At 57.4% G+C, this 273,042-nt stretch overlaps 12 protein-coding genes and 3 long non-coding RNA genes across 41 annotated transcripts; 9 read left to right on the top strand and 6 right to left on the bottom strand.

Moving 5' to 3' along the window:
* Positions 1-20,525: 20,525 nt before the first annotated feature.
* TSC22D3 (TSC22 domain family member 3) lies at positions 20,526-37,184 on the top strand. 2 transcript variants are annotated; one of them, XM_056359789.1, is made up of 3 exons: positions 20,526-21,003; positions 35,292-35,343; positions 35,923-37,184. In XM_056359789.1, the coding sequence occupies exons 1-3, from the start codon at positions 20,681-20,683 to the stop codon at positions 36,166-36,168; spliced, it is 621 nt and encodes a 206-aa protein (XP_056215764.1). In that variant the 5' UTR covers positions 20,526-20,680; the 3' UTR covers positions 36,169-37,184. The 2 variants fall into 2 exon arrangements, with proteins under 2 accessions (XP_056215764.1, XP_056215765.1); XM_056359790.1 differs by lacking the exon at positions 20,526-21,003 and adding an exon at positions 34,832-35,026.
* A 46,630-nt stretch (positions 37,185-83,814) lies between these two features.
* On the bottom strand, positions 83,815-89,737 carry LOC130158633 (uncharacterized). 3 transcript variants are annotated; one of them, XR_008825424.1, is made up of 4 exons: positions 88,735-89,092; positions 88,058-88,164; positions 85,293-87,056; positions 83,815-85,197 (listed from the first exon to the last, which is right to left on the bottom strand). It is a non-coding gene; the product is annotated as an uncharacterized LOC130158633 (long non-coding RNA). The 3 variants fall into 3 exon arrangements; XR_008825426.1 differs by lacking the exon at positions 88,735-89,092 and adding an exon at positions 89,601-89,737 and having other exon boundaries at positions 85,293-88,164; XR_008825425.1 differs by having other exon boundaries at positions 85,293-88,164.
* On the top strand, positions 89,290-97,110 carry FAAH2 (fatty acid amide hydrolase 2). Its single transcript, XM_056359407.1, has 11 exons — positions 89,290-89,499; positions 89,635-89,717; positions 90,063-90,196; positions 90,511-90,720; positions 91,155-91,274; positions 91,794-91,929; positions 92,756-92,873; positions 93,614-93,733; positions 94,699-94,810; positions 95,182-95,376; positions 96,033-97,110. The coding sequence occupies exons 1-11, from the start codon at positions 89,323-89,325 to the stop codon at positions 96,206-96,208; spliced, it is 1,581 nt and encodes a 526-aa protein (XP_056215382.1). The 5' UTR covers positions 89,290-89,322; the 3' UTR covers positions 96,209-97,110.
* A 139-nt stretch (positions 97,111-97,249) lies between these two features.
* Positions 97,250-114,674, top strand: LOC130158629 (interleukin-22 receptor subunit alpha-2-like). 11 transcript variants are annotated; one of them, XR_008825422.1, is made up of 10 exons: positions 97,250-99,960; positions 100,433-100,553; positions 101,349-101,524; positions 102,437-102,615; positions 103,085-103,238; positions 103,541-103,665; positions 104,695-104,976; positions 105,960-106,341; positions 107,197-112,252; positions 114,518-114,674. XR_008825422.1 is itself a non-coding variant. In XM_056359411.1 (9 exons), exons 1-9 carry the CDS (start codon positions 99,906-99,908, stop codon positions 105,457-105,459), a joined length of 1,575 nt encoding a protein of 524 aa, XP_056215386.1. In that variant the 5' UTR covers positions 97,250-99,905; the 3' UTR covers positions 105,460-105,936. The 11 variants fall into 11 exon arrangements, 9 of the variants coding, with proteins under 9 accessions (XP_056215386.1, XP_056215385.1, XP_056215383.1 ...); XR_008825423.1 differs by having other exon boundaries at positions 113,439-114,674; XM_056359411.1 differs by lacking the exons at positions 105,960-106,341; positions 107,197-112,252; positions 114,518-114,674 and adding exons at positions 101,638-101,743; positions 104,416-104,438 and having other exon boundaries at positions 102,437-102,489; positions 104,698-105,936.
* Positions 114,675-116,329: 1,655 nt separating this feature from the next.
* Positions 116,330-125,739, bottom strand: CLIC2 (chloride intracellular channel 2). The gene is made up of 6 exons (XM_056359421.1): positions 125,494-125,739; positions 120,509-120,618; positions 119,925-120,050; positions 118,765-118,871; positions 118,159-118,340; positions 116,330-117,991 (listed from the first exon to the last, which is right to left on the bottom strand). Exons 1-6 carry the CDS (start codon positions 125,548-125,550, stop codon positions 117,830-117,832), a joined length of 744 nt encoding a protein of 247 aa, XP_056215396.1. The 5' UTR covers positions 125,551-125,739; the 3' UTR covers positions 116,330-117,829.
* Positions 125,740-126,772: 1,033 nt separating this feature from the next.
* Positions 126,773-136,744, top strand: LOC130158630 (protein eva-1 homolog C-like). 3 transcript variants are annotated; one of them, XM_056359420.1, is made up of 8 exons: positions 126,773-128,049; positions 131,110-131,309; positions 133,426-133,549; positions 133,766-133,918; positions 134,085-134,228; positions 134,382-134,453; positions 134,798-134,887; positions 135,590-136,744. In XM_056359420.1, the coding sequence occupies exons 1-8, from the start codon at positions 127,968-127,970 to the stop codon at positions 135,973-135,975; spliced, it is 1,251 nt and encodes a 416-aa protein (XP_056215395.1). In that variant the 5' UTR covers positions 126,773-127,967; the 3' UTR covers positions 135,976-136,744. The 3 variants fall into 3 exon arrangements, with proteins under 3 accessions (XP_056215395.1, XP_056215393.1, XP_056215394.1); XM_056359418.1 differs by lacking the exons at positions 126,773-128,049; positions 131,110-131,309 and adding an exon at positions 131,321-133,201 and having other exon boundaries at positions 133,753-133,918; XM_056359419.1 differs by lacking the exons at positions 126,773-128,049; positions 131,110-131,309; positions 134,798-134,887 and adding an exon at positions 131,321-133,201 and having other exon boundaries at positions 133,753-133,918.
* Positions 136,745-140,684: 3,940 nt separating this feature from the next.
* Positions 140,685-145,310, top strand: CCNB3 (cyclin B3). 2 transcript variants are annotated; one of them, XM_056360116.1, is made up of 12 exons: positions 140,685-140,790; positions 141,302-141,450; positions 141,534-141,617; positions 141,788-141,906; positions 142,398-142,479; positions 142,823-142,921; positions 143,079-143,171; positions 143,445-143,582; positions 144,034-144,189; positions 144,503-144,652; positions 144,845-144,975; positions 145,135-145,310. In XM_056360116.1, exons 2-12 carry the CDS (start codon positions 141,361-141,363, stop codon positions 145,205-145,207), a joined length of 1,215 nt encoding a protein of 404 aa, XP_056216091.1. In that variant the 5' UTR covers positions 140,685-140,790; positions 141,302-141,360; the 3' UTR covers positions 145,208-145,310. The 2 variants fall into 2 exon arrangements, with proteins under 2 accessions (XP_056216091.1, XP_056216090.1); XM_056360115.1 differs by lacking the exon at positions 140,685-140,790 and having other exon boundaries at positions 140,818-141,450.
* Positions 145,311-145,583: 273 nt separating this feature from the next.
* DGKK (diacylglycerol kinase kappa) lies at positions 145,584-167,093 on the bottom strand. Its single transcript, XM_056360001.1, is given in 29 exon segments — positions 145,584-146,031; positions 146,480-146,610; positions 147,128-147,233; positions 147,324-147,513; positions 147,515-147,636; positions 147,725-147,842; positions 147,952-148,118; positions 148,211-148,345; positions 148,547-148,660; positions 148,839-148,946; positions 149,035-149,131; positions 149,691-149,798; positions 150,290-150,389; positions 150,491-150,589; positions 150,894-151,134; positions 151,430-151,529; positions 151,776-151,867; positions 152,364-152,445; positions 152,586-152,725; positions 152,912-153,020; positions 153,105-153,267; positions 155,232-155,334; positions 155,479-155,604; positions 156,048-156,154; positions 156,347-156,479; positions 156,699-156,803; positions 157,029-157,109; positions 157,227-157,337; positions 166,697-167,093. Coding segments are annotated over 29 exon segments (3,561 nt in total). The 5' UTR covers positions 166,895-167,093; the 3' UTR covers positions 145,584-145,956.
* A 4,987-nt stretch (positions 167,094-172,080) lies between these two features.
* On the bottom strand, positions 172,081-184,477 carry SHROOM4 (shroom family member 4). Its single transcript, XM_056359969.1, is given in 11 exon segments — positions 172,081-173,738; positions 173,817-174,089; positions 174,703-174,886; positions 174,971-175,002; positions 175,004-175,394; positions 175,636-176,235; positions 176,647-176,708; positions 176,916-178,902; positions 179,441-179,572; positions 180,763-180,914; positions 184,304-184,477. Coding segments are annotated over 11 exon segments (4,209 nt in total). The 5' UTR covers positions 184,430-184,477; the 3' UTR covers positions 172,081-173,468.
* Positions 184,478-187,764: 3,287 nt separating this feature from the next.
* On the top strand, positions 187,765-189,372 carry BMP15 (bone morphogenetic protein 15). The gene is made up of 2 exons (XM_056359309.1): positions 187,765-188,083; positions 188,597-189,372. The coding sequence occupies exons 1-2, from the start codon at positions 187,765-187,767 to the stop codon at positions 189,370-189,372; spliced, it is 1,095 nt and encodes a 364-aa protein (XP_056215284.1).
* A 4,632-nt stretch (positions 189,373-194,004) lies between these two features.
* Positions 194,005-217,372, top strand: PHKA1 (phosphorylase kinase regulatory subunit alpha 1). 10 transcript variants are annotated; one of them, XM_056359611.1, is made up of 33 exons: positions 194,005-195,017; positions 195,195-195,353; positions 195,829-195,876; positions 196,428-196,592; positions 196,967-197,049; positions 197,249-197,329; positions 197,764-197,862; positions 197,977-198,123; positions 198,443-198,496; positions 199,995-200,117; positions 200,233-200,328; positions 201,047-201,154; positions 201,358-201,436; positions 201,859-201,993; positions 203,058-203,167; positions 203,837-203,981; positions 204,903-204,981; positions 205,376-205,551; positions 207,468-207,644; positions 207,999-208,093; positions 208,288-208,427; positions 208,574-208,730; positions 208,895-208,974; positions 209,175-209,253; positions 209,340-209,469; positions 209,844-209,945; positions 210,356-210,471; positions 210,764-210,802; positions 211,893-211,937; positions 212,185-212,355; positions 212,878-212,931; positions 213,074-213,274; positions 213,525-217,372. In XM_056359611.1, the coding sequence occupies exons 4-33, from the start codon at positions 196,541-196,543 to the stop codon at positions 213,696-213,698; spliced, it is 3,327 nt and encodes a 1,108-aa protein (XP_056215586.1). In that variant the 5' UTR covers positions 194,005-195,017; positions 195,195-195,353; positions 195,829-195,876; positions 196,428-196,540; the 3' UTR covers positions 213,699-217,372. The 10 variants fall into 10 exon arrangements, 9 of the variants coding, with proteins under 9 accessions (XP_056215586.1, XP_056215583.1, XP_056215585.1 ...); XM_056359608.1 differs by having other exon boundaries at positions 196,424-196,592; XM_056359610.1 differs by having other exon boundaries at positions 195,195-195,367.
* Positions 217,373-218,978: 1,606 nt separating this feature from the next.
* HDAC8 (histone deacetylase 8) lies at positions 218,979-257,304 on the top strand. 2 transcript variants are annotated; one of them, XM_056359599.1, is made up of 11 exons: positions 218,979-219,109; positions 219,602-219,654; positions 221,026-221,156; positions 223,093-223,234; positions 226,216-226,328; positions 227,370-227,447; positions 227,872-227,980; positions 233,856-234,028; positions 235,515-235,609; positions 250,002-250,107; positions 256,771-257,304. In XM_056359599.1, the coding sequence occupies exons 1-11, from the start codon at positions 219,029-219,031 to the stop codon at positions 256,791-256,793; spliced, it is 1,104 nt and encodes a 367-aa protein (XP_056215574.1). In that variant the 5' UTR covers positions 218,979-219,028; the 3' UTR covers positions 256,794-257,304. The 2 variants fall into 2 exon arrangements, with proteins under 2 accessions (XP_056215574.1, XP_056215575.1); XM_056359600.1 differs by having other exon boundaries at positions 218,985-219,066.
* LOC130158700 (uncharacterized) lies at positions 256,744-260,705 on the bottom strand. The gene is made up of 3 exons (XR_008825459.1): positions 260,597-260,705; positions 258,161-258,233; positions 256,744-256,878 (listed from the first exon to the last, which is right to left on the bottom strand). It is a non-coding gene; the product is annotated as an uncharacterized LOC130158700 (long non-coding RNA).
* On the top strand, positions 260,666-264,990 carry RPS4X (ribosomal protein S4 X-linked). The gene is made up of 7 exons (XM_056359602.1): positions 260,666-260,800; positions 261,000-261,077; positions 261,614-261,794; positions 262,207-262,304; positions 263,316-263,487; positions 264,109-264,266; positions 264,832-264,990. The coding sequence occupies exons 1-7, from the start codon at positions 260,798-260,800 to the stop codon at positions 264,931-264,933; spliced, it is 792 nt and encodes a 263-aa protein (XP_056215577.1). The 5' UTR covers positions 260,666-260,797; the 3' UTR covers positions 264,934-264,990.
* A 1,132-nt stretch (positions 264,991-266,122) lies between these two features.
* Positions 266,123-267,031, bottom strand: LOC130158701 (uncharacterized). Its single transcript, XR_008825460.1, has 2 exons — positions 266,666-267,031; positions 266,123-266,452 (listed from the first exon to the last, which is right to left on the bottom strand). It is a non-coding gene; the product is annotated as an uncharacterized LOC130158701 (long non-coding RNA).
* Between the last annotated feature and the right edge of the window lie 6,011 nt (positions 267,032-273,042).

The following is a 273,042-nucleotide window of genomic DNA, read 5'->3' as shown; positions in this document are numbered from 1 at the left end:
CCCTGTGGAGCCTTCGCAGCCGTCGCTGGCACACTGGGGTGTCATGCACACAGCTCCAGACCTCCCTTTCCATCACAGAACCAGGTCAGAGAGATGCAAGTGACTCCCACGTGAATATAACACTCAGAGCTGTCTCTCTGGCTGTTTTGTTAGTAGTGACCAACAAAAAATATGCATCATGCTGCTTGAATCTATTTGCTCTGGCTGGGAGTTGGTCTGATGTACTGGCTATGCTAGGTATCCCAGACAGCAAACGTTCAATAAAACCACCAAAAGTGTTTGTTAAAACTCTCTCTAGTAACTCCCCCACTTTGTTTGGTGAATGTGGGCAGAAATTGAGATGTTCAGGGCTATTAGAGTTGACCCAGGGCATACCCCTCACATAAGCAGGAGCTGCCTTGAAAACACAATCAGGGCAATCCTGAGTCTTTGCTCCCCTAAAAAGACTTTCCAGAAACATTTTCATCCTCCCCCAGCCTTTTTGTACTGCCAGTGATACCCCTGTCTGTTATTCTTCTCTTTTCAAGTGGGGTTTGAAACTCTTCTTCTCTGAAAACCCCTTGTTTAAAGTAGGAGAAAATATCTGGCAGTGTTGCAATTTGTCAACATCGGCTGTGAATTGAAGTTTGAAGGAAGTTTGGCTGAAAGGGAGAAAGGTGTTTTGAGATGCATTGCGGGGAGCTCAGGCACAACTCCACCACTGCCTCACTCCCCTCACGAGCAGGCGATGGCTCCGTCTGCCGCTGCCTTCTCCTGCACAGGTTTTCAGCCTGCAGCTCGCTCTCTGCAGACGCCCATGTGATCTGCATCAGAAGTGTGCAGGGTTGGTGTTTTTTTAAGGCAATAAAGTTGTTTCTTTCCTGTCACTTGCTTAAAATTACCCAGGGAGCTGGTAGGCTTTATATCAGTGTCTATGCAGGAGACCTTCCTGGTACTGTGGGAGGAAAGACTTCCAAAGACATCACAACTCCCAGGCATAGCCGTGGAGGGTACTGGTCCTTTGCTGCAGTTCATGTTTCAGCTCTAATTATCCCATCAATGTTTGCTGCCATCTGGGTAAGAGACACTGGTTACAACCCCGGCATGTCAGGAAGGGCCAGGCTGGTTTGCACAGAGCCCAGAGCAGCTGTGCCCCACCGCTGGACATGCACATCCCTGTGACTGGCAGCACATGTTTGTCCCCTGGCACTGGGCATTCGCTGGCGCAAATTGCTCGTGTGTGTGTGTATGTGGGTGCAAATCCCTCCCTGTTCCGAGTTCTGACTGGTGACTAACACCCTGGTATTAGCCCCAACAGTGCCCAGTTGTCCCCAGGGCAATGACAGGGATGGGTTGTTCCCCATCTCCTTCCTGGGATGCGGCTGGAGATGTATCCCAGACCCCAAGGAAGGACTGGCTGGTGGTTCCTAGCTCTCCCTGCAAACTCTAGCAGGACTGAAGTGGCTCAGGGGTATCAGGCAGGCTGTAGTGGGAAGTTTGAGCAGCCAATTTAACGGGCATTCTGGAGATGACAACCCCCGCTGTCCCTCCCTCCTAGTGGCCTGAAGACAGTAAAAGGTAACATCCAGCCCAGCTCACTGGGACTGTGCTGGGATACTGGGCTGCAGGGAAGAGATCACAGCCTGGATTGCTGTGGGAGAAACAGGTAGCTGAGGATGTCATAGCATCTTAGCCAGCCCTCTCTGGAGCTTCTTCACTGAGCCCCGAGCCTTGTACAAAACTGAGAACATTTTGGTCACCTCATAACCTTCAGGCAGCAATAGACACAGTCGCAGCAGTGCATGGAGATGGACCATCAGCATCCTGGTGGACTCCACAGCCTGCCTTTGTCCAGCAACAGGATGATAAGGCCAGGTTGTAAAGCAGTGAAATCCCTACTTCGGTACCCTCTCAAAACCCAGGTGAGGGCCCTGGGGCCACATCTACAGGTGGAAAAGCTGAGCTGGGGGACATGCCTTGCAATAGCTGTGCTGCCAGCAGCACAAGCCTTCTTTGCAGCCCAGGCTGTAAGCAGCTTCATCTGGCATTCCCTGGGGGGTGGGGGCGGTGGGGGGGGGGGGTGGGACCAACCATACTTAATGGTCTTTTCTGCTGGCATCACTGTATCCATTTTGCAAGCGTGACTGCTGAGTGCATTGCTGAGGCGCTGCTCTGTTGAGCTGTCTTGAAGACATCAATGCAAGTAAATCTGCTCTGAGAGGAGGCTGAGGGGCAGGAAGTTCAGGACTGAGCTTTCTTCCTCCTCATTGTAGAAACATTAACACCTGGCTGCAACTGCAGTATCTACTGCTCTGATCTGCTCCGCTCCACATTTCTTCTTTGCATTGTTCAGATGCTGCTAATGGCAGCTTAGAATGTCTTTCTGGGTGAATACATTGCACCATTTGCCTGTGCCTTCTCACACTGTCTTCTTGCTGGTCCTGTCAACGTTGACCTGAGGACTGGTGGATGCAAGGTAACACCCTGGAAACCCTCTGTAAACACCAGTGAGGCATTACATTTGCCATTTACTAATGGCACAAATATCAGGGATGAGGTTGCTCCCAGGAGCTGTGCAGGGCAGCTGGAGCCCTGAGCAAGTCAAAGCCTTTGTGCTGGGAGCAGGACCACAGGAGCTGGGTTCCTACTCACTGAGGAAGCACACCCTGGGAAGCCTCACCCAGAGGAAAGTCTTGTTGCTGATGTGACAAGGAACAGCATCAGTGCCACAGCCGTGGTGGTCACATCCTGGTGTGGTACTCCATCTCTCCCAATATTCTGGAAAGAAATGTGCAAGCAGCATTCGCATGGATTTACCATCACATGCAAGTGCCCAGGCTCTTTGCAAACAGTGCATTTCCACTACAGCCTACTGATGAGGACAGCATGAGCCCCAGCCCTCCCATGTTATATACACAGAGGCATGGGAAAAGGAGAGGCAGCTCACAGCCACAGCAGACCCAGGTCTGGTCAGGATGGGGATGCAGGGTGCCTGCATCCCACTCCTGAAGCCTGTAATATCCAGAGGACCCCTAATCCACTTGGCTCAGGCTGTGCCCAGAGCCTGGTCCTGCAGAAGGGATACGAGCATTAACATACCCCTTGCCCAGCCTGGTCCCAGCAGGAACCAGTGCCCTACTGTTCCCCTGTGGCCTCTGTGTTTGCTCCTTGTTCACCTCACCTGGCTGACACGGTGGGGAGCACAAGATCCCCACTGGAAGAGCCTATTTGCTGCCAGCCAACCCCCAGAGTGACCTGATCCCAAACCTTTTGCCAGACAAGGCTGGTCTCGGCAAGATTTTATCAGAGCCAAAGCAAGCTCAGTTTACAGAATGATAATGCTGCTCTTACGGGTGTTTAGCCACTTCCAGGTTTACTGTGGCTTATAAATAAATATTTATTATTAATTTTATTCCTTCTCTGGTGCCAAGGTGCACAGGATAAATCACTGCCACCCTGTGATAAAGGATCCAGGAGCCAATCTTTAGCCTTGCCTGAGATTTATGCTCCTTTAAAAGCAAAGATCCTGACAAAGAGACAGATTTCCTGGCACAGAGCAACACTGTTTAATTAGAGAGATGATTCATGTTTTCAATCACAGTTTAATACTAAGCCCTTTACAGTCAGCAGTAAAGCAGGAGACTGCAGGTCTGCCAGGCCCTCAAAAACAAACCTGTCTTGGTTTCCTACGCTGGAGGCACCATCGGCAGGATGCTCTGCAGGGGTAGGGTTGCAGTGCCAAGAGCACCTGCAGACCTCCACCAAAGCTGCTCCTAACCCTTTCCCAATGGATCTGGTGTGTGGGAGAGGCAGATCCCCCATGCCCCAGGGATGGTGTCAGCTCCAGCAGGGAAACCTCCCCCTTCCCCAATCCTGCCAAAACGTTTCAGTCCTGGGCTGCTCCAGGCAAGAGTTTTGCTCGCCATGTCCAGTGCTCTGGCTCCCAGCGCCCCCACAGCAGGTGGCAATTGGCTGTGACATGGGGCATTGCCATCACACAGCAGCCCCCCGGCCATGGAGCTCAGCAGGCTGTGGGAGCGGGTGGAGGCTAGCTCCCAGGCTGGTGCTCTCAAGACTGGGACCAGCATTAGCAACACCCTGGGGGAGGAAGGCCAGGTTACACTGGTCTGAGTATCCCCAGGCTGAGCAGATGCTGCTGAAAAAGCTCCACCAAGCTTGCATGGCTGTGGGGGTCTTTGCAGTGGAGTTGAGTGCCTCGTGAAGGCCAGCACTGGAAAGCAAAGCTTTGGCCCTAATTATGCTCCAAAGTGGGGGGAAAAGGTCCTTGCAAGGGGGGCAAACTCATGATGAGGCAATGTCATGCTGAGCTAGTCCCTGAGAAACAGGGACACTGCTGCAGAGCAGATCCCGTTCCTGGCACGTGGTGCTTGGACTTGGATTCCGCTGCCACAGGACCAGGGCACAGCACAGCCAGGACAGGGCCCAACACAGAACCTTTATCTTTTTCCCCCTGCTCTACTGGGCATCTCGCTGGAGGAGTGAGAACAAGCCTGATGAGGGAATTAAGCGCACTACCAGCCTCACACACAGCCACCAGCCACATTTACGAGCTGTGACTGTCTAGACAGTTTCCAAGAGTCGGTGGCTGTCTTGCTCGCTGCACTCCCTACAATCACATCCCAGGCATTAATTCAGAAATAAAACAGACTGGCAAAGGCCCATAAAATTAATTAGCTCTCACTTTAAATTAAGCATCTCAAATGGGTGTTTCATGGAGATTTAATTAAAAGACTGAAAGTCATACTGTAAGCAATGGCTGGAGCTGAGCTGGAGAGGATGGGGTGTAGGCACAGGGCTGGAAGCTGGCACTGTGTCCCTGGCTGCGCCGAGCTGTCAGACCGGCAGTGTGCACAGCAGCAGCTGCTGGGTGTGATGAGTGTGGGTGAGCTGGTGTCTCCTTCCCAGCATCACCGTGTCCCCTCTCCAGCACAGGCCAGTCCTTGCAGGGGCATCTGCGCCCAGAGCAGGGGCAGACGGGTATGCAGGAGCAAGACCTGAAGTGGGCAGCACGCTGCTAACAAGGAGGGACTTCTCTGAGGCAGAGGGAATTTGGGGTCTGTCCACATGCTTGTGCATGGCCCTGGTGACCCTCCCTCAGCACCAGAGGATATGGCATGTGGGGGAGCAGGGGAGGAGTCCCAGACAGGGGCAGGGTATGCCCAAAGCATGCACTAACATCACCAAGGTTGAGAGGGATTCGGCTGGGTTCAGCTCAGCGTGAGACATGTTAGCTCCATCAGGCATCACCTGAGGTCCCCCTGGGTGGGACATCCAATGCACACCCAACACACTGGGTGTGCCTCAGTTACGCACTGGCAATTAATGGGCAACACAGTACTGAACAAGCACTGGTCGAGGGCAGCTCTTGCCCCAGAGAAATGTGTGCTGTCACACCATGTCACTCTCCTTGTGCTCTGCCCGCAGGTGCCCTCCAGCTCAGCCTTGGCAGGGCTCCACATGGCCACAGTATGATCCCAGACTGCAGGCTAATGTTCATGGTCTCAGCATACCACTCAAGTTTGATGCTAATGAAAAGTAAGAACTGGAGAAGGAAGAGAAGGTTATTTTCAGCCCTGAAAAGCCCTGAGGTTGCTTAGCAGTGTATCCAAGCAACACCCCTTTCTGATTATAGAGTAACTTCTACCCCTCTCCATCACCCCTGCCTCTAGATCTTCAGTGAGTTCAGGACAGGACACTGGGAGCACATAGCAGCAGGAACACACTGAAGAAAAAAAAAAATCTTCATTTCCCAACAGGGCACACTTCTCCCCAGGTATCACACACACACACACAAACACAGATGTGTTAAGGACTGGGGTGCCAAAGAATTCCCTTCTGCTGGAGAATGGGCAGGTCTTAAAATCCAGCAGCTCTGAAGCATGAGAGCAGAGTCCTTTTCTGAACCTCACCAGCCCTGGCACCTTCACTGTAGCCTGGCAGCCTCTGGGGCAGGGGCCTTCTGGTTCAGCTCACTGCTGTTGGCAATAGCAGTATTAAGTCCAGACCAAAGCCCAGGATAACCACAGCCCTGCCATCAGCCTGGGACCAGAGACTTCATCATCCTGTGGAGAGGACCATCCACCTGCGAGACAGTCCTGCTCCATGCTGCTCTTGAAGCCCATGCTCCAGAGGAGCCTTCCCAAGGGTAGTCCCTGGGAAGCCAGCACATTACTGGATGGCTGCACAGCTCAGCTCAGCTGTGGCTTACCCTTTGCTTGGTGTCGTATTCTGATTTGAGGTCCCTCATTGTTTAAGCTGAAGCCCTGCAGCCCTGAAGCCCTGAAGTAACAACTGGGCTGCAGCAAGCAGCTGGGGCTGTTTTTACCCTGGGGAGCAAACAGGGGCCAGGCAGGCTGTCCTTCCCTAGTCATGCTGAGCACTGCTGGCTCACGTCTCTCCCAAAGCAATGCCCAAGGAAAGCAACTCTTTAGGGTAAGGAAGGACCTCTCCCAGCCTCCCAAGGCTGCCCAGCTGGGTGCTGGCAGCAGCTTGAGGGTACAGTGCCTTGGCCAAACACCCTTGCACGACTCTGGCCAGTATGGCAAACATGAGCAGAGAAGCAAGGGAGCTTGTTACGCTGAATCCCAATCAGAAAGGATTGATCACTAGCTTTAGTCATGTGCTGCTAACACTGAAACCACCCCTCCAAGGCTTTCCAGCTCCCCCAGCTTAGAAGGGGCTCCCTCTGCCACCTGGGGCTTGGCGCCTTAGATGAAACCCCACACTGGGTGAAGAAATTTGGGCTGGGGAGGGAGAGAGGACCCTTTGAAGTCTGCCTGGGGACTCCAGTCAAAGCACAAACAACCACAAGGCTTTCCTGTGTTACATAAACTTGGTGCTTAAGATATCACTTTTAACATTTCTCCCAGGAGAGCACTGGTGCTGGTGTCTTGCTGTTTCTTGACATACTGTTTTCTGGAGAGAGAAGCTTGAATTTGAATAATGAGGCTTTGACAGGAAAGTGTACTGCCTTGCTTTCTTGCTTTGTGCTGAAGACTATTCCTTCCCCTGAGGAGCAGGCAGACCCAGCCTGGCCACCAGAGTCTGGAGAAGATGAACAAGAAAGACCATGCTCAGGAACATAAGCCCCACAGGTTTCGGTGCGAGCGCTCCCCCCTGTTCCCCTCCTCCCTGCACCCGCCTGTGCTGCAGATGTGATCCCAGCAGCTCTTACTCATAAAGGCCACACACATAAGACAGGCCCAAAGGGTGTTGTTAAATGTGCATGTCTCACCATTATGTAATGGCTAATTTACCTTAATTATATTAAACTTATAAAAAAAATTTATTTTATCTCATTCGTAAACTATCTATGCTGCTTATTTTTTTGCTCTGCCCCAGCTTTCTGGCAAGCAATTCCCAGCTGTTTAAACAGTGGCCCATTCACAGCACATCCTGTTGCTACCTGGCTTATTTTGCACTGGAAACATTAGTCCCCAATACTGCTACTGATGTGACAGTATTGCCGGGGCCCCAGTTACTTCATCAGCATTTTGGGGGCATTTGTGAATCCTGCACAGCTACAGCCGGGTTGGACCACGCCGGTTCTCTCACCCGCCCACCTCACCTTCCCTTGGCCACTCAGGCACCTGGTTTGCACGTGAGCTGTTAAAGGTGACATTCTCCGCAGCTTTCTCTAATCCATTCAGACTTGCATTCAGTTCATGACAGCCCATTAATTTGTGTCTGAGACTTAGAGACATCCCCAGAGGAATACTGCCAAAGCATCTATCTGCACCCAAGTGGGATTGGAAATCCTTCTGGGAACATGAGGCTCCTTGTAAAGCTGTACCAGCATCAGGCTCTGCGGCTCAAACTGCTCCTCCCTCCTGGATTTCCCCCCACACCACCTCCCTGCGCAATGATTTTGTCACCTCAGAAACATGGAAACAAGTGGCCAGAATGAATGAACCATGTCATGCTGCCCTAGCTGCTCCTAGTCCTCGTGGCCCTTGGCTCCAATTGCCCTGTGTGGTCTCCAAACTCTTCTTTCCCTGCTGGGTCTGGGGAAAGTTGGCAGTGTTGCAGGTCTTAAATCTCCCTCTGCCTGTGCATGCTCAGTAGTCTGTTCTCCCCTTGCCCCTCCCCTCACATGCTGTACCATGGAGCTAATCCCCAGAACCACCTCTGGGATATTTCATTGGATGCAAAGATGCTTGCAAACTTCACCTTCTCAAGCCGAAGCCCTCTGGGTTTTGCCTCCTCTGCAACCAAAAGAGCGGCACCCTGCAGCCACTAGAAAAGTTTCCAGAGGAGCTCTGTGTTCACCTGCGTCTCTGCACCCAACAGGCCTTTCTCTTGCAAAGTCCAAAAGCGCCAGAGCGGTGTGAAATGCCTGAGATTGGGTCCAGGTGTCAGGCTGACACCTGTGCAAATGCACACTTCTGTGCAAGGTATATTGTTATGATCAGAAGCCATTTGCTGCAGAATTTCTCAAAATGTATTCTTTTAAGGGCTGTTCTTACTGTGTTTATAGAAGCAGTCACCACAGGGCCTGCAGCCAGTGTGCTTCCATTGTCTACAGTAATTCAAAGGCTCAAGGGGCTGTGTTATGGGCCAAACAGGGGCATCATTCACTCTACGGTGCCTTTACCGCTCGGATGTGTGCGGGCTGGTGCCGTGCCCACGCTGCAGGGCTCTCTGCAGCAGCATCTGCCCCGGCGTCGAGGCTGCCCCCCGCCCCCCCGCTTTGTTTCCCCCCAGTAGTCATCCTTTGCGTTAAGGCCTCCCCGGACCGGCTAAGGGCACCCTGGCTCCCGCCGCGCCGTACCACAGGGGGGCCCTGCTCCCCCCGCCCGCCCCCGGAGCCCGCCGGGAGCACGGCCCCTCGCCTGCTACCCATGGGCGCCCCAGCCCCGCCGCCGCTCTGCGCGGCACCCCCCCGCCCGGTGCCGGCGGCCCAGCGCCGAGGACTTGCTGCCACCCAGCGGCTGCTGCCGCGCTGGAGCCCGGCTCCCGCCCCGCCCCGACTCCCGCCCCGCCCCGGGCCGCCCCGGCCCCGCCCCGACTCCCGCCCCGCCCCGACTCCCGCCCCGGCTCCCGTCCCGCCCCGGCTCCCGCCCCGCCCCGGACTGCCCCGCGCGCAAAGCACACGCGGGCGCGCGCCTCCGCGAGCTCCCGCACGCGCGTCCGTGTTCGCACAGGGGCGGGCGCCCGCAAGCGCGTGCGTCTGTGGCTGTCCGCACGGGCAAGCGTCTGCCCGCGTGCACGCGCGGCCTGGGTGCGCGCGAGCGGGGCGTGGCCTAGTGCAGGCGCACGAGCGGCCCGCGCCGCCGGTGTGCGGGCGGACGCGCGTGTCTGGCAGCCCGGTGCCCGCGTGCAGGCGGCAGGTGCGCGTGCCGCAGCTCCGGGAGCGGCCGGCACGGGCGGGTCGCGCGGCCCCGCGGCAGAGCCAGCGGGAGGGAAGGGGCCGCCGGGGCACGCGCCTGGCGCGCGGGGCTGCGGTGCGGCAGAGCCGCCCCCGGCCGCTCTGTCCTGCGGCTCTGGCCGGTTCCTGCGCGGTTCTTGCAAGGCGCGCAGGCCCGGGGGCCGCGCACTACGGGGTGCGCGTCGCCTGGCCCAGCGCACCGCGGCGGGAATGGGGGAGCCGGTCCTGCTCCAGCTGCTGCTGAACCGTGCACCTGCTCCCAGGCACGCAGCTCTGCCGGTGCCGGCAACCTCCGCGCGCTCCCAAGGCTGCGCGTAACTGATGGCACAGCTGAGCTGTGTTTGACGTAAGCCGCCTCTGTTTGGCAGCGCGCATCCGCCACCGGGCCGCAGACCTGTGAGGTGTGGAAGAGGGCGGTCTCTCCTGCTGAGCTCTCCGCCTTGGGCGCAGGAGCACTCCAGGGTGCCCCGCTCCAAGCAGCTCTCCCTGATCTTGCCTGTAAGCTGCCGATGGGCTGGGTGGCCTCCATCATCCAGGACGTCCTGTCCCATCAACAGTGAGTACAAGGCACAGCCTTTACTGTGCCTGCCAACAACCAGCTGGGTGTTAGAAGTTCCAGCTCAGGCTGCTGCCTGCGACTGGGAGCCCCAAGTGAGATGCAGAGGCACGGGTCAGCCAAAGGAGCAGGACATCTTCTCCCAGAAACAGGTGCCAGGTGGGGGACGGAGTGCAGGTCAGCCATGTGGGTGTTGCTGGAGCACAGCTGGTTCCACAGCAGTTCTGCAATGGGTTGCAGAGTTCTAGGGTGCAGCATCCCCATGGCACCCTCCAGAAGAGAGGTCAGTGTCGTGTCCCAGTCCCCTGCTCCCTTTCACTTGTCCAGGGCATGCACTGTGGTGTCGGATCCAAGGTGGGGGGCAGTGAGCTCCTGATCCCAGCCATGACTGTGGGCATCTCCAAGGTGGGACTCTTGGGTGGGTACAGATCAGGGACATGCAGCCCCATGCACCTCCTCCCCCAAGGCAGCATGTGCAGGTCCCTGCCACCAGAGTTGGGAATTAGTACAGCTCATTCTCTGCATAGCTTCTGATGGCTGTTCATTCTTACTGCTGCTGTGCCCTCCCTTGACCACCCCCAGCGCAACCAGGCGAGGCTCCATGGCCACGTTCTGCCAGCTGGCCCAAAGTGGAAGGACCTAGAGGCAACAGGTCTGCTTTGCGCTGGCCAGGTTGTGAACAGGACCATTCCCATGGACCCTCATCACCTAGGGACGTTCGAGTGGGCAGCTGGAGCCACAGGTCCCTGTTTGATACTCTGCACCCAGAACAGGCTTAGCTCATCTCAGAGATGCCCAAAATTTGGACAGCCTCCATCTTCATCCTCTGACCACAGGAAAACTTGGCAAGAATGAGACTTTGTCCAGCAGTTTTGGCACTGATTGGACAAGCATTGAGCACGATTAAGTTCATTTCCACACTCAATTGAACATAGTGCAACTTCATTCGTATTAATAAAGCCCTAATCTCCATGGTCACTCAAGTGAGTATCTTAGGTAGGAATTTACTGTGTGGCAGCTCCTGGCAGTGCCACAGCTGGGCCGCCCATCACCAGTGTTAATTAAAGACGGAATTAAAAATTATAACCATGGCTGTCCTGCTTCTGTCTTTCTGATGAATTATAATATCTCCCATAAATTAACAAGGGTAGGGAAGAAACAATACCGTAACTGCAGGGGCTTTCCAGGGAAGCAAATTGCTTTAAAGAGATGATAATTTTTTAATATCTCAAATTACGTGTTTTTGGAAGCGCCGCTGCTGTGTCACTTCCTTTACCAGCGACTGTAAACAACACTGGCTCTTTCACCTTCACAGGAGAGACCAGTGAGGAATGGGGGCCCTCACCAGCCCCAGAGCAAGGGAGGCAGAGGATTCCCTGGGGGTGAGCCTGTCTGGGGTAAACACCGGTCCCTGGCTAGTGCCAGCACACTGGGAGCACAGGCCAGGAGAGGCTCCTTTGGCTGCCAGGGGTGGCCAGGGGACCTGGCTTCCAGTGTCAGGGTGGCAAGCTGGAGAGCCACGGCATGGAGCTGGAATCTGCCTGGGAACGACATCAGTGGGACACGCAGCCTCGAGCGAGGGTCTTTGCCACCCAAGGGGCAAAGGAGGTTGGATGGTGGGATGGGTCTTCCATGGGACTCATGGCTGGCTCAAGGTCTGGCCCAAGGCTCTGATGCTGAGATGCCTCAAGTTGGGTGTGCAAGACCTGAAGTGAACCCAATACCAGCAGTCTGCACCAGCCCAGGTGGGCAGCACCCAGCCCAATACCAGGAAAGCCTTTGTCCTGCCAAGTCTGCCCCATTAGCCTCAGCCATATAACCCCCGAAGGCAGAAACAAGAGCCATCCATCCTCTACCCAACCAGTCCTCTCTCCACAGGCCAGTGCTGCAAGAAGGAAGGACTGGCTTGTTTTCCTTGCACACAGCTGAAACTAGGCTACACAGATCTGTGCCTAGGTAATTTACTGTCCCCATCCACTGAGCCATTCCTCCCTGCAGCATCCCTGTTCCCTCTCCACAGGTGTTCCACATCAGCACCTGGGAAAGCACTTTTAACAGGCCATAACTCACCCTCTTTCCTCTCGTTCTGTGGCCACAAGGAAACAGCCAGAAGGCCTGTGCTAACAGATGCTAACACATCCCTGGGGGCTGGGGTAGGCGACAAGGGATGGGGTACGTCCTCCTCCTTGGTCAGGCATAGGGGAGCATTCCCCAGGTGCTGCCCAAGGCTCTCACAGTATCCGTCCTAGGCAACTGGATGATTTTGTGTGGGGCTGGCACCAGTGAAGAGGGGTTGGGTCCGTGGGATCCCAGGAGGTTCCTGGGCTCAGTGCGGTGGCTGTAGCTGTTTTGGCTCTCCCTGCAGAGATGGTGGCCCCAAGCTGCGGTCACCCTCTTCACCAGAACAGGCGGATGCTGCAGTTGCCAGCTGCCTGTTCAGCCCCACTCAGCTTGGCACTGGCATTGGCACTAATACCTCCTGGTTAGGTGCGGGAAAGATAGGGGACATCAGAGGTGTGGAGGAAGCAGATATCCAGGAGCTGGCATCATTCTCTGATGTCTGAGCTGAACTACCAAAGCACTGAGCTGGGCTTGAGGGGTTAGAGGGGATGGGAAATAAGGCTACAGTGCCTGAAATGGACAGAGAAGCTGGATGGTCTTTTACTTTTGAAGTCTGGACTCTGGGGTGGGCGAAATCCTCATCAGGCACTCCAAAGAAGATACACTGCGGGCAGGGTGCCCAAGGGTCCCAGAAAAGCTCCCCTCTCTTTCCCCAGGTACCCTGTGCCAAGTCTTCCCCTTCTGCATGTGCCGCTGCATGGGGACCCCTGGCAAGCGTGCAGCTCCACTCCCTGCAGAGCTGGCGTGTGTCTGGGCTGGCTGAGAAGGGTCAGCTGGACTCTCCCAGCGGTCCCTCACCCTCTGCCAGCTGCCCACCCTAAGGGTGAGGGCCAAATCAGGGCACTTCTCCTTGGGACACTGCAACAGATAACCAGGGGCAAGGAGCTCTTCAAGTCTGCCTGCCTGCTGCATGCCCACAGCAGGGATTTAAAGGTAAGTGCAGTAGGCTGGGCAAAGGAAATGTGCTGGGAAGGTGCCTAAGTGGGGTGGTATCCCCAAAAAAACTCTCCAGACAAGGCTCAGAGAATGAGGACATGCTTGGTACCCAGCCAGGACAAGACAGGAGAGCCCCAATGTGCTCTTGGGTCACTCCAGACACAACACATCTGCAGACCCTGTGATCTCACCATGTGACCATTCAGCCTCCAGATATGAACCTGGAGGGCAATATATCTCCTCTAACTCCAGCAACGGCCCCAGTGGGCCCTGCCAGAGGATTGGGACATCAGCATCAGGTCGGTGGTGACACCGGTGAGGGGATTTATCTGCAACACCAGCAGTTGCTAGGCAATAGCATGTCAGGCTAATGCTACACCTGCTGCTCCAAACTGGTGAAGGAGCTGGTGGGGTAGGTATGCTGGCATCCCCTGGCACAGCACCCGCATGCCCAGCTTCCCCTTCCAAGGAGCATCAAGTGTGATGGCCTTCCTCCAGCCCCAGAGGCTTTTCTGAGATATTTCCCTGTGAAGAGAAGCCATCACCTGGCACGTCCTCAGGACCCAAGATCAGGGCACTTGTCTGCTTCGCTCAGACACATCCTGCAAGACCTTGGCTCTCCTGGTGCTCCCAAGGGGCAGATCTCCAAAGGGCAAGCTCACGTCAACCACAGAGACTGAAAGGGATGTCCAGACACACTCCATGCTGGTATTGTCCACATAGAGTCTGTACAATGCATGTTCAGGTGCTGAGACTTGCTGCCCTGTAAATGAGTGGGTGCTTTCAAGTCAGGGGTAAATAAGGAAGAGTGTTTGGCCATCTCCCACCTTGCATCAAAATGTTGCATTGAATTTTGAAGCCAGGATGCACCCTGTGGACCCAGGTCATCCTCTGTCAGCAGATGTGGTGAGAAGCAACAGCACTGATGGGGCTGTCCCATAGGTTATTGCAAAGCTGCCTCCTCGGTGTGTACAAGCTACTTGGGCCTTTCTATCTAGACAAGAGGTTTCCTTCTGAAAGAGCTGGAAAGATGGATTCACAGCCAAGAGCATTGCTCATAACTCAAAATACTCAAAACTGGAGTTCATTGCCATGGGGAAACAGTTAGCAAGTCCCAAGGGAAAGACATAAAAGTCTTGTTGAATATTTATATTTTCTTTCAAATGCCACCAAAAATAAGACAGTCTCGGTGCTTGCCGTGACTGCCAAAAATGACTGGAGAATAGAGAAGCCCTGCAGAGAGGAGAGGATGAGGAGGGGAAGCACACACAAACATGTGCATGTGTGCAGGCACGCACATGCCTGGGAGAAACTCGGGGCTTGCGGCGTCTGCATTCCCTTCCAGACTGCTGCATGCTGCTGCCACACTGATGTGGAGAGGTGAGATGGCTCCTACCATCTCCTGCATCCCCCACAACACCTCAGCTGCCCCGTGTCCCCTTCAAACCTAGGATGACGCTGGTATCATCTAGCATCACCAGTGTCCTGTGTCCTGCCATGAGCAGAGTCTCCCCAAACTCCAGGGATGCCCCATGTCCTCTTTGTTCTACCTGCCAGCTGGACAAGAGAAAACTTCTCCTAAACATCTGCTGGGGCTTGTTTCACCTGGAGCAGGCCAAGGGGGAATGAGGTGACATTCCTCAAGCATGGAAATACCAGCAGGCAAGAGGGAGGCAATGACTTCCCCAGGCACATGGGAAGAAGGCAAGAGTTGCAGGCTGGAAAATTAAGGCAGAAGAGCGAGAAGCTCTGGGCACAGGCGAGGGGGACACCTGCCTACGGTGTGGCTTCCCTCAGTTTCAGGCCATGGGCAGTAGTCAGCCAGATCCAAAACCTGATTTCCAAACTGGAGGAGCAGCACACAGCTGTGCCCCTTTGCCTGCCCTCAGCTCACTCTGCACTCTGCCAGACTGGCCAGCAAACCCACACCCCTGGGTGGCCATAATTATTTCAGGACATCCACCCCACACCTCAGTGCAACCCTGAAGCTCCTACCACCCTTTTGCTGGGCACCTCACAAAGCCTAAGGGTGGTTAATGATGCTGGTGGTGCTCACCACAGAGGGTGCAGCACCAAGTTGTTGTGCTGTAGTTTTACTCTTTCACTGCAAGATTTCATTTCAGGCTTGCACCAACCCCGTGGGAAAGCCAATTTGCCTTTAACCCTTTCCAAATGAGCTGAAAATTCTCACACTGAAATAACCCACCACCCCCTTGTGCAGCTGGAAGAGCCCTTGGGCTGCCAGTGTTCAGCCCAGGGGTTGCTCCCCGGGGCTGTGCAAGGCCCCACGCGGGAGGAAGAGCAGTGCGTGGAAACCCATGTGCCTAGGAGCTCCTTGGCCGGGGCCTGTCAGGACATTTTAAATGATTTGCTGGAGTGTTACACAAACACGAAAACATTCGAGGCTCACGGCGGGCTGCATGACTCACCCTCACCCAGGGAGGAAGGGCTCTGGCCCGCTTATGCAAGTGCCAAGCACCGGCAGCTGCCGGGCTGTGTTAGCCCTTGGTGGAAGCACCGTGTCCCAGCAAAACCCACCCATGTTAGGGCACGATCTGGGTGCTGGGAGAAACGCAGTGTGCAGGTCCTCAGAGGAGGAGCAGCAGCTCTGCCTTCTGCTGATCCAGCCTCAGGAATGGCAGGGCTGTGCCACAGTCACTGTGACTTGCTGTGGGCACACACGCTGGGTTGGGGGGAAGATGCTCCTCTAGCCAAATCCGGGAGGGGAGGAGGTGTCTGTGCAGGGAATTCACAGGGTGGGGGCAGAGGAGGTGACCTGGGCTAGGAAAGGCTGGGTGTGGGAAAAGCTCCAGAAAAGCTTGTCAAAGGGAAAGATTGGGGATTTTTTAAATTATTTTTTCCCTGCAAAGTCTTGGTTCCTCACCATCTGGATTGCTTGCCTTCAGGAGAGTAGGCATGAGGGTGACCACGCTGGGGTGACACCCTCTCACTCAGTGTAGCTGGGAGAGAAGGAGCTGGCAAGTACGCAGGGCAGAGTTGGGCAGAGCTCTGGAGAATAGTCTGTGCCCCCCTGCACAAGGGAAGGCAGAGCAAGAGGCTGGGGGGAACCATCACACGCCCATTTGCAGTCAGTGGGGCAGGGTCTTCTCTCTCCACTTGCCCCATGCCTGCCTGAACCCGCCCCCACCGGGACAGCTGGGTTTCAGGAGAGCATGGGCTTGATGGGAGCCCCCAAAACAGCGTGGCAGCAGCTGGGGACACCCACAGTCCCAATTCTCTGCCAGCTGCAGGGCTGGGGTTCAGGCAGACATGAAGCCCAGAGGAGAGCTGCGTCAGCCCCATGGTCCTGTGCAAAGTGGAAGGGGCTGCTCAGGCATTCAGGGAAGCTGCCACACATACCACACTGCACCAGGACAAGCAGCTCCAGGATGTTTCATCCTCCTGGGTGGAGGAGACCCCTTGCCAGGCAACAGAGCCCAGCTGGGTGCCCGCCCCTTTGCATGTGGTCCCGGCTCTGTCAGCAGCTGTGGGGCTGGCCCAGGCAGGAAGGAAGAGCTATGATCATCCCGCTCCGGAGGCTTCCCCATCTCCTGGGGGTCCTGCAGAGCTCGGGATGAGGCATCTGGTTGTGGGCTGCTGATCCAGCCTCAGGAATGGCAGGGCTGTGCCACAGTCGCTGTGGCTTGCCATGGGCACCCACGCAAGCCCTTTCCACTTTGTACGGGACCATGGGGCTGACGCAGCTCTCCTCTGGGCTTCATGTCTGCCTGAACCCCAGCCCTGCAGCTGGCAGAGAATTGGGGTTGTGGGTGCCCCCAGATGCTGCCACCCCGTTTTGGGGGCGACCACCCACCTGGGAAAAGCAGGACAGGGTGGGCCAGCAGCTCCCTGGGTCCCTATGCTGAGTACAAGGATGCAGGCAGCTGTACCTCCGTTTCCTACCATAGCATTCATGCACAGGCCCCCTTCTCAGCAGCCACACACGTCCCCCCCAAACTGCCCACCCGTCCCCCTGCATGGCTGGCGTCTGACGTCAGGCAGCAGATGAATCCTGTGCCCAGCAGGCTGGAATGGGGGTGGCACGGCGGGTGCCTGCAAATATCACGGCTGCTGATGGCTCTGGTTATTCTTAGCACCGCACGGAGGCACAGGGGGATCTGCCTGGCAGCGTGGCCAGGAACCGGTGGGCTCCCCTGGAGCAGATGGCCCAGCTACGTAAACCGACTCACTCCAAGGCACCAACAGGGAAGGGATGGGGAAAGCGGCATGGCCAGATTGCACCTGGACCCTGCCTGGCACTGCCCTCGCTGCAGCAGGCATCTGCAAGGGGATGGGGTGGCTCTGGAGACACCCTGAGATCAGGACAGGGTGATATCTCCTCTCCTAGACCCCTGCAGGGAGGGTTGCACCAAAGTGGGCATTGGGAAGATGGGCTGTGGGACCTGGACAGACCCTGTAGCTCACAGACAGACAGCGCATGGCTTGGGTCTTGCTGCAGAGAGGAGTGAGCCATTCAATGAGCCTGGGTCCCCCCACAGACCCACACATTTCCCCCTGTGCTCTCCTTCCCAGCTCATCACCCGCTCCAGCGGGAGGGGTGGGGGGTGGGGGGTGGGGGGGCGTAGGGGTGGGGCTGGAGGAAGGGGCTGCAGGAGAAGCAGGGGCAGGGCTAGGATCCCTGCACTGAGATGGGAGCAGAGCACCCCACATTTCAGCCAGGAGAAGGGGATCCCTTTTAGAGCTGAGAGCGCAATTGGCAGCCTGTCTGCATGCGATGCACTGGACTGAGCCATCCCCTGCTCCCCAAGCCTGCAACAGCCCTGAATGAGACCTTGCTTCCTCCGGCTTATCGGCCCATGCCAGCTCTGACCAGGGGCTGGCAGTGCCTCTGCCTGAGTCCGGGGAGCCAGCTGCCTTGCTGGGGGCATGGAGCAGCTGGGTGCCCTTGAGGAAAGCGGCTGTGCAGAGCTTGCAGGCAGAAATCAGCACTGTCCTGGTCCTGAGAACAGCAGGACCCAAAAAGGCCAGAGCTAAACATAGGAAACCTACTTTTCAGCTGTTGCCACCAACAGCGGGGCCGGATGCCTGCTCCCAGTTTGTCCCCACCACGTGGCTCTGGGGCTTTGGGGAGCTCACCGTGGCTCGCAAGGCTTGCAGACAAGAAGATGGCAGCTCGTGACATGGGCCGGTTGCAGATGCGGAGCAAGGACCTGACGGCTGGGGGGCAGCAGGGCTGGTGTGGGGCAGCCCTCCCCACGGCAGGCATTCTGGCCTGGGGGCTGCTGGAGGTGCCAGGAGCCGCAGCCGGAGGGCAGGAGGAGCCAGCGGGGACGGCCACCTGCACCCCGGGCTCTTCCACGAGTAGGGAGGCGATGCGACCTGCTGAAAATAGCCGCGGCCCCGGGCCAGACTCCGGCCGGCAGCCGGGCGAGGGACACGCGGCGCCGGCAGCGCCCTGCGCAGCGCCGGGCGCAGCGGAGGGGCAAAACCACGGCGGGGTCTGCGGGGGCGTGAAGAGGTGCCAGCCACGGCGACGTGTCCTACCCGCCGTGCCCACGGGATGGCAGCAGCTTCCCGCTGCTCCCACTGGGCACCCACCCCACCGCCCGCCCCACGGAGCCCGGTGTGGGGCACGGTCCTGCCCGCGGCACGGCGGCACGGCGGGAGCACCAGACAGGACACACACACCCCAGCTCACGAGAGCCGTTTTCCAGCCAGAGGGATAGAAGGAAAGAGAGCTCAGCACCCTCCTGCTCCCGTGGGCCCTGGCAGCAGTGGGGTCACCCAGGGACCCCCTCGCCAGCCCCACTGCCAGGCTGTGCTGGTGCTGCTGGCATCCCTTCTCCCAGTGGGGCTCAGCCCCTGGGCAACCGCTGGAAGGGGTGAGAAAGCACCTCGAGAACAGTCATCAGCAACCACCGGTGCCACAGAGAGAGGGGACACCCCTGTGGCAGCCTGGGGGTCTCCCCTCCTCCAGGAATTCGCCTAGTTCCAGCATCACCTCAGGGCTGCCAGTCACCCCCACCCCACGCCTGAGCACCCTGCTAGTGCTGCTTCCACCAGCGAGCCGAACCCTGCCTTGACCCGGTACTGCCCGATTGAGACAAGTGCTGCCCAGAGGTCTCCTTGGTCACTTTTACAGCTGTTTATCTGTGGTAGATGTTGTCTTGTGCCTTCCTTGGTTACTAATGGACTGGAAAGTACTTCATCCTCATGTGATGCAAATGCATCTTCCCCCTTCTTGCCAAATAGGGAACATAAATGTTTATTGAACACTTCTGCCTTTTCTTCAGCGGCATTAGACGCCCTATTAACATCTCATGCAAGCGCCGCTCTGCCTCCAGGCTCCCTGTTCTGGTGCTTCTAATGGTTTTGCCCTGCCAGATTTTGACCCGGTTCATCTCTTATCAATTCTGTGCACTTCAGACCTGCTGCTGTCCTCCGAGTGCTGCTTTCTGCAACTCCTTCTATCAATCCATTTGCAATTTCTCCATAGAGACTTGTTCCCGCTGCCTTCGCTTCCCCTCCTGCCCACAGTGGGCTTTTAAGAGCCTGCCTGCTCCTTCCCTCAGGCAGCTCTGCTGCCTCTCAGATCCTCGGCCAACCCTTCTTCAGCAGCTCCTGGTCATTTTGTCCAGATGTTTTCCTTTCCAAAGGGGTGAGAGATCTCCCAGCTGGCTCGGAGGGTTCATTGACCGCCGGTGATGGCAGGCCTGGCCCAGCTGCCGCCCTGCATGCCGTCTGCTCCCTCTCACCCTGTTCCTGCCTGTGCTCCTTCTCCAGGACCTTGGCACACTCCCATTCCTTGTCTGGGGCGTTGCAGCCCAGCTGTCCCCACATCTCAGCTGGTTTTGTCCTGTGTCCCAGCACCCCCAGGGCAGCACGCTCTGCCCCAACTGCCCTTCGGCAGCCCGTGGAGATCAGTGCGGCTTGCTGGCGGGCAAGACGTGCCCAATGGGATGCAGGAGTGCTATGGAAGTCCCTTTTCCCTCGCTGCAGAAATTTTCCTTTCTTGTGTGCCCAGCACCCTGCAGGCAAAGCCAAAACTTCCCCCCACGTCCTTGGGCACCTTGGCTGCATCCCACCTGTGCCCTGTTTTTGGCTCCTGGTGAAGCTGCTCCCTGGCACAGCCGGGCAGCTCCCGGCGTTTCCGCCAGCCTGGGGGCTTTATTCCCCTCTTCCCTCTTTTCTGTCTCCGCTCTGGAGCCGCAGGGGCTGTTGCGTTGCCCCTGCCCGAGCCTCGGGGGCTGAGGCCACGGGCATGCTCCAGCTCCCCAAGCCCCTCTTCCCCCTCCCCAGGACGCGCGGAGTGGGGCGGGGGTCCCCGCCCCGGGGGGGAGCACCGTGGCCCCCTGCCACCCCCTCCCGGGCCAACTCCAGCCCCCAGGTTGGGGGGTGCGACCCCCCTGAAGGAAGGCCTCCGGGGCGGGGCGGGGGCGCGGGGAGCGGCTCGGGGAGCCACGCATTGGGTGCGCCGGGCTGCCGGGGGCAGGATCGGCGGGGGGGGGCGGGTGCCCGGGGGGGGGCGGCGGCGGGGCGGGGTGCGGCGGCGGGCGGCCTGTGCGCTCGGGGCCGCCGTTACCAATCAGCGCGGCGGAGCCGGGGCGGGCGGCGGAGCCGGGGCGGGCGGCCGTGCGCTGCGCTCGGCAGCCGGGCGCGTGCTGCCGCCGCTCGCCCTCCGCGGCCCCGGGAGCGGGCCCCGGTTGCGCCGCCGTGGCAACGCGCGGGGGGATCCCGGGATGTCCTCGTCGCCCGCGGAGGAGTGCCGGTCGCCCGTGGGGCTGGACTGCTGCAGCTGCTGCCTGGACTTGGCCAACCGGAGCGGGCTGGAGGAGGGGGCCGGGGGCGAGAACAACAACCTGGGCAGCCCCACCGTCAGCAGCTTCCGGCAGCTGCAGGAGCAACTGGTCCGCAAGAACCTCAACACCGACAAGCTGAGCTCCATCATGCGCCAGGACTCGCTGGAGCCCGTCGTGCGGGACCCCTGCTACCTCTTCAACCAGGGCATCTGCAACAGGAACATCGACCAGACCCTGCTCTCCATCCTCCTGCTCTTCCACAGGTGGGTGTCGACGACGGATGCCGAGGGGCTGCTGCCTGCGTGCCTGGAGCCGGACCCGTGTGCTCAGGAGCTGGCAGTGCGGGTGCGAGCCATGGGGCCTGCAGCCCCCCTGGGCTGGCAGGGGCAGGGGGACCCGTATGACCCTGGGGCTGGGTAGGGTGGCATCGCTGGGTGTTTTTCTCTAGGTGGGGAGAAGCCTGGGCAGCCATGCATGGTAGGGAGCCCAGTTCTCCCACCGTGCGTGGTGCCAGCCCAGTCCCTGGGCGCAGGTCTGGGTGGCTCTGCCCTGTGATGGCCAGTGGTGCCCCTCTGTTGGTGTCCTGTGTCTGTCTGCGCAGTGACAACAGCCTCCAGCTTTGTGTCTCGGCCTCTGGACTCTGTTCATCTCTCTGGCTACATCTTATCCACGCAGACGTTGCCTGCATGGGCATGAACACCGTCCAGGGTCGAACAGGCACTTAGTCCTGCATAGAGAGGGGCAGCTTGTTACTTGGGAAACAGCAGTGCTGCCTCAGAAGCCACATTTAGAGTTAGTGAGAAACTGACTAGGAAGCTGGAGAGTCCTACTGCCAGATCCAGCTCTTTCAGCAGCTTCCCTGTCTCTCCCTGGAGTAAATGGAGTGGAGACAAATTTGGCCTGGGTGGTATTTCCCATCCCTGGAAAGCGACTTGGTCCCTGACTGAGCTGCGCCCTCTCGGCTCAGAGCAGGCTGCTCTGGCAGGGGGCTGCCTGCGCCAGGGGCACTGGCTCGGGGCCGGCCCCCACTCAGCTTGCCAGAGGGCTGGGCTTTACCCTGCCAAGGCTGGGGAAGGCAGGAGTGCAGGGTCCCAACCTGCTCCCCAGCTCCAGCATGGTGGGCAGAGACTGAAGGGGGGGGGTCCCAAGGGCTGGCACTCCGCAGGGTCCCTGGCCCTGATGAGGGAGACCCCAGGGATGGGGAGGGAACAGAGCTAGCTGTCTCAGGTCCTGCACTGGCACCTCTGGCTCTGCAATGGGGCTAGACCTGGTGCCCAGCCATCCGGGAGGGCTAGTGAGACAGCAAGGAGAAGGCTGTGCTGCGGGCTGGTAGGCCCAGCCAGGGCTCTCATACCGGGGGGTAGCACCTGGAGTGCCTGTGGCTTCAGCAGGATGGATGCATCTCCCCTCCCAGGGCTGAGGGCACATGTACGTGGCAGGCATCTGCGTGACTAGCAGAGCAGGCAGCAGCTCCAGGAATCGTTCGTCTGCTGTGGGTGAGGTAGCATGCAAGTGGGGTGCGCAGCAGCACCCGCATGTTTGCAGACACCTTGCCATGCCCTCCCCTCCCTGCATGTACATGCACCTGTAGGCGTGTTCCTGGGCTGTGCACAGGCAAGCAAGCCACCCTTCGCTCCCCTCGCCCAGCGCGGGAAGGCGGGCAGGCTCACGCGTAGCTGCCCCACGCGTGCGAGCCACCCAGGTGGTATGTGTATGCCTCCTTGCCCCAGCCAGCGTCTCATGCTGAGCAGGCTGCTCCCCCTGAGCCATCCTCGGTGGAGACATTCTTCTTGCGCTTACATAACGCCGAGCTGCCGCTCAGGTGGGGAAGGAGGGGCCAGGATGCTCGCCAAGGCACCCGGCACTCGGCCCGGGCTCCCGGCTGCGCAAACAGCAAACCCACCCAGCCAGGAGGTAAACGGGAGCCAGAGATTTCCCTTCACTCCGGGAGGCTGCAGCCACTTGGCATCATGGGTGGAGAGGGGGAGCAAGACACTGTCCCCAGCATGGGCTGTCAGGTCCACGTGTTGGAGCCAAGCACCCGGGCTGCTCCTCTGGGGAAGATAGTGACGGTGGCCACGGGTGAGAGGCAAGTGATTTGAGCATGGCTGGCTACTTTCGAACACATCCCTGCGGAAGCAGGACCCATGGTGCTCCTGGCAAGTGAGTGTCTGCTCTGCTGAGGTAGTGAACAAGCAGAAGTGCCAAGGGACCAGGGTTTGTCCACATCTGTGCTTCTTGGTTCCCCTTGCTGTGGTGCCCAAGCCTGTCCTCCATGCCCTGGTGTATGTTGTGTCCTGAGCCTCGGCATCATCCAGGATCAGGCCACATGTGATCAGGGAAGAGGGAAATGTAATGCTGGAAGGGCAGGGGGGCATGATGCTGGGAGCAGGGCAGACCCCTGTAGCCTGCTCCCCCTCCGACCTCTTCCACAGCTAAAGTTCAAAGCCTGAAATAAATCCTGGCCAGCATTTCCTCAATGGGGCCGTGCCGCCCATCCATGCCTGTCCTTGGGACACCTGCACCCTGCCTGCTTGGAGCTGGGTGCGTGCCCTGGCAGAAGGATAGTACTTGAGCCTCCACAGGAGGCTGAGATGACAAGTTTCTGTGCAGTTGGCATTGGCATCACTAGACTTCGGCTCAGCTGTGCTGGGCCCTCTTGGTCATAGCCTAGTAGCCAGGAACAAATGGTTTCATCCTGAGAGGCTGGAGGGGGCTGAGCAGGGCTCTCCTGCTCTCCAGGGCACACTGGGGAATCTCCTTACTGGAGGGAGCTGGATCTCGCAGAAGCAGGCAGGGATAGGCATGGTGCACAATGCAGCACATGCCACCGCCAGCCCTGCCAAGCTGTGCTGACCATGGTGTGCCACGGCTGAGCTCAGTGCTGATGGGCTTCCCCGGCCTGGAGCTCCTGCAAGCCTGGCCTGTGGGAACATCACCTCGAAGCCTGCTGGGTCACGGGGTAGGAGTCCCAGGGTGACAAGATGCCTGTCATGGAAGCCAAGGCGGGCACAGCAGACCGGCTGCCTGGCATCTTCTTCCAGGCAGTGGGAGGATTTGGGCATGCCAAGGTCAGCTACTCCCTGGAGTACAAGCTATTCTTGCCGCTAAAATGAAAGCTCACTGGCATCTCAGTGGTCTGCAGGGCTCAGCAACCCATGCTACAGGACACGGGTCAGGCTACATGCAGCTCTGTCCCATGAGAGCAAAGCAAACAAATGCCCGGTGCACTGGTCCTGAGCAGGAAGGGTGGCTCTCCCAGCCCCCTCCCTGGGCAGACCTGCCCCGCGGGGCCGGGGCGGGCAGAGCAGCCAGCGGGACAGCTCTCCAGTCTCACACCCACACCTCTCTCACGCTTACACGTGCTCCCACACACAGCCCCCTCTCCCCATCAATGCATCCTTGTTGCTCCAGCCCACTCGTCCGGCAGGAATGCACTCCCTGGCCCAGCCACCCTGAGATGCCCTTTACGCCCTGGCTCCATCTCCTCCTCCTGCATCAGTGCTGCAAAGTGACACCCGACAGACAGGAACAAATGGTGCCATGCCACAAATGCCACCCTGGCATCGCTGCCTGGGCAGCTCTTGCTTGCTGGCCTGACCTTATGGTGGGAAAGGTGGTGCTGCCCAGCTTCTCCTACCTGCATTTATTCTTCCTCCAGCCTTTCCATGCAGCACAGCAATTCCCTGCCGTTCCCTTGGCTTGCCCAGGGGAAGGTGGCCCCTAGCCTCTTTCAAGGCACAGACCAAAGGGTGTGTCATTGCCCACCCTGTTCAGTGGAGCAGCAGGTCCCACAGCACCTGCAGAAGTGTCCCCTTGCTGCCCAGAGCAGAGCAGGGCACAGGCTGGCCAGGCTGCCAGATGTTATCCAGGAGAGGCTGGGCAGGAGAGCTGGCATGGGCTGGACGATGTGGGTGAGCAGGTTGGCACATATCTCCTCTTCTCCACCCAGAGCCAGGCGGGGCCCTGCTCAAATCACACACCAGTACACACCTGGGAGGATGCTGTTCTCTCCCCACAGCGCTGACCCCCTCCCATGCCGCTGGCTCCCCTCACCCCCCTTTGCCCCGGGAAAGGTGCCACACAGTCACAGGGCTGCTCTCCCCAGCCCACTGTCGGTCAGGCTTGTGCCCGGGTCTCAGATGAATAATCTCAGGGTAACGCTGGCATTGCAGAGGGATGTCAGAGACCTTCCTGCCCACCACACCAGTGTCTGCAGGGAGATAGGTTGCCCAGCCAGCATGGTGGTAGCTGGCTTCCCCATACCTAGTGTTTCCGTGTGTGCTTGGCCTCTTGGCACCGCCAAGGTCTCCCTAGAGGGCAGCTCATGATGCCCTCCATGTGAGGGCATAGAGAGAAGGCCTTTCTGAACAGGAACCCACACCCTCCCCAAGCAGGACGGTTTCCTGCAGGAGCATCAGCCTTGTAGGTAACTGGTCCCGAGCATCCCTACCTTGTGCATCCCTCACAGCGTCGCTGGAGCGAGGAAAGAGCATGGGGAGCCTGTCAGAGACCACCCAGCCAGGAGGAACCCTCCAGAGACAGGCTGGAAATGCTGAATGTGGGTTGTCTGAGACCCCCAGCAGTGATCTAACCCTGACCTGCAGAGCCCAGGGCTTGATCCAGCATGGCTGAAGCATCTCCAGCAGCCCCAGAGCCAGACTCAGGCTCCAGATGGAGCTGCTTGGTCCTCCTGCACCATGCTGGACTTCAGCCACACATGAGCATGTGCATCCACACATCCTCCCATGCCAGTATAGGAGCACAGCTGCTAAAGCAAGGGCCACAAACCTGCTCAGGTTCCCTGGTGCCAGCAGCAAGGGTGCCCTTATCAGGCCTGTTATCGGGGTGTTCCTCTGGCACCCACAATCCCCTGCTTTGTATGCTATCACCTCTTGGGTATCTTGGCTCATTCCCTAGGAGGAGAAAGTTCAGGCTGGAGCAAAACAACAGCAAGCACAGGTGTGGGCACACCTGCCTCCAGTGCCCAGGGCTGTGGCCCCCAGGTCCCACATGCCGTGCCACCCAGGGACAAAGGGGGGTGGCCCAAGAAGTCTCCAGACCAGGCTGGCAGCAGGGTGCCTGGATGCAGGGTGCAATGGAGGGACACTACGGCTTTGCACCACGCTATGGCACAGCCTGTCATAACAGGGAATAAGGGAATGCTGAGCTGGGCCGTGAGCTGGGGCTGGCCCGCAGAGGAAGCCCTTTACAACCCAGACAGCATCTCAGCTCCCACCGGGCACATGGCGCAGATGTGGTTGCCATGGGCAATGCCTCTGTGGGCACACTGTGTCCCTGGTGTACTCCTCTGTGCTGGCACCCATCTCCCTGGCCACCTCACAGCACAGAGAGGACTGAATACAGTGACCTGTGTGGGACAGAGGGGTTCAGGGCACGTGTCAGCAGAGCCTGGCGGCTGCGTGTGTGCACAGGGAAGATGATCATGGCATGTGTGCGTCCACTGTAAAGTGGCTTCCAAGGGCAGAAGAGGGTCCAGGAGGATCCTGCCCTTGTTAAGTGACTGAGACTCAGTTTGCAGAGGGCAGAGGATACCCAGAGGGTTGTGATGGGGAGTGAAGGCTAGAGAGGCATTAAAGGCTGCCGTGCTTTGCCTATGAGCTCTGAGTTATATTTATCCAGGTGCCACACATTGCTGGCTTTGGGACAGGAGTTTGTCATCCTCTGTCTGTGTGTTTAGAGTTATATATATGCGTGTGTGTGTGTATTTGAGAGGCTTTTGCTGCAGAATGATTCCAGCAGCAGAGCAGAAGCCCTGGGCCCCTTCCCATGCTGCAGTCCCCCTGTCCCTGGGAGTGATCCAGTCCTTGCCACCCCTGCCTGTGACTCCCCTGGGCTGGCAGCCCTGCCCAGGCAGGCAGCAGGGTGGCCGATGCCATGGGGCAGCACAAGATATCCCCATGGGATCACCATGCTGGTGATCCGCCCGTGGTGCAGAGCAGGACTGCTCCAGGCAGTTTGGAGGCAGGGGACTGTCTCATGTTTTCCCCAAGAGTTGGCACAAGCCAGGTGACGGCTGGCAGCCGAGGCCGGGCACACAGACAGCCATGGCAGTGTCACAGGTACGCGTCCTGCTGGCAGCTTATTGTCTTTCATGTTGTTATTGTTCTGAAATGTCAGGAAGGGAAGGGTTTTAACGAAGCGTCCCTGGTTCGAAATGCCCAAGATTCTTTGCAAAGGCCAGACGGGGTATTAATAACCAGCTCTGCTGAAACTGTGCAGCCCCAGCATGTGTCCTTGCCTGACCTCCCATGGGGCAGCTGGCTCATACACCAGTGGAGCTCGGCTCTTCTCCTATTCCTGACCCACACTGGCTTATGCCTGTCCAGGCTTTGCTCCCCTTGGCCAGCCAGCCCCAGGGAAGGGGTGTTGAAGGTCTGCTGTGGCTCCCCCCAGGCATCTCCATCAGGCCAGGCAGGAGAGTGCAAAGCTCGGGCACCTTTGAAAGGGGAAAGTGAAGGATTCAGGGGTTTCCTTGAAGATGGGTTAGTGTGGGCCCTGGAAGAGCAGCTTTTGGGGTTGCACGGGATGCTGAGGTGCTGCTGTCTTGCAGCTTTCCAGCCTCTGTCCTCTCATTATACAATGAACTGTCTTCCAATTACCAAGCCAGGCACTCCTGTATGCTGCCAGGGCAGCAGCTTCCAGCACCAAGTGTGGCTCCGGAGCACCAGCTCCTGCTTGCAGAGCAGCCTGGGATTTCTTTCAGAAGATGCTGGAGGCCCTGCCTTGGGGTTCCTCTCTCAGGCTGGAGATCTCTGGAAAAGCCGGCTGTGCACCAGCAAGGGGTGAGGGGAGAGCAGCGCCCGAGCTTCCAGCCCCCTGCCCACCACACACTTGGAGGTTCAAGGGCACCACATGGCCGTGGTGCGGCAAGGGGGTCCCTTCAGCGTCATAGCCACCTCCGCTCTGTCTCCAGTTCCGTGAAACCAAACCAGAGAAGGGTAGCCAGGATCTGGGGATGATCTAGCTGGGACTGTCCAAGATGATACAGTGGGCTACGAAACAAGGACAGACCTGAAGCTCACAGCCTGAGCTGGCAGGAGACCTGCAGGGCAGGGCATGGCTAAGCAAAGGAGGTGATAACATGGAATTCAGTTGCTGGACTCCACCCCATGGTGCCCGTGGGTGTGAAATGCTTGCTCTGCGGACAGATTTGTGGATGAGAACTCTGCTGAGGGTTCAGTCCACCCATCCTCCTTGAGGCTGGGCATCCTTGACCCACGAAAGGTAGGGAGTATGGCTGGGGGATGGCTGTGTTCTCCCCACCGCCGCCACCAGGCACAATGCTGGTGGGAACACCATGGGGTTTTTTGCTGGATTGTGCCATACCTGTCATGCTCCCTCTAAGTGCGCCATGGTTGTGGGACCCCGCATGGGCCGGGTGCAGGCAAGGGAGCAGCAGGGTGGCCAGGGTTGCTGCACGGCCCCTGGCAGGGCGTCCTCTGAGTTGGCCCGAGTTGTGCAGGCAGCAGCACGGGGCTGGTGTCAACAAACACAGGCAAGGCAGGAGGTTGGGCTGCATGGCCCAGGGGTGGTAATAAGCAGATCAGCCCTTTTTCCTCTTCCCCTCCTACCCCAGCACGCCTGGGGAAGCTGTGGCTTTGGAACCTTCCTATGTACAGCATCACGGGTGGGGCTTTGCCAGAGCCCGGTCATCTCTGACCTCCGCTCCTTGACTGCTGCTGGGAGGCAGCTGCTACTGGGGTGCACTGGGCAAGGGGCACTGGAGGAAGAAGAGGGGCTGGTGACAAAGTTAGAGAAAGAAAAATTGCAGCCCTCAGCAGGCCAGCTCCGGGGTGTGCACTCACACGCCAGAAAAAACAGAACTGGGAGTACAGCCAAGTACCTTTATCAGAGGAAGCAGGCAGCCCAACAGCTGGACATGGGAGCCTGCCAGAGCACCCTCCGCCCTCCCCACACTGCCTCCAGCCCAACAGGTTGGAGAAGTCCCTGCACCGCAATCCCTGCCTGTGCCCCGCTGCCTGGTGGGGGGTTAGCTGTGTCCCCTGCCCACCACCCGCGGGAGCTCATTCTGCTTCCATTGCTGGTGAAGGGAGGGGAGGACAGGTTCCACATCAGCCTTCCCCAATGGCAAACGCTCCCTGGGCTTTCCCAACATAGCAAAGTGGCTCTCCCGATTGCTCTGGTGTCCCATAGCCCTGGGACGGGGACTAAGTCCAGCAAGGCCAGCAGCACTGGCTCTGCAGGCAAGGACTTGCACTTACAGATGTACCCAGGAGGGGTTTCTCTTTGGAGCAGCTGATGCCCTGGGTTGAGGGATTTATGAGCCCTCTGAGGCCCCAGTGGGTGTGAACCAGGTCCCCGTGTCACAGGGCTCCTGGTTGCATGGCGCTGCCACAGGTCCCACACAACCCCTGGAAGGCAACGACTGAGCTGGGAGTCATGCCAAGCCTGTAGCAAACAGCTCAGCCAGGACATCTTCAGGATGAGAAACCCAAGAGCTGGCCAACCAGTGTGCCCTGGCAGCAGGCAGCTCTGGCCCAGCAGCCCTCAGGACTGGCCCAGCAGCCCCACGCCAGTGGTGCAGGGCCGGCCAGACACAGTTTGGGGTGCTGGGAGTGGGATGGCTGAGTAGGACAGCAGATGACACAGCTGCCTCCTTGCCCATGGGCAGCCTCATGCCATTACCTCTCCTTCCCCGGCACCAGGACAGGGCTGTGGAGCAAGACTGGGGGCTCCACAGACCGGTTCCATACCCAGCCCTTCCCACTGTGGGCTTCCACAAGCCCCACCCATCACCCACGTCTCCAGCCACCCTTCCTTCAGCTCCTGTGGGACGCAGCTGGCCCTGGCGCTGGCATCCCCAGTCCCCTTGGCCAGCTCAGCCACGGCTGCAGGATTTCAGGCTGTGAAAGGCCGCATTTTCTTAGCTGCGTGTTTGCAAGTGGTGGCTTTTCCTCTCCCTCTCTGCTCTGACCCTTTGAGCTGGAGATCTGACTCTGCGGAGCAGCCTGGGCAGCTTTGGCTCTGCGCCTTTCCCGTATTGCTCTCCAGTGTCTCTGAGGCCAGGCAATAAACATTTCCCACGCCTCGGACCCTCTGAAGGGCCTTCCTCCCATTGAACTGAGTCCTTGGGAGACAGCAAGCCAGGAACACTGCCACAGAGCAGTGAGAATGGCTTGGAGCTGGAGGAGAGCAGAGGCTGAGGAGCCAGGACTGCTCCTGCAGCCCTGGCCGGTCCCTCAGCTCCCACCAGCAGCTGAGGGGGCAAGGGCATCCTTCAGCATGTGGCACCGTAGTGCCTGGCAGGGGTTCAACGCATGAGGCTCAGCGCAATAGCATATGTCATCCCTAGGGCCATGGGGACAGGGCTACATCCTCTGACCCACAACATGGTGCAGGTGTGGGGTGCCAGGGCATCCCATTGTCCTGCTCCTTGTCATCCCTGGGTCCAGCGAGGTCTTAGCCCTTTGGGGGCTGCAGCCCAGCTGTGTCCGTGCTGCCGAATCCTGTTGCGGAGGAAGGGGTCGTCACCAAATGTCACCTGGCAATTGGGAATTGGGACTGATGTCTCCCAGGCTTGGCACAGGCTGTGTGTAGGCTGGCTGAGGGGTCGCAAGCAACTTTGGGGTATCGTGCAGGGCCATTGCTGCAGGTTACACCAGCGAGTAGCTGGTGTCACCACCTCTCCTTGCTGCTCCATGACAGCCACAGGGTGGTTTTTTTTCCCCCAGAGAGAGCAACAATTAGTGTCACAATTACACTGTATCGTGGCTGCTGTTATTGTTCCTAAAATAACCACAGGGACGAGCTGGGACCCTGCCTGATGAACATCCCATAGCTGCACACATGAGGCAAGAGCTGCCATGCTGCAACCCTAGGGATGTAGCTGACACCACTGGCCCCTCTTGGCTGGCCTGCTCCAAGGTGCCCATCACCATGGCCTCTGGTGCCGTAGGGTAGCAGCGAGTCCATGGCCCTTGCTCCTTAGGAAGAGCAAGGGGGGATGTTGCCCACCCTGCTGTGCTGCTGGCAGGCCCCGACGGAGCAGGAACGGAGCAGTGGGAGAGGAAGCGGCTACCAGAAGCCTTGCTGGAGCAGGGCCAGCAGCCTGGCAAGGCCATCTGCTGGGGCCACAGGGGGCTGGGAAAGGGCTCCCCCACTGCTCCGGGCACAGCTGGGGCCCCATGCAGGACTCTGCTGCTGTGGGAGGTGTTTGGACAGCCCACAGGGCCTCCCATACAAATCCCTGGGGAGAGCTGAGCACAAACCAGGGGTACGGCAGAGGGCTGTGCACTGCTGCTCCCACCTCTGAGATCCCAGGTGGGCTGCAGTGGGGCTGCCCTGTGGGCTGGGGGGTGCCTCCTGAGCTGAGCTGCCCCCATGCCGCACTGCCAACACTGTGTGCATGCCCAGGTGTGTGTCTGCATCAGCTGTGAGTCACAGCAACGTACATGTGTTGGGACATATTTGCAGTGCACGTGCAGGATTCATCAGTATGCATGCAGAAGGGGCATGTTTGTAGGGTGTGCATGCACAAGTGCACATGCGTGCGTGTGCACCTCTGTACAGGGTGCATGCCCATGTGGGCTAGAAAATGCACGTGGGCATGTCCGTGTGGGTGTGCCTGTGTGTGCAGGGCATGCATGTGCATGCAGGACTTGCACATGTCTGCGTGAATGTATGGTTTGCAAGGTGTGCCTACATTTGCGTGCACCCAGCAACACAGCCAGGGGTGTCTGCAGCAGAAGCCACATTCCTCGAGTAGGTCTGCGGGTGGGGGGCTGCAAGGGGGTGGGCTGCATCCCTGGCTGAGGCTGTGCCAGGGGCAGGAGGCAGCCCCCATGTCCAGCATGACCTGCCCCTAGCCAAGCATGCTGCCTTGGGATTCCTCATTAATTAAGTGCCAGGAAGGAAAAAGAAAGCAGAGCCTTCTGTGCTTCCACCCCTAAAAAGCATCGCTCCCCTGGGGGTCTCATGGAGGAGGGCAGCATCCTTCCCAGCCTCAAAGCCAGGGAGCCCACACCCCAAGCAGTGATGGTGGTGCTCAGGGCTGTGCAGGGCTGGGAAAGACCCCAGGAGGGATGGCAGCAAAGTCAGTGACTTACTTTTGTTTATTTTTGCAATAGTCCCAGCTCCATGGGAAAAATATTGGAGGTGGCAGAGCTGAAGCAATTTCCTCCCAAAGCACTGTGTCGCTGCACTTCCCCGATTCGCTCCAGCAGCTGTGGAAATCACCAGCTTTTCCCCAGCCCTGGGTGCTGAAGCACTGTGTCGGGAAGCGACTGGGCAGCACCCAGGACCCCAGATCTGGGAGGCAAAGACTGTGAGCCAAGCTCTGATCTGTCCATCCTGGAGCCCTTGGTCCCTGGCACTAATAATTTTGGGCTTTCCTTTGGGAAGGGGGCTGGGCCAGGTCTGGGGGAGCCATAGCATGGGAGATGTGAAGGTGGGGAAACTGAGGCACAGCTTCCAGGGCTAGGAGCAGGCTGGGATCTGTCCACCCTGTCTCCCTGCTGCTGCCCACCTCATTGCAGGAGACAGAAGGTGGCACAGCCACTGACACACCCAATCGTGGGAGAGAAAATGCCTCTCCCCTTCCCTCCTGCCCTCTCCACAGTGAGATGGGCACCTTCCCTCAGCTGCAATGGGAAGCTGAGTCATGAGACCCTCGGTGTGGGTGGCCTGGGCTTGTCCTGGACAAGGGGACGGAGCTGTGCCCTGTTGTCCTGGGGGCTGCCACCCCTGCCCACTGCCAGCCACCCTGGGGAGAAGCACACACAGAGCGCCTTTCATCTGCCCGTGGAGGGGGGCAGTCACCCGCTCCCTGCTCAGCACCCACGCGGCTCGGGATGGCACACTGTCCCGCCGGCCCCTGAAAGGGCCAATTGAGCGCGGCTGAGGTCATCCACCCAGTGTGTTTACCCCATGCCCGCAGCCCCGGGACGTGCCGGCACCCAGGCTGTCCCTGCCACCCGGCAGGCCAGGGGGACGCTACTGCGGGCAGAGTCGGCATTGCTGCTGGCGTGCTGGCTGCCACCGGCGAGCAGAGGGGCTGGAGCGGGGCTGCAGGCACCAGCATGGCCTTCCAGCCACCGTACTCCCCAAGCCTCTTCAGGAGGAGGGACTGGTGAGTGGGGCCTGGCCGCGGGCAGGGTGGAGGGACACGTGCCAGCCCTGGGGCTGGGGGGGACAGACCCCTGCCCACTCTCTGCAACACCAGTCCCCCTGCTCAGCAGCTTGACGTGGGCTGGGCTGGTGTTGGCAAGGGGGGATGTGCATCATTCCCCCAGCAGAGAGAGGGACAAACGGGTCCCACACGTGCCCCCCGGGGAGGAAGCACCCATCCCTTGCACAACCCCCACACCGGGGAGGAGAAGATGCTTTTCGCACCCCCCATCAAACCTGTGTGTCTCAGGGCACCTGCACGTGCCTGGCCACAGTTTATGGGCCACACAGCATCTCAGGCTGCTCAGGACACCATGGCCCTCATCCCATCCTGGGAGGTGGGGCTCCGATTTGCTGGGGAGCAAGCTGGCAGGGCACTGCTTTGAGCAGCAGCCATGCTGCACTGTGCCTCAGTTTCCCTTTGTGACAGGGAGATACCGGTCCACCCACCCTCACCCCTTCCCTAAGACAGGGGCACAGCAGCGTGCCCACCGGCTGTGGCTCCTTGGCCTCTCTCCGTGCTGGCACCCACCAGCCTGGTGCTGGGCACCTTCAGCCCCCTGGGTCAGAGGATCTGGGGTCCTCTGTGGCATCTCTGGGGTGCAGGTGCTCCTGCCAGCACTAACACATTCTCGGGTGCTGCACCGTGCTGCGGGCTGTCCCTCAGGGTCTCGTTTAGCATCAGACCCTGGTTTGGGGAGGACAAGCCCCATGGAGGCGGCGGCAGTGGGGCGGGGGGGGTGCGCGCCTGGGGCTGAGCAAAGTCCTGCCGGTCCCGGTCCGGAGGGCAGAGATAAGCCCTGGAGCTGGCGGACGGCCGAGCGCAGGGGAGCGTCACACCTGGGGGGCGATGCCAGCCCCAGCCCCACCATGTTGCTAGGGGTGTTTGGGAGGACGGGAAGTTGCCTCCCCCCCATGTGCGGGCCGCTCCGGGGGCGCGGTGGCCGACCTGGTGTGACCCCAGTGCTTGCCCGGGCGTGTGCACCCGCGGGGACGCGGCTCGGCGCACACAGTGTCGGAGCCCGCTGCGCGCCCCCGCAGCGTGGCCCCCCGCCCGCAGCTCGGGGGGCAGCGGTGGGGCCGGGGCCGGTGGGGGGCCGGGGCCGCTGCAGTTCCGGCCGGGGCCGCGGGGCGGCGCCCGCCCCCGGCCGGCGGCGGTTACGCAAGGGCGGGGCGGGCCGCCCGCTGGTCTTGGGCTTGTTTTGCACCCTGGGTTTGTTTTGCACGCCAGTTTTGTTTTGCTCTCCCGTTTTCGCTTTGCAGTCCGGTTTTGTTTTGCACTCCGGGTCATGTTTTGCCTGCCTGTGTTGTTTTTCCACTCCCGTTCCGGGGTTGCACTCCTGGTTTTGCTTTGCACGCCCGTGGCTGCCCGTTTCCCTTCTGCCCCGTCTCTGCAGCCGGGGCGGGCTCTGGTGGTCGTGGGCTTGCAGGCGTGCGTACCCCAAAGGCACAGCGCGTTTTCCCCTTTTCCCAGTCCCTCAAGCGGGGCCCCCGCACAGCTGAACTCCCATCCCAGTTATACGTGGGGAGCACAGGAAGGGGGTGCTGAGGCATGGGGGTCGCGCAGGAACGTGGGGTTGAGGGGTGGGGTGGCAGGACTCTCGTTGCAGAAGATGGGTGGGTGTACAGATGAGAGGTGCAGAGAGGACAGAGTGCTGGAGAGCCTGGGTCCTGCACTGGGAGGGGGCCACGCTGTGCTGGGGTGCAACTGGGAGGCGCAGAAGTGCGGCCGTGGAGCGCCGGGGCGCAGTGCCAGGGTGCCGGGGGGCTGTGCCAGGGTGCCGGGGGGCTGTGCCAGGCTGCGTTACCAGCTGGTAGCGGTGCCGTGCTGGGGAGCAGGCGCAGCACCGGGCCGACACCGGGCGCGGCGCTGTGGGGCGGCGGGCGGGCTCGGGCCCGCTGGCACCGCCCGGCGGGGCGGACGCCGCCGATATAAGCGGGGGCGGGGGGGGGCAGCGCTGCATTGCGTTCGGTTTTGCTTCGCCCGCGCATCCAGCTCACCGCGGCTATAGCCATGAGCACCGGCATGTACCAGTCCCCCATGGAGGTGGCTGTCTACCAGCTCCACAACTTCTCCATCTCCTTTTTCTCCTCGCTGCTTGGGGGGGACGTGGTCTCCGTGAAGCTCGATAACAGGTAGGGGCAGCCCCGGTACCGGCCGCGGTGCGGTCCGCCCGGCCCCGCCGCTCTCCGCTGTGGCCCGGGGCTGGCCGGCGCGTCGCCTGCTGCTGTGCCCGTGCTGAGGGGGTTCCGGCTGCCTTGTTGCTCGGGGGGGCCCGGTGCGCCGACCCCGGCAAAGGGGGAGGCCCCGGTGCACGGGAGCCGCGGTGGGCGCGGACCCCCGGGAAGGGCTGTGCTCCGGGAGCCTCTGCTCACGCGCTGCCTCTCCGCTCTCTTCCAGCGCCTCCGGAGCCAGCGTGGTGGCCATCGACAACAAGATCGAGCAGGCAATGGTGAGCCGCAGGGCTGCTCTCCCCGCGCACCTTGCTTCGTGACCCCCCCGGTGCTCTTATTTGGTGGGCGGGGGGGTCCCCGGGTGGGTGCTCTGCCCGAGGGGGGATCCCCGCTCCCCAGCCTGTTGCCGGCAGAGCAGCTGCTTTGTCTGCCCGCCAGTGGCTGAGCTGATTGGCTCTGGCAGCGCTGCAGTGCGCAGGGAGCCTGCTGGGGGGGGAACCTGGGAAGGACCCTCCGGGGTTGGGGGGTGGGGGTAACCAAGCCAGGTCCCATGGGTGACAGGGAACTGCAGTCTGCCAAACCCCCGAGGGGGCAGGGGAGCTGGAGAACGGGGCGGCGGCAGCGAGACCTGGGAGGTGGACCTTAGGGATGCTGTGGGTGCTTGCCTGCGGGGTCTGAAATGGGTGAGCACTGAGCCCTGGCCAGGGTGCCAAGGGTGAGGTGGGGAGGGGCAGCCTTTGGAAAAAGCCTTTATGCTACTTGGCAAGCAGCTAGGGGCAGAGCTTTGCAGAGCAGGGTGGGAGCAACCCCCAGGCTGTAATCATCAAGTGATCAGTCTCTTCAATGCCCTTTTGCAGGATCTTGTGAAAAACCACCTGATGTATGCAGTGCGGGAGGAGGTTGAGGTCCTGAAAGAGCAAATCAAAGAACTGTTGGAGAAAAACTCCCAGCTAGAACGTGAAAACAGCCTCCTGAAGACCCTCGCCAGCCCTGAGCAACTGGAGAAGTTCCAGTCCCGGCTCCCTGCGGAGGTCCTGTGCCCGGAGGAGCAGAGCCCTGGGGCAGCTGCCCCGGCCCAGCACTCAGGGGGCTCTGCGGTGTAAGGTGGCTCTGTCCTTGGGGTGGGCAGAGCCACAGAACTCTTTCTACTTAATCTCCTGCAAAATCGTTTCCGCCTTCATCTCACATGAAGGACTGCCTGACCCCGGCATGGAGCCGTGCCCCCTCCCGGGCAAGCCTGGCCAGCCAACAGAGCCAGTGGCCATCTCCTGCATGAGGGTGCTCTTCTGCAAGGGAGACGTGGGCAGCTGACCCCTCCCCATCCAACCACCCACCATGTGCTGGGAGTAAATCTGGCCTGCCTGTCCCAGGCGCTGCTGGAACCTGGGCATCTACGACACCCCAGCAGTGCCAGGCACCCTTTGGCACTTTGATGGGAATCCACGGTTGGAAGGAGAGCACACAGTCCTGTGCCTTTGCTGCACTGTGCAGGGGGGTTTGTCTCTTTCTGGCAAAGCCTGACGTTGGAGGAAGAACGTTTTTTCGTGAGCGATGCAGATTTGTCCCACTAGCCACCCAGGAGCATGCTGGAACCCAAACCTGACTGAGTAGCACCGGTGGTGGCAGTTGCAGTGTAGTGCATGGCTGTACGCACATCAGTGTGGAGATTACAAGGAAAAAAAAGCTTGTTTTATTAGCTTGGGCATCTTCTGTAGCTGTATTTATGTATAAACACGTGCATGAGTGGTGCCCTGCTCTGGGCCAGCCATGCCCATCTCTGTACAGCTGGGGGATTTGACATAAGACTGGAATGGCAAGCAGCTGTAACTGGGTGGCCAGTGCTGCCAGCGGCATGACGGAGGGGATGGATTCACCCCCCTCTAGCAGCCAGCATGACAGAGCCATGCAAGAGCGCTGGGAGGATCTGGACTGACCAGGGCACAACAGGGGCTGTGCTCCAGCCCACTGGGTTGCAGGGAGCTGGCCCATGCTCCTGGGTTCCTCACCTTCCCTGACCAGCTCTCTGGGAAGTGACAGGACGTCCCTTTTGACGTCAGAAGCGGTGACACAGTTGTGTAAATCTAGGTAGAAATGGCAATAAACTCTACTTTTTATACAAGTGTGCGCCCCGTGGCTGGGAAGGGAGAGGTGTTGTCGGGGGAGGGGCAGTGTGGGTTGCTGAGGAAGGGGCTGGGACTTGCTGGGATGAGACTGGTGAGGATGCTCTGCTGCAAACCTGCTGGGGTTAGGACAGTGCTGCTTCCACAGCTGAAAAAACCTGGCAGCTCACTTCCTTCAGCAGAGGTGGGGGTCAGTCGTCGTCCGTCCCTGCCCCCCCCCCCCCAACTGCTCTGGCTGAGCCAGGATGGGAGTTTGGAAATGTGAGCAGGTGCCTTTTTCTTTTTCCCAGAGAGGCAGGTGTACAGTAAGGAAAGGTGCCCTGAGCCTCCGGGTCTTTGGCCTCTGTCATGCCTGTGACAGGGGAGAGATGTGTGCAGGGCAGGCTGAGGGGGGCGAGTAGGGAGGAAGCTTTTTCTCAGACTGTGGAACTGTATGCACCCCCAGTCTAGCTCTGCCCTTCCTCCAGTGTTTTTGGTTTGTTGCTTCTCACAGACATCACTGACTTTTCTATTTTACTACTTTTTGGACCATCTTGAAACAAGGTGTGAGGGTCAGAGGATGGGTCAGCCGGACTGAACAGTGCTGGATGGGGACTGAGCGTGCCCCGGCACTATCCTAGGGTACAGCCAGCCTTGGATTCAACCCCATGGGGTAGGTGGGAGAGGGGAAAAAAAACCCCAAAACCCTCCATCTCTGAGGATGCTGGGTGGCTATGGCATTTGGGTGAGGGTTGAAGGCTGGAGGATACCAGGAGGTGTGTGAGCAGAGCCCCAGGCTGGCAGGATAGTTTGAAGCTAGGTGCAGTGTCTTCCCCTGGGGTTTTATACCACGGTCATGGCTGTTCAGCCAGCTGGAGACAGCCCCAGCTCAGAGAAGGGGCTGGGAATGCCCCAGGCCCACGATAGCTGGTAGGTGGCCGTGCCCTGCGCTGCTGGCAGAGCTGCTTTGCACTGCTTTGGGTTTCTGCTCTAGTGCGGGTGACTTGGCCCCAGCCCAATGTGAGTCACCGCAAAACCAGGGAGCTGAGAACGGTTGACACCCTGGAAACGGTGGGTAAACAGCAAAACACAGGCCACAGGAGCTCGAAAACATGCAGGGTGCCTGTCCCCTGTCTGTCCCAGGGCTGGGACCCAACTGCAGCCTTGCACAGGCAGCTCTGCCAACACTCTAGTGCAAGAATTAGGCATGCACATGTGTGTGCCTTGGGTGTGTGAGTACTGTGTTTGGTTGCTTTCCCTGCTCTGTGTGTGTGTGCAAACAAGGTACAGGCACCCCCTACAGTGTGTACGTGCATCCCTTGCACATGCAGGCCAAGGGCATCTACGCACACACACAGGGCATCCCCCGTGCTGCCACTCTCTGGGGCAATACAGTTTCATGGAATGGCTGTTTCCCAGGGTACTTGCTGCGCTTGTGCTGGCCATTTCACCGCAGTGGGTGTTTGGGGTGCCACTGGGCTCCCACCTGCTGGGAAATTGTCTGCCCAGCCTTCTGCAACCCTCTGGGGAGGGTTTGGGCTGCAGTGATGAGCTCTGTACCCCATCTGACCTTGCTACACCCCACACCATGGCTGCATTCCAGGGACGCAGTGATGGCATTTGGAGTCTGGAGCCCTGTTTGCCTTCGCCACCTCTCCCCATCCCCTGTCCCCTCCCTGCATCGCTGGGATGCCCCACAGCCCTCACATGCCTTTGTGCAGCAGTGACAGGCAATGGCACAAGGGCCTATTACAACCGCTTTGCAAAACCCACCCGCCCAAACCACTTACTCGAGATCAGCCTTCCTCCCACGGGTGGGCAGAGCCTTTCCCTGTCCCCGCAGTGTGGTGTGACACGGTGCCAGCCAATGGCACAGGGCAGCCCCACCAGAAACCCCTCCCTGCCGCTGGCCCATGTCACCGCAGAGCTGCTGCGCAAGGCTGAGCCCAGCCGTGGTGGTGTCCCTGGCATCTCCTGGAGCAGGACAGGAGATGAACCCCTGGGCCGAGCACCCAGCAAGCCTGGCTGGAACAGCCAAGGGAAAGGGGCTGCCACCCTCTCCCCCCGGGGTACAGGGTCTGTGCCCCAGCCCCTGATGCATCTGGGGGCTGGAGGAGGGCTTTGTCACCCCTAGGCACCTGAAGAGACCCTGTGTCTTTCCCAGGCCCTCTGGTTCTGGAAAAAGCTTGGAAATACCCTTCCCAGGCTGCCTGTTCCTCCTGCACACAATGTCCTCTTACGCTGTGCCGCAGACCCTGGAGAAAGTGGCACACGCTGTGCAGCACCCAAAAGGAGATAAGCCCCCCGCCGGGGCAGCCGGGTGCCGGGGCAGCGTGGTTCACCAGCCCTCGCCATCAGACCCCCTTCCTCCCCCCCAGCAAGGATGCACCTTGCTGAAGAGGCAACCCACGGGCAGCAGGAGGGGAAGCTGACCCAGGCCCTAAGGCAAGGCAGGCATGGCTGAGCTCTGCCCCGGGACGCGGCAGGGGCTGCCCTGAGCTCCCCGTAGTTCACCGTACCCTGCTTCCCGGGAACGAGTCAGGCTCGGCCAGTCCGTACGGCGGGACGTGGGTGACAGCAGCAGCCCGGGCAGCCGAGGGTTAAAGCTGCACGGCGGCCATCGCGGGCTGCCCCCGCCTCCCGCTGCCCCGGCGCCCCGAGGGTTAACGCGCCGCGGCAGGAAGCGTCTGAGAAACGGCCGGTTTGAGAAAAAACGAGAAGCTGCTGGCGCTGCTGCTGCTGCTGGTGGTGGTGCTGCTGCTGGTGCTGCTGCTGGGCAGCGCGGGGCTTTCCCGGCCCCCACGCCACTCCCCCGGGCCCCCGCACCCTGACCTGCATGGGGGTGCAATGTGGCACTGGGAGGAGGGGGGACTGTGAACCCACTCCTTCCCACTTGTCCTTGGGCCCGGGCGTGACTGGAGTTGGGAAGGGGATGGGATGGGATGGAGATGGAACGGAATGGGGCCGGAGATGCAATGGGGTATGGATGTGGGCACGATGAGGATGGGAGTGGAGGTGTGGTGGGATGGGGATTGAAGATAGGGATGGAGGTGAGCTGGGGTGGAAGGGAGAGCGGGAGAGCAAAGGGGCTGGGATGAGGATGCGTCCCTCTTCTCCCACCCTGCTGGGGCAGGCTGAGCTGCCAGGGCTCCATCCCCCCAGGACTCTGGCTCAGCTTCAGGTCATGGTGGAGAAGGGGGTCAGGGAACTTTTTGCTGCAGAGAGGGGGAGTGCACATGTAGCTGATTTGCACATGTGCTCAGTGCAGTGTGTGTAGATACTTGCTGCTACAGGCAGTCCCCATCTGGGCATGGGGTTGCAGGGGCCACATGACGGTCAGGATCAGGCCCCAGGATCAGGCCAGGCAGACGGGAATGGAGCTGTTTCCAGTGTGCATGCGTGCCAGTACCAGGCTCTGGCAGAGCTGCTGGCAAGCCTGTCCACGGCGGGCATGCTGCAGCTGTACCCTTTGCCAGCTCTGCCTGCCTATGGGCACTGGCACCTGTGGGATGCAGGCAGCGCCTATTGAAACAGCACATGCAGTCCTTGCGGAGAAGCTGTTGCTGCCCTGGCATGTACTGTGCTGCCATTATACAACCACAGGGAACCAGCCCAGGCCTGTGGCCTCCTGGGATGGGACCCAGCAGTGCCAGCCTTGAGCCCCATCAGGGTTTTCAGTCCCCTGGCAGGTCACAGAGCTGTTTCCCCCTTCCAGGTGCACTGCCACCCTGTCACCTGAACAGCCTCAACAGGAGAGAGACCTGCCAGAGCAAGAGCCCAGCCTGCCGCAGAGGGCAGAAGCTGCATGCCGCTGGGACTGGGCTTTGTGTGGGGGTGGAGGCCACAGGCAGGGGTGCTCGGGTGGGTATACCATGTTCCCCGGTGGCTTGTGGTCTCCAGCACCCTGCCCTGACACCCAGCCACAGGCGTTTGTCAGTATCAGGAAGTGAAACAAACAGCAGGCAGTCGCCTGGCAGCAAGACTGCAGGCGGTGCTGGGCATGCAGGGTGCCCCTGGCTGAGGCACCATCACTGTGCTGGCCCTCAGGCATGGCACCTCTCCCTGTCTGCTTGTGGACTGCTGGGAATGTCAGAAGGAGCAGGCAGGGTGCTTCTACCCCAGACAACTCCTCTCCACTCTCAGGTGTCCTCCCAACATCCTCATGGACTACAGGATGAGTTTCCACATTGGGGGGAAAAAAAAACTCTGAACACCTATATGGCTTGCTGCCTGTGGGCTGCAGCTGTGTCCTCACCTTGGTCAAATGCTATGATCTGGGTCCAGCTGTCCCTTAAGACACAGGGATGTCACCCTTTGGGGAGCCAGCAGCACTGGCCATCCTTTCATCCCCAGCCAGCTGGAGAAAGGGGAGCCCAGAGACGAGCCATCTGCCTGCAGTCTGCTGTGGGTCAGCATGTGGAGAGCCACAGCTTTGTCCTCCCTGGTGAGGTGGCTTTGTGTGCTGGGACAATACTCTGGATAGACACCTCCCAGGGCTGGGACAGTGGTGGGAGCTGCTGTTGCACAGCCGCAAAAGGATTTTAGCTTTCCAGACAGGAGCAAGGTTACACAGCCCCAAGGAGCTGAGCTTAGACGAACAGCAAGAGAGAGGGAAGGAGGGAGCATGTGAGTGTTGTGTTGAAGTGGGACATGATGTCAAATGACAGCATCAGATACAAGAAGAGCTAAGGAAGATGAAAACCAGCTGGGTCATGCAGGTGGGTGAAAAGACTGCACAAGATGCACAAACAGCCTGAGATTCCTCCCGCCTGTATGTGCCAGAGCCAGTGTGACTGCTCCACAAGGTTAATGGGATCTATTAGAGGCGATAAGGAGGCTGCTAAGCAGTAAAATGTTCCTGAGAAAGCGAACTTCCTCATTCCTGCCAAGAAAGGGAGATTCATTCAGAGCACCAGAACAAATAAAACAATTAGAAACAGCAAGTTCTCGAACTCAGACAAACCCAGGGACCCGGAAGGCTTTCGTATAGGAAAAGCCATGCTTGGAGTAAACACTTCCACCCAGGGGACTGCTACATAATGAATGAGCAATGGGAGTTAAAGAAGGTGCCAGGGATTAGCCAGGATTTAGGGGCCTGTGGGACCTGGCCAATTTGCTTTAATTGATCATTAGAAACAGCATAATCCCCAGGAAAATCAGTGTGGGAAATCCGGGCATCCAGGCTCTGGGAGGACTTTGCTGGGGCTTACAAGGCAGCACAAGTCAAGGAGGGGTTGCCTCCATGTCAGAAGGAGGTGCTGAGGCTCCCGAGGATGAGTGGCTCATCTTGTCCCACGAACCCTCCCCAAGAGCTGCCCACAGCCTGGCTCTGATGTCAGCCCAGCTGCCCCGTGCTCTGCCAGTGCGGGCAAGCTGCCCACTGTCCAGACCCGGGGCAACACTTGGAAAGCAGCCCAGGGCGAGAACAGAGGGACACGGGCTCATCTGCACCATGGGGAAGGCTGACCTCTCCATACTGTCCCTCCACATCCTACTGCCACCCCAAGCCCAGGACCATGCCTGGGGAAGGAGCGGGCAGCTGGCTGGTGACCTCATTGTGGGTGATGTTGGGGACAGCTCTGTGCCAGGTTTACACCATCTCCAAACACTGCTGTGGAAATTTCCCCTGACCTCAGCACTCAGATTTCCCTGGCCAGTGTTTGAGGTCCTGCCAGTCTTCCAAAGCCCATCAATGATTACCCAGGAAGGAGGTTGCCCAAGAGCCACTGGGACAGGAATGGATCAGGCACAATATCCCTGAACAAACACAAACAGCCCTGGCCAGGGCAGGGTGCCAGCTACTGCTGGCTCCTGCAACGGCCCTTTTCTGACACAGCCGGTGCCACCCAAGGGTGATCTGCTGCAGTGGGACAGACAAGACACCCCAGACTGTCAGACCCTCCTCACTGTCCCTGCAAAGCCAATATCCCATTGCGATGGTGGATCAGCCATGACGGCCCTCTCTGCTCCCAGAGAAAGTGCTCGCTCCTGCAGAGGCAGTGGCACAGCAGTGCTGCCCCAGGGCATCCACTGTCACCTCCTCTGTGCATGTGTGTTTGCCGAGGCAGGCATGGCAGAGAGGAGGGCACCTGTCTGCCACTCAGGTACTGTACAAGGAGAGGAACATGGGTACAGGGCACACCCTGCCCCTGTTGCCTCCCCATCACCCCAGCATCACCCTGGCAAACTGAGGGCCACTTAGGCACCTTCCCCAGCAGCCCCTGGCTCTGGGGAATGGCCGTGTCTCATCCCTTGCTTGGGGCTTGCTCCCAGTGTGGTGGGCAGCTCTGTGTCACAGCTGGTCCATGATCCCTGGCCTGTTTGGGGACCCGGAGATGATGGCGAAGGTGCCCATAAACCTCAGAGGGGTCAGGCAGCTGATCATCCACTGTGAATTGCCTTTACTGTCATCAGCCCTTGTCACAGCTCGTGTATGCTGGATTTTCAGGGTCCTGGCTGGCTGGGGTGGCCCCTGCAAGGGGGAAGAGACCCCTGGAGTCCCTCAGCACTTGAGCAGCTGCCTTGGAAATCTGCTTCTAACCCCATCCCTGCTGCCCCAAGGCTGGGCTAGGACCAACCAGGGCTCCTGATCTCCCCTTTTCCTCTTGACCCCATAGACCCTCCAGGAAACCCTCCTGCTCACACAGTGGGTACCCTGGCTCAAGAAGGAAGAGCGGTTTGGGGCTTCCCTCCTTTGCATCTTTACAGGGGACAGCACAAAAAACAGCTGCCTCGCCACTGAAATGCTCGCAGTGCAGCCCTGTCCCTTGGGAGGGGACTTGCTCTGCCCTCCAAGCATGGGGGGTAAAGGGAGCCTCCATGCCCTGACACCCCCACCCCACGGCAGCTCAGCAGCTCCTGTGCAGACAGGACCCCCCCAGGGCTCCTGCCCCAGACTGGGCAGAGGGGACCCTGTAAAGGGGACGACTCAGGGCTGCAGAGGCACCTCCAGGGAGCAGCCTCCCCTGCAGCTGGTGGGGTCAGAGACTGCTGCTGGGCAGGCAGAGATAAGAGGCCCTGGAGCTGGCTGGCAATGCAGCCTGGCTTCAAGCGTGTTTGTTTTGTCTGAGCCGTCCTCCACCCCGTGCAACTGCACATGGCCGGCAAAGCCATCAGTTGCTGTAACCCTGGTGGGGTGAAGGGTTGACTCAAAGCAAGAGATCTCCAGGGCTGTGGGATCTCCTGGGCTGTGGGATCACAAGCTGGACTCCAAGGCAGGGGTTTTGGTCTTTGCTTTATGCTGCGGAACCTCCCTGGCATTTCAGAGGAGTCCCCAGGTGAAAGGCTGTGTTAGCCCTGCTTGCTGTGGCAAGCACCAGGGGCACCCAAGGCTCGGGGGAGGTGTCAAGAGATGGTCTGCAAGAGGCCACGATCCTCCTGGAGGATGTGTGGGCTCTGTTTGTACTTGCACCAGCGCAAAGCAACACAGCATTTCCAGCCTTTGCCCCTGGAGAAACTTCCCCCAAACCTGTCTGTGCTCTCCCCTCAATCATTTTGGTAATGTTTTTGTGCCCCTACAGCAGAAGATGCACTGGCAAGGTCAAAGATAGTCCTTGGCCACCTTTGAGCCAAACACAGCTAAACTTCCTTTCTGGGAGATCCTAGAGGTATGAAATGAGGCTCCTGACTTGCCAGGAGCATCTGGAGCTCTGGAGTGTGAAACATCAGTGTGTTTTCCCATTTTTAAGCAGCAAACTCTAGTGCAAGCATCAACACTTTCCCACAGCCACGCTGCTTCTGCTGCCTGAACAGCCACTGCTGCCCCACGCTTTTGGGAGAAGGCCCACCAGGATGCTTGAGCCTGGGCAATGCAGGCAGGCAGGACGGTCTGTATGTGCTGGAGCCCTTTGGCTGCCCCTGGCCCTCCCTGCAGCACCCCAGAGTACTCCCCTGTGCAAGCTAACTGCAGGTGATGTGCAGATGCAGTGGCAGGGGTGTTGCAGCTGGGTTGGTGCCATGGGAAGATGCTCCCGCAGGTGGGAGGTGAGGTGTGTGGGGGATAGGAGCTGCAGGCACCAGACTGGTGGCTGCTGCCATGCCGGCACCCTGTTACTCATTCTCCAGGAGTAGACCTTTGGACTGTGGAAGGTTCAAGGCTTGGGGAGGGCAAGGGCAAAGGCAGAGTCCAGGCTCTGGATCTGGCTGTGCAGCTTCCCTTGCTGGCATGTCCACCAGGCTGGGGATGCCCATTTGTAGGGCTGGGTTGAATGCATTATATCTCCTCCAGGAGCAAAGCCCATACATCAAGAGGCTCTTTTTAGCTCCCCCATTCACTCATGTCCTCCTCAGCTTGGGCTAAGCAACGTGTGGAGGTCAGACCCCTGCAACCCATGTGCAGGCTGCATGCGCGTGAGCACAGGGCGTGCGGAGCCCTGCCTCTGTCTTGGGAAGGTCTGAGCTGTGGTGCCATCCCATTTTGGTGTGAAGGGGCTCCTTGCAGCATGACGGGCAACTTGAGGACCACTGCAGAGAGCTCATGCAGGACAGGAAAGCAGCTGGGTCTTTCCAGGCTGTCTCCATCCCAGTATAGACCCTATACCAGTGCCACTGGCTGACTCCTGAGCCTCGGGCTGTGCTCACATGGCCACAGCAGCAGCTCCTGCCCTGTGCTTGGCAGTGGGGAGGGACTGCTGGGCACTGTGGCTGCTTGTCGGCTGCCTCAGCTCCCAGCTGGGACCAGCTTTCTCCCATGGAGGCTCCCAATTAAACCAATTTCTTGAACAGCTCCAGCGATGCAGAAGCCAGAGGCTTTGTAGTTGTGCAGCCCCACGGGCCACCCCCAGGGTCTCCCTGTTGTCCCCCATCATCCCCCCCTCAGCGCCCTCTCCATCCCTGGGGCAGCACCTGCTCTCTTGTAGAACACGTGGCCCCAATCCTCCTGGGCAGTGCCACCACTGGCCCTGCTGCTCTCCATGAGCTTTATTGGGAACATATCCCAGCGGGGGCCAAGCGCCAGGGACTGTCCTGGCCTCACCAAGCAAAAACAAGGCAGCGCCATGCTGGGATGTGAGCCGGAGGCACCTCTGAAGCTGCCGCCCAGCCCGGGTCCCGCCGGTGCCAGCCCGCTGTGCCCAGGAGCCGTGGTGCCGAGTGAAGTGGCACATCAAAGCCCTTCTTGCCTCAGCTCACCACCACCCCTGGCCAGGCACAAAGAGGGGATTTGGCTGGGGAGTAGCAGGGAAGACAGGGAGGCCGGGCCAGGGCCCCCGTGGGACTGGAGCTCGGGGACATGCCAGCCCTGGCTGTGCTGGGGAAATGGGCATCTTCCTGCTCCAGGCAACCCTTCCACTTGCTGGAGCTCAGTCCCAGCATACAACAAACATCAGAGAGATTGGGCATGGAGTATGGATGGGAGAATTCCTGTGCGAAGATCTGCAGGCATAGCCTGTGCTGTGGGCACAAGGCACAGCAGCCGGGTGGGCCAAGATGTTCACCCCAGGGCACAGGAGCTGCACTGCCATAAACCCAGGACAGGCACGTTGGCAGGGACCTGCGCTGCCTAATGGGAGGATGCTCAGGTCCTGCTGCAGCAAACTCCTGGGGCTGTGACTCCATGGAGACAGACCCAAGGCATCCCGTGCTGGGTGGGACAGTGCACAGACACATGCCTGGGTCTGGGTCCTTGTGCCAGCCCACAGCGCAGGGAGAGAGTGCTGGGGGCAGGGGGGATGTGGGTTGGGGCTGGCCGGCAGGCAGAGCCCGTTTGTTGGTGGCAGTGCTGCTGCTGACACTGGTGTCACTAGCACTGTGCACACTGCACACACAGGGACAGCACACAGCCCTGCACCCCTGTGCACCAGCGCACACACACATTGCTTCCAGGCACATGCGTGGCCCCATACTCAGAGGGACCAAAGCCTCACTGTCCCCACACAACGCCTCTGGGATGGCGAAAGGCTCCAGAGATGCAAGTAAGACCCTGCTGCAAGGGAGCAGGCTGGGAGCAGTTCAGCTGCCCGTGACAGCATTTTGGGAATTCAGATCCAGTGGCAGATGTGGGAAATCACTCGTGCTGGTATCATTCAGAGCCCTGACCTGCACCACAGCCCCAGTGCTCTGGGCCTGAAGGTAGCAGGGCTGGGATCCAGGCAGCAGGGTTGCGAAGAAGACGGATGGCAAAACACTGAACAACTGGCCACCTGAAGGCTCTGGCAGGCAGGGTAATTATTGCTACTGTTGTTATTACAATAACAATAACAGTAACAATAACAGCTACTACTTGCTACAGTTGCATCATTCCCAGCATCATCGCTATTAGCATTTCACTTGGAAACCGCTGTCCCAAGGCCAGGAAGCACCATGGGAAGGGGAACCCACCCTGTGCAAGCGCATGTTCTTCTGTGCCCTCTCTCCAAGGGACTCACAGCCGGGACCCCCGCTTTGTTGCTTGCACATGTCTTAGTGTCTGGATGGAACAGGGCAGACAGACGAGGCTGGTGCCAGACTGACAGCCCCAAGGCACCCTGCTGATTCCAGCGCTGTGCCTCTTCCCTGGGTCACTCCTGTGCGCCCTGCCAGGAGCCCACCCTGTCCCCAGGGGCCTGGCAGAGTGTCACCTGGAGGAGAGCCAGGGTGGGTGTCACCGCCCAGAGCTCTGTCTCTGCCAGGGAGAATGCCCCGCTCATGGGAAAGGACTGCTTGGCTTTCCAGCTCTCCTCCTGCCCCAGCAAACATTGCTGCTAATGGACAGATTATTAGGGAATTACGGGTTTGTGCAGTAAGCAGGTCTGGTCTGTGGGCTGCTGAGGGACAGGGATTACCCTGGGACTGTGGCTTCATGCCAGCACCTCTCCAGCCAGGCCTGGGGCTGCCAGAGAGCTGAGCCCCATGAGCGCTGGCGTCCAACCCGGCTAGCAGCGCCTGGGCTCTGCTCCCTTCAGGAACCTGAAGCAGGAATGATGCATGCCTCTCTCCCTCCTATCACCTCCCTGTTTTGACCAGCAGGTCCCGGAGGGGTCCTGCTGCATGGCTGGGGCTCCCAGCTGTACTAGAGACTGAGATGGGGGGGGCAAACCTCCTGGTGTGGTGAGGCAGTGCCTGGGAATTAATATTGCCCAAAAACTTACCAGCTGCCCTGAGTAATGGGAAACAATCCCAAGCTTCCTGTAATTGTTCACTTCCCTAATTTCACACCTACAAGAAGCACACAGACACCCAGCAAAGGCCATCCCCCTTGCTCTGCCCTTGCTGCCTTTGCCTCTGGCTGCCTGCTTCCTTCGCAACACAGAGCAAAGCAGCCAGAGCCCAGGGCCAGGCAACTGCTGTCCCTTGCAGGGCTGAGCCCCAGCAGCACCCTAGAGCATTTCTGGCCAGCCCCCAGCTCTGCCCTGCTGCGTGCAATGCAGCCGTGACAGTGCACATACGCCTTCTGCTGAACGTCACTGTGCAGAGGAGAGGAAGGTCCTTCCCAGCCCAGAGAGCAAATTCCTCCTCTGAGCTGGACCTGGATTACGCTAAGGGGATTGCTGCAGCAGCAGGTCCACCCCAGGAGCCCTCCCTGCTGCTCCAGGGCTGCAGCATCACGCCGAGGGGGGAAGGAGCACACATGCGAGGACATGTGAGCACACACGGAGACCCTGCACCAGGGTCTCGGGTTGGGCATCCCACTGGCGCATGAACCACTGAGGCTGTGACCTCTCAGTGGTTTTGTATTGGGGAAACAGAGAAGCAACATGTCCCTTTAACCGCTCTGACATGGCAGAGCTGTGCTCTCTGTTTCCCCAATACAAAAACGCCGGCACCTCCAGTGCTCTCCTGAGACATCCCAGCCCTGTACAAAATGTGCTTGCTATCAAAATACAAGCTCTGTTGGAATGTTTCTATGCAGCTACATTCTGACCTCCCCGGTCCTGAAGCCCAGCAGCTCCCAGTCCACCCCAGTCATCTCTGCCAGCTCCCCTCCCTCTATCTGCATGGCAGAAAAGCTTTCCTTGCTGGTGAGCCGTGGGCACCAACAGCAGAGCAGAGCAAGGCAGGCTGTGAGAGGAGCCTGACTCTGCACATATGCTGGATGTGATGAAGCAGCCAGAGGCTGCTGAGAATAGCGGGGCTGCACTATGGGAAATCTGTAATACCAATTAATCCAGGCACTGGCTTGGGGCCAGGTTAGGTCTTCCAGGGCCAGCAGGGATTCAGACAAGAAGAGAAAATGCCCCTGCAGTGTGTGGGTGCCTAGCCAGCACCTGGGTCTGGCAGCCAGCATGCCCATCCCTGTGCCCCACGGCTCAGGGTGACTTGTTTCTGCCCAGGGCTGGAAGAACTGTCCCCTGCTCCCCTTCTACCACCCTGGAGTTACTTCAGCTCAGACCTCAGAAGCCAAGAGGGGCCAGGAGCCAGGGATTGCTTCATAGCCCAGAGTGTGCTTTGAGGTCCCTGGTGATCTGATCCCACCCCAGCTGTGGGCCAGCTGCCTGGTGTGCTCATCCCTGCAGTATCCGGGGCACCCAGGTGCCAGGAGCAAGGCACAGCACTCTGTGTAAGTCCAGCACATCTGGTCTCTGCCTGCTGCTCCCATCACAGTGGCAAGTGGATGCCAAACCAAAAATGCCTTTCTCTTCCTACCTCCCCAGGGCAGCAGGACTGATGGAGCTGGAGAGCTCATGGGGAAGACTGGGGAGAGAAACTGAGCCCCAAAGTTGGCCTAATTCCTCCACTCCCAGCCTCTTCCACTGCAACCCATCACTGACAGGTTATTCACTGCCACGGCTCAGCCAGCAGTGCAGGCTTGCCTTCAGCCTCTTCCTTCTCCCATGAGCTTGCAAGCCGCTTCTAAGCAGCCTCACTCTGCTCACCAGCTCTCACACCTTCTGTCACCCTCTGTGAGCCCGAAAGCTGGCAAGGCAGCACAGGGCGATCTCTTCCAGGGCAGCTTCCAGAGACAGATCTCAGCACTGGGGTAGGAGCCAGCGCTCAAAAGCACCCAGGCACCCTGAACCCCCACTCATCCCATCCAGATGTGTTAGAGATCATTTGGAAGTGGGGAACACATGTACTCGCATGTACTGACCAAGACACTGGTGCCTGGGTGGGCTGAGGAAGAACCTGAAGGTACTTTCCAGCTCAAACCACTTCCAAGAGGGATCAGCCCTCAGACACATCAAAACCAGAACATTTTCTTCCTGTTTCAAGCTTGATTTTTTGCATCAGGACTGATTATTTTTAACTGAAGCTATAAACCTGGAAACAGGCACTGTGCTTCAGCTAACTTTGTTTCTTTTGGGAATCCCCCAAATTTCAGGTCTAAAAGATCCAACAGACGATGCTTGACTAACATGAAGAAAGTCTAGTGGGGACTTTCAGACCTTTGGGCTGAAAGCTGAGACATGATGTGCCTTGTATTTTTAGAACTTGGACACTCCCCTACCTTGCTTTATCCCTCTAAATTCTGGATCTCCAGATCAAGATGCCTTGAGGCATCCAACAAGCTTCTGCCCCCCCGCAGTGTCACGGTGCTGATGAAGAAAGTAATTCAGAATAGAGCTTATTTTTTGCTTAAAGCTGGTATCTTCAGGTGTTTTCCATGTAGATAATATTCATCATGTCTGTTGTACCCCTCCCTGGAGAGGGAACATATTGTGAAGCTACTGCTTGCATTGCAGGGGCTGATGCAAGATGTGTGCCCAGGGCTGTGCATGTGCAGCAGTGCTGGAGGATCAGGCCATCCTGCTCTGTGCCCAGCTCTGTAGATGACAGCAGTGTGATGTAGGAGTGCCTCAAGGCACACGTGCTGTGCCACTGGATGACTCTGCCTGGACATGCCCCCAGGAATGGTTGCTGCATCCTCCCAGTGCAAGGTCCTGCAAAACCCTGGCTGCCGTGGACACCAAGCCCCTGCCACAGCCACTTCCACGCCTGGCCCCCCGCCAAGCTCTGGTCCAGCCTTGCCGGAGGAGCTGCTGTTCAGCCTCTTACCATGTTTGGGTGTTTTCGAGCCAGCGGATGACTCAGATCTTCATTCCCGGAACTTGTTTACACAGACAGGACAGGAACAGGAGGAGCATGTGCCAGCTGCGGCTGGCAGCATGGCAGCTGTGTTGTGTCCAGCGTGCCCCTGCGTGTGGCTGGCCCTGCCACCTGCTCCCGTGCTCTTGCCGGGGCCTGCGAGGGACAGCATCTCCCTTCGGAGCAGGAGCTCGCTGGACTCCCGCTGAGCACGGGAGAGTCCCTGGGGAGGGATGTGCCCAGGCTGACATGGGAAGGCAGAGGCAGACCCAGGTGTGCTGCCCCAAAGCAGGTAATTTCTTGCAGCTTTACCCTATCCGAGGAGGATCAGCCTAGCAACTTCTTTTTTCCTTACTCAATTTTGACACTATACGGTCTCTCACCCTTTGCCAGCTGTGCCCACGGCATGGCTATGGCCCCATCCCACTGCTGGTTTTCTTAGCTAGCGGCTGGCATGTCTTCCCTCACATGCCTGGCTGGTGGAGCTCCTGTCATTGACACTTCTTGGAAACCAACCCACTTCTGGAATAGCAGTGCAGCAAATACAGTGCAAAAATCCCCAGGGCTGAGCAACAAGTTGCTGCTCTTCTGCCTGATCCCCAGCATCTGGTGATGTCTGCAGCCTCTGGCATCCTTGGCACCATGCCCTTTATGAGGGAGGGGAGAGGGACGCCCCTGGGCTTCCCCAGGTGACTGCTTTCACCCACATGCCACCAAGAAGCCGTCTGTATCAGACCAGGCAGAGATGCAGACATGCAGAGAGGAATGGGCATGGGTGCTGGGTTTCCCCAGCCTTCAGCTCCATGATGGTACAAGAGAACCCAGGGGGCTTGTTCACAACCCATGCACTGGGGCTGCTGCTTGCAGATGCCAGGGGATAGCTCTTGCCACACAGACTTCATCATAGCAGGCTTGTTTGCTGTGAAGTGTTGATTTTGTGCTGAAAAGACAAACTTTTTTTGGATTACTCAGTTCTCAGCCATGAAAACATCTGGCTTGACAAAGAAAATGAGATGAGAGAGAAAAAAATCATTGAATCAGGCTCCTCTGCCTCTATTTTTTCTTCCCTGCATGCCCTGAGCAGTGGGATTACCCTTAGCAAAGCTCTGCTGGGAAGCTGTGCCCAGCCCACACTGGCACAGCCTGCCTGGCTGGGCATATACCTGCTCAGGCAGCTGAGCTCTGGGTGCTAGGGCTGGGGGAAACGCTGTGGCTGCACAAAGAGGGGGTACTTTGGGACCAGCTGGCTCACTTGCTTATGCATGGTGCCAAGGAAGCACATGGCAGGAGAGGAGAGCCTGGCTGCTCTGTCCTTGCTGACGTTGGTGGGATGGAGGCTGTGTCACCTCCCCTTCCTCCACAGTGGTTTTAAGCCCTGTCTGGAAGCAAGCAGGCAAAACATAGCTTTTATACAAGACCAAAAGTGAAAACTACACATTTCCTGAACATGGAGTTGAGCAGAGGAAGAAAGTGGCTGAGCAAAGCAGCTACCGGTGTCCCAGCACCCGGGGCATGCACTTAGGTGGAAGCAGTTGGGCAACAGCAAATGGCATCTGTGGCAAGGCAACGCACCTGCTCCAGCAGCAGCACCGTGCATGGCAGGGCCAGCAGCACCATGCACAGCAGGGCTTGGCAGCAGTGGGCTGCAGCCATGAGATAAATTAAGGACCAATATTGCTGGGGAGTGTTTCTCAAGGAGCTTTGTAGGTGTCCCGGGTGCTGATAATGGGTGCTGGAGCCAGGTTGGTGCTTGCAGGGTGGGTGAGCAGGCAGCTCGGGCCCATGTGTGGGAAGCTCTGCCTGCTGGGGAGTGGTGCTAAGATGAAAGGGATCTTTGGAGCCATGCTGCTCCTTGCTCAGCCTGCTCAGCCCCAGGGCTCTGGGGACAGACACGTCACCCATGCCACCACAAGCCCACCAGAATGAGGAAGGCTAAGAACAAACCCTCTGAGCAACTTCTTCCCCCTGCTCTGCCTTGATGTTCCCAGTCTGCATGCTCATCCTCACAGAGTGCATGGATGGGGGCAGGATTAGTGGAGAAGCCGAGGCACGGGTGAGGCTGGGTGGCATGCTGACATGGTGTCTGCAGCAGAAGTCCCTCCACACTCTGGGCAGGCACCGTAGCTGTGTTCAGCTACATCCCCCTTTGATACTTAGGCTGTGGGAGGGGAAGAATCTGTAAAACAACCCCAAAACTCCGGGCTGCCCTGAAAGGACTTTCTCCACAGCCCTGCAGTCCCTTGTTGGCAGGATGGCTGCTGGATCCAGCTGGGGAGCGGCCAGCATTGCTGGTCTGCTGCAGCTGATCCCATAACCCTTGCTGCCAGAGCAGTATTCCTGGAGGACCTGGGAGCCTCCCCAGCACTCCCCCCACCCCATTTCCCCACCAAGCTGCATGGCCATGGGTGTCTTCCCAGCCCTCCTGACCACTACACCACCCAGGCCCTTCTTCAGCTGCTTTCTGTGGACACCCCAGGGCTTTCCTCCACCCTGCCCTGCCCTGGCCATCCCCATCCCCAATTCGCCTGTTGCTTTGAAAACAGAAACCAAAGCCGGGCCCTTCCTGTCTGCCCGTGGTGTCTCACAGCCACTGCCCAAAATAGCTTGAAAAGCCCTAAAATAACTTGCCACTGCCCACTCAACCCATTCAGTATCCTGAGGAAGATGTAGGAGTGGGTGCAAGGGTAAGGGTGGGCAAGTGGAGGGACCAGCCCAAAAAAGTACATCCTGTGGGAGCATGATTCCTCCAGGGCCGCGCAGGAAAACAGCTGTTGCAGTGGCAATGGCTCAGTGCTTTCTGTTTCCTCCCACAAAATGAGGTGAGCGCAACGTCAGCAGCCTGCTGTTCACTGGCGAGTGTGGCTCCAGCCTCTCCTGGCCATGACTCAGTGCTGGCCACTGGCCCTGGCCCCTCCTGGCCCCTGGCCAGGATGAGAACGTGACTTTCCTGGTCACCCTCTCATCATGCCTGGGCATCTCTAGCTTTCCTAAAGCACCCATCAGGTAGCGGGATGTGGAGCCTGGATCACACTCAGCATGTTCAGGCTCAGAGATGGGGGTGTTTCCATCCCTCTAGTCCTGTTCTGGCTTAGCCAGGAGCATAAATCACCCCCGGCGTGGCACCACGGTGCAAGTGATGGCAACTCAGGCACAGCCACCTCTATCCTGGCTACCTCCACCTGCCTTCCCTTTCCATCCTGGGCATGCCAAGGCAGCTGGCAGGGACTCTGCTTCCCTGAAGCATCCTCTCTGGATGCAAAATGCCTCCCAGTGCCCTCAGGTTAATCCTGCTCCACTGTCAAACACCCACAGAAGCTGCCGAGCTGGAGGCTGTCAGGGGTTCACAAGACAGGGAAGCAGGATTGATGTAAAATGGGCATAGATAGAGCAGATTGCCCTCTGCCTCCCAGGAATAAGCAATCCTGGCATGTTCATGGCATTCCCCAGTGAATGCTAATCCCCTGCTACTAAATCCAGATTACATAAAAGTATCTTTTTCTGGTTCCTGCTCTCCCTGCTCCACGCCACTGGAGGACCCTTCTTCCCGCAGCCCGGCCATCTCCGACACCGGGCCAGTCTCAGGGGCTGGGCCATCCTGCTGTGCCCCTCACCCTTCCAGAGCCAGACACACGTCATCCCCCACTAGAGAGTGCCTCCCCAGCCAGGCGCCCAGAGGTCCCTCCATTTGGCAGGGCACACAGAGTTCCTCTGAGCTGCCTCTCCCCAGCATGTGTCCATCTCCAGCGGACATAACGCTCCATGTCCCTGTCCCACATTTACAGTTCACCGCCTCCATCCAATGGAGCGGTACTAATGGCACGGCTGCCGGCTCCCCTCTTGGCCCATCACTGCTGCAGGGCTGTTGGGAACCCCATCACTGAGCAGAGCCCTTAGACAGCCTGAATCTCTCCTTATCGTGGGTAAAGGGGCTGGGAATCACCACCAACCAGCTCCCCAGGTCCCCCTGGCTCTTCCTCATCTGTCTCTCGTCCAGCTGGGATCCCCTCGCCCCTGGCGTGTTCAGCGCTGCGTGTTTGTGTGCCGCTGCCCTGGTTACCAGCCACTGAGTCACCACAAAACCTCCCTACGTGGGCAGGGAAGCCCGGGCTCATATTTTCCATGGGAACCCTACAACTCATTCAAACTTTCGATGTGGGGAGAGATGTTGACAGGTTGTGATACAGAGCAGGGACCTCCCAGGGACCAGGATTGCCTGTACCAGGAGCAGCTGAGGACACATCCAAGCTCTGCAGGGACATTGGGGTTCCTCTGGAGCCGTGCAGCCACAGGCTGCTTAGGTGCACACGTGAACACAGCTGTGGGATGGTTTGCTCCATCATCCGTTCAGCTGCATCTTCATCCCCAAGTCCTTGCCTGCCCTGCACTTGTGCTCCCCAGCCCCATGCACAGGGACCCCACCAGCCCTGTGCCCTGCCAGCCCCAGAGTCACAGTGTTTCCAGGCAGACCCTGGTCTGGCTGCAGAACAGGCAGCTGGGGGAAGTGATCTCAGACACCAGCAAGATGAGGCAAAGCTTGGGCAACAGGGGCTGGCAGTGAGGCTGTGGTGTGACGAGTGGTGCCCATCACTTCACGGCTGCAGCCTTACACCAGCTTTTTCCAGGGAAGGCAGAAGATGTCACCTGTCAGGTGGCTCTGCTGTGCCTCAGCATGAGCTCAGGGCTTGGCTCAGTAGTTCAGCTCCTTGGCACTGATGTATCTCACCTGCCCTAGGGCTGATGGGTGCCAGAGCCACAGTGTAAGCCCCTCTGGGATGATCGTACCATCCAGCAAGGGTCCAAGCCCATGTCCCTGCTGCAAACCCCGCACACCAACTGCCTGGAAAGCTGCATGTGCAGCCTGGCCAAACCAGCTGGGGACAGGGTTGACCCCTCTCCACCCAGCCCCAGCATGCCCCACTGGCCCTTCAGAGCCAGGAAAGTAGATGGAAAGTGTCTCCAGAGCAAAGCTCAGCATGCCTGGCCCCACTCTGTAGCACAGCCAGGCAACCCAGGCTGCACAGGGTCGGACAGCGTGATGTTTGCAAGGCTCCATGTTTGCCTATATGCAGGAGGCAACATCTGTGCCAAGCTGCCCCAGGAGGCATTCAGTCCCTGGGTGGTCAGGACTGCCTGTGGGAAGAGCAGCTCAGTGCAGGTGGTTCAGAGAGCCAGAGTTTGTGCAAGCGGGGCTCTTGCTAGAGCCTCTCCATCCTGAGAGCAATCTGGGGACACACAGGCATCCAGGATCCCAGGCTCTGAGGATGCAACTCATCCTGACGTGCTGTTGCACTCTGATAGTAAAGCCAGTCTGCTGCCAGTTGGCCAAATCCCTGCACCCTTAGGGGCAAGTGGGGCCAAACGGCTCTCAAACAAACAGTAGCAAAAGCTTTCATTGTCCAGAAAGCAGCTCCAGTGCAGATGAGGATACAGAGAGGAGGGCTGTGATGCAGGGATGTATGGTAGTTGCTGCAGGGGAAAAGGATTCCTCCATCCTTTTGGGGATGCTGCTTGGTCATGCTGCACTGAACACCCATCCCTTTGCTGCCTCGCAGGCTCCCATCTCCTCTTCCCGCATTCAGCTCATCTGCAAATCTTCCACTCGGGATGGAAAAAGGAGAGGGCAGGAGATGGGCCAGGATGGGGAACAGGCATCAGCTGGGGAAGGCACCGACCCAGCAGCAGTGGCGTGGTAATCCTGCATCAGCCACTGCACATGGGAGTTTGTCACCGAGGTGGGACATGCGGTGCAGTGGGGATCCCAGCTTACACAAGAATCCTGATGCCGTGTGAAAGGTGAGCAGGTTCACTGCTGCCAGGCAGACGGTGGGGCAAGCAGGCTTCCTGCAGGCACCGCATCACCTCCAGTCCTTCCTCTCACCCAGACAGACAGAGAGCTGCACTTACAGAAAAGGGGCTGAGTCAGGCCAGCAGCTATGAGGCAGGTCTGGTGGGCATTCCCCAGCCCCACATCTGGCCCCCTGCCTCCTGGAGCAGGAACCAGCTCTGCCAGGCAGCCCCCACCGCAGGCAGGGGCTGGGGCTGCCTGGGAAGGGCTGGGGGCTCTGGAGGGTGCTCTTCAGCCTCCATCAGCTGGGAGCTGGCAAAGGTACAACAGCCCACAAAAAAACATCCTAGCAAGAAATGTTGCTTGCTAATCCAAGCCTGAGCTTCCTGGGCATCCTCTGTGACTCCCCGAGCAGCTGGCAACCCCCAGACCCTAATGCAGACACACTGATGGGGTGTGTCCAGCCCCCTCCCCCCAGTGCTGTAAAAGCCCCTCGTTTTGCAGTGCTGCAAAACTATCCCCAACACCCCCAAAGGTCAGTGGGATCGCAGAGGGCTCCATCCCCTGTTAGAGCTGGCTTTTGGTGGGGGCCAGTGGTGCTGGAGCTCCTCCCTGACTCCCAGCCCACTCCCCAAGGCTCCAGCCGGCCCTGCAACCCCCGGCCGCGCCAGCACAGGCTGCAGGCTTGTAAGGAACTGACATCTGGAAGAGATCAGTGCTGCTAACAGCTGCGGGGAAAGGGGAGGGCTATAAATAGCAGCAAGTTTCCAAATCAAAGATTAACAACAACAACAACAAATGAAGAACACAGGCTGAAGTGCTGGCTTTTCTGCCTGGTGTGTTTATATATATAGTCATTTTTTTTTATTCCTAACTCGTTTTCAATTATCCCTCATTGCTGTGATGTTCTGGGTCTGTCCTCTTTCCCACTGGGCAGCTTCCCAGACACACATTTCTTGGAAGGTTGTAACCTCTTTAGTAGCTTTAAAATTAATCCCAGGCAGGAATGTCCCAGGACCTGTTTTCTGCTAGTTTAGCAAAACAGCTCATGGGCTTGTCCCCAGCCAGGTGGTGCTGCCAGGCTAGCCTCGGTGGGCCCAGGAATGCGGTGGGCACTGCAGGGAAGCAGCTGGGGGGACCCTGATGTTTCATCCCAGTGGATGCCTGATGTTTTCTGGGAGAGCTCACTGGGATAGGGAAGTCTCAGCACCTTCGAGGAGGGGCTAGGTGGACACCGAATTTTAACCCTCGTGGTTAAGAGGTGGTGCTGGTAGAGAAATGAACTGCAGAAATACTGCCTGACTTCTTGGAGGATTTCCTTTGGCCTGCCCCCAAATGGTGTCCCTTCCTCAGGCATGGACCAGGAGCAGACACTCTGTGGGACTGCCCAAACCCAGCAATGGGGTCCCAGCTGGACCCAAGGGCAATTCCCTGTCCTGGAAACAGGCATTGCCCCTCATGGGTACTTCCCACTCTCCCTGCTGGTGCCCAGGGACTGGTACTATCCTACAGGTCATTTTCCAGCTTCCCACAGCCACCACACCTCCTGGCAGTGCATCCTTCATGGACTATTTGTGGCCCCAATGGCATGTCCACTGGGACATCTCTTCTGCAGAGCAGTGGCCCCCAACTCCCAGTAAGCATGCTGCCAGCTCCTGGTCAGGCAACTCAGATGTTGAAAGACAAGGGAGAGAGGAAAAATCACACCTTTTCCCCAGCAAATTCCTCCCCAGTTTGAAATCCCCAACCATAGCTCAAAATCCTCAGACCTTGGGTGAGTCCCTACCTTCTCTACCCAGGACACCACAAATGGCTGCAAAGAACAGACAGCCTGGCTCTGGGGACCAAACACACATGGCCTTATGCACGGATTTGCTCTGAAGCTGGTGCTTCCATGTTTATCCCAGTTTTATTGTCCACTGAAGTTGTTTTCATGGAAGGGCTGATGTTTGGCAGGCTTTCTGTTGGCAGCAGTGCTGTGATGCAGTCTGGGCCAGGATGGCATGACACACTCTCAGGCTTCATTTGAGAAATAACCTCGTAAATCTGCTTAATACAGCTGATGAATCATTCCCTCTCCCTGTGGGCTCCCTTCCTGTGAGCTGAGCCTCACTGCCCCAGCTCTGGGAAAAAAAACACAGACAAAAAAATACCCAGGCAGCATCCCTTGAGCAACAGCAGCAGCACTGACTGCCTGCACCCTTCCCGCAGCCTCAACACCCTTCCCAGCACACCCAGCCTCTCCGCAGACGGCCAGGGAGCTGCTTGGTGTTTTGGTGCCGCATCCCCGGGCTCCCTGACTCATAGGTTTCCCAACCATAGCAACTGGATGGCCTCCAGCTCCCCTCTCCTGGCCTCCCCAGGCCAAATGGGGGAGAGGACAACAGGTACTAGAAGCAGCTATGACTGAAAAATGCAAGGTCACCTTTTGCAGCCACCCTTTGGGATGCTGGTTGCTGCTGGCTAAAACCAGGCAAGAGCAGGGTCAGCTTCCTGGGGACCTAAAAGCACCCAAGGCCACGGTGATGGCTGCAAACAGTGACAGCTGATACCAGCATCAGCAGGAGGCATGTCAGCAGCCAAATGGGGAACAGTGGGGCAGCCACTTGCCACAGCCTCAAAAGAAAACACCATGTCACGCAGATTGCAGCCAGTGCTTCATCCTCCTGGGCATCCCAGTGGGAACGCTGCCCATCAGTAGGAACTGGATGCTCACTATGCACTCTTGGGGCCGCCTGGTGTATTTGGACACAGTCAAAATCTGGAGCAAGATCTTCAGGATCTAAAGTGAGGCGCTTGGGCCGGGCAAGATGAGGCAAAGCTGCTTGCTTCAAACAACTTCACGTCCCCCACCTCCAAACACCATGGGCAGGATGCGAGGACATCCCAGAATGAGATGGACCACAGGAGCAAAGACCGATGCTAACAGCTGAGCAGAAAGCCAGACGAATGCCATGAGGCTGATGGAAAGGGGCACCATCCTGCACTCACGTCCCAGCCCTCCCCTTGAGCACCCCAGGACTGGACAGCCCCTGTCTCAGCACCTCAGAGCACCCTGGCTGGGTACCAGCCCCGTCCTGGAGGCACAGAGCAAGATACAGCCCCTGCCTATCCCATGGGGATGTCCCTTCTCCTGGGGTGACATACAGCCTTGGTGGTGTGACCAGCATGGCCAGGAGTTGCTTATCTCTTGTGCCCAAAGCTCGTGTCCCTGTGGGTCACTGTGGCAGTTGTTCAAGCTCCAGCTGAGACACAGCTGGGAATGGCCTGGCCCCACACACAGGTACCCGCAGACAGGGACATGTGCTGGCACCACTGTCCTGGGCTGAATACCGAGCTATATCCTGACCATGGGGCTGAGCTGCTGCATCCCTCCCACTGCTGCTGTCCCAGATACACTCCCATGCCCATGGTGGGGAAACTGAGGAAAAAGGTAAGAGGCTCCTCTCTCCTGGCTGCTCCTCCAGGGATGGGGGTGTGTGTTCCTCAGTCCTGATGCCTGGCCACTGCCGCCCTGCCGCCACAGCCACCACCTCCCAGATAATCCCTGGACATAGGCAGAGCCACTACGCACCACAGGGTTCAAGCTGGCAAGCAGAGAGCTCAGTCTGAGCTGATCTGTGCCCACATACCACTGACTCACAGGCAAGCAGTGGCCCAAGGAGAGGCTGCCTTGGGAGTGCCCCTCTGGATAGGTACTAGCTGGGGACCCCCACCAGCGCCCCACTGCTCACTGCCCTCCCCACCCGCCTGACTCACTTCGCAGCAGGGACAGAGGAATGGCTACAGGGGCAGGGTGGGAATGGGGTCCTGCATCACCACAACATGCTGCAACACCGTGCCGTGCCTTGGGCTACTCGCAAGCCCCCCTAGCCGTAGCTGGGAGAGGACAGCCAGCCATGGTTTTGCTCCTGTTGGGAAGCTGGGAGGCATAGCCAGACGGAGGAAGGCAGGCTGCTACTAACTGAAGTTAGCCCAGCACTGAGCTGCTGGAGGGGCTCTTGGCTTCACTTTCACAGTAAAGGCAGAGCCATCAACCCACAGTAATGTCAGTGTATTCCCTCGCTGGATATGAACACTCTCCAGTTCATCCCACAAGGAAGCAACTAAGCAGTCTGCATGCTAATTTGGGGCAGGGGGAGGATGGCAAAGCCTCACACTGTGCTGTCACTGGGTACCCAGGTATAGGAACCAGTCTTGTCCCACACCAGGGACCGGATCCTGGCAGGTCCCCTCAGCAGGACCACAGTTACCGTGGGAAGGGGAAGGTTTGGTCACACTACGCCATGTCCATCTAGACGGATGAACATATCCATCTAGTTCAGTGTCATGGCCTTCAAAAGCAGCCAGGAGCAGAGCGGAACATTCCTTCCTGTTAAGTCTGTGGTCTCTGCTCCATCCTCTGCCAGAATCTGGGTGCTCCCCAGAGGCTGCCCTCATCCATGCAGCAGCACTGCTTCCCGCTCTGCACTTGCTTGGAGCCCACGTTGACGCTGGCAGGTCCAGGGTTGATCCTTTCCATCCCTTCCCAGCGCTGGGCATGCAGCTTATGTGCAGTGACCCCTTTTTGGGGGGATGAAGGGCAGAGTGAGGGGGCTGGATGCCGCATTCCACACTGGTGTGTCAGCAGGTGCATCTGTGTCCCACAGATGCCACAGGGTGGCTGGCAGAGCTGTGAGACCTCACTGTCTCCATCACACAACCCAACCTGACAGAGTCCTGCCCGAGTCAGACCAGGTCCGCCCCACATAACAAGCACGTGGTTTCAATACATGATGTTCCTTGCTGTGGGCGAGACGGAGGCTCTGATGCACTCAAGCGACTTCAGAAAAGTACAGCTCCAGCACTGTTGTACTTTTCTTTAAATTCACCCTTAACTACCTGATTTCTGCTGACTTGGGCTGTGGGCATGTCTGGTAGGTTGGACAGATGGGGACACGGAGAAGACAGGGGGAAGGGAGGATTTGGTGATCACAGCTATCCTGGAGCCCTGAAACAGCCCAGCTGTGATGGGCAGCAGCGTCTGAGCAGCCTCCACAATTAGCAGGACTGCAGCAGGGTTAGACATTGCCCTCGTTCAGCACAGACTCAGGGCAGATCCCAAGTGATCTGTGAGGTTTTGATCCTCCTTATGGCAGGGGGAAGCAGGTTTCAAACTCCTTTTTGTCAGCAGATGGACATGGAGACTCGTCATGTCACTGAAATAGCAGTGAGGACTGCAAACCTGATGGAGCTGGGTGGGGTGACTTCCTTGAAGGTTTTGGTTGCAGGAGTCCCGTGATTACGTGACAACCTCAGCTTTCCTTTTAAAGACAATGACACAGAAATAGTGAGTTTCCTGCATTCCCAATTATGGTGGGGAAAACTTGGAAACTTTTCTAAATATATGCTAAAAACGTTCGCAAAGGAAATTTGCTAGAGAGATGGTGAAAATACGTGACTTGAAAGGACAAAAAATCAAAATCCTATGATGTCCTGGGGACTTGATCTCTTGGGATCACACATAGCTCAACTCCCCTGTGCCCATATGGCAAGCCTCATCCCTCTTACATGACCAGCTGGCAGCATCTCTCACAGCCAATGCCAGTCCAGCAAGGATCCTGATGTTGTGCCCCCAGGGGAAAGGACTTGCAGAGATGTGAGGAAAACCCAGGATGAGCCATTGAGCACTTTGCTGACACAGCATAAAGCAGGAGTGCTGCACTTGGCCGGGTTCAAGGTCGAGGCCTATAAATCCCTTGTTATTTTTAGCTCCAGGATAGTAGCTGGCTGAAAACAAGAGGAAGAACAGCTGGGATCTGAAGAGGGAGAGGAGGTGCAAGGAAGGTGGTTGCTTTTGTCTGCTGAAATAAGGGTGAAATCTTAAGAAATAAACGGGAAGGAAGAGAGAAAATGGGTGCTGCAGGGGTGGCAGGGTGCCCTCAGAGAGAGGCCCGTGGGGATGAGCAGGGTGCATGTTTGTGTCCCCACCAGCTGTGGAGCTGCAGCCGGACATGTCCTGGTGGCTGGGGTGACCTGTGAGGATGCACAAGGTGCTGCTGCAGCCCGGGGACGTGGGAGGATCCTGGAACACCAGGGCACAGGGCAAGCTGGACTGTGTGTGTGTGTGTGCCTGCACACACATACGCAGCAGAGAGGATTTCTCCCCTGAAAGCTGTGTTGAAAAACAACGGCATGTAGCTGATGTTGGGAAAGGGCCTTTTCTCCCCCTTGGTGCAACCATCCGAGGCAGGGCAGACAGCTCCCTCCCCACAACGTGCCTGCCTTCCTTCGGCTCTGCCCGGGGCTGAGGCTGGGCAGGCATGCCGCATTCAAGGTCTCAGTGCTCCATCACCGGCAACAACAAAGTCATGGTGCCCACTGGCACGGTGTCCCTCGGGCCCGGCCAAAGGCAGGTGGGGGATGCTGGGCTGTGAATAGCCACTGGTGCTCCCAGCTTTCGTTGTACATCTCCATCAGATGCACATTTCAAAACACTGCCTACACATCGTGTCACATTGCCACAGCAACGAGAAGCATACAGAGAGGGGAAACAGCCCAACAAGGAAGGGACCATGTGCCTGCAAGTCCTTGCATTCCCCCCATCCCACACAGGGCATCAGTTTAGCTGCTGAGAGAAAGCAGTGGTGTTCCTGTGAAATGATTAAATGCTGGGTTTTGAGGAGAAGAAAAAAAGTCAAGGAATAATAGAAGAGAGAACAGTCTTGCAGCAATTCTTGCCAGCTGCATGGGGGCTGAGCTGTGTACAGGGAGCATGCCCGCACAAACACCCACACTCACTTTCCTGCTGGCATTCAGATCCTGTGGGATCCAGCTACGTACACAGGGCATGTGTGCATACACGTGCATACGCACGTTCTCACATGGTGCGTGGATACCCTGGGATCCAGCTACAGGCAGCACGTGTGTACAAACAGACACAGGCATGTGTTGTGGTGCACAGATGCAGCCTGGCTCCTGCAAAGCACAGTGTGTAGCAGAGCTGGTTATCATGCTCCAGGGAAGTCCTCAGAGCCTTGTCCTTGAGCCCAGCCAGAACAAACCAGGTGGTAAAAGAACAGATTTCCTTGCTCACAGCCCTAGCTAGCCTGCTGCTAGCAAAAATCTGTCTCTTGGCCTTCTCCCAAGCCTGCCCTTCTGTCTTTGCCTTATGCCTCTGCCCTCCCTTGCTGTCACCTCTGATTGCATCTGGTCCTGCTTTCTTGCTTTTCCACACATCCCACTGAGACACCAGGGATAATCCCAGTCCCTGAGATCATAGAATCATAGGATGGTTGGTGGTGGGTAGTTCTGCATCTCCTGGTTCAGGGCAAATTGTCCCTTGGGAAAACCAAGGTCTGACTTCAAAGACACCCAGGGCTGAGGCTCTCTGGACTCCCCAGGAAAGTCCTGTAGGTGGTCTCCAGCCAGCCAGGGGTCTGAGACAGCCACAACCCGTGGTCCCTGCTCCACATCAGCTCTGGGTTGATGGAGCTTTCATCATCCCCACAGCCCTATTGTGGGAGGTTGGATGGCAGAGTCCTGCCAGCCCCTCCATGTCCAGGAAGCTCAAGTGGCAAAGGCAAAGTTCATACTGCCCTGCCCCTGTCCTTCCCACCACGCCACTGTCCTCAGAGGACACCTGAGCTGCCCAGAGCATTGCTTCTCCTAAGATCTGCATCCCTAAGCAGCACAGCCAGCGTGCACTGCCCACTCCTGCTGTGGGGATAGAGGCAGAGGCACTGCTGGGCAGAGACAATCAGACGGGGAGCACCTCTCCCTGCCTGGCAGTGCCAGGCCTGGCAGCTCCAGCAGGAGGATGGATGCACGTGAAAAGATACTTCATGGTCTGGTCAAAACCAGTGCAAACAAAGCAGCATCATCTGAGGAGTAAGGGGAAGACCCTGCATGGGGAGAGAACCACTTTTGTTGGCACACAAAGGCCCTCTTCACTGACCTAGAAAGATGAGCAGTGTGTGCAGCCGGCGCTGAAACTGGGACAGGAGACAATAGCAGTACGAATCCTCCACAGACAGAAAGGTCTTTGTGAGCCACTGAGCATCTCCAACTCTGCAACCACCACGGCTCCCCAAGCATGGCCTAGGGTCCCCTGGAGCCAGGTCAGCCCAGAGCCATCCCAGACAAGGGCTGCATGGGTGGCCCCGTGCATGGGAAGTGCTGGGAGCACTGTCTCACCTCTGGCGAAGCTGGATGGCACCCAGGAGGTTGCATTGTTGGAAGCCAGCTGCTTTCCGCAGCTCTGACAGATCACCAAATCCCTGCTCCATCCCAAAAGCCCTGCTCCGCCCTGTCTCCCCACTGGTGTGACTCATGCCTCGTGGCCACACGAACTACACTGAGCAAGAGACTCGACACCCCACAGCCAGCCTGGCGCCTCTGAGCACTGTGTGATAGCAGGGTGAAGCAGCACCCACTGAGTCACACCGACTGCTGGCAGCACCCACCTCCCCACCCCTGCAGGCAGACTCAGACCTGCTCAGCTCCCTGCGGTGCGGACCCCTGGGCTGGGAGCACTGCTGGGGACTCCCTTGCTTGTGGGAGCTGGCACACAGGGTTTCTCCATGGTGCCACCTGCCAGACATCACACCTTTGTGGTGGGCCGTGATGGGAGCTGGGCAAGCAGGGCAAGAGGTGACCAACAAGCAGGAGGCAGTGGCTTGCTTACGCTGTGGATGTGGACTCGTGGTGCAGGAGGGCCAGCACGGTGGTTTCTGCTGGCAGACTTGCTGCTGTGCTCCTGTAACTGCATGGCCCAGCCAAACTGACTCCCACCTGGTCTGGCAGCAGCAATGTCTGCTGAGGGGCCAAAGGGGATGGAGAGACCTGGGGGTGCAGCCCTGCCAGCTTTGGCACTTGGGAGCTGTTGCCTTAGGAGTAGTAGCACCATGTAGACCCATGCAGGCTCTGTGGTGCGAGCCCTGTACAGGGGTCCTGCTCTATCACACTGCCCCTTTATCGCTCCCTTCCCACTATCTGGGAGGAGGGATGTGCAGCCACCTTGGTTCACAGCCCTGCAGAGCCCCAGGCACCCCCACAAGCTGCAAGAGGAGGTTTCGGCTACTCTCTGGCCCCTGGAGGAGCATGAAGCATGAAGAACAGCATAATGAAACTGTGACCCAGGGCTCCATCCCCAGGGAAGGTGGGTGCAAAACACAGTCAGATTTTCAGACAGGGGCAGAAAACAGTCACTGTAGGGGATGACAGCAGGAAAAAGTATTTTTTACTAAAAACACCAGACACACATCACACTTTCTCTAAAAATGAAGTTCACACCCCTTCTTGTACCTTCTGGTGGTCACATACACTTCTGTGAGTTTAGGATGGATTGCAAGGATGCTACAAATGTCAGAGGGCCCAGATGCATATACACATGTGCAGAGACCCTTGCACATTCCAGAGAAGAGTACTAAAGAAGAGCTAGTCCTGCTAAAGAGCAGCTTTTTCCCTCCTCCTAAGCTCCAGCAGATCAGAGCATTCTGGATCTGGACGATGCAGCAAACCTCCTGAGACAGCAGGTTGGTGCCTCCATCCCCAGAATTTTGGACAACTGTCACCCAACACCTCCTCTTGGCAAGGACACGTGGGTCAGGTTTGTCTGGCTCAAATATGGTTCTTGGTGGGAGATCATCTGCCCCACCAGGGCACTATATCTGGTCTGCAACCACAGTCATTGTGTAGGAGGGGCTGCCAGAGGTCATAGGTTTCCAACCCTTTGCGTCACTGGAGTCTCCTTCAATGGTGTGCAGCCTGCTCAACCCCTCCTGTGGCTTCTTCACCTCAACCAGAGATGATCTCCCACCAGTGAGGCCATCATCTTCCATCAGCCCAGGGAGATGCATCAGATACAGCTGCAGCCCTGCACCTGCACAGCTACAGTCTCTCTCTGCAACACCAACTGTGTTGTAACTCTGATGTGCTGGGGCAGCACATTCAGCTGGCACCAGAGATTATGTCCCACAACAAGTCAACGCCACTGCTGCACAGCCCCGAGCAGTGTTTCCGAGACCCTAAGCACCCCTGGGGTGCTGACAGCTCCCGCCTCTGCCGCATCTCAGCTGCAGTCTTGCCCCCAGCACAGGTGCTGCTCCCCAAGCACCCAGGCCAGCAGGCAGCTGGGGCAATAGATGTCAGCTGCCACTGAGCTACAAAGAGCCAACAGGAGTCAAATGATAGAGCTGGCTGAAGAAAACTCCAGAAGCTCACCCTCACCAGCTATGGGAAGAAGCTTCCTGACCTTCCCTGAAGGAAACTGGGAACTGCTCTGACAGTTGCCAGGTCTCCATTAGTAGCCTCTAACTAGTGTCTCACAGGATCTTTGCAGGCCTGGCCCAAACATCAGCCCCTGTCCCCTTCCAGCCTCCTGCTCTGGGGCAGCTCCTCTCCCATACCCCTCCCCTGCACAGCAGTAGGACAGCTGAGGTTTCCTCAAAACACAATCCATCTGCCAAGGGGGAGGTGCATAGGAGTGCCAAGTTCATGGAGAAAGGTGTCATATAGGGATGGCAGGAAGCCATGCAGAACACCAGACAGCTCCAGACCCTCAACAGAGCTGCTCGCTGAGATTGAAGCCCATCACAAGTGAGTCACCAGCACCCAGCCTCTGAGCAGTGCAATGCCTTCTGCAATGATCCCTCTTTCTGGAGACAGGATTTCTGTGAAGACCGTAGGGCTTCTGTAAGCTCAAGTAAACACAAGTGGACGCTGCTGGATCGTGACCTGGGGAAGGGCAAACTCTCCTCTCTGTGTCTGTGCTGGGCAGGCAAGGAGCAGGCAGGGTCACGTAGCCACCTTGGCGGACACAGGTGAACCCAGTAACCGCCACATGCCATGCCAGGTCCCAGAGCCAGCCTCACGCCAAGTGCAAGCCCTCTACAGCTGCCCTCCGGCTGCTAGCTGAGGGCAGGCAGCCTTGCCTAGCTTTTCTCCAGGCCAGGACGGTGGAGGGGAGGAAGCAACAGTCTGCGAGTCAGCAAAGCTCCTGTTTGCAAACAGTACAGTGCACGCCTGGGGCCATGTGCAAGCTACAGCTATACTTAGCTGAGCCAGCCCCGTCTGCACGCAAAGCCAGGGGCCCATCCCTCTGGGAACGCTGCCGCCCAGCCAAGCAGCGTGGCTCATGCACAAACTACGGTGCAGGAGTTGCAGGGAGACACGGTGGTTGCCAGGTGCAGGGGAAGCGTGTCTCCCTCCACGGTCCCTGTGCACAGCCAGGGACTGCTGCATCCCCTGCTCCTTGATCTGCCACGTGTGCCACAGCCCCACAGCTGTAGCTTGATCCCAAACAGCCAGGTGATGCTGCTCCTCTGAGAGGACCAACACTACAGCCCAGCATGTGCCAGGAGACTGTGAAGACATAAGAGAAACCAAATGCAAAAAGCCTCAAGCCTTTTCCAAACAGGCTTGCCATTTCTCTTTCAGGACATGTTAGCTGGCATCACCAGGCCATCCTAGGTCCATGGTGTCTCCTCCTATCACCCTGTACAGCTGCAGAGCACAGAGAAGAGGCAGCACAGAGCCAAGCAGGTAGAGGGGAGACCCAGGGCTTGCCAAGGGTAAATGTGGCACTGCAGGAACCCCAACTGGAAAGTGCACCCCAATGCCACCCTTTACTCGACCCCCCATAGCTGGCCCTCACCCTCGTAATCCACTGCAGGGTCTGACTTGAGCAGGAAGGTTGTGGGCACTTGTGGCACCAGCGACCTCTGAGCAAGGGGCTGCCCCAGGAGAAGTGAGCCAGCCCCCAAGGGAAGATGGTAGGAGAAGTGTTAGCAGCGTAGTGTCCACAGTCATCCAGCCCAGGGCTCAGCCCGGGCAAACCTATGTCTTCAGCTATGCCAAAGCACATAGCCCAGCTATGGCTTTCTAGCCCTGCTTCAGTCCCTGCTGCACCAACAGGAGTGTTCCCCAGTCTTTCTTTCCCTGGGGAAGGACCACAGGTCTCGGGCACCTGGAAAAGCCAAGCCTGGAAGCTGATCTATGTTCCGAGGGCATTGCAGGGTGGACATGCTCTCCTGCCAACAGCCAGTGCCTCACCCCTTGTTTTCAACTTTATGTAAGCAGGGAACCCAACCCTGCTCTGGGACATGGTGAAATTAGATCCATACGGAAACAGTTGGAACGGGGAGGGATAAGGAAGAAGCTTTGCTTTGTTGGCACAACTCTCTGCCCAAAGAAGAAAACAGAGCCCATGAGCCAGTCCAGCTGTATTTGTGCCGGGAGAAAATAACCCGTAAGTGAAAGAAAGGCATGGAACTGGCATTCGCACCCAAGACAGCTGGGTTTTGGGGGCAGCTTACCCCACACGCCACCCCTCTGTGACAGGCCTTGGTTGAGGGTGAAATGGGCAGGTCCTGCTGTGCCAGGACAGGGAGGCTCTTGAAGAGGAGATGGTGTATCACCAGGGAAGCTCTTCTTGCCAGGTTGCAGAAAACCTACCCTTAAGCCAAGGCCAAGGCAGTCGCACAATGACCGTAAAACACCCTCTGGGATCCCCTCTGCCAGGGCCACCTATGGGTTCCCAATCTGCCCCCAGCCCCAGTCAGCGCTGTGCTCCAGAGCCAGCACTGCTCACACAAGCAGGAGATCATCTCTGCCCTGGGGACCTGTCCTCTCCACAGGACAGTGGAGAGGACAAATGCTTCATTGCAGCTCTGGATTATGTTAAATACCCAACCATGCATGGTCCTAGCTCAGGATCAGCCTTGCTGCTCAGCCTAATGCCCAGCAACGCAATGATCCCTCCAGCCTCCTTGCATGGTCCAAGCTGGATGGAGACACTGTAAAAAAATTTGCCCAGTCTCCACAGTTTTTGGCTGTTTCTCCTTTTTCCCTGTCACTCCACAAAGAGATTTATGTAAGGCTGAGGTCAGCATGCCATGCTGGGAGCAGGCAGGTGGGGGGTACAGCAGGGCCGCAGGGTTGCAGACATGCAAAGAGCCCAACCCGACCGCCTGCATGCCTGGTGCACTCCTGGCTGCTCGGCAAACACCCAGCAGGTTCTGCCGCTTTTTCGGGGATGTTTTATAACTGCAGGGCTTGTTGACAGGGAACACTCGCCACCAGAGCTGCTTGAGAAAAGCACCCTGTGGGCATGGTGTGTTCCAAAATTAAAGCAGTTTTATCCCCCAAACTGTGAGTCAGCTTGTAAAGCTGAGTCTGGGTGAGCATCTTCAGGTGTGATTTCAGGATTACACCACTGCAGTGGGAGAGCTTCACCCTCTGCTTATGCCCATGGAGATGTGATCCTTGGTCTGCCTGTTTGGGTAGGTGTTTACCCGGACACATGAGCTAGTGCTGGTACTGCAGGGTGTTGCCTCTGCCTGTGGCACAGTACCCCCCCCCGGAGCCGTGCTGGCTTCAGCATCCTCCCATCTTGCTCACCCCTTACCCTCCAGCCACAGGTCCTGCATCAGACCTGGGCCAAAACCCATCCCTGCTCCAGCTATCCCCAGGGCAGCCAAGCGGGGAAGAGGACCAAAGAAAACAACCTGTTTCTATGATACTCATGCAGAGTATCTCTGTTCTCCAGCTTCCCTGCCAGTCTCCCTAGCAGGTCCAGATTGCAGTGGCAGCTCTCTCATCTGTTTTTGGGACAGGAGGTCCATGAAACAAAAGCTTTGCAGGGCACAGGGTGCTGGCTGTGCCTCTCACCCCAGTGAAACCTGGGAGCCTGATGCAAGTACACAGGGAACTTGCTCTGCTGGCAACTTCCACTGTGTCTTTCATCAGCCAAACCCCTGTTCCAGGTCTGTGTCTTTCATCAGCAAAGGTCTTCGGAGCGGGAGTACCACAAGGTAAATACCTGGAATGTGCTGGGAACAGCTAATCCCAGGTTTGCCCTTCCCCGCAGGAGAGGAGGAGCAGGGCAGGTGAGATGGGGCTGCAGATGCTGGCTTGCTTCCCAAACGGCTCAGCGGAATCCTGTGCTGCCCTCCCAGGTGGCAGCACTTGGCCACTGTGCCAGGGCAGGAGCCCCTCCTTGCTCTGACCCTGCTGCAAACTGTCTGCAGGGACCTTGTCTGTACCTGCATCCATCCAGACTGCAGCCTGTACACGGTGGTTTGGCCCCTTCTGTCTTGCAAGGGGAAGAGGACTCTCTCTGTCAAGCCCTGGAGTCCTGTCATCAAGCGTGTCCCTGCCATGGCCATTTGATATCTCTGATATCTATTTGATATCTCAGGACCCCTGGGGTTGCTGTCCGTAGCTAAAGGCTGTTCTCAGCCAGTGCTCAGCAGGGTGGGAAGTGGCATGGAGACAGGGGGATCTGAGACCTGCCAACCCTCTTGAGCTCCTGGAAGACAGTAAGGAGCTCCTGTGCAGCAGCACTGGGCCTGGGCTGAAACCCCCCCACAAGATGCAAGTGGCTCAAGCCAGCAAAGGGGATGAGAAATCCATAGCCAGAGGGCAGAGGATCAAATTCAAGGGTGGCCAGAGCCACCTCAAACCACCCCAGGCTACAACTAGAAGCACATCCTCATGAGGAGGTGTGCCCATGCCTGACCCAGCTTGTCTCCTTGTGACAAGCAACCACTGACACTGAAGCCACAGCCTGACACCTCCTCACCTGCAACCTCCAGCCCTGCTTTTACCAATGTGGAGCTCTTTCAAAAGCTAATAGCCTGCTCCAAAATGTCCTAAAATACCCGCAAACATTTCTCTGGGGCCAACAGCCCAGCCTTCGGCCTTCACAGGGTGAGCAGAGAGACCACCCGCACCAAGCTGTGCAGCCCAGCTGGGCCACCAGGAGCTGTTTGGTGACCAATTCAGCTTTTTCAGGTGGCTGTTACCATTCACTACCCAGCTCCCCACCAAGTGTGGATTGGTTTTGGGTACAAAATGATGGATTCCTCCTTTACTTTTAAACCTGAACACTGTTTTCTCTTGCATGTCTTTTGTTTTTGTTGTTTTGGACGTAGAAAGTTCCCAGCATTTGTCTGTCTTGGAGACCAGGCAGGGAAGTGAAAGCAAACATGCTCAGCTGAGAGGGAGGAGGCTGGAGGAGCTGGAAATTTTAGGCACAGACTAACCCAAAACACTTTCCACAACTTACAGCCAGCCTTGGGTGAGTCTTTTGCAATGACCGGGTGTCTTCATGCTGTGTCTTAGTTCCTCACTCCCAGCTTGCTGTTTCCCATTAGCTGCAGAAATCCCAGCCCAAACTAGAGTCATCTCAGCCTGGTCTGGCACGATGTGACCCACACGTGGGAGCAGAAAGCCAAGGTGTGCCCTCAGAGGGACCCCAGACCATGCACCCCTGCTCCAGGGGACAATCTCCACACTCACTCTGGTCCTTCTTTCTCTGCCCTGTCTTACCACCATACCGCCACTTCTCCAACACAAGGACCAGCCAAAACACCCTCTCACCTTCCCAAATTCCCCAGCAATTCCTAGCCTTGCCTGGACCCTTATCTGCTGTTTCTCCTCTCCTCCCACCCTTGGTGAACGTGTGCTGGTTGTGAGCAGGGGAAACATCTGCCTGCACCCAGACATGCCGGGCACCTTCACAGATATTGGTGCCTTCAGAATGTCTCCTGGAGTGCCTCTGGAACAAATTTTGTAAAGATCAAGACCCAGTAAAACTCTCAGGTGTCCATTTTGTCCATTGAAACACGGAGCATCCTGGATCCCCTTAGTGTGATGGAAAAGAGCCAAACTACCCTACAATGAAAAACTCCTGGAGGAGCTGGAATGTGTGCAGATGGCTGCAGGCAGAGCTGCCTGGCTGTGCAGCCTGAATCAGAGGTTTCTGTGGCATCTGAGCAGGCCAGGGTGCACACCATCCCCCTGGGGTCTTCCTCTCATCTCCCCAGGGTGTTGCCTTTGCCGGGCTCTTTTTAACCAACTGAACATGATTTCCTGCTTTCACTCAAGCTGCCTAAGAGACCTCTTGATGTTGCACCTGAGGTCTGGAGGAGAACGCTCCTTTCCTCGCTGGGGAGGGGGATAGGGTCTTTGGTGCTCCCCACATTTCCCCAGCATGGGGAACTCCCAGCTGGGAGCATCAGGAGTGCGGAGCAAGGGGCTTCCCTGGGACGAGGAACAGGATTCACAAGACAGATCAAAATGGTCAAAATGCAAACAGAACTGCAGAGGCAGGTGCCTTTTACCACCAGTCTTTTACAAATGGTGGCAATTTTGGATGGGAAACACATTGATGAGGACCAGTCCCAGTTTACACCCCGCCTGGTGTAAATTGATGGGCCCTCCTGCCCCATGAAGAACCAACCAGCAGCCTCCCACTCCCACTCCACACGCACCCCCAGGGACCTTTCCTTCCACACAGCATCTGTGTCCTCCTCAGGGTCCCCACAGCCCCGTGACCCCTGTTGCAGAGGCAGCATGCTGGGGGCCATATTTTCTTCCCCAGTGGCACAGCCCACCCAGGCCGTGGGGCAGCTCTCAGCTCAGCAGCCCCATGGCCGTGCCTGTGGCAGCTGGGAGCTCAGGCTCAATGCTCACCAGTGCTAGATAATTATAGCTCAGCTGTTTATATACCCTCAGCCCGTGGCCACAGGAAGGAAGGCTGGAGGACTCACTCTACGTAACAGGGCTCCCCACCCCTTTCCGAGTCCCCCCTCCCACCTGCACCCCTGCGTGTGAATTCGGCACTTGTGACAAGACACCAAAACACAGCCTTGTTTTTCAGAGCTGCTTACAGCCCGCAGCTTCCCCTTTCTGCCACGGGCCGGGGCTGGAAGGGCCGCCCATGGGAGTCTGCTCAGGGCTTTCTGCTGCTGCCCAGCTCCAGGCACAGCTTCCCCCTCTCTTGACCGTTTGCAGTCACCTCCTGCATCCCTCAAGCTGCCATCTTCTTGGTCCCACAGCTTGCCTGGAGACATAAAGGCTTGTCCCTGTCCCCATGCATGGATGAACCATGTGGGTCCTCCCCAGGCTGCAGGCACCAGCAGCCTGCGCCCATCTCCAGAGCTTGCACTGAAGCACCCAGGGGCGGTGGGTCAGTGCTCTCCTTCTTCACACAGGTTGGCCACAGCACCTTGGCGCCAGTCCTTCCAGCCTGGCCTTGCATCCCAACACAACACATCAGCACAGCCATCCTGTGCCATTTGCCAGTGGCCAAACAGGGCTGAGCAGAGTGCCAGGGAACCCCTCCCAAGCCACAGAGGTTGTCCGCCTCTGCAGGGACAAGTGACTGCCAGCCATCGTTGGAGACCAGTGCCCAAGAACCTGCCCTGTGGCAAGTGCCGTTTGTGGTGGTGCTGGAAGGAGGTGCACAGTCACAGTGGGGAACCGGGGAGCAGAGCCCCTTGCCCACCCTGCAGAGTGGCAGCAAGCAATGACCCAGCATGGCTTGCTGGGCTGTGGGAATGGGAACGGAGTGGGCTGTGCCTGGCCCGCACTGCTGGGCTGGGCCAGCCAGCTGCGGCTGAGCTAGCGCTTTCTGTGTTTGTTTGGGCTGTTAGATAACTTCGAAAGCAGAAGCTGGAAGGACTGGCGCCTGAACAATTTGTTCTTTCCGACTTCCACACATTGCTGCCTCAAACCACGCCTCCTTGCAAGGCCTGGTGGTGAGGTGCTTAAACCACAGCCCAGATGTGCCCATTCAGAGAGGTGCCATGCAGAGAGCCACTGTGTCCCCTGGTCTTCATCCTGCGACATGCCACCAAGGCTCCCTCTGGCCCATCTGCCCTCGCAGCCCTGCCTTGAGCTCTGCCTTCCTCTCCCTGTGCCTTCCTTGCTGCCAGAGAAGGGACCAGAGCAGTGGGACTGCTTCTTCGCAGAGGTCTCAGCCCTGCACCCCAGGCTTGGCACCACGGTGAGGGGCTGCTGCCACCTCCTGGCCATGCTCCCAGCCCCGTGGTGGGTCCAGGAGTGCTGCCCGGGCACCACTGTGGGCACCCCTGTGGGCAGGGCAGCCGCCGGGCTGCACCCTGCACCCAGCCATTGCCGGCTGCGTGAGGGAAGGAGCAAGGGTTGAACACCACTGTGCAACCTGGCAGCACGTCCTCCCCCTGCACAGCCCTTATCTGCCCTACACGCAGCTGCTGTGAACTGGGGCAGAGAACAACGGAGGACGGCAAGGCCATGGCAGGCCACGCGCCAGGGAGCGTGCTGGCTCAGCTTTGCCGAACGACAGCAATGGGAAGTGGTTTGGGTTACCTTTGGGCATCCCATGCGTGAGGCAGCCTCATCTCCCCAAGCAAGGAGGGCCTGCTGGGGCTGCAGCACCCGGGTGTCACCCACTCAGGAACCAGGAGGGTCCACACAGCACCTGAGCCTGCAGAAGCTGCCACTGCCTGACACAGCGTGGTGTTGTGCCTCAGTTTCCCAGCCACCAGGAGGTTAGGACATGGGGCACATAGAGCTCTCTGGCAGGAGAGGGAAATAAGTGACACTGAGAGACCCTCCAGGGCTGCTCCACTCCTTTGCACCTGGCTGAAGCGATAGCAACGGCAGCGTTGGCAGCAGAGCTGCCCAGCTGTGCAGGCTGGGCACCTGAGTCTGAACCAGGGCTGGGATCGACAGCTCTGACATCCCCTCGGGTGGCACAAAGCCCACCTCACAAAGGGGGACACCTCTACTTAATCAAAGGGAAGGGCATTTTTCCACAGCTGGGTACCAACATTGCTTACTGGTCTGCATCACATCTCCTTTCAGCTGTCAGAGCATCTCAACCAGTGACACGGAGTCCCAGCTCCCAGCAGTAACTGGGGGCTTCCAAGCAGCTATAGGGACAAAGGCAAGGTTGGGTCAAGGCTGAATCACTGGCACAGGCTTTGCCCTTGTCAAAAGGATTGTGGTGAGGGCCTGATCTGGTGTCTGTTGAGCAGGAGCCAGGCATATCACCCTGGAGTCTGCCAAGACCCCTCTCCCAGTGCCAAGCCACTGGGGGATGAAATACCCCCAGGCTGAAACCGAGCAGCAGGTGAGGAGCAGGGTGTGCTGCAGCCCTGTCCAGGAGCTAGAGTGGGTGAGATGGGCAAGGAAAGCAGTGGCACAGCTTCTCTGGAAGGAAAGAGAGGCCAGCAAAGACGAGCAGCTCCAAAACCATGCTCCAAAAACTGCCCCTGGGCTGGCACAACACCCACTCTCTGCATCCAGCTGAGGAGCCACCATGTTCCAGCAATGCATCTCTCCTGCTGCCCACCAACCTCCCCATGAGCAGGGGCTGGGGAGAGCCCCGGGGGCTGACCAAGAAAGCCCCATGGATTGCTCAGGCGATGGTGGGAATGGGGTGGCACATGTTCTGCCAGGGTTTTAAAGGTGAAGGTAGGCTCTGCAGCAGTCGGTGTGGTTTGCCTTCACCTAGAACATGGTGTCCTGGGGAGCTGCGCAACCTCAGCAGCTCTGCGCCAAGCATGTTGGGGAACCGACAGGATCAGAGAAGCAAGAAAGCTACAGGCTCATGCACTTTCATGTGGCCTCAGGGTAGACTTTTTTTCAACCTGTCTGAGATGAGGGCAGGTTCAGGCTTCAGCTCTGGGCACAGACTCGGGCTCCAGCTCTGCTTTGCATTCCCCTGTGCCAGCAGCACACCCTCCATCCACTCCTGCATACTCCCAGACCAGCGCCACAGAAACCACATGATGCTATTGACTTGCTCATGACTTCCACCAGCTCCTCAGGAGCCCCTGGCAGGGAGACAAGAGGAACAGGCCAGATGCTGAGCTAGTGTAAGGCAGGAACGAAAACCCAGCCCGCAGGATTTAAAAGCAATGAGGTTAGTCTCCCGCAGAGCCCATTTCTGCAGCCTCAAGTCCCCTCGTTCCCAGCTATAAGGCTCCTCCAAAGAGGAAGCCAAGATGCAGAGTGCTCCGGGCTGTCCTGGCTGTGGGAAGGCAGAGCTGCTCAGACTGCTGCCTGCAGGCTCAGGAACAGTTTCTGTGGACACCAGAAACAGTAGTGCTCCTGAGGGATGCGTTTCCGTAGTGCCACGGGATGAGGAGCAGAGCGCTGGTATTTATTCACCACTTTGCACGCTGCATTGCTCCTTGGGAGGAGCAAAGCAACAGCACAGAGGGGGAGATAAGGATCACTGCTGCAGCTGGGCTCGCCCAGACCCTCCTCCGCTGCTCTGGGCCTGCAGGTGCATTTGAGATCAAGCGGAGGAAAGACTCCTGACATCAGGAGCACTTCGCTTCACTGTTCTCCATGGTGGGGGCGGCTCAGCAAAGCTCTCAGACACCTTAGGCACGCTGCTCCATACCCCAATGAACCGGCCTTTGCACACCACAGGAGAGTCAGCGTGTGCTGGGCATTTGCTGGATCCACTTGACCAGACTCTGTAAATGAGATTTCATGTAACTCTGCTTTCTGATTGCCTCCAGCACCTTCCAAGGACAAGCCACAGGCATCCAAAAGCCCGCATGCCTGCTGGCTATGAATGGGCTGCAAGCAGCTGGTTCCCTCAGTTGCCATGAAAAGCTGCTCATTCCCGCAACAGAACCTCACGAGGCAGCACCAGATCCTCTAGATGAGACTCAGGGTGCTGTAGTGGTGAACGGGCTGTTCCCATTATGGCTACACAAGGAGCCTGCAGGCTGTCCCACAGCTGGGGGGACACACAGCCCAGCTCCCCTCACTCCGATGGCTTCTCCCAGGCTTCCCAAGCCACATCCCTGCTCTCCATGCCAGCAGCTGCTAGAAACCCAGCAGCCCAAGCTTGTGTTCATCAGTACCAGGTGTACCTGGTGTATTGGGACTAACCCTGTCCCACTGCTCTCTGCAGGGAACAGCTGTCCTTGCAGCAATGGGGAGCAGCCAGCCAACACTGGGATGGGTCCCCATGTCCCCTTGCTCCCCCAGATGGGAGCTCAGCAGGGTGCAGCATTCAGACACTGCGTGAGCAGGGTTCTCACAAGCACGGTCTGCCCGTGTAAGCAGGCTGCCGGCAGAAAAGCTGGGAACTCAGTGGCCCGGGCTGGCTCCTTGAGAGCGGATGTTATTTTTAACTCCCAGCTCCTTTCTCATTTTTGCCAGGCAGCAACTGGTTCTGCAGTTTGCTGAGTGATAAAGAGCCCCTTTCCCCTCCCCCTCCACTATTCTAGGCTATTTTTAGGCTTTTTCTCAGTGGGTCTTTGCTGCAGATACTTTCAAAGGGCTGAAGCAGGTGGCTTGCTTCGCTTGCCCAGAGGAAGCGATGTGCAGGGCGGGAGGTGCCGGGAAGACGACGGAGGGCTTCCCAAACTGGACGGGGAAAGCACACGCCTGGGTAAACACAGCTGCCCTGTGCTGCATGCAGGAGCAAGCTCATCTTCTCACATGCAGCAGTGGCATGCAAGAGTTGGCCCTGCCCCAGGGGAGCCGTGATGCCCATGTCTTCCCAGCCATACCAGTAAGAGCCTTCACCTCTCCAAAGCCCAACCAAGGGAGCTCCTCCATGTGATGCCAGCAGGGCTGGGGGTTTTGTGCTGGTCCTGATGCAGCCCAGGCTGGGGTGCAAAGGCACAGGGAGGGACATCTGCTTGAGGGTGGCTGATGGGACAGGACCCAGGGAGATGTACAGGGCTGAGGATGCCCAGAGAGGGTCAAACAGCTGTGGCAGTGCAGGGACTGACAGATGGGGCCAGCGGAGCTGGTGTCAGCTGGTGTCATGTTCAGGCCTGGGATAAGGACCTGCCCCTATGGAACCCTAAGTGGGAGAGAACAGTGTAAGGGACACGGTGCCCACCAGTGCTGTGGTGTGCCATGGCTGGAGCCTCTCCACTGAGAGTACCGATGAGGGTGATGCTGCCCTGTCCCCAAAACACAGGACACGAAATAGCACATCCTGAACCCCTTGCCATGGCTGTGTGCAGGAGAAGAAAATGCTCTTGGGACAGCAAAAAAAAGAAATAGCCTGTATCTTCAGCGGGCAGCAAGAGTCTGGCCTGAGGCTGGGGTCCTCTGATTGCAGCCCCCCAAAAAGGCCACTTCATCCCAGTGGGGCTGAGTAGGGACTCTCTCCTCCTGGGGCAGAAAGTAACACTGGTATCATGTGTGGCCCCCCAGCCCTTTTCCCCCTGGAAAACTGCAAAACCCTGAGCTTTGCTGCAGCTCCGAGAAGCTCTGAAAGAGCCAGAACCTGCTGCAGGACAGACGCCCACATCAGCCCTCAGCCAGCTCGAACCTTCCAGACTGTTACACAGAGCTGGAGACCTACCGCCCCTGCTCAGCAAGGGCATTGCAAACCTTCCCACGTCACAAGACCCAAACAGTCCCAACCAGCTGGGTCCAGGACCTGGTTTTTTTTCTGCTTTATCAGGATCTTGCTGAGATCGGCTATGATCTCTGTGAGTAGGTCATGTTTGTGCAGTGGTTTGTAAATGCAAATTGTTATGTAAGTGCTCAGGGTTACTCCAGACGCTTGTTTTGCCCTGCCTTCCCCTGTGCGTATGTGTATGGCGCACTGCCTGCCTGCTCGCCGGCGCTATTAGCAGGGTAAGGAGCACACACACCCCTGTGCATCCGTGGGAGCTTTGTGCTGTCCTAGCTCTTTGTCGAGGTGCACAGCGTGTGCGTGCCTGTGCATGAGCTCCTGCAGCAGCGTCTGCATGGGGAGGCTACCCCGAGGTGTGAAGGGCTGTGCACTAGGGGTGTGCCATGGGGCTGCCAGCCACCAGCAGCAGTGTTTACCCTCTGCTTGCTCCCGACGAGGCACTGCTCACGCTACTGCCAAGAACGCCTGCGCTTGCTCCAGTAACCCAGCTCCTGAAGGTCACCGGCTGGAGGCTGGGCTTGTGTCCCAGCTGCCTGTTTTTATTATTGATTGTCCTTATCATTGCTTAAAGAGAACACCATGTCCCAAGTATCTGGGGGCAGGACGGGGCTTGCTGCCTCTTTTTGCCCAAGCTCTGTCTCTCTCCAGTGGAGAATGTGCAGGCAGCTGGTGCCCTGCCACCTGCCCTTGCCTCTGCCTGCATGCACAAGCCACAATGCCAGAAGCTAGGGCCAAGAGAAAAAAGCCTCTCCGCTGCTCCCAGCCATTCTCCACCATGAGCAAACCACACATTCCCCCTTTCTCTTGCCCTGTCTCCATCGAAAGACCATGTTCCCCGCACAGCGTCAGGGCCAGCATGTGCCCTTCACAGGGAGTGCTTCCAGCAGGACCCTCAGCGAGTGCATCCCTTACCCCGCCGCTGTCTTGGCAAGGGTCTGGCTCCTACGGTGCCCAGATCCAGCACCCACCAGCCTCAAGCCTGCAGGAACTTGGGAAGGGCTGGGGGAGCCTGATCTGCCACCAGTGTCAGAGTAGGCAGCAGTGCTGTTCTGCCGTAGCAGTGCCCAGCTGGGCTGGTACAGCCGTTACACATGAGGCGGGGGGACAAGCTGGGTGCAAAATGGTATGAGCAACCCTGGGCTGTGAGCAGCTCTGCTGCTGCCAGCCCAGATACCAGAGGGATGGGCACAGGGGCACAAGGATGGCAGCAGGGGCAAGTCCAGGAGGGAGCAAAAAAGGGGAAGAAAGGGAGGAAAGAGAAGGAGAAACAGAAAGAGGAAGCGAAAGAGAAGGAGGGAATGAAAGCGATGGGAAGAGTGGATGGATGGAGGGAAGGGGGTGGGGGGGTGGGGGTGGGGGGGTGGGGCAAGGAGGAAGGGAAGAAAAAACAGGGGAAGGAGAGTCCTCCCAGAGCCCTTAACACTGGTGTTCTGTCTGCAACAGGAGACCTGTGATCCCCTATGTCTTCTCTCTCCAGGCCAGTGCCTGGTGTTGGCTCTTTTGCCCATTGATGGAGAAGGAACTCAAGCTATGCCTTTCCCAGGCACGTCCCTGCTGGAGCAATGAGGCTCTGAGGAAACCTCCAGCCCCAACCAAGCAGGTCTACAACTCCTGTGGGGCCATTGCTGCACCCCAGAAGCACTAGGTCATCCTGCAGCTTGCTGAACAGGAGTGCATCCCCACCTCACTACCTGAGAGAAAGCAGAAATGCCTCCATGGGACAGTTTCATGTATCAACAAATACCAGTCACCCACAGCGGAACCCCCTGAGCTGCATCTGCAGCAAACCAAGCGGTACCAACAAAGCCTTGCAGCAAACACTAGGGCTTCACATCAGGCTCTGAAATACTTTCCTGAGAAAATGGCCAGGATCTCTGTCACTTAGGCCACTTTAAATCAAGCTAGCTGAAGCACTGGAAAACACATTGCAACAGCATTCCAAAAGCAGCCTGGGGGACACAGGTAGGAGAGCCTCATGCTGCTCCAGGGCTTGCAGCTATTGGGAGCACAGGGCACCCCAGCCAGGCTCATGTGTGTCCTCATGCTGATGGGTTTCCGCAGAATGGTGTGGGGAAGAAGGCCCTTGGAAAGGGTCACGTTGTGCCAGAGGTCAGCTGATGATGATTTGCAAACATTGCTCCAAATAACTGGACTTTGCTGCTGCCCAGGCAGCTGTGGATGCTGTGCTCGCTTATGGCAATCGGCAGGGACATGCAGCTTTCCAAATGCCCTTTACATTCCTCCTTCATCAGCACAGTTCTGGCCCCTTGGGGACACTTCATGGAAAGCCAGATATGATGTCAGGGTTTGAAATGCCAGTGCCCTGCAGATGTGGGGTGCAGCACATGCCAGGCTGCAATGGGGGAGAGGAGCTGCCCAGGGACACACGTGGCACCATGCACAAGCCAGGTCTGCACTGCCTGACACGACCCTCCCCAGCACCGGACCAGCCCCAGCCCCTGGAGAAAGCTCAGCCTTCACTTACAGAGAGATTCATATGCGTCTGCTGACAGCACAGTGGGATTGCAGGGCAGATGAAGCAAGCTGCAACTGCAGGCTATTAGCTGGTCAAATTAAACTGGGCTTTAGCATGGAGCACACACCCTTTTCATACTACAAACCTGCTGGTCTTTGAGATGTTTCCAATATACATAGCAGGGCAGAGCTGACCCAGGCAGCCTGGAGAGCCCTGGAAAGGGTCACCCAGTGCCCCAGAGGATGCATGTGAACAGGACCAGCATCACTGAAAGGCAAGTCCTTGGGACAGGGACCGGAGCAGCGCAGGGCTCACCCCAGCTTGGGCCATGAACTTGAAAAGGGAAAGTAGTGAATGAGTAGTTCATTACCAGGACAGAAGAGCAGCCCTGTGGCGAGATGGAGGTGGCTGGGTTGCCTTGGGGATGGTGGCACCCCAGCCCAGTCCTGTCAGGTGGTATCATGCCCCAGGTGACCCAACCACCCTTTGCCTTGACTTGTGCCTAGGACAGCCCTTGCATGGCAGGGTTTATAGGGCCAGACAGGGGCAGCAGGGACACCAGCAAGTAAGTCTTTGCCTTGCTGGGGACAGTCCCGCAGCAGGGTCAGACACGCTTGCTGGAGACAGTGGAAAATTCCTCTCACCGTGCGGGCACTCCCTGCAGCCCAAGCACATCAGCTGTGGTCTCACAGGACTTGGCATGTCCCAGAGTGTTTATCAACACCATTTCGCAAGGGCCATGGCACACAGCTTGGCACGGGCACACAAGGCACTTGGGCAACTGGCTCAGCTGAAAGCCAGCGCTCTTGGGAAACAATCCTGCAGCCTGCCCTGGGCAGTGAGTCACAGCTGGGAGTCCAGTGCAGGGCCATCGTCACCACTGGGCCTGTCTCAGTCTTGCAGACCCCTTCTCCCTGCTCCTTACAGGACTGGTCTCTTGCTAGGTGCCCATCACCCAACTACCAGCCAAAAGATTTAGAGTTTGGCACCGATCCCACCAGTTTCTTTCAGCCTCCTTGCCTGCCCATCCCTAGCTGTGGTATTAGGTTGTTAAACTCTGCACAACTGGGATGCTCCATCTCATGCAGCTCTTCCAGCACACCCTAGCATGTCCACAAACACGGGATAGTGCCAGTCTCCAAGGCCCTGTTCAACTCTTGGGTCCACAGAGCAAGTCCCAGTTCCAGTATCCATCCCCAAGTCACATCTGCATCCAGAGCTCCCTGTAAACCTCCAGACACCTCTCCTTGGCTTTGGTTACACCTGGTGGGGTTGCAAATGACCTCAGTATGCGGGTCCCTCCTTGTCCAAGGTGTGGTGCTCCTTCCCCATAGAGGAAATGGCTGGGGAGTGGAGTTTCCCCACTCCCTCAGGGGTTTGGAGGTATCAGCAGGAGCAACAGCATGAATATGACACATCTGGCTGAGCACTGTGGTGCAGGCATAGGCCAGGCAGCTGCATGCTGCTTGAGAGATGACACAACAAGAGATCCCATCTGTCCCCAGTTAACTTCAGATGTCCAGAACGGCACAAACAGTGCCCTCGGGCAGGGAAGGAAGCAGGCACATCCCAGATGATGCTGGCTGGACAGGACAGGGGGCATGGAGCTGCAGTCAGGCCAGCCCTGAAAACCAGGGTTAGCCCTGCCATTGCCCTGGCTAGTGTTGGAGATGGCCCACCCTACCCCATAGTTCATGTGCATGGTCACGATCAGCAGCTGGTCACCAGGAGGGTTAAGAAGGCACAGCATCAGGAACAGTGTTCTGCTCTGCTGGAGATACCCTGGAGCCCAGGAAATTTCTTAGCTGTACCTCAAATCTCGAGATGCACCCCAAAGCCCTGCTCAAGTGAGAAAGGGGCAGTGGGTTAATGGGGTGGGTGTCAAACACCACCACACCACCCCCCCAGGGTAAAGCAGCACAGTGTGCCTCCCACCCCAGACCCTCAAAGGGGCCAGCAGCTCCCCTTAGTACCGAGGGGTTGCAGGGCAGCAGCCTATCCCAGCAGCCAAAGCCCATCATGGGGTTGCGGGCACAGGGATCAAGGTTGGGGGTTCCTGGAGCAGGGACCTTTCCCCACCCACCCCCCAGCATCTGGGGTTTATGCCCCAGTGCAGCTGAAGCTGCAGCAAAGAGCAGCCTTCGTGCAAGCCAGCCAAGATGTTCGTCGGAGCAGAGGCATGCATAAACATTTTGTTTAATCAAGGACTCTGGGCGAACACAGTGTACTCTGGCTCTGTGCAGCGGAACAGCTGCGGCCCGGCGGGGCAGGGGCCGGGGATGCTGAACGGTGGTGGCAGAGCGACCTCCCGTGGCACCGGCCAGGCCCTGGGCGCTCAGCAGCACCGCGGAGGTGGCAGCGGGCAAGGGGAGCCAGAAAGCGCTTGTCTTCCCAGACCCACAGCGGTGCGCTGGAGCGAAGCTGTCCTCCCCGCCGCCAGCGGGTCCAGCTGCATCCCAGAGGACAGTCACACCGGCAGCCGCGCCGTGCAAGGCTTGGTTTGGCCCATCCCTTCTACAGTTGTGCTGCAATGGTGGTCGAGCTGGGGGAGCTTTGGCTGCAAAACTCATGGCTGCTCTGCCTGTGGGTCTGCAGGTGGTGGCCCCAGAGCAGTGTTTTACCCAGACCTGTGCAGCACCAGATCAGCTCCTGGGGAGCATCCCTGCAACGACAGCTCCTGCAACAGGCAGGGGGATGCCAGTCACTACCACCTTGTCCCACAGCAACAGCCTGCCCCACAACCAGACAGACTTGCACCCATCCAGATTGTGAGGAGGAGGCACCAGCTGTGCCTGGCAGCCGAGACCCCACTGCTCTGGCCTGGTGGGTCATCACAGGGTTTTCCTGCAGCAACTACATCATCTACATGTGTCTGGGGGACTTGCCGTCACCCATCAGAGTGACAAGCTGGATAACTTGGCAGCCTGGTAGCTAGCAAGAGCTTGCTGCAGGAAAAGACAAAGATTTGGAGAGCCAAGGAGGGGGTGCCTCTTTCTCAGAGCTGTTAGCAGCAGTTAAATAAACAATGCAGTAAATAAATCAAGTACCGCCTTGTCTCAGTTGTGGCTTGCTCCAGTTTTTATTTCCTGGAAGAAAAGCAGCCCAGCAGTGGCTGCCATGCCCAGCTGCTACTCAGTTCCTTCTGGGCGCAGCTCTTGATCAAGACACATATGCAGCCCCCAGCTTCTGTGGCAGCCCTTGGAGGTATATGAAGCTGAAGCCCAGCCCCTGCTTCTTCAGACAAGGTCTCAGGGGGGGAAAAAGCCACTCTTTGTATCTTTAACCAGAACTGGAAATGGTGTCCCTGTGCCCACAGCTCCAGCAGCTCCAAAGCCCAGTGCCAATCAAGGCTAGGGTTCCCTCCCAGCGCTGACAGCGCCGCTCACCAGGGGCTGCACCATCCCCACCAGGTTCAGTGACAGCCAGGCCCTCCAAATGTGCTTCCAACATCGCCACAGAGCGCAGGGTGTTGATGGCAAAACTTTTTCCACCTCTTGGGGACTGCAGGGCAAGCATGGGCACCCACTCATACCCACACCTTTAGCAAAGGAGAACAGCTTCCCAAACAGTCTCAGGGAGCAAATGGACCATGAGATGTCCCCAGGGGCTGCTCCATGCTCCAGATCCAGGGGGGCTTTCTCCAAACACCTCCGGCAACTCCATCCCCATGACAGGCTGCAATGCAGGTAGAGAAAACAACTTGGCTTCCCTCTGCGCTTACTCAGCTCGATGTCAAAAGTACAGATGAAACATATTTGCTTTCAAAGCACCTGAATAAATGTAACAAAATTTCCTCCATGCTCCCCAGAGAGTTGCCTCTTTCCTCTGTCCCCTGTCTCCGGCCCTCACTGCTGGCCCTGGCCCAGGGGAGCTCCAGGCAACATTTCTGCCTGCAGGGCTTCTGAAACAGGCTCTTGGAGTTGTCTTCCTCAAACGTGGCCACAGCTCCAGGACAGATATTTCACTGCTCTGAAGGTGCATGGTGTGCCTGTCCTGCATCTCAGGAGGGCGTTACAAATCCAACCTGGAAAGCAGGAAGAGTCTCCTGGCCCCATCCCAACCCTCGCCTGCTCCCTCAGGAGACTCCTTCCCCACCCTGGGCAAAGTAAGGTCTCGCTCCCGGGCAGCAGGGCTCTGAGATTCCCAAAAGGAGCAGTGTGTCTTCATCCCCTTCCCAAGGCACGTCAGGGTCATTTGAAGAAAGCAGGTTGCTCCCATCACACGGAGCAACAAATGCCTCATGTGTGCCTGCCAGGGTCTGCCACTTCACTTCAGACATTGTTTTGCAAGAAGGAAAATCCAGCGGCTTCCCTGGAGCCCTCTCTCCCACCCTACGCAGCCCTGGACATCCCAGCTAGGGGAAGATGTACAGCCTCAGAGGGAGCAGCTTGACAGATCCTGCTTTCACTGGAGGCTGCAGAAACTGGTGAAGTGCCCCAGGGGCCTCCGAGTGCCCCTCTGTGCATTCAAGAAGCCTCCGAGGGCTGTTCTGTGCATGCAAGGTGCCCCAAGTGCCCCTCTGTGCATCCAAGGAGCCTCCGAGGGCCATTCTGTGCAGCCCAGGGGCCTCCGAGCACCTTTCTGTGTGCACCTAGGACCTGCAGCTGCCTTCCTGTGCAATGCTAGGGCCTGTGACTGCTGCTGGAGAGCAAGGCAAGGCAGCATCAGAGACCACTCTTTCCACAGCCTGGGTGTCACAACACGGGTGCTCAACAGCCACACCACATCAGCCGGCCTCCTGGAAAAGCTGGCAAGACGACAGCTGATTGAGACGCAGAGCACAGCATCCCTCAGTGGTGGATCTGGTTAAGAGCAGGCTCGCAGGAACCATATTTTAACTTTATTCTGGGATTATCTGGGAATTAAGCATCTGAGTTGCTGGGTTTAAATTTGAACCTTTAAATGTCCCTCCCTTCTTCCCCCACCCCAGCACTGCCCTACACAGAACACAGTTACCTTTTGAAGCTTTATTTTAAGGATAAGTTTTAAATTACTCGTTTTGTAAAGGAAAGAATTGTGCTGTCAGGCACTTTTTTGTCTTTTAATTTCCCAAAAGGTATTTTTTTCTGAGGAAAAGATCCAAAACAGCTTTGGTGAGCTCAGTGAAGGCAGCCAGAACATGGTGTTGTTGATCAGCATATGCCTCTTTGCTTCCCACCAGCTTTGAGCCGCCGAGCCCATTTCATGGTTTCCTGGCCAATTAGTGGTTACAACATACATACATACAGCGAGCAGAACTGCTCCAACTTCCCGTACGGTCTTGCTAATCTCTTGTGGTTTTTTAAGCTTTTGGTAATAATGAAACGACTGGGGATAATGACACAAATAAACTCCAGGAGCGCAAGACCCTGAATCATGTTTTCCGTCTTACCAGCTGCTGTACCTTAGGATAAAGCAGTGGGACAGATTTGGACGTGTGAGCTTCGTTGTGTATTTCCAACGTCCTTGCTCTTGGCTGCTTGCTTTTTAATCAGATTTGAATTAACCGGCTTCTTAGTGTGTGTATGGGGTGGTGTTTTCTTGTTTGGTTGGTTCTGGTAATTGAAAAGCAGTCTTAATCATTTTGACCTCAGGCTTCCAGATCTCGGTGATTTATTTCTAGAGCACCTTCTATTCCATTTTTTCCATTTTTCATGGAAAGAAAGCTCCACTGGGCTACCATAAACTATGGTAACTGTTCTTTTGGCTCGACTCCCAGAAAGCTCACCAGCTTGACCTAATGAGAAACAGCACGGTCTGCTATCTGGGGCAGTGCTGGTATACAGTGTGATTAGCAGGGATTCGAGGAGGTCATGCCAAGTATGTGGCAGCTGATCTGGTATGAATTTCAAAGCTCTGTTCTTGAAAGTTGAAAGACAAAGATTAAGGGAGATACTTTCCACAGAAAACAAGACACCAGAACTGGGCTGCTTCAGGAAGATCTCTGCTAAAGCTCCTGAGCAGCAAAGGAAGCAGACACGCAGGACAGAAGTGATTTTGCTTGTACCCCTCTCTGCCTACGTTTTGGCAGGGCTTGAGGGAGAAAAAATGGCAAACTCACCAAGAGGCTGAGGAAAAAATGACAAAAGCAGTGCTGCAATTACATTTAGGAGAAACATTCTCTCCCTGGTTCCTTTCAGAGGACCCATTTTACCATTCTAGCTCTGGAAGAAATCAGTGGGACAGCTGACCTACCCAGGACGAGCGTCCTTGGAGGAAGCCTGGTCATTCCTAGTTCCAGATCTCGGAAACTGAAGATGCAGCTGCTGATGCTGCCAGAAGATTTCATAAGCCAGGTTTTAACAAGTCCCGACTTACAGCTTCTCCTAAGGAGGTGACTTTAGGATTCTGTTAAGCCACGATTGCACAGGGATGCAGGTGTGAGGAAAGGTTAGGGCACAGGCACAAACCTTTCCAACCTGTACCTATTGTAATCTGAGGGTGTCCAAGTGCATAGATATCGTGGGGCAAAAGGCAAAGGCTACATAAGGATCCTGATAAGGCCACAGGTGTTCCAGCAATGTCAGGGAAATGGAAAAAGCAGCTTTTAACCCACCTTTGCGCTGTCAGCCACACACAGGCTGGCCTTCCTGAGGAAGCAACGAGCGCAGTGCTGCACGCAACCTGTCCCCAGGTTGACTGGTGTGCATGGCCAGGGCAGACCTGCCAAGGAAAAGGGTGATTAAAATCAGCGGGGGACAGAAGTTTCCCTTGTGCTTATGGGATTACAGGACTCCCCCAGCTTGTACAGCTGCAGGTGCCTTCCTGAGCCCCTCAGAGCTATCTGGGACTGGACCCACCAGCGGATGGAGCAGCTTTCTGTGCTTGCCTAGGGCAAAGGAAACGAATGCCAAGGGAAAGCAGCTTTCCCTTTCCTTCTCTCCTCCATTTGCATTAGACCTGGGGGGGGGGGGGGAAGTCTTTTTGATGAGTTTGTAAAAAACAGAGCTATTATCAAGATGACTTTCCTTTTGTGTTCAGCTTTGTTTTTTATGGGACAGAGGTCAGCCCGATATCCTCCTAGGGTGTGTGCGCCGCAGATCATTTTTGTAAAGACTAACTTGTTGACTTCGCAGTCATAAAAGATTTTCACAAACAACGTCTCCCGTTATCTCCCTTGCTTTTCACTGATAATCTAATTGCCAACTATGTGGAAGGAAAGAGAGATAAGGCCAGCTCAGATGCTGCTAAATACTTGCTTTAAAACACATGATTTTTCTTCCCCGGTATTACCGATTCTTGTAAATTTTGTCTTGAGGGTTGTCCAGTGCTCTCACAGGTCCTGTGACCAAGCGACTGACAAAACTCGGTGCTTGTTTGAAAATAAGCATGGTAGTGGCTGTCTTCTTTAAGGGGAAAAGCTTGAGAACGAAGCTCGGTGTTTAAAATGCAAAGGAACAACGTAATCAGATGGCACCTTGCAAGCTGGGCAGCCTCCAGGCCTCGCAGGCTGGCAGAGGGGCGTGCCTGGGGCCGCCCCTGGGGCCAGGCTCCGGGTGCCCCCCAGGCCCTGCCGCGCCTCGCCCACGGCAGCGCGGCGGCGGCCTCCCCGCGGCGGCGGATGGCGCCGGCCCCGCCTCACCGGGCTGCCGCGCCCCCCGGCCGCTGTGCGCGCCCCGCGCCCGCCGCCCGCCGCCCCCGAGCGGGGAGAGGCGAGTCCCCGCGGGCCGCGTCAGCCCGGCGGGACGGCCTGCGGCGGGCGGAGTCGGAGTCGGCCCCGCCCCCGCACGGCGCAGCCGCACGGCCCGGCGGCGGGGCCCGTTGCCGCGGCAACGCGGGCGGCGCCGGCGTCACTTCCGCCGCGGCGGCGCTGGGGCGGCCATGGCGCTGTCGCGCGCGGAGCGGTGCCTGGCGCTGCTGCTGCGGCTGCTCTCGCGCGCCTGCCTGGCGCTGCTGGGGCTCGTGGCGGCCGCGCCCCCGCGCGCCGTCCCGCCGCCCCGCCGCCCGCTCCTGCTGCTGCCGGCCCGGCAGCTGGCGGCGCGGCTCCGCGCCCGGCAGGTGCGAGCGGCACCGGGAAGCGGCGCCGGGAAGCGGCGGGGGGTGCCGGGGCCGCCCCGCGACCCGCCCCCCCCCCCCCCCCGACCCTCCGGAGCGCGCACCTCACCGCGGTCCCCGCTCTGCCTGCCGTTGTAGGTGACGTGCGTCGAGGTGGTTGAGGCGTACGTGGAGAGGATCAGGGAGGTCAATCCCCTCATCAACGCCGTCGTTAAGGACAGGTGAGGCGGGGAGGCGCAGGGACGGTCGCTCGCCACCGCTGCCTCTCCCCGGGCCCCACTGCCTTCCCCGGGCCCCGCTGCCCGCCCCGGGCCGGGCTGCTGCGGGTCCGGTGCAGCCCGGGCGCGCCCCACGGCGCGGCTGGCAGCGCTTTGCCCGGGCGCAGAAGCAAAGACCTGGGGCCGTTGCAAAGGCGCCGGTCTGTGCTAAAGCCCGGGGACTCTGACCTTCACGTTACCTGCTCCGGTGCACGTAGCATCTGCCCGGCCTGCGGAGCCGGCTGCCCGCTGCCAGTCCCGCCGGGCTGGAGAGAAGCGCCAGAGCCCCCCCCCGCTGCTCCCTTTCAGGTTTGAGGAGGCCCTGCAGGAGGCGCGGCAGGTAGACAAGCTGCTCTCGGAGGGCCCCGGCGACGACTACCTGGAGGAGAAGTTCCCCTTCCTAGGGGTTCCCATCACCGTCAAGGAGGCCTTTTCTCTGCACGGTGGGTTTGCCCTCGCTTCTCTCCAGCTGCACAGGTCGTGACTTGCTGCCTCTTGGCCGCATGCTCCCAGGGAGGTGGGTGGCTGTGGCGGGGCGCTTAGGGGGAAGCAGCTTCCCTTTCCATGGCCTGCACCCCGTCCTGCCTGGGCTCCTGTGTCCGTGTTCTCCTTAAGCACCCAAATGCTGCAGGGGCTGCACCGCTGCAGAGGAGCAGCCCTTGTTGCAGATGTGCTTATTGCAGCCTGCTTCCTCCACGGTCATCTCGGGGGAGCTGGCCCTGACACTTGCTTCCGTCTTTCGATCTTGGCACCACAGGGATGCCCAACACATCTGGCTTGGTCAGCCGCCGCAATGTGATTGCCACCTCGGATGCCATGGTGGTGTCCCGGCTGAAGCAGGCTGGTGCCATCCCGCTGGGCGTAACCAACTGCAGCGAGCTGTGCATGTGGTACGAGTCCAGCAACAGGGTCTACGGCCGGACCAACAACCCCTATGACCTGCAGAGGATCGTGGGTGGCAGCTCAGGTGAGCTCCAGCACCTCAGCATAGTCCTGCACAAGCAGCAGGTTAAAATGCAGCAAGGAAGGAGAGCCCCCAGGTCATCTGCATGCTGCTTTAACTTGTTGGTGGGCTCTTGGAGAGCCAGCAGGCCTCTTTCCTGGGCAGTGCAGTAGGCCACTTGGAGGCCCGATGACTTCGCACCTCCTGGATGTTATACCCAGCATCGCTTCAGCTCGCTCTGTTTTATTCTACACGCAAACAGCAGTGCTGGTGTGGCACTTCAGCAGGAAAATCCCTTTGGCCCGCATTCCCCAGCTGTCCCCCAGATGCTGCTAAACCCAAGGCAGCTCCCACCCCATCTGCATGCAAAGTGAAGTGGCCGCTGTGGGATGCTCTGCTTTGCTGGATGATTTGCACTAGGAGCCTGTGGGATTTTTGCTGTATTTTCTCCCATGCAGGTGGGGAGGGCGGTGTCCTGGCAGCTGCATGCTCAGTCATAGGTGTGGGCTCTGACATCGGTGGCAGCATCCGGATGCCTGCTTTCTTCAACGGAGTCTTCGGCCATAAACCCACAACAGGTAAAGCAGGTGTGGGGATCTCCTCTCCTCCTCAGCAGAAATGTCGGGAGGTGGGGATGTGGGGTGTGGAAGGAACCTGTTTGGGGCACTCCTGTGCTCCTCTCTAGTGGGATTGCTGCAAGGGCACAGGCAACTACTTGCACGGGACAAGCCCACTGCCTGAGCACAGCCTGGCTTTGGCAGTGGGAAGCCATTTGGTGGCAGAAGGCCAAGAACATGGGAGGTGTTTTACCCCTGGTATTGCATCCTCAGCGTGGGATGTTTTCCCAAGGTCAGGATCTGCTGCTGGGGTGTTTCCCTGGCAGTTGGTGTCCTGGCTGGGTGCTTTATCTCCTTTCCTCACCCTACGCACCTTACCGTCAGCTTGCAAGCACTGCTGATGCATGTGATCCCTGGGCGACGGCTTCCCTCTGCACCTGGAGGCCACCCTCCTGCACAGCTTGCCCCAGCTGGAGGATGCTCCTGAGTGCTTGCAGATGCTCACGGGGCTGTACCCAGTGTCTCCCTCTGTGCTTGCAGGTGTCGTGCCCAATGATGGTCAGTTCCCAAACGCTCAAGGGGTGCGGACCAGCTTCCTGTGCACAGGGCCCATGTGCCGCTATGCGGAGGACCTGGAGCCTATGCTGAGGGTCATGGCTGGTCCTGGAGTCAACAAGTAAGTTGTTCCCACTGCTTTGAGCCTCTGAGTTCGCCTCGGGTACTTTCTGGTCAGCACAGCATATTGGTCCCTATTTAGCATACAAGACAGGTCTGCACCACCCAGGTTGCTTGTTCCTCCAGCCCTGGCTTCAGCAGGACCCTTGCAGCCAGGGCTGTCCTTCCCACCACCCATGTGCTCTGGGGAACAGGCAGCCATGGTCAGCCGGGTCCTCCTCGGAGGAAGACTTCTTTTGCGTGCTGCTCCAGCCAGTGCCATCAGCAAGGTCCTTCCCTCCTGGGGCTGGCCTTTCTTTTGAGTTTCACGTGTACTTTTTCTTGTTGCCAAATAATTACTTTTACACCCCACACCGTGGCCCCATTTGATCTCTTCATAGGTCTGCGCAACCAAGCGGCCCTTTATGCACAGGTACCAGTAAGGAGCAGAGTGGAGATGGGGCAGACTGGGCAGGTCCTGCTTCTTGCTGCAGCCTGCACACAGTTTCTTTCTCCGTTACTGCTTTTGTTTCTCCACAGCTCTTGTGGTGCAATCCCAACCTCAGTCGTGGCCGCAATCTAATTACAAGGTCCATCCTGAGAGATGAGGATTGTCTAACCGCAACAGATGTGTGGAAGTAGCTGGGACTGATGGGGTGGGCAAGCAGCTGGGTGGGTTGTGGGCAGCAGGCATCTGGGACTCTCCTTCCCACCCTGATGAGTAGTGCAGGGTGTCCTGAGGACCGATCAGGTCTCCTGAGGGCGTGTTAACAAAGCATGTGAGCAGTTCTGGCAGCCAGGGGAGGAGCAAGGACAGATTGGTGAGCAAAGTGCTGTTCCTTTCCCAGGCTGAAGCTGGACGAAGAGGTATCACTAGAAAAAATAAAATTTCATTGCATGGATCATGATGGTGGGTCCATTTTTGTGTCGCCTGTGGACAAGGAGATTTTGCAGGCCCAAAAGAAGGTAAGAACGAATGAAGGCTGACCCTCACTGGGGTAAGCCTGGAGATAAAACCTGGGGAGACCAGTCCCTGGGGGCAAGGTGAGCTGCTCTGTGCATGGTTCCTGCAGGGGCTGACGGGATGGAGGGCTGCAGGTTACACTGCTGTGGAGGCAGCCTTGAGTCCTGGTTATATGCTTCCAGTGGAAAAAAGGCAGAAAGAACTCTTTCTTCTTCTGTGTTAAAGAAGAAGCAAGGGGGAAGTCTTGTGAGCAGTGGCAGATGCCAACAACACCTATGTTAGAGTGCACTGGGGTGTGCAAAGCTTTTGGTCCAATTTCCATTGTGATAGCCGTGTTTTGCTTTCGTAACATCTCTTGCCCATTTTATGGAGACCTTCAGGGGGCACATCACACAGCAAAGGGACAGGTGTGTGTTCACAATCTTCCTAGGGTTGCTGCCTGGCATTTAGTCATGCAAAGGACTTTTCCGGTTTTCATTTAAACCTTCTCTGATACTCTCGGTGCTCTTCTGGAGCATCACTGGAGGTGGCATGGAGGGCTGTTCAGGGAGCTCCAAGGTTGTTATCGGATGGAGGAGGTGTCGCTGCTCAGGGCAGAGGGGAGCAGGCAGGAGCTGCAGGATCCCCTGCTTGGCAGTCAAAAGAAGCTGCTCCTGGGCTCTCTTCTGTCCCTAGTTTCCATGGACTGACTGCAGCACATCATGTCCTTGTGGAAGCAAACCCTTCCCACTCTTCCCCTTAGGTGGTGGAGCACCTTGAAAGTGAGCTGGGGGTCGAAGTTCAGCGCGTGGTGATCCATAAGATGAAGTATTCTTTCCAGATCTGGTCAGCCATGATGTCATCCAAGGACAGCGATGGGCAGGTATGTCAGACCAAGCTGGCAAAGGCACAAATTTGGCATCAGCAGAGGAGAATCAGCTGTTTGGAGCCAGCCGTGGAGAGCTGTAGGCTTCCTAGACCTGCCCAGGGGATTTCTCTGCTCCATTTGTCCCTCCAGTCCTCCTTTTGTCTCTTTCCAAAGCTACACAGCCCTTTCTCCCTTGCTTTCCCATGAGGTGATGATGTGGCTCCCAGCAGAGGAGCAACATGGTTTAGGGGGGGAGAGGCCACTTTAGCACGTTGACCTTTTCTGTGCAATTTCATGAGTGAACCAAGCAGGTAGCATCCTGCCTCTCTCTGACCTCTGTGCTGCTGTAGGTTGGGATTAATGCCTGTTAGGGTGGCAGGACTGAGGTGGTGGATTAGCAGCTTTTCAGCAGCAGGCCTGCATGCGTGATTTTTTTTTATTATTATTTTTTTTTCTTTCCTTGAATTGTAGCCATTGCACCATGCTCTGTGCATGCATGGAAGTATTTTGTAGCAAAAATCAACTCTCAGGAGTGTTATGCCTTGTGCATTCCTGCCACACAGGCATCAGTGAAAGGGAAACCAACCCCACCTTGCTAAAGAGGCCCCTTCTGCCTCCTTTTTCCTGATCCCACACCATATAACAGCAATAAATGCCCCCAGGAGACATTACCTAGAGCATCATCCCTTGCATCTTGTCAGAGGAAAGGGACTTAAAGGTCCTGCTTTGTGGGGCTCTCCCTCTGCAGAGTGAGGTCCCCTTCTTGCTGTCTCTGGCAGGGAGAAATGCTCCTGCTGCCGCTCTGGTTTAGCGCTAGAGCTGCATAACACTCGTGATGGGCATCACTTGTCTGAAAATGGGAACAGCTTGTGTCAGGATAATTGGACAGCTGGATATTTCTCCGTCTTTTATCAGCCTGTTCTTTCCCATGGTGCGCTAGCTGGTGGTGCTGATGGAGGAAGCGTGTGTGTGTGTTACAGGAGGCACAGCTATTCACGGACCTGCTGGGGGATCACGGCAAGCCGGTGTGGCCGCTGTGGGAGCTGATGAAGTGGCTTGTGGGGATGTCCTCCCACACTCTGCCAGCTATCGGTAAGGCTGGGAGGAGCCCCAGGGCGTGCGAGTTGTTAGATGAAAATGATTTCCTTCCAGTGCCTCGCAAAGGGACTCCGTGGTTTGCGCTGAGCAGCTTCAGACTGGTTTGTTTTTTTTTTTTTTGTAGTGACGGTTGGTGTCACTACACCAGCCTGGTGTAGTGGTGTAGCTGGGGAGACACTGCCTGCAGAGCCATGCCACGTGCAGGGGGCAATTTGCTGTGGGAGCCGGTGTGCCAGCAGGGAGGGGGACTTGGGAGGTCCCACATGGAGCTGGGGGATGCTGCGTGTGGCTGTGCGATGCGCTTTCTACCTGCTTAACCCACAGTCCTCTCACTCTCTATTCCTCTTCATGCCCTTACCCCGCAGCCTTGGGGCTGACAGAGAAGGTGATGAAACTCAACCCTGGTGGGAATGCCAAGCTGGTGAGCATGGGGAAGAGCCTGCAGGAAGAGATGGAGGCCCTGTTGGGGCCAGATGGGGTGCTTCTTTACCCCTCCCACCCCACCGTAGCTCCTAGGCACCACTCCCCCATATGCATGCCCTTCAACTTCGCCTACACAGGTGAGCAGCTCTGAATCCTCCACTGGGGTGCAGGCAGGGGATGCAGGCATGCCCACACCCACTGCAGCAGTGCAGGCTGGGAGCCAGAGTGTTTTGCCCACGGTATTTCCATCACTGACAGTGGGCTTTGGAGTGCAGAGGGGTGTCTGGCTGCTTCAGAACATGAGGCCAGGATTATGGCCCTGCTTTAAAACTGTCCACGGTGAGGCAGGTCTGATTGAGATGTCTGATCTTGGGGAGGGGGGGTGTTCTGCCCCACCTCAGAAGAACGCGTTCACACTGTTACAGCTAGTGCTGTGGTTTAGCAGGCACCCAAGAGCTCCTGTGTGCTCCTTGATGCCAGCACTGTTGCAATACTGTCTGGCTTCGGAGTAGTGGAGGGATGGTGTCTGGGGCAGGAATGTCCCAAAGCAGATCCTGGCATGCCACAGCAGGTGCCACATGCATGTGTCATCACTCGTGGGTGCAGTTTGCACATGTGATGTAAGCGCTGAGAATCTCTGGACAGTGATGTGCCCTTGTTGTCATGTCTCTGCGCTCCTTGCCACAACTGTGCCGCGCCATCAAGGACCAGCTTCCAGGAGCCTGGTGCCATGCCTGGCAGCAGCTGCCTACCCGGTTGCTGTGCTTGTCTGATGTAGCCTTCTCTCTTCCAGCTATCTTCAACGTCCTGGGCTTGCCGGTGACACAGTGCCCGCTGGGCCTGAGCAGTGAGGGCCTGCCACTGGGCATCCAGCTAGTAGCAGCTTCCTACAATGACCACCTAACTCTGGCAGTAGCCCGGTATCTGGAGAAGGCCTTCGGAGGATGGGTTTTACCTGGGAAAGTTTAGCCTGGGCCCCTTGCACTGCAGGGAGGCAGGGACGGAGATGGTGGTGCCCAGCGAGGCAGTGGCAGTCCTGTCATGGCACTACCCACTCCCTCCGCACCCCACTTTGCACCCTCCTGCGAGCACCCAGCAGTGCCTCCGGCCCCTGGGGAAACTGGGCTGTTCCTGCTGGAGTCATCTCCTCCCTGCAGCACCCTCTGCCAGGAGAGACACCTGCCCATCCCGTGGCCCTGCGAGACCCCAGTGCCGCAGACTGACAGCGTGCTGCCTGCATCCTGCCTGCAATGGGCACCTGTGATCTTCCCCTGGGTGTGGAGATGGCAGTCTCTAGCGCTTGCTGCTTTGAAGATGCTGAGTGAAGGCTGGGGAAAGAAGGTGCCAGACTGCTGGGGGACAACCACATAGCACTGCCCCTGGGGCCTGGGGACCCTGGGTGCCCTCTCCTTGGCCTTGCCCTGCACACAGGCTTGCTGGCCCTTGCAGCCTCCCTGAGCTGCCCCAGGGTTTCCCCCACTAACTCTAAAGGAGAGGGTGCTGGAGGCAGCTATATGCCAGCGTGACCAGCAATGCCTTGTAGGGTGGATGGTGCTGGGCTCTGCCCGGTGCACAGCTGGCAGGCAAGGGAGAAAGGGGCTTTTGCTCTTGTGCAGCTTTAGCAGCACTGGAAGAGCTCTTAAATGCTCTTCTCTATGTTGAGCTGGCTAAAGCATCTCCTGCCTGTGTCTTTCCTTTCTGTCCCAGGCGATCACCCAGCCTGACTGGTGTCCCCTGCCCTCTCAAGCTGCCCGGCCCCTCTGCCCCCAGAGTGGATGCAGGCAGAGGCTCGGGCAGCTGGCTGTTCCCAGGGCGGGCAGCAAGCACAGGATGTTCTCAGCATGGGTGGTATTAAAGAGTCTGTCCAGTTTGCTGCTGGCTGCGTCGTCGTTCCCGATGGCTGTTGCTCCGCAGGCTGTGGGGCTGCAGTCCCCCAGGTGCTGGCCCCATTCCCACCCGCACCGTGGGATGTGCCAAGGCTGCCAAGTGCTGCTGGCTGTGGGTGCAGCGCAGGGACAGCAGGGAAGGTTCTGGCACCTGCCCCAAAGGTGGCACTTAGCCACTGCTAGGCTCTTGCTTTAAAATGGCCGGACTCAGCAGTGTCTGCTTGGCTCCTGGCAGAGCTGAAGGGTGCTGGGGAGCTCCAGCGGTGCTGCGGTCAATGGCTTTGTTAGTTTGCACAGCATTATGCTCTTGGGAAGTGTCAGCCCTGCTGCTTTCTCCTCCCAGTGGGCTGCCAAAGGCTTGGGGCTCGTAGGGCGATGATGAACCATGTGCAGGTTCCTTGGTGTCTCTAGGGCAGAGCAGGCGTGGGGTCCCAGGGCTGTGCACCCAGCCTGCAGCACTGATGTGGGCAAGGATAAAACCTCCTGGTGTTGGCTTTGCGGGGACATCCTGGCTTATGTCCTGCCACGTGTCTCCCCTGGTCCCGGCCCATTCCCTGTGCTGCTGTCTTCTGTCCCCAAGCCACTGAGGGTCCCCGCAAGGGGGAACGGCGGCGCTGGGTGCAGCCCGGGTGCTGAGAGCAGGCAGAGGGCACTGCCGAGGGCTGCCTGGCTCGGGAGCCTGCAGCCAGGTGAGGCACCAGCAACAAGGAAGGAAGAAACAAGAAAAACCAACCCTGACTCAGGAAGAGGTATGATCCACCAAAGCCAGATCACGAGGTCACGTGTTGCGGGGTGTCTGCCGCAGCCTGCCGTGTGTGGCACAGCGGACGGGGGCCCGTCGCCCAGCTGGAAGGAGCCTGGCAGCTGGACAGACCCTGACGATGCTTCAGGGACCACTGGGAGCCAAAGGGGATTGCTGAGCTGAAGGTGGTTGCGTTCAGCAGTGTGGCGAGCGCAGGTGGCCGCCGTGTTTGCTCTGGTGGGTTCCTGTGATGGCAGGGGTCAGATGAGCAACTGCATGGCCCAAGGTAGGGGGGACAGCTGGTGCTTCAGGGTGGTGATGGGGGATACCTGCGAAGAAGGGGATGTGCAGAGGAGAGGGGGTTTAATCTCTGCAGTCTCAGCTGGCAGGGCAGACACTAAACCGTATCTTTAGAGAAACCACAACGTGGGGAGGGGTGCTGGGTTTTTCCCTCTGGCCAAGGTGGGATGGGACCCAGTGTGCTGGGGTCAGCAGGGGCTGGCAGGGACCATCCTGTGGCCATGCTCGCTGCTGTGGAAGCAGTGGCCACCTGCCCAGTGCCTCCTGCAGCAGGAGCAGCCCTGTCTGCCCGTGCAGGCAGCCAGCTCCCGGGGTCTCCTCAGCTTACCTACTTTCTCCTCTGCACCTCTATGAGTCCCGGGAAAAGTTCTGAGCACCCCTTCCCCAGGGAGAAATGCTGGCTGTCTTCCCCAGGTGCCTGCTGCCAAGCTGGGAGGGCTCAGGCTGGCATCGGGGCAGGGGGAAGCCGTGAAGTCACTTACCACGTTCTGGCTCTGGCATTTCAGCGGTCTTGCTTCAAGGTTCAGAGCCATTGCTCACAGTTTGCAGCTGTCTATCCCCACTTGCTGGCTGCTCCTCCTTGTTTCCAGCTCTGAACACTTGCAAGGGACATAAAACACAGGAAGAGCATTTTATACACACCTGCCAAGGTGGTCACGCTCATAATGTTGGTGTGAAGTCAGTATAAAACAGGAAAAGCAAGAGGCAATAGGTAGGAGCAAGTCAGCCCTACAGGTGTCTGGTCTGACCAGGGGGATCCTCCTGCCCACCTGCCTCTGGAGGTGATCCCAGGCTCACCAGCTTCACTGAGAGACGTGTCCCCACAACCTGGAGGTCAGTGTTGGTGGCCTCAAAGCCAAGCCCTTGCACATCTCTTTCCAGAGGGCAAGCAAGCTCCATAGCCAGCAAGATCAGGGCAAAAAAACTCCCCAGTAGCTGAGTGGTGGGGCAAGGCAAGGTATGGAGGTACTGGACAGGTTTCAGAGAGAGGGAGGAGGAAGCTGGGTGGTGCTGCCCCAGCATCCCCCCAGGGCTGCAGTGCAGGTGCTCCCTGGGACTGGCCTCTGCTGTGGTTCATGTGGACTGAGGTCTATACTCGGAGCACAGCACCCGAAATAGGTGCCTTGGGGTGTCCTGTTTCTCCCAGCTGGGTGCTGGCATGCATGGTACTCTCCCCGGGGCTGGAGGTGTCGCAGCGGTGGTATCACTGGCTGTGCCTGTGTGAGTCATGCCAGGAGCAGGGCTGAGTCACCGCTGGAGCAGTGTGAGCATCAGGCTGGGAGCTTTCTCAGACCCATGTCCCGGCAACACTGGCAGTGTGACTTCTTGCTGCCTTCAAGGAGGGACCAAATGCCACTGGGAACCAGCTAGAGGTGGGAGCAGCAGGAGGTCCTTGCAGCAAAGTGCCATGGCAGAGCATGGCAGCTTCCCACTGTCCCCACGGGCTTCCTTGTCACTGCAGACTGGAGGGCACCTGCCCTGCTGCTGCTTCCCCCATCCCACACTGCAGTGGGCCCCTCCGTGCCACAGCTGGGCACGCAACCTCCATGTGCAAGGCATGCCTGCTGCAGGCATCACTGGCCACAGCTTCAGGAAAAAAAAATATTTTCTCTAATCACAGGTTCCAGCTACCCATCGTGTTCGCAGGTGGTGGAACAGCTCCAGCACGCCTGTGCTTTCACCATGTCCCCCAGCGCGGCAGTGTAGAGCTGGGGGCAGATGGACGGGGCACGGCAGGATGAGCCCTGCCCTGAGCCTGCTGCTGTCCCTGGCCAGCTGCACCCTGCTCTGGGGTAAGTCTTGCTCTGGAGCTGCTGCAGCAGGCTGGGGGCTGGCCCTGGCCGCAGTGTGAGGAGAAGCACAGGGACACCTCTCAGGCCCACAGAAAGTACCTGCAGGGAGGAGTGGACTGAGTGGTCTTCAAGGTGTGACGGGAGAGAAAACCCCAGGGTCACTAGCAATTTCAGCAGGGTGTCAGTGCCTTCACAGGCCTGCAGCTAGGATGCTGCAGGCTGTGTGAGAGATTGGCAGGATGCAGATGCTGAGCCCCGTGCTGGCAGCCAGCATTTGCCTGAGCCTGGCAGGGAGTCCGTGTCTGCCGGTGTGGGACCAAAGCTGGGTGTCGAAGAGTTGAGGGGAGGCCCCATGATGCCTGTGTGAAGCGGGGAGATTTGTGCAGCATGGCCAAGCAGTGACAGGCGAAGGAGCAGCCCTGTCGGAGCAGAGCGATGCTGCCTAATGCCTGTCTGCTTCCCCCCTCCCCAGGCATGCCGTTGCCTCCACGGGATGTGAGGCTGGAGGCACAAAACTTCCATGTCCACCTGCGGTGGGAGCCAGACCCTGGCTCACCCAGCAGTGCCACATACCAGGTGGAGTGGAGGAGACGGTAAGTGGGGCGAGGAGGAGGGGATGGAGGTGGATTGTCCCCCCGCACCCTGGCCAAGGGCTGTCAGGGGACTCCAGTAGCCAGAGGATTATTACCTGGCAGTAAATATTGTAGAGTTACAGAACAACAGAACTGGCATGGAGCTCTGGAGACCAGCTCATCCAACCTCTGCTCAGGCAGGGTCACTTCAGGACTGTGTCCTGTTGGGCTTTGACCACCTTCAAGGATGGAGCCTCCACAACCTGCCTGGGCAACCTGTTCCCTTTCATCACTCTCCCAGTAAAAAAACAAAAGGTGTTGCTTTTTGGGGCTGTGTTTTGGTTTGGGTTTTTTTCCCTTATGTGTAAAGGGGATTTCCTGTACTTGAACCTGTGCCCACTGCCTCTTGTCCTTTCATTGGGCACTGCTGAGAAGTCTCCATCTTCTTTACTCCATCATGTTGGTAAGACCCCCCACCCTAAGCCACCTTCTTTTGAGCCTAATCAGTCCCCACTCACTCAGTCTCCCTCATCTTTTGGCCCTTCAGTGGGCTCTCTCTGGTGTGGACGGTTTTTTTTCTTTGGTGGAGAGCACAGGTCAGGGCTCAGCACTCCAAGCACCGCCCCACCAGTGCCTGTGAGAGAGGACTTGCCTTGCTGGCAATGCTCTTCGTGATGCAGCCCAGGATGCTGTTAGCCAGTATTTGTGCTCTCCCATGCTTTCTGCTTGGGCAGCATGGCGATGGCTAGGCAGCCTTGCCTTTTTGGCTAGGAAGGCGCCAAAAAGGATAAATCCCTGCATTTTCTCTACGGGCAGAACCTCTCCCTGGACCAAGGCAGACACCTGCGGGGGGAACAGCACCGGCTCCTCCTGGGCATGTGAGCTGTATTTTGACAAGATCCACGATATCTACTGGGCAAGGGTGAGAGCGGTGGCTGGAGGCAAGCTGTCCAAGTGGGCCTCTTCCAGTGAGCTGCAGCTGTACAGAGACAGTAAGGACCAGGGAGCTCCTTCAGCTGGGCTCCTGCTCTTCTTGGGGGGCTGATGGGGAGAAGGGTCCTTGGAGAGGCCTGGTCAGATACGATGGGAAATCATGTGAATAAAGGTGGGAAAAGTGCCAAGAGCCCTGACCAGGAGGAAAGGGATGGGAACAGAGCTGCTGGAGAAGGGCTGGATGAAGAGCAAGGGGACAGAGGAGGAGACACAGTGAGGCGAGGACCACGAGTGGGAGACCCCAGGCCACCAAGGTGCTGTGAGAATTTAGGGGTCTGGAGAATACAGTGAGATGAGTTGGGAAAGAGGATACCCCTCCAGGCTTGCCTTTTAAAAGCATCCCCTGGGAAAGGGCATTTTTGTTCTGCAAGATAAGGCTGGTGTGGGCTGGTGAAGGCAGAAGTAATCCCTGCAGCACTGCCTTTGCCTGGCTGCCATGTCTGTGAGATGTGGGCACGTGCCTCTTCTCAGTCACAGGCCAGCTGTCCTGTCCAGTAAGCCTAGCTGTGTTTTGGGAGGGAGGAAAAACTTCAGGACCTTCCCCTTCCCCACCTCATAAGGGGTTGTTGCAATGAACTGAATGTGTGAGTGGCTAAAATGAGATGTATGTTGGCTGTCTGGGTCCCCTCTTTCATTCCCTCTGCATCCAGCTGGCATGGAAATAGATGCACTTAGCTAAAAGAGCAATTGTTGTGCTCTGCAGGTGTCATAGACATGGTGGCTGCCATTTCTAGGGCGGTTTCATAGCACCAAGTGCCATCAGGCTAGACCTAAGAAAGTTTCTGTATGCTGGGAGCGGGATGTCCAACAGAAAACCACCATTTTAGAGAAACTAGAGGCCTGCCTTATGTTTTGAAGGGCTTAATTTTCCTAATTTTCCTCCTCTTTTTTTCTTTTTCCCCTCCCTACAGCAATTGTCGGCCCCCCCAAGCTGTCCTGGCTGCTCCAGGGTCACATCCTCACCGTAAATATCACCATGCCGCTCACTCCCTACAGAATCAAAACCAGTTCTTTCAAGCCGGTTGACCAAGTGCTGCTCAAGCTGTGGTACTGGCTGAGCCTGTATGAAGGGGATGTGCTCATTCAGCAAGTAGGTGGCAGGGTGGGCAAGGCTCAGAGTGCATGGGACTTGCAAAAGCTTTCCTGGTGCAGCAGAGATGCCCGTGATTCAGTTACATTGGCGGGGCAGTGCCTGTGCCTGTGGAGGTACCCAGGTCCTGCCCACACCCAGCAGTGCAAGCAGGCATGGGACACTTTGCACTCCCAAGTAGGGGCTCGCAGCCTGAGGGCAGCAGGAGGTCCCTTTCATCTTCTAGAATGTGTGAATAAGAAAAACCTGTAACAACGTCTGTTCGGATGAAAGTATGCAGTAGCTGTTTAACGAGACACTCTGCGACCTGAGCACTTCCTGGGGTGAAGAAACAAGTGCTGGGGAGCAGGGAGGGAGTGTCTGTGCTCCACACCGTGGGGCAAGTGGGTGTCAAGGCTGTACTGGGGAGTGGAGCAGTGCACAGACCCCACCTCCAGCTGCCTTGGCTACACAGCCCCTCTGCTTCCAGGTGCCCTGCAAACGGAGCAGGGAGGAAGCACCGTGCACCTTCAGGTACCTGAAGCCCAGCACACAGTACTGCATCCGGACAGCAGCCGTGGGCATGGCCAGGGAGCAGAGCAGGGAGGCCGAGCAGTGCCTAGTGACTCCGGCAGACCCCGCAGGTAGGAGCTCTCTCGCTGCTGCAGTTGCATCTCATGTCCTGCTTGCAGCACAGACACATGTGTGGGTGTGGGTCACTCCCCCCCTAGCCATTCTGGTCAGGGTTGGTGGCTCAGTAACACCCTGTGGGGACCTTTCCTGGGGAGATGCTGTCTTGCCATCTGCCTTGGGCTTGCCCAGCATCACCTCCTTGAACATCCCAGCCTGCTGTGGCAGCTATGGGGAAGCACTGGCACAGAGCGGGCTGGGGGGGGATGCCAGCTGAGGTCCTTCCATCCCTGAGCCTGTTGTGACCTCCTGGCAGGCTTTCCCTGGGTCCTCCTTGCTGTGCTGAGTGGTGTCTTCCTGCTGCTGGGTGTGGCCGGGCTCTGGTTCATCCAACTGCACATCTTCCCCAGCCCCTCAGAGATGCACCTACCAAAAACACTTGTAAGTGAATGATCCTCCTCTAGCCTCTTCCCTGTTTGTGCTGTGGCCAAGCTGGGGTCCCCTGTGTTTGCAGGGGGCTCAACACCTCCTTCCCTCCACCTCTTGTGCCACCAAACCATCTTGGTGCCTCCCCTGCTGTCTGACCCACCATAACCCCAGGCCTTGCTGCATGGGAGACAATACTGGTGTGATACATGTCAGCCATGGGTCACACTGGAAGAAGCTGTTTTGGGTAGCACGTAGCCTGCGAGTAGAGCCCTCAGCGCTAGGAGCCTCCTGCTTTAGATGGTTAGCTTTTGCTTGGCTACATGTCCTTCTACAACAGCTGGAAGGGGAGAAAGAAGCTAAGAGAAGCAAACAGTGGGGCTGCTAGCCTGGGACAGACTGGCCTGAGTGAGAAGTAGCCCGTCACTGCTCTGGCCTTGGGATAAACGCAGCCTGAGGCTCAGGGAGGCTCCCAGGGCTGCAGCCCTGCTGAGCTGATCCAGAACGTGTTCTGGGTTGGCAGGACTGAGCCGTCTGGAAACAGTTGCCGGGATAGCCTTTCTCCCTGAGTCCCAGTTCCCCCTGCGTCCCAGTCTCCCAGTGCTGGGGGTGGCAGCAGTTGAGCACTTTGGGGACAAAACCAACTTGCTCAGTTGAAGAAGTGCCCTGCGCCAGGGTAGGGAGGAGGTGGTCTGTGGCTCCACTTGCTGGCCCAGCTCAATGCCAGCATCCTTTGCTTTCCTATTCTTCCTGGCTTCTTTGCAGGGATTGCTTGCATCTCTGAGCAGGTGAGAGTTCTTCCATCAGCCTCTGACAGGTGGGGCATAGCTTGAAAAGCAGCAGTGTGATAGGATGTGACCATGCCCCAGCATCAAAACCCCCAATGCTGCAGTGAGCAGAGCCCTGCCTGCATTCCTCTGGGGTGTGAGACAGCAGACGGGCTGGCCGGCACTGTCCCCTTCCCCAGGGTGTATGGTTCATCACCCCCAGGCTGGTGGAGTTTTCAGCAAGCTGAGGCTGGCTGCTTCACCGCTGGTTTCTCAGCAGGCTCTCCCAAACAAAGAGCTGAATGTGCCCATCAGGGTGTCCACCCCCGAGCTTGAGGAGGACTCGCTCACCCTGCTCCTGCAGACCCTGCTCCCCTCCCATGTGCTGCCTGCAGCTCAGCACGCAGCACCCACAGTCCAGCTGCTCGTCGGAGAAAGCATTTCCCAGGGCACAAGTGGCTACTGTGCCAACGGGTTTGGCCCAGACTGCCACGAGGGAAGGGACACGTCCTGCACCCACAGCCAGCCAGGGCATGCTGATGCCTCCCAGGTCGGGGAGGTGAGTATTGGGGGTGAGTTGGAGCAGCCAATGCCAGTGGAACTGACCAGAGACAGCTACACAGGTGACAGGGACTATGGGACATCCGAGACGTGGCTCTCCCTGCACAGCCAGTTTTCTTCGAAGTGCCAGTGCCCAGCCCTGGAAGCAGGCAGCTGCCTTCCTCTGCCCACACCAGGCCGGGGCTTCAGCCAGGAGGACCTGCGGGAGAGCCTTGGCATAGCAGGGCACTGGGTACCGCTCAGCTCTGTGAAGCTGCCAGCCAGCGAGGAGGAGGATGGAGGACAGCTTGTCTGTGCTCTCCAGCCCCTGCATGGCCATGGGACTGGTGACAGCACTGCGCAGCCAGGCAACTTGGAGCAGGCAGCGCTGGACGTCCCCCTCCCCCGCCCCTACGAGCTACCCCAGTTGCCCCCCGATGTTCTGCAGGCAGCTCCCTTCTCTGGCTATGAGCCACATCCCCCAGCTGATGGTGAGCCATAGCAGGCAGGCGGGGGCACGCTGGGAGCTCCAGCACCCGGATCACAGCACCAGGCAGCTGCCTGGAGTTGCCCTGGGCACTGTGGCTGCCTGTTCAGGCCTGCCTGTGCCCTGCTGGGGACAGGGCTGGGGTGAGCTCCCGCACGGGCAGGCACAGGCGTGCACTGGGTGCAGCTGCCATTGATGGGAGAGATCTTCAGAGCTTTCCTCTGTGACTTAGGTGCTCTTGAACCAAAGCATAAGGAATACATACCAAAGTTGAAGGCCCAAAACTTTTATCTATTTATCCATCTATATATGTATGTATCTGTGTGTACCTTATATAGACTAATAGAAATTTATGTATATACATATATATATATAAACCTCTTTATGAAAGAGGAGATTTTTTTAAAAAAAATTTACTTTAATGGAAACACTGATTGTGCACTGGAGCTGTTTTTTAAATAACACTAATTTATTATGGAAAATTGGCTTCTGTGCTTATTCTTTCTGTGTTACAGAGCCAGCACTGCCCTGACCGAGCAGCATCTGGGAAATGCAGTAGGAAAACTTGGGGTTTCCCTGGGAGAAAAATGCACCTGCAGCTGGTCTGCATATTGCTGTCATGTGGGGAAAAGGCTGGTTCTTCAGCAACAGCTGGATTGTTTTATTATTCCTTCTACCAGCACTGGGGCAATTTCCTTCTGAGGAGCCCTGCCCTGGAGTCATCTCTCCGGGCTGTGTTTGTGAGGCTGCACTTGCAGCCATGAGGCGAGGGAAAGCCCTCTCCCCTGGCATCGGGCAGCATCTTGCTTTGCAGCAGGCTGGCACTGATGGATTCCACCTCTGAGAGACAAATCCAAGCTCCTGGATTCACAAGATTTAAGATGGATTTGGGAACAGGTAAGAAATTGGTGTCCAGCATCCAAGCGTCTGGTGCAGGGGACAGAGGGGACAGCGTTGCTAGCCTTAGGGAACCCTTTGGGGCCCTTGTGCGGAGCCACTTTCCAACGCCCCGTGAGTCATCGCTGAGAGCCCAGCTATGCAGCCCCTGGGAGTGGCTGTGCCTGCCTTTGCCAGGCTGCCAGCCTCCCTCTTTTCCTGCTGCCATGGCCAACTCAGCCGGAGACCTGCAGCAACACTGGCTGCGGCTTTCCGGCAGCTAAGCGGGGCCAGTGGGGTTGCCCTGTTGAGCACTCCCAGGCCAGGGCAAAGAGGTGTCCTGTCCCCAGCTGCAATGCTGCTGGGAGAGCTTTGTCCCTGCCCCAAAGCAGGCAGCTGTGCTTTGTGCATCTCGTTAGTAAAATCTCTCTTAGTGGTGACGTATCGTGTTTGCATCTGTCCTGTTTGGCTGGGACGGTAATTGCCAAGTGAACTCCCCGTCCTCATCTCATGCCAAGAGACTTGTTATATTTTCTCTCCTCTGCCCAACTAAGGAGGACAGTGACAGAGCAGCTGGGTGGGCACCCGACATCCAGCTGGGGTCAATCCACCACAGATGATGTGAGGATATGTGGTGTATTCAATAGATTGAGCTGAAATTTTTAAAGAGAGAGGTGGTCCCAAAAGCTACTGAAAGGAACATGCATGTTATCTATATGCTATTTGCTGTCAAGAAAGTTCCTCTCAGGCTCAGCTGATACAAGGGTCTGATTTTCCTTAACTTGTTTCACTTTCTCTTTTTAATAACATGAAAAATTGGGAAACAGGTATCTCCCATAATTTTGGGTCATGTGAAATGGCCTTTTTAATTTTCAGGTGTTTAGAAAGCAAACAAAAAGCCAAGCCAGGAGAATTCACCAATGCTAAAATCAGGCAGACTTCAGAGGAGTTGAGGCAAACACAGGAGCCAAAACACAGCTCTGAGCATCCCGCAGCAGTCCTGGACTGTCCTTGGTGATGGAGGCATTTGGCCATCAAGACAAGGAAGTTGGGGCTGTTGTTTAAGAGTGAACAGAGATGACATGCCAAGGGCTTGCTCTCTTCCCATCCTTCATTGTGGTGTCTGGTCACCACCCCCTTTGTGCTTCATAGTCTTTGGTGTGTCTCAAGGTCACAGTAAAAACCCTACACCCGCGGAGCCCTGTGTGACTGGCCACACGGCCAGCAGGACTGATGGGGCTGCCAGCCTCACCACCGCTCCTGAAGGTCATTGCATGGTGGTAGGGCATATGCAGGGAACTGTTCAACAGAAGTGTTGGTCGAAGCTGCCCCGGTTTTTGTGCCATTAGACTCTGGGAAAGAGACACAAAGCTTGAGGTCCTCCAGGCCAAGCAAAGACCATGCATTGTGCCAGCCCAGCCCGTGCTGCATCAGCCAAGACCGGGGCTGTTTGCTGGACCAGCACGGTGGGACTGAGCTGGCTCCCACAGCCACCCTGCTGAAGCAGGGCACAGCCAGCGCTGTTGTAACAGCCTGCCAGATCTCCAAAGTTCAGGAGAAAACCGGCTCTTTTCTTAGTATCTGGCAGGGTAACTGTGCTGGGATCCTCACAGGTGATTCAGGCAAGTTACTCACTGGCAGCGGAGACTCATCCTGACCCAGGGTGTGGTTGAAGCAGCTGAGATGTCCCTGTTCTGTATGAAACAGAGATGTTAGTGCAGGCTTGTGACATTTCAAGATGGCATTTTAGCAGCTGAAGTTTCCAAGTGGGTGTGTAAGAGGGGTTTTTTTGCTTCACTTCAGATATGCAAGCAGCGTGTGGGGCTCTGCAGAACCACAGCAAGAAGAATGATGCTTACTGCAGGAGTGAAGGTCCAGCATGTCCTGACGGGGACCTGCCACCACTGTGCACAGCTCAGGGTCTGGGTAAAGCGTATCTGGATTACACCCTGCTCTGGTCTGTCTGTCTGGGCGTTACACATTGAACAGGATAGGGTTGTGCTGGATGATGGAGTTGGGTCCAGGGGCAGGTCCGCAGTCCCAGCTAAGCCCATGCAGCAGGGTGCCTGGCTGGGTCCCTCCATCACTGCTGCAGCACTCGGGCATGTGCATGCAGCTGGCTCCCACCCTGTGCTCGCAGGCATCCCATGCTCCCCCAGCAGCCTGGAGATGGGTGAGCCAGTGATGGGTTCTCAGCCATCCCACCCAGCCCCACAGTGCCCATCATCTTGGAGGTCAGCTGCTGTTTCTCATGCTGGCCTCAGGCCAATGGCCACAAAGCCGTGCCTGGAGGTATTTGGTGCAGAGGCTTGTGAAAGCTCTGACTCACTGTGATCGATAGGCTCATTCCTGGCTGCTCTCCATGCTGTCGTCGGTGGTTTCAGCTTCTGCCAGTACCAGATCAAAGCAATGAGAGGAATGCAGCTAAAAGCAGCTCTTTATTAGAAACAGCAGTTATAAGACTATGCAACAGGGTATTTCTTATTACTAATTCTCAAAGAGCTGAGCTGCCAGCCTATAAACATATTGGAGTGGAAAATTGCTATGCGTAGGCTAAATGGGACTTTTGGAGCTGCCACACAGGAAACATAGCACCTAATGAATATGAGGGAGAGGGCGGCTCCTGAAATGATGGGGGAAAATGAAGCTCTGATATTCTTCAGGCTGCTGGAATAAAGGAATATCCCTATTTGCCTTTGAAAGCCATGAGAGGCAGAGATACAGAGAGGAGCATCTTGGGCTGCAGCTCACCCCCTGGATCTGCCCTGGCCCTGTGCCCACCTTGCTCTGACTGTTACTGCAGCTTCCCTGTTATCCAGCCACCCCTGTGCAAGGTGCCTTTGCAATGGCTCTGTAGCTCCAGGTGGGTCCCTGGAGTGACACAGAGCAGCAGCTGCAGAGCTGTCCTGCTGGACCCTGTCCTTCAGCCCAGAAAGGCTTCGTGGTTTGACTGGTCTGAGCTGCAACGTGACCCAGGCCACTGGTGCCTGCTGCATCAGTCCCCACAGTGCTGGGCCAGTGGGTCAGGAAATGGGTGGTCTTAGCTGCTTGGCTTGGCTGAGAAACCCAGCAGGATGTAGGTGAAGACTGCAGAAGCCCCAGAAGCTGGAGACTAAGTGTAACGTGTTTGGAGCGTATGCACGGCAAGGGCTGCAGGGCTGGTAGACTACAGAGATGTTAACTTGTTGGTTCAGACCAGGGTGATTCCTCCCCAGGCGGGAGCTCTCCTGCAGCTCAGCCAGTCGGGACCCAAGCCTCGGAGAGTGATGGGGATGCCCAGGTCACCCCAGGGCCAGGCTCTGAGGCTGGGAGGCTGCAAAGCGAATCTGTTCCCACTTCATGTGCCGGTCTGGGAGTGCCCTCGTCTGGGAACGTGTGGCAAGTGTCTGCATTCAGAAGGTACCATGGGCGCCCTGCTGAAGCCGAGCCACATGTCACCCAACTCTATCACCAGGTCCTCTGTCTCCACATGTTGGGCTCCCCTGTGTCAGCTGGAGGCGCCTGACAGCTCGCCCCTGCTCTTCCCGGCAGCGAGCGCCGACAGGGTCTGTGAGGTAGGGCTGGTCCTTGTGCTCCCCATCCTCCTGATGCACGTGGCAGGGGATTTCTGGTCTGGGGACAAGAAATGGACTGAGTGGCTCAGCTGGGTGCCTTCCCGCTTCCCTTGCACCGCTTCAGGCACACTGATCTGTAGCTCTCTGCCCACAAATACCACTCATGCTCCCAGTGATAGACAGCACAAGCAGAGCTGCCCTCTAAGCTGGTGCACATCATCTCATGCGATGCACACGTGAGTTGGGAGGGTTTTTTTATGCTTTCTCCCTGTGGCCATCCTCACCAGCCTGTGCTTGCTGCCCTTGTCCTGACAGCAGAAGTGAGGAGCCTGCCTTCAGGATTTTTCATTATATGGTATGAAACCTGGCATCCAGGGGATGGGAGCAGCTGGAAAACAGGCTAGATATGGATTTTTGTTAGGAGAAAGGTCCCAGCTGAGTGGCATGCCCAGGCGGGATGGATGAACATTTCACCTCATCTGTCTCCCAGTCTGATCTGTGCCTGACAGACAGGGATTTGCAGACAGAAATAATGATCTCTCATTAATACCCCTTCGACCACTTTATGAAAAATGAGAGCCTTTACTTGGGCACGCAGACACTGTTGTCTCCCTGTTTTGTGGTCAACAGGATTGCGGTCAGCCTCATGGTTAAAAAACCCAGGCTCCCAAGCACCCTGTCCGATCTTCCCCAGGAAAGTCTCCATGATGTCCCACTCCACAAGAAGAGAGGACACAAGAGACTAAGAAACATGTATCTCCCACCAAGATTTCAAAAAGACTTTCCTCATGGCACCTCTGAAGCAGGTACCTCTCAACCTGGCTGAGCCCCAGCATTGGTAGGGGTAGGAAAGGGCACCAAACGAACTTCTGCCTCCTCTCCCCGACAAATAACACCTAATGCTGATTTGCGGCTCCTGAGAGCTTAAAATCTTGTCTGCCAAACTCTTCCTCACCGCTCCCAGGATGCATGGCACTACACAAACAAGGGTGCGAGCTGGTGTCGCAGCAAAGGTGGCCTGGCTGAGGTCACCAAGGGACCAGTTTCCACTGGGTTTCTCTGAATTAAGCTTTCCAGGAAAAGTGATTTCATTAGAAGCAATTCCAGCTGGCTGATACTGTGCTAACTTGAAAGTTAAGTTTGTGAATAAGACAGGGTCTCAAATAGGAATTGGAGAAACCTGGACACAGGACAGCTGGGCCGGTCCCTGCTGACACAGTGACCGGTTGGGGTCTGCCTCTGTACCTGTAGAGTACTCTAGCTTTTGAGAAGGGTGTGCACCACCTCTGTATTATTACCCCAGGAAAGCCACTTGTCATGACCCTGTCTCACGGACATTGCTTTGGGACATCAGCTGCAAGGCCTTCATCACTAGCTACCTTTTTTTCCAGAGAGAAATTTATGTATTTATGTACTTATTATTTATGTATTTAACTCTGAGCCAGAACTACCCAGACTCCAGCGCTGGCTCTGAATTGCACCGCATCCACATTGTTGTGAAGCCCAGTCTGAGTCTCCTCAGTCTGCAGGGACTTGCTGGCCCGGATGTCCACAGCCAAGCAGGGCTAGGAGTACATCGGCTGTCTGGAGCTTACAGACGCATCCTACAGAAGTGGGAACTGCGCTGCCAGCTTCTGGGGTAAGAAGACAGCCTCCTTCAAATGCCAGCAATGTCAAACACTGTTCCAGCAAGGAAACTTCAGCTGCTGCTGGCTGCAGAGGGTGAGCCTCATCCCTTGCTGAGTCCTGTCATTGGGGACTGGGGCACCCACTGAAAATCAGCTCGGGATGCCTGGGTGGCCAAAGGCTTTACCACTGCCCTTGTGTTGCCATGAGATGTGAAAGGAGCGGAAGACACATGGTAACCCTTGGGAAGGAAGATCACACAAAAAGAAAGCGTGAATCCACATGTTCTGTCCAGATGTTGGCCCCATGTTCTCTTCTGATCCTCCTCCAGACCCCACCAGAGTCATGGTTAACCTGCCCAGCCTTCTATAGCGCTTCCTTCCCTAGCACAACCACAGTAAACAGCAGAGCTTCTGAAAACCCATCCAAGCATTTATCAGGCACCCTCATTCAAGAGTGACAGAGACTGAACTGTGGGGAGAGCAGTACCAGTCATCTCCTGTCATCAGGATGGATGGCCAACCCAGCAACAAAGACAACCCACCTGATGACAGCATATCAATTACAGAGAGCTGGAGGATATAAAAGAACCGCCTCACACTCCCTCACTCACAAGATCCTAAGAAATCGGTCAAGGCTTGGAGAAGAAGAGAAGATGCCTTCCCAGAGGATGTTCATCACCTCAGCACTGCTGTTGGGGGCTTGCTGCATCAGTGTTTATCCTGTCTACCCTGAAAGCGAGAGTGCCCAAGGTAAGGACAACTGACTTGGGTGTTTGTGCCTGAAAACCAGGTGGGGTTTGTCCCAGCTCACTGCTTTATGGCTGGCACTGAATGCTGGCTCAAGCTATGTGGCTCACATGTTGTTTCATGGGGGCTTGGCTGCTGCAGACATGTAGAGCAAAGCAGCTTCCCCCTATTTCTTTTTGGGCAGAAAGACCTTCCGGCCTGGGGAAGGTTTTCCTCAGCATTATTAGGAGTAGGATATGTCCAGCTGGGTTAAACCCATTTCCTAGTGTGGCCAGGTCAGACAAGAGAGGACCATCCCATACCCAAGGGACTGCTTTGGCTGCTGTGACCTGCAGACAGCATGTGTCCAGGTACTCTGGGATGACAGACAGTGTTGCCCTGGGAATCAGCCAGCCTGGGACATACAAACGCCCTGCATGGAGATGAGGGAATTGCAGCTCACATGTGGAGCAAGCTGTGGGGTGAGCTGCACTTATGCTCACAGGGCTGGTACAAGCCTCCCCAGCAGCCACAAGACCTGGCACTGAGATGCCAGTCCACCGCACGGTGTGCCAGGGGCTTTGCTGCAGCATGGTGCCCTGCCGTGCATCACTGTGTGCAAGTCAGTGCCCCAGGGGACCACAGAGCTGGCGTCTGCTGGACTTGGGGCCGATGGCACCTGTTTGCACCCACCCTGTGCTCCTGGTCCGTACCTGTTAGTACTGACCAGCAGCGTAAGCACCAGTTCAGACACTCTGGTCTTCCTGACGCTGGAGAAAAAGTCACTCGGGCAGAGCCTGAGCCCTGAAGGACAGCATGAGCCCAGCCCCACAATCCGCTACAGTGGCCACAGCAAGCAGCCTGGTGCAGCACGCTGCCTGGTGCTTCTGGGAAATGAGTAGGCACGGGGGCTCCTCTCGCTGCACAGCTGATGCACGGGGACTTCCAGAGCTTCAGTAGCTTGACCGTGTGTCTGAGGCAAAGGAAATACAAGGCCAAGTGCTTGGGATTGCTCAGCTCCCAGAGCCTGGTGGGAGCTTCCCAGGGGATGTGCACAGACAGGCACTGGGGGAGGGATGGGATGAAGGGTACGATGCTGGAAAGCCCCTGACATGCCTGCTGGTTTCCAATTAAACACAGTCAGACAGCAAGGGACTTGTTGCCTTAGTCGTAGCTATGTGTCTAATTTTTGTTTTTGTGATGGCCTTAGAGCATCTGTTTCCTCAGAGCAATGCAACCCGGGCATGGGACAGACTCCCCCGAGAAGATTTCTGCCTGGTGTTACCTGAGGTGTTACCTGGGACAACAGTGGTCTGGACTTAACCCTTCACAGCTCCCACCGGTGCAGCAGCCTGGCTAAGTGATGCCAGGCAGGGGTGCCGTAGAGCTGCCTTCAAAAGGGTCTTTTGCGGCAGGGGGAACCCCAATGGCTAATGGGGACCTTCTCTGCCTGCCCATTGCAGTCAGGCTGAAGGCAACGCCAGGCAGCAGACATTGCTTGCCTCAGCTTTTGGCACTGTCTCCCATAGCATCCTCATGGATGAGACGGCAAAGTCAGGGTTAGGTGAGTGGGCTGTGAGGTGGGTTGAAACCTGGCCAAACAGAGGGCTGCAATCTGCGGCACAAAGTCCGGCCAAAGGCCAGTCACTAGTGGTGCATCCTGGGGGTCGGTGCTGGGGACAGTTCTGTTTAACATCTTCATTAATAATAACCTGGATGATGGGACAGAGTGCACCCTCGGCAAGTCTGCAGTTGATGCAAAGCTGGCAGGGGTGGCTGACAGTGCCCGAGGGTCATGCTGCCATCCTGAGGGACCTGAACAAACTGGAGAGATGGGCTGAGAGGGAACTTGTGCAGTTCAGCAAGGGGAAGAGCCATGTCCTTCCCCTGGGGACAAACAACCCCACCAGGCACCAGGACACACCAGGGCTGTCCTGGTCAGCACCAAGTTGACCAGAAACCAGCAATGTGCCCTTGTGGCAAAGGTGGCCAACAGTGTCCTGGACTGCATTAGGAGGAGCATCACTGCAGGTCAAGGGAGGGGATCCTTCCCCTCTGCTCAGCACTGCTGAGGCAACACCTGCAGTGCCATGGCCAGCGTTTTGACTCCTAGCCTAGACTAGCATGCATGGCCACGTGAGGAGACAAACCCTAGTCCCCCTTAAACAACCTGGCTGTCATTCTCGGGATCTGTAGCCCATGTTCAGGCTCTCTATCCCACTGCCCGAGGAACAAGCACACCTTGAATGATCTGCTTTGTCCTTGTCACTGTCTCCCCATTCAATCCAGATCTTATGCCAACAAATGTTAACCTGGTTCAGTGCAGTTGGCCTCATGGCTGACAGCAAGCCTCTAGCAGGTCTCCAGACATCCAGGAACCTGAACCAGGCTCTGTCTGCACCAAGGGAAGGAGTGAGCCACGACCAGAAAGCAGCTCATAGCAAGGGTGAGTCCCAGAGCTCAAGGTGAATGGGACCCAGGGATGGGGCTGGTGTGGGGCAAACGTGGAGGGAGGCAGGCAGGAACTAGGATACTTGTGAAGAGGTGAAGGGTTGCATCAAGGACGAAGGAGTGCTGGGGGTTAGGTGCCCTAGGGGAGCATGGAGAGAAGCAGGTGATGGTGCTGTGTCTCTTCTCCTCCTGACATAGCTTCCTTTGGCTCCTGCCCCCCATGCTGGACCCATAGCCCCTGTGTGCTCATGGTATTTCACATATATTTCTTTTTTCAGGAAATAAAGGCACTCTCCAGGAGGATGTCCCTGACCACTTGGTGAGTGGGGGTGTCTCTCTGGCCAAGGGGAGGGCAGCCCAGAGCGATGCCACCGGGCAGGCGACTTCCACGGGCTCCCAGCAAACCCTGTCCCTGCTGTTCAGTCAATGGGGACTGAGACAGTCCTGCTCAGTTGCCAACACTGCTTCTCTCCCTGGTCCAGCAGTGAGGGAAAGGGGCTTGAGGGCTGGTTTTGCAGGTGGGCACCACACACGCATGATGAGCTTGCTGTGCCACGGCAGGTGGAAGACCTTGATGCAGTCCTTTGGAAGATGGTGGCAGTGGGTGAGCTCCAGAGCCAGGGGTTTACCCAGACAGACCAGGCTCTTCAGCAACCCAGCAAGAGAGGTTAGTGCCCAGCTCCCAACGGGTCCTGGGACCCAAACCACCACTTACCTGCAGAGAGGTAAGTGACAAACAGGGCCTGGGCTTGGGGTGGAGTATGCTCATGACTCAGGGTGGAAGGTGCTTGTGACTGGGGTGGAGGATGCTCATGGTATAGACTAAGGCATTCAGATCCCAAGCTGTGCTCCAAGAACTGACTTCAAAGACAAAGGAAAGCCTGGGAGAAGAGATGCCCTCCCTGGGCCAAGCACAGCAGGGCCAAGCACTGCTGCAGCCCCTCACATGGGTATCTTTTCCTTTTTCTCTCAGCTTGGAAACACTGTGTCTCCAAATGAGGGGTACAGAAGGAGCTCTGCCTGCCTCCTACCTGCCAGCCTGCTCCCTGCCACCACTATCCCATTGCCTTCCAGCAGGCCCATCCAAGCATGACCCATGCCTCGCTATGGGCTGCTTTGCACAGAGCTTTGAATGGTCTCTGGTCCCTTGTGGGGAAAAGGGGAAGCAGGTCTGCAGCAGAAGAGGGGTGTTGTGGGGTAGGGGGAGAATCCCATGAGGATTCAGGGTGGTGGGCAGTGTTTCTCCCATATCAGCAGGCCTCCAGGACCCATGTCAAGGCATAGCTGCCACTGTGCCCTGACAGGGACATGCTGGCTGCCAGCAGGAGCTGAATAAATCCCTTGCTCCAGAGCAGTATCCTGTGGTTACTCCAACCCCACACTGTGCAACATTCTGCATCCTCGCACCATCATGTGCGTGGCATGGGCAGATCACAGTGCATGTGCCTCAGGGAGGGGGCATCTCTCCTGCGGGCAGAACAGGAGCTGCCACATGCATTCCAGTGATCCAGGGCAGCAGAGACTGGGGGCTACTGCTCCACTTAAGCTAAATCTCAAAAGGTTTTCCACTGCAGAGGAGCCCTCTCTACCCCTTGCAGCACTCTCCATGCCCAGTGGCCTTGGCCCGTGCACTGACAGTACAAAAGCAAGGCATATTACAATATAGTTTATTGCTGGTTTTAGTTTAAAAAAAACCCAAACAAACCAAAACCCATTAATAACAAAACCAGTCCCCAAACCCAGTGCTATCAGATACAGGCTTGCAAGGACACACCTTTTAGTGCAGAGGGAAATGGCAGTGAGGGCTGGAGGGGGGGGGGTCTGCTGTCACCGTGTCCTGGCAGGACCCACCACACTCACTGTACAGTATTTTTTTGCCCACGGGGCTGGTTGAGTTCACATGCTCTACCAGGAGCCCTTGGGGGAACTGGGGGTATTGGATGGAGGAGGATGGGATGTCATGGCTGTGCAGAGCAGCTTTGACTCCTCTTGCATCAGCAACATTGGAAAGGCACAATGCTGAGCCAGGGAGCACTAAACCTGCCCACATATTTCCTACAGACAAAGCGCTTTGCAAAGCAGCTTTTGCCTGCTCGCTTAGGCTGCCCAGTATTGCGGTGTGGAAACCAGCAGATGTCCTACCCCGTGCTTCTGTCTCCCAGTCAGGCACCTGAAGTGTTTGTGTGGACCGGGAAGGGAGTGGTGGAGCTACAGCTGCCCATGGCTCCATCTCCTGTGATGTCCAACAAGGCAGGGAGAGATTTAGTACCTCACAGGAGCCACATGAGACCTTGCAGCCAGCAGCACATGGCCCTGGGTGCTGGCGCACATGGGAGGGATGCCCTGATTCTCAGCCCTCCATCCTCAGCCCTTTGCAAGACCCTGCATCCCTTTTTCCCTCCCACAGCAGGTCCTGGTACTTTTCATGCCAGGCACCTGCCCCCATGTCCTAACAGGGAGATAGATGCACATAGCAACTCTCTGGCAGTGAGAGCAACTTGTCACTGTGACAAACTACTGGGGACAGAGCCTTTCGGTGTCTTCAGCTGGAGCCTGGATGCCTTGGTGGAAGAGAGGGCTTGCCCAAATGCAAGCTGCAGGGTGCTGTGCAGAAGGGCGACCAGGCAAATTCAGACAGCTCCAGCCCAGGTGATGCCCTGGGATCCTGGGATGACTCTTCCCAAATGCACGGGATGGCTGGGACCGCGCAGGGCTGGCAGAGCACAGCAGCTCCAACAGCCGATGCAGAGGCAGGGCTGGCCCAGCCATCTTGGAGTGAGGTCTCATCTCTTCCACCAAAGTGCCGCTGTGGAAGGCTAGTGCTCTGCTTTTCCTGTGGCACGTGGTCACAGGCTGTGAGACCCATTTCTGGGAAGTAGGGATGCGGTTGCCACTGCAGCCATGCAGGAACCCATCCATATGTGCGGTCAGCACTGATGGTGGAGGGGGGCTGCAGCCAGCCAGTGGAGGAGGAGAAGGAGGAGAGAGCAGCAGGGAGCTGTGAAGCAAGGCGCTATTTCTGAAAGGCAAAGGGTAGCCATGCCATAAACCCCCTCCAGTCCCTCCTTCAGCCAGGGTTTGGTTGTGTCAGGACTGTGGAGGTGGAGGGCTCGGCCAGGGGCAGTGCCGCTGGTGCACCCCACAGTGGCGTTAGGTCATCTTCCTGGAGACACTGGAGTAGGTGTGCTCTATCTCCTCATCTGCGGGACATGTGTGGCTGAACTCATCACAGGCGTAGGCATTGTTGAGGTAGCGCCAGACGCCCGTCATGTCCGCTGGGATCTCGAAGTCACGGTACTTTTTGGCTGCAATCTAGAGAGAAAAGGAGGAGGCTGAGACTTGCTGGACCACAGAATATTCACTCTCTGGCTTGGGGGGGGATGAATACAAGACCCCCAGGCCCCTGTTCACATTACCCCACCCTGTCATCCCCTCTTGGAGTGGGTCCGCACCTTGGCCCTGGGAGCCAGTGCCATTACCTTGATGATATGCAGTTTGGGCAGGAGGTTGCAATCAGCCAATGTCAGATGGTCTCCGTCCAGGAATTTCCTCTTGGAGACAGTGATGTCCTCCATGCTGTCCTGGTCAATCTCCTCGGGGAGGGGAGTGTTTAAGTAGACATCCAGCCGCTGAAACTCCCGCAGCAGGGCCTTCTCAAAGTCTGGGTGGGCAGGGAAACAAGTACAACTAGCCTGGTGCCCTGGGCTCCCAGCAGGGCTGTGCCAGGTTGGTTCAGACTCTCCCAGGCTTTGCATACAGGGACAAAGCCCTAAGGGCTACACCGGTCACGTACAGCACAGGACCCTGGCCAGAGCCTCTGCTCCCAGGGGATGCCAGCAGCATCACCCCACACTCCCCTCCAGGACCCCTCTCCCCAGCACCTGCACAAGGGGCTGTTAGCCTCCTGGAGCACTGGACTGCTTTCACCTTTCCTTCCCGCTCCTCCACTTGCCGAGGAGGCTTTGGTGGGGACAGCAGCAGAAGCCCTAACACGGTCACAGGATCTGCCCACAGACAAAAGCATCTCTCCCCACCACAGCAGCATGGCAGATCACAGCCCTGCAGCCCCCAGCCACATTTCTTACTGATATTTGCTTCCTTGCGTGGGTTCTTGATGTACGCCGAGAACTTGGCAAAGATGTCACTCCCCACGTCAAAGGACTCCTTGTACTTGGGGCTCAGGTGTGGATACCTTTAAAGAGACACTTACATCAGTGCAGGCAAGGATGGAAGCAGAGATTCAGCTGCGTGGTCGTCAGCTGCATTATCTCCTGGGCCATAGTGCCCAGGGCTGGTACTGGAGGATGAAGGTTGTGGGACAATGATGATGCTTTAAATTACTACAGCTGCCACCCTGAGAGCTGCATTATCTTGGGCGTTTGCTAGGGGGAACAATCACAGGGCAGAAACTCCACAGTTTGGAGGACACTGGTAGCAGCAGAGCCCCGGAGCAGAGCTCTGCCTGCAGACAGCTCTGACCCAGCCCAGAGGACATGCATTGGCACGGGAGGGGTCCAGGGAAGCCAGAAGCTCCCGTGACTTCCTCAGGAACAGTCTTTTGTTTGCTGATGCAGGGCGCACTGCAAGGGCAGACATGTCCGAGGCGGCAGATGACAAATGCATTTGAAGCTTCCTCTTTCGCACTGGTGGGAGGGCTTGTCGCCACAGCACGGGCTGGCTTGGTGAGCTGCAGGCAGGGCCCTGCATAAGCTCAAGGGGGTACCACCCCCCAGCTCCCCCAGCAGCCCTTTTGGCCAGCTGCGCCATTGCATTCAAGCAAGGGCATTTGCTTTTTCTTAGCTGAGCATACCAGATATGCACGGGCAATGGGGGCTTCACATTCCCACCACCACCACCTCAACACCAACTGCCACAGCCAGCTGCAAAACCACCAGCTCTCGGGGTCCCTGTGCCTGCAGGGACCTCCCTGTGTTCTCCCTCTTCCCGCCAGCTCTGCCTGCGCCAAGAGACCAGTGCATTTCCTCCCACTGTTTTCCATTCTAACCCATCCCAGTCCCCTTGCAGCCCAACCTGCCACCTTCCCTGGGGGACGCAGCCCCTCAGCATTGCAACCCCTGGCCCTGCAAAGCATGGCTCAGGGTGCTGGGTGGGGAATCAGCCCCCTCCCTGAGCTGGTCTCTGGCACCTCCCAGCACCCTGCCTTGGTTTCCCAATCTGCCAAGCACTATGCAATGCTGTGGCGTGCCTGACCGGTGCATGGGGAAAGGAGCAAGCTTGCAATTACGTGGGTGGGCCCAGGGTCTGCTCCAGGAACTCCTCAATCTTAATGAAGTCTGTTTTCAGTTCCTTGTTGAACAGCAAGAAGGGTGGGTTGGTGCCCGGCGCTAAATCTTTCAATTCTTCAGGTTTCCTAGAGTAGAGAAAGTAAGTGGGGTCAGAGCCTGCAGCCTGTCTGCATCTGCCAGCCTCCCCAGGGCAAATGGACAAGGCTGAGGCGGGTGTGTAGGAGGGGGCACAGGCCTGGGAGCACCCCCACTTGCGCACTTTTGTGGGTTTGGGAGGGGCTGAGAAATGCCCCCTCAGCCTCCCAGTCTGCCCTGTGGTGCCTCAGTCTCATAACCGCATCCAGCAGGACAGCGGGTCCCTGTTGCATGCCTGTGTTGGCGTGTGGCTGGAGTCTGCTGGCTCACCCCCTGCACCCCACAGTGTGATGGGCAGTGTGCAGGCAGGGGTTGTCACCCCATCCCTCTCCCAGTGGCACACTGACTGCAGCGTGGCCACGAGGGAGGAAAGTGCTGATGGGGAAGGCTGTGCCAGGGGTGTCTCACCCCACTGCTGGCACAAAGCTGGGCTGTAGTGCCATCTCACCTGGTCATGTCCACTGTGGTGACATTGAACTTGACCCCTTTGAGCCACAGCACCATGAAGAGGCGCTGGCAGAAGGGGCAGTTTCCAATGTTTTCTCCATCCAGACCAGCCTGCCAGGAAAGCAGAGAAACATGCATTTAACTTGTTGACTGAGCCCACCCCGCCCAGATGGGATGCCTGGGAGGTGGAGAGCCACCAGAGCTGGTCTCAGGAGGAAGGCACATAGGGGGCTTGGCCCAGCATCCCAGCACTGCATGCTGCAGGGAGCCCCTCCTGGCACCAGGAGCTAGGCTGTAGGATCCCCTCCCTGAGCCATGGCCCTGCTGCCACCGGAAAGCATCAGAGAGCATGCTCAGGATGCCCAGGGTCAGATCCTTCCCAGAAATCTGAGATCAAGCCAGAAGGAACAGGAGAAGGAGGCAGGGGAAGGAGGTGGAGGGTTATTGCTGATAGATGTGGAGGAAGGGAGGGTCTGCTTGGCTGGAAGGCCAGGCTGGAGAGGGTGGTGAGAAGGGAAATGTGCTCATGTTTGCCAGGAAAAGAGCGGTTTGTTTTCGTGTACTGTTAGTATCTGCCTGCATTTAATGAACCCAAGCATGACTTCCCGGGGCTGATAATGGCCAAGAACCACCCAAGCAGCCTCCTCAGCCTCAGGGAGCAGGGGCTGGGGGTGGGAGGGCTGTGCAGATGTGGATTCGTGGTGGCATCCCACCCAGCATCAGTGGGGCACAAAGCCACGTGTCAGCTCCTAAAGTTTCAATCATGTGCAGACAGTCCCTTTCAACCTCTCTGCATGGACACAGCCGCAGCATGTCAACACTAAGGGGAGGTTCTGTCACCAGGATGGGGTCAAACAGCAGTAGGGACATGGGAAAGCAAGGAGCTTGGACAACCTGCCTCAGTCCCACCAGGGCTCCCACATCAGGGTCTCACCCAGATGATGCCCATGCAGCAATCCCAAGGGAAAGCAGCAGCAGGTGGAGTGATTTTCCTTGCTATGCAGCAGCTGAAAATAGCCTTTGCAAAAAGGACTGAAACTCCTTTAAAGGAGTCTGGTCAAGAGGAACAGGACAGGTTTGCCCCAGTGCATGAGGACTGGCACAGATGTGGCTCAAAGGGGGAAGTTGCACCCTGGTATGAGAGGTAAAATGGCTCACAGGAAACTCAACTTATTTAAGACAATTAACTGGTTCCTCAGCTGCGCGTGAACTATGGTCCTCTGGTGCACGAGGCAATCCTGCCACTGCAGGGAGGAGCAGCATGGCTCACACCAGCTCCTTCACAGAGGGGTGCTGCTTCCACAGGGCAGCTTGTTTCAGCACATGAGCCCTGGTGGGATGGCTCGTGCCCCCTGGCTTTGTGCTAAGCCTTGATGCCAGCTGGCAAGCTGAAGTCCAGAGGCTAAGCAGGAGGAGGATGAGATTTGGGAGAGTCTGGTGGTGCAGTAGTTAAGTAGTGGCAGTAACATCCAGGGTGGGCAGGTGGAGCTGTCTCCAGAGATCACACCTTGCTGGGGCCCTAAAGACAGGATGGCTGAGGATGCTTCATTAGCAGAAGATGCAGAGACCTGTGCCTGGCTCTCCTGGGCTGGAGGTAAGTGCTACAAGCCACCTGTCTGTATCTACAGGTGCCCAGGAACCTGTGGGCTCTGGAGTGCTCAGCTTCTCCAGGAGAGATACATCAGCCTCAAACTCACCCTAAGGGAGATGGTAAATTGATTAAAACAAAACCCTGATGCTCTGAGTGGTCAGCTGGAGGTGATGGTCTGCTTTTCCCCTTGCCAACACCTTTTAGTCCTGCCAGAGGAATAAAATTACTTTTAACAATTATTTCCTGTTCTCAGCTGTCATGAGATGATGCTCCTGAGAAAGGAAATGGGAACTGAGAAACATATTGATTCTGTGAGATATACTCAGAAGTGAAGCTGAATTCACACATGAGGTTTTTTGCTGGCTATTAATAAGAAATGCTCCTGGGTAGCTGCTGCTCAGGAGTGTCCCGTGTCAGCTTATAACAAATAAGGCTTCTCTGTGTGTATCGGACATCCTGCGAGGGAGCTGCAGGAGTGAGTCACAGATCAGCGGCAAGGGCTACCCGTTGGCAGGAGAGCAGGGCATCTCTGCTCCCCTTCCCTTACCCATTGTTGCTGGCACCTACAAGCTAAACTTAATGTCATCCTTTGGAGCATCTCCAACAGCAACAGCTCAAAATGTGTTTTTGTGGCTGCCCAGCATAAAGACCCATGCTTTCCTCTCTGCTCTCCTGAGATGGCCCTCACTGGTGGCAGCAGAGGGCAGCCAGCCGACTGCACTCCCCTTTGCTTTCCTCACTTAGCGCAAGGATCAAGGGAGATTAATTGCAATTTATCTTGTTGGCCCCACAGGAGCTGTGGTGTTGAGCCAAGGCAGTGAGTGGCTCTGGCGGAGTCTCATGAGGGGCAGTGGTGGTGTTGGAGGGGACAGTCGGGTGGATGTCCTTCACTGGGGCTGTGCTGGGCTTAGGCTGCGCTCGTCTGCTTCAGGCTTCTCTGTGCGTGTCTTGTAGCTCCAGCCTCTAAGCAGCTCAGGCTGGTTTTCCCCCTTGTCTTTTAGAAGTGGAGAGGTGGGGAATTTTGGGCCAGAGTGAAAGGAAAATCAGGGTGGCCTCGGCAAGGGGGAAAAAAATTAAGCCAGGCCCATCCTAGGATGCTCAGAGCCAAATTATCTGGAGGAAGTGGAGGGAAGCTCTACCAGCACTCCGGCGCTGCCAGGGGAGTGCCCTGCTGGCACCCACCTAGCTGTGGGGAGAGCCCTTCGGGAGCTGGGGGAGTGCAGCGGAGACTTGTAGCCACATATCCACCCTCCCCAGCAAAAGCCAAGCAGCACAGCAGGGAAGCCTTTCTCTTCCTTCTGTGGAAAGAGCGTCTCCCCACGCTGCAGCAGGGACCAGGGCAGGGGGTGCAGAGCTGACAGCCCCCCTAGACTGACTTTCCTCACTCTTTTTCCCTCCAGATAATGGATAAACCCAAGTGTGGGCTAGCACAGCATCTCCAGGGAGGTGCAGGTTTTTAGCCTCAGTCCTCTGAGGCCTCACAAGGCATTAAAACCCCAAAGTTACTTAGCAGTTCCTGTGGTTTCCCCCTCAGTGAAACAGCATGAAATGTGGCAAGAGGAGGAAGCAGCTCTGCATGCTTAGGGCACTCCTAAGTGTTCAGCACCCACCAGGACCTGCCCATGGTTCCTATAGCCACCCAAAAAGCTGGGAAGCAGCTTTGGGGGTGGCTAAATGTCTTGTGAGGCTGAGGGGCAGAGGCTCCTCTTGGACAGGGAGGGCCTCCCAGACGGTGAGATGACAGTCTCAGTGGGACCATGGCAGGGTGAGACCATGGCAGGACCACCTGCCCCAAATTCAAAGCAATGCAGGAGCTGCTTCGTACCCTCCCCATCCTCACCAAGTTCAGCGTTTGCCAAAGTGGAAGCTGGGCAGGGGCAGCATGCCAGTAGGCATTTGCAGGCACACTTGCTTCCCTGTGATTTACAGTTGTTGTGGGCTGCACTGGCATCCACGTCTTAGGGCAGACCCTGGCCCAGGAGAGCTGGGAGATGCCAATGGCGTGGGAGGGTGCCTGTCTGCAGCCAGCAGCTGCTGTGACTTTGGTAAAACTGGGTCCTCAATGGCAGGAGGAGGAGGAGGTATAGCATCAATTTGTCTGTTAAAAGACAAGCCAGAAGGGTTTTTTCGCGCTAAATTAAGGTATAGGGGAAGTCATGACGACACTGCTGCTTTGGTTTCTGTTTCCCTTCCCTCTGAAAATCCCCTTGAACATGCTACCACCTTTGCAGTCGCCTCATGTATCGTTTTCCTCTTCTCCTCAGCCATTCTGGGGAAAAAGCGGTGATAAGAAGGGAATTCAAGATCTGAATTACTTTCACCAAGAAAAGACACTCTGGATTTGTCTCAGCTGAGCTCAGTGCCTGCCAGGCACCACCATGGCCACAGTTTTGGCAAGTGAAATGGGGGAGGTTCCTTCCATGAAGGCTCAGCTAATCCTTTCTAACATGTATATCCAACCACAACCCAAGCAAAGCAGCGCCCAGCACTGCCCGCTGCTTGTGCCAGGGAAGCTGGTGCCTCTGGCCAGGCACTGCAGTCCTTTTGGGCACTGAGCTGCCCGAGGAGAAGAGGAGCGAAGCCCATAGAACTGAGCAGCTACAGGGAAACCACCCTTAAAACCCTGATGTGGTGGCACAGGGAGGCATCACTCACCCCAGCCACTGTCACTTGACAGCATGTCCCAGTGCCCTGCTGGCATCGCTGCTGGCACACACAATTATCAGCCACCAGCTTTGGCTCCTCATGTCAACCCGCATGTCTGCTGCAGGTATTTTGAACTCAAGTGGTAAAATGTTCCAGAGGAAGTGTTAAGAAAATTGCTTAACAGGGGAGAGGGGAAACCCCACCATTTCTAGTGAATAATCCCCCCGGGGTGCTCTGTGAAGTCACCCCATCCCACCCACATGTGGGCACCCACGCTGGCTCCCCAAGCCATTCGCACTCTGTTTCGCAACCCTGGCTTGCAGGAGAAGCTGAAGTGGCTGCTTTCAGCCTTCCTGCTTGCTGCGCCCAGGCTGGGGCTTGTCTTATCTGAGTTTCAAGAGACGCATGTGTGCCTGGTCCTTTGTTACACCAGCTTCCAGCAGCACCATTCGCCCGGGGTACACAACCACCATGAGACCAGGGCATCTTCTAGGACACCAGCATCCTAGACGTCCCATGGTGTGACACCCCATCAGTCCCCGCGCCACCCCGCACCTGGTCCCCTCCTCTGGACACGCACTTAGCCACCCGTTATGGCAAGCGATCCCAAAGTCAGTACCCATCCATCTCCAGCCTCCCGAAACATGAAGACACCCATGAATTTCCACCATCTGTGCCCAGCTGGAGCCTGGTGAGGATGAGCCTGCAGGGAACTGCCGAAGAACAACTGCCCCCTTGCCGAGACCCACCTTCACAAACAGCTCAATCTCAGGCTCCTTGGTGGTGCTGTGCTGCCGACTCTCCATCCCGGCGGTGTGGGGAGGAACCGCTGGCCACCTACTGCTGTGGTGAGTTGGTGAGTCCTTTGCGGAGCTTGAATGGGGGTCGCTTTGAGACGGCTGGCAGCTCAAGCACCTCGGCTGCGTTTTCGGAGGGCTGGGGCTTGCCCTTTCCTTCCTTTTGAAGCAGGGAGGAGCAATGGGGTGCGCGCCAGGACCTCCCGGAGGGGAGGGGGAAGCTGCGGGGCCTCCCAGCCGTGACTCAGCACGGGTCTATCTGGACGTGTTTACGGGTCCCCTTCAAGTCAGTCTATCGCACCAGCCCAGGCACGGCACTGGTGCCTCTGAGCACTGGGCTGGTGGCCTCCTGCTGTCACCTCACAGCTGGGAGCTGGGGGGTTTTGCAGGGGAAGCATCTGGCCTGCCACTCCTTGTGCTGCTCGGGTCTGGTCTTCTGGCCCCTTCGCTACCCTCCCACACTTACACCCAGGCGCTGGTGCCCCAGGGCTCACCACTTCTTGTGTCACCCTTTGGGGTGAACCGAGCTGACCTTCGCACTGCCTTCCCACCTCCTACTGCTGCATCAGGATGGGCAGCTGGCAGCAGGGAGGATACAGCTCCTCTCCCTGCCCACCACCCCCAGGGGTCCCCCCAGGTGGGCTCCCCTGAACACCCCTCGCTGCAGGAGCCAGGGCTGAGCAGGGCGAGGGTTCAGGGAAGCCAAGCGAGGCAGCCTGGCCGCCTGCCACTGGCTCTTTGCAGCCAGCCATGCACTGCCAGGGTGCAGACCTTGGGCATGAAGGATTGTGAAATGGCCAAGCAAGGAAAGCAAAGAGGCTGGAGCGTGTTGGAGTGCAGCAGGGGAACCCCAGAGTGCTGCTGGCAGCAGCCCAGCTGGGGTCGTGCATGGCACCATGATGGGAAGGGATGTCTGCAGGGCTGATCCCTGGCAGGGCCCCATTCCTGGAATTTGGGTCGTTTCACAGGAAGGATGACCAGCTTGCTTTTCTCCCCAGGATGGGAGGGAAACAGTCGCTGTCAGATCATCCTGGCTGCTGTCCAAGCAGAGATGGCTTCCCAGCACCTAACAGTCTTAACTTTTCTCTTGGGCAAGTCCCGTCTTGCACCTTGGGACCCTGTAGCTGGTACAGAGCTTTGCACAAAATGGGGATCCTGATTGTTTGACTCAGTACGCGTGCACACACACACACCCACCCTACCCAGCTATCCCCCCCCACACACCCCCACACCCCCACACCAGCTCAGGTAGGCCCAGACTTTCCTGAAAATAATCAAACCCTGATAAGAAAGCATCCACCCTAAGGCTGGGAAATGATTTTGCAAGCTCCCAGAGGAGTCTCCCCAAGGGAGATGTTTTTCCTGCGTCCTGCTGCACAGCCTGGAGTGGTGCTTACACTGGTGACTGCACAGGAGGGGCTGGAGAGCATTTTTATTTCTGCCCCATCAAAGCTTTTGGAGAACTTAAAACTCCACCTGGTGGGACAGGAAACTCTGCCTGATGTTCTCCTAAGCAAGAGGGATGAATTAATAGCATTGCAAGTGCCAAGCAGGGCCACAGCAGCACCCTCAGCTTGGTGCCCATCTTGCTCCCTCCCCCCAGCTCCCACTGCAGACCCCTGGGTGATGTGTGCTGCCAGGGTGATGCAGGAGCCTGCAGGGAGCCGGGCCGGCTCCTAGCACTGCCAGATTGAGCAGCTCCTGCCCATTGCATTTCCCTCCCAGCTGCCAGCTGAAATAGTGGGCAGGGTTTTAACTCCTGCGGGGTGGGGGGGACAAGAATGGCACAGTGCTCTCCTTGCCAGATGTCAGAGTCCCCAGTATCTGGTCTTGTGGAGGCTGCAGGGGAAGAATAGCAGCAGCAATGAGGTCCCGGCCTGCAGTGTTCCATGTGGGGAGGGCGTTTGCCTTTTCTGCAGGAACAGGCACCTTGGGAGGCCACACAGGCAGCCCTTCCCTTCCTCTTCAAATGGTGAATGGCCGGACATTTGCTGAGATGGAGATTATGGTACATGTGTATCTGGATGTCTGCCTCACCACGTCTGTGAGAAAGCAGGGAGCACACTGGAAAGCTTGCCAAGACCCTTTGCTCGGGAGGAACAGCTGCCGGTTTCTCCACCGGCAACAGTGATGCCAAGGCATGGCACCCACTCACCCACCACAGAGCGCCTTTGGAAACACGCCCCTCCCTCCCCGTGGGAGGTGTCCCTGTGCTGAGAGTGTCCCAGCTGTCCAGAGCAGCCCCTAGCCCTGGGCAGCAGACAAAGAGCGGGTACACAGGCGCCTGCCCAGCCCCGGTGCTTTGGCAGAGCAGAGAAGTGAGCCATTGTCCCCGCACGCTGCCAGCCCCAGCGCCAGCCACTGCCGAGGACTGGGCCAGCAGAGGCTGCCTGGTAGGACACAGCAGAGCCAGCAGCAGATGCACCATGGTCACTCTGGTAGGGCCAGCAGCAGCTCTGGTCCTCCTCTGCCTAGCTGTGGGACTGGAGGCCAGCCCGGAGCTCTCTGGTGAGTCGGGGCGCAGTCAGGGTGGAAAGGGATGCTGGGGACAGTGCCGGTGTGAGGGAAGGGCAAAGTGACAGCTGGTTGGTGGGGTATTTGCATGTATATGGACAAAGCAGTGCAGGCCAGAGGGAGGTTGCCAAAAAAACTGGGATATTTTTTATCCCCATGGCAGGGCTGTTATCTGAAAACACCCTGTGCATGTCCCACAGCCCCAGTGTGAGCAAGGGAGCAGCTCCCTGTGCTGCTGCTGGGCTCCCTTGGGCAGTTTGGAGGCAGAAATGCAAAAAAACGAATCTTAAGACAGCCTCCGAGCTTTCCTGAGACCCCCCGGCCATGATGCTCATGTCCTCAGTGCTGGGGCATGTGTGGAGCTGAAGGCTCCTGGCACACCCAGGGCTCCCCTGCAAGCCTTTGATGCTCTGAGAAGGTGAGGGAAGACATGAGCTGAAGCTGTACTGAGTCCCTGGCCAGAGCCGGCAGCTGTGGTCCCCAGCCAGAGCCACCTGTGTGTGAGTAGAGGGGGCCGCAGGCCACACTGCCCCAAGGCACAGTAAGGGCCAGATCCTCTCTCTGCAGGCAGCACCAGTGAGTCTTATAGATGTAGCCAAGGCAGAAATTCACAATCCCTTGTGCCCCAGTGCCTGGGACACCCAGAATGAGTGCAGGCAGGCTGAGTGCCTGGGGGCTGCCATTCCCTGCCCTGAGGGATTGTCTAGAAACAGCCATGCACACCTTCCTCTCTGCTTTTGCTGGGCTTGGGCAGTGTGAGAGCCTGGCATGATGCTGCCAAGCGCAGCAGGGCGGGCTGTGGTGGAAAGGATGTGATTTCATCTGGGCAGAGCTAACAGCACAACCACAACATCAGGGACTGAGTCAGCAGCACCAGCAGGCGACGAAAACCACTTGCAAAATCTGCCTGCAGCCTCCTTGCTATGGTTTCACCCCCAAAAAAAAATCTTCACAACTGCTCCCTGCCCCAAAATGGAGTGATGGAGAAACCTCTGTCCCTGTGGCGCTCCTTGAGCCTCAGTTATAAAATAAAAACTGCCAGTGCTGCAGCCAGCATGGCAGCAGAGGAGGGTGTCTGCTGCAAGGCAGGCTGGATTTGGGGAAAAATATTTTTTCCCCTATTCCTTCCCCACATCCCCCACCACCCCCAGGATCTGGCTCAGCTCACTGTGCCCAGGGCTGGCCCAGCAGCAGGGGGTTTGGGCAGCCCCACTGCCAGCCCTCTTAGGTATGGGCAGGTGGGTTTGGAGTCAACGCCAGCAGTCAACCCTGGGCAGCTCTGGAGCCTGCACAAGAGCCTAGCTGCTGCCACAGGCCTGGAGAGGAAGGAGGTGGGGGCCAGCAGCCTGGGCAGGGTCCTGTGCCCCTCACGGCCCCCAGCATCCAGTGATATGGGGCAACCAGAGGAGAGGGGCAGGATGGGGCTTGTTCTGCCCCCCTCTTTGCAGGCACTGCACCCCAGGGGGCTGATCCATCTCTGTGACCTCCAAGGAGCATCTTTGCATTTCGCTGGAGCTTTGACCTGACTAAAACAGCTTGCCTGCTTCCATCCACCCTCCTCTGCCTCTCCTTCCCTCTCTCATCCAGTGCACTGAAGAGCAAGCAAGGGCTTGCTTGCAAAGGGCTGTGGCCCTCCCACTAGCTCATCCCATTTTCAAAAAGAGAAATACTAACAGCTGCCCATGTTCAAGGTAAGGATTAACTCTGAGCAGGGGCAGCTCCCTGCCATATCCTCTGACTTCTCCCAGGAAGGGATGCTAGCCACAGATGCCAAAGGGTTAGTGGCAGCAGGGAAGGTGAAAGGCGCCCTTTGTGCAGCTGAGCCTGGCACCAGTTTGCAGAGGCACGGAGGGACAAGCACGGGGCTCAGAGCTGGCACTCCCATCTTCTTGTATTGTTTTGGGGGAGTTTGACACACTGGGGGCTGGGGTACAGGGGGTGTGTCCTGCCTCAAACCCCAGCACTGGCCTGGGGCTGGGGTGCCAGTCCCTCCAGGGATGCCACAGCTGGGGATTGAGGTCTGTGAGCCACCCAGCAGCCCAGGGTCCTGCCTGTCCCCACCTCCCAGCCTCAAAATCATGCTTCCCCTTTGCTTTTGTTTAATTCAAAGGCCTGAGGGAAACTCCTCTGTCCAGGGCCCTACGCTTCATTTTTTGTCAGCTTTTCCTGCTTCCTCAGCCTCCTCCAGCAGCCAGTGCCTGCTCAGAGCACCCCTGGAAGCTTGCAGAGATTTTATTAAAACGGCTTCCTCACTCACCCAGCATCCAGCACAGCTAATACCAGCCAGAGATGATAGCTCTATGATAAACCCTCTTAAAGGCTGGGCAGGACAGCCCCACCTGACTGTTCCTTGTAGGGAAAACAACAGGGTAAGTAGTTTGGGACACAAACTCAGCAGGATTAAAAGAGAATTACCCTGTGCCAGGAAATCAGGGAGAGAAAGGCCAGTGCCCATCAGAAAGGCCATGGGCTGGGAATGGCTCACACTGATGCACTGGGCTTCTCCCACAGAGAGACCCAGGGTCAGCTGGGCTCAGATGATGACTTGGTGGTTCATGCTCATCCATTGGCTCTCCCACTGACCCAGCCAACCATGGGAGCTTGCAGCAGTCACTGGACCCTTCTCTCCTCCAGCTCATGGCTCGGAACCATGTGACAGACTACATCCTCCTCCAAAGCCAGTGATCATCTCTGGCTCACCCTTGCTCTCTTTTCCCCATGTCTCCATAACAAGCCTCATTTTCTCTAAACCCCTCATGGGATTCTTCTGTATGTGTTTCTTCTGACCTGTCATCCTACCTCCAGCTTTCAGTTCCATTTGCTAACCAGCTCAGCTACTCCATGCTGCTTTCCAGCCTCTTGGCTGCAACACTGGGTATAAGATTTACTGCAAGCCCACCTTCTCTGCCGCAGCCCCATTCTGATCCTGTTCACCCCATAAGTGCCCAGCCCAGGACATCCTCACTGCTACCAGCTGTTGGGAGCCCAAGAACCACCACCACCATGGTCCCAGTGTCTCCTCTGGCCAATGCCTGCCATGCTGTCCCCTTCCAGGGTACCTGCGCAAGGTGCTGAGGAACCATACTGCCCACACCTGTGACGGGGAGCAGCTCCTCATCGTCTGCCCTCACAAGACCACCATCAGCATCCTTGGTGCTTTCTATGGGCGTCGTGTGCCCAGCCCCAACCTCTGCCCCAGTCCTGGCAATGCCTCCCAGGAGAGCACGGAGTGCACGTCCACCACGGCCCACCTGGTAAGGGCAGGGGTCCCAAGCGACCAGGAGGCACACCCCTCCTTCCCCAGGTCACCGGGCTGCCTGCTTGGCCTGGGTGGCTGCAGACACTGCAGCCTTCCTGTGCCCTGGGGGAGGCTGCAGCCATCAGCATTGAGATTCACCCTTGGGGTCTTTTTTCTGGAGCGTATTTGCTAGACGAGGGAGGATGAGACCTTCTGGCGTGGGTCCCAGGGTGGGGCAGCCCTGCTAGAGGAGCCTGGAAGGAGGCACTGCTGCATCTTGAGCTGTTTTTTTGATTAATCCTGCAGGATGCAGCAGGCTCGCAGGAAGCCCTTGCAGCTGGGGCTGGGTGCCAGGAGACGGTTGTTGCAGCAGCCAGGGTGCCAGGCTTGGGAAGTGGCACAGAGTCCTACAAGGGATGCTGGGGTGCTGCACTCAGCTCTGCAGATGCATCCCCTGGGCTTAGCACAGAGCTTGGCTCTTCCCCAGCCAGAAGCACCCATCCATGCTGGTAGCTCCCAAGCAGCAGATTAATGAAAGGAGTCACAGGGCTCTGAAAAACCCAGGGCAGCCAGAACATGTAGTGGGGGCTGGCAGGAGGGTCCCTCGATGGGCGCATATTTTCCTGTGCTACTTTTCTATTCCAGCTCCTTGCTAGGGTTGGGGCAAAACCACAGCAAACCCAGCTGCTTGTAGCCGGCTGTAGGGAAGGGGAACATGGAGCCGGAGAAGAGGAACAAGAGCTGAGGGACAGTTCCTTGCTCTGGAAGCTCATGAGGCTTTGCTGTTTGGTCCTGGTCCAGCTGCATATCCCCTCCCAGCATCCCACACATCCCCAGAGCTCTGCAAGCATTGAGCCAGACTGCTGGCATGGCGCCAAGCCAGCCCCACAAACCACCCTGCAAACACAGTCAGGGTTCCCAGAGCTTGTGTGTCAAGCACAGGACGGAGAATATGGTCCAGCACAGATGCAGAGACTGAAGGATGGGTCTGTGAGGAGGATTTGTGTGGCTCAGGTTTGCAGCGAGATGGAGCCACTCCTGCTGTGGGACTGTGGTCGAATAGGACTGGGTTCCCCACTGCCTGGAGGCTGCCGTTGGAGAAGGGACGTCTGGAGAGCAGAAAGCAAGGCTGCTGCTGCAGGTCAGCTCTGCTTAGGCAAACCCCAGAGAGAGGAATTAATTACATTTCCTCCTTCAATTGAACTTCTGGCAGCCAGTGAAGACCAAGAGGAGGCTAAGTCCCGGGCTGGGGGGAACAGGGACAGAGGAGAGGAAGGAGAGATGAAAAGGGGCTCCATCATCTCAGGTGGTGGGATCCCAGGGCCCAAGTCGCAGGGCAGTTTCCCAGAGCGGTAGCAGCGGGGTTCGGGAACAAGCCACGGCCCCGCCCCGCCCCCCCCCCCGCCGAGCCGTCGGCAGCCTCTGCTCGGACGCAGGCTGCCTGCTGATGGGGCTTGCAGCGTGCCCAGCACCGCGGGGCGCGCTGGCGGCCGGCAGCCCCAGCCCCAGGGCCGGCCCGGCCGGAGCCGCAGGCTTGGCTGGGTGGCGGGCGGCGGCAGCGGCAGAGGCCGCCCCGGTCCCCGCGGGGACGCTGCCCGGGCGGCCCGGTGGTGTGAGCCCTCGTCCCCACCTTGTGGCCGCGCGTGGGCACTGCACGGAGCCGGCTGGCGGGGGCCTGAGCGCACCGAGCCGCGCTGCGGCTGCGCCCGCACGGGTGCTGCGCGGAGCCGTGTCAGTGTGCACGGCCGCACGGGTGTTGCACGGAGCCGTGTCAGTGTGCACGCCCGCACGGGTGTTGCGCGGAGCCGTGTCAGTGTGCACGGCCGCACGGGTGTTGCACGGAGCCGTGTCAGTGTGCACGCCTGCACGGGTGCTGCAGACGTGTGGCGTGGCTGAGTGCCAGCACAGGTACTGGCAGACCTGCCACAGCTCCGTGTGGGTGCAGGGGAGGAACCGATTCAGGAACTGACACGTGAAGCAGGGTGACTGCGGAGAGGCGCAGGGCACGAGCAGCACCTCTGCGGGGTTAGAGTACATCTCCCTCAGTCTGGTGATGGTACCGCGGAAGAGAAGGTGAGAACACACTCAGGACTCCTCACACATCTTCACATCTGCCGTGCTTTCCTCTCCAGAAGCTGCTGGCTGAGTGCCAGGACCAGCAGTGGTGCCAGTTCTTGGTGCACAGCCAAGTCTTTGGCCCGGACCCGTGCCCTGGGACACACAAGTACCTCATCGCTTCCTACAAGTGCCGGCCAGGTGAGGTGGTGTGGGGTCTGGGCAGCGCTGTGTGGGCTCTTTCCCTGCCTCAGCTGCTCAGAAAAGGACAGAGAGGGGAACCAAGCTGCTCCTGTATCTTGCAGCCCTCCTCCAGCCCTGCCCTTGGCAGATCTCAGACCCTTGGCTGGGCTAAGGGAGGAGGGGGCTGCAGGTGATTCTGGATGCATTGGGACGCTCTGCAGTGTCACTCCCCAGGGAACCATCGGGTCAAGACTGTGTGCGAGAATGACAAGCTGAGGCTGCAGTGCCGACCAAAATCCATCCTGGCGATTTATTCTGCAAATTATGGACGATTCCTCAGGGGCAAACCAGAGTGTGATTCCCTGAACACTGGGGGACCCCATATAGGTATGCCAGAATAGTTTGGGCCAGAAATGGGGCCAGAAACCATGCAGAGAGTGTGGAACAAGTATGCCATCGAGCTGCACCTGTGCCCTTTGGCCCTAGCTAGCTGGTGCCCAGCAGGCAGGGGCAGACAGGTCTGCCTGCAGGTCCATGCCACATGTCTTTGCAGAGTGCTTGGCTCCAGACGCCCTGAGGAGGGTCTCCAAGAAGTGCCACCGCAAGGGGAACTGCACTGTGGCTGCTGACCAGGCTACCTTTGGGGATCCGTGCCTCCCTGGCATGAAGAAACAGCTGCGAGTCTCCTACACATGTGGTGAGAGCCACCCGCAGAGCTGAGGACACGAGGGCCACTGGCTGAGCCCCCGCTCTGCCCACTCTGTGCCATGCAGGCAGGGGCGCGGGGCTCCCTGGGGAGGCTGCTGGGGAGGAGTGGGGTGGTGATGCTCAGTGTGTGCTCTCCTTGCAGTGCCCAAGCAGCTGCTGGAGGAGGTGGGCCCTGACACCTCAGACCCCTTCCTGCTTTCGGACTACATGCATGGTAATACTGGGGGCAGGCTATGCCAAAACCACCCCTTCCATGGCCTGTCTGCATCTGTGATACCCACTGCTGGCACAAGCCCTGCAGCTCCATCCCAGCATTGCTGTCCTGTGGCTGAAGCCACCCATTGGTCGGTGCCCGTGTCTGAGGGGCTGGAGAGATGTGGTCTGCAGGGAGCAGGGGAGAGGAGGACCCACAGGGGAGCATCCCCGAAGGCAGAGGAGTGCTTGCGCAGGAAGGAGGGAGTGTGGCACAGGGAAGGAGGCAGACAGGGGCAGGCAGGCAGGCAGCGGGGTGCTGGGGAGCACCTCACGCCTCAGCCCGCATCCCCTTGTTTGCTGCAGGTGGCTGGTACAAAGGGCCCAGGTTCTCCAGGCTCCGGGAAGACCGGATGATTTTTACTAGCTCTCTGGCAGCTTTTGCCCACCTTTGGGGTATGTGCCCTCACCAGCTCTCACGCAGCACCCAGGGAAGCAAAACAGGCTTGGGAGGGTGGCTTGGGTCCTGTGATGCCTCCCGCTCAGCCCAGGGCTTGGCTCAGAGGCAGCCAGACCCCAGACGCCTCCAGCAGGGTCGGCCGGCATGTAAGGGAGAAGGGCACCAAGCACCCGTGCTGGGTTTGAGGGACAAGACATGTAGGGCGGGAGCTCAGTGGTTGAATGAGCCCTGAGACGCCGTAGCATCAGTGGTCCCAATGTTGCTGGAGTCCTGCCTATGGACCGGACCTTCCTTCTCCAAGGGGCTGAGTCACCCACTGGGTCTTCTTCTTTCCTGCCCTGCCTGCAGGGGCACGAATGGAGAGCACCACTCTGTGGGCAAAAACTTCCCATGATAGGGGAAATTACTCTCTGGATAGATGATTCCTCCCCCTGCCCTGCCTACCTCACATCCCAAAGGGATGATTTCCTAGGGGGAAAGGGGCATTTCAGGACACTGGTGGGTACTGATGAGGCTCTGGGTGATGCTTCCATGATCCCTGGGGCAGGGTCTGTCCTGCCTGTGCAGCCTGGATGCTGAGGGTGCCCTTGCTCCCCTCCTCTTCCTCCTACGTGCTGGGCAGAGGGGGTTTTCCAGGCACTGGTACTGCACAGAGGTGGTTTGTACCCTGATGTCTCTCTTTGCTCTTTGCCCCCCAGGCATCCCAGAGAAAGTTGGCCTCTACTTTCTTTGCGGGGTCTCAGGAGGCCTCATGGTCCTGCTGTGCATCATCAGCCCCAAAACAACCTTCCTCCAGGAGGTGGGGGAGGCTCTCAAAGACCCAGAGCTGGAGAGCAGCTTGGAGCTGAGCAGAACCAAGCTGCGGGATGAGCAGGACGAAGACCTTCCTGATGACAGCTCCTCAGACTCCTCCTTTCGCCACCTCACCCGCACCTACCGGGCCACTGACAGCATCTTCAGCCCAGAGCTGACAGCGGCCATGGAGGGAGCAGTGGAGCACCAGGGCTGTGCCGGGGAGGAGATCTGGATGCCCAAGGAGTCAAGCCCATATGCCATCCACAAGATCAAATCAGCCACCAAATAAGAACTGGAAGAAAATGGCTGGAGAGCAGCAGGACGTGGAGGCTAAGTAGCATCCAACAGCAGAGACACAAGAGTTTGGGCTCCTCGGGGTGAGCGAGCATCCTGAGTGGCAGCAGGGCCACAACAACCCCAGTGTGGCCATCAACCCACCAGCTGGCTCCACCAGCTTGGAAACCTCTAACCCTAGGGTAAGGCACAGCCCCTGGGTGTGTTGAGGGGATATGGGATGGTTTGTGGAGCCACTGGCTCCTTTGCCATAGTCACGCCGCTAACCCTGAGCTAACCTCCCCATTCTCAGCTGGCATCGACTGGCTCTAGTACTTAACTCTGCTCGGCCCCACTGAGCCCGCCCTGAGCCTTTCCAGGCTGCTTGCTCCTGTTTCTTCTCAGGTGCTGGCTTCCACCCTGGTGCTGCAAACACCCCCCAGTACACTGCAGTGTGCCAGCAGTGGAGATGCAGAAATGGCCAGGATGTGGGGAGGCTGCAGGCGGAGCGGGTGGGAAAGTGCTGTGAGCATCACCCAGCACAGCCCTACCACACCACATGCCTTGCAGCCCTGGTACCCCCATGGGAGCTGCACCCCAGGTCTGGGGCAGCCAGCATCTTGGCACAGCGCTGGCTCTCACCTCCCTGCGGGCATTCAGGAGCTCTGTCACTCTGAGTTGCTCTGTGCTTTCCTTCATGCTTCCCTCACTGACCCAAGAGCCCTGGGGTTAACTTGCTGGGGCTTTTCCAGTAAATAAATGCAACAGCTCATATACACAATGTCCTTACCTGACCACTGTCATTAATAGTGAAAAGGGAGGAAAATGGAAGCAGCAAAGCTCAGCCTTCCCCGTGTGGATCAGTGCCTTGACTCCCACTGGTGCTTCTGGCACTGGGCCACGGGGAGAAACAAGTTGGGCCTGTTTTAGCATGGGAAAGGGTAAGGTTTTAGCCTGAGGAAGGGAAAGGGGGGAAAAGCAGTCCATGTGGATCCCATGAACAATCCTTCCCTGCCCTTGCTTCTCTTGAGCCTAAGGCTGTCTGGTAAGCAATCCTGGAGTGATTCCCAGATGCCATGCAGAGGGGCTTCTCAGCAGCCCCACCGTAGCAGGGAGCCGGGCCAGCTCTAGGGGCTGCTCCAGCTCTGAAAGGCAGTGCAGGCTCTATAGTGCTGTGGGAAGGGGCTGGATGGAAGTAGCGACCCAGCTCTTCTCATGATAGGGATGCTCCAGGCACCGATGCTCTTGAGCTAGCACAGAGTGGTGTCTGTTTATCCATCCTCCACCACACATGACGTGCCTGGGCTGGCTGCAGCAAGAGAGGGCTGTGGAGGACATCAGTGCACCACTTAACCCAGCTGGCGTTGGTGGTCTGCTGGGGGCCAGATAAAGCCGTGCTGTGCTCTGCAGTGAATGCTCTCGTGGTGCAGAGCCAAGTGCTGTGGCAACGCAGCAGCCTTGTGCTCCTGCTCCAATGAGGTGGCTGCCATCCTCCCTGAGTTAGGGGTCTGCTGACGGATGCTAGAGCCCAAGGAGATTTTGGGGGGCTCTCTCCTCAAACTGTCCCTGAGCATCCTTAGATGATGGGCAGGACTGAGACCACAGACTTGCCTTCATGCTTGGGCAGCTGGCACAGCCCCTGCTGCAGACCCACGGTGTTCACCTTGCAGGGTCCGCTTCTTGCTCCCCCATCTTTCCTCCAGCGCCCCCCCCCCCCCACGCGGTGACTGGATGGGATTTCAGCATGCATGGTGCGAGCTGCAGGCCCTGCAGCAGGGCCGCGCTTCCCAAGAGCCTCCCGAGGAGCACCAGCACAGCAGTGCCATCGGGACTGGAAAAGCCAGCTTCCCCCTACCAAGCCTGGGCAGGAGGGGCAGACGCAAACCCATCCCAAAGTGGGCAGTTTGCCCAAGCCCCCACAGAGCTGCAGGCAGACTTGGATGGGATTTTTTGGCTGAGGATCTTATCCCACAGGCTGATGCACTGTGTTTCCATCGGCAATGGGATGCGTCCCAGCTCTGCCTCGCAAGAGTGCACCTGACTCATATTTTTGGCTGGAGTACGCACTGCTCCAACATGCATAAGGAGAGGCAGGCACCTGGATCCCACAAGGATCCCAGACTGACGGTGAGCAAACCTGGGGAAGCCCCCAAGTTGGGGCCCGCAGTGGTGGCACAAGGGGAGTTTGAACTGAGGAGGACAAGTGGCCAAAGAGGAAACAAGATGGGCTGAAGCCACAGCAGCCCCGACCCATTTTGGGGATTGAAGGTACACAAGATCTGTGGGACCCAAGTTTAAACTCCCACCCCTGCAAGCACCCCTCATCCATGCCACACCCTAAAGCCATTCCACTGCTCCTCGCTGTTGATGTCCCCAGGTCTTTCTGCTCGAGCCATGGCAGAGCTGCCTGTACGCAGCCTGAGCCACCCTGTCCGTCAGCAAGGAGAAAGGACTGATCCTGCCCACATGGTCCCTGGGCAGCATCAGTTAAGTCCCCTCAGATGCTGGCACTGGGATGTTTCCCTAGCAAGGGGTTCACCCACTGGCAACAGCAGCACATGCGTGGGGGGTTATCTAAAAGGATTTTATTGGGTTAAACTTAGGAATCTGAAAGGTTTTGCTGGGAAACTGCCAGCTGAGGGAAGCTCTCCTTTGCTGCAGCGCTGAGCCCTGCTGAGCTTACCTCGACTGGGGGGTTTCCTTTGAGCCTAAAGATTGGTGCAATGCTAAAAGCCCCCAAGAACTGGAGAGGGGAAGGGACCTCTGCATGAGGGGTGGCACATGTGCCAGCCACATCCCAATCCCTGAGGGAATGGGGATCAGCTCAGAGCATTTCCCAAAGCCTTTGGGACCACAGGAGCAGCTCAGCCAGTGTGGAGGTGGGTCAGGGGCTGCCGAGTGACAACCACCCCGCACAAGCAGGCCAGCTCCTGCCCTCGGAGCCACCTTTTGCTGCCACCGGCCCAGCTCAGTGTCCCCCTGTTGAGCTCAGGCAATGGGCATGGGGTGGATGCCTCCCACCACGGAGTTGCAGGCAGGGCTTACCCCTGCCCTCCTGGCAGCTGCTGCCACTCCTGCTCCCCCGGGTCTGGACAGCTGTAAACGGATGTTACCCAACGCCTCCATCCTCCTTTCAGAAAACAGGACACTGGGGAGGGAGGGGGTGACTGGCTGGGGGCTCCTTACTGGGGAGGTCAACCCCCCTTTTTTGGACCTTGACGGGATGAGAAGCAGACAGACCATCTGAGAGCAACTGAGCTGGTGGAAGTGCCCAAGATGGACCCTCCTGGGTCCCCCAAGCCCAGCAGGCAGGGGCAGAGGGCAGGGAAGGAGGCAAGAGGGATGAATCCGTTTCCTCAGCCATGCTGCAAGGGTTTTTTGGGGCAAGGGGCTTTCTCCCTGGCCAACATATTAAACAACACCCACTCATGCCCCATTGGAGGCTGTGTCTGCAGCAGAAGGTTGTAGCCCTCGGAGTTCAACCAACAGGGATCAAGTGGTGGCTGCTGGTGCCATTCCTGGCTGGCCAGGTGTGCCAGATGCACTTGACCCCGTAACCAAACTTGTGGTTGTTTGGTTCAGGCTCTAAAAGAGGTAAAGGCTGAAGCTGCACCCGAGCCAAGAACTTCTCTAGATCCAGTCTGTTCTCTGAAAACCCAGTGACAGAGCGAGCATCAACGCACATGAGCCCAGAACATGGATCATGTGATTAACACATGAAAAGTGTGTGGCTTTTCCAAGATTAATTTATCAAGGAACAAAGACAGTCGCGGGTACAAGGAGTCTCACACTCACCTTTCCTGTTGCATGCAATTTGACTACCAGCCAACCACTTTATCCCATGACGGCCTGAGTGAGCCTTCTTTGAGCCCCTTGTGCTAAGCAGGCTGGCTGCGGGGCAGCGATCTTCCCCCGGAGCTGGGATGCCCTCAAGGCTGCTCCTCGGGGCAGAGACCTTTCCCCAACAGCAGATCTTTCGTTAGCAGCTGGTACCATGCAGGAAGTCATAGTATATTACATTAACTCCGGTTCGTGCCTTGGTAACTTTTTGCCTTGGTAACTTGGACACTGCCTTGGTAGTTTTGAATCACGGTTAAAATGACCACACAGAGCAAACACTGAACTTTGTTAAATTGCACTTTTACAACATCACGTTAAAACCACTTTTGCTGATACCTCAGGCAGCATTCTTTAAATGATCTAAATCGCCCGCTTGTGACACCGGGTCACAAGAGCAGCATGGCTAGGCCAGGGCACACCGTGCCCCTCGAACCACGACCCCCAGCCCCAGTGAGAGGGCAGCCCCGGTGCCCCGGGGGAAAAGGGGGTGACCCCGGCGCCGGCTTCAGGCCGCAGGCAGCAGAACGGCGTGGAGGCCCCGCGGAGGCCGCTCCGTCCCTACCCAGTCGGGCGGGAGAGCCTGGGCTAGCCCCCGAGCGCACCCGGCCCCACCAGGGCACGGCAGGGGTGGCGCGGGAGCTGCCACCCCGCACCAGCGCCCGTCCCCGCCCGCCACACCGGCCGCCACCGCACCCGTCCCGCACGCACCCCACGAGACAGATTTAAACGGCAACCTGCCGCACCAATCACCGCCCGCGCCGGCCGCCCGCCCCGCCCCGCCCCTTCGCAAGCCCGCCCTTCTATTGGTGGCCGGGGCCGAATTTTAAATCTTGCCGCCCTCACCTTAGCAACTGTATCTTACCCTCTCGCCGATTGGCCGTATTCGGCACCGCCTCGTTCTCTGATTGGGCAACGCTCGGCCAGTGCTGGCCGGCCGCTGCCGTCCTGCTACTTTCAAAAGAGCCGGAGCCGGCTGCGGGTGGCAGTGCAGGTGAGTGGAGCGCTGTGGGGGGCTGGGGTCTCTCCCGGGAGGGATCATATCACCCTCTACCACCTGCCCAAGCTCGGTATCGTGCCGTTGCCCCCTATAGGCTTGTTGTCGTTCGTGTACCCCTTCCCCCCCACCTCGGCTCGTTTCACGGGGTCCTGGCGGGGGGTGATGTGGAGACCCCTGCGCTGGGAGCCCCTGCTCCTCTGGGGTGCAGAGGTGTCCCTCGGCCTAGTTTCCCCCCGGTGTTGGGAGCGTAAGGGAGTGGGAGCCCTTACATCCTTCTCCAGGGGGCAGGGAGCTGCCTCCTCAGCCTCTCAGCAGGGTGCTTCTGGTGAGGGTGGTGGGGCTCCGTGTTCCCCCCTCCCGGAGGAGGAGCGCACCGGCCCTTCCTTGCACCCTCCCCGGGGCTGCCTCAGGGAGGGGCTGGGGGTCTGTCCCTGCTGCACTCCCCGTCCTAGGAGGGACAACTGCCCTGTCCTCCCCCAGCCCCTCAGGCTGTCCCTGGGGGCAGGTAGCTGCCTGCATCAAGCCCTGCTCTGCTCCCAGTTTGCTGACAGGCCGAGGGAGAGGATGTCGTCACGCAATGCCAAGATGCTGACCACCAGGCAGCTCTGCACAGGCAAGGTGGGCTCTGCTGCAGAGAATGCCAACCCTGAGAAGGTGAGTCCCAAGCCAGGCAAGGGGTGTGGTTGTGGTTCCTGTCGGGGAGCTGTGCCCCCATCTTCTAACAACCTTTATTGCAGGAGGAGAACTGTCAAGCCAAGAGGTCTCCATCATCGCCCCAGGGTGGGCCCAAGAAGAGGTCGGCATTTGGGGACATCACCAATGTGAGTGCTTCTGGTGGGGTGGGGGTTTGGGTGCTCCCTGCGAACCCACCATGGGAATGCAGAGCAGGGGGTGTCCCATGCCCTGTCCACTGGAAGAAAGGTCTCCCTGTGGGGTATACCTCGCTTCCGTCTGTGCACCTATTTGTGTACCCCTGTTCTGTCCCAAACAGGCTCACAAGAACCATGGGGTGGCAGGGAAGAAGGAGGCTGTGAAAGTGGCACCGCACAAGGCACAGAGGGCCCATGCCGCCCTGGGGGTGGCCAAGAACAATGAGATCAACCTGAAAAAGTGAGTGTATGGGGACAGATACTGGGGCAGAGAGGATACTTCAGGGCCAGCACCTGCAAACCTGTCCCATGGGGAAGAACAAGCAGTGGTAGAGGCTTCCTTTGGGTGATGGAGACCATGAGCCAGGTGGGGAGGGCAGACAGTAGATAAAATGGCCTCCAGATGCATCAGGGAAGCTTAGATTGGGTATTAGGAAAAGCTTCTTCATCAAAAGGGTTGTCAAGCACTGGAACAGGCTGCTCAGGGAAGTGGTGGAGTCACCATCCCTGGCGGGATTTAAAAGACATAGATGTGACACTCAGGGACATGGTTTAATGGTGGGCACGGCAATGCTGGGTTAAGGGTTGGACTAAATGATTCTAAGGGTCTCTATTGGGATATTTTAGGGGTGGTTTAGTCCCTTTCTGAAGCAGCAAGGGCTCTAGAGAACCCCTTTCAGCCAGGAGATGTGGCTTCCTGGCAGCAATGATTTATGCTCTTGTCCTGTCCAGGTCACTGAAGAAAACTCCCCCAAGAGAGGCCCCCACAGAGCCCAAGACGGACCATGTGCCAGCAGAGACAGTGCCTGTGCAGGTACCAAAGCCCTCTGAGGAGAGGGTGGGGAACCTGGGCTGTAGTCTGGCCTCCCTGTCTCATCCTGATGATGCTGGTCTATGGCTGCTGCTGGTGATACCAGGGCACCAGGCAGTTCTTTGGTCCTTGGAGATACTTGGGCCAGCGTAATGGGAAGCTGGGGAGTGGTGTAAACCACCCTATCTTCTTCCTTCAAAAGATCTCCTGTGGGAAAGAGTGGGGTGGGGGCTACAGGGTGATGGGGGCAGATAGGGAGTTGAGGTGCAGCAGCCTTGCTCTGAAGGGGTGACCAGCACCCACAGAGCTCAGGGCCTCCCCCTTACCACTGCCTCCATCCCACCAGGTACCAGCAGTGGAGGACATAGACAAGGAGCAGCTGGGTGACCCCTATGCCAATGCAGAGTATGCCAAGGATATCTTTGAATACATGCGGGGAAGAGAGGTGGGTAATGTCTGGCCAGGGAATGTGTGACTGTGCAGGCAGGGCTACCCACTGCCCAGAGGCTCTGAGCACCTGGTGGGGACCTGCATGTGGTGGGAGGGGCCTCATTTGAGGACAGTGATGTCTGGTAAGTCCCTGACAGCTGGTGCCTTGGCAGGAGAAATTCATGCTCCCCGACTACATGGAGAAGCAGCCAGACATCAGCAGGGACATGCGTGCCATCCTGGTGGACTGGATGGTGGAGGTGCAGGTATATGGGCATGGGGAGGGGGCATGGCCTTCTGCGGAGCAGCCCCCACCCTGCATGTGGGACCTCAGTAAGCATACTGCAGAGGCTCCGGCAAGCGTCTCCAGTGTAGACCTGATCCTTCCCCTTCCCAGGCTGAGGACAAGCCCACATCCCTTCCATCTGAGCATGGCCCTGGGGGCACTTCTGGCCCCTGTGAGAGAACCTGGGGTGGGGGGAGGAGGGCCTAGCTTCTGCCTGACACCCCTTTCTGTCCCCCCGCCCATGTCCTTGCAGGAGAACTTTGAGCTGAACCATGAGACGCTATACCTGGCTGTGAAGCTGGTGGACCACTACCTGGTGGAGGTGGTGAGCATGAGGGACAAGCTGCAGCTCATTGGCTCCACCGCCATCCTCATTGCCTCCAAATTTGAGGTGACTCCTTGTGCACTGTCTTGGCGTGATGGGGCAGAGAGGGCTGTGCCATCTTGTTCCCGTGGGTTACTGGAGAAGGCCAGGTGCCTGGCCACTGCCCCAAGAGCTGGCTGAGGTGCCATATCTGTCCTCAGGTTAACCCTTCCTATCCCAAAGGCTGCGAATGCAGTCCTGATAGGCTGGATGCTGGTGGTCACAGGAGACCTGGTTCCTCTCTGCTCTGCAGAGACCACCAGGCTATCTGAGTTCACCTCATGCAAGCAAGGCTTAGAGTTAAGAGCCCAGGGCTGGGGCAGACAACATGACAACACAAAGCTCCACTAGATGTTTTAACAGTCCTTGCAGGATCTGGCAGGGCACAAGCCCTTACAGGGTCTGCAGACTGGTAGGATTTCCTGAGTGTTGCCAGGATGAGCCCCCATCAGGGTGCTGAGCAGTTGTGCCCCAGCAGGAGCGGTGCCCACCATGTGTGGATGACTTCCTCTACATCTGCGATGATGCCTACAATCGGGAAGAGCTCATTGCTATGGAGATGAGCATCCTCAGCACCCTCAAGTTTGACATAAACATCCCCATCCCATACCGGTTCCTGCGACGCTTTGCCAAGGTGGGTGCAGCAGGAGGGCAGGCTGGTGTTGAGGTGCCTCCAGGCACCCCTTACGTTGGCTCCCTGGGCTGGGGGAGCACACCCCTGGGGCCCTGGGCTCCCAGCTGGCAGCCAAGCAGGGTTTGGCCAGCGCCCCCCCCAACAGAGTTGAGGGGTGGGGATGCTGCTCTGTGTGGTCTGTGGCAGGCTGGGGGTGTGGGATCTGCATCCTGTGCTCCAGGGGCAGTACTCTAGATCCCAAGGAGGTTGTGGGGGTGGGAGTGGAGCAGCATTGTACAAAAGGCTGAGCTTTTCCCTGCCTGTCCCGCTGTAGTGTGCCCATGCCACCATGGAGACTCTGACGCTGGCCCGCTTCCTCTGCGAGATGACCCTCCAGGAGTATGACTATGCCCAGGAGAGCCCCTCAAAGCTGGCTGCCAGCTGCCTGCTGCTGGCGCTCACCATGAAGAACCTTGGTGGCTGGGTAACCACCTGCCCAACTTGTCGTGTCCCTGCTGCAGCACCCTGGGAGGCACCACGGGGGTGTGGGGGTGGATGGGGCTGCTGTGCAGGGATGGTGGTCTTGGAGCTATGCTCAGATTTGGGGGGCTGGAGAGGGAAGATGATGACTACTGCCACTGAGACAACCCAGTTCAGCCCCACTGTCCCATTGCAGACTCCCACGCTGGAGTACTACAGTGGGTACCGCTCCCAGGATCTGCATCCCCTGGTGAAGAGGCTGAATTTCCTGCTCACGTACCAGCCCCAAGACAATCTGAAGGCTGTGCGCACAAAGTACTCGCACAGGTGAGTATCATGGGGTTCTGCCTTGTGTCTGCCCCCTCTGCTGAGGGTCACACCACCAGCACACACCCTTGGGTGCTGCAGAGAACCAAGGGAGGGGGGGCCCTGGTGCATGGGTGTGAGGGCTGTGGCTGAGCTCCAGGCCAATGCAATTCCTTCCAGGGTCTTCTTTGAGGTTGCCAAAGTCACCCCCATGGACATGCTCAAGCTGGAGGAGGTACTGAAGAGCTGCTAGCCCTGTCTCTGTAAATGGCCTGTAAATAGCGATGTGCTCTCTGGCAGGGGAGCACTATGTACATAAATGATAGCAGTTTTAACTGAAGAGGAGTAGGGGGGAGGGAGGGGGGAGAAAAAAGTTATGTTGAGCTGTCAATAAAATGCTGTTTGTCTAATGTGCTGGTGGTGGCTGCTAGGACAGGAGACTAAGCTGAACCCCTGCCTGAGTCCAGGTTCCCCTTGCTGTATTGGGGGAGAGAGCAAGTAGGGGGTGTTACATGGTGGGGAGCAGGAAGGGGTGAGAGCTGGAAGCTGAGGGGTGAAAGCCAGAAGGGGTCATGTCCCCATCACCCTCCCCACACCCCTCACCTTCCCCCAAGTAATGACACTGCACAAACAGCAGCAATGAGTATCTTTTCTCCAAATATTTACACAGCTTAAATACCCACGTGGGGAAGGGGGATCTTTGCTTTGGCCCCAGCTTGGGCACACATATGGCAGCCCAGGCTACTGTAGTGACCCTGCCATGGGCTGGACTAGGGGGTCATGCCGCATTGCCTGCAGGGCTAGACCTCCACTTTAGTGTTTCCAGCCCCATGGGCTTGGGGAGAAGCAGCGGCTCCAGGGATACCAGGGGATGAACAGACAAAGCGAGGCAAGCAGGTGGGCTCCACACACATGGGGCATGGCGGGGACCTGGAGCCACCCTGCCCAACCCCAGTCCTTAGGGGGGCAGCACCTGGGCTAGGCTGCTGCCCTGCTACTGGCCTAGGGTGGGTTGCTGAGCTCCTTAATGGCCTGGAGGATTCTCTTCATGTGGCCCACTTTGGTGATCCCCAGGTCCTGCAGGAAGGAGAGAAGGGAGCTGACATGCTTGTAGGGGGTCAGCCCTTGGTTCCTGCTGGCAGTAAAGGCGCAGGGTGGAGGATGAGGATGCAAAGCCCAGCTCCCCATGCTCACTCTCCCTGCCAGAACATGGTCCTTGCTAGGAGCCCTCCGTCCTCTTGCAAGCATGTCCCCCTGCCTGGGTGCAGGAGGGGACATGGTGTTGTTGATCCCACTTTGGGCAGATGTTAATAGTGCAAGCTGGAGGGCTAGGACCAACCCCCTCCCCTGCTTCCAGCCTCTGTGTGCAAGCCAAGCAAGTGGTGCAGGGCATCCCTGCAGGGATGGGGATAGGGTCAGCACCTGCCTTCCCCTCTTTGCATGAGGGATGGGGAGAGGAGGGATGGAGGACACTGTCCTCCCCAGGGCTGGGGATCCCTCAGTGGGCACAAGCAGGGAGTTGTACCTTCAGGTCTCTCCTCTCCAGCAGTATCAACTCAGAGCCCTGGATGTCATGCCGGACAAAAATGTCTCTGTACTCCCCTAAACCAAGTGCTTCCAGCCAAGCTGCCACCTCCTCGGAGCCCCACTTGTCCGCTAGCAGGGAGGAAAAACCACAGAGGTGGACTGGGCCCCCATAGAGGCAGCTGGATGCAGCAGAGCAGGCAGCTGAGGGCAGTGGTGGTGGCAGGCTGCGGCCAGCATCCCTGCTCCCACCCCCAGCTCTGGCAGGGCCAGAGGACACCACAGGCTCAGGCTGGAGAGGTTTCTCCTCTCCTTAGCTTACTTATGGAGCATCCAAGCTTCTACCCCACAACAAGCCACGCAGCCCTGGGGCAGGGACTTACCTGAAGGGCTGAGCTGTACCATAGCCCCCTTGTCCCCCTTGCAGGGGTGGTGGAGTTACAGGGGCAGGGGGCTCTGCATGTCCGTTAGCAGAAAGATTAAGCTCTAAGGGGCTGTTGGTGACATCCCCAGGCAGCCAGGACATACTCTGTTCCCCTGTCCCTCCACAGCATGCCCAGTACGTGAGGCCAATGGATAGGTCAGCATGTGGGGGTCCCTTCCAGTGTGGGCTGTGCCTGCCCCCTCCCCAGTGTGCCACCTGCTTTACCTGGGAGTGCACTGTTGGTCTTCTGCTTTTGCACCTTGTCCTTCCTGGGCTTGGGGATGTTGAGGCGAAGCTTGAAGCTTCCCTTGTTGGTGCTACCAGTGCTTTCCTGCAAGAAGCCAGGCTGAGCAGGGTGCTACAGCCTCACTGGGGTCCACCCAGTAAACTATGGCCCTCGCCCCAGTCCCTGTGCACCCACCTCCTCAGCAGGGTGAGCAATGGGCCCCAGCCAGTGGATGTCCAGCAGCCTCTGCAGCTCCTGGCCCAGCATGCTCAGGGGGCTGTGCAGTGCCTCCTCCTCCTGGGGCGAGTCCAGCTGTGGGGGACAGGGACCATCCCCAGCCCTGCTGCCACCCCAAAAGGAGCTGGCCAAGGGCACGGACACCTGTTGGGAGGCTGGAGAGCACCCTGAGCCCCCTACTCACCACCTTCCCTTCCAGGAATGCCCTGGTCTCAGCATACAGCTCCTTGATGCTCAGCACCACCTCCACAGCCGCATTCCTGCTGAGAAACTGGGGGGCATGGAGGGGTGATGCCTTGAGTGGCAGGACCCTGGGGCAGCTGGGTGAAGGCTGCCTTGCACCCCCAGCCCCAGCTCACCTCTGAGGTGCCTGTGGCTTTGTTGGAGAGGGCTTCACTTAGCGCTAGGGAGCTGGTGTTGACAGCATGCGCTAGCTCCTGCTCCATGGCTTTATGAGCCTTGGCTGCCTCGTGGATCCTGTCGGTGAGAGCAGCTGGAGCTGGGACTAGGAGACCCATGTAACTGGGTGGCCACAGTGAAGCTCCCTCCACACCATGCCCACCACCTCCCCATCCTGCAACCTGACCTGGCAATGAGGGTCTCGGCAACCTGCAAGACCTGCTGCAAGAGGCTGCTCTCCTCCTCGGTCAGGTACTCCATGGACTGCTGGGAGCTGAGCCGCGGCCGGGAAGCTGCTCGGTAGCTCTCCCCCTTCTGCTTGTCCTCCCAGGACTTGAGGGTGCTTTCAAATGCCTGTGAAGGACAGAGGTGGCCCCCTCAGCCTGTCACACCTCCCCAGGCCCTGGCATGGCCCCACCGCACAGCCTGTGCAACCCCGAGCTCACCCGGTCCCTTGTGAGCATCTGGGCTCGGTTCTTGTGCTGGATCTTGATGACGCCAGGTGGCTGGATCCAGGCTTCTCCATCCACCTGCACAGGGACACCCTCGTCCCCCCGGATGGTGATCTTCACCACTCGGCACTGTGGGGCAGCCAGCCTAGTGTTGGCATCACAGCTGGCACTGCGCCACTGGCTTCAGCCACTCTGCTGGGGCTGAAAAGCCTCCCAGCACCATGTCAGTGCCAGCTAGGAGTGAAGCTGAGACGCATCGCTCCAGGTTCTGCTAGTGCAGCAAAAGCTTTCTAGCACCTCACGGGGTCCCGCAGAGTCCCTTGCCCCTACCTGTGCAATGCGATGGTGCTGGAGATTGATGACCCGTGACACAGCCATCTGGATGCTGCCAAAGACAGCCACCACCTCCAGCTTCTTGTCATCAAAGGATGGAGCTCCAAAGTTCTGTAGAGGACCAGTACAAGTGAGACCCTGAAACTGGGCTTGTTTTGGGACCCAGCTTTTTCCCCTGTGTGCGCCCAAGGCAGGGACACCCCAGGCCCCTGCCTGAGGGCTTCCAGATTCACTGGGACTTTGGGAAGTCGTTGTGCCCCCCTCCCCACCCCAATGCTCTGGTGCTTACATTGTCCTCCTTGGTGCCTCCCCAGAAGTTGATGCCCCCAGCATAGCTGGGGATGTTGAGGACAGCGATGCCTTGCAGGCTGGGCAGTGAGATGGGCACCCCGTCACACTGCAAGAGAAGACTAAGCCTGGGGGGCGCCACTGCGCTGCTCCCCGCCCCCCCCCCCCCCCATTCCCCGTTCCCCCTGGCCCCCTACCTCCAGCTGCACTCGCTGTTCCAGGTTCTTATAGGTGCGCTGCAGGAGCTCCTTCGTACCCAGCACCCCATACCACATCATGTTTTTGGTGCGGCTGCTGCAGGGCAAAGCAGGACAGGTGAAAGGGGTTGTGGGCTCTCCCCTGCCTGCCGCAGGCTCTGCACCTTCCCCGAGGCACTGGGCCTGCACTGCTTGCCCTGCATCTGTCTGGGTTTCCACACTCCCAGAACAGGGGGGCTGCCTGCTGCCTCCCGTGAGATGCAGGCTGTAGCACATGGCACCCAGACGCACAGACACCAGCACGGCAGTGTCTCCTCTAGCTGGGTGCAGGGGGGGTAAACCCCACCAAGTCCTCCTGTGCCTGTTCACGCACCCAGGAGGCATCAGCAGCTACAACTTTGCAGCAGCCTTCCTCCCCTTTCCCGAGGGTGTTTGCAGTCTGCTGCCCACCCAGGGATGCTCACCCCAGCACCGTGGCACTGGGGGCAGGTGGAAAACCTGCCACAGGAAGGGATCCCCAGCCAGGCATGGCAGCCCCGAGCCAAACCCACGGCTCTCAGCATCCTGATGGTCCCTCGTATTGCAGGCACCAGAGCGCTGTGGTGGAGGGAGATGTACACGTTTTTCTTGGGGGAATCGGGGGGATTTCAGCTAACCTGCACTTCTTGGGGTGCTCATCCCGTTTGTTGTTGAACTCCAGAGAGATTTTCGCATCCAGGCCAATGCCAAAGTAGTTATTCATGACGCATTTCTCCGAGAAGTGGCTGAAAGCAGCAAACGGGGCAAGTGGGTTGGTAGGATGCTGCCCACAGGCAATCACTGGACTGGCACTGGGGGACAGGGTATAAAACCCATTAGAGCTGTAGTGTGAGCTCCTGGAGGGGTTGGCACTGGGAAGCCTGACCTAAGCCAGCAGGGACAGCTGGACCCTCTCAGTCCCTGTGGTGGTACACCCGTGGCACACCCTGGACCTGCCTACACTGGGCAGGTGGATGATGTCCCAAGCTCCCACCATGAGCACCATGCTGGCCAAGGGGGTGGCAGCAAGGGATCCTGCACTGGGCACATGCTGGCTTCTCCAGCACAGGCACCGCCAGGCCAGGCAGGCCTGGGCACCAGGGCTGCCACACTGGTGAGCAGAGGATGCCCCAGCAGCTGTGTCCAAGAGGCAGCATGGTCCTAGCCCTTCTCCCACTCTGTGATGGGCAGCAAAGGTGAGCCAGGGTCCCTGGGGTGAGCAGGAACCCAGACTCACAGGGTGCTGGAGTCTTCAGGGAACTGCAAACTGCTGAAGGTGTCCGGCCGGTCTAGGATGATGGAGGAAGACACGGAGGTCACCACCTCCTGCTGAGAGCCTGGCCGGTGGGGAGAGGCAGCTGCTGAACTGGCTCTTACTCTGAGCTGTAGCTCACCCCCATGCCCTCCCAAAACCCCACATGCCCCATTGGCATCTTACTGAGCTTCTCCTCCTCCTTGTTGAGCTCCTCCGAGCTGTCCTTGCTGGGGCCCACACTGCCCCGGTAGGCTTGGGTCTGCTTGTTCTGCTCATCCACAGCTGGATGCAAAGAGGGGCATAACAGAGTCTGAGCATGGCCCTGTGCTCCATCCCTGTGTCAGCCTGGTGGGCTCATGCTAGGCAGGGCCCAGGGTGGCACCTCTGCCCTACTCTGGGGGCCTCCCCCAGCTGTGCCAAGCATCAGAGAGGGCTGATGCCCTTGGACTGCACAGCACTGCTGCTACCCCAAGGATCCAGATGGGGAAACCAAGGCACGGGTCCAGCACCAAACTGCGGTGGCTGCGCAGCCCGTGCCAGGCTGCTGCAGTGCCATGTGAGCTGCCAGCCCCCACCACCCCCTCACCTTTCTCCGCCTGCTCAATGATTTGCCGTAGGGCTTTCTTCAGGCTGTTTGCCCGCAGCATGAGCTGTTCCTTTGATTTGAAGATGCGAGGCATGGGGTTGGGGTTGAAGCTGCCACCTTTCTCCTGGTCCTTGGTGTTGGCAGGGGTGGTCTGCACCATTCCCTCTGGGACGACAATGGCCTGAGCCTCCTCATTCAGTTCCCGCACCAGTGAGTCCAGCTTCTCGTTCAGCATGGCGCACTGCAGGACACCCACCACACTCAGCACGCTGGCACAAACCACTGCCCCCCACCAGTGCTGGGTGCTTCCCTGGGCACCCATAGCACCTGGGCATCCCAAGCACGAGGGCATCTCATCTTTGCCTGGACACTCTGTGCTTGGCTGGGGACCCTGAGTGCCTGGCTCCTCATGCTTGCCTGGGCACCCTGATGCATGTACAGCAAGGGCACAGGCCACTGAAGCAGACCCTGCCAGCCCCTCCGCTGTGTCTGTGCCATCTAGCACACCCCAGACCTCCAGCTCCCCAACAACCCACCTTCCGTGCCATCAGTTCTGCCTCCTGCTTGTTCTCCGTTGCCCTCTTGTAAGCCCGGCCAACTTCGGCCACGAAGTCGTTGACGGTGCCACAGAGGAACCTGCCGAAGGAAGCAACAGGTGGGTGGAGGGGGGCACAGCACCGTGAGCTGGGCACAGATGCCAGCTGGAAGGGGACTGCTGCGGCTCCAGAGGGGCAGCACTATTCACTGTGTACCAGCACAGACAGCAGCCACTGGTGGCCAGACAGGGGACAGCCTGGCCTGGGCAGGGCTCAGCATCCCTGAGAACATGCCCCCAGCCTGGCATGGGGGGCTCCTGGACCCCATCACTGCCCCCTCCCTTACTTTGCAGAGGAGATCACCACCGAGTGCTTGTCCGACTCCAGGATCTTGGCCAGGTGGAATGCAACAGAGTCAGCGTAGTGGGAGATCTGGGCCTGGGGGCACAGGGGGTGACATCTGGAGCCATGACACCCTGCCAGATGCCCCGCTCCAGGATGGAGTCTTGCCCAGTCAGCCCTGGAGCAGGGGTGAACAGCCCCCCTTGGCCCACTCCCTGAGCCCCGAGGGCAGCCATGCCCACATTGCCAGGCAGAGGGGATGCTCAGCCACAGCAGGAGGGAAACTGAGACAAGAGGTTGAGGGGGAGCACACAGAAGAGTCCAAAATAGCCTGCTTGTAGCAGGCCAGCTCTGCCTCACCCTGCTGCCTGTTCCAAGTGCACATGCCAGGCTGAGACCTGCCAGACTCATTTCATCACATGCAGCTGGCTGCCAGCCCCCTCTCAGCCCCAGTCCCGAGGGACCTCCAGCCTGTCCTTTCCCTGTGCAATCCCACTCTGTGTGCTCCCCAGCCAGCTGATGGGGTGAACGGGAACCTGCCCCCTAGCCTGTGCTCCCCCATCTTAAGCCCCCGAACCCCAATGGTGCCCACCTGGATGTTGGAGTCCCCGTTCTCCTCCTCCTTCAGGGCCAGGGGGGTCTGCTTGGGGGCCTCATAGGTCAGCACACTCCACCTGCCAAGCAGAGCCCACAGGCTGCCTGCCACCTCCTGGCACCCCGGCACAGGGACACATGGGCAAGGGACAAGGACAGGCTGCCCGAGAGGTGCTGAGGACGAGGGGAAGCAGAGAGGCATGCCCCACGCCATGCTCACCGGTCCAGCATTTTGGTAGTGGCTCTTTCCAGCTTCTCCAGGATCTGCAGCAGCTGAGTTTCATCATCACACAGGCTGCCCCAGCCCAGCACCCGTGCCAGGTCATTGCCAGTCCCCAGGGGCAGGACACCCAGCTGGCACTACAGGATACGGACAGGGTTGGGGGGCTCAGAGCAGCTCCCAAGGGCACCCATGATACCCCCAGCCCCACTGTGCCCATCACTTGCAGCACACAGGGACACACAGATGGGGGGCTCCCAGCCACAGCGGGTGCCAGCATGGGATGGTGCCAGCCTGCACCAGCAACACCAGGCATTCTTGCTCACTTGCTTGTGGAGGCCAAGGGCGTCAATCTCAGAGAGCACCCAGCCCACACTGCCATCTCCCCCACACACCAGGATCCGGAAGGTGGAGAACTTCTGGAAGAGGCGCAGCCTGGGCGGGGAGAGGAGGGATGGGCTGAGGGCTGTGCTGGGCACCCATTGGGGCCAACCCCAGGGCACCCAGGCCAGTGCTTACCCCAGGTGTGGACCCCCATTCATGAGGTCGAAGACTTGGGCCGGGTTGAGGAACTGCTTGAACTTGCGCAGAAACTTGACGCCCTGGTTGTCCCCGCTCTTGGAGTTGATGAAGGCCAGGAGAGGGCTGGAGCAGGTCGAGGGGCAGGTGGCCTTCCAGAAACCTGCAGCGAGCACAAGCATGTGAGCCCCTAGCCCTGGGTCCCACCCCACAAGGCCACTGACAGAGACATCTTAGGAGAGCAGAGGCCATGCGGACACGCTGTGTTGTGCCCAGCCCACAGGGTGCTGGGGCCAGGCAGGAGGGACAGCGATCAGGGTTCCCAGGGATGGTGAGGGGTGGGAGGAAGAGTAAGAGATGGCAACAGGTATGGGAATATAGTGTGGTGGGATAGGGGTGGGCAAGGCTAGCACTAGGGCAGATCCAAACTAGGTTCCTGCTCCATCATTGTCCGTGCAGGCACAGAGTGTGTCATTGAGCTGACTCATGTCCCTGGCCTCCCACTCCAAAAGGGACAGTGGTGGTGGGCACACAGAGGATCAGTTCCTCACTGTGCCAACAGCCCAGCCAGGACTGACCCAGAAAAACCAGATCGGAACAGGGCACGCTCCCACCTAGGGGTGCTCCCCAGGGGTGGCACTGGCAGCCAGCATGACCACAGGGACCAGCCGCAGCCCTGAGGTGTTGTACTGTCACCCTCAGCTCCACCACCTGCTCATACCAGAGCTCTGGTGGGGTGGGTGCAAATGAAGAAGAAGCCTTGGGAGGCTTGGCAGCCAGCACCATGCTTTTAAAGAAATGAGATGAGGAATGAAATGTCCCCGAGGCAGAGGAGAATCAATAGCTGGCCCACAGCCTGCACCCGCCTCAAGCACATCTTGGCCATCATGGGCCACGGGCCTAGGCTGGTGCCCGCTGCTGGCTCCTTCCCTTGGCAGATCAGCAACGCTGCGGCAGGGAAAGCATCAGCCCCACAGCCATTGCGCCCAGAGCCCTGCAGAGTGCAACCAGGAGCCCCAGTGCCTCCACTGCATGAGGAGCAGCATCCCCGCAGCCTGCCGCCACCCAGCGCAGGCATCACTCCATCCCCACTCCCCACCCGGCTGAGCAGAGCGGCAAAGCAAAACACTGGGAGCCACTGAGTCAGAGCGTGGGTGTGCAGAAGAGCCCACTGCCAACAGCACCCATATGCCAGGGAGGGGACAGCACCACAAGAGGAGCAGGGCTGAGGCCTTGCCAGGCTGCTTCCCACAGTAGCAGAGCACAGTCGGGCTTGGCGTCAGTCACAGCTACCAGCCCCATAGCCGTGCTGACACCAGTTGACAGGGCAGAGCCGCTATGGGGGAAGCCAGCCGCAAGCAGCCACAGCTCTGAAGCCAGAGGAGAAGCTGCGTGATGGTTACCCTGACAGCATCCTGATGAGTAACATGAAGCAGATGAGCCACTGACTGAGCCGAGTGGTGAAAATCATTAAAGAGGAAAGAAATATCCGGAGGAGAAGAACATATTTTGTTCAGCGGAGGCCATCTGGGCACCTCCGGAGAGGGCGAGGGAGATGGTAGCAAGGAGGGGGGGTGGGGGATGGGGGTGGTGTCCCCTCAGGCCACGTATTGCTTCTCCCCCCAGCATCCTGCAGCCACCCACATCAGGGGGGAAGCTGTGCTTTGCACTACCAAAAACCAGCTGAGTTTCAGACGCTGAGCAATAACCCAGACAAGGGCCTCATCCTTCCCTGCAAGGTGCTGAACCATTGCAACGGGAGGCACCCCATGTCAGGGGCTCAGGGATGGCACTGCCGACCCTAGCACAGAGGGACCATGACCAGGGCCACCACAAGGGGCAGCCTGGCAGGAGCAACTGAAGCCACATGTGGGGAAGAAGTGCCACCCCAAAGCATGGCACCACTGCAACCCTGGGGCAGAGCACAAGGCAACAAGCAGCCTTCAGCCAAGCCTGTGGCAGGGAGGGGTGTTGACTCTGGAGCCTTCTGATGGTGGTGTTTCTGGTACCCCACAGAAAAGCACACACAGTGCCACAAGTCAAAGCCTGCAGAGGAGCTCAGAGCCCTGTCCACAAACAGCCTGTCCCACCCACCCGCAGTTCAGCCCTGTCCTTTCCATGACTCACCATCCGAATCGATGCTGTTCAAGGCAGTTGGCGGGATGATGGACACTTTGTACTGGCCCAGGGGGCACCTCTTGCCAAAGAGCTCCTTGCAGGCACTGTGAACCTGGGGACACAGGGACACATGCATAAGCAAAGCTCGGGGATGCAGCACCCAAGCCCCCAGCCTCAGTTTCCCCAGCGATGCACCCAGGAGGGGCAGCATTGTCTGTGCCATGTGGGGGGATGACAGGGACAGACACGTTCTTACGATGGCCTTGCACCAGAGACACCGCCAGTCCTGCAGCCTCCGGACACTTCCGCAGGTCCGGTCACAGACGGCACAGCGCGCACTGACGGGTAGGTTCCCCTCCAGCCACTGGTGGGGCATGGCCACCTGCAAAGAGGGGCAGTCGCCTACGGCACACCACCCCTGCTGCCCCTGCACACTTGAGAGACAGTGACACGGGCCACCCCCTTCCCCAGGCACCATGGAAGAGGTGGACAGGGGATGATGCCCCACATCGAGGCAAGGCAGCCCTGGGACCCCTCCCGTACCCTCTTGTCCCTGCCTGCCTGCCAGCATGTGGGGCAGGGCAGGGGTGTCCCCAGAAAACATCTGGGTGCGGCCGGACTTGGAGAGCAATAAGGGATCCCGATGCTGGGTGGTGCAGGAGATGTCCCCAGGGCATGTCGCTGCAGAGCCAAGCCCAGAAGCCACAGAGTGCAGAGGACAGCTAGGTGCCAGGGTCCCCCCTGCTCCCGATGCAGGCACAGCAAGGCCAGCTCTGCTGGTGGCTCTGCCCCACCAGGCTCACCCACAGGAACTCCCTCGCTTACCCCATCCTCATCCTCGATGATTTCAGTGCCAATGGAGGCCAGGGTTGTCCACTTGCAGTTGTTGTTGGCTCTGACAGCACAGCGCTTGTGTGCCTTGAACTTGCAGACTGCATGGGGGAGGGAGCAAGTGAAGAGCAGGGATGGTCCCCATGGGATGTGCAGCCCTAGTCCCCAACCCCTCCGCAGCTGGTGACAGCAGCTGGTGGGCATCACCCCACACACTCCAGGTCAGCCTTGGAGAGAGTTCCCTGCCCTGGTCCTGGCCCCAGCCCACTGCCCAGCAGGACCCCAGTGCTGACCTTCGCAGGAGAGGCCATGAGAGGTGACCCCTGGGAGGGCTTCGCGGCACACGTTGCAGAAAGTGGGGCGGGCATGGGAGCAGGCGTACCAGTTGTGCATGCCCGAGAAGTGCTCCATGTTGAACTGCGTGGCCTGCTGGGAGGCACAGCCCTGCCCCATCAGTCCCCTGGGACCCACAGCTGGCACTCTCTCCCTCCCTCCCAGACCTTTCAGTCTACCCAGCCCCACTCCCAGCTCCTGTCCTCCCCACGCGGCTGTGCCAAGGGCAGCAGCTCCTGTCCAGCAGCCCAAGGCACCCTCTGCTCCTGAGCAGTACCCAATTGCAGACAAGCAGCCCCCAGCCCATGTCACCTCGTGGATCTCCCACTTCTGGACAGATTTCAGGGCACCAATCCAGTCCTCCATCTCCTTCCGGTTCTCTGCGCACAGGATGAGCTTCCGGAACGGTGTGATCACCTGCAACAGCCACCAGCCCCGTGTCCCCTTGCGAGGCCACGCTGCAGCCAGCCCCTGGGAGAGCAGCCCCCAGCAAACCCAGTGCACTGCCACCAGGGCCACCCCCAGCAGCACGAGGCCAGGCTGCAGGTGTCCCATGGATCCGTGGGGAGGGGGGGGTCTGCAGTGCCTCCACACAAGGTGCCAAGGTTGGGGGCACAGCAGTAAGCCCTGCATCTCCCTCACCGTGAAACTGTTGTTGATGTTCTTGGTGCTGGTCTCAGCCACGCTGGCATCAGACAGGTCCACCTCATCAAAGATCAGGGACTGCAGGGAAGAAACCAGAGCCCCAGTCACCACACAGGGATTTCAGGCTCCTCCCCGGGCTTGCAGGCTCGAGCCCCCCTGGCTGAGCATGCTAGAAGCCTCCCCACCCCAGCCCACCTTGGCATCCTTGGCATAATAGAGCGTTCTGCCCCGCAGCTTGAAGTATCGCCTCTTCCACCTTTGGAAGGAGCTCGTCTGCTTCAGCAACAGCCCCTCCTTCACGCTCTTCTGCAGAGACCACAGGGTTGTGAGCTCCCGCAGCCCCCAGGACCCCCCCGTGATGCCAGCCCCTAGGTCCCCAGGAGCTAAGCAGTGCCCAGAGCACAGATGGGACATTCTGGGGTTCACACTGTGCTGGATGTAGCAGAGTAGATGATGTCCATCATCCACCACACCCTGGGCACTGGCACTTTATGTGATTCAGGAGGACGCTGCTGGGTGCAGCTGCTTGAAGTGCTGCAGCTCCCTGGAAGCCAAGGGCCGAGCTGAGGCTAAGAGAGCTCCCTTGGAGGGGACACCAATGCTCCAGAGCCACCAGGACTGTGTCCTGGAGGTGGCATTACCCAGGCACTGTGGCCCCAGCTGCTTTTCTGGTCTGGGGAGCAGATGGCCGGAATGCAGAGGGCACAATCTGGGTCTGAGGACAGCCCATGACAGGCAGAGCATCCCCTTGCAGCGCAGCACATCCCTGCAGCCTGGCTGCCAGTCCTCTGCTCTCCCTGATCCTCAGCACCTGCCAATATTTACCCTCCTCACAGCGGTGTTTACAAGGCTCAATTAATTAGTGTTTGCAATGTGGCTATGAGCCTGTGCCAAGTGGGGTGGCAGAGATGCTCTGGCACTGCCTAATCTTTGATTGTATCTTCTTTAAACACTGCCGGCAGCCCCATTCAGCTGCTCCTCTGCAATTAGCTGCAACAGAGGTTGTATCAGATCCCAGCACATGACAACAAGGCACATTTAATAGCAAATTAGCACTGGGCACTGAGGGCATCGCGAGACAACTGCAGCCCCGGGGTCCGTGCTCCCATGCCCAGCGCACGTGCTGCAAGAGAGCACCTAGGCACCCACCAGCCTGCAAACACACCAGCCCCTGGCCTCGGCATTAACCCACTGCCCCACCACTCCAAACAAAATGGCCAGAGCACCAGGAGTAGCAGGAGCCCCCAAGATTACAAAGCAGCCAAAACACCACCTGGGATGCTCCCCAAGCCTCAATTCCCCCATATACCTGACCCCTCCCCGAGCCCACCAGGGGCACACACTGGGATGTCCCCAGCTGTCTTTCAGCTTGCAGCCCCTAGTTCAGAAAGGGATGTTTTACCCCTTTATCGCTCCCTGTCAACGCTTTGGCCCCCTGGGACTTGCAGGGTTTGACTGTGGATGGATGGTCCCCATACTGACTGTGAGTGTCGGTGCAGGTTCAAACATCTCTGGTGTCCCCAGTGCCAGCACCCAAGGACCCACTGAGTCCCCTCCCCAGCCTCTTGGCTGTGAGAGCACACAGAGGAGATGGTGAATCCAGAGGTGCCCTGAGCCCAGGCTGCAACACAGCCAGTAAGGGAAGCTAGGCCTGTCAGGGGGGTCCAGCTGCCACCCACAAATGCACATACAAGCCATGCACCCTAGCAGTCCCTGCCCAACATGAGGAGGAGACAGGGCAGGGTCCTGCCATGGCCAGGTGGGATCCAGCCACAAGTGCCAATTCCACCGTACATGTTTGCATGCAGCAGATGCAGCCACAGGCTCTGGGTTTGCTGCAATCATTGCTTTTGCTGCAAAGGACAGGCAGCATGCAATGGCAAGGAGTGCTGTAGGGGAGCCCATGGTGGTGAGGAGCAGAACATCACAAGAAGAAGGAAGAAGAGACAGGTCTGTGATGGTGGCTTGGTGCTGTCACAGCAGGTGGCTGCAGCAAGGCATGGGCACTCAGTTCTACCCGGTTCCAGGGCCATGCAGGTGGCAGGATGCAGACAGGAAGGCTGCCCAGGGGAACAGCATCCCCTCCTGCAAGGGGGCCAGAACTGAAATGCCCCCAGCTGCACCACTGCAGCAATTTCTTCTGGCAGCCACAGGCAACAAGGCATTGCCCAGCCCCAGGATGTCAGTCCAGCCGTTCCAGGGAAAGCGACACAGCTGCCACCACTGCCCCAGCCCCAGGTTAAGGCAGAGCTACCACCACCTCCACCACAACACCCATTAGAGTTTTACAACACCCGCAGTGCTGCGGATGTTGCTGGGGCAGGGCGGGGGGGGCATGCCTCAGTTTCCCCCTAGTGCAGACTAACTAATCACCAGCATCCCAGCATGGGGTGGCAAAGCTAGTGCAGAGAAGCTTGGTGGGCACCTCTCCCTATGCCTACCCTTGGGTGTTTCCCAAAACATGTCTGGCGCACCCCAGGCATGGCAGCAAAGCCCAAGACCTCTGCCCTGCCATGCACAGCATCTTGCCACACAACCCCTTAGGTCTGCAGCTGCCTGTCCAGGCTCCATCACCCCCAGCACTGACATGATGGGGCACAGTACCAGTGTTGCCAGCATGGGGCCAGCCAGCCAGCTCACTCCCTGGCGAAAATGAGGCATGTCTCCTCTCCAAAACAAGCCATGGAGCCTGGCCATGCCACGCTGCCTGGGCAGGCACGAGTCACCCTACCTGGGGTGACACAGTGTTGTTTCAGTGTCTTGCTGGGGTGAGCCACCCCCACAAACCTGATCTTTTGCTCATGGGTCTCTGCCAGGAGCACCCAGTGCTGTCATGTGCTGGGAGCATCTCCCCAAGTGGCTCAGCAGTTTTGGACCCCTGCTTTTGGCACTAGGGACAAGAGGAGACCTGGGAGGCACCTGGCAGACGAGGTCACCAGCAGCTGAGGCCACCAGCAGACCCAGCCATATGGTGGGAAGCCACACTGCAGCACTGAGTGAGCCTGCTGTTTCCCTTTCACAATCAGGAAAGGGGTGGGGAAGGCAAAGGCCAGCACCCAGGGTGAGCAGCAAGTGGAATGTGCCAGGGTGGCATGGCCCCTGCTGTGGTGACCCTGGAGCTCTGGTTTGGTCTGCAGAGGAGCCAGCAGTGGGTTAGGTACCCTATAGCCCCCAGGAGCAGGAGCCATGCACCCACAGCAAAAAGTAGGTGCTGCCCCTTCCTCCCAGAAAACTTCTGGGGACACTGATAGCCCCCAGCCACTAGAGTAGGAACTCTGTGCTGGCCACTGCACAGTCCCATGGGCAGCGCACCACCTGCACCCCGAACTGAGCCCTGGCCCATCCACTCACCCCATCCACAGCTCTTCTGGCTGGTGAGCCCCATCCAGCATTGCAGGGAGCCATGGTGAAGCCAGCACTGACTCCATCCCAGCAACAGAGATGGCAACCTGGAATGCTGATGCCCAGAGCGATGCGCTACCTGCCTGGCCACAGTCTGAGGCCAGCTCCCCTCTGCAAGGGCTCTTCCTCAGCCCTCCCTGGCCCCATCTCAGGGACCCCCCGTGCTCTCTCCAACCCAGGGAGCTCAGCACCACCTGGGATGTGCCCAGCACTGGCAGGGTCCCAGAGACGTAGGGTGGGGAGGTGAAGCCAAGAACAAAACCACCCAGGGTCTGTGGAGAAGCTGCCACCTCCAGCTCAGCCACAGCTGGTGGAGTGCAAGCCAGCGCCAGGGCCTTGGAGGGGACACAGCTCAAAACAGCCCTGGGAGGATGGCTGGCCACTGGCCATGTGCCCCATCAGGACTGGGCTGGTCCCCAGGCGCCATCATGCCTTGATTGCTTGACACAAGCAAGGGGGCTTAAAGTGCAGCCCAGGGCAGCTCGCCTCCCTCCGGTACCACACCCCAGCAGGCCTTCTTCCAGGCCAGGGTGCACCCCAAAAGGCCAGCTCTTCCCTCAGCCCTAAGGCAGAACCCCAGGATGCTGCTTTGAACCCCCACCCTGCTCTCCCAGCTCTGCCACCACCATCCCCAGGAAGAACCCGTAGCGCAGCCAGGTTTGACCACAGCTGAAGCGGAAGAGCCTTCCTGCTGGAATCAGCTGGGACAGCGAAGGAGCTGCCAGAGAAGAGCCAGAAAGGCTGTTACTCAGGAATGCTGGCACATAGGCTGGTGAGCACCGCACTAGCTGCCACCCAGCTTGGGTGGGTGGCAGCCATGGGATCTGCTTGGCCCCATGGCAGCACAATGTCTCATCAGGGGAGGAAGAGAGGGGACCAAACACCCACCAGTACACTGACCTGCATTGCACCAGCATCATCTCGTGCAGCTGCCCTCCTCCAAACGCAGCAGCCCACTGGGCATGTGCCATGGTCCAGTCAGGTCAGAGCTCATCCCCCACCCCGAGCTGGCGGGTGCCAGGACAGCAGGGGAGAGCCGGCAGCATGAAAGAGCCCAGCTGCAGGGCCGCCAGCATCTGCTGGGCACCCTGTGGGCTGGAGTCGGTTGGAAACGTTATCAGGCTTTGCGACACGGCAGAGCTCTTCCGGAACTGGGTAGCTGGGGGACTCAGTGCCTGCAGGGTATCACAGCCCCACAGGCTCAACTGCAACTGTGCTCCCTGAGAATGTAGCCTTCTGCTACTGCAGGACCCCAAATCTCCCTTCCCAGTGCTGGGGGGATCCTTGAAAGGAGATTCCAGCACTGGTCCTGACATGCCATTACAATGGTGCCAGGATGCGCTGCTCAAGCCATCAAAAGGGATCAGAGGATTAACAGGGAGGAGAGGAACGAATGAGGGAGGGAACCCCCAGAAGGGCGATCCCCTCTATACCTCATTCTTTAGCAGTCATGACCTTCAGCTGTTTTTTAGCAATTAGCTCGTGCTTCCCTAGCTACAACCACATCAATCCCCAAACATCCTGCCAACAGGCATCCCACACCAGCCCGCCCCGTGCCAGTCCCCCCTGCCCCTCATGCCCAGCTAGCGGTGGGCACTGACACAGCTCTCCCACCCTGCCCAGCCACTGACGGTGAGAGTAGTGCTTGCATAATGGAAAAGGCGAGCAGGGAGAGGGCAGTGCATCTGAGAAACCTCACAAACATCCGGCTGACAACACTGGGGTTATCTTTATACCCCAGGCACCAGCCCAGCAAGCCCTGATTAACGAAAGCAAGCCCAACCTCCCCTGCCCTGCTGCAGCCTCCTCAGCAGGGAAGGTACCAGGCAGCATGACTGTGCCCTGCGGTATGATTCCACTGCCGGGGGTGACCCAGTGACCAGCTAGTCCCCTTGCTAGCCCCTGGCAGGCCATGCGCCACCAGGCTGGGAGCAATGTGGGGCACAGCTGGGGTGCCAGCTGGCAGGGAGCTCTGGGGATGGAGCTTGGCGAGGGGTCAGCTGGAGCTGCCCAGGATCATGGAGATACTCAGCCTGTGGGTTCTGAATATCTCCATGGACGGAGACCACACAGCTGCTCTGGGAGCCCATGCCAGCATTTTGCCCAATCTCACAGCAGAAGTGCTTTCCTGTGTTAAGTTGCAATTTCCAATTTTTTCGTCTGGGCCTGCTGTCCCATGGGTGGACACCACTGAAAAGAGCCCCGTTCCCTCTTTGCTGCACCCTCCCATTCAAATATTTATCCACATTGCTGAGGCCCCTCTGGCTCTAGCCTCTGCTCCAGGCTGAAGAGTCCCAGTTCTCCCAGCCCCTCCCCATCTGAGACGCTCCAGCCCCTCACCAGTGTCAAGCCAGGAGGGTGCACTGCTTGGGAGCCACATGACACCCCCCACCCCTCCACTGCAGGATGGAGGTTTCCAGGCCTGGCCCCAGGAGCCCTACCTTGCTTTCCTTGTCTTTTAGCCCGGATCCAGCCCTCGGCAGGCAGCACCCCCCACAGCCTGGCTCTGCAGCACCACTCCACCAGGGCCCCTGCAGCTGTGCCAGCACGCCTATAGCCACAGACACTGCTCGCCCCACCCCCAGGGCACCCAGAGCCTGCAGGGTGCCCAGTGCCTCCAGCAAGGACCAGAAGCACTTGTTCCTCAGGGTAGCAATAATCCCACTGACCTCCCCCAGCCCCCAGGAAGATGCTTGTTGGGTCCCCCAGCATCAGGAATTTGGGTACACAATGCCCCTTTCTAAACGGCAGACAAGCCATGCCCCTGCCCATCACAGCCATGCACGCTGTGCTCAACCTGTAGGCAATGCTCCTATACCTGGCATGCACCCCACCTTGGGGCCTGCAGCCCCCCAGCTCTGTTACAAGCACCCCAGGACCAGTTGCTCACTGCAGGTCTTTGCAGCCAGAGCCAAACTAAGCAGGGCTGGCGGATCACTCCCCGCCTCCACTCAGCTGCCAGGAGAGCCCGTCCCGGGGCAGCGCCCCCGGGAGCTGAGCCCACGTGGGCAGGATGTGTCCCCCACACCCACGCACACACTTGCCAGCACCTGAAATGTCTTGGTGTACCTCAGCGCCAGTGCCCCTCCTTCCCCATCACCCCTTCCCTCCATGCTCAGCCCTAACGGGAACAGTGCCGGGGTGCAGCTCAGCATCCCCCTCCCGCTCTGCCCTTGTACTCCCAAAACCTGGCACAGGCAACCGGCAGCTCCCAGCCACAGCGAGGAGGAGGAGGAGGGGGTGGCAGCAAGACCCCATCCATCCTGGGGCCATTCAGCCCAGCAGGGGCACCTGTGCCTGGCTGCTGTCATTGTCACTGAGCACAATGGCCTCACCGCCTCCACACCGAAGCTGGCACAAAGCACCCCATGGGGTTGGCACAAAGCACCCCATGGGGCACCCTGGCAATTACAGTCTGGAGAAAGCCAGGCTGGGGGTGTGGAGTGGGGAGGCATGATTGATGGGGACGTCTGAGGAGGGATGGGGGAACAGGCATTTTGGGAGGAGGGTGGTGCTGGGAATAGGGACCAGCAGTCAGGATGGATTCAGCAGATCCCAAAATGATCCTCACCTGTTCCTGTCCCCATGGGGCTGGACAACACACAGGAGTGGGGGAAGCTGCTTGCTCACATCACCAGGGACCAGGGTCCCCCTGGTCAGTGTGGGTGGGCAGTGGAGTGGGAGTCCCGACTCTTCCCAGCCCTGCAACATGGCAGGCTCCTATAGATCCCATCCAGCACCCCAGCCACCACCGATGGCCAAAAAATAGGCCAGCCTGCCCCTCCCGCCCCCCACTGCTAATCCAGTTATCTCTTAGGAACTGCAGCCCTCATTAATTGTGTGCTAATTAGGTACCTGCTCCAGTCTCTGGGGTGCTGGCAATGCCTCCCCCACCATCCCAACCCCACACAGATGCACAGGGATGTTGAAGAAGCTTGGAAATTTGCCTGCTGCAACACATGTGCTGCCTACCCCTCCGGCTGCAGCATGGTCATGGCCAGAGAGATGTGCAGCGTGTGTGCCATGGCACAGCTATGAGACAGGGACAGACTGACCTGGGTGGCAGTAGCAATTGCTTCCCAAAATCCTTATCTCCATAGGGAAGGAAGGAGCCCATTCGGTGAGGAGCCAGGCTAGTAAGCATGGTCCTGTCCATCCAGACCAAGGCAAAGGGATCCTCAGGGAAACCCCTGAACCCCAACACTGAAAACACCTAAATTGGGGAGGGGGGTGTGTGCACACACAGCTTGCACTCAGCCCCCTCCAGCTCCAGCCCTGCCCAGCTCTCACCCCTCTCTCCTCCTCTCTCCCAGCTCCACGGACCATTAACCCAACTGCGTCCTTTCCGCCTGCCCATCCATCACAATGCCTGCCTCCCCCGGCACACTGCATGGCATCACCTCCTGCATGGCTAATTGCCAACTCCAGGCAGGATGAAGGCAACGGACGTGGCAGGCAGGGAGCTGGCAGCTCAGCCTTTCCTCATGCGCAGCCTGTCAGCTGGCGAGGCCAGACCTGCTGATGGCAACAGAGGCGCTTTGATGCCTGGGCTGGGGGCTCACAGCGCACTCATGTCCCCGTGCTGCTGCTGCAGGACACCGGCACAGGCCTGGCCATCTGCCCTTTTTTCTTGAGCTTCCTGGCATTGATGACTCCCTGTGACATTCCCCGTGCTCCACGGAATGGTAAAACCCTATGGCACAGCAAATGCCACTTGGTAAACCCCAGTGGCTGCTGCCGCCCCTCCAGGAGGGTCCTAAGGGCTCGCACACAACACCCAGCATCCCCAGGACCCTGCCCACCAGTGGGGCTTCCCACCATGTACACCGCACAGCACCCTGCACTCTGGCACAGCCCATGGCACCTACCTGGCAGCCAGGTCAGAGCAGGCAGAGGAGATACTCTGCTCCAAAGAAGGGGAAACTGAGGCACATTCCTTGAGCAGTAAGAGGGACTCGCCAAAAGCCTCCTTCAGCACCACCCGCCCTGGAAATGTCTCCTACCAAGCCGGACAACCCCATGGTGCTGGGTTGGGAGCCTGCAACTTCCGCACCCTGGGGCAAATGCCCTTTGCCCCTCTGATGCCAGTGTGCCAAGCTTGGCACAACGAAGCGTGGATGGGAGCTGGATTTCTGGCACAGCCCAGGGCAAGGGTACCCCTCTCAGCATGGCAGCACCAGCACGGCAGCCCTTGTGTGCCCGCTGGCACTGCAGGCACTGCCTTGACTCACACCACTGCCTCCTTCCTGGAGCCAAGAGGTGGATGCAAGGGGACCACTCACTTAGCATGTCACCCACAGCATCCACCTCTGCTCCCTCCATGAGTCGTGCCCACATCCCCTCTCCCCAGAACGCCATCCCCAAACCTCCTCCCCTCGAACAAACCCTTCCCACCTGGCCATTCAGCCCAGGCTACTTCTCCCCTGAACTTTTAGGCAGGAGGTGCCTGGCCATTTCACCATCCCCACCTAGGACACCTATGGCCACCCACTCTGTTTGGTCAGAAGGCACCCCACACACCATATTTTTGTAGGTCCTACCAAAATAGCTTCCCCTGAGCAAGCTGCACACACACACACAAGCTGCCCTCATGCCAACAGCTGGGAGGCAAAAGAGTGTCACATCTGACTTCAGAGGTGTCCCCATCTACCCAGCAAACCACTACAGGTGACTGGAGGCTGCAGGAATGGGGATCACAGGGGAGCTGGCACTGCTGAATTAATCTGGGGCACCAGGAGAGCTGCTGGCTCCATTTTACCACCCACAAGGCCTGGCATGCACAATGCCAGCAGGAGGGTGTGGGATCCCAGGAGCCCATGGCCCCACAATAACTCTAAATCTCACTCCCAGAGCATCCATGAGGCAGAGCCTTCCCGAAAGAGCCCCCTTTCTCCAGGGGCAGGTGGGGGGAACCCAGGGGATACCAACATGGGATGAAGGCTGGGGGGGGGGGGGGGTGTCCATGGTCTGGGTATGAGAGAAACTGTCTCCAAAACAGTGGGGTAAAATCCATGCTCCACGGCCCCATGGGACCAATGTTAACCCTGCCACCATGGGGTCTGCACCTTTTCCATGTGCCCTTCCACAGGGGGCCAGATCCCTCCTGGCACTGCCCCAGGCCTGGCTAGGTTGGATCTGCAAACATCAAGTGCCTGGCACTGATGTACACCCCAGAGTGGGCAACCCCCATCCCCGCACCCCCATTGTCAGCAGGGACCCTGCATGCCAGCCAGCCCCTCGCCCCAGCCCCCCGCACCCCTGACCTTGCTCCTCATCTGCCCTGAGGTGGACACCTTCCGGATGAGCTTGTGGGAACTGTCCTCCTGCTCGCCCTCACTGTCGGACGACTCCTCACCACCCGCCTCAGGTGAGATGGGTGCCAGCTTGTCCGAGTCCAAGGATGACACTGATTCCCGGATCTTCCTCAGGAACAGGTCCCCAGGCACCAGCTTCTCGGCCATCTTCCCACCTGGCTTGGCTCAGGTCTCTGCCACCTCCTGTGAGAGCCCTGGGAGGACAAGGACACACAGGAGTGGAGGAAGATCCCTGAAAGGGGCTGCACAGCCCCTCACACTCTACGGCTCAGCCAGCTGGGAGGTGCAATCCTGGAAATCAGGGGAGATGGCGCTTCCTCGTCCAGGAATGCCTCTCAGGGTGGCTTGCTTGCAGGCAAAGTTTTCCTTCCTCGCCTTTTTTCGGTGTTCCAACTCTTCCTCACCCTGCCTGGCATCCCAACACCGTCCCTTGCTCCGCCGTGGGAGACTGCAGCCACCCTGTGCCCGACGTTGGAGTGCACCTCCCTTGCTCCAGCCTGCGCCAGCTCCTCCTCTGGTGCCCGTCCCCAGGGCGGTGGGCTGCCCTTCGTGGCCGGCGGGGCGGCGGGGGGGTGGGGGGGTGGAGAAGGGGAGAAGGGGGGTCTCCATGAAAAGCAGCAGTTGCCTCCCGCCGCCCGCCTTGCTCCGGCAGCCGGAAAGGGTTGGGAGCATCTCCCGGCCCCGCGCGAGGGTCGCCAGTCCGAAGCAGGTGGCTGCGGGTGGGCTGGGCTGGGTAAGGGGCTGGGGTGGGAGGGGGGGGGGCGGTGCGGTGCGGGAGTCCCCGCATGCGGGGGAAGCTATCTCCCCACGGCATCCCCGCCCGCCCGGGGGCTGCAGGCGGGCTTGGAGGGCACCTACCTGGGCGAACGAACCTGGCCGGCTGCAGGGCTGCCGGGCCCGGGCCCGGGGTGGCCGCGGCGCTGTGCCCGGCCCCACGCAGCTCCCGCGGGCCAGCTCCGCCGCCCCCCGCCGCGGCTGCCGGCAAACGTGGTGCCGTATCCCCGCGCAGCAACAAGCGTTTCGGAGGGGGGGGGGGAAGCGAGGGCACCGCAGCGCTGCCGCCCCCCCCCCCCCCCCCCTTCCTGGGTGCAGCCCCCCCTCGCTGCGGGCCTCGCACACACACACCCCACCAAGCTCGGGGCTGCCGGGTCTCCGCCGAGCATCCCGCAGCACGCTCGGGAGGGGGAGGCGGAGCGGCTGCCCCCACCCCCCCGCGCACACACCTTGCACACCCCGAGCCGCCGCTGCTGCTTGTGCAAGGTCGTTCTTTCTCCGGCCCCCGCCCGCCGCCCCGCAGCGCTCCCCGGCCCCGCAGCGCGTCCCCGCCGGGATGTGCCTCTGCAGGCAGCCCCGGCCCTGCCCCTCCGCCGCAAGCCCCGGCCTGCTCCGGCGCGGCGGGCGCTGCTGCGCATCGCGGCACGGGCGGCCCACGCACGGCCCCAAGCACGCGGGCACGGGCGGGCATTCGCACCGCCGCCGCGCACATACGTGTGCACCGCCCACACACACCCCTGGCACAGGCACGCACATGCACCACCGCCGGGCACATGCATGTGCGTGCTCCCACATGTGTGAGGCATGCTCAGCCTGGGCATGGGCACGCACATGCACTGCCGCTGGGCACACGCAGGTGCACCGCTCTTGCAGGCTCATGCACAGGCATGGGCGATCACACGCACTGCCACCATGCACACATGCGTGTGCCGCCCACACAGGCAAGGGCCAGCACATGTGCAGGCAGGGGAGAGCACAGCCACCATGGCCACGCACATATATGTGCACTGTCCCCGCAGGCATGGACAGGCGTGTGCGTGGGCATCAGCAAGTACACACATAGCTGCCATGCCCATATGTGTGAATGCAGGCACCCATGAGCAAGCATGCACATCCCAGGCATGGGACGGCACCTGTACCACATCCGTGCACGTACATGTGCATGAGCATGGGTGAGCACACATGGCACCACCATGCACATACATGTACGCCACCCACACATGCAAGGGCATGCACATGGCTGGCACAGGCAGGTATGCAGACTGTGGCTATGCACATACATGTGCACACACCCATGCATGCATCAGCATGCAGTGCTCAGACATGAGCGAGCAAATGCACTGATGTCATGTATGTGCATGTGCCCACACCCATGCAGGCACATGCATGCACATGTACAGGCATGGGTGAGCACAAATACTGCTGCCATGCACGTATGTTTGCACACATCCATACATGCACAGGCATACGCATCCCAGGCATAGGCAAGCACGTGCACTGCCTCTATGCAACTACATATGCATATGGCCACACATGCATGGGCATGCACAGGCATGGATGAGCACATGCACTGATGCCTCCACACACTTACTTGTGTGCACACACACACACACACACGCACACAAACTATATGAGCCGGCAATGTGCACTTACAGCCAGGGTGCATCACCAGCAGCATGGCCAGCAGGTCAAGCGAGGGGATTCTCCCTCTCTGCTCCGCTCTGGTGAGACCCCCGGGAGCACTGCACCCAGCTCTGGGGTCCCCAGCGCAAGGAGGACACGGACCTGTTGGAGCGGGGCCAGAGGTGGCCACAGAAATGGTCCGAGGTCTGGAACCCCCCTGCTAGGAGGAGAGGCTGAGAGATCCGGGGTTGCTCAGCCTGGAGAAGGCTCCACGGGGAGACCTTGCTGTGGCGTTTCAACATCTGAAGAAGGGCCGAGAGAGACTTTTTACCAGGCCTGTAGCGACAGGACAAGGGCGACAGTTCTGACCTGAAGGAGGGCAATTCAGCTTGGACATAGGGAAGAAACGTTTTTCGATGAGGGGGCTGAGGGACTGGAGCAGGTTGCCCAGAGAAGCTGTGGATGCTCCAGCCCTGGGACTGGTGAAGGCCAGGCTGGGGGTGGGGGGCAGGGTTTGAGCAACTTCATCTAGTGCGAGATGTCCCTGTCCGGAGGGTTGGACTAGATGGTCAAAGATCCATCCCAACCCAGACCCTTCTGCGATTCTATGGTGCACATGCATGCAGACACCTTGCAAAGGTGTATTTGTATAGGAACACGCTCCGGGGTGTGTATATGGAGCTCACATGCATGTGTGCACACATATGGGAGTGCCCCCAAAAATACCATGGGGAGGGAGAGAGGGCCCTCCTCTTTCCACCCCACAGCATGCACATGGCCCTGGCCTCGTAGTATGGGGACCCATAGCCCCTGGTGCCCAGCCCTCAACCACTGCTGCCCTGTGACCTCCATGCTGGCAAATGACCAGGCCTGGACAAGAGTCCCACATCCCCCCACCCCGCCATGGGCCACACCCAGGGGCAGAGGGCCTGGGTCTCCCTCATCCCCCACCTTGTGTGTGGCTTTGCTCTTTGGGCTGTAATAAGCAAGGGGGCAGGGGGACCTGCTGCGGGATTTGGACCTCCACATTTTGGGACTCCCTGGTTCACACGGGGGGAGGGGGGGGGCAGGGGGCTTGGCTCTCACTGGAGCATCGCTACCCCCCCATGTCCTCATCCTCCCCCACCTCCTGGTCCCTCAGGACCGAGGGCGTGGGATACAGGGATATGGACTAGGGAACTGTAAAATGGAGCGGTTACAGTGATGGTGAGACAGACAGCATGATCAGGGGCTACCCCAGTGTGTCTGGGTTCTCTCTGCACCTCTGGGAGACCCAGTAGCCCTGCATGCTACAGTGAGCCTGCTGGCCTGCAGCTCCCCTGGGGTCCCACACAGGGAACCCCAGGACCCCCACCCCATGGCTGCATCCAGCGCAGGCACTGAGGGTCTTGGTACCCCCGCAGCCTGGCTGCATCCCATGCTCTGGGTCCATGGTCCTGCCTGGCAGCAGTAGGAGCTGCATGGAGGGGCAAGCAAGTCTCGAATGGAGACTATGGGGCACAAATACATGCATCCCCCTCCCCATATGCCTGCAGTTACCCATATGCATGGGCTTGCACGTGTGGCTGTGCCCACACACACCTACACACCTACACATGCATGCATTCACCCATGTGCACTTACCTGCCTGTGTATTTGCTCACCTGTGTGCACACACACATGTGCATGCATTCATATGTGCACAACACACATACATGGACACATTCACCCTTGTGTGTTCACCCACATGTGCAGTCACTCGCCACTGGTGCTTGTGCTCCCTGGCATGGGGCTGTGCTCCTCCCAGCACGTGTGCTCACATGTATGGTGTGTACTCATCTGTCTGTGCATGTGTGTTCAGGTGCGTGTTCCTGCATTCACCTGTGTGTGTGCGCGTTCAGCTGTGTTCTCACGTGTGCGCATGCATTCACCTGTGCTCACGCATGTGTTCACCTGTGTGCACTGACACGCATGTGCCTGTATTCCCTCACGCAGCCACGTGCTCACAATCAGCATGCTTTCAGCCATGCACCTACATGCTCCTGCGTTACCCTGGTGTGTGCTCACACACTCACCCCTGTGCACATGTGCTCACCAGCACATGCATGGGCTCACACACAAGCACATTCCTGTGTTTCTGCACCAACACGCATGTGCATGTGCTCCAACATGTCACCCGCTGATGCATGCCCATGCCCACCCACACGCACGTGTGCTCACACACCTGCTCTCATGCATCCGCTTGTGTGTGCGTGCACACGTGCCCACCCCGCGCGCGCTTGCTCACACACGTGTGCTGGTGCCACCCAGCGGCCGACACTGGCCCTGCACTGCGGCTCCCCCCTTTTTTGCCCGGGATCGTGGGGCTGCCACGCGTGGGCAGGGGCCAGCGCTGCCCTGGCATGGGGATGAGGCACCAGGCCCTGCTCCCTGGTGCCCGGCTGGCACACAGAGGCCCCGAGAAAGGTGCTTTGCCAGCAAGGGGACGGTAGCCATGCCCACCCATGCTGCCCTGGTGTGCTGGGGTGAACTGGGGCACCCTGGAGCCAGCTCAGCAGCAGCAGCATCGTGCCACCCCGCTGAGCACTGCCACCCCCACTAGACACCCCCCCGGCCCTGATTCCACCCCAAAAACTCTGGAGGTGATGCTGTCACTGTGAGTGCCAGGGACAATGCTACAACTGTCACCCAAGCACTGTGCCGCCTCCATGTGCCCCTGGGGAGGGGTCCAGGCCCTGTCCCCTGCCTTGACCCAGCCTGGTGGCACTGAGTGCAGAGGACTCCCTGCCCATGGCTGAATCCCTGGTGCCTGTGGTGCCACGGGAGCATTTGGGTCCCAAGCATTTGACAGGACCTGGCTCAGTCTAGCTGGGGCATCTGCCCCTCTGGCAGTCACTGGCCAGCCCCAGTGCCACTGGCTGGGGCTGCAGGGACAAACCACACGAGACACAAGTTGGAACAGTTGTGCAGCTGCTGCTGCTCATTTAGTGTGAGAGAGGCACAATGGCACGCGGCAAGGCACGGACACCAGCACAGTGACCTACTAAGTAAGGGATGCCAGTCCCCCCAAGAGCAGCATATCCACCACTGGGTGCAGTCTTTGGTCCTAGCAGTGTTCCTGGGCAGGCACAGGGCATGGCTGAGATGGGGGGCATGCGGGGGACCCCATTCCTGCCAGGCACTGTCCCAGGGCAGGGCCAGTTGGTGTGGGGCATAGTGTTCAATGGGCTCAGGGGCGTGGGCAGCCACACCGGGGGGTGTGTGTGCTGCAGTGCCAAGTGGGTAGGCACGGGTGCCGCCTGCACCCTGGGGCTGGGCTGCCCAGCTATGGCCACCCCTAAAGGGGCTGGGGCCCACCCCCAGCTGCTGCCGCTTCCATGAAACCCCTGTGCAAAATCAGCAAGGCACCTGCCCGGCCCATGGGGGCATACAGGCAGCGGCAGGGCAGATGGGATGACCCAGCGTGAGGTCTAAGTGCTATTTGGGGCTGCTGCAGCACAGAAGAAGGGGACAGGTACCCCATTTCATCCTTAGGGTGGTTTTTCCTCTATTAATCCTTCCCAGTGCTGGGGCAAAGGCTGGAGGCAAGGGCTAGATGAGGCTGGGTGGTCCCTGTGCCCACAGCACTGGTGGCAGGGGGCACTCACAGCCCCTGGTCTACTGCTCCCAGAACCTCCTCCTCTGGCAGGGCACCATGCCAGGGCACCGCAGTGTCCCCCGGTAGAGGGGTGCACAGCACTCACCAGCACCGGCGCTGGCCCCCTGCAGTTCCTCAGCCGGCCGGGAGTGGGTTAAAGAACTGCTAACCAGGGCCATTGTTTCAGACACAATGGAGAGGAAAAGGATGCCCGGGGCCGAAATTCTTTCAGCTCCCATCGGACAGACAGACAGAACTGGACAAACAGACATGACAGACAAATAAGACATGATGGAGTGCAAGAATGGTTTAACCCTTCCAGGCACTGCTGCATGGGGATGCTCTGAGGCAGCCAGGGGGTGTTTAAGGCACTCGGTGCAGCACCAGCTGCGGGATAGCCACTGGTGTCCAGGGCAAGGTAGAGGGTCCCCTGCAGGCACAGAAAGACCCGGGGAGGGGGGGACAAGATCCATCCCCTTGGCCGTCATGGGCCACGGGGAGCTGGGTGGCTGTTAGAGCCCAGGGCAGCTCTGTGGCACGATCCGCCCTGGCCTGTGCCTGGCGGGCACCACCCCCTCCCCTGCTCAGTAAACTGGAAAAATAAATAAAAGGCAGGGGCTGGACAGACAGACAGGTGCAAGGAGAGCCCTTGAGGGGCCAGCAAGCTGGGGCCATGGTCAGGGTCCTGGGGGGAGGCTGGTCAGGGGGCTAGCAGCCCTTGGGGGCCTGGCCGAGGCTTTCACGCAGGCACCGGAGCTGCTCCTGGCCCAGCTTGATCTTCTCCTCCAGCTCCCGCTGCTCGGTGATGAGGGCTGACTTCATCTTGACGAAGTGCTGGTAGTCCTGGAGGTGCTCAGCAGGCAGGTATCGCGCCACCATGGCACCCACCGCTTCCTCCCGCCGCCCCACATGCTCCTTCAGCTCCTTGGCATCCTCCAGCTGTGCCACCAGCAGCCTCTGCTTCTCTCGCAGGGCCACCTGTGGGCAAGATGGGCAGCAATGGCACAGGGTCCCGCACCCCGACACCCCACAGGTGCCCCCCTGCCCCGTGCTCACCTTGTCCTCAGTGGGGGCATGCGGCCCTAGGCTGCCCAGGGCAGCCTCCACCCGGGCCAAGCGACCCGAGAGGGAGAGCAGGAGATTGACCACCTTATCCAGGTCGCCCACGAAGAGGCGGTACTTGTCAAACTCCCCTGGGGTGCAGAGGGCTTGCAGGCGGGCAGCCACATCTTCACCCAGTGCCCCATTGGCGCTGATGTCCTCCTGCAGCCCCCGCTGCGCCTCCTGCAGCACGGCCAGCTTGCGGCTCAGGCTCTCAATCAGCTGCAGCTGCCAGAGGGAAGGGGTCAGGGGCAACTGGGGCCACCCCCTGTTGGGACCTGGGGACCGGCACTTGGGTGCAGGGGTGCCATGCTGCACTGTGCCCCGCAAGCATCTGGCAATGTCCCCGATCTCTGCAAGCACCTGGCAGTGTCTCAGACCCCGTGAGCATACAGCAATGTCCCCAGTCCCTGCAAGCACCCAGCGCCACTCCTGGTCCCTGTGAGCACTCGGGAATGTCCCAGTCCCTGCAAACACTTGAGCAATGCCCTTTGTCCCTGCGAGCATCTGGCAATGCCCCCAGTTCCTCTGAGCGGATGCTCCTGGTTCTCAGCAGCAGCTGGTGACGCTCCCAGGTCCCAGAAGCACCCAACACCCCCGGTCTTCACAAGCACCTGGCAATGTCCCAGCCCCTGTGAGCATCCAGCAGTGCTTCTGGTCCCTGCAAGCACCCAGCAATGTCCCTGGTTCCCCTGAGGATCTGGTGATGCCTCTAGTTCCCGCAAGGAAGTAACGATGCCCCACTCCTTGTGAGCATCCAGCAATGTGTCTGGTCTCCAGAACACCCAGCGATTGCAGTGGGAAACCCCGAGGGCATCGTCCCCAGCAGTGCCCACTTTACCTTCTTTTCCACCAGCTCATGGTCCACCTCTTCCTCCTCATCCTCTGAACTTCTCTCCACCTCCGGCAGCTCCTTTACCTTGCTGAGCGGCTCAGCTTTGCCCGATGCCATGCCATAATATGCTGGGTAGGATGCAGAGCTGGCAGTGCTCCCAGGGGGCGGCGAGATGGGCTCGAAGCCCTGCCTGCAGGGACACGGGCTCAGCGCCGTGGCAGTGGGGTACCGCCTGTCCTCAGCACAGTGCCCGGTACACCCACGCCAGCCCTACCTGTCCTGCGCCAGGGCCTCCAGGCGCCAGTCCCCGCCGGAAATGCTCCCGCCGGGGCTGCCACTCCCCCGCCACCAGCAGCTCGCCCATCACCTCGGTGGCAGTGCTGAGGGGGGCCGAGGGGGCCAGGATACCAGCCAGGGAGCGGTCCCTGCCTGCCACATCCCACAGCAGTTCCTTCGAGTCCACATGGTGGGGCTGGGGCCGGCCCCCCTGGCAGCTCACCCCCTCTGCTTTGCCAGGGACAGGCTTGGGTGCCTCTGGGGTGGCAGGGCTGGGGCCTCCATGCAGGGGCAGGGAGCACTCACCCACACCATGGGGGCCAGCCCAGCCCCGCTCCTGGTTCCGGCTGAGACTTTGGGGCTGCTCCTCCGTCTCCCAAGGGCGCTTCACCTTCGGCCGCTCCTCCCCAGCCCCTGCCACCCTGCCAACACCCATGTGGAGGCACCCACATCAGCTCCCCTGCCCACCCATGGGGGACATGTAGGGCCATGCCCACCCCAGGGAAGGACACCCCCACCCCCAAAAAATCCCATAGCTTGCCCCAAGGGGTGGATTAGGATGCTCCAACACAGGGTTCGAAGGGCCACATGTCCCCAAAGCTACCCCGTGCCCAGGCTGTGCCCACAGCCCCGCTCCCACCCCCACGTCATGGCGGCACTTGCCTGCAAATCTCGGCACTGCCAGCATCGGGCTCAGGCATCCTGTGGAGTGACCTGGGGGGCTCAGGTCGGGGCCAGGCACCCGGTGGGGCAGGGGAGCGAGCGGCATGCCCCCAGGACCAGCCCCCCTGCTCCCCACTGAGGCTCTGGGTCCGCTCGCATACAGCCTCAGCAATGCTGTAGGTTGGCACAGGGGCAGCGGTGAAGGCAGAGCCATGCCCAGAACCATCCAGCAGGCGCTGGGACATCCGGCGTTGCCTGTACTTCTCCCAGTTGGGGGGAGGCGGGCGGGGAGGTGGGGGGCCCTTCTTTTTGGGGATGCCAGAGGGGTCCAGCTTGTCACGGAGAAGGTTCCTTTGGTCGCGGCCCCGGGGGCTAGCAGGCTCCAAGTTGAGGTGGCTTTCAGAGAAGGCTCTGCCCCGCAGTGGGCGGTGCAGGGGATCCGGGGGACTCTCGGGGGAGCAGGCCAGGCGGTCACCATCCCATGAGAGGTCGTGCGTGGATGTGGCCCGGTAGCAGGGTGTCCACTCCGGCTCGGTGCTCTCAAAGCACGGGTGGAAGGGGCCAAGCCTTGGGAAGCCCAGTTGGTGGTGGGAGAGCTCACTGGGGAGAGAAAGGGGCACCCATCCCCCCTGGATAGTCGCCCCCCACCCCCAGCAGCTCATGCCCACCCCTGCCGCAGTTTCACCAGCTGGAGTCACCCAGTCCCACTAGTGGGGAAAGCCTGGGTTCTCCCAGTGCCCCTGTGCTGGATACAGCCCCCCAGAGACACTCCTAGCCCCCTGGCGACAGGTATGGAGGGACTCCCCCGCCACGGGCACCTCCTCACACCCCCAGGCCCTGCTTGCCCGTGGTGGCACGCGCCCCCACTTTTCAGGGTACAGCACAGCTGCGGCCAGGGCATTAAGGGAGGCACTTTGTACATCATCACCCAAATCACAGTGGTCCCTGTGCCTCACTAGCAGAGGTCCCCACCGAGTGGCATGCACGTCCTGGCAGCTGGCATGGGCTCACCTGACGGATTGGCTGGCTTTCCTGGTTATTGCCGGTGGTTCCCACTCATCTGGAGGAAACTCCTGCATGGTTGGAAGGAGAGGGAGTGTGAAAGCGGGGTCAGCATTCCCCTCTCCAGCAACCCCTGACCCCCAGGCACAGTAGGCATGCATGGGGTCTGCAGGGCACCCTGTGGTCACAGCACCCCCACCCCAACCCACAGTCATGCTCTGGGAGTGCAGGGTGGTGCCGGTGCTGCTCCCCAGCACAGTACTGGGGGGCTCACTCACCGTGGCAAAAGCTCTCCGGGGGGGCCAGGCGTCACTCTCCTCCCGCCCAGGGCGGGGGCCTGGACAGTAGCAGTCGGGGCAGCGTGCCCAGGGCTGGGGGTGACAGCGACAGGTGTGGCTGCGCGGCAGTGGGGGGGTGCACAGGTCCCTGCCACAGTAGCGGCAGGGCTCAGGGCACAGGGGAACCCCGCAGGGGTAGAAGCCCCGCAGGTACTCCAGCTCGCCCGGCCTCCCCTGCGGCTTGTAGCAGGGGGGCTGCTCCCGGCAGCACTCAGCATAGAGGCCGGTGGAGGCCGGCTGGCTGGGTGATGGGGGGCCATAGGTCTGGTCCATGGAGAGGTGGCGGATGTCCCGGCGCTCGGGGCCGTGGGGCTGGAAGGCACCAGGATCACACGCCGAGGGCTTGCTGTGCCGGGGTGGCACCGGCCGGCTACTCTCCTCAAAGAACCGGCGGCGGTCGGCAAAGGGCAGGAGGACAGCCTCATCGGTGCCCCGTGGCGGGGAGCTGGGGGCCGCAGGCCCCTGGCTGTAGCCCTCCAGCTCACCAGGACTGGGCGAGCGCTGCAACTGCAGCTTGTGCTCTGAGGACCAGCGCCAGTGGCCCCCGCCCGTCCGCACCACCCGCTCCGGGGATGAGGGTCCTTTGGGAACCGGCAGTGGGTCAGGGGTGGGGATGCCCCGGTCCTCCGAGCAGCTGGGGTTCCTGCCATCCTCGCTTGGCGCAGGGCTGAGACGCTTGGCTGGGGCACAGGGTCCCTCCACCAGCACGCTGCCCTCGGGGGGCTCCTCTGCCTCCTCCACCGGCTCCTCACCAGGTGGCGGGGCACCGGGACCCCGGCTCTTCTGCAGCTGGGCCTTGCGCCGCTGGATCTCGTTGCGCAGGCTGGTGGCAAAGCGGTCGCTGCGGCGGCGCATCTGAGCAGAGCGGTGGGGTGGGCCCCCAGCCCGCCGGCCCCCTGCCCGGCTCTCCTCCTCTGCCGGCCCCTCACTACCACGCACTGGGCTGGCCCCCTGCCCATCCTGCCCACAGGCTCGCTGCAGCTCAGGGCAGCAGCGGCAGGGCGGCAGGCAGCAGCATGGCTCTGGGCAGAGCTGGGGGTCCTGGGCAGCCACCGCAGTCCCTGGCCGGCTGCCCTCAGGGTGCAGCGGGGAGAGGGTCCAGTGGTGCCCATCGGGGGCCGGTGAGGCTCGCCCGCTGCTGGAGCCCACCTGGAGGGAGCGGAGCTGGGAGGCCAGCAGCTGCTCAGGAGCACTGTGCCGGTGTGGCGCATGGCCCTTGAGGGGGGACAGCAGCAGGTTGTCACCTGCTGCCATGGCATCCGGCACCTGGTGCATGCTGCCATCCAGGTACAGCTGGTCACCAGGCTCCGTGCCCTCCCCCCGGTGTGGCTCGGCTGGGCATCGGTTGGGGTGGGAGCTCAGCGTGTAATACTGATTGGCAGAGAGGCGGTCCTTCATGGGGTATGGCACTGGCATCCTCCCACCTGCTGCCTCTGCCTCCCTATCCCTCTGGCAGAGGAAGGTGTCAGAGATCCATCGACCCTTGGCATGCAGCATGTCCACCGACACTGACACCCAGCGCCTGTCCCCTCTGCCGGCTGGGGCTGCCCGCAGACTGTCCCTCCTGACAGGGGGCTGGGGGGGCATAGGCACCCTCCAGGCCTCGGGGTGCTGGCTGGTGGGTGGCTCAGCCCCTGTGGTCAGGTAGCGCCCGTTGGGGGGCTTGCAGGAGCCTTGGAGGCTGGAGTCGACAGAGGTGGTCTCCTCAGGGCGGAGGGAGAGAGTGCAGTCAGAGGTGAGGGAGCTGGTGGAGAATGAGCTGTAGGCTGAGTCCCGCTTGCTGTGGTAGATGCCCTGGTCAATGGGTGAGGGGTCGCCTTCATAGCAGGCCTGGCCAGGCTGGTCCAGGCTCTCCATGCTCCCGATGGAGCTGCTCCGGTCGGTGCTGCAGTGCCGGGACAGTGGGTTCCACTGCAGGGACAGCTCGCTGCCACCCGGCCCCATGCCGGTGTTAGGGGTGCCCGCCACCCCCCATCTTGATCCCTGCCAGCCCCTCTGGTGGGCAAGAGATCCCAGGGAGCCAATGCCCTCCCACCACATACACCCCCCAGGATGGGGAGGGCACAGGCCAGTGCAGCCCTCGCCCGCCCTTCATCCCCGGGCTTGGGGGCAGCACCAAGACTGCCCCAGTGCTGGCAGGGGGAATGGGCTCAGGGGCGCAGGGTGTGCGTGGCTCCAGCCACTCAGGCCCTGCCCACACCGGCAGCAGGGGCACAGGGACTCGGCAGCTCCTGGCCAACTCCGATGGAGCCACCGCCCCTTCCTGCCCGGAGCCAGCAAGTCATCAGGCAGGGGAAAGGGCAGCACAGGCACAGGACACGGGGTGATGCCTGACAGCAGTGCGGGGCAAGCAAGCACGCGCACACCCCACACCCCTCCCGCCCCAACCCAAGTAGGTGCCCTGCCAGCTCCCTCCCCTTGTACGGTCCCATGGGTGCCCCTGGGGGCTGGTCAGGGGGTCTCACCTGACATCACACCCCGAGGGCCAGGAGAGGCTGAAGGCATCAGCAAGGCAGTGCATGGCAGGGGCGTTGGGGCGGCTCTCGGTGAGCTTGGCTACATGCCAGGAATGGGGCCGGAGGACGGGCACGCTCCTCCTGCCAAGAGCAACAGCAGGAGAGGACAAGAATGGGGAGGAAGCTGGGCCGAGGAACCAGGGCTGAAGTCACTTCCTACGGGGCTTCCTGTCCCCCCCAGGCCAGCACCCGCTCGATGAGGACGGCAGGGAGGAGCGTCCAGCCCTGCCAGCACCCAGTGCTGGGCAGTGGGATCCCACGGTTGCCCCCCACCGCTGATGGGGCTCCCCTGCCTGCAGCAGCCCCACTGCCAGCATCAGCAGCGGACCGAGGACATGGCCCCAGCACAGCCCAGAGGCAATGCCACGGCAGGGTGAAGGTCCATCCATGGCAGCCATGCCAAGGACCCTGGGGCCACATCTGTGTCCCCAGCACAAGCCTGACCTTCCCCCTTGTTCCTCAGTCCCTCAGCATCTGCAGCAATCTGGCCACATTGTGTGCCCAGGGAGGGGTCCCCAGGTGCCAAGCCCTGTCCCACCCCCTGTGTCAAGCAGCTGTGGGGGTCTCCAGCCACCCTAGCGCACACAAGCAGCGACGTCCAGTGCCACTGCACAGACACACGGGCAGATGCCACCTCCTGTACCCGCCAAGTGCCCAGCGCTGCCCCAACACCTGCTGGGTGACAGGGGTGAGCAGTGGGGTTAGCACAGTGGTCCCACCCCCTGCCCAGAGCCCCCAGACTCACCATGGATGATGCTGAGCCCCAGCACAGCCCCATGGCACCCCTTGTCCCGTGGGCAGCGCCCTGCGCTGCCCCAACCCCTAGGGACCGCTGGAACAGGAGCCCGGTCGGGATGCAGCCAAGGGAGTGGATGCGGGTCGGCAGGGGGGTGGACGGACAACTGCACAGCCCAGCCCTGCCTCTCCTTCCTTTCCCAGGCAGGCAGCAGGCAGGCAGGCAGGAAGGGAGAGGAGCGGCCACACTCTGAGGATACCGCCTAGCAAGGGGGTGGCGAGCCTGCCGCACTGCCCTGGCTCTGCTGGCAGCACCCTGGGCTGGTGTCCCGCCCACCAAGGGGTGCTGGCAGCCATGGTGGGGCTGCCCCCTACCCAGTTACTACCCTACTCAGTCCTACGCCAAAGCACGGAGCACCTCCAGGCTGGGGACGGGGGCACTGCCAGATTCCTACCAGCGCCCCAGGCAGGTGATGCCTCCCAGGCCTTGGCACCACCCTCCGCCCCCCCGCCCCCCAACACGCAGCGCAGCCAACCTGCGGACAATCATCTTCAGGGTGCGGTAGGAGCCCTTGATGAGGATCAGGGCCTCCTGGCGGGACCCGTACAGTGGCGTCCCGCTGATGTTCACCAGCTCATCGCCTGGCTGCAGCCGGTGGGACAGAGCAGCCTTGCCCCCATCCTCCACCTGGGCAACAAAGAGGGGTGGGGTGTTGGGGGGGGATACAGCCCCCAGAACACCCTGGGGGTGGTGGTGACACTGCCACCAGGTGCCAGGGGAGAAAAAGGCTTCAGAAAGGGGTGCCTGCACCCCAGGCACTGCAGAGGGATCTGCAGCGCCAGGCTCCCCCCCTGCCCCAGTCACATGAATTTCTGAGCAAGGAAAGGGCATCAGGGAGCGGGGGGAGAAGAAAAATGTCCTGTCCCAGCAGATTCCCCCGCAGGCGGGGGTAGCACAAGGGTTCTTTGTCCAGCACGGGTGCCAGCCCCCCACTGCTGCTCCCAGCCCCACGTCAGCCCTGCTTGGGCACCCGCAGTTATTTCAGTGCCTGAAGGATGCCATCATGCTGTGTGCACGCAGTGAAGCCAACAGCAGGGGAAGTGCCGAGCTGTGCCTGGCCCTGGCACATGCCTACCCCATCCTGCCACCCACAGCCAAAATAAGCCTGGTACCCCATACTGCCACGGCGTGGACGACACAGCGCTGCCAGAACTGGGGGGTCCCAACAAGTCCCCTCTGCCCCAGCAGGTAGGTGCAGTGTGGGCAGTCCTGGGGTGAGCAGTGCCCAGCTGGGACAGGCAGAGCGTCTGGGGCTGACACAAATTTCTGTCCATCCTGCCACTCTCAATGGCCTGGTACCACCGTGCCTAGCCCCTCACACTGCAAGGAGGACAAACGAGCCCAGCTGCTGGGCTGCATGGTGACAGTGGCATGGGGTATGCAGGTGCATGGGGCAGGACCTGGGGTGCAAGTCCCCATGCCCAGTGTGGATGTGGAGCTTGACCTGGCCAGACCCTACAGCTGCCCGCAAGGTGACGGGCAAAGCTGGCCTGCCCTGTGACAGAGCTCCTCACCCTGCCCTGCCACGTCCAGTCCAGCAGAGAAACATGTTCTGCCTACAATGCCTGCGGTGCCATCTCGGCAGCCAGGCCCTGCTGCAGGGTGGCACCTGCACCTTCCCAGTGGGCTGGCCACCAGGCACACAGCCCTGGGCACCCCTTCGCAGCCATGGTGCTGGACAGGGGCTCAAGGAGCAACCTGCTGCCCACGGGCAACATGGCACCCGGTCCTGCCCAGTGTAGCACTGCCCCATGGCTCTGCCTGGCACAGCTGTGCCCAGCACCCCACAACTCCCCATTTTTTCAGGGACCTGGGGACTGCAATGCATTGCCCAGGCTGGGCACAGCCTGACACGCCTACCTGTGCCGGTAGGCTGCCCTCCCACCCCAGAATCAGCTGTGGGGATGCCTTCCTGGGCACAGCGTCCACAGCTGCCTGCAAGGGCACTGGCTGGAGCACCTGGGCTTAACCTCTGCCATGCTGCTGCCCACCACTGGGCTGCTCCAGCAGTGCGGGCTGGCAGGGCAGGCTGTACCTTCACCCCAGCCCTTTGCCCAGCCAAGCGCCCACCCAGTCCCACCTGCCATGGCCACAGGGCTGAGTTAGCTGTGACAGGTCCCCCTCCAGTGCAGGACACCACTGGGTCTGCACCCATGTCTGGGTCACCACACACGCCAGGACGGACAGACACAGCTCAGCCCTGGCATTGCTCACCAGGAGCTAAAACTGGCACAAACAGCCTCTTGTTCTGCATTCACCACCAGTAAACTCAGCGCTGGCAGCCAAACCCTGCTGCCTGCTGCCCTGCCTGGCTGGGCCAGCCCTGAGTGCTTCCCTGACATCACCCCCGGTGTTCACTCTGGGCCCTAATGGTGGCCACTGGCTGGCTCACAGGATTATCTGCCTGCCCCCGGAGAGACTTGTCCTAGAAAGCACAGCAGCCGTGGCAGCTCCTGAGCTGTGCCCACCCTGCCCCACACAGAACTCCCTCCTTGCTCCCAATGTGCCTGAGGGGGCCTGTGCTGGGGGACACTTGGCAGCTCCACAGAGAATCCAGCGTGCCATGGGACTTGCCGCAGGAAGGGATCCCGCCCGCAGCGGGCTCAGGGGCCAAACTGTCCCACTTAGCGCCGGGACCCCTTTCCCCTTTTCGGCGCGGGGGCCCCTGTGCTGCCGGTGGGGGCTGCGCCCTCCCCACACGGGCCAGCACGCACACACCTCGGCTGGCCGCGGCGGCGGAGTGGGCGCCCCGGGGGACCCTCCCTTGAAAGCACAGAGCGCTGGAACAAGCCCCCTTTGTTTGCAGAGCACACGCGGTGGCGGCGGCCCGACCGGGGGGGGAGCGCGGGAGCCGGCACCCCCGTTCCGCAAGGATCCACCCCCCATTCTCAGCGGCAGTCGGGAGCATCCCCTGCCCCCCCTATCCCCTCCGCCAGCAGCCGGCGGACCCACCGGGAGCCCCCACCCCGAGGCCCGGTAGCGAGTCGGGGGGGCGGGCAGTGCCCCCAGCCCCCAGCCCCCGGCAGGGCTCTGGCTCCCGCCCGCCGCCGGTGCCACCCCAGGGCGTAGGGCAGGGACCGGAGTCACTTTTCCAGCTCCCCCAGCCAGACCGCGCTGCCCCGCGTCCCGGCGCAGGGCGTGGAGGGCCCGAGGGGGCAGCCAGCCCGGCTCGGGGCAGGGAGGCAGCCCCGGGGCCGCGGCACAGCCCGGCCCGGCAGCGCCCTGGCCCCGGCAGGACAGTGGCACCGGGCGGGGAGGCGGCCAAACCGCCCGGTGACAAGGTCTCGGCCGAGCTCCGCGGCGCGGGGGACGCACTCCCGGCTGCCGCTCGGGTCCCAGCGGGTGTCCCAGGAGGTCGATGCCCCGGCGGGGCCACGGGCATCGGTGACCCCCGCGCGGCGGGACGCTGCGGCCGTAAGGGCCCCACCCTCGCCCTCCCCGCTCGCGGGGGCGGGATGGACCCCCGCGCCTCCCCCCGGCGCGGCACCGCACCCCGACACCAGCCCTCTCTCCCGGGCACGGCCCTGCCCAAGCGCTTAGGGGGTGCCGGAACGGGACGGACTCCGGTCCCCTCCACCGTGACCTCCAACGTCCCCGCAGAGCCCGGTCCCGGGGGTGCCCGGGGGCGCGGCACCCACGGGTGAGCACGTGAAGGGAGGGGCCGCGCCCCGTGGAACGGGACCGGGGGGGGCCCCCCCGTCGCCAGCCCAACGGATGTGCCGGAGGAATTTCTTCCTGCCGCCGGGCCTGGGCTGTCCCTCCGCCTCCTCGGCCCCCACGGTCCCCGCTCCCACTCTCCCCCGCGGCTCGGCGTGGCGGGTCGCGGGGGGACGTGGGTGCGGGAGCCTGCCACGGCCCCGCCGCGCCGGGACATGCGAACCCACGGCCGAGACTCCCCGTGTCCCCATCGCCACCGCGCACCGGGTGTCGTGTTCCCCCGCCCCGCCCCGGGTCGGAGGCCCCTCGCGGGGGGGATGCCGCGGAGCCCACGCGGGACCGCGTCCGGCGGCGCCTACCTTGGAGACGATGAGAGGCTCGCCATGCTCCAGCCCGCCGCGGAGCGTGAAGCCCCAGGGCGCGCCCCCCTGCAGCTGCACATGCACGTACTGGGGGGCGCCGGGCCGGCCCTCGGCCCGCTCCATGGCAGCTACTGCCCCATCGCGGCCCGGCCCCGCACCGCGGAGGAAATGACACCCCCGCCGCCCGGGCTGAGCGGCGCGGGGCCGAGCACGGGGCGGGGCCGGCCCGGCACCGGGGCTGCTCCGCCGCCGCCGCCAATGAGGCGCGGGGGGACGGCTGCGATCGGCTGAGCTGGAACGGCTGGGCTCGGATAGGCACGGCACGGCTTAGCGCTGGTCAGCTTGGCTCAGCAAGGCACGGCATGGCACTTCTCAGCATGGCATGGCACGGCACAGCCTCGCTTGGCACGGCTTGGCTCAGCCCATTTCAGCACAGCCATAGCACAGCTCAGCACAGCGCATGGCACAGCTTGGCACAGCTCAGCACACAATGGCACAGCACAGAACTGTGCTACTTAGTTCAGCTCAGCTTGGCCTTGCACAGCTGGACCCAGGGACCTGCACTGAGCTGCTTGGCTCAGCTTGGCAGAGCCCAGCCAGCATGGTTCAACTCAGTCCAGCTTAGCCCAGCATGGTGTGACATGGAGGACTGGCACAGCACAGCTCAGCCCGGTACAATTTGGTTCAGCATGGGATAGCAAGGGGGCCAGCATGGGCTGGCTGGCCCAGCATGGCTCAGCCCTGGCATTGTGCTGTGCAGCTCTGCTAGGCTGGTGTGTTCTGGCTTGGCTCAGCTCAGTGTGGCCCAGCACAGGGCTGGTATGGTTCAAATCAGTACAGCGTGGCACGGCCAGGGCCCTGACCTGGTTTGGCTCCACTCAGCCTGGTCTGATTTTGCTCAGTGCAGTTCAGCTCAGGTTGACACAGACAAGCATGGTCCAGCTTGGCACAGCATGTCCCAGCCTGGTTTAGCTTGGCCTGGGATGGTTCAGCACAGCGTGACCCAGTTACGCCCAGCACAGTATGGTACTTCCAGGGACCAGCACCATTAGGGCCAGCTCAGCACAGCTCAGCCTGGCATGGCATGGCACAGCATGGCTTGGCACAGCCTAGCCCAGCCCAGCAGCATGGTGTGGCCAGCAGCCTGGCAGTGCTCATACAGGTGCAAGAGGTGCCTGTTTGAGTGGCAGCGAAGTGATGCAGCACCCACCACAGCTCCCTGGGGCAGAAGGCTCCCCGTGGCACCCCACCCCAGCAATCACGCTGGCGCCTTGAGCCCTGCTGCCTGCAGATGAGCACGCGATGCCAGCTCCTGTCTGGCCTGCCCACTCCGGCCCCCACCCTGGCCTGCCAGGTGCCCCAAGGCAGGCGTGGCAGCATGGCTGTGCTTCACCTCTGCCTTTCCCCCACGAGGTCCAGGAGGGGCTGCTGTGCCCCTTTGGGGAAACTGAGGCAGGGCAAAGCAGCAGTGGGCAGCAGCTGGGAGTGGTGGAAGTGGATCGGCGCTGGTTCCCCGGGGAGCCCTGGAGTCCCGCTCCTCCCCTTCCCGCCCGGGGCCCGGCTCTTACTCATCTCCTTCGCAGACAGCCCAGCCGGCCGGGAAAGCTCAGCCCTGCCAGCAACGCCCGCGGCCCCCGGATGCCGGCAGGCTGGGCGGGCACAGCGCTGTGGCCCGGGAGGGTGGGCTTGCTGTACGGGGCAGGCGAGCTACCCCCGGGTATGCCCAGCCCTGGCGCGGGAAGAGTCCCTCGAGTTTTTCTTGGCAGCCCTGTCCACTGGTGCCTGCCTCAAACCCCAGCCCAGCCTGGGGGCAGGCAGCCAGGCCATGAGCCCGGTCCTTGCACAGGCTGGGGGGTCCCAGGGCACCAGGGTGGGGCGGTCCTCAGACTGTGGCACTGAAGCCCATCCAGCAGTGACACACGGCCCCCCTTTGCATGGCCTCGGCATGTCCACCACTGGCCTTGCCAACCCCCCCCCCCCCTTGTTGTGCCCCCCACTCACTGCCAGTGCCTGCCATGCCTGGGACTTTTCCCAGACTCCAGTGGGCTTGGCTGCTGCTGTGCCCTTTCTCAAATAAGTAACCAGGGCTGCCTGGCCAGGCGTGAGGGCTCTGCACCCTGGCTCACGTGTGGCCCCACACCCCATTAAGCACCACATCCCTCCCTGCCCTGGCCTCCCCCGCTACGGCCCTTCCAGACCTTATTGCTGTGTCCAGCTGGCACTGGGGAGGGTGGGCAGCTCCCAGGGCAAGGCAGGCATCAATACATGCCACAGCTGCCCCCATGTCCTTGTGCCCACACCGGTGGTTCCCAACCAGAGCATCAACTCCCCTGACCCTCTCCAGCCCAGCAGGAGAGCAGCACTGTCCTGTGGGGCTGGGCAGTGTACCAGGTGCCCTGCCAGGGGCATGGACTGTAGCTGCCCACACCTTGCCCTGTGGTGTGCCCATAGAGCCTGCCTCAAATAAGCACCATGAAGCAGCACCAGGGCTGGGGGGCAATGTCCCCTGTAAGGGCAATGCCTCAAATGACCCATGCCAGCAATAGGGTGGGCATCACCCTTGCAAATTCTCGACCTTTGGCAAGTGCGAGCAGAGACCTCAGAGCTGGGACAGCCAAGCCCAGTAAAGCTGCAGGCATGGTGGTGCCCACAGCATGGGTACCACTGGCTGACCCGCCTGTGCTCCACAACACTGGAGTCTGGGTCACTCTGCCCACCTGTGGGCCTCAGTGCCATGGTCCCTAGGCTTGATGCCCATCCCTCAGCTGGGCTAAGTAAGCTACTGGGCAGCCTGGCTGTGCTGCTGGGCTGGCCTGGGAGCAGACCCTCAGGCTTTGTGCCTGCTCTGGCCAATGCATGCCAGCTCGCAGCAATGGGCACAAAGGTGCCAAGCCCACTGCCAGAGAGTCTGCATGGGGTGGGGGGAGCTGGAGGGGTTCTCACCATCGCGGAGCGCAGTGCTGGGCTCCAGCCATTCTCCCCTGGGATGAAGGGAGCTCCTGGCCCTTTAAACCCCGATTGGGGCCATGCCTTTAAAAGGGCCCTGAGAGCTAGGGCCTCTTACTCTGCAGGAGGAGGCTGGTCAGGAGCAGGTGGGCTGAGTGAGCTGGTCCTCCCCACGCACCCCACTTCACCCCCCTCTCCCCTACCCCCCTACCCTGGCACTTCTACAGCCCCCATAGCCAGGCTTCAGTCTGGCTGGCTTGGCCCCTGGTCTGGGTTTTAGTCCGTAATTTGCGCTCCTTTTTGAATACAGAGACCCCCCACTTTTCTGTTCATGTGCTGAGCTGAAGCAGCTGGCATGGCTGTCCTGGCTTGATAGCAGCTGGCAGCATCCTGCAGTGGCTACAACCAGGTCTGCCTCTCCAGGGGAAAGAAGTATGATTCCAGGCTCCCCCTAATCTTGTTGCCAGCCAGCCTCACCTTGTAGTGCTCATCCACCCACCCTCACACTTATCATGGCTTTGCTCCATCCTTTCACCAGCCTCCTCCTCCTCCTTGCTGTGCCCCTTTCCCAGGCTGCAAACCAGCCCCCACTGCCCCTTGGCTCCCTGCCTGCCATCCCCCCCCTGCCCCTCCTGCAGGCCCTGCAAGTGCGGGCACCAGGCAGCCAGGGCTGGCGAGCTGGGCCAGCAAACAGGCAGCCCCTGCGCTACATGCTGAACCTGTACTGGCGTGCTGCTGATCGTGAAGGGCGACCGCGCCATGGCCGCAGCCTGGGTACTAACACCATCCGCCTGGTCCAGGCCAACTCCCATGAGCGTCAGCCCTGGGCAGGTAAGGAGCAGCTGGGCAGCAAGGGCAGTGTGGGGGCCTAGCAGAGCCAGTGGGGTGGACTTGAGCCCTGAGGGGAGTCTCTGCCTGCCTCCTTCCCCTCTTCAGTGTCCTGGCCAGGACTGGCACATCCTGTGAACTGCGGGGCTGCCCTTGGCTGTGGGGTCCCCCTTGGTGGGTGGGCCAGGCTTGCCCTGCCCCTGGGGTGAGATGGGCAAGTGCATCGCTGGCCCTGTGTGCCACTCACCCCATCCCATCCTGCCTGATGCTATGTCAGGCCAGTGGTGATGGTGCAGAGGATGGGAGTTGCGCCAACCACTCTTTGCCCTCCACCCCAGCAGTGAGCCATGGCACACAGCTGCTGTTTGCTAAGGCTCCTGCCTTCCGTTGGGGCACCTGGCTGTCATGGGCTCAGCTGCCCTGTGTGGGGCCACCGCAGCACCCTGGGAGAGGGCTGTGCTGGCACAGTGCTTCCTGTGTCAACCTAAAGGTGGACTGGCTGTTGCTTCCCTGCAGGTCGCTGGTATGTGCAGCCCCTCACCTACCGCCTGGAGGGCCAACCTGAAGCCGAGCACCTCCTCCGAGCCACTGTAGTCTACCTGCCCAGCCTACCGCTGGCCCATGGTCACCTGCTCTGCACCTTGGAGCTGGCAGCCACTAGCAAGGCACCCGGGGTGCTGCTCAGCCCTGCTGCCCACCCTCGCCGTGGTTGGGCTGAAGCAGATGTCACCCCTTACCTGGTGCCAGGGAATGGTAGCATGGGGAACCTGGAGCTGCGGCATGTCTGTGTGCGTGCTGGCCGGGCGGGGGATCGTGATGCCCCAGTGGCACCTAGCCACCCCTTCCTCCTCCTCTACCTCAATGACACACAGGCTGGACTGGCACCTCCAGCAGTGGAGAACCGTCGGCACCGGCGTGACATGGGGACACTGGCCCATGACCTGCCTGGCTACCTGCGGGAGCAGGGAGAGAAGAAGAGTGACTGCTCCCTGCGCCCGTTCCCCGTCAGCTTTGCCCAGCTGGGCTGGGACCACTGGATCATTGCTCCCCACCGCTACAATCCACGCTACTGTAAGGGTGCCTGTCCCCGTCTGCTCCGTTATGACTACCACGTGCCCAACCATGCAGTGGTGCAGAGCTTCATCCATCAGCTGGTGGATGCCAGCGTGCCCTGGCCCTCCTGTGTCCCCTACCGCTACAGCCCCATCAGCGTCCTCATGATTGAGCGTGACGGTGGCATCCTCTACAAGGAGTATGAGAACATGATTGCAGAGGCCTGCACCTGCCGGTAACACCCACTGCCGGGGCATATCACACCCAGGTTTTGCCTATGCCTGCTGGATCCGGACTTCAGGGTTTTGTCTTGCTCCACTTGGGGCAGGCTCACTGCCCCCACCCCCCGCCACCCCAGCCCTGTGTGGCACTGCTCTGCGGAAGGTTTTACGATGGCAATTTTATGTGAATTGTAGGTTTTTAAAGGCAGGAGTCTGTGCTGGGGCAGTTGACCCATGGCATCTGTCCTTCCTGCAGCCCCATGGCCACTGCCTGTTGGATTTTTTTTTTTTGGGGGGGGTGGGCAGGCAGGAGGCAGGGCTTGGCCCAATGCTCCCAGAGATAAGCTGGGTCCCTGGACTGGAGCACAAAGTTCTTAGGTGGCTGGGTGTCTCTTGGTGGAGCTGGGGCTGGAAGGACAAGGGGTCCAGGTGTCCCCATGCTTGGCACCAAGCTGGTGCTGTCTGTATCTGGTGTAACCCTGCCTGCGGGATTCCTTCCCAGCTCACGTGCACCCCATCCTGTCTAGTCCTAGCTGCAGTGGCATCTCACTGGGCTGGGAATTGGGCTGGCAGGGGGGAAAACCCTTTCCTCCCCTGCAGTTTTGCTCTAGGGGGGCTGTGAAAACTGGAGGGACCTGAGCTGTCAGCTCCTCTCCCAGTGCCAGAGGCCAGGCAGCTGCCTATGCTGGGCTCCGTTCGCTGCTGCTGCTGCCACTCCTGGGCTTGCCCTATAGCAGGGCTCGGGTCTCACCCTATCCCAGGGGCTAGACCCTTGTCATGGTGTCCCTCTGCTTTCTGGTACCCTTGCTGTCCCATGGGCCTTGGGATCTGCTGGTGTCCTGGCCTGTTCCTGGAGGGGTCAGTCCCACTCCCAGCACCCCTGCCACCTGGCTTCCCTCTATTTATTGCTGACTGTAAATAAATAAATTGATGGATTTTGCTAAAGACCATTTTGGCCTGCTCTTGCTCTGTCTCTGGGGTACGGCAGGCTCCCCCTGCTCCCCTGGGACAGGCTGGTACAGACTGTGTCATTGTGCAGCACTCCTTGTGCTTGCACTGCAGGGGTGGGTGCTGCTTCCTGCTGTGCGAAAGCAGGTAAATCCCAGCTTGTTCAAGCAGGAGCTGTGAGAAGAGCCTCCCCTGCAGTGTAGACCTGCCCTGGGGCGGGGGGGACCAGATGTGGCTGCAGGCAGCTGCCTCAGTGGGGCTGGGGATCAGATGCCTCACATCCCTCTGTATTGGGCAGCTCCTGGGGGACCACAGGGGGCCAATAAGCTGGGTCTCCCCAGGCTATCTGTTACTGTATCAGGGCATTTGGCTTCCAGGGCTATTTTAGGAAGGTGTCTGAGGCAAACCTGCCTGTTCCTGGGCATGATGCCCTGTGTTTGTAAAGCTGGGGCAAAGTTACCCTTCTTTGAGCAGCGAGGCAGGCATAGGTGGCAGCAGAAATCCTTGTTCCCAGTGCTTGGTGGCATTACCAGCTGGGTACTGCCTCTGCATCCTTATCTCATGGCTCTCTCCAGGGTCTCATCCCTTGCTTGGCCTCCAGTCCCATGTAATATTGCTGGTCCAAGCTCTGTGGGCATGTTTCAGCACTTACTCCCTCCTGTGGGTGTTTGCTGTGGGGCAGGGGGCTGCCAGCCCCAAAGTTTCTCTTGTGTCCTGGCAGTGTGAGGAGCTGGAGAGCCCCAGTCTCCTCTCCTATCCCTTGTCCCTATCTGGCCACATCCTGGCCATCTCTAGCCAGGAGACTGTGGGGAAGGGAATGTCTTCAGCTTCTTTGGAATCTCGAGGACCTGACCCCAGGGGAAAGATTTTTCCCTTGTCAATCATTAAGCACGTAGTGTTGACTCATCCAGGCAAGTGATGATGAAAGATGCAGGCGCTGGGCACTGTCCCAGCTCTGGGCACCGCTGGGTGCCAGTGCTCAGTGCTGGCCCTGTCAGGGACCTGCACCCCAGACTGCTGTGGCCCCCCTCGGATCTGCCAGGAGCCCAGAGACAGATGGGCACTTGGGTTTGTCTGTCCCAGCCCTGTGCTCTCGTATGCACTGTGCTGGTGGGATCTTGTGCCTGTTGGGCTGGACCCCTTCCTAGGATACCCTCAGGGACCAAGGGTTTGCCCCAGCAGTGTGATCTCTGCACTGGTGGTGGGGCAGACACTGCCAAAGGGACAGAGGAGCAGCAGTTCAGGGAAAAAGCTGCTGTCCCTCGGCTGACCCTGGCACTGTGCCAGCACCGGGGCTGCCAGGGCAGAGCTGGGTGAAGGGTGCGGAGCCCCCAGCCCAGTGTCCTGGTGCACCCTGGGGGGTGGCTCTTCCCATGGATCCCACAGCTGTGTGAATCCCCCAAGCACAGCCTGGCACCCCATTGGCGTCAGCCCTGTGGAGAGCACCAGGAGCCCTGCCTTTGAGGACATGCCTCCACCCCATGCTCTGGCAGGAGTCTTGCCTGTGGGGCTGCCGCCTGTACTTGGGGCTGCACTGGCCCCCTGCTCTCCCCTAGGCCAGCCAGCATATCCCTGGCCCTTCTTGCCCTGCTCCAAGCCCCTTCTCCTGCCCCCAACCCACACTGGGGCTTTGCTCTGTCTCCACCAGGTCCCCAGTCACTACCCTTCTTGCTACCCATCCCAAGTGGGCACTGCCACCTCATATGCCCCATCTTCTGGGATGACACCTGGCAGGGAGCAGGTGACCTGCCCCACATGCCCTAGCAGTGCTGGGGAAAATCTGGGCCGGGCAAGGTGCAGGGGCACAGGGTGTGGAGCTTACCCAGCTGCGGAGCGCAGCTGCCCCCTGCCCTAGGCACCCTGCTGGGAGCTGTAGCAGAAGGCAGACAGTGATGCCCAGGCTCCAGATGCCTCCCTCACAGGTGCCCTGCAGAGATGCTGGCAGCCCCTAGATGGGGTGGGGGCCATATTTGTGTAAGGCCATGACCGGGCAGGAGCAGTGCCCAGTGGAGGCATGGGACGGCCAGAGTTGCCAGTACCATGGCAGCCTCAGCTGCTATTGCACTGAGCACTGGCCAAGGTGGCAGGGCCTCCCCTGCCCACCCATGCACTGCCACCGGCCTGGTGCCGCTTCTCTCCCTCCTCTTGCTTCTCCCCAGCACCCTCCGGGTGGGTTTGGGCATGGGGGGTGGGCGCTGGGGGCCAAGGGGCTCACCCCCCCCCTCCCTGCCCCATCCACCCCTCTGGGTGCTGTGGGAGCCCCGGGAGGTGGGAGGGCATGTGGCCACCTGGCTGCCACGCCTGACACCCTTCTGGAGGATGGTGGGCAGCAGACCCCTGGGTGCCCACTGCTGGCACAGCCTCAAGTGCGTCACCAGGGCCTGCAGGTGAGCAAGGACCCCTGCCCATCCCACCTGCATCACCCCCTGCCCAGCCTAGTCTATGTCCATGGGACCCCACACCTATCTCCATTCCCACAGTGTCTCCAGCCCTGGGATCCCCCCATGTACCCCAAAATCCCCAGCTGTGGGGCCCCACAAGTACCCCAACCCCACCAGCCTCTTAAGCTTTGGGAGTTCTGCATCCTCTGACCTCCCACCCCTACACCACTCCCCGCTGCCCTCAGCACAGGGACCTCCCATGCACCTCAATCCCCGTGTCCTCCAGTCCCGTTGTCCCTAGCCTAGGTACCCCCTATGGCTGAGTCCCAGCAGAGCCCAGCTTTACCCCCCCGACCCAGGGATGCCCCTGCTCCAGGGACCCTGGCACAATGCTCATGGCTGCTCTGTCCCACAGGGCTGGGCGCCGTGCCCCACCACAGGATGAGTGCTGACAGACACTGGCAATCCCAGGAAAGCACCCCCTGCACTGGGACCACCAGAAACTAGGGTTTACTGTGTGCTCACTGCCTGAACAGGACTCCTTGGCAGACATGCACCCCATGGGGCTGCATGGGGGAAGGACTGTGCCCCCATGGCCCCAGGGCAATGGTGCAGCTCAGCCTCTTTGGATGCTTTGTGCAGGCAATAAACCCACTGCCTCCCTGCCCGCATCCAGCAGCTTCTTGCCCTTGCCCACCTGTGTGAGGATAGGTTACACAGGTGCCAGGGCCACATGTGCCTGAAGGTGGCACAGGGGGGTACGTGGCACCCGTGGGCTCCTGCCTATCACCCGATGGGTGCTGAGTCTGTCGCAGCACCTGCTTGGCCCCCACCTGCCCATATGTGTCCCCAGGGCAAGGGATGTTGGGGTCCCCAGGAGCCCACCACATCCACTCACTGCTGGTGTACCTCTGTGTGTGTGTGAATGTGCATATGCATGAATGTCTGCCTGCACCTATACATGTGTGTGGATATATATGCCTGTGCCTATGTGTATGCATACATGCATAGATTATGTATGTGCACAGGAAATATGTGTGTGCCTGTGTGTATGTATGTCTATGCATGTGTAGATGTGTATATGGATTCCTGTGCATATGCGTGTGTGCCTGTATGTGCTGCGCATGTGCTGTGTATACATAGAAATGCAAAAGTATGTATGCATCGTGTGTACACATGCACGTGCATGGACGCGTGTGTGCCGTGATTTAACTTTCAGCCAGCAACTACCACGAAGCCGTCTGCTCACTCCCTGCCCCCCCTAGTGAGATGGGGAGGTGAATCAAAAAAAAGGTGAAGCCTGGGGGTTGAGGTAAGAACAGTTTAATAATTGAAATAAAGTAAAACAACAACGACAATAGTAATTGGAATGAAGAGGACAGGGAGAGAAAAGAATGAAACCCACGGGGAAACCCCCAAGGGATGCCCAACACAGTTACTCACCCCCGCTGAGTGATGCCCAGCCCGCTCCCGAGCAGCGGTCGGTGGCTCCCGGGCAGCTCCCCCCAGTTTAGGTACCGAGCATGACGTTCTGTGGGATGGAATAGCCCTTCGGCCAGTTCAGGTCAGCTGCGCTGGCTGTGTCCTCCCCTTGTGGCCCTGCTCGCTGGCAGCACACGCGGGATCGGGAGGGCTCAGAGCAAGCGGCTGCTACCGGCCACGGGGCGACAGCGCGCGGCCGGCGGTGCCTCGCACCGAGCCCCACGCGCGGCACGGCACCAGCTGCCGGGAGCACCGGCCGCGTCAGGAGCCGGGCGGTGCGCGCCGGGGTCTGCCCGTGCCGCCTGCCCACGCGAGTCGGGTGTGCGTGCGCGTCCGCCCGTGCAGCGCGTCCCCCCGCCCAGCTGCCCGCACGGCCCGCGGCACTCGGCAGCACCCCGCGGCTCGCGCGGCTCCGTACCCGCGCACGCGTGGTCGTGTGACTGCCCGCAGCGCTGTGCGGCCTCCGCCCGGCAGGGGGCGCCGCGCGCCGCCTCCCCCTGGCCGGGCCGCCGCGGCGGCTGCTCCTGGCCTCTCGGTAGTGAGCGCTCCGCGGACCGGGACCGCCGGCGGCGGCGGGGAGCCGCGGGGCAGCGCGGGAGGAGAGGCCGCTCGGGAGGCGGCGCGGCGCCTGGGGCAGCGCTGCGGGCGGCAGCGAGTGGGCGGTGCCGCGGGCGGGGCGCTGGCAGGATCCGGGGCGGGGCTCGCTGGTCGCCTCAGCGCCGGTGCTGGCCGCTGTCGTCCGGTCCCGCCGTTGCCGCCGCTGCTGCCGCCGCCATGCGCAGCCGGAGCAACTCGGGTGTGCGGCTGGACGGCTACGCGCGCCTGGTGCAGCAGACGATCCTCCGGCACCAGGTGGGGGCCGCCCCAGTGAGGGGAGGAGGGACGGGGTCCGCCTGGCCGCGGGCCTCGGGGTCTCGATGCGCCCCGGCGGCCCCTGGGCCTGGCGGGCCGCGCGGCCCCGCAGGCCGGATCAGACGGAATTAACTGGGAAGGGGGGCCGCGCCCCCCGCCGCTGTGTCCCCTCCTCAGGACGCGGTGACTGGCCTGCTCCCGGCCAGCGCTGATCACCGGGACGCCTGGGTCCGGGATAACGTGTACAGCATCCTGGCTGTCTGGGGGCTGGGCCTGGCCTACCGCAAGAATGCCGACCGCGACGAGGACAAGGCCAAAGCCTACGAACTGGAGCAGGTAGCGGGGAGCCGGTGAGAGGGAGCCCGCCGTGGCTGTCGTGCCGCCGGCAGCCACCTGGCTGGTCTGCTTTTGGCATGAGCCAGCCCTGGAGCCAAAAGGCAGCGGGAGGCCACGTGGTGGGTACGGGGACAGGGCTGTCCCCAGGTGATGTCGGAGTCCACTCTTCCTAGAGCACACAGGAGCCCAGCCGAGGGTCCAGCCCTCTGGGTCTGGGGTGGTCAGAGGATGCAGGGAGACCCCAAGGGCTGGGGAGCTGCATCCTTGCAGCTGTGCTCTCCCTCCCCCTGCGTGGCACAGCAGCTTGGCCATGCTGGCAGGCTGAGAAATCTCACTTCCCTCTGCTGTTGCCTTGGGGCCAGGGCCATGGAAATGTGAGCTGGGGCTCTGCAAAGGTCAGTGGCCAGCTGATCCTGAGTCAGGAATTCTCCTGGCATCGTGGGGATTAACGAGGTTGTTTTCCTTGTTCCTGCAGAGTGTGGTGAAGCTGATGCGGGGGCTGCTTCAGTGCATGATGAGACAGGTAGGGGCTGGGGAGCGCCTCTTGAGAGTCGAGCGGTCTCCTCAGGGCCTAGCTCTGCCACAAACAGTGTCGGTCCCAGCTGTGCCAGCTCTTGCTAGCCTTCCTTGAGAGCAAGGGAAGCCTCCTTCCAGTAAGTCTGAAATATGCTCCAGTTTGGCATTGGTCCCTGGTGTGATGGAAGTCCCAGTGCTGCAGACTGGTGGCCAGTGGAGCCTTTTCCAGGTGCTCTCTGTCTTGTGGCCTGGCTGGTGCTGGGACTCTGCAGATCTCCCTGAGGGCATTTGGAGTGACCTTTTTCTCTCCATGCAGCGCAGCTGTGGCTATGGGCCCCCCACAGCTGCAGCCCTGCACTAGGGTGGCACACGAGCCTGTGCTCACCACCTTGGTTTGTGGAGGGGTTCAGCCTGGGGACTATAGGATTCCTGCCCTGCTGGGCATGGTTCCATATTCTGGGCTGATGGCATGGGGCAGCCTTTGGCTCTGGTGCTGCCAGACCTCTCTGGAGACAGGGTTTGATAAACCCTTGCATCTCCTTGCTGTTCTCAAGGTAGACAAGGTGGAGGCATTCAAGTACAACCAGAGCACCAAGGACTGCCTGCATGCCAAGTACAACACCCGCACCTGTGCCACCGTGGTGGGGGACCATGAGTGGGGTCACCTACAGATGGATGCCACCTCACTCTACCTGCTTATGCTGGCACAGATGACGGCCTCAGGTGATGCTGCTGGGGGATGCCATTTCAGCTTTGAGTGTGGTGGTCTGCAGGGCTCTCCATGTTCTCAGTTTGGGTGCAGCTTCCTGGGTGCCCAGCCGCTGCGATGACCTCCCTGACCTTGCTGTTTTCTTACACTCACAGCACCCAAGGTGGATGTGGGCCCCTTGATGTCTGTCTCTCTAAAAGCCCCCATTTGCTTGAAGCCCCAGAGCTGCCATAGTGGGATGGGAGCAGGGATGGGAGCCATCCAGGACATGGCTCCTGTGGGGCAGGCATGAGATGAGGAGAGGTGTCTGGCCTGGGTTACTGCAGCCCATTCCTAGGGAAGCCTGTGGGCTTGGAGCGACTAATATGAATTCCTTCCCCTGCTTCAGGCCTCCACATAATTCACAGCCTGGATGAAGTCAACTTTATCCAGAACCTCGTGTTCTACATTGAAGCAGCCTACAAAACTGCGGTGGGTATCCCATGCTGGGGAAGGGGAGCATGCCCCAGGGGTGTAGGCGAGTGGGCTGGTTGGCCCCTTCTGAAGCCCCAGTGGATCCCAGAGGCCCATGGCACCTGCTGGGAGCACCACCGATGGGTGTGGGGTTCAAAGCCTTTCTGGGCATGCTTTGAAATGCTGCCTGCTGCAATGTGCTGCTGTCTCTGCACAGGACTTCGGGATATGGGAGCGCGGGGACAAGACGAACCAGGGTATCACAGAGTTGAATGCTAGCTCTGTCGGCATGGCCAAGGTGAGCCAGGGAGGAGTGCTGGGCAAGTGCCGGAGAGCACTGCTGGCCCCATGCTGCTTTTTTATGGGGAAGGCTGGGCATGTTGAGGTACTGAGGCTCAATGCCCCATGCAGTGACAGGTTCCTGCAGGGGGAAGACCTTTCTTGTGTGCGGGGATAAAACTGTGCCCCTCTTGCCTAAGTTTTGTCTGAACTCAGAGTGAGAAATTAATTGGGGTGTGTGGCAGAAATGTTCAGGGCCTTCTTGATGTCCGGCTACCTGTGGCTTTGGAGATGTCTCATTCTGACCAGGGGTGCTCTGCAGCCACAGCAGGGATTAAATTTTGCTTAAATTTGGGCAGTGTGTTACACAGAGGGGCTGGCATGGGGCGAGAGCTCTTACAGATGAGCAGCGTGGTGAAGTGCTTGCTGCTTTGGGTCTTGCCCTGCTTGCAGGCTGCCCTGGAGGCACTGGATGAGCTGGATCTCTTTGGAGCAAAGGGAGGCCCGCAGTCAGTGATACGGGTGCTGTCAGATGAGGTGCAGCACTGCCAGGTGAGGCCCGCGCAGGCTTTACGCCGTTGCAGGATGAACTGTGATCCACTGGGGTTGCACTGTGAATGATGCCTGGTCTGGCAACCTAACCAGCCCTCCTTCCCCTTTACCCAGTCCATCCTCCACTCGATGCTGCCCAGAGCCTCCACATCCAAGGAGGTGGATGCCAGTGTGCTCTCTGTCATCTCCTACCCGGCGTTTGCTGTGGAGGATGGTGAGCTGGTGGAAATCACCAAGCAAGAGATCATCACGAAGCTGCAGGTGAGTGGCTCTGCCTTTGTCTTGTCCTGCCCAGGAGCCAGTTGCAGTCCAAACTGTCGCTCTTTTCTCCCCAAAAACATGCTTGGGGAGGGCGTTGCTGAGGCATGTCCTTTCCCAGTCTTCATGGCCTGTGGCAGGGGGTGAGCAAAGAAACTGTCCTGTGTGCTGTGGCCCTAGACAGTGGTCATGGTGTCTGAGCACTAGGTGAGCAAGTGAGGGGATATTTGGCTGGAGGAGACCCCTGCCCTGCTTCTGCATTGAGGGTACAAGGTATCTCACCATGTGCCTCCTGCTCATCACCTCTTTCCCTCCCTTCCAGGGGCGCTATGGCTGCTGCCGCTTTCTCCGGGATGGATACAGGACCCCCAAAGAGGTCAGTGTCCCCAGCCTGGCCACTTGACAGAACTTGAGTGCCAAGCAGCAGCTGACCTGACTAGCATTTGCAGCGAGCACCCCCAGGTTGCAGCACAAAGGCTGTGGTGGGGAGGACTGGGAAAACGAGAGCCCTGAGTAGTCCCAGGCAGTGTCATGGGTCTGGGCAAGGTTTCCCAAAATGCCAGAGCCCCTTGCAGAGGTGGTACAATCCCACCCATGCCTGTAGTAATTAGGCCGTGGGAAGATGGACCACTGCCCTGTCTGGGAGTCCTGCCAAAGTGGGCTCTTTCCCTGGCTCTCCCGGGGCTGCACAAGCCCTGAGCAAAGGGTGGAAGCCTGTGGAGGTGACTGCAGTGCTTCTCCCTGATGGTCTTGGCTTTGTGGCAGCACTGGAGGCCACAAAGCTGCTTCTGCCTCTCCTGGAACCAGCATGCAGCTTGTGTGCTGCCACACTTGGCTTTCATTGGAGTGAGCAGAGACTTTCTTCTGCTGCTCTGGGGAGGGAAAACAGGAACATTTTGTAAGCAACTGTTCCATTTGATAACCACAGAACCATGAAATGGTACTTGGAGACTCTTAAATCATCAGCGGCTGTTGGTAGAATAATCTGGTGCCTCTAAATGCTGCTTTCCTGTGCCTCCTCAGACCTGACCATAGTAGGCAGCATCTGTGGCTGCGTCTCGCCAGAGCAGCATCTCCAGTCTGACTCCCATCACTCATGAGCTTTGCCAGCTTGCAAAGCTGTGGATTACTTCCAGGGAGCTGTGAGGCACGGGAAGGGCAGCATTGCCTGCAGAGGCACTGCACTGCAATTGGCTGGAGTCAGTTTGGGAGCTTGTGGCCCATGTGCAGGCACTACAGAAAACATCTGCTCCCTCTGTCCTTGCTCTCCTCTTTGCACTAAGGCCAGTGTTCCCCATTTTGTGTAGCAAACAGAGTTAAAAGCTGTTAGCAGGGAGTTCGAGCATAGGTCCTTTAGGGCACAACACTGCACATCTGGGGTGGGAGGATTCAGGGAAGGTGGCTCTCTGTCCTGACCACTTCCTTTGTGTCAGGCTTGCAGCCACACCAAATGGCAAGAGGGACCCTGCTGTCTGGCCCCGTGTGACCAGCCCAAGCCCTCACACCCAGCTGGCCCAGCCTGGTGATGCTGGGGCAGAGCAGGCGAGGCAACAGTGATGCAGATGTCCCCAGTGCAAGGGGGATGATGTGCTGTTGTACAAGGGTCTGGGGTGCTCTTCTGGGCTTGGGTAGGCTTTCTTTGCGCAGGAAGGGTGAGTCCCCTTGGTGTCAGTGCAGGGGGCTTGGGAGGGGATGTCTGATGGCAAGGACACAGCCTGGAAGTGAAACTGCTTTTCGACTCTGTCTCAGCCATCATCTGCAGAGAAGGACTGGGAGGGCATTTGAGGCTGTGGTTTCAGGGGGAGCAGGAGTCCTGTCAGTTTGAGGGGATTCTGCCACTCCTCACCTCCCTGGCTGTTGTTCCTTCCCTGCAGGACCCCAACCGCCTCTACTATGAACCTGCTGAGCTGAAGCTGTTTGAGAACATCGAGTGTGAGTGGCCTCTCTTCTGGGCGTATTTGATCATTGATGGAATTTTCAGTGGAAACATGGAGCAGGTAAGGGAGGTAGGACTTGACAGGCTGGTGGAAAGAAGTCCCTGGCAAGGGAGGCATGTGGAGGAAGAATGCAGGCAGCCATGACTGGGGAAGATCCCCTCTCCTCTTTCCTCAGGCGCAGGAGTACCGGGAAGCCCTTGAGGGGGTTCTCATCAAGGGGAAGAATGGGGTGTGCCTGATGCCAGAGCTGTACAGCGTCCCGCCAGATAAAGTAAGTAGTCCTGAGCTATGGTGGGAGTGGGAGTGCCTTATTGCCAGATAATTAGGCTTTAACTGCTTATTTATCCAAATCGTTGGTAAAACAGCACATGTAGTGTGTGGAAACCCCGTGTAAAAAAAGCGTGGCTTGGAGCTGTTATAAAACCATATTGAATAAATAAAGTGGGTTTTTTTCCCCAAAGCATTTCTTGTCCCATACACAAGGGTGCTTTGCTGACAGTCTGCTAGCCTGGAGTCCTCTGATAGCTCAAAACACATGGACCTAGACTAAGGAGGTTGTGCTGAGCTCCTATTCAGCGCTGAGAGTGTTTGTGTGGGCCTGGGCTGAGAGCAATGGCCTCCTGGTGCCCAGGTGGTACAGGAGAGATGCTCTTCTTGTCAGCATCCAAGAACATCACCCTGGTGCTTCTAGTGCTCCTAGGGGATGTCAGTCAGCACATCAGTTGTTCCAGTGAGATGACCCATGTTGGGAACCCAAACAAAGTCTGAGCAGCTGATCTGTTGTCTGACGCAGATGCCTGGGGCAATCGTGCAGAAGAGTGAAAGAAGATGGGAGGAATGTAGCCAGCATGGTTTGGACCTTCTGTGGCAAATCCTTTCATAGGCTCTTGTTTTAAGCCTTAAACTGCTGGGCTTCAAAATGCAGTGGTGATGTTTCCTTCAGCATCCTGTGTCTGGATCCCTCCCTAAACTCCTGGTTTATCCTCCAGGTAGATGAGGAGTACAGGAACCCCCACACTGTGGACAGGATACCTATGGGCAAGCTTCCGCTCATGTGGGGGCAGTCCCTCTACATCCTGGGCTGCCTGATGGCTGAGGTATGGTCACCCCTGGTGCTGGGGAGGGCTGTGGGGTCAGGCTTTGAGCTCTGAAAGAGCAAATGCTGCCACCCTGAGACACCTACCATGAGGAAGCTGTGACCTCCATCCCCCACAGACTCCTAAATGTGGGTTGTCTATAGGCATCACCTTTTCTGTCCTGCCCATGAAATGTTCATCTCTTCATACCTCTTTTTCCTCAGGGGTTTCTAGCTCCTGGTGAAATAGATCCCCTCAACCGCCGGTTTGCAACCGTCCCCAAGCCTGATGTGGTGGTCCAAGGTGAGGGAAAGGGACTGGTCCCAAACCCCTGTGGCCTGGCAGGTCTGGGGACTCTACCCTTGCGGAATTCGCAGGGGTGGCTCTGCTTGCTGGGTGGCTGCTGGTGCAGCCAGATCTCAACCGTGGCAAGATGGTTATAGGATGAGGTGCAAGTCCTTCCACCCATCCTGCATTGCCCCAGGGAAATATCACCTGCTACAGCCTCCTCTGCAGCTCTGCAAACTGTCCTGTCCTGCCGCTCAGCAGGGAAGGCTGGGTGTAAAGAGTGTTAGGAGGAGCAAGGCAGACCTCTGCAATGGGAAGTTGTTCCCAAAGGGACCCCAGGCAGCTGCTTCTATTTGGTGTGACACCTTGTATGTGTCCCCAAAGGCCAGGGATGCTTGTGCCCCTGCCGCACTGAGCATGTCATCCTCCCTTTCCAGTGTGCATCCTCGCAGAGACAGAGGACATCAAGGCTGTCCTGAGGAAGGAAGACATTGACGTGGAGACCGTGGCGGACGTCTACCCCATCAGAGTGCAGCCTGCTCGCATCCTTAGCCACATCTACGCCCGGCTGGGTGAGCTGGGCTCCACAGTGAAAGTGTTACAGGAGGGTCTGTCCCATCCCCTGGCACTCCTGCTCATGGATACTGATGTTCTGCCCTGCTGCTGTCTGCCTGGCTGATGAGGGCTCTGACACCCATTCCTGGGCCCAGTGAGGCTACTTCTGCCCAAGAGGAGCTGGGGTGGGCAGGCAGTGCTCTTCAGGGTGGTTCTGAAAGGGATAAACCTTTGGCATTGCAGTTGTATGGTTTCTCCAGGGACAAACAGAGGCTCTGATCCATATAGGAATGGACCTGGTGTAGGCAGGAGCCACCTTTTGTTCCTGTACTCAGATCTCAATGGAGGAGGCAAGTCAGACCCCAGAGAAGGGTCCCCTTGGCTGACAGAACCTGGAATAGCTGTTGCTGGATGGTCAGCAGGGCTGAGTGCGAGGGGAGCGTTTGGGTGTGCTCAGCTCTGTGTGCTCCTTTCCTGATGCTGCAACCCCTCTGGTATGGAGCTTGTTGTGCAGGAACTGGAGACCCAGCCTGGGCCAAAGGAAAAACTTGATCCACTGTAAGCTGCACATGCTGGCTAATTTAAGCTACTAAAAGGTCAAGTGTGACATGGGCAAAGAGGGCGGGGAGTAGACTAGCAGCTGCCAGCGCTGACGTGACCAAGGGGCAATGCTGCTACTGCACCATCCTGGGCTCTGGGAGCAATCCAGGAGCAATGGGGATGCTGTCAGCTGTCAGCTTTTGGGGAGTCCCTGGCCCTGCGCCAGCTTCTGACATCCCCAAAGACCTGGAGGTGCAGCATGTTGTGGAGGTCAGGAGAGGCTGTATGTCCCTCCCTGTTCCAGTAACAGTCTGTGGGGATGGCCTGGGTCTACCTAGCCCCCTGAGCAGGGCTGCAGGACAGAGTATTACTGTCCCCTAGAGCTGTGCCAGCTCGATGCAGGGTCCTGGGGTACCCCAACCACAAACTAGCCTGCTCCTGCTGGCTAGTAGCAGAGAAGCCTGTCTCTGTCTGCTGCTGCATCCTGTTTTTGTGAGGAGGCTTGCACTAAAAACTCCTCCTTGTGCCCCGACCCCCCCAGGCTGTAACAAGCAGATGTGCCTGACTGGACGGCCCTACCGGCACATGGGTGTTCTTGGGACCTCCAAGCTCTACAAAATCAGGAAGAACATCTTTACCTTTACCCCACAGGTGGGTGGCTTTGCACAGGCTCATTCCCAGCTGTCATGTGACCTGGAATTGGGCTGGAGGTTTCTCCACTGGCTGAGTGCTTGAGTTATTCTCAGGGGTGGCCCAACACCCTCTGAAAAGCCTAAGAGGCTGGAGCAGCCCCAGCTCCTTGGTGTGAAGCAGCAGAGTTGGTGGTCCTGGCTTTGCGCTTGCTGGAAGGAGATGGTTTCAGCCTTCTGATGATCAGTGTTGGGTGAAAATCTCTGCTTACCCTGACAAGGACACCAGGAGGAGGCTGATGGCAGGACTGGGATTGTTCTGTCCCCTGTGTCTAACATGCTGTGTCGAGCAGGGTCACAAGCCTGGCACTGTGAGAAGTCTGTATTCACTTGGGATAGGCACAGCACAGACCATTTGTGTGGGGCCTGGATGACGCTGCTGCTGAGCTGTGGCGTTAACCTCCTTATAGTTGTTACCAGCCTGTAGCTGCCCTAGGGGTTGAGGGTCCCTTGCTAGACTGTGGTGGCACCTAGTAGGTAAGGTGGGATGAGCTGTTGGTGCAAAGGATCAATGTCCCCTGGGTGCACTGTGTGGTGGGCCTGGCTGAGCGCCTGTGGGAGAATATGAGTGGCATCAAAGGGACCTGGTGGCTGTGGGAAGGGCTGCTCATGTCTCCTACTGTCCTTGCAGTTCATAGACCAGCAGCAGTTTTACCTGGCTCTTGACAACAAGATGATTGTGGAGATGCTGAGGACGGACCTCTCTTACCTCTGCAGCCGCTGGAGGATGACTGGGCGTCCGACTGTCACCTTTCCCATCTCCCGCACTATGCTCGGTATAGATCCTCTGGCCTTGCAAGGCATTTGGCTAGAGCAGCCCAGGAAGCTGTCTCTGTGGGAGGAAGGGGGTGGGCAGATGTGGGACCATCTTGGTGATGAGGATATGGTGGGGCTTGAACAGCCAGTAACATCCTGTAAAAAAGCAGCCACACTGAGTTGGCAGCCACCCTGGCAGCTAGCAGGGCTGCCTGCCAAGTACTAGTGCCTGCAGCTCAAGGGATGTTTGCTGGCACGAAGGCATTCAGTCACTAGGCAGCTAGGCTTGCTGGGAGGTCTTTTGGAAGCAAGACAAAAAAGAAATCCCCCTGTTACAGTGTTCTTGGGGCTCTTCCTGCTCCTTGACTCTTCACTAATTACCTGCTAAAGGCTTTCCTCAACAACAGGGAGGGGAAAACAGCAAGCCAGAAGGAGCAAATAGCTGTGTGATGCTGCAGAGAAAAACTGGCTTCTCTGGAGCAGCTCTGAGCTTTCCCATGAGCCTGGTGCAGGGAAGGGACTCTGTTCTGCTTTCAGGCCTTTTTGGCTCTCCTTGTGTACTTGAAATCCCCTTAGTGTCTTGGGTGTGCCCTTAGATGTGGTGTCTTCTGCCCCTGATGGCACCCCCTTCCACTGCCTTGTGTGAGAGCCAAGGACAGAGCAGGGTGCTGCTGTCTGGTACTGTCAGCTTCAGTCAGAGGTGAAATCCCTGAAGCCTGGAGGGCGTCTTTGGCCTGGCTTTCCTGGAATCCACCTGGACAGTCCTGAATTTCCTTTTTTGGATGGGGCATTTTGTGCCACAGCCTGGCTGTGCACCCCAAAGCAAGGGTCTGGCCAATGCCATGGTGCTTTGTGTGTGTGAATGCCCACCTGGCCCTGTGTTACCTTCTGGGTGCCTGTTTGAGTGGGTGATCCTGACTACCTGTGTCTGTAACCAACAGATGAAACTGGCAGCAGTGTGCACCCCACAGTACTGGCAACACTGCGGAAGCTGCAGGATGGGTATTTCGGTGGTGCAAGGTGAGTGCAGCTTCCTGGGGTGCAGGAGGGGAGAGGGCTCGTGGCCTCGGAGAGCCTGGTTATACTGGGTCCTGAGCATTGGCTGTTGGGGAGGATACACTGGGGTGTGTTAGGCTGTAAGTGCGCCTTGGGGCTACAGTCCCAACAGAGGAGATGTGAAAGAGGATGTATCTCTTCACGTCATTAAACCATGGCTGCAGGATCCCTCTGATAGCTTTTGGGCAGCCCTGCCATGCCCATTTGTGGCTGGAGGAGTTGCAGGCACTGGGGCATGTGTATGGTCCTGGGCAATTGCGTCCCTTCCTGCTGAAGGACCTGCCTTGGATCCAGGTGGCAAAACCAAGGGTATTGCCTCTCCCTTCCTTACTGTGTGACCTCCCCTCCTCTTGCCCAGGACCCAGACGGGTAAGTTGTCGGAGTTCCTGACAACATCATGCCGAACGCACCTCAGCTTTATGGACCCTGGGCCAGAGGGTAAGGTCTTTGCCAAGAGTTACAAGCTCAGCATTGACAGCTTTGAGGAGCTAGACACCGAGAAGTGGCTGCATGGCTTGCAGGTAGCCGAGGATGGTAAGGGGGAACAGGCCAATAGCTGCTGTGGTGTGGTGAATGTCAAACTCATCAATAACACCCAAACTCCCTGCCAGCGTCCACCACTGTGTTCTTCATACACTTGGGTTTTCACCATATTTCTAGTCCCATCTGACCCTCCATCAATTAACCTTTTTTGGGTGACACCAGTGGGGTGGGACTGGGTGGATTGATGCAGCTGTTGTAGCCCCCTAGCCAGAGGGATTTCCCAGCCAGATGGGACTGACCTGGTGCACATGGTTGTGGACAGCATGGAGGACACTCTGGAACAAGCCACTTTGACCTTCATAGGCTATTGCATGGGGAAGAGATGAAGGGTTGGCAAACCTGCCTCTGCTTAGGAGATTTGGTTGAGAATCTTTGATGCACGAGTGATGGTGCAGAAAGTGGTGGTACAGTACCCGAGACAGCAGGAAAGAACCACCATGTCCTCAAGCAATTGAAGTGTTGTTTTCCTGTAGCTTTTGACCCTGCCTGGGGAGAACTGCTCCAGTGAGTGCTAAATTGAGGCCTTGCTGCTGTAGACAGGGAGCCCGAGAGGGCCTTGGCCTGTCCCAGGGTGATGGATGTCCTGAGGCCATGGTGGGCTGCAGGTTTTGCTACTCCCCTTGCAAGCAGGCCTGGTTATATCCTCCTCCTGCCTGACAAGTGTTGGCCATCTTCCCAGCCTTCCCATCAGTCTGCTCTGCCTCTGCTGCTCCTGCAGCCAATGTTTGCGCTCATGTAACTGAATACTTTTTTCTCTTGCCCTCTTCTTGCTTTGCCTATGGTCTGCTTGCAGGCTGCACCTAGGCGTCTCCAAGGTATCTGCTTCCTCCACAGCTGCAATGAGAGACAGGGACTGCCTGGCCTTTCCACGGCTGCTAGAAGATGCTCAATTTTAAGTTTTTCCTGTGGTCAGGTGCTGAAGCCAGGCAGGATGATGTTCTCAAGCCTGATGTCTGTGTGACTCCAGCCGAGTCTTCAAGGCACTGGCATGAGGCATCCCCACTGGGCGTAGAAAGAGCATGCTGTGCAATTGACCTCAGATGCAGTCTGCAGCTTGCCATGGAGCTTGTCTGCCAGCTGGAGAGCAGCAAGGCTTTGCCCTGCCCTACTGGCTGGAAGTGCATCAACAGCTCTGTGTTGTATTGCATTACCTTGGCATGGGGTATCTCTCTGCCAAGGCATCCCCCTCACTGCTGGGCAGTGCTGTTATTTCCCGGCTGAGCAGAGGTGTGGCCTCTGAGCACCCTCCATGCTGCAGTTAGAGTGGTGGCTTAGGCGCTCCTGATGTGGCATTGGGAGCAATGGGAGCTGCTGGAGGCTGGGCAAAGAACAGGGCAGGAGCTGTAACTCCTCTAGCGCCTAATCAGGAATAACTGGTAGCTTCTAATTGGAAATAACTGTGGCAAAACCATCCTGCCTTGCTTTCATGCTGGAGTCCTGCTTGGATGAGGCCCTTGCTATGCTGGGGTGCTCCTGAGTGGTCTCTGCTTGGACAAGCAGTCCCTGGCACACCTACCCTTCTTCTGTGGAGGGAAAGAGCACAAGCATTTCACCATAGGGTTTGAGCAGACCCTGCTGTCCTTGTGCAGGCTTGGACAGACATGTGCTGCAGCCCCATTGCTTCTTTTGTCCAGGTGGGACTTGGAGGGAGCCCCAGTTTGGCCTTGGCTGGCAACCAGCACCCCAGGCAGTGGAGCAGTGCAGGAGCAGGGGTGCTGTGGCTGCTATGCTTTGTGAGCCCAGCTGCTGGTGCTGGCTGGCTGGCTGCCAGCACTAGCTCACATTGTCACTTTGTGCAGGCAGCAAAGCTTTGCCCTTGCTGAGGCACAGCTGGGGAGCTCTCTGAGCTCTGGGGGTGCCCCAGTACAAAGCGTCTCAGTCCCCACCTCTTCTGCCTCCCATTCCAGCGGACATGTATGATGAGGTTGCTCAGTACTTGGACCACCTGCTGCAGCACACGGCTCCTCAGTCAAACCTCCCTCCCACTGCCCAGCGGGGAGGGCTGACCCGCTTCCGGGCTGCTGTCCATACCACCCGTGACCTCATGTCCCTAGCGTCCAAGGCCAAGGACCTTCATGTCCAGAGTGAGTAACTCCAGCACCTTTGCTCAAGCCCGGGGGTGAGGCTGAGGTGCTTTCAGAGCTTTCCCAGCTGTGCAATGCTGGTGACCCCATGGACTGCAGAGCAGCCTAGCCTTTGCCTGGGTGAAGGCATGTTATGTCCACCATGCTAGTCCTGGCCATGGAGTATCTTGGAGTTGGTGTCTGCAGTCCTCATGAAAACTGCTGAATGATAAGGGATGGTAGCTCCCCATGGCATTCTTAACTGGGTGAGCAGGGGCTGCCAGGGGAGCTGAGTGTCAGATGTGAGGTGGTTTGGGGCACAGCAGTGGTAGTTGGGGTTGACAAGTGTCTGCGCCAACCTTAGCTTTCTTCTAGATGTTGGGATGTATGTCCCCAGCAAGATCTTCCAGGCGTCCCAGCAGTCGGTCAAGCTCCTGAGCTCATCCCACCAGCATGACACGGATGGCAAGGTGAGCCCTGTCCTTCCTGGGCTGGCTGAGCAGTGCCATCCTTTCAGCTGGAGCCAGAGGGCCCTTGCAGGGCTGCAGGGGGAAGGCTTGGTGTTTGTCAACGGGGAATATCCACGGGTGAAATGGTTCCATAACCAGACTGCACTTGGTGCAAGGTGCTGGGATGCTAACCAGGAGCGTGGGTCTCCCCCCAGAGCCACGCAGTCTATGCAGAGATGAACCTGCCCCGTGATGAGGATGGCAATGTGAACTGCAAGGCATTGGTGGACCAGCTGCGTGTCTGCCCTACACCGCAGGAGCAAGCGGACATCCTCTACCTGCTCCTTATTCTCAAGTACAATAAGCTCCAAGTCCTGCTGGCTCGCTGAGCAGAGGGCCAGCGCAGCTGTGCACGTGTCCCAGCCCACAAAACCTGGGGGCTGCCAGGAAGCTGCTGCAGGACAAATCGCTGGCTGTAACCTGGCATCTCCTTTACTGCAGGGGGCCTGAGTGGCACACCGGGCTTGATAGCCAGCCTGGCCCCACCGTCAAGGAGCTCCTCACTGAGTTGTATGTGCGCGTGGGGGACACACGCCAGTGGGCCCTGATCCGCTACATCTCTGGCATACTCAAGAAGAAGGTGGAAGCTCTGGACGAGGTAATGACTCTGTACCTGACCTCTAGCAGACTGAGGTCTGTCAGGGAGGAGGCAGCAGACTAAGCAGGCGAACCGTGGCTGCATCAGCTCTGTCTCCCTCTGCTTTGTGCTGAGACCCCCAGCCCTGAGCTGTTGGTGATGCCTGTGATACTTTCTGTCCCCAGGCCTGCACTGACCTCTTGTCTCACCAGAAGCAATTGACGGTGGGGCTGCCCCCAGAGCCACGTGAGAAGACGATCTCTGCGTGAGTGTGGCACCTGTCCTGCCGCACATGTGCTGTGCTGGGGCTGGATGTGAGACCACTGCTCTGGAGTCCAAGGGCAGGAGCGGCTCTGGGTGGCTTTACGAGGCCTGCATCTCTCCTCTCTGAGCTGTACAGACCAGGAGGGATGCAGGGCTCACTCTGCTGCCTCTCACCTGCTCTGCTGTTTGTTCCCTTCCCAGCCCAATCCCCTATGAGGAGCTTGTTCGCCTTATTGATGAAGCCAGTGAGAAGAACCTCAGCGTGTCCATCCTCACGCAGGTGAGGGGCTGGGGCCGCCAGGGACCCCACTGCTGGGTATCTGCCCTGGGGAGCAGCAGTGGGATGATTTGCCTCTTTCCCTCCAGGAGATCATGGTGTACTTGGCCATGTACATGCGCACACAGCCCACACTGTTTGCTGAGATGTTCCGTATCCGCATCGGGCTCATCATCCAGGTGATGGCAACAGAGCTGGCGCACTCTCTGCGCTGCTCAGGTATGTGTGGCATGGATGGCACTCGGGCTGGTGTGGGTGCTGCAGTGCCTGGGCCCCTGTCAGCCAGGAAGTAAAAGTGCTGTTAAAAAGGGGCAGCTCAGGGCCAGCGTGAGACCCTGCATGAAAGTGTCAGGGTCTGCAGCTGGGACTGTTCTCAGGCAGCACAGGTGGGGCACTTCACTGCCATCTCTATTCAGGCATGTGTTGGGCTGGCATGAGGAAGAGTCCCCACTGTAGGCAACACATCGTGTTAGCGTACATCCTTCGAGGATGAGCTCCTATACCGCTGCTTCCCCTGCTAACAGGATGGGATGCAGGGTAGGAATGTCCTAGGAGGGCTGTGAAGTGGGGTGCGACAACTCTGTTCTCTCCAGCTGGAGAAGCCACTGAGAACCTGATGAATCTCAGCCCATCAGACATGAAGAGCCTTCTCTACCACATTCTGTCTGGCAAGGAGTTTGCGGTGGAAAGGAGCGGTGAGTCTTTCAGCAGGGCTGTGACTCTCTGGGCAAAGCTGGGTCCTAGTGTGGTGCATGGCCAGCTCTGGGGGTTCCTGCCTTTGGGGAATGTCCCCATCTCCCTGTGTGTTCAGCACAGCTGTTTATGCACTGCAGTAGTACAGCAAGAAGCCATGCTCTTTGGCAGGGTGGTGCTGAGTTTATTTCCAGGGTTTGAGCCCGAGATCTGTGGCTACTGGGGCTTTGCTTAGTTTGGTGCTTGGCCTGGCTGGGCCTGAATTGAAGTGGTTCTGTGCTGTGCTTATGGATTTGTGGTGCTGGTTGGGGTAGAGGGCAAGGGTGTGCAGAGTACAAGTGCTTGAGCAGCAACGAGGGATGTCTGTGCTCTTGAGCCGTGGTACCCACTCTAGATCTCTCTTCCCCTCCAGTGCGATCGGCCGACTTGTCATTCACCACTGCTATCTCCATCTGTGAAGTGGGGGCTGTTGGGGCCACCAAGCCTGAGCGTGCTGGCATTGTCAGGCTGAAAAGTGAAATCAAACAGGTGAGGGCAGGTAGTGCAAGCAGCACAGGCAGGATTGATGGGAGAGCAGAAGCTTGCTTGCTTCTGGGCTTCAGAGAGTTTATATCTGTTTCCAGGAGCTGCTTTGGGCTCCAGTCCTGCCCTGGGGGGAGAACTGGGGTAAATCTGTTAGCAGGGCTTGCTCTGGCAGCGCAGCACAGGGGGAGCACAGGGGTGCTTGAGAAGGCATGGGGGTGGGGACACGCAGTGTCCCAGGTATGGCTGGTGGGCCTCTTCCATCAGCAGAAACTTTAATTTCCTCCTTTTCTTGCAGCAATTGGATAAACGTAGGCAGTCTCTGACCGGGAGTAAGGTGAAGCCATCCTGGTCTTCCTGCAGCCTCTGCTTTCATCCCTCATGTCACATCCCAGGCCAGCTTCTGAGCATGCATGAGTTAATGAGCTTTCCTAAACAAACCCACTGAGCAAGCTACTGCAGCAAAGAGCTGGCTTCTCCTCTTGGCAGGCCCAAGGTTGCTCTGTTCAGTGCAGGGGGGGAGGCTGGTTCCTTGGGAAGAGGTTGGCATGGCTTAATGTGCTGAGGGGGGCCCAGAGCTGGCACTGGCCCCCAGCCTTCGGGGAGCTCCCCTTTGAGTGGGGCCTGCTGTGTTTGGACTGGCAGGGAGGAAGGCCTTTCTAAGCTGTGGGTGTATTTGGCATTACAACCAGCTGGGAGCTGTGCTCCATAGCTGCTATGGCTGAATAGATTCCATTATACCCACAAAAAACTGCTGAGCAGGATGGCACGATGTTTCCAGTGCTGTTGACTAGCAGTGGCCCTGTCACTGGTGTTCACTGGTGATCTCTGGATCCTGCCTGTAGCCTCCCCAGCAATTTCTTCTCTCAGGGCAGAGGCTCCTGCCCAGCTACAAATAACAAGGACTTTCTCTGGTGCCTGGCATTTGTCCAGGAGGGGTCCTGTTCTCAAAGAGAGGTGGCCTGCAGGGACCAGGGTGGTGGAGCAGGTTTATGGCCAACCTGCTGCAGTGTGAAACCTGGCATTGCAGAGGGACCGTGTATGGGGTGAGGAGGGTCATCTGTGGGCAGTCACCTTGCTGCTGGCCCTCCAGTCTGCCTGAGACTAAAATACCTGCCCATGCCAACAGAGCAGTAACAGCCCTACTGCTGTGTGCCAGCCAGCACAAGCTGGCTGTTGTTGCAGCAGTAACGTGTTGGGGCCCCACAGCTGCTCCATGCACTAGCACAGTCCTTCCCCTCTGATGCTAACATGACTTTCTGCAGCTCACCTGTCAAAACTACCCCTCAGTCTCCAGCAAACTGCAGCCCCTGGGATAACTGCCCCATGACCTGAGCTTGGTTTGTGCTGCTGCTGCTGCTCTGCTTGCCGTGATGGTTGCCTTGCTCTGGTACGGTATGGTTTTTGTCTCTCCCTTTCTCTTTCAGCCCCTAAGTTTGCAGTCTGGGGACACTGACCTGAAGTCCTCTCTGGTAACCTACGTTTGTTGGCTGTATGCATGGGGTCTGTCCTGTTTGTGGCTGCAGAAAGGAGCTGTGCTCCAGGGGGAGCCACAGGGAGCCAGGGCTGCAGGGTGGGGCTTTGCTGGGGGCAGGGGGTGACAGCTTTGCCCTGGGAGCCAGGCTGGGTGAGCATAAACTCTTGGGCAGAAGTGGGCTGCATTCTTGTGGGATATTTAACTTTTCAGCAATCTCTGTGGTCCTTGTTTTGTCTGCCCAGTCTGATGGGCCCTCAGAGCTGCTGGGCAAGGGCTCCTTTTCAAGCATGCTGGAAGACCAGGGCAGCAAGGACAGCCGCCAGGGCCAGTGGCAGCGGAGACGGCGGCTGGATGGGGCCCTCAACCGTGTCCCTGTGGGCTTCTACCAGAATGTCTGGAAGGTCCTACAGAAGGTGAGCTTAAATGTCTGGCTGGCTCCTCTCCATGCATGTAAACCTGCTCAGGCACTAGCCTTGCTGAGGGGCATCTGGGGCTGGTCCCCAATGTTGTGTATACATGCTTTGTGGACAAGGCCTGCAGCTGGCCATGGAAAGCTGGGGAGGACCTGGAGCTGCTTTGTAGGCATGCGGGACCTACCTTATGCTGTTCTGACCCTTGCAGAGCAGGGCTAGGTCTGCTCAGGTTCTCTATGCATTCACCAGGCAAGCGCAGTGCTGGAGCCTCAGCTGAAGCAGCTCTGGCCACGGCTTGTGCTTGGCATGGTAAGCCAGGGAGCAGAGCCCTGTGCTGTGTGCAGGAGGGCTCCAGCTGATGTGGAACTGATGAGAAAGGAGTGCTGCTGTGCAAAGAGTCGGGGTGGAGGTGAAGCATGTGAGCAGCATACACTAATGCTCAAGTGGGTTGGTGGGCTGCGCCTATGTGTCTTAGTGTGGTGCTTTTCCAGGCCGTAATCACAGTCTCTCCTTGTTCTGCAGTGCCATGGCCTTTCCGTAGAGGGCTTCATTCTTCCCTCTTCAACAACGAGAGAGGTAGGAAGGTTTATGTGAAGGGGAAACAGGGCAGGTGGGTTGGTGGTGGGTGCTGGGTTGCCCTGGGTGAATGTCCAGCATAGCTCAGGACTTGTGCTGATGATATGGCCTTCTAGGTGCATTTGTTTTTCCTTCCTCACAGATGACCCCAGGGGAAATGAAGTTTGCTGTGCATGTTGAGTCTGTTCTCAACCGTGTGCCCCAGCCAGAGTACAGGCAGCTGCTGGTGGAGGCTATCTTAGTTCTCACCATGCTGGTGGACATGGAGGTGCACACCATTGGCGGTATCATAGCTGTGGAAAAGATCTTGCACACAGCCAACGACCTCTTCTATGAGGAGCAGGTAGGGGCTAGGCCTCACCCAGGGCTGCTGTCTGTGTTCCCCACAGCTGCACAGGATTCATGCACCTGGAGGGGACCTGCCTGTTGCCCCCATCATGTTCATGGGACACAGCAAAGATGCAGTGTCCTCCTGGTGCTCACCACTGATGTGTCACACTGCGAGTACAATGGAGGATGCTTGGGGTAGAAGCTGGTGAGGGGGCTTCCCTTATTCTTAATGCTGCCTTTCTCTTTCCCTGTCAAAAATCCAGAAAGCCCTGGGTGCTGATGACCACATGCTGGAGAGGGATCCCACGACGGGCATCTGCAGCCTGCTGTACGACAGTGCACCGAGTGGTCGGTTTGGCACCATGACCTACCTGTCCAAGTCGGTGGCCATGTACGTGTATGACTTCCTGCCCACCGATGGCTGCTCCATGCAGTAGCTCTCACACCTCCTTTCCCCAGGCTGCAGATGCCACAGGATAGTTGTTTCACACACCTTTTAAAGATGAGCATTAGGCTAGTTTGCAGGCAGCCTGTGTGGCCATCTTTCCTCCCAGTCCTGGCCTCTGGTGGGTGAATGGCTCTCTCCAGGAGTTCCACGGGAGGCATGCATGCAAAGCTGACCTATGCCTGTGTGCAGACTGTGGAGCAAGGGCTGGCAAGGAAAGGCTGAGCTTTGAAGCCTGCTTGCGTTCTAAGTGTCTGCCTGCATGGTTTCTCCTGGGCCATCAGCTCCAGAGGGGCCTGTGTTTGAGGGAGATGGAAAGGGCCCCCCTCACCAGGCTTGTGTGCTCAGCACTGCAGTGCTCCCCGGCCAGCTCACAGTCTCCCTGGCTCCAGCAGATTTGAGGTTTTTAACCTGTTCTGTGCTGCTTTTTATTCCAAATCTGCAGGGTTAATACTAGGGTAGACTGGAGCTCTTGCTCTTCCTGCTGGTGATGGAAAGGCTTTATTAGAGGAAAAGGGGTTGCTGCCTGAGCCTTTCTCTCAGCAGACCCAAAATCAAAACAGTTCAACCCAGCCACTGCTGTGCTGATTGGAAGCTGGCAGCCCATCATGCTCCCCCTCAGGGGTCCTGCGTGCAGAGCTGGGAAGGCTGTGGGAGCCAGGAACATCCCAAGGTGGTAACAGATCCCTGTTACTACTAAGCTACAAGGACAGGGCTTCTGGCTGGGTGGGGTATGCCGATGGCAGCACCTCCATGCCATCTGCTCTGTGCCTGGCAGTGTTGCTGATGGCTAAGTTGCAGGTTTCTGAGTTTGTATGTGCCCTGTGAAGCACCATTTAGCTGGCGGCTGGCTCAGCATTAGCTGTCCCATCACAGATGTGCTGTTAATGCTCAGCTCTGGCCTCTGCCCCAGCTTCCACAGCCTTGCACAAGAGAAGGGTGGTGACTTTAGAAGTGAGTCCCAGCTCCACTCTTATCCTGCAGGTCAAACCCCACATAGGATAGTGTGGTTGGACTGGTGGGGATCAGGTGTACACAGCACAAAGTGATGGTGGGAGTAGGGTTATACAGTCATGGAATAGTTTGGGTTGGAAGGGACTTTTCAAGGTCATCTAGTCTACCCCCCTGCAGTGAGCATGGTCATCTTCAACTAGATCAGGTTGTTCAGAGCCCCGTCCAACCTGACCTTGAATGTTTCCAGGGATGGGGCATCTGTAAACACTGGGCAATTTGTGCCAGTGTTTTACCACCGTTATTGTAAAAAAAATTCTTCCTTGTATCTAGTGTGAATCTTTTAGTTTAAAGCCATTACCCCTTGTCCTATCACAACAGGTCCTAAAATGTTTGTCCCCTTTCTATCTTATATCTTTCCTATAAGCCCTCTTTAAGTACTGAAAGGCTGCCATAAGGTCTCCCTGGAGCCTTCCCCAGACTGAAACCCCCCACCTCTCTCAGCCTTTCCTCGCAGGAGAGGTGTTCCATCCCTCTTACTATTTTTTGTGGTCTCCTCTGGACATGCTTCAACAGGCCAATGTCTTTCTTGTGCTGAGGACCCCAGAGCTGGATGCAGTATTCCAGGTGGGGTCTCATGAGAGTGGAGTAGAGGGGCAGAATCCTCTCCCTCAACCTGCTGGCCACACTTTGCAGCCCAGGACATGGTTGACTTTCTAGACTGCAAGTACACATTGCCGGCTCATGTCCAGCTTTTCATCCGCTAGTATCCCCAAGTTCTCCTCTGCAGGGCTGCTCTCAATCCCTTCATCCCCCAGCCTGTCTTGATACCAAGGTTTGCCCCGACCCCTATGCAGGGCCTTGCACTTGGCCTTCTTAAACCTACTGAGGTTCACATGGGCCTACTTCTTGAGATTGTGCTGGTCCCTCTGGATGGCAGCCCCTCCCTCAAGCATGTCCAACTGCTTCACTCAGCTTGGTGTCATCTGCAGACTTACTGAGGGTGTGCTTGATCATGGTATCTGTGGCATTGGTGAAGATATTAAACATACTGGTCTCAGTACGGATCCCCAAGGGGCACCGCTTGTCACCAGTCTCCACCTGGATATTCAGCTGTTGACTGCTACCCTCTGAATGTGACCACCCAGCCAAAATCCCTCATCCACTGAACAGTCCATCCATCAAATCCATCTCCAATTTAGAGAGAAGTGCATTGTGGGGTACTGTCTCAAAGGCCTTACAGAAGTCTAGACAGGTGACATCAGTAGCTCTTCCCTTGTCCACTGATGTAGTCACTCTATCATAGAAGGCCAGTAGGTTGGTCAGGCAGGACTTGTCCTTGGCGAAGCCGTGCTGGCTGTCCTGAATCGCCTCCCTGTCCTCCATGTGCCTTAGCATAGCTTCTAGGAGGATCTGTTCCATGATCTTCCCTGGCACAGAGGTGAGGCTGATGGGCCAGTAGTTTCCACCTTCTTCTTTCTACCCTTTTTAAAAATGGGTGCAATGTTCCCCTTTTTAGTATCTCCAGGGTCTTCACCTGACTGCTGTTACTTTTCAGATACCATGAAGAGTGGCTTGGCAACTACATTGGCCAGTTCCCTCAGGACTCTGGAATGCATGTCATCAGGTCCCATAGACTTGGCTATATTCAGGTTCCTCAGCTGGTCACAAATCTGATCTCTTAGAGTGGGAGGGACTTTGCTCCCCCAGTCCCTGTCCTGCAGTCTGTTTACTTAAAAGGTGTGGGAAGGGAGGCCACCAGTGAAGACTGAGGCAAAAATATTGTTAAGCACCTGTCTTTTCATCCACTGTTACCAGTTTGCCAGTCATGTTCATCATGGGGGAATGCTTTCTTCAACCTTTCTTTTCTGGATGACATACCTGTAGAAGCCTTTCTTAGTCTTCCCATCCCTTGTCAAGGTCAACTCCAGCTACACTTTGGCCTTCTGACCTCATCCCTACACAACCAGCCAGTGTCCCTATGTTCTTCCCAGGATACCTGTCCTTGCTTCCACTGCCCGCGCATTTCCTTCTTGCCCTTCAGTTTGACCAGCAGGTCTTGACTCATCCATGCCAGTCTCTTGCCTTCTCTTCCTGATTTCTTATACCCAGGGACTGAGAGCTCTTGCACTCTGTGGAAAACGTCCTTAAAGATCTGCCAGCTCTGTCCTGATCCCTTGTACCTGAGGGCAGTTTCCCAGGGGGTCCTATCGACCAACTCCCTGAACAGCTGGAAGTTTGCTTTCCTAAAATTCAGGGCCCTGACTTTACTCTTTGCCTGACCCATATCCCTCAAGACTGTGAAGACTCCACCAGTGCACGATCATTGCAGCCCAGGCTGCCTCCAGTCTTGACGCAGTCACTGATGAGATCACTTGCGCTGGTGACCATCAGTTCCACTGTTGCATCCCCTCTGGCAGGGCTGTCTATTACCTGCTTTAAGAAGTCGTCCTCAATGTATTCCAGGAGTCTCCTGGATTGCTGTGGTGGGTTGACCCTGGCTGGATGCCAGGTGCCCACCAAAGCCACTCTATCACTCACCCTCCTCACCTGGGCAGGGGAGAGAAAATATAACAAAAGGCTTGTGGGTCGAGATAAGGACAAGGGAGGTGGCTCACCAGTTACCATTACAGGCAGAAAGACTTTACTTGGGGAAAATGTACTACAAATCAAATATGGAGTAGGGTAATGAGAAATAAAACAAAATCTGAAGAACACCTTCTCTCCCTTCTCTCTTCTTCCCAGGCTTAAGTTTACTCCCAACTTGTCTACCTTCTCCCCTCGAGTGGCACAGGGGGGCAGGCCATCCCATTATTGGAAAACCCAAAATTGTGGTGGTGATGCTAGCCACAGAGCTATGTATTAATACACTGGGTCTGTCTTGTTTCTTCCAACGTTGCTACCCACAACTGAAGGGGCAGAGGGAAAACTAACCTGTGCTCCAGCTTCCCTCACCAGCTGTCCAAGGCCCTGAAGCCTCTTTTGATAGCCCTTGGACTATGTGCTGCAGCTTCATCACCACCCAGATTGAAAAACAGTAATGGGTAATAGTCCAAGGGCTGTACCAGGCTAGGAATTTTCCTAGTGATGTCCTTAACCCAGGCCCCAGGGAGGCAGCAGGCTTCCTTAAGATGAGGGTCTGCTGGGCACGTTGGACCCTCTGTTCCCCTCAGAAGGGACTCACAACTATAACCGACCTTTTCTTCCTTAGAGAGGTGGTTGTGATGCAGGGGTAGGCCTTTCTGACCTTGACAACGCCTCTGGTGTAGATGGACGATCATCCATTGACTGGCCTTCCACATCTAGAGACTCATACCTGTTGTACAGAGGCACCTGGGAAGGCAAGATGGGCAAGGAGGGAGTTTGCCTGCTGCCCCAAGCATGGACTTGCCTCTGTTCGCTCCCTTCCTTTAAGCTACTGCCTTTGGCCTGGCAAGGGGATTACAGGATCCCCTTGGTCGTCATCTTTTCTTTCTGGTGGCTGTTGCTGCCTCAGGGAGAGTGGAGCATGTTTCCGCTAGTCTAGGTCTTTCTCAGACTGACCGCCTGATGCTCCTTAACCTTCCTCGTTCTTCCCGCAGCTCTGCCACCCGGCTGAACAGGCCGTCCGCTGGGCCGCACTCACACAGCGGTTCCCACGGGGCTGCCCCCTCCGGGCGGGTGGGCACAGCGCGCGCTGCCGGGGGGATGCCGCCGCGAAGCACCCCCTGGGGGTGACGGCCACCAGCTGAACTTGCCCCCTGAGCTGGCCAGGTGCCACGTGCCCCCGGGGCCGTTCCTGGCGGGTGCGGGGTGGCCACGGCCCCACGCGCGCGCATCTGCGGCCCCGGAGCGGCTCCCCCCCTGCCGCTGATGTTTCCCCCGCGCGTTTGGCCTCGGGGCTGGGCCGTGCAGCGGTTCCCGCGTAGTCCCTCGGAGCTGCTTCCCGGCGGCAGCGCCTGCCCTGCGGGTGCCGTACGCCCGTGCTTACAGGCGCCCCCCCCCGCCCCGGGCACGCTGCTCTCCGTCCTGGGCCGGCTGCGGCCGAGCGCGGGGGCCCCGCGGGCAGCGCTGGGCGCCGACGGGGCCCCTTGGGGGGGCGCCTGCTGGCCTCGAGCCTTTCTTCACGCCGGTTACCGCGTTTTTAACGGAAAGCCGCCCCCTCGAGCTGCGCGGGCCGAAGGCTCCCCATGAAACGGCTCTCCCGCGAGCGCACGGCGTGTTGTCCCGCGGCGGGGCTCCGTGGGGCGGGGGGCACCGGCACGGCGAGCGCTGCCTGCCGCACCGCGCGGGCCGGGACTACAGCTCCCGGCGTGCCCCGGGGCTCGAGCCGGCCGTCCCGGCGTGCCCCGCGCGGGCGGCTGTGCCGGGCGTCCCGGCGTGGCGGCCTCGATGGCGGCGGCGCCGCCGGTCTATGTGTACAGCCCGGAGTACGTGGCCCTCTGCGACTCCCTCTGCAAAGTGCCCAAGCGGGTCAGCGCCGCGCCGAGGGGCGGCTAACGGGCCCCGGCGGGGGGAGCGGGGCGTTGGGAGCGCGGCGGTGAGGGCGGAGGGCGCCGCAGGGAGGCCGCCGGCCCCGGGACAGCGGGAGGGTGCGGGGAGCGTGGGGGAAGGGGCAGCGGTGGGGGCGACCCCGACCCCGGCCCCGGGCAGGAGGAGCGCGGGGTCGGTGTAGGGGGCTCGGTTCTCCCCTCGCCGCGCCTCGGGCAGGGCGGCAGCGCGCGGCTGCCGCGCGGAAGTGGCGCTCCCCGGTCGCCCCGCGCCGCCGCGCGCTGCCGCGCCTTTTCCCGCCACGCCGGGGGTGCCCCGCGCCCCCCCCGTGGGGCAGGGCCTGCGCAGCACGTGCAGGCGCGGTGCTGGGGGCAGCCACGGTTGTGCCTTCCCCGCCAGTCATTCAAGCCCCGGTCGCTGTGCGTCTGTCTGCTACCCTAGAGCTGCTCTCACGCTCTTATTCATCTTTTTTAGGCCAGTATGGTACATTCGTTGATTGAAGCATATTCCTTACTTGACCAGATGAAGTAAGTGCTCTCGTTTTCCGTGAAGAGAATGTTTTCTTCTCTGCTAAGGTTTGGAAGTAACTGAGTTGCTGCAAGTAACTGTCCCTGCTGGCAGCGTGATTATAGGACCCCACGCAGTGTATATTTCTAGGACCTAAGGAAAATCTGCTTGTTTTGCTAAATGGGCAAGATTGTGGTGTTATGGCAGGTGCAATTTAGGGTTACCCTTCCTGGTCCAGTGGAGTACAAATTGCCTTGTGCTTTCTCCTTAGAGCACACTGTCACCCAGTGCTCTTGTGGCTCTGAGCAGAACCGATCTAACTGTCCTCGTTGGTGCTGCTCTGAATCCACTGGCCAGTGCTGATGCTGAGAGGGACTGTGTTGTTTTGCTGTGTTGCGATTGGTTTGGGAGACTTTTTGTGAGGTCTCAGCAGCGGTCAGGAGGGATGACCAGATGAGATTTGAGGTGGAAGAGTGAGAACCCTCCTGCCCCATTAGGCCCTTGATGCTGGGGGATATGAAGGGGGTAAGAGGGATGGGAGGAAGGCTTAGTTCAACTTCTTGCGTAGCATCTCATAAAATCTTTAAAAAAGACCATGCTGCAGTTCAGCAGGGCCACAAAGTCCTGTTGGCACTTCTTCCTCTTTTAAAGGATTTTTTTTCTTTCTGGTCAATTTGGTAGCTTGGGAAATGGCTGCTGTTTGCCTTGGCATGGGGTGAGAAGTGCTCAGCACCTGGGCTAGCTAGAGCTGGGAGCTTCTGCATTCTTCCAGTAGCAGTGGAGCTGTACTGGGTTGCCTGACAGTACCCCTGGAGTCTGAGGTTTGGAGAGGGCTTGAGCATGTTGTAGGATTTATTTAGGCAGATTGCAAAGTGCCCAAACCTGGGAAAGGTGGTGTGCGAGTTGGTGAGGACGGAGATGGTCTCTGCTTTGAATGCATGTGGAAGTGCTGCTCAGCTCTTGACCCAGCACTTGTTGTCTTGCCGCAGCACTGTGCTGGGCCTGGATAGCATACTCTGGGTTTTTTTTACTCTGTTATTTCCTCTGTGCGTGACCAGAATGTTGGATCTGCTGGGGGTGCAGAAAAGGGAAAAAAAACTGAAGCAAAGTGGAAAGGTTAATGCAGTCAGCACCTTGTGAACAAAGTCAGTTCCTTGTTGGGAAGGCCACAGCAGACAGTGCCAAGCTGGGGGAAAGGCCTACTCCAGCTCAGTGAATAGCTTTCTCACTCAAAGTGATAGTTCAGTGCAAGAGGAGGAGGGGGTTTTGTTTGCTTTTTCAACAGTGACTGCTGAAAGAAGGCTTCTAATCTGAGGAGGTTAAATCTGGGTGTTCCAGGCAAACTCTAGAGCCTCTTGTCCTGACATGCTGCCTTTCTGCTCTTTACCTAGGATAGTCAAGCCAAAAGTGGCCTCCATGGAGGAGATGGCGAGCTTCCACACAGATGCCTACCTGCAGCACCTGCAGAAGGTCAGTGAGGAGGGGGATGATGACCATCCGGAGTCTGTGGAGTATGGACTGGGTAAGGATGCATGTTTTCAGTGAGAGATTAATTGAGCGTTGGGTCCAGGATGCTTTTTTGCTGGAGCTGAGGTTAGACAGGGGGGTGAGCTCAGGTGGGCTGCTGGTTTTTTTTGTGGAGGGAAACACTCTTTGATGGGGTGTTGCTGAACTGCGACACCCAGCAATCACCTGTCAGGCTGGCATTTTCACTGTTGCCAGCAGAAGGTACTGTCAGCCTCAAACTGTTGCTCCATGCAGCTCAGCCTGTCCCTTGTGTACTGGGAGGCAGCTGCTGCTGCTTTGAGGATCTTTGGCAGGACAGAAGGCCCTTGGAACAGAGCTGAGATGGGCTGCTGCAAGCCTGCGGTGGCCGACAGCACGTGTGAGCAATGGCCTGAAGCTACAGGCAGGGACCAGAGTGGCTGCTCTTTGTCTGGTGGCTTTGCTTACATATTGAGCAGAGGGCTCTTGCCTGCCTGAACTTAAAACAGCCTGAGTGATGCAGTAGTTAAAGCAGGCGAGGTGGCTGTGAGTGTTGTCTTTACTCTTGGGAACAGGAGGAGTGACCCAGCACTGAGGCAGTGGTGCAGGTTCTGCACTGATCTCATGAGTCTCCCCTAGATCTGTCCTTTACGTTTCTGAAGCTGATCTGTCTGGAGGCAGAGGAGCAGCCCTGGGGTCACATCTTGCTGGAGAATGGCTCCAGGCAAGCTGCTATAGGTGAAGATCATATTCTAGCTATAGACCTGCAGTGTACCTAGGCCCGTCTCCTTTGTGGATGTCTGTTTTTACTGGGGAGATAGACCAGTGACCGTGTCAGGGCTTTCCTTGTAGAGCAGCCAGAGAATTGAGGGTGGTTTTGCAAGACTGGTATGAGGGACCAGTAGGTTGGGTGAACCAGGCACACAGATCAGAACGTGGTTCAAGACCCATCTGTGGATGATTTGAGGGCAAGGTAACGTGTTAATTATTGATTTTTGTGGTGTGTTAAACCATGGCTGGCCTACAGGTGCCCACCAAGATGCTCTCTCTCTCCCCCCTTCTCAATAGGGTAGGGGAGGAAATAATAATGGAAAAGGTCAGAGGTCGAGATAAGGACAGTGAGATTGCTCACCATGGGCAAAAGAGACTCTACTGAGGGGAATTAATTCAATTTATTGCCAATTAATAACAGAGTAGGATAGTGAGAATTGAAAACAAAACTAAAATCACAGTCCCCCTCATCCACCCTTCTTCCCAGACTCAACTTTACTCCCAGCTCCTCTACCTCCCTCCCCCTTGAGCTGCGAATGGGAGTTGTGGTCAGTTCATCACACATTGTCTCTGCTGCTCCTTCCTCCTCACACTATTGCCCTGCTCTCGCACAGGGTCCTTCTCAGGCTGCAGGTGGATATCTGCTCCACCATTCACCTCCATGGGCTGAGGGGGTACAGCCTGCCTCCCCCTAGTTTTCACCATGGGCTGCTGGAGAATCACTGCTTCAGTGCTCAAAGCACCTCTTCCCCCTCCTTCTGCACTGACATTGGTGTCTGCGGAGTTGTTTCATATATTCTCACTTCTGCTCTGCAGGTTTTTTTATCCTTTCTTCAGTGTTATCCCAGAGGTGCCACTGGCATTGCTGGTGGGCTCAGCCTTGGCCAGTGGCGAGTCTGTCTTAGAGCTGTGTGTCTGACATGGGGGCAGCTCCTGGTGTCTTCTCACTGAAGCCACCCCTGTGCCCCCTTCGTTTGCCACACAAACCAAATACAACTTTTTGTCCTAGTTTCACCCCCTGAATCTGCTGTGCGAGTCCAGATCTGGTGCCTGTTCTGACGGTTTTATGCTGCAGCTTTTTTATTGTGCCTGAATCAGAAAGTTATAGCAGTGGTCAAAGAGATATAGCTCAAGACAAAGAGAATGTGCTGTCCCCAGAGGAAAAGGTCTGTTCTATCTGACACACCAACTCTTACCTGCAGGTTATGACTGTCCAGCTACTGAAGGGATCTTTGAGTATGCAGCAGCTGTGGGAGGAGCCACCATCACCGCAGCCCAATGCCTGCTGGACGGCAAGTGCAAGGTAGCAATTAACTGGCCTGGAGGGTGGCATCATGCAAAGAAGTAAGAAAACAATCTCTTCCCTTGTGTTTTCTCACCTGGTGTCTGAACCCTGCCTCCTAGCTCCCAGCTTCCCTGTGAACCCTCAGGGTGCAGCAATCCAGCTGGAAGAGAGAGTGAGGGGTGAGGGAAGGCAGGAGGCAGATAGGAAAGAAGCAGAGTGTAGGGCAGGGGCCTGAGAGTAGGCTGGTTACTGCTCAGTCCTGCTGCTGTCATGGATTATGAGGCAGGTCTAGGGCAGACATGTTCATAGGTGTCCTGCCATCCATTGATACTTGGTTATCTTGGGGAGTTCAAGTGAGAATTGATTTTGCAAAGTCCATAGAGAAGGGCTGTGGAGCGGCAAGTGATTGGTGTGGCTCCCAGCTTAGAAGAGAATGGCAACATGGTAAAATGTTGTCCAATTTGTTTTGTGTGGCACTTTTTGTTTGAAACAGTGCAGGACTGACCTCTGGTTTTCTCCATGCTCTGTGAGTGGCTCTTTGCTCTGAACTGTAATGTCAGTAGCTATCTTCCAGAACAAGAGAAGTAGTAAAAATTTCACCCCTGAATCCTGTGATTCTGTAGTGGCAAGATAATTTGTTTCCATAGCTTCCCCATTTCCATGGATGTATTTTTTTATTTTAACTTGGGTCTCCCATCTCCCAAAACATGAGACCTGCCTGCAACTGCGGACAGGAAAGCACTCCCACCCCCAGCTAACTGGCCTTTGCAGTGCTGTTCTGTTTCCCTGGGGAGCTCCAGAAATGAGCATGAATCACATGTCTAACTCTCACAACTTGTACCTGAGTGCACAGGTTTGTCTTCTTGCTCCAGTGACTTTTCTGACCTGGCAGAGAAACTCTGGAGATGTAACAGTGGTGTGCAAATGCCAGCAATGAAAACGTCTCATCAGGACCCTTTTCCTTGTCAGCACTTGCCAAGTGTGGGTTCAGCTATGGCTTGCTGAGAAAGGAGAGAGTTTAGCCTGGCTGAGCTGAGCCCTCTTGCTCTTCACAGGAGGGATGGCTTTTTAAAAACCTTCTGTTCTCTTTTGTCTTTGATTACATGGTTTGCAAAATGCCTGTAACAGAAGAAATCTTAGCAGTGTTCCTGCTGCTGAGCTGTGCTATTAGCACTGTTCTGGGAAGCAAACAGTTTGTTTAAAAAATGTGTTTAATGTTTACTGATCCCAAAGGAGCTTTCCCAGTCACTCCAGTGAGGTGGCGTGGGATGCTGCAGGGTAGGCAGCAGCTGTGGTAGGTGCCAGTCTGGCGTGAAGGTCCAGCCAGACTGACACCCAGCTGCAGGTGCCTGGTGCTAGGACCTGCATCCTAGCAAAATATGTATTGTTTTGTTAAAAAAGACCTGCTGTCTGGTGGCTTAGTTACTTTCCAAGGTCATAAAGGTAAGAGTGGTAACCAGTGCCACCTGGGGCTTTTGAAGCTCCCAGTTCCCTGATACGCCTTTGGAACAGAGGGAGAGATGCTGACCTGGTGCCTTTCCTGACCCAGCCCTGCCCAGCCTTCCAGCAGTGACAGTCTGAGCTCTGCTGCGTGGATCTGGAGGGGGCGGAAGTCCCAAGTGCTGGCCCGGAGCTGCAGCTCTGATGCTGGTCAGCCTCTGAGCTGGTGTCCTGCTCTGCTTGGCCTTGAGTTTGAAAGAGATCGTGTGTTACAGCATGGAGAGAGTATCTGTGAGATGGCATAGTTCACTTTGCTTCCTTCCAAACTGGGAAGGGGGGGAGGACTATGGTGTGTAGTCACAGTTAAGGAAGGTTCCCAACATACCTGCTAACATCGCAGTTCTCAGCATCACTGTAAGTGAACAGAATCACTGGGAAGCATCTGTGCTCTGTGACATTTGCAGGGAACGAGACAAGTGCAGTTCTGCCACGCTGTGCTTGTTCCTTGCTGTTTCCAGCTGTTGGCTGAGCAGAGAAGTATTGGGGAAAATGAGCCAAGTGCTGTGGGTGAAAGTCAAGAAGCATTTCCAAGAGGCACATCTTAGTTCCTGGAGTTGTTTGAGCCTGGGGAAGAGGGGTTTGGATGCTCCCGTTGCAAAGTATAAAGCTTTGGTTTATATCTGCTGTCCAGGGCTGACCTAGGAGTGTATATGGGCTGGTGCCAAGTGGTGATGGGAACTTGACATTGAAGCAAGTCTGGAGCAGGGATTAAGAAACTTTCTTGTTCCTTTGATGCCAGCAGTGCAGAAGCTGCCCCCTGATGTATGTCAGGGATCAACCTTTCCATGCAACATCTGTCCTCTGTTTAGCTGCTGGGGCTCTCTTCTGGCTGAGCCCAGGAGTTGTATTGTGAGGGCTTGCATGTGGGGCATCCTCTTTGCATTTTCATGGGGAGGAAGGGAGAGTGGTGCTTTGAGTAGAGGCTTAACCTTTATACTCCAAGACTTTGGAACAGAGTGGCAGAATGCTGTGACTGCCTTGAGACCTGCCTTTCACTGTCAGGACCTTCCTGGGAGCTGTGACCTGGACAGCAGCTGTGGAGTGGCTGCCTGCCTGTCCCTGTCTGTCATTTGCAGGAAGATGGCCAAGCAGGACTGTCCTGGGGCCTGTCCTCTGGCTGCAGGGGGAGAGGAGGTACAGCAGAGAGTGGTTTTGGGTCAAGTGGCTCTGAACTTCTTTAAAATGTCTCAGGTGCAGAAAGCTAACATTTTATTTGTGCGGCAGTGAAATGGTCAGCGGTACCCTGCCAAGCCCCCGTGGGTCAGGGCCTCTCTGCAGCAGAGGCAGCTGATGCTTTACCAGCTGCAGCAAGCCCAGGGTTGAGAAGCAATAGGCACAAGCAATCATGTTCTCTGTGCTTCCCAGCCATGCTTTGAGCTGCTCCTGCCCCATCTCCTGGTTGCTGCTGGGCCTTTGGCCAAGGCTCTTCATCCTCCTCTGTGCCCCTGCGAGGTGGAGACTGGCAAAGTAAAAATGACAACACTGAGGTCAGTGGCAATTATGTTGGCAATATTCATCCTCACAGATGTTGTTTTCACAGAGATGAAGCTTCTGGCTTCTGTTACCTGAATGATGCTGTCTTGGGGATTCTGAGGCTACGCCAGAAATTTGACCGTGTCCTTTATATCGATTTGGATTTGCATCATGGGGATGGTAAGGCCCAGCACAGGCTGCAAATGGCACAGCCGTACAGACTCGGAGGAATGGGGGAAGTCAAAGCCTGTCAGGGCAGTAGGGCTTTACCTGCTGCAACAGCCATGGCTTTGCCTCCTTTCCATGCAGTCAGGTTCCTTCAGTCCGTTTCTGCCTTGTCCTGCTTTATGGGTTTGCCCTGTGCAGCTCATCAAACCTCTCGAGGGTCTAGACAGCAGTCTTGTACCTAAAACAACAAACCGTGTGTTCCCATTCCAGTAATCCTCTTGGCCAGTGGCTCTCCAACAGACTTCCCTTAGCCCCTTGTTTCCCATCCCAGCAGAATAGCTGCTGACAGGGTTTTAATTGTTTAATGCCACTAGTGCAAGAGGGAAGCAATTAGTAGTAAACAGTGCTTTTAAAAGAAGGCTTGATGCTATAAAACTAAAGCCAGAGCTGGCCTTGCTGAAACTGCTTTCTCCTTCAGGCACATTATTTCAACACCATTTAACATTTCCTGCTCTCCTAAATTTTACGGTGTGTTTCATTTTGCTCCGTTTTCTCCTCACATTTGGTTTCTTTTAAGTTTTCTGTCACTTCTTTTTCTCTCCTCACCCCTACTATTTTAATACAACTTTAAGGAAAAGAAAAGGCGTGTTGAACCTCAGCAGCTCTGGGAAAAAATGAGAGAGCCCGATAACTCTGGTTCTAATCAGAGCCAAGCTCTGGCCAAGGCATCCCTGCTCAGGTCCCTCAGCCAGCCTCACAGGCCAAGCAGTGCAGGCGAGGGCTGCTAATGTGGGTGTTGACCTGAGGTAGTGAGATCCATTCAGTACTGATTGGCATGAGACCTGCCAAATTCTGTGTGACCTTTGCTGCAGGTGAATTCAGGTCTCTGTTGATTAAGGATGGATTAATTGAGCCATATCTGGTTTTCTGCTTTGTTCATTCTGTTCCTGCTCTGCTTGCTGCCCTGTGTTTGAGTGACTCATTTGTGTGTTTAGACTTTGTCATTTATGTGAACAATGTATGAGAAGTTTTTTCTTTTCCCTTTTGTGATAGGTGTTGAAGATGCCTTTAGTTTTACTTCAAAAGTCATGACTGTTTCGCTCCACAAGTTTTCACCAGGATTTTTCCCAGGCAAGTTGAACTTGTGAGGTTTGTGCTAATTGATTTCACGCATCACTGACGAGGCCCCAGCCCAGGCAAATCCCATCCCATCTCTCCACCAGAGGTGTCTTGGGGCCTCTCCTGTTGTCGCAGGAGGAGGAAAGCGGGAGGAACAACATGGTTGCATTTTCCCCCTTTCTGGCTGTGGCTAAGATCTGAACAGAGCCACTGCTGGGTGGCCACCTGCAGCCCTTGAAAGCTGCATGACAGAACTGGGCAGAGGACAAGAACCAGGTCTGTTCAACCCCTCCTTTATCAGTGGTGATAAGTGAACTTCTCCATAAGTAAGCCAGAGTGCCTGGCGCTCTGCTGTCATCTGAGACATCCCACACATTTCTCTTGCTGCTGATTCCCTTTCCCTTGTAATTAACTATGGGGTGTTTCTGTTTTTCAGGCACAGGTGATGTGACAGATGTTGGTCTGGGGAAAGGTCGCTATTACAGCGTGAATGTACCTATTCAAGATGGCATTCAGGATGAGAAATATTACCAGATCTGTGAAACGTAAGCCCTCTTGCTCTGTTTACTTGGATGAGATTTTTAGAGAACAGAGACTGCGCAGATTTTGTTTATTTACTACTTTTAATTACAGTCCTTCCTTAAGGCTTGCTCCTTCCCCTGTTACAGTTTTTGATTGCAACAAACATGGATCTTAAAGAGGTCTTAGGGGTCTTGTCAAAATCCGTGGGCAAACTGAACATACAGAGGCGTTTACGGGTGGCTGGAGGGTCTCTTTGCCATGGACCAGCCTTCTGTGTTTAAGGAGAGACTGAGAAGGGACAAGTATTTTTTTAGCTGTGGACTTAGGACTAGATGCTTTTATTTCAAATAAATGCTCTGAGCCCTGACCATCTGTGGAAGATATGCTTTGAGGCTGAGGTAAAAGTGTTTTCCAAGCACCTTTTGTCTATGCTGGAGAAATGCAAGGCTGAACATCTGCCAGTGATTGAGCTGCCTCCTGGCAGGCTCCACTATCACTCAGTTGGTGGTGGACCTCACAAGCCATTGCCCATGTCAAAACTGGGCTGCTGGGCTTGTTTTCAAGAGAGGAGCCTCAGCGCAGGGCTGCACGACATGGTAGCACATCCATCTCTCAGCTTGAACACTTGAGTGCTGAAACCTTTCCAGACTTGTAGCCTGTTAGGGCAGTCATGCTGTGGCCATGCCTCCTGCTAGCTTCTTGGTGCGTGTCACTGCTGGTGGTAAAGCATCCCTCCTCCTGCCAGGGGACGTGTTTCCAAAAGGCATGGCAGCCTTAGGGGCTGAGTAGGGATTAGGGGCCCAGTCAGGAGCCCACTCCATGTATTCCCAGGTGAAGGACTCCAAAACCTACCATAGGTTCCAAGCTGTACATAACCAAAGCATCTACAAAGAAATTTTGACATCTCATGGGCAAAGACGGAAAGTTCTGTCCTGATTGGGAGACAGTCGTGTGCATGACTCTGGGTGTCTCGTCCAGCTAATGTCTGAGGATGACTGCCTGAGCCTCCCAAACCCATGGTGAGATTGGAGTGTGTGACTGCCTCTGACCTGGGTTTCTGCAGACAGGCTACACCCTGTGCAGAGCATTTCCTCAAATTCTTCTGTTGTGTCACCATGTTCATGGTGAGAGGAGACCTGCTCCCAGGCAGCTCTCTGCCCCTTGTTGAGGTGGTGCCAGATCAAGCATTCCCAAGCAAAAAGCCCGGGAGACACTTCAAAACAGTCGCACCTCCCTTGGCATTGGGGGGCAACTGCCTCCCCTGTCTCGGTGGAGGCTGCTCTGCTGTAGCAGAGCGATATAAATAGGTGGGTAGGAAGTTTGTACTTGGAGTCTCAGAGCATGTGCACTTTGAACTTACATCTCTGTAAGTTACAGGACTTACGTTTGATTGCTTTTGTTCTAGTAGATAAACTATCCTGCTTTTGAGGTGGTGTGGCACATGGATAATTGCCTGTTGTTTCTGGAAGCTGAACAATGTAGGTTCCAATTGTTCCAAATGTACTGCTGCAGTACGTTGTTACTAATAGCTACTGTGTGGAAGGGGGGCCAAAATGTGACATTATGTATTTTCTGGGAAGTCTGATATCTTTAAAATTTTGAAGACAGAGGCAACCAGGGATGAAAAGTTTGAGATGCCATGAGAGAGACAACACCAAAGCTGGATGCTGAGTTTCTGTGGTATGCTCTGCTCGTGCAGAGGTGTGTCCCAAGGCATGTTCCCACTAAGAGCCCTCTGGGAGCCTACCTGCTCACATAGCGTCTCCATCAAAAGAGGAAGCTGTGATGGGTCTGGCTAATTGTAAGCATCCGGAATAGCCGATTTCCTTGATCACCTTCCAAAACTGCCCAAATTAATGAAGGAAATTTGTTATGAAAAGATGTCAGTAATATTATTAACCTTTTGAAGCCTTTTTTTTTTAAAAAAAGCAATATGTGAGAAACATTGCAAGTGCAGAAAAGTAAACTTAGAAATAGTCCAGAGACGTTCAAAAGCGTTATCTTTGCTCCAAACACAAAGAGAAATCTGAGTTGTTTTAAATGGCTGTAGTGTTTTCCTTGATAAACTCACAATTAATTATAGCTGAAAGAGATGACAAATAGCTGATTAGTTCTCTAGTATTGTCCAGAATGTTTGTTTTTTTAAAAAAAACCAAACAAAACCCCCAGACAAATACACACCAAAATCTGAATGCTGTGTGACCTGTCATTATAAGTGATGCAGGGGAGCTGTGTTAGTGTGTAGGCATGGATCTAGCAAAACTGTGCTTTAGCTGGTGAGGCTGGACTGTGTGACGAAGATCTGCTCAGGTGGAAGTTGTGATGTGTCCATAACGTTGGTGGAAAACCCAGTTAGTAACATGGGTCATTTACAAGGAAAGCATGTGGGACCTTTGTGGCACCAAAGGCTTGTCTGCTATTTAGAAAGATAGTTTTTTCTATTTACAATGTCTTAGTAAAGGAAAACAGGATGACTGTGGTGGATGCGTTGCATCCCAGCAGCCAGCTGTTTCAATTCCTTTGGCCTCAGCTGCCATAGGTGTGATGTAGCATGTGTGATACTGCCGTCTGGTGGGACCACAGGCTGGTGTCTTGTCATGCCTCTCCCCATAGTGGCACAGGCAGAGTGAGGCTGACTGTTCTCAGGGCACAGTACGGGAGCAGTGAGGCCAGTTCCCCCTCCTCTGATCTGATCTGCTTTTTCCTATTCTGCAGGCTTTTTGCAAGATGAAGAATATTTTGTGTGGCTTTTTAATTGTTTTTTTTAAATCCTTCTAAGTGAGGGTTTTCAACCTCTGTCGGTATGTGGGCACCTGCAGGGTCCCAGCATGGCTCTGTAGGTCCAATTTCAGCCTCCTGATGGTCAGCTCTCTGTCTTTTCGTGCGTCTTGTGAAGCCCTTAGACAAGCACCAGATGAGAAAACCGAGGCTAGGATTTTTTTTTTTAAGCAAAAGTTTCCCACTTGCAAGAATAAGACTAAAAACAGAGACTGCTATTTTCTGGGAGGCTGCAGTATTGCTTTCACAGTGCATCCAGCTTTGCCTGTTCCTAGCTATGATGGGTTGAAGGTGTCTACTGATGTATCTTTTCCCCTGTTTCAGTGTTGGGGAGGCCAGCAGAGAGGTGAGCGGCCTCTTCCCAGTGAACTGTCAGGCTAAAGCAGACAACGGTGGGGGAAAATAAGATCCAAAAAATGGAGTGTGTGATAAAAAGCTATTCCTGTGTGACTGTCAGCATCTAGCAGGACTTTTTCATGTCATGCAGGTATAAATGGAGACCTCTGGGGAGTGTGCCTGCTCCCTCTAGGTGCTGGGTGTACGTGGCGTGAAAATCACCCTGTGGCCTGGAAGTCCTGCAATATGTGAGGCTGGTTGTGAATCTGGTCCTTGGGTGTAGGCACTGAACTGTACAGACCTCAGAGAGACTGTGTTGTTGGGAAGCTCTGGAGATTAGGGATGTGATTGACAGCTGGATTTGGGATCTTCTTGGAAGGGACTGGTCTTTCACATCCTGTTGCTGTAAGGGTTGAATACAGTATGGGGTGGGCAGTGGGTGTGGGAGACCTAGCCCACCATCTGGACTTCATTGGCTGCTTTTCATTGTGCAGCAGAGAACAAATCTGCAATGTTCTTCCAGACTCTAAAAGTTAACAATACATCCATAGTCCCACAGACTTTGCAGAAATTTCATGTTCTGAGTTTTTAATGATTTGGGAAGAAATTCTGAAACTTGGGCTGAAATTCCAGACCCCTGCTTTCTTTTGAAAGGTCCCAGGTTTTAACCCAGGGAAAAGTGCTGAGCACAGTGTGCAGCAAGAAGGGAGATGCGAGCAGCTACAGACAAATGCTGTCACATCAAGGAGATGTTTATCATTTGGGTAATGTCTGCAGCATGCTTTGAAAATGAAAAGCCCTGGGAGTGAGTAAAATTTGTTTAAAACTCCTCATGCAACCAAGCAAAAACCTGCAGGGATGAGCCAAAAGACTTTTCTCAGTGCTTGCTGGGAGACCTTGCTAAGAAACAGTAGGAAACCTTGGCCTGAAGTGAGTTTCACAGGGGACATAATAGAAGGAATCATGAGAGTGACTGCATTTTGGTGAAGTGGCCGTTTTTGCAGATTGAGATTGGTGAGGGGGCAGGGGACTCCCAGTCTTGGCTAATGATAGATAAACTTTCCTCTCTCTCTGTTATTTCATATGCATCTGCCTGTTTATGATGGATCCCTGAGGAGTGTGAAGCCTCCTAGAGAAAAAGTGAGCTGGTGGAACTGGCTAATGTCAGCTGCCTGCCTAGCAAAAGTAGAGAAGTGTGTCTGAGGGAGGTGGGGGAAGAGAGACCCAGAGACAGCTCACAGGAGCTAGATGTGCTTGCAGAGAGGTCTGAGTGCCGGCAGTGAAAGCCCTCACCGGCAGCAGACAGTGTCAAGGAGCCAAACAGTGTTTGAAGAAGGCTGGTTCGGTCCTCCTTGCTCCAGGGAAGGGTGGTACAACATAGGCCTTGGGCAGAGGTAGAAGCCCCTGTCATCCATCCTGTCCTTGACATCTGCCAAAGAGAGGCTGCCTGCAAGTCCACTTCAAGAAGGAAGCTTAGGCCAGTTTGACTGCTCTTTCCTTGGCACTCTGATTTTCACCATCTGCCTCAGTTTGCTTAGTTTGTTGGGACTGTGTGGACAACAGCCTGGTAACTGTCAAAACATGAGTGATGTGAGTAGCTGTTGGCTGCCTGGCCCTGCTGGGTACCTGGGGTGTTCAGGCAGTGCTGCCATACCCGAGGGGAAATGGAAATCCTGTTTCCCCCCAGGCTCCCATGGTTGGTCTCAGGTGGGGGTGTGTTGATTTTTTCCCCAGTGTGCGCCAGTGTTTCAGTAGTAAATCTGTGGTGCTTGTAGAGCTGATGGCCTCAGCCCTGCAGGCATCTGCCTTGGCAGACTGCACCAAGCTCAGTGGGGTTCTTTGTCTGGGTGCAGTGACTGGCTAAGTTTCTTGGGGTGACTGCTGGTAAATGCAACCTCTTTGTCACAGGGAAGCAGCTCTCATTTGGCACTGCAGTGGTTTCTAACTGCCTATCAAATAAGAACTGGCAGTGCTTGGATTTTCTTAACCAAGGCAAAAGCATTTATCTCAGGGATCACATCTGTTTCTACTTGAGCAGAGTAAAAACACTATTGTGAAAGGAACATGCTTTTCTCCATTATTTGCCCTGTATTTGGGGCTTTGGAGCACAGTGCTGAGAACAGGATTATTCTCTTTGTGGTGTTTATAATATTAAAAATCTCCTGGAGCAAAGTCAAATGTCTGACATGCCTGATTGCCTTCTGCAAGGGAGAATAGTTCTAATTATCTCCAGATCACTGGCTCTGCTGCACCCTAGCATCTGCTAGAGCCAGGGGAAAGGTATTCCTGCTTCAGGAGCCATACAGGAGAGAGGAGAATGAGAACCTAGACAGCCTTGCTCTCTTTGTTCTGTCCTGTCCTGGTGAGAGTTGTCTGAGAGTTAGGGATTGTGTTTTGTTTTTGGTTTTTTTCCAGACTGTGTTCTTCACCATGAATTTTACAGGGGAAAAAAGCCTCTGTATTGGCTTGTAGCCCTTCTGTTCAGTGCGGCCAATGTAAATGTGTGGTTTGGTTCTACCACTAAGCTGATCAGGACTGGATCCCCCTCCCCCATGTTCTCTGTGATGCTTTTGCTTTCATCAGCCTTGTGATGAGCACTTTGAGAGTGAAACTTACTGCAGGAGAGTAGCAGAGGCAGAAGACTAAGTGGGAGCAAGGAGGGGAGCGTAAGTGGTATGAGGGTAGTGGGAGCAGAGAATGTGGAAACCTTGAAAGGCATCAGTGGATCTGAAGAACTAAGACCATGCTACCAGCGGTGACCAGCGCTATCTCTCCCCTCCACAGCGTGCTGAAGGAGGTGTATGCTGCGTTCAACCCAGATGCAGTTGTGCTGCAGCTCGGGGCAGACACCATCGCTGGAGATCCCATGTGCTCTTTCAACATGACACCCGAGGGAGTGAGCAAGTGCCTGAAGTATGTCCTGCAGTGGCAGCTAGCAACTCTCATCCTGGGAGGAGGTGAGTGCATGCACATCCTGCTGTTCACAAGGAAATGGATTTGTCGTCCTGTGACCCTTCCTCAAGTGTGTACCCTTGGGCTTGGCACTGACTGGAGTTTGGCAGAGTGACTGCCGGGCAGTGTTAACCCTAATGTTAATTCCCATCTCTGCTGAACAGCCCTTCTGCATTTCTCTTTAAAAATGAGCACTGTGTTCCCAAACCTACCTCGGGCATCAGGCAATGAATGATTTCATCTGGATTCAAGCAGAGGCTTGGGAAAAGGAATGGCTGCCTGCATAGTGCAGCAGGGCTGTGATATCCCGCGAAAGCTAAGGTTGACACAGCTCTGCCATGTTGCATAACCAGGTGCTTGTCCAGGAGGGAGAGCACAGGACAGACAAGACTTTCTGCAACAGAACATTTCAGATCAACAAGAGCCACTGTGTGCCAGGGAGAGCCCCCAGTTCTGTCCCTGAGCTGTGTTGGCTCTAGCTGTTGTCCTTTTTGAGACGGGGGAGATCAGGTATAGCATGTTAAGCCTAAAATTTAGTGTGCCTAATGCACTTTGTTTTGAAAAGGTTAAGAGTGTTCAATCCTGCTGTGGCATGTCTGGGTATGCTGGAGGTGGCACCTGTCAGGAAAAAAGAAACCCCAAAACCCTTGTTAAAAAAATGGGGAACAGCTATTTGTCACTCATGAAAACATCGAAGGAGTCTCCCACCACTGCAGTTTGTTGAAGTGGAAATTGGGGGAGGAGCCAATACTTTGGCGGGGGGGACCCCACAAAAACCCTCCAAACCAGCCCAACCTGAAGGGGAGGGAATGGTGAAAAATATGGTTTCCCTCTCTTTTTAAATGTGGCTTTCTCTCTTTACTATTTTAGTCATCCTTGCTGGAAAAAAATCTTATTCTGAATCTCTTGCAGGATTGCTTTCAGCTAAGGTTTCTTCTTGTGGGCTTGTGTACTGTTACCATGGAGGTGACCATTACCACACTGGCTGAAACCTCATTAACTTGTAAAGCAGTTGCAAGTTGTACTAATGAGCTTCACATTTGTCCTCTCAAACATGACAGTGCTGAAGAGCTCACCAGCAAATGGCTGGGCATGTGCATTATCCTTTGTGGGTCAAAGGTGGCATTAAAAAGCAGGAATCCCCCATCTCTGCAGCTGCCCTTGCTCTTCTCTCCTTGTTACCTGGGGAGAGGCAAGCACATGGGGCCGGCAGCTCATGCTGGGTCTGAGATGGTGGCTGGAAGAGCCTGGCCTGTGCCACGCTGAGTATGACTGGGGTTCAGTTTGGGAGGTCTGCCCTTGCAGACCTGACCTCCTGAACTAGTAGGTGCAAAATGCAGATTTTGGGCACAGCTTGAGTGGATGAAGTAAACTGAATTCACGTAAACTGTATGTGTTGCACCTGCAATTTGTTCCTTCCACTAAAATCTCTTCCTCTCTTCCCCTTCCCCACTTTTCCTCCTCCAAAATCACAATTCTTGCTGGTGACAGGAGGCTACAACCTTGCCAACACAGCTCGCTGCTGGACATACTTGACTGGGGTCATCCTTGGGAGAACGCTGTCCTCTGAGATCCCTGATCACGAGGTAAAACTTTGAGAAACCCTTCCCACTCCTTGTGTGAGAGCTGAGTTGTTCTCCTTAATCCAGATGGAATCCTTGCTGCTCAATGTTTTGTTGAGACAGTCCTGTAACAATAACACAGTATCCTAGCAGCATAGTGGATGCTTGTTCCCCAAACCTGAGGCTGGCCGTATCTTTTTGCAAGGGATCTCAGGTGCCAATAAACTCCACTCTCAGATAATTAGAGAGAGAATGGGGAGGGGAAGTCACCTGTTTGCTCAAAGAGCTCTTTAGGATCTGCACTTGCTTTTGCCAGGAAAGAGCCAGGCCTTTCTCAAGGCTTTAAATTTTAGCCCTGCTTTCATCAGCTTACAGAAGGTACCAGGTGCAACTATGAAGATTTTCTGACCAGCAGTCTTGCAGTGGGCCATGGTGCCGGGTGCTGTTTGCGATCACCTATGAGTTGTCTGAGGTCTAGTGCTGATGCTTTTAAAGTCTTGAGTGGGGCTGGACAGCTGGTTGGAGGGACACAATCTAGACTGAATTGGGGTGGAGGATGCTCACATTAGGTCTCAAACTACAGATCATTATTACTGACCCTGCAGAAACAAACCTGCATGTGAAAAGCAGTTCAAACCTACAGCGACTAGAGGAGAATTATGGTTTTGCCTTTGTCTAAGGATCTCACAGACCAGTATGCATGAGGAAGTAAAGCATTTATGTGGATTGAAACTGGAGATCCGTCATTACAGAACCTGGTGATTAGACATGCAAGGTGTTTCTTGAGAGGTATTGTGCTTAAATATGATCCTTTAACCAACTTCCTGCAGAAACAGGTTTTAAACAAGACTGGATTTTTCCTATATGTGGGAAGTGAAAAGGGCGAGGCTGTCTGTAAGAATTAATTGCTGAAGGTGGTTGGTTATGTGTTGTTGCCCTGAATGATTTATTTGTTGTGTTAATGATTCCTGCCCTGAAGGACAAGAGCAGTGTGGGAATGAGTTGATTGCAGGATGTCACAAGGTTCACGGTGGGGTCCTGATTGCTCTGGCTATTCTTTCTCAAAGGTATTGGTATCCCCTCCTGGGCTGGCCAGCGCTTGGGCTGCAGAGCAAGTTGTGGTGATGCTGGTGGCCGCCTGTTCGGGTTCCCTTTGCAGTGAAACTGTGCTTATGGTTTTGTTTCCAGAGGTGAGATGAGCTGCTCAGGGTTTACCCTGGAGGAACAAGTTCCTGGAGATCAGGCCAGCCTCGGTTTTGGAGCTTTGGTGCAGCACTTGAAGAGAAATGAGCTGGAGGGAGGGGAGATGTGGGCCGCCTGGGATGAAGCAATCACCAAGCGCTGCTATTCCCACTTGGGCACCTATAGGAGAGTTTTTATGGCAGGCTTCTAAAACCAAGTGCCTGCCATAAGCAGGTGCATCTTGACTCCTGCATCATGGAGAGGATTTATTTAGTAAGAATCATCTCTGGGGTGGTGACAGTAGCCAGCAAAGCAGCTGCTGAAGATCAGTAAAATAGCTGCAGCACTTACTGAATGCTTCATCATAGCTAGAAGGCTCTTAGGTGAATGGAATTTGCTGTAGCTGAATTGGGAACAGTCAGAAGTCCACAATGCTCTGCTAGAATATACATCGGGTCCAAAAAGAATGCTGGAGACAATGGCATGCGAGTTGTCCGATTGTTTTAAAGCCTGTAGCCATGGTCTTTGTCAAAGGTAATAAAGTAGCCTTGGTGATAAAGTGACCTTGGTAATAAGAAATAGCCTTGGTACATGAATTGAATGGTTCTGGATCAGACACCAGCTAAAAGATTTTCATGTCAGTAAGCAGGGAGCAGTGGCCTGCCTTCAGGGAATCTGCATCTCTTTTGGGACCTGGAAGAAGTGGGTAAGCAAACTGCAGTGAGGTTCAGATTCCCCAGGGTTGAGGAGTGGTGACATTGTGTTTGAATAGCAGGAGGTAAAGTACCCCGAAGCATGGCCCTTAGGTTGGCATACAAAACTCTTGAAACTCTCTCCTTACAGCTCTGCTCCTAAGTAGTAGAACAAGGATGTATGCACCCTGGCTTTGAGGCATTGATGAACTGCCAATTAAAAGGCATTTGGACGGGTGTTCCCTGTCAACAGGTTTATGCCATTATTATCTGCTACAGAACCTGCTGGTGGTTGGGACTGTCTTGCAGGTGAAGGGGTGATCTTGGGCTATAGTGTGTTACCCAGGAGCACAGAACGCCCTGCAGCCGTGTAGGGGTTGCGCTGGACCAAGGTGCAAGCCAGCTGCCACACTTGTATTTTGGCCTGCAAGTGGCCACTGCAGGCTGCTTCACAGTCAGGAAGGTGGGTGTCCCTGGTCAGGTGTGAACTTTTTGTCTCTCCTAGATGGGTACTAGCTCATATCCTCTGGCAGGAGATCAAGTGCTTCATTTCTAGCCTCGCCAGTAGCACCAGATGTTATTTTCCATTTACATTTATAATCCTGTTCTGAAATGCATTAAGCAGTTTATGTCAAGTACGCTGAAAGGCAAAGCCACAGACTGATGCTTACAGTTTTGCAAGAGATTTCCTTTATCAGTTTTTAATGTTTTCTTACTTCTTCCCATCATTGTTGGTCTGTGGTTTTAGCTCTTGAACCACAACCAAGATCAGCAGTTTCTGAAACCAGCTGTCTTGACAAGAATATTGAAGGATTGTCTTTGTTTTCTTTAACATAACTGATGCAGTTACCTGTTGCCTCCTTCCTCCTCAGCTGGATTATTTCATAATGCTGAACATAGTATTTACTTGCACAGGAGTAAGGGTCCCTCTTATGTCTTCCTGTTGTACGCAGTGAGGCTCTTTGCATTGAAACAGAGATGTCCAAACTTTGCTAGCTGAAGGGTTAGGTTGGCCGCTCGCGCTGAGCCTGGGAAGCTGTGCCTAGCAGCCATGGGGTACATTGGCCCACACTTGCTCTCAGGCTGCTACACATAGCGTAACACTAAAGACAGTGCAGCGTGCAGTGCTGAACCGGCTTCTGAATGTCCATAAGACTTAGGAGGAGTGGCTGGGATCGCTTGGTTTCTTCAGCTTGAAGAAGAAAAGGCTGAGAGGGGACTTTATTGTGGTCTACGACTTCATCAAGGAGAGCAGTGGAGGGGGAGATGCCGATCTCTCTGGTGACCAGATATAGGGCACACGGAAATGGAATGAAGCATTAGTAAACTAGTGTGAAATACTTTCATAAACAATGTTGAGATCTTTATATAAGGTGTGATTTCATTTTGGTGGGGGTTGCAAAATGAGGAAGGCTGAGGGAGCACAGCATCCTTGTGTGTGGTGTGAGCAAGATGGCCTGGTGGGCCATAGCTCATCAGGCAGAGCAATGTGCTCTCAGCCCCAGCCTTCTGGCTTCTGCCGCTGCCCTCCTGAAGATTATTTACTGGGGAGGAGTTGAAAGTTGCTCTGTTTAGCACCCAGCTGGGGAGATTTGCCTCAGTGTGATCCTGCTTTTGCAGGAGTAAAGTGTTTTGCGTGAGATACTGTGTACATCCAGGCAGCACCAAACCTGTGGCATGTCTGGTGTTGGGGCCCTGGAGTGGTGCTCGCAGGGCACTTTTTGAGTGCAATGTGTTGAGGGGAGAGGTGTGGGCAGCTAAAGGAAAGGGACCACCAGCCAGTGACCAGCACAGGGGGTGGTGGTGGTAATACAGGGTGCTGCTACTGTGGGAGGAGGTGCTGGGGCAGACAGTCTATGCCAGTTTGTAAAGGTCTTTACTCTTGGCTCTTGGGTTCAGTCTTTTATGTGCTGTTCATGGCTGGGCATCAGAGGCAAGCTGTGGCCCTGCTAAGAAACTGCAAACTGAACACAGTCACGTTCCTGAACTGCCCCTGCCCCTTCTCCCAGGGACTCCAGGAGGGTTAAAAGCAGCAGCAGCAGCAGCTCAGCCCTGTTGAGGGAACAAGAAGCACTTTGTACCTGCTGAACAACCTCAGCTCCACCCCCAGCTCCACCAACTGCCATCACTGCTCCCAGAAGTGAGTGAACAGGAGGCCAGGCTTTTCCGAGGGAATGCAAGGGGCTTGGGGCAGGAAGTGGGACAACTTGCATTTGGGGGGGTGGGGGTGAGCATAGGCGGCAGTTGTCACAAAGCCCTGATAGTTAAGTGAAGCTCTTTTGTTGTTTCTTGCCTGTCTGCTTGGGCATGTTCCAGTGTCTGCTGGCCACTCAGATGGTGTGGAGCTGGGTGTCTGGTGTTGCAGACAGCAATTGCCAAAAGGCAACAGCTGTTCTGCAGAGCTGAAGAGAATTAGGAAGTGGAGTTGAGCTTTCTGTAGCATAAGCCAGTTCCCCTTCCCAGCTCACAAGAGCTTTCTTCCCTATGTGCTGCAAGGAACAGTTGTGTCATGGTTATGTGCACTGTGTGTGTTTCTCTTTCTCCCTTGGCCTGGACACCAGACTTTCCTTGATTGGCATGTTGCAATGGTCTTACGTAGCATGGGAGTATGCAGTCTGGAGAATGGTACCTCCTTCACTGTGTCAAGTAAGCGGTATTGTCCAGGAAGCTGTCAGTCTCTGTCTCCTCTCTGCCACAGTAGCTGATAGCAGATGCAGGGAGAAGAGTATAAAGAAAAGTACAAACACAGAGTTTCTCTGGGTGTTCTTCCAATTTTCTGTGGTGTGGCCAAGAAGTATCCTGCTGTCTCTGTCCCATTGGTAACGTGTCAGGCTTGGTTTGTGATTCAACGTTATTATGGTACTTACGTGTTTATGCTGGTCCTGGGGGCAGCTGTGGGTGTTCAGCACTTCTCCAAACCTATCCTGGTCAAGTGAGATTCTGGGCAAAAAGAAGAGCACAAGGCAAGCAACTAGCTGTTCACGGTGTGCTTTACGCGCCTTGCTGAGTACATGCAAGAGAGCAGGTAGCTGCTTCTTCAGGGTGGCATGTTTGGGGACGTCCTTTTGGTTTCTGTAATTCCTTGCGCTCCATCTGGTATTTGACAGGGCTGAATTTGCTGAGCCTCTGGTTTGGAGCAAGGTGAAGATGCCTGGTTGTATGCCAAGTTGTGACCTGACATGCACCTTGCATGTGGTGACACAAAAGGCTTTAATCGCACAGTTCTTCATTAAAATCCTACCTACTATAAATGAGGCAGGGGCATTACTGCTCTGCCACCTCGGCCTGACTTACCTGGAGCAGGTTCATCCCCCTCATTGAACGAGGGTGATGGGTCCACTGTCCATAGCACCGAAGTTTCAGGTGATGCAAAGGTCTATACCCCTGTAATGGATTGAATTCACACATGTGCAGCAGTCTGTCTGCATTGTCTAAGTTTTCTGTCTTCTGGATACTCTTCAACAGTCAAGGAGTCATGGGTAAGTATTCCTGCCCGTTGCCCCCTAGCTTGTGTATTACACAGCACGTGACTCTTTACAGTGTGGAGAAAATGTGGTGGGTTTTTTCTGTGTGAGAGGATTACTAAAAGATACCTATGGGGTGGGGTATACTGGGCTAGTAACAGTTACCAGGATTTTAATGAAAACTGGATATGGAAAAAAATAATTACTTTTGGCTGTCAAAATTCCCCTTTCAAAGTAAGCTGGCACCAAATACAGGAATGTTCCTTTTTGTTTACATTCAAGGGCTTTATCTGATTTGAGATAATGGAAGCAGTTAGGCTTCTACCACTTCCTCTAGGAAGTTCCACTTTTCAAAAATATTTCTGTTGCAGGAAACACTCAGATTTTCTGGTTGATTCCATCAGTTTGGTTTTGTCCCAGTATCCCTAGTGCCATCTAGGCTGTTTTTAACCAACTCTCAGGGCTTAGACCTCCCAGCTGGAGACTCCAGCAGCTCCTGTTGCAGTGTAAAACTTTTGTTCTTCCCGTCCTTTCTTCCTTGGTAAAGCTTTTCTGGCCAGCTTTCAGTCTCATTAGAAACTGCGTCTTGGGGTTTATAGCTTATGCTTTTTTCGTACTTTGAAATAAAATGGAAAGCAGTACAGATGTGCAGCAAACCTGAGAGTGATTTCTCCAGCTGATTTGTACTCAGTTGCTTGACGGTGGTTTGGGTCAGTGCCTGTATGTCTCTTAGAAGAAAGTTGCTTTGGGGGTTGCTGTTATGTCTCTGAGGTAGAGACAAATACAACAATTTCTGATTACTTGGTCCCATGTTTAGCTGAGGGTGTCTGACAGAATGGCTTTGTAATAACATAACAGCAGCAATAAACACCTTCTTTGACATGGTTTCTAAAGACTGCCCTGGCCTGAGGAGCAGAAAAATTGTTTTCCGAGAGTGGAAGGCTCTGTTGAAGCTCAGCTTACAAAATCCCCTCTTGATCCAGTCTAAATTTGGGTGCTTAGGTAAATGCAAGTTCCTTTCAACACAGTGACACTGCCGTATGCAGGAGGCAGGAACCTTGCTGCAGTCAGCCAGCCACAGGTGATCTACAGTGAAGCTGACATCCTTTTACCGATTGTATAAATAACTTAGTCCCAAAACAGGATTACAATCAAAGTTTGCAATTTATTAAGCAAATGGAGGCAAGCAAACAGCGTTGGGTGCACCGGGAGTCTCCACTCCATCAAGACGCGCTCTGTACAAAATTTATTTTTGGTTTGTATTTCCTAAACTAATACATATTCATAGCTATTTCTAAGAAAGGGTTGGTTTATGTAAATGGATCCTTGGAATAGGCGTGTACTTCGTGGCGCATGCTCTTTCTGTCTCCGAGGGTATCTGGTGGCCGGTGGATGAAGTCAGCAGTCTTCCTCGGCTCACCCTTAGGATGACCCTAGATTTTACGCATGCGCCCTGTAAACTTCTCTTACCTAACACCATGCGGTTAGCAGCTCAGCCTGCATGTCAGGGTGTGTAACCAGATGTCCTTTGTAAGATACAGGAACTAGGTATGTAGCCAGGTGTTCTTTGCAAGATACAGGAGCTATACACATTGATCACTCCATTTTTCTTAAGCATGTGGTTATACAAGGGTATGTAAGACAGAAGGTTACATTTCATCATGCGGTCCTAGCATTGTTCTATATTGACACGAATCAAGTGAACACATTTCACACAGATTGTCCTGTTTTCCATGAGATCAGAAGCCATGGCAGATCCCACGTACTTGTAGGCTTGTCTTTGCTGCAGCTAATGCCTTTTTAATTTGGATGCTGTCCCCAAGCTGGCTTCTCTCCACACAGAGCAAACTGCCCAATCCTGCTCTTTTGTGGGCTTTCAACTGAGGCTACAGTCTGGTGGCTGCTTTGCTCAAACTGGTAACTTTTGTTAAAACAGTTTGTCAAAATGGTCTTGTCACTAATGGAGGAAGAACAGTCAACTGGAAACACTGCCAACTGGATCTGTTTACTTGTCAGCAGGAAATTAATAGCCAAGGCTGATAAACCAGTGAAGCTGTGAAAAGGCCGGTCTTTGTGTTGGATGTGATGGTTAGAGCTTGGGACCAGGAGGGGCCAGCTGGGAAAATCCTCTACCTTGCTCATTTGCAGGGGGCATGAGTAGCCTGAGCATGTGAGGGCCAGTGTGTGACTTCTTCCCAACTCTTGTTTTAGCAACTGCAGTCTCTGCCTCTGTTACATCCCAGCCTTTGTGTGTATTAATCTATGCCTGGTGAATCTATTCCTCTTGATGTGGGAATCCCAGTTTGTTGATGACACTCGTGGGAGAGTCCTTGTACACCCCATGTTGGGGCTTCCTGCGGTTCAGCTCTTCGGCATATCACTGTGTCTTCTGGTGAGGGATGGCATGGGCTTTGGCATGCACAAGAGCAGGAGTTTGAGATCTACTAGCCACTCACCCTTGGGTGAATGTGCAAACCCTGCCTTCATGCCAGCGTGGGATAGCTTGTACTGGATCATGTTGTGCTTCTCCCTCAAGAAAGAGTGTTCCTCCAGGGCTGGGAACCTCCCACTTCTCAGGAACACTGAAACAAGCCTGATTTCTGATGAAAGCTGTGAGGTATGTACAGATACCAGTCTCTTCTTGGAAGCCTGCTGCTGACCCCTGCCTTTGGGACACAGCACAGTCAGAAGTACCCATGTCCAATGGCACATGCGGAAAAGGCCTTTAGCAGAGAGAGATGCCCCTATAATAAGGTAACTGCTGGTACTTGTCTGGAGAGAAGTCACTGCAGAGAGCACTCTCTGCTGTGAGTGTGCCGACGTCGCTCCCTGTGCCAATGCTGATGGGGAGAAAAATCTCAGGCCTGGCTTCCTTGAGACCTCTGTACTGCTTAAGGGCATAAAAACCTGGCTTCTTGTGCCACTGCTTGCCAGCCCCTTCATGATGAAGAGCTGCACATGAGCATGGCAGCACATGCCCCGCCCACCCCCCCCCCCCCCCCCTTAATGTTCAGGAGAGAATGGTGGAGACTTGGTTTGGGGCTCTTAACTCTGAGATGCCATGGGTGGGTGACTATGTGGAAGAGGCAGGCTCCATCAAGCAATTTGATCCCCAGGATGCAGGTGTCCTCTGCCTTCCCTCAAGGGTGTCCGTGTGTTGTGCAGTCTGTCTGGGGCCCTACTCCTGCCTGGCTGTGTTTCAGCTTGGATGTGGGGATGGCGGCATGTCCTCTGGCTTCCTCTGAACCACGGAGAGGGGCACATCAAGACTTGGCTCTGTTTAAAAAGTCATGGAGTAAACCAGGAAAGCCTCGTGTAAACAAAAGCAAGCTTTATCCAGCTCCACATCCATAAGATGACTGTTGCCTTGTGGAGGTGCTTGGACAAAGTTAGGATGAAGCTTCTGTTCTTGGCCTTTACTAAGGGAAAAGGCTCCCAGCTATCAGGCAGGTTCGCTGATAGATGGAGGCAGGGTGTGCAGTGCAGGGCAGCATCTCTATCAGCTGCCTTGGGTACAGATGTGAATGCAGACAGGCCCACGGAGCACTCTGGGAAGCAGCTTGCCGCTTTTGCACTGCTGTGCTTTCTACGAGGGGAACCGAGTCTGTTTAAAGTCAAACAGCTCTTTGCAAGCTGTCTGTAGAAGGGAGAAGCCAACTTTGGAGTTGACGTCCAGAGTCATTGAGGACCTTTTGCTCTCTGGCTCCTCTTCACGGCTCTGCTTTACAACAGAGCTATCTGGAAGACCGGTCTGTGCTGGTCACAGTTGTCAGAACAGAAGGTAGTAAAGATGGTTGATGGCAAATATGGTTTTTGGAGGACACTGTTTGGATTAGTACTTGCACACCATCCTTGGGAGCCATAGCCCATCTTGCTTTGCTATTTGTTGAACTTAAAATGTGCTATCTATCTTTTCTAGCAGGCTTTCTTGCATCAGAGTGTGACAGAGAGCAGTCAGATGCCAGGCAGTGCTTTGCCATTGCCTTGTTCCAGAGCCTGGACAGGGACGTTCCTATGTGATTTTTGCACTTGGATTTTTGACTTGTCAAATTGGTTTAAACCTTACAGATGTCAGATTTGCAGAGGAAGGAGTGTTTTACTATGTATTCAGTATGGGGCACTTCACTTTGTTGGGAATTCTTCTGTTCCCTTCTCTCATTCCATGAGTCATTGCATTTAGAGAAGGCTTTATTTTTTCCTTTAGATGGAACTAGTCAAAGGTAACGTAGTTCCTCACCTTGCCGCTGGTGCAAGTTTCAGACTAGCACTTTGTGGGGTAGCCCCTTTTCTGTGATAAAGAATGAGATGACGTCATCTTGCATTAATCCTGCAGAGATTCTTAACAGGAACTCCCAAAGAAGCTACAGCTGACTGGTTTTGTGTCTTTTTAGAGTCCAGCTAATCAGTATACTTCACCCTCTATAATCTCTCCACGAGGTGCTCCAGGCTGCCTGCATTGTGCTATTGGGATGGGGCAGCATATTTAAGGTGAAGTGGTAGAAGCAGATTTGGCAGGAAGAAAAGTCATGAAGGAAGACAACTGGTTTGGAAGCTAGTGGGTATGAAATATTTACACAGCTGTGCGATAATCTGAAGGGGAAACAGCATGTGCTTTTTGTATATGTGTATGTATGTATTTGTGCACGCATAGGGCTGATGTCTCTTTGTCAGATTTCCAGGGTTTTTTCTGCTGCTTTTGGCAAAAAAACACTAATGGTTTAATAGCTTAGTAGTGCCTGTGCACAGAATCAAAGGTTGGTACTTCATAATTTTGTGTTTGCTTTGCTTTAAATAGGAATTCCCATTCTGATTAACATGAAACCTGAAAATTGAGCTGTCAGACCTGTCAGCTTGGTGAGACCAGTGCAAGCTCCTGACTGTGAGCAGCTTGAAGGCAGTCTAGGCACAGCTTTCCTGCTGTACAACCCCAGGGCTCTGCTCACCTCACAAGGAAACTTGTGAGAGAGTGTTGCCTGGGACAGAGCATTGCTGAAGCACCTTGCTGTGAAGCGGCTGAGTTGTGCTGCTCTTAATGCATTTCTTTCCATCAGCCAGGTTTGGCATGTTTTTTTGGTGATGATGGACCAAATTCTACCCAGTTACATTCAGCTCTTTGCTTCTCTTCCACCATTGAGGGGTTTGGGGTTGTTCTTTACAGCTCCAGGTCTTGGAATCAAGTCACTATGAAAGAAAGTCAGGATTCAGAAGCATGGAGGTCTTTTGGTCATTCTTTTTTGTTCATGAGTTTGTAGAGAAGGGCTTGAAAACAGCACAGCTGTGGTCTTGAGATTCACAAAGCATCTGACTGAGACTAAACTGTAATGGTGTTTAAATAGTCTTAGGATGTCTGGAAGGACCAACATAGAATTTCTTTGAACATCCAGTGCTAATGGTGCAGTGGGTCATGGTCCCTCTGCAGCAGTGTCCACCCATGAACTGTTTGTACTAAAATCAGTGACGGAAGTTAGTGTTATATAAGATGCCCAATTTTTTTGCTGTTGACATAGTACTTTTGTCAGATCTGGCATTATTCAGGAGAAAATATCCTTCCCCTTTAAGAACATTATTGTTTTAGCCTTTTTTTTTCTTTCTTTTTTTTTTTTTCTTTCTCCTCTTTACCTTTTCCTTTCTCCATTTCTCACCTTTTTTTTCCTGGCCTCTATGCCTACTCTTTTCTTCCTCCAACACTTCTTTCCCTTCAGTCGTTCCATGTTCTCATCTCCTGAACCATTACGCCCATCCTCTTTCAGACCACCAAAGCACTTGGTGGTCGTGCACTGCTCCTTTCTCTGGGACACCTGCTGATGGGAGGGAAGACATTTGCAGTTCCAGGTATGCCTCCCTCTGGTTCAAACTTCATCTCCTTTTGGCCTGCTCAGGGCTTCAGGATTGTGCATTGGACATTTGTGATTCTCTCAGTTTTGGCAGGCCTGTGTTTTAGAAGGGAGCAATTGTAAGTTTCCAGGTGAGCTGCTGAATAAGGAGGGGATTTTTAGCTTTCTTTGTGAGTCTTGGTTCTCAATGCTGGTTTTTTTCATTGCTGAAAATGACAGGGTTTTTGCAGGGATGAAAAAGATACATTTTCCCCTGCCACAAATAAACGGATGAATGAGTAGCGTGGCATTTTGTGTTGCTGAAGCATGAGCTTGCCTGCTTGTAACATCCTCCTTGTTATGAGAGATATAGAAACAGAAAGTCTTTCCTGGAGCACTGAAAACCGCCTTTTGTATCCCCTCCAGGCAGCAAGAGCGTGGGTACAAGGTGCTTGTACAAATGACTTGTTTATACTGTCTTCAGAAATACTGAGGCTTAGGCCTCCCACCTCAAAGTGAAAATCAAAGTTATTGGTTAGTTTGGGTGGATTTGCCTCTCTGGGTCCCTGTGGTGGGTCAAAACTCAGCTGATTCCCAGGTGCTGCTTGTTGCTTTTGTCAGTTGATGAGTGGTTGAAGTAATTTCTTTTGTTAGTGCTTCCTCAGAGACAATAAGCACTTCTAGCTGCTGCAAGGAGAAGTGGTCCTGTCCTTACCTCCCTAGCCACCCTGCCACTGGAACAAGGCAGCAGATAGGGAGCAGGGGCTCCTGCCGCTGCCCCTGTGCCCTGCCAGGCTGCGTCTCAGCCCTTGTGTCTTGGTCTGTGACCTGGGTTGGCTGGACATGTATTTTCTGCTGCCACCTGCACAGGAACCTGCTGTGGAGGGGTAGGAAGGTGTTGAACAGCTGGGGCTGTTTGCTTCAGAGCACCTGCATCAGAGCTCTTGGATAAGCCAGTTCAAGGTTTACCAGGCTTGCCCTACTGACCTGCTTTCCGGTGGATGGTGTAAAACCTTGCTGGCCCCAAGCTCTTCTGCGTGACAGTGCTCTGCAACCCGTACTGGGTGGCCCACTGCATGGAGCAGCTCTACAGGATTTTAGTTATTTAATACCTAAAGCTTCCCAACTGTTACAAACTACATCAGTGCAAAAACCCAGGTATTTTTGCCGTTTAACATAGACTTTGAAAAACAGTTGCATGAAGCTGTATTGGTGAAGGAAGTACAAAATGATGCCTTCAATAGGATTTAACTGTGCCTCGTTGTTTCCTAGGCTGGATGTGCTAGACCCACAGTACAAAATCCGCTGTGCCACTTGTGTAATCAGCAGGTTGTGCAGCTGAGACGAGTTACTGAGAGGTGTGCGTTTTCCTTGTGCTCTTTCACAGATGCTGCAGTCCAGATTTTATGTGCATTTCCCTTTTTTCCTGCAAATAAGGCCGCTTGCTTGGTTTGTGGAGTTCAGTGGGCTTTGCCAGTAGAACCTGTGTGCTCTGGGAGTAGCTGTCTCTTCGTCACACCATAAGAGCAAAAAAGTTGACTGGAGGCATCAGCTCTCAGTGAGGACTTCCCAAAACATGTTGGTTGCTTCTGCTCCAGCCATTTGCAGGCTTTCTAAGAAGGAAAGATGTCAGTGTTCTCTCATGTCTGTATTTCAGCTGGGGCTTTCCAAAGCAGTCTCTGGGCAGAGGTGAAGAAAGGAAAATGTTTAGCTATCAAGGAGACTACTTGAGAAAACTGTGAAAGTAGTCTCCTTGAAAAACAGACATCAGTCCTTGGGCTGGCCATGGAGAAGCTTGGAAGAAAAAGGGTTAGCCTGCTAATTAGCTAAACATGTGCTCCCATGCTGCATGATACCACTGGATAAGGCTCTTAATTCAGGCTGGTCCTGGGTCCATCTCTGCTCTGAATAGTCATGGTAGTTTTTTAATGAGCTAAGAGCAGCCACAATGTACTTCCTGCTTCCTGCTGCCCCACATTGGTTTGGGGGACAAATGAGATCTCATTCTCACAGCATTGAAAGCATAGATCAAAACCCTGACTTGCTTAAAAAGGAAATACTTCCCCATTTTTTAAATCAGTTGGCTGGGTCTACAGTAATTGAGCACTGCACAAATGAGACAATGCAGCTGTCAAAATCTGCCTTTTACACTCTTTTTAGTGGAATATTGTGTTGGCCCACAAAAAAGTTGGGCAGACAGCATGTTGCCTGTCCTGACCCAGCTGCCTTGCCCATTCTGTGTAAATAGCTTATGTGCTTAAAGAGTGGGCAGCTCCTTAACGCTGTGATTCACAGGGTGGTAAACTCGGTGTGATTTCAGGTTTGCTTTCAAATGCTGGACTGTAACCTGCAGCATTCAGGAGCTATTTAATTTCCTCATCAGTCCTAGCATGCTGAGGTCTGTTTGGAGAAGCCCTCGTTGCCCCTGCTAGTGCAGAGGTGTCAGTGCTGGGATGCAATATCTGCCACCTCCAATCTCACCCTGAAAGAAAACCCCAGCCCTTTGGATCATTAATAATTGGGAGACTGTAATGCTGTGAATTTCCCTGTCTTTGGTACAGTATCTTTTAAGTCTGGACTAGCTCTCCATGGGGTGAAGCTTTCCGGGGGGGCAGCAAAAGAACCTGTTGCAACTTCAGTGCTGAATTTTTAACCCTGGTGTGCCTGCTGCTTTGCTCAGCACTGTGTGCTTGTGAAACAAAACTGCTGGCAATAATTTGTGATTCTGTGTTACCATGTAGAGGCCATGTGCTGCAGATTTTCTCATTCAGACTCAGCTGCATACTGCTGGAGCACTCAGCCAGGAAAGACACATTATTAATGTTGAAGCACACTAATTTTGCTCTTTCCAGGTGTTTCAGTCACATCAATGCAGTGCTCTGCAACGTGGGGCAGGGAGATGAAAGGAAGGATATCTGATAGGCAGCACTTGAATTTTGTTCATTAAAAAATCTGGTTTGCAGGTAACCATGTGTGAAATTAGTGTCAACAGCTTTCCCAAATAAAACATTGGGATAGACATTTGACTGCTGTTATGTGCACCGCTGAGCTCTGCTTCCCAAGCTCTTGAATTGGCAGCAGCTGTAAACTTCAGGTGTGCACAGACACTGCAGAAGCACCTCTTTCATGTAGTTAAGCTACATGTACCTGTCAGACGGAGGAAAGGTTTTTGCCTTTTTACAAACAGGTACTCATGGGGAGCCCTCACTCCAGCCTCAGCCAGCCAGAGACCTCTCTGCTGACTCTCCTCTCCTCTTTCCTGCAGTTCTTCACAGAGTATGGTCCTGATTATGTGCTGGAGATCACACCGAGCTGCAGACCAGACCGCAACGAACCACAGAGAATTCAAGAAATTCTTAACACTATCAAAGGTGAGTTGTCCAAGCCAAAGCTCCTGCTTCAGGCTTACAGGTCTTTTTTGAGAAGACTTCAGGAAAGCTTGTTGGAGTCCTTCTTGCTGACTAGAAAGATGAACCACATTCACTTGACTGCTCATTGCGTACAACATCATCCATTTCCTGCTTCACTTGGGATTCTCAATGTTAGTAGCACATCAGCCTAGAGCTGTGGGTCCCTGTCAGCAAAAGCGGCCATTGCCTTTCCTCTGGCGGGGCAGAGGAGCACAAGGCCTCATCCTTGTTAGAATCATAGAACAGCCCAGGTTGTAAGGGATGTTAAAGATCATTTGGTCCAACCTTTTGTGGGAAAGGGAGCCTAGATGAGATTATCTAACCCCCTGTCAAGTTGCATCTTGAAAACCTCTAGCGGTAGGGACTCTACCACATCCCTGAGAAGGTTATTCCAGTGATTGATTGTTCCCACTGTAAAAAATTTCTTTCCTATAATGAGGTGAAACCCCTCCTGGTGTGACTCATACCCATTGCCCCTTGACCTCTCCATGTGACTCCTTGTGAAGAGAGAACCTCTCTCCTCTCTGTAGCTGCCCTTCAAGTACTGGAATACTGTGATGAGGTCCCCCTGAGCCTTTTCTTCTCCAGGCAGAAGAGGCCCAGCTCCATCAGTCTTTCCTCATAGGTCAGGTTCTCCAGCCCTGTGATCATCTTCATGGCCCTCCTTTGGACCTTCTCCAGTCTGTCCATGTCTCTTTTGATTTGTGAGGACCAGGACTGGACACAGCGCTCTAGGTGCGGCTGACAAGCACCGTGTGAGTTGATCCCGTCTCTGTCTCTGTTAGTAAAGTCCCTGCAAATGTAGCCCAGGATCCAACTTGCCTTCATTGCTGCAGCAGCATGCTGCTGGATCATGTTCAGCTTGCTGTCCACCAGGACCCCAGGCCCCTTTCAGCAAGACTGCTCCCCAGCCACGCAGATCGTAGCCTGAACTAGGCTCTTTGGTTATTTTGTCCCAGGTGTGGGACCTTGCCCTTGTCTTTGTTAAACTTCATACTGTTCTTGTTAGCCCACTCTTCCAGCTTGTCTGGGTCTTTGTAAGATTGCTCTCCCTTCTGACGTGTCCACCTCAGCAGCCAGTTTGGTGTCAGCAGCAAACTTGGTGAGGTTGCTTTCAGTCCCATCCTCCAGATCATTTATGAAGATGGTGAACAGTGTGGGGCTCAGTATTGATCCCTGGGGGACCCCACTTGTGACAGGCTGCCAGCCTGAGTAAAAACTACTGATCACCACCCTCTGCGTGCTGCCTGTGAGCCAGTTCCCTCCCTACCCACTTTGCAGACCACCTGTCCAATCTGTATCTTGCCAGTTTTTCCAGGAGGAGGCTGTGGGAAACAAGTGTCAAATGCTTTGCTGAAATCCAGGTAAACAACATCCTCTGCTCTCCCCCATGGCAACAAAAGATGTTATTTTGTTGTAGAAGATGACCAGATCACCCTGTCATGCTTTGCCTTTGATAAATCCATGCTCGCTTTTCCTAATCACCTGCTTAATTTGATTTTAGGCTGCTCATAGTTTCTAGGAGGACTTGTTCTGTGACTTTTCCAGGGATTGAAGTAAGACTAATGTGCCTCTAGTTTTCTGGGTCCTGTTTTGGGCCCTCCTTGTAAGTTGGGTGTGACAGTTGCCCTCTTCCTGTAATCGGGGATATCCCCTGATCTCCACAACTTTTCAAATATTGTGGACAGTGGCCTTGCAAACAACGTCAGACACTTCTTTTAACATAGATTTATGTTGGTTGAACCTTTGCAAGAGGTCACGGACCACCCAACACTGCTGGTGAGTGGACACGTGCATTGTAGATGTTCCTATGATCTGGGATCCAGCTGTGCTGGTAAAGACAGGTAGAGAAGGTATTGAGAACCTCTGTCTTGTCAGCATTCTTAGTCATTGGTTTCCCTGCCCATGTTACCAATGGGCCTGTGTCTTCCCTGGGCTTCTGCTTACTGCTCGTGTGTCTGAAGAACCCCTTCTTGTGTTAAGGCTATACTTGAAAAATATGATCATCATCATCATATTTGAAAAATCATGACAATCAGGTGAAGTTCCCAGTGACTGGAGAAAGGGAAGCGTCATGCCTATTTTTAAAAATGGTAAAAAGGATGACCCTGGGAACTACCAGCCAGTCAGCCTCACCTCTGTACCTTGTAAGATCATTTAGCTGATCCTCCTGGAAGCTATCTCAAGGCATTTGGATGACAGGGAGGTGATTAGAGACTGCTAACATGATTTCACAAAAGGCCAGTCGTGCCTGACTCATTTGGTGACTCCTGGAGCGACTGCATTGGTGTATAAGGGAAGAGCAACTGATGTCATCTACCTGGACTTCCATAAGGCTCTTGACTGGTCACACACAACATCCTTGTCTCTAAACTGGAGAGACAGGGATTTGATGGATGGAGTGTTAGATGGATAAGGAATCAGCTGGATGGGCGCATCCGAAGAATTGTAGTCAGTAGCTCAATGTCCAAGTAAAAATGAGTAATGAGTGGTGTTCTCTCAGGGGTCTGCACTGGGACTGATATTGTTCAGTATCCTTATTAATGACAAGACAGTGGGATTGACTACACCCTCAGCAGGTCTGCAGATAACACCGAGCTGAATGGTCAGTTGATACGCTGCAGGGAAGGGATGCCTTCCCAAGAGACTGAGACAGGCTGGAGGACTGGCCCCATGTGAACATCATGAAGTTCAACAAGGCCAAGTGCAAGGTCCTGCACCTGGGTCAGGGTGACCCGCAGTATCAATACAGGCTGGGGGATGAGTGGGTTGGGAGCAGCCCTGCAGAGAGGGACTCAGGGAGACAATGGATGAAAAAACAGATGTGAACCAACAATGTGTGCTTGCAGCCTAGAAAGCTTTGTCTTGGGTGCATCACCAGCAGTGTGGCCAACAGGTCGAGGAAGGGGATTCTCCTTCTCTGCTCTGCTCTGGTGAGACCCCCGGGAGCACTGCACCCAGCTCTGGGGTCCCCAGCGCAAGGAGGACACGGACCTGTTGGAGCGGGGCCAGAGGTGGCCACAGAAATGGTCCGAGGTCTGGAACCCCCCTGCTAGGAGGAGAGGCTGAGAGATCCGGGGTTGCTCAGCCTGGAGAAGGCTCCACGGGGAGACCTTGCTGCGGCGTTTCAACATCTGAAGAAGGGCCGAGAGAGACTTTTTACCAGGCCTGTAGCGACAGGACAAGGGCGACAGTTCTGACCTGAAGGAGGGCAATTCAGCTTGGACATAGGGAAGAAACGTTTTTCGATGAGGGGGCTGAGGGACTGGAGCAGGTTGCCCAGAGAAGCTGTGGATGCTCCATCCCTGGGACTGCTGAAGGTCAGGCTGGGGGCGGGGGGGGTTTGAGCAGCTTCATGTAGTGCGAGATGTCCCTGCCGGTGGCCGGAGAGTTGAACTAGATGGTCTTCAAAGGTCCCTCCCGACCCAAACCCTTCTGTGATTCATTTGATGAGATGAAATGAATTCTGGATGTGGTTGTGAGTGTCATCAGCCTCAGACATGCCCATACAGAGGCTTCCTGCAGAGGAGGGCAGCTAACTACATACAGCTAGACCGAAAAAGCTGGGCGTGTGAGCCCAGGTCTCAGCCTGGATACAGCGATGGTACCATGGCTTAACCTTGTCAGTAAGAGAGAAATCTCTTAGTGGACTGCCTGAGCTGGGGTTTGATGTTTGGGTGCAGGAAGACCTGGAGACTGTGTAGGGCTGAATGAGAGGCAGATGTTGTCAGGGGAATATGTTCCAGCTGCTTCCGATGCATGGTTTTCATTCCCTTTTGTACCACAGTGTCTGAGCTCAGGAGAGGAGAGCTTACATACTTACCTCTTCCCTTGCACCATGACCAGCTTTTCAGTTCCCCAGCAGTGTTTTTCCCCAGTCCAGTGCTGACTCCTAGGCACGCTTCCCAGTTGCTGATAATCCCATTACCACAGCTTGGGGAGCTATCACTTGCCATGCGTACACTCCTCACCTGTTAAAAGCCTGACAGAGTATTTTGCCCCCCTCTGCCTCTTTGGTTTAAATTGCCACTTGTTTCATCAGAAGTCCAAGTTCTGCATGTTTATGCCATAAACTCACATCCTCCTACGTGCAAGTTTGGTTGGAGCTTGTCAGTTAGAGTGAACCCTGCAATGCAGAAATATCTCTGGCACAGAGTCAGCCCTAGTGAAAGTGTTTTCTCTGAGACGGTGCTTTGCTCTGGAGCAATGTTCCCATCCTTTACTCCCAAGAGAGTACTTCAACTCAATGGAAGCAACAATGTGTTGTAGTGACTTATTGAGAGATGAACAACAGGCAAGTGGTTAGACGCCATGCTTGCTGAAATGGGCTTGTAACATGGCACACTACCAGCTGCACCTGGGTCACGTTCAGGCAGTTGTACCCCAGCCTGTTCGAGGGACCGCTGCCTCCTAGGAGGTGCAAACCTGCAGAACTGATTTGTGCCCATCCTTTGGAGACAGGTGACTTCAGTGTGGGTCTGTTGAAACACTTTGGGAATGTTTGGTCCAACACCTGATCACAACTGCTGCACTTTGTTACGTATAGCTCCCCCACTCCTTTTCTCTGCTACACATGATAATTTTTGTTTCCTTTGTTGTCATGTCAGAAAAGATAAGTCTTCTTTACTGTCATATTTAGAAGTGCTGTGTGGGGCATGAGGCAGTTATAAACCCTGCTCCCTACAGATGCTTGACTTACAATCTCCCAACTGCAGCTTAACTAGAACCCCTCTCTTCTGCTGTCAGACCTCAACAGACTGTCTCAGGAGCAAAAAGGCTTGGAAATTCATGCCCTCCTTAGTGTCCTTTCTTCAACATTAGACTTAGGAGAAGGACCAGGGCCCCTGAGCATTGGGAGCAGGGCACTGCAGGCTGTATTCTGCCTGGATGGCACCTCCACACCCTCGAGTGACACTTCCAGCTCAGCTCACAGCCACTGCCCCTGGGAGCTGAGCACATTCCTGAAGGAACTGCAATGTCACAGCTGCTGCAAGCACTGCATCTGATGAGGACGTATATTTTGTGCCTAGGAAACCTTCCATGTTTGTGGAAGGAAATGGTTTTAGTAGCTGTGGATTTCTAGGGGAGGGAGGGAGACAGGTGGATCCCAGACATCTTTGTCTTTCCTGATAGTACTTGTCAAAGAAGCCAGATGTGTACTTGAAGACCAGGTGGCTTGAGCGTGGTCAGTGGTGCAGATGGGCTGCTTGTCTGCTTGGGAAGGGGTCTGAGACCCCAAGTTTGGTCAGCCCTGCATTCAGTGCTCTACTAGTCCCAGGCAATGTTGCGTTTTCCTGCGCAGTGGCCAGGATACCTCCCATGCACATCCAGACCTGTGGGTGAGCACCCAAAGGCTTCCCAGCCAGCATCACGTGTGGCTGAAATGGAGCAGGAAGCTCAGGGGCTGGGTAGCGAGATTCCCTCTGTCACACCACCTGCTGAGAGGAAAACTCACACCCGTGGCAGAGGGGAGAGCAGAGAAACCCTGTTCCTCACTCCACAGCCACCACAGAAGCTGGTCCAAGAGCCCAGTGCTTTCCAGGACTGGTTTTCCCTGCAGTGAGTTTTCCACTGGGCTTGCCGCGGCCATGCTGGAGGCAACAGGAGCGAGTGGGGCGAGAAGGGTCCATCCTCCTTGGCAGTGAAATGGTGACAGATGGAGCAAGGCAGAATTGCAGCCCCTACCCCAGGCTGCACAGAGGTGTGTGGCACCGCCAGTGCTGGGAGAACGGGCCTGCTGGGTGCTGAACAGGCTGACACCAGTAGAGCTATGGCTCCTGCTCTTAACTGTTGACTCCCAGCGCTGCTTTGCTGCCTGCTGGGCTTTCCATCCCCTCATTCTCCAGCATCTGTGGCCCCAGCTGCAGCTCATGTAAGTGTAGAGCATCCAGTCCCCCAGCATGCAGGAAAAGTCATCATCATCTGCTTGGGATGTGAACCACCGTGTTTAAAGGGAAACTATGGGTGGGAGGCAGCAGGAAGAGGACAGGGACCGCCAGCCCAGCCTGCAGGCTCTCTTTAGCACACTTAGCTGCTCCAGAATTGAGGGTTGACTGCCCAGTGCTTTGCCTGGGGTCCCACAAAACCGCAGCTACTCTTTTTTAAAATTTTATTTTTAAAATTTTTTAATTTTTTTAAATTTTTAAAATTTTTTTATTTCAAGCCTAAGGTGAGACCCTGGTCTGCTTTTGGCAGGAACGTGTACTGTCCTTGGGACCAGTTCCCATGGCACTAGGGTGGAGAGGAGGAGAGGAACAGCATCTCTCTAGAGCTGCAAGGCAGGCATCTATGGTGTGCATTCCTGGCAGTGCATCTAGCCTGGAGGAAGGATGAGGCAGCAGGGAACACGTGCCTTTCTGGTGCTTGCCCATGAATCCTAAATCAGTGATCAGCCTGCAGGAGACGGAAGTGGTGGCAGGATCTCCCTTTGGTAGTTCCCAAAGTCTTTTTCACAACCTCTGCGAAAGGAGTGAGGGGCCAGCAGGGATCCAGGTCTGCACCGAGGCTGGCATTCCTGTATCACTGTGTGATCCATCAGGCAAGTGGGCGGCACCCCTGCCCCAACCAGGCCGTCAGGCTGAAGTATCAGTGGAAATATCCTTTTCTGCCTCCTTTTATTTGCAGGGAATCTGAAGCATGTTGTTTAGTGGAGAAGAAAGGCTCAGGTTTCCACAAGAGCATTTCCGGTGGGGAAGACAGTGTGTTTATGTGAGCAGCTGGTGAATCTTGTGGCTGCAGGGGAAATTTGGAAGAAATTACTGTTGGTTGGTTGATTTTTTTCAAGAAGAAAAGCTGCTGCGCACCACAAGCACCGTGGCTTTACCCAGGCAGGAGCGTGGGCCCTTCAGCCACAGCCTTCCAGTGGCAGCAGAGCCTCCCTTGCTCCTTCCTCTTAACACCACAGAGTTTATTCTCACAACTGGTTTTAAATGTTTTTTAAGAGAGGGACTTCTTGGAGCTGTGAACCTTCCCCAGCTGGAGCCCAGTGCCACATTGGCTTTCTGGCAGGAGCACAGCCTCTGAGCTGCCCACCTGGGGAGCAGTGCTGAGGACCATCCAGGGCCTGAGACATGGGCTGTGCCTCACAGTCACAGAAAGGCACAGCCATTGTGCTTCTAACTGGGATTTTTTTAAAAAAATAAAGTATCTGAAATACTCTTCCTGCCCTTTCCTTTCTTCTGGAGCCTACCCTGGCTTGCCAGTGCTCTTTTCCACAGTACTTCACGTGTTCAGCAGAGGTCCAGCCAGTGCTGGAAAGCAAAGATCTAACAGTCACGTTTGTGACTGTCCCTTCTAAGCCCCATCACGTAAGGCAGCACAGACCACCACCCAGGGTGATGGGTGGGCTCCTGAAATCCTGTGCAGAGGGGCCAGACCCCAGGCACGCTAGCCAGAATGTCAAGGGAGATGCAGGGCAGGGGGGCAGTTCCTGTCCCAGGTCTCGGATGAACCTCCAGATATCCCAGCACCCCCTGAGAGCTGCTACTCAACCTCTCAGCGAGGAGGCAGGTACCTGGGGCAGATCTCTCCCAGTACCTTGTCTCCTCCTTTGCCTGGCCCGCAGAGCTTTCTTGTGCTGTTTCTTTTTAAAGATGTCTAGTCACTGTGGGAAAGTATATTTCCTGTTGCTTTAATAGATTATGCTGGAATAAATAGCAAGATGAAGGGACTCCCAGCCTGGTCTGGCTTTGTTTTGATCTCTTGCTTTTCACTGCCAATCCAAACAACAGGAAATCCAGCATGGGGGGATTTCAGCTGGATGTAGCTCCGGTGTCCCCACAGTGACTCCCGACCCCCTCCCTGCTGCCCCCCCATGTGCCCCCCACACCTGCTGTGATGGGGTGGCGGAAGACTGGCCTTGTTTGGTGACAGCTGGCAGGAGGCTGGCACTGCCACTGGCACAGCAAAGGCTGTCGGTGTCTGGGGGAGATGTCAGCCCTGGAGACAGTTCAGCCAGGAGAAAAGTGAGGTATGAGAGAGCAGAGAAGCTGGCTGGCTCCTCCCTCCGACCCACCTGAGGGCCACACGGGCTCTGTCCCTGCACCAGGCATAGGTGCTTCAGCACAGGCACTGCTTCGGGAACACAACTGGGAAAACAAATAAATAGGAAAAAGCCCAAGTGTCATGCATTGTGGCATTAAATGGGGTTTAGCTGTGGTGCAGGGAGAACTGTACTTGGGGATGGGACTGCAGGGACACGGCACCCCAAACCAGGAAGGTTGGCCACCCACAGACAGCTGGGGAAGCGGAGGCAAGGGGGTAAAGCACCCCCTGCACTGTCTCCATCCACAGCCCTGAAAGCAGAGAGGCAACTGGAGCTCAGCTTGGCGCAAACCAAGAAAACTGCAAAGGGTGGGACAAAGGTTTGGGGGGTACAGGCAGTGCCCCCTCAGCTGGCCCCATCACACCCAAATCTCCCCTGCAGCTGGCTGAGGGCACTAGCCCACATATGTCACCCTTGTCAGCCCTGGCACCAACTGAACCCCCTTCTTTGCCCCCCACCCTAGATAGGTATTACAAGTGTGACCCCAGCCTGGACAGGGGGCACAGCCTGGACAGGGGGCACATGGGGGTTCCCGCCCAAGATGTTGGAGGGCAAGGGGGAGAACATGTGGGGGTTAGGGGTGTCCAGGCTGGATGGGGGAAGCGTGAGAGGTCCCAGCCTGAACTGGGACGACACGGAAGGACTGAGCCTGGAAGCGGGGTGCACGGGGGTCCGGCCGGGCACAGGAGGGGCAGGCGGTGCTGGTACCGCCCCGGGAGCCGTCCCGCCCCGTCTCATCCCTCCCAGGCTGCCCACTGGCCTCGGTCTGCTTCGCCCTTCCCAGCGGCGCCGGCGGCCCGGGCGGTGCGGGGCGTGAGGCCGAGCCCAGGTAAGCGCTGGGGGAGCCGGGGCGCCGCTCCCCGCCCCGCGCCAGCCTCCCACCCCGGCTGGGGACCCCGTCGGACACGTTCAACCGTCCAGGGCGGGGGGGCCGGGCGCTCGCGCCCCGCTGAGCGCTGCCGTGTCCCCGCAGGCCCCGGAGGAGATGGACTCCCTGCGGGCCGCCCCCCGGAGCACGAAGGACCACGAGGTGGCGGCGACCCTGCGCTACCCGTCCGGCACCGGGGCCGAGGAGCTGCCGGCTGCTGCTGGGGGGGCTCCGCCGGCCCCCGTGGTCCTGCGGGCGGGTGTCCATCTCTTGGCCAGCGTGCCCCTTCAGAAACTCAACAGCAAGCACTGCACCGCGGGGGGCGGGGGGGCGCTGCCCCAAGCAGTCCGGCTCGCCGCCCAGCTGGGGCCAGCCGATGCAGCTGCGGGGCACGGGGGGTCGTCCCCCCGCCACCGCCGGCCCCGGCATCATCAACTCGGACCCGGTGGACGAGGAGGTGCTCAGGGCATTGGTGCTGGAGCTTGGCCTCTACAGAGCGGACGAGCTACCAGAGCCCTGGCTCGCCCATCACGAGTTCATCTTCCCCGCACGCCGGCTGCTGAGGCTGGAGGGCGCTTGGGGAGGGGGGAGACCTTCTGCGTCGCTCCAGCGGGAGACTCGCCGTCGGTGCCGCTGGGCGCGGGGATCGCCCCGGCTGCCCCACCGGGGCCGAGGGCCGGCGCTGCGGGCAGGCTGGGGACTCTCGACCTCGGGGCTGGAGGAGGGGTGGCCCGCCCCAACGCGAAGCCGCCTAGGCAGAGGTCTCAAGCTGCTGTCTTCATAAAATCTGGAAGGACCCTCTGCCCCCTTCCCTGTTCACCTCAGCGTTGGACGTGGGGACAAAGGGCGGTCCATCTCTGCCGGGGGACCCCGTGGAAAATGGCCCATCCGGGGTTGAGGAGGCTTTGCCCCCACAGCCTCCGTGCCTCCTCCCGGCTTTATGGTGGCGCCAGAGGTGCCATCTGCAGTGTCCCCGCCATGTCACCCCCGAGGATGGCACCTCTGTTCCCGCCTGCGCCCCGCTGCGGGAGTGATGCTGCGGGGGGCGCTCCACTCGGGGGCACACGCCAGCCTACTCAGGGAGCCCAGCCGGGCACAGCTGGCCCCCGAGCAGCCTTCGAGAGCGGGCGCTCAGGCCCGGAGTCAGGTTCGAGGGTCTGCGTGGGGTCCCAGCTCCACCCCGGGGCGGATCCGTGGGCGAGGGGCGGGCGGTGGCCTGGCACGCATATCCCGGGCTCGGCTCCCGGAGCAGCTGGGGTACCCGGAGTCTCCGAGCCCCTGCGACCCGGAGGGGGTGTCTATGCGCGCGCCACCCCCGCCCCTCTCACACCTCCCCCAAACCGCTGGAGCACAACGTGGGGGGCTGTCCCACGGCACCGGCAGGGCCGGGAGGGATCCGGTCCCCCGCCCTCCGCCTCCGTTCCCCTCCCGGCACCGGGACAGCCGCCCGCTGCTGGAAGCGGGGCGCCCCGTCCCTTCCCCCCTGCAAGCGGCCTCGACGGGGCCACCCCACCTGTCTGATGCCCGCCCCCCCTCACCTCCCGTGGGCAGCACGTTAGTAGGGCACCGCGGGGAGCGCCGGGCCTGTCCCGCGGGGAGGGCGCACGCACCTCGTCAGCCCCAGCACTGGGCGGTGCTGGACCTCCGGGCCGGTAGGAGGCGCCCCGCGGCGTAACCGCCGCGCTCACGGATATCAGCGGCGGCCCGGAAGCGGCGGCCCTTTCCGGCGGAGCGCAGCTATGGTAAGGGAGCGGCGCGGCCGCTCTGCGTTGCCATCCGCCGCCATCCACCGTCCGCTGCGGGCTGCCGCTGTCCCGCCGCGTCGAGGGGCGCGGGAGAGAGCCCACCGGCGCGGGGCCGGGGCGGGCCGGGCCCGGCGCGGGGCGGGGGGGGGACCCGGGCCTGGCCGCGGCCCGTAACGCGTCCTGTCCTGCCCCTTAGGCCCGCGGACCTAAGAAGCACCTGAAGCGCGTGGCTGCGCCCAAGCACTGGATGCTGGACAAGCTGACGGGTGTCTTCGTGAGTCGGGGACGGGGCTGGGGACGGGCTGTCCGTGGTAGCGGCCTTTCCCGCTGTCTGCGGGCCTAGGCGGCTTTGCGGTCTAACCAAGGGACTGCTCAGCCGCGCTGCTCGGGCATGCCGCTCTGGAGTGCGCAGGGGCAGCTGGCCAGTTCCCGGGAGAAGGGGACGCATGCGGTTAGGGGCTTTGCAAACGGCTTCCGTGTTTCCCCCGTTTGCAAGGGATATGGCAGTGGTGTGGTTGGCTGCTCTCTTTTAACCTGCTTGTGGTTTTCCTTCACAGGGGGGAGGGTTAGTAGATGGTTGTACTGTGCTGGGAGCAGTGCCTTGTGAGGCTGGCAAGACTTTGCAAAAGGGCGCTGTGAATAGCAAGAAAAGATATCTCCAGCCTATCACTGCCTGCTTAGCAGTTAGGCTCCATGCAGCTGTCCTTGGGTGCTGCTGCAAGAGCTGACAGGGTGGTAGCATTCTTCTCCTGGGGACCGTCAATGCTGCTCCTGTGCTTGGAACATCCAGCAGAAGACTTCTGTTTGCAGGCACCCCGTCCATCGACAGGCCCTCATAAGCTGAGAGAATGCCTTCCGCTCATCATCTTCCTGCGGAACAGGCTGAAGTATGCCCTGACAGGAGATGAGGTCAAGAAGATTTGCATGCAGAGGTTCATCAAGATAGATGGCAAAGTCCGCACAGACATCACTTACCCTGCGGGCTTCATGGGTGAGCGGGGAGGACTGGGGGCAGGTACCCCAGGCCGCTCTGTTGCACTGGTGGAGGGATGTTTTGTGGGCTGGCACGATTGGGGGAGGGGAAGATGTTTTCCCAGTGGAATTGAAGATAAATATAAGCAGTTTTTAGTTTGGAGTTGTGCACTGCAACAACTACCAAAGCCAGATATCTGTAGCCGATAACTGCAGCCTGCTTGCATATGCATAAATTGCTGTTCAGACTTCAGCCTGTGGCAGTTTTTCCTAATTTGCACTGTATCACAGTCAAAGGTGTGAGCCTGTGTGAGCCATCATTCAAGCCTGAAGCATTTAGCTGTCCCTAGTTCTTTTTAAATGTGTGCTGAGTTACAGTGTGGGATAACATAGCTGATAACATCTGCTGTTCTGTTTCCCTCTGAAATCAGATGTCATCAGCATCGAGAAGACAGGTGAGCATTTCCGCTTGGTGTATGATACCAAGGGCCGGTTTGCTGTTCACCGCATCACAGCTGAAGAGGCCAAGGTAGGGGCTTCAGCTTGGCGCAAGTGTGGGTGCAGTTTGGTTTGGTCAGGGTGGTGTTTCCTCTTTGGTATCTCCTGAATGGGGGCTTTTGGCTGTCTTCCTTGAGAGCTGTGTCTATGCCACCCTTGAGAAGATAAAAGCCTTCAGGGCTGGGGTATGAAGCCTTGGGTGGGTGGAAATCTGTGACACGAGAGCAACTCCCAGATGACTGCAGGTGCATTGTCTGGTGCTTGGAATAACCACTGTTGGCAAGGGCTGGGTTATCCTCACAGGGAGCTTTGGGTGGGGATGGCTCTGCTGCAGCATGGTGAGCCTTAGCATAGGGCTCCACAGGCTAACAGGGATCAGAAACATTTTACTGCCTGTGGTGCAAAAGCCTTGAACTCCTTCCCAGTCTGCTGTAGAAGTGTTGACAAAACTGCCCTCTTACCCTGGCTGTCGGGGAGCAGCTCCTGCATATATATTCCAACCCAAGCATGTGATGTGCCTGAGCTGCGAGAGTGCACTCTCCTTCGCCTGTCCTTCCTAAGGGCAGGGTGTGCAGGAGCACAGTGATGCTGAGGGGAGAGCTGACTGTGCTGTAGCCAGGTATGATGTGTGTTTGGGGCCTTTTCACTCCCCCATCATAAGCTTTTGCCTTTGGCTACCGCTCTGTGTTGACCCATGAGTCCCAAAGTGGCTGTGAAGGAGTTGGAGGTGAAGGGCAAGGGGGAAGCCAGGGTGCCCTGGAGGAGGGATACTGATCTCTCTCAGGTCCTGAAGAAAGGCAGCGTCTGCCTCCACTGTCTGACTGCAGGCTTCAGGGCAAAATGAGGAAACTGCCCTGGTATTGCTGGGGCAGTGACCTGGGAAATTCACTGCCTAGGCTCCTGTTGCAAGCCCTGGAGTGTCTAGGTGTTTTGCTTGGGGTCTGAGGCCTGCTGTGGCTGGTGGCTCTCTGGGGGACAATAGTCCTCTGGTCTGTGGTGCCGCTTGCTGCCTCAGCTGAGCAGTGTTGGGTTTTGTTTGCAGTACAAGCTGTGCAAGGTAAGGAAGATCTTTGTGGGCACCAAAGGAATCCCTCATCTGGTCACCCATGATGCCCGCACCATCCGCTATCCAGACCCCCTCATCAAGGTGAATGATACAGTCCAGATTGACCTGGAGACAGGCAAGATCACAGATTTCATAAAGTTTGACACAGGTACGTCCTGCATCCAATGTAAAACACTTGCCCACTGTGGAGAGCTCTATGGAAGTTAAATGCTAATGCCAGATATTTGCTCTGAAATAGAGTGGTGACAGCCTTGGGAAAGGGGTTGTTTCCCTGAGGCATATCCAGCTGGAACAGGGATTTCTCCCATTGCCATGTGCTGGCAGTGGGAGGCATTTGGCATAGAGATTTGGAGTGATCTTGAGAGCAAGCAGATGCCATATAGAAGCAGGAAGCTGGTGGAAAGGTTGCTTGAGCTTGGCTCTTACAGGGCTGTGGCTCTGGGCAGCCATAGGGAGATTCCTGTCTTTGCTGTGGGAGGTTTCAGCTGCAGAGCCATGAGCAGTGCTGGGACAAGTGGTATGGGAGCACCTCCTTGGTGCTTGTGCAACTGAGACGGTGTTGGGGAATGTTTGGTACAGGCCTTGGGCTCAGAGAGCGGTTTGGCTCTATGAGGTTCCTGTGGGATACAGGTGTCACCAGGTGCTCTGGGGGCCAGTGCAGCTCTCTCCCTGCCCTTCTCAAGCACTGCACCTCAAAGAGCCCAAGCAGAAGGGCTTCACCAGATCCCCTGGTGCCAGCTCTTGTCATGCCCATCTTCCTTCACCCCAGGTAACCTGTGCATGGTGACCGGCGGTGCCAACTTGGGCCGTATTGGGGTGATCACCAACCGGGAGAGACACCCTGGCTCATTTGACGTGGTTCATGTGAAGGATGCCAATGGCAATAGCTTTGCCACCAGGCTCTCCAACATCTTCGTTATTGGCAAAGTAAGCCTGCACGGACACGATGCGGGTGGGTTCGTGGGTTCTCTCCCGTTGCTGGGGGCTGCTGGCTGACACCGAGAGGCGTGGGTGTTGTCCGTGGGCAGCTGCCTTCCCACACGGTGAAGCTTCAGCACTGGCATCAGCTGTGGCTCTGCTCCTGGTGGTTCTGCCTGCTCCGGGCTGAGCGCTCTGGGAAGGGGAAGCATCCATGAGTGTAGGAATGGGGATGTTTCCGAGGAGCAGCCCTGTGGTTTTCTAAACCTTCTGAGTACTGGGAGCCGAGCAGCGCTGGGCTCTGGGTGTGCCCGGGGCAGCTGCTCTGGCTGAGAGCGCCCTTCCCCTGCGATGCCTCTGCTGTCTCGCTGTCTGCCATGGGCTCTCCTGCCAGGTTGGAAGGGGGTGGCGTTTCTGTCTTGGCTGAAGTGCATTCTTGATGGACGCGACCAGAAGGGGCAGATGTAGGCCTGTACGCCTTCAGCACCTTCCTAAGGGGCTTGTGCTGCTTTCCCCCCACAAAGAGGGAGAGCCTGTGTTTCATGATGTGAGGTGCTTCTTCTCTCTCCTGCAGGGCAACAAGCCGTGGATCTCCCTGCCCCGTGGAAAGGGTATCCGCCTGACCATTGCTGAAGAAAGAGACAAGAGACTGGCAGCCAAGCAGAGCAGTGGGTGAGCTCCAGCTCGGGTCAGCCGTGGTCCTTTCAGTGTATTAATTAAACCGTTTACCAAATGTCTGAGTGGCTGAGGAGCATCCAAGGGCTGGAGGGAGCCGTGCTGTGCCAGTGTGAAGCCACACTCTGCTCTCTAGAAGGGCCTGCTGATGCGGGGAGACTCCTGGTGACCCGACCAATCACCAGAACCATCTTCCAGAAGGGCAAGGGGGAGCGGTAGGAGACCCTCCAGGCTGGTCCGTTCCTGGGAAGGTGCTGGCAGAAACGCTCCTGGACACCGTTCCCAGGGCCATGCTGGAGGAGCAGGGCTCTGGAAGAGCCAGCTGGGCTCTCCCTGGGGCCAGTGGTGCCAGACAGGCTTGAGGCTCTCTGGGATTGCCCCTGGCCGCGGGACTGAGCAGAGAGGGGAGGCTCCGTGACCAGTGCCAGGGGTGGGTGGTGCATTGGCCGGTGAGTTGGGCTTTGGCGGGGGGCGGTGCTCAGCATCCTGAGTCCAGCTGACAGCTGCTTACTGGGGAGGTCATGGGTTGCTCTTCAGTGCCTTTCCTCTGGAGGTGGAGCATGCAAGGAATCACAATGACAGCAAGGACAGGGGAGGCCCCCACACCAGCGGTGGTGGTGGTGGTGGTGGAGGCTTGGCAGCTCTCGGGAGGGAGTTGGCCAGGCCAGAAGCATGGGCTGCTGCGGGCCCCAGGAAGTCCAGCAAAGGCAGGTGCTGAGCAGCGGCTCGGGGATGGGCTGATGCCCCCTGCCCAGGGGCTGTGGCTGTGGCCGGGTGGCTGGAGAGCAGCAGTGCCTGTGGGAAAGGCCCCAGAGGCCAAGGTGGGCAGGGGCGTGCGGCGTGCCCGGGCAGCAAGGGCAGTTCCGCAGCCCGGGCTGCGCTAGCGAGGGCACAGGCGGCACTGCGGGGAAGGGGTTCCTCTGTGCCATGGGCACAGGGCAGTGCGTGCCCGGGCACTGGGTGCGGGCTGCGGCTGCGCGAGTCCGGGCAGACACGGGCCCCGTGGGGCGAGGCCAGCGGAGGCCCCATCTGGTTGGGAGCTGGAATGCCAGCGGCATGGGCAGAGGCCGAGGGCACAGGCTCTGCTCAGCGTGGAGAAGAGGGAGCACAGGGGCTCTCCAGCTCTGCCTGCTGGCGTGGGCCTTGCCTGCGCGGGTCTTTCTGCCAGGGTGGAGCAGGCACACATGAGCCCTGGGGGAAAATGGTCAGCTTTTATTGGCCTCAGAAAGCATGCAGGGCCCAGCAGAGGCTGGCGCCACGATGTCCTCAGGGCAGCTGAATGCGTGGGGCGCAGTCCCGGCAGCCATCCCTCCAGTGCCTCCCTGCGCTGCACCTTCCGCATGCAGCACGGGCTCAGGGGCAGCCGGCACCTTCATGGGCCCCGCTGGCAGCAGGGCGCTGCTGCTCTCGCTGTGCCGTGATGCAGGTACAGGAGAAAGCCCTGCGCAGAGCCCTGAGCACCCTGCGGAAGAGGGAGGGCCGTCGCCGTCGAGCTGGGGTGTGCGGCAGGGCGGCGATGCCTGTGGAAGAAGGAGAGCTGTAGGCAAGGGGCTGGGCAGGTAATGGGCAAGGTCCTGCCTGCTCCCCACCACCGAGGGCTTTCCCCAGGGAGGGGTGTCCAGGGAACGGCCAGCCCCTCTGCACGCAGTCCTGCCGCCCTGGCCTGGGTGCAGGGCGCCGGGACAGCCGGACCGGGCCTGCCCTGGCCGAGGCAGCGCTCGACTCGGACGTACCTGGCTCATCCTCGGGCTCATCCCTGGAGCCGGAGCAGGGCGATGTGTTACCACTCTGCTCGGAGGCTGCCTGGCCCTCCGGGGGAACAGCGTGGGGGTCCTGGAAGAGCTCCAGGCTGTCTTCCCACTTGTCGTCCTCCTTGGCCAAGACCCCTGGCGCCTCCTATAAAAACAGGAACAACAAAGGGAGAGCTAAGCATCCGTCACTGGATGCGGGGAGAAACCGGCGCTTGGGGATGGGGTTTCGTGGTAGGCTTGGCAGTGTTAGGTGTCGGGTTGGCTGGGCTTACGGTCCTGCAGCCAGAGGAGGGCTGCGTGTCGCCTCTGTGCTGGGAGGTCGCCTGCATGGGGAGAGCAAGACTAAAGGCGGGGGCGGGGGCCGGGGGGGGTGGTGGTGGTGGGGAGGAGGTGGAGAGGATGTCCACCAGCCATGTCCCTGCCACACATGCCCCGGGCGCCGCGCCTGCCTCCGGTACCTGGGGATGCTCGGTGCTGGCCACGCACCCCTGGCTCACCTGGTGCCAAGGCTCCCAAGGCAGGGGACAAGCTGTCTCATTGTCTCCGTTCTCTGCTGCTGGGGCAAGGTGTGGTGTGGCGGTGTTGTCCACAGCATTTTCAGGCAACAAAAAAGCCCCTTCATGATCGTGTGCTGCCGGGGAGACGATGGCTGCACTAGCCTCTCCTGGAGGGTCTCCAGACATGGGAGAAGCCATGTGTTCTCCATCCTGGCGTTCGTCTGGGACAGGAGAGGCTGTGCTGGGCTCTCCCCGAGGCTCTGCAGCCAATGTAGACACGCTATCCTCAGTTGCTGCACGTGGTTTTACTGCCATCGCCGCATCCATGCTTTGTGCCGAGTGCCGCTGTTCCACCGGCTGCTGGCTGGGTTCCTGTGTCCCAGCCCCAGTCTTGTGCAGGACATTGCTCACGTCCCACTGGGCTGCGTCCTGCAGAGCCACGGTGTGGGCTGTGGGGCTGTGTGGGGCAGGTGCCTGACTCCCTGTCTGTGCTGCTGTGCCCTGCTTGCCGAAGAGAGGAGAAGCCAGTTCCTTCACCGCCTCCTGTGCTGTGGGAGCAAGAGGTGTGTGGTACTCCCTCCGAGAGTGGGAACTGCAGTGAATCGTGGGCCTCTGGGGCTGTGTTGCCCCCCTTAGTGTATGAGGGAATGGCTTTGGATGTTTCCACCTGGACTTCAGTAAAGCCTTTGGCACTATTTCCTTCAGCATTCTCCTGGAGAAACTGGCTGCTCATGGCTGTGGATCTATCTCCCTGTCCCATGGATTCCCTGCCCCATCCTGGGGTGAAGGATTCAGGGTACAGGGGAGCTCCCCCATTTCTGGGGGGACATACAAGGGGGGACCAAGGCATTTAGGTGTCCCCCCTCCCCAAATAATTAAGGGTGTTTCCCAAGGGACCCAGGCGTTTGAGTGCACTCCCCTGCCTTTGCCCCAGTTGCTTGCAACAACTTCCCCCCCGCCAAGGGATTGGGGTTGGGTAATGGGGGGAGGGGGTGCACTGGGGCAAAGCCCTCCAGATCCTGCCAGGCCCATCTGTCATGCTTGAGAGACCTAGGCATCTGGCTAGAGCAGCCTCCCAACACCCCTTCTCCCCTCGCACAGATGGGTTAAGGGGTTTAGGGGTTGCCTCATCCCAACAGCACCCCCATGTATGAGCCCGCCCAACCCCCACAAAGTGGTTTTGGAGTACAAGCCCCTCCACCCACCCCCCTTCCCCCGTTGATTTGAGGTGCCCACCTGCCTCATCGTGGGGGAATGTGGGCATCTGGGCCCTCCAAATTAGCCCTCCACCATCTAGACTGAGGTTCTAGAAGAGGTTCACGGGTCACCCCATCCCAATAGCGCGCCTGCATGTGAGCCCCTCCACTCCCCGTGGGGTGAGTTTAAGGCACATACATTCTCGCCGCACAAGCCAGCACAGCCAGCTGTGACTTTTCTCCACCCTTCTAGGGTCCTGTGCCCTATTCCTCGGTTTTGGCAGCTTCCACCTCTGCTCACCGCCCCAGGAGCCAGACGGCTGACTGCCAGCTCCCTGTCAGACTGAGTGTGGCTCCGGGAACGGATGCCGAGGTGTCTCGGGAGCAGAGGAAGGGGAAGAGTTGGGGCCTGAACCCCAGAGCAGGCTTGCTCCCGGCACTCACTCAGTACGTCTGCAACTGAACAAGCACCAGCCTTCTCCGTTGCCTTCCCGGCTGTGGTCGCGCTCCCTCTGCACCAGGTGAGGGGCCCCGAGGGAGCGCAGGGCCCACTGCGGGGGTCAGGCAATGGCCCCCCGGCCCCACCGGGCTCCAGCTGAGGGCCGGGGCGGGGGGGAGGCTGGTGCCGGCGGCCCCTGCCTGTAACGGTGCTGCCGTGGCACGAGTGGCCACCGTGGGGCTGGCGTGAGCCAAGGGAGGAGCAGGGCGGCCGCGGGGCCGGCCGGTGTGCTGGGGAACGCCAGCCGGTGCTCGGGTGCTCGGCGGCGGGTGGGACGGTGGAGGCTCAGGGCCAGGGGCGCGGGGACTCCTGCCTGCCGCCTGCACGGTGGGGGCTGCAAGCGGAGCTTCCGGGCCTGTTGAGGTGGGCTCCTGGCCCTCGGGTGGTGGCGAGCTGGCTCAGGCTGGCCCGGGGGTCCTGCGGGCTGAGGTGGGCACCCCCAGAGTCCGCCTGAGCCTCCCCCGCCCCGCTCGCCCCCCGCGGCTGAGCCCAGGCCCTCCCCTGCAGCCGGGCCCGCAGCCCCCAGCTGCCCTGGGCCCCAGGTGCGTCTGCGGAGCCCCGCTGGAGGAGGGCCCCAGCCGGACCGAGCTGTGCTGGCTGCGAGCGGCCGCTGCTGCTCTCCCGCCCCGGCGCCGTGCCGCTGCCAGTCCCTGCCCTGGGGGCACCGGGGGCTGCCCCTGCCCGGCCCGGCCCCCCCCGCGGCGTGGGGCGGGAAGGGGCGGCCGGGCGCTGCCCGGTGTGGGCAGGGGCAGCCGCAGCTGCCTCGAACGACCGGGGCTGAAGCCACCGCCGGCTTTCCCTGCCCGGCTCTCGGCCCCTCCCGTGTCCCTGCCCGCTCTGTCCCTGGCTTCTCTCATGCCACACCTCTGTCCTCTCTTGCTCCCGTTTGCTGTCGCCTGATGCCTTGCTCCCTGTCCCTCTCTCTTTCGCAGTATCCCACCTTCTGGCTCCCCTGCCCTCACCCATTTTCTACATCCCTCAGTCCTTCTACCCCAGTTTTATTACTCTCTCTCTGGCTCCCTAATTTTTATTTCCAATGTCTCTCCCCTTTAGCTGATCAAGTTTTTTTGTTGTTTCTCAGTCTCTGTCCAGCTCACTCTCCCCTTTCTTTATTCCTCCCTCTCTGCCCTGTGGCCCATCGCTGGTTTTAGTTTTTCTCCATCTCTTTCAGTCTGGTTCCCTGTCCCTTCCCCCTCTCTGGCCTGTAGCCCATAATTATTTTCTTTCCCCCTCTGCCTCTTTCAGTAGCTCCCTTTCCCTATTTTCAGTCCTGCTCTGTGCCCTGTAGCTGGTGGCTGTTGTATTGGGTTTACGTGGCAGGGGGTTGTTAGCTGGGCTGGGGAGGGGGAGGGGCTGCAGGGTGGTTTACTGTGAGGAGACACCAGGAATCGCCCCCAGGCTGGGCACAGCTGGCTCCAGCTCCAAGACAGATCTGCTGCTGGTCAGAGCTGAGCCCATCAGCAGTGCTGGCAGCACCTCTGTGATATATTTAAGAAGGGCTGAAAAAAATGCTGCGTAGAAGCTGTGACAGAGAAAATCTGAGCATGAAACAGCCTTGCGGGCACCGAGGTCAGTGAAGAAGGAGGGGGAGGAGGTGCTCTGTGTGCTGGAGTGGAGATTCAACAGCCCATAGGGAAGACCGTGGTGAGGCGGGTTGTTCCCTTGCAGCTGGTGGAGGTGAATGGTGGAGCAGATACCCACCTGCAGCCCATGGAGGACCCCACGCTAGAGCGGGTAAATGTGCCCGAGGGAAGCTGTGAGCCCATGCTGGAGCAGGTTCTCTGGCAGGACCTGTGGGAGGGACCCACACAGAAGCAGAAGAGCATGAGGAGGAAGGAGCAGCAGAAACGTGATGAACTGGCCACAACCCCCACTCCCTGTCCCCCTCTGCTGCTTAGGGGGAGGAGGTAGAGAAGTCAGGAGTGAAGGTGAGCCAAGGAAAAAGAAAGAGGCAGGGGAAAGGTGTTTTGTAGAGTTGCTTTTATTTCTCATTGTCCTTCTCCAATTTTGATTGACAATAAATTATATTACTTTCTCCAAGCTGAGTCTGTTTTGCCTGTGATAATAAATGGCGAGTGATCTTTTTGTCCTTATTTTGATCCACAAGCTTTTTTGTTGGATTTTCTCCTCCTCCTCCCCATCTTGTTGATCGGGGGAGCAATAGAGAGGCTTGGTGGGCACCTGGCAGCCAGATAAGGTCAACCCATCAGTTTTCTTCCATCAGGCTCCCTGTCCCTGTCTTAATTCTTGCCTATGTTTCTTACATCTTTTTGCTTTTGAAACTTTTCTTCTGCTTCTCCATCCCTATTTTTTTCATTCTTGCCTGTTTCTTGAGCCCAGTCGCTTTTCAAATTTCCTTCTTACATCTTCCTCTATGCAGCTCCATTACCTATTTTTTAATTCTTGTCTGATTCCTGCATTCTCTCGCTTTCAGAACTGTCTTTCTCCATCTCCCTCTGTCTTGTCTCCCTAGAATACTTAATTCTTCCCTCTCAGTCATGCACCCCCGTCACTTTTTACATTTTCTTTCTGCATCTCACTCTTCCTGCCTCCCTGTCCCTATTCATTAGGTCTTGCCTGTGTTTCTTGTACCCTGTTGCTCTTCAACATTTTCTTTCTGCATCTACCCCTATCCAGCTCCCCATTCCTATTTTATATTTCTTGACTATGGTTTTTTTCCCCTTTCACTTTAGAATTGTTCCTGATCCCTTGTCTTGTCTCTTGTCCTGCTGGTCCTTTTCACCTCTCCATCTCTTATTTATTCCTCTCTCTGTGTTTATTCGCTCAGTATCTCCACTCTCCTCTCTTGACAACCTTGTCCTACTCCCTGTCCCCTTCCTGTTTGCAGCATCCCATTTTCCAGCTCCCTCTGTCCTTCCTCCTGCTTTTCTTTTATCTTTTCTCCCTGTGCTGCTGCATTTGGGCACTTGTGGCCAACTCACTGCCAGTATCTCATGTCCATTAATTAACAAATACTTCCTGCCTCCTCTGTGCCCCTGGACGTGCTTGCTGTCCCTGGGCATAGAGCAGGGGGTGATGTGCTGTGGAGCTTTGGCAGTGGCCCCTGATCCCAATGGGTCCCCCAGTTCCCCTAAAACCCAGCCCTCTATGCCTGTGTGTCCCCCCCCCCCCCAGCTGTGCTGTGGGGCTGGGGCAATGGCCTCTGTTCCCCACAGGCTCCAGCTGGGGCTGGGGCAGCCCCAGGTGCACCCAGTGAGGCTGAGGCCAGCCCCACTGTGTGAAGGGCTCCAGTTGCAGAGGGGCTGCCTGGGCACCCCTGCCCAAAGCAGCTGGCAAAGGGGAACTGGCTGAGGGAGGGACTCCAAGGGGGTCATGCAGGCAGGTGCCTCCAGCAAGGAACAGCCAGGCCCTGCAGTGAGCCACTTCTGCCAGCTGCACACGTGAGCTGCTGGGAAGCCTCACAGCAGAGGAACATCAAGGTGGAGAGACAAGCACTGGGGCAGTGAACATCCCCTGCCGGTGCCAGGAGCTGTGGTGAGTCTCGCCTTCTCTCGTGCATGTCTGGGTCCACCTCTGCTGCCCTTGCCCATCGCTCGCCGCCTCTGTCTCCCTCTCTGCCAGCCTACCTACCTTTCTGGCTCCCCAAAACTTGTGACTTTTCTGCCAGCTCTGCCCTGTACCACTTTGTCTATTAATTTTCTCCTCTGTCTTTCTCTCCTTATATTTCAATGCTTTTCTGTGTTTCTTGTACCCTGCTGCTTTTAAAATTTTCTTCTTATGGTTCTTCCTAGCCGTTTCCCTGCCCCTATGTGTAAATGTCTGTGCTATAGAAGGGTTTTAAAATGCAACAAAACTCTAGTCACAGAAGGGATTTAAAAACTCAAGCCCCCTCTAAATATCTCTCTATTGAAGGCAGAAAAGCACTTCCAGAAGCTGCCCCCTCTCCTTTTCACCCTTATGCCACCCTGATTTGGTGGCCAGTTTCCCTAAATGGGGACTTCCCCTTGCAGGGATGCACACACAGAGTGGGAGCCAGTTCCATGGCACAAAAATATTCCAACCCCCCTGATTCTGGGTCTGCAACAGGGAAAACAATTTGGAGCTCCCAGGAAAGCCAGATCTCCCTGGATTTGTGTAGATGGAAAGCATTTTCAGGCAAAAAAACCCCAAACCAAAACTCCCTATTTTTACGGTGCCCCTATCCAT

The sequence above is a fragment of the Falco biarmicus genome, chromosome 14 (genome assembly GCF_023638135.1).
Source record: "Falco biarmicus isolate bFalBia1 chromosome 14, bFalBia1.pri, whole genome shotgun sequence".
In the NCBI taxonomy this organism is placed as follows: Eukaryota; Metazoa; Chordata; class Aves; order Falconiformes; family Falconidae; genus Falco; species Falco biarmicus.
This window is presented reverse-complemented; position numbering and strand designations above follow the sequence as displayed.

Coding starts and splice junctions, on each gene's coding strand:
- HDAC8 (XM_056359599.1), top strand. CDS start 219,029: ATGGCGGCGGCGCCGCCGGTCTATGTGTACAGCCCGGAGTACGTGGCC. Junction 223,235..226,215: donor GGGTGGCATCATGCAAAGAA/GTAAGAAAACAA, acceptor TTGTTTTCACAG/AGATGAAGCTTCTGGCTTCT. Junction 234,029..235,514: donor AACTCTCATCCTGGGAGGAG/GTGAGTGCATGC, acceptor TGCTGGTGACAG/GAGGCTACAACCTTGCCAAC.
- PHKA1 (XM_056359608.1), top strand. CDS start 194,940: ATGCGCAGCCGGAGCAACTCGGGTGTGCGGCTGGACGGCTACGCGCGC. Junction 195,354..195,828: donor AAGCCTACGAACTGGAGCAG/GTAGCGGGGAGC, acceptor TTGTTCCTGCAG/AGTGTGGTGAAGCTGATGCG. Junction 212,932..213,073: donor CCTCTTCAACAACGAGAGAG/GTAGGAAGGTTT, acceptor CCTTCCTCACAG/ATGACCCCAGGGGAAATGAA.
- LOC130158629 (XM_056359411.1), top strand. CDS start 99,906: ATGAGCCCTGCCCTGAGCCTGCTGCTGTCCCTGGCCAGCTGCACCCTG. Junction 100,554..101,348: donor CAGGTGGAGTGGAGGAGACG/GTAAGTGGGGCG, acceptor CTCTACGGGCAG/AACCTCTCCCTGGACCAAGG. Junction 103,239..103,540: donor GACTCCGGCAGACCCCGCAG/GTAGGAGCTCTC, acceptor ACCTCCTGGCAG/GCTTTCCCTGGGTCCTCCTT.
- RPS4X (XM_056359602.1), top strand. Junction 261,795..262,206: donor TTACCCTGCGGGCTTCATGG/GTGAGCGGGGAG, acceptor CTCTGAAATCAG/ATGTCATCAGCATCGAGAAG. Junction 264,267..264,831: donor ACATCTTCGTTATTGGCAAA/GTAAGCCTGCAC, acceptor TCTCTCCTGCAG/GGCAACAAGCCGTGGATCTC.
- FAAH2 (XM_056359407.1), top strand. CDS start 89,323: ATGGCGCTGTCGCGCGCGGAGCGGTGCCTGGCGCTGCTGCTGCGGCTG. Junction 90,197..90,510: donor GGAGGCCTTTTCTCTGCACG/GTGGGTTTGCCC, acceptor TTGGCACCACAG/GGATGCCCAACACATCTGGC. Junction 95,377..96,032: donor CTTCAACTTCGCCTACACAG/GTGAGCAGCTCT, acceptor TCTCTCTTCCAG/CTATCTTCAACGTCCTGGGC.
- TSC22D3 (XM_056359789.1), top strand. CDS start 20,681: ATGTCCTCGTCGCCCGCGGAGGAGTGCCGGTCGCCCGTGGGGCTGGAC. Junction 21,004..35,291: donor ATCCTCCTGCTCTTCCACAG/GTGGGTGTCGAC, acceptor GCTCTCTTCCAG/CGCCTCCGGAGCCAGCGTGG. Junction 35,344..35,922: donor ACAAGATCGAGCAGGCAATG/GTGAGCCGCAGG, acceptor GCCCTTTTGCAG/GATCTTGTGAAAAACCACCT.
- LOC130158630 (XM_056359418.1), top strand. CDS start 132,741: ATGGGGCTTGCAGCGTGCCCAGCACCGCGGGGCGCGCTGGCGGCCGGC. Junction 133,202..133,425: donor GTGGCTGAGTGCCAGCACAG/GTACTGGCAGAC, acceptor TTTCCTCTCCAG/AAGCTGCTGGCTGAGTGCCA. Junction 134,454..134,797: donor GCTTTCGGACTACATGCATG/GTAATACTGGGG, acceptor TGTTTGCTGCAG/GTGGCTGGTACAAAGGGCCC.
- CCNB3 (XM_056360115.1), top strand. CDS start 140,959: ATGTGGAGACCCCTGCGCTGGGAGCCCCTGCTCCTCTGGGGTGCAGAG. Junction 141,618..141,787: donor CATTTGGGGACATCACCAAT/GTGAGTGCTTCT, acceptor TGTCCCAAACAG/GCTCACAAGAACCATGGGGT. Junction 144,976..145,134: donor CGCACAAAGTACTCGCACAG/GTGAGTATCATG, acceptor AATTCCTTCCAG/GGTCTTCTTTGAGGTTGCCA.
- CLIC2 (XM_056359421.1), bottom strand. CDS start 125,550: ATGGAGAGTCGGCAGCACAGCACCACCAAGGAGCCTGAGATTGAGCTG. Junction 118,341..118,764: donor ACGCAAGGAAGCAAATATCA/GTAAGAAATGTG, acceptor CTGCCCACCCAG/ACTTTGAGAAGGCCCTGCTG. Junction 117,992..118,158: donor CCAAACTGCATATCATCAAG/GTAATGGCACTG, acceptor TTTTCTCTCTAG/ATTGCAGCCAAAAAGTACCG.
- BMP15 (XM_056359309.1), top strand. CDS start 187,765: ATGGCTTTGCTCCATCCTTTCACCAGCCTCCTCCTCCTCCTTGCTGTG. Junction 188,084..188,596: donor TGAGCGTCAGCCCTGGGCAG/GTAAGGAGCAGC, acceptor GCTTCCCTGCAG/GTCGCTGGTATGTGCAGCCC.